Below are 220,660 nucleotides of genomic sequence, written 5' to 3' on the forward strand. Positions count from 1 at the left end.
GACTCCACGAGATGTTGAAAGGTGATGCGAGGAATCTGACACCACGCCTGATGAATAGTACTGTCCAGTTCTGTGAGATTTCATGGTTGTGGAACCAGCTGCCTGATGGCTCTTTTAACTTCGTCCCACAAATGCTCCATTGGATTGAGATCTGGTGATTGTGGGGGCCATCTAAGCAAGGTAAAGTCTCCCTCATGTTCTTGAAACCACTCCTGCACAATACGAGCACCGTGGCATGGCACATTGTCTTGTTGGAAGAAGCCATCTCCATGGGGATACGCCATCAACATGATAGGATGAACTTGATCAGCAATTATACTTAGGTATGTTGTGCTATTCAGACGTTGTTCCACACGAATTAAAGGGCCCAAATCATGTCAGGAAAACATGCCCCAGACCATAACACTGTCCCCACCAGCTTGAAGGGTTGTACTCATGCATGTGGGGTGCATGCTTTCATGCTGTTTCCGTCAAATTCTCACTCTGCCATCTGCATGATGCAACTGGAAACTGTGATTCATTGGACCACATGACTTTTTTCCAATGCTCGACTGTCCAATCCTTGTGTTCCTGTGCGAATTGGAGACGTTTTATCTTGGTAACTGCAGACAGCAAAGGTGTTCGAACAGGCCTTCGGCTTCCATGTCCCATATGATGCAGTGTACGGCTAATTTGCCTACAAATGTCAGGTGGTCATAATAATCTGGCCACTCAGTGTATATGGAATCATACAGTACTGTCCTTTTATGACTGACTTACATCACTTAGAATGATGTTCTCAAGATTTATCAAAATTATCTTCATTCTTAAGGCTGAATAATATTCCATTGTTTGTACATATCACATTTTGCTTATCCATTCCTTTATCTAACAGTTTGCCCCTCTTGGACATAATTATTCAAGACTTCCCTACTTACAAATACACTCACTCCTGCCCTAGACACCCAATCAAGGCATCAAGCTACAATTGTAGAATCTCATATTCTAGTCAGATTTGGATGCAGCTCCTCTTACTCTGGAGACCTTTGGAACAAAGGAGAGACTGACAGTATCCCCCCTCCTCCCTCCCCCCCCACCCCGCCTCACACTCATCCCAACATATAAAGCAGGGGTAGGATCACCCAATAAGCACTCTCATTTAAAAGGAGAAAAGGAGGCCCCAGTCACTATTGCAACCTATAATAATAAAAGCATAATATGGTAATTAGACTGGACAGCCTTCCGGACGTCCTTCCTTCTGGACAAAGCCTCAGCGGGCGGGGGGCCGAGGCAGAGGCCTTTAGTAAGAAGTATAAAATACCGAGGAATAAACTTAACAAAGGTGTAAAAGACCTATACACCAAAACAACAAGATATTGTTGAAATACATTGAAGAAGACACAAAGAAATCGAAAGATATTCCATGTTCATGGATAGAAGAATCAACATAGTTAAATGGCCATATGACATAAAGCAATACACAGATTTAATGCATTACCCTTTCTCCCTTTCCCCAGGCTAGACTCAGTCTTGGAAGTATAGGATGGTGGAGAGAGGGCTTGACTTTTTGTCTCATTCCCCTCTCTTCTCTCCTTCTCAGCCCTATCCCCCCTCCCCCGAAACTGTACCTTACTCCAGGTGGCAAGAAAGTCTTGCTTGCTTAGAAGATTTGAAATCTGGTATTCCCAACATCTAGGTGGAGCATATTCTAAATGCCAGTTCATTTTCTTAGGGATGCTTTTGGGTTTTTTTTGGAGGCCTGCATTGTGGGGATCTGTAGCTGGCCAGCCTCACCTCAGTCCCTGCTTTCCTGTGGTCTCACCACACACTCCTCCAGGTGGTCCCTATTGGCACAGTCCATCTTAATTAACTAGAATAGCTTCCTCCTGGGGGGGAAGTCACCCAAAGTCCAAGTTTACATTAGGATTCACTCTTAGTATTGTACATTCTATGGGTTTTGACAAATGTAAAATGACATGTATCTATCATTACAATTTCATACAGAATAGTTTTGCTGCCCTAACAATCCTCCATATGCTCCACCTATTCATTCCTACCTCCCCTGTAATCGCTGGCAACCACTGATATTTTTTTTTTAAATATATTTTATTGATATTTTACAGAGAGGAAGGGAGAGGGATAGAGAGCTAGAAACATCGATGAGAGAGAAACATCAATCAGCTGCCTCCTGCACACCTCCCACTGGGGATGTGCCCGCAACCAAGGTACATGCCCTTGACCGGAATTGAACCCGGGACCCCTCAGTCCGCAGGCCGACGCTCTATCCACTGAGCCAAACCGGTTTCGGCTGGCAACCACTGATATTTTTATTGTGTCCATAGTTTTGCCTTTTCCAGAACATCATATAGTTAGAGCCATAAAGTATGTAGCCTTTTCAGACTGGCTTCTTTCACTTAGTAATGTATATTTAAGGTACCTATGTGTCTTTTTATGGCTTGATAGCTCAATTCTTTTTAGCACTTAATACTATTCTGTTGTCTAAATATACCACAATTTATATATGCATTCACCTGCTGAAGGCCTTAGACTTTTCATTCATGTGTCAAGTACCAGACTCTATATCTCTAAAATTCCAGGGCCATATACCAAACTTTCTGAATGGTTCCATTAAGGCCACCGAAAACTTACTATGAGGAAGTGTGGTAGGCAGAATAATGGCCACTAGGATGGCCACATCCTAATCCCCAGAACTTTGAGTATATTGAGTTACATGGCAAAGTGGAATGGAGGTTGCTAATCAGATAGGGAAATTATCCTGGACTAAGTGGGCGGGCCCAACGTAAGAATCCTTGAAATGGAAGCAGGAGGCAGAAGACTCAGTGTCAGTGATGGGATGCAATGAAAATAACCTGCAGCCGAAACCGGTTTGGCTCAGTGGATAGAGCGTCGGCCTGCGGACTGGAGGGTCCCGGGTTCGATTCCGGTCAGGGGCACGTGCCTTGGTTGCGGGCACATCCCCGGTGGGGGGTGTGCAGGAGGCAGCTGATCGATGTTTCTCTCTCATTGATGTTTCTGACTCTCTGTCCCTCTCCCTTCCTCTCTGTAAAAAATCAATAAAATATATTTTAATAAAATAAATAAATAACCTGCGGTCCCGCCTGGCGCTGCGCCTGCTGTGGCGCTGAAGCTGCCACTTATACTCACTGCCAGCGGCGGCCCCGCTTGCAACCACAGCTGGCGCCAGAGCCGCTGCTTGCACCCACTTCTGGTGCCTGGCACCGGTCCCGATCACTTGGCACCAATCCAGGACTGCTGGCTCCCAACTGCTCACCTGCCTGCCTTCCTGATTGCCCCTACCCGCTTCTGCTCGCCAGCGTGATCACCCCCTAACCACTCCCCTGCCAGCCTGGTTGATGCCTAACTGCTCCCCTGCCAGCCTGTTTTCCCCTAACTGCCCTCCCCTGCAGGCCTGGTCACCCCTAACTGCCCCCCCCCCCCCCGCAGGCCTGGTCACCCCTAACTGCCCTCCCCTGCAGGCCTGGGTCCCCCCCCAACTGCCCTCCCCTGCAGGCCTGGTCACCCCTTACTGCCCTCCCCTGCAGGCCTGGTCACCCCTAACTGCCCCCCCCTGCAGGCCTGGTCACCCCCAACTGCTCTCCCCTGCAGGCCTGGGTCCCCCCCCCCAACTGCCCTCCCCTGCAGGCCTGGTCACCCCTAACTGCTCTCTCCTGCAGGCCTGGGTCCCCCCCCCCAACTGCCCTCCCCTGCAGGCCTGGTCACCCCTAACTGCCCCCCCCCTGCAGGCCTGGTCACCCCCAACTGCTCTCCCCTGCAGGCCTGGGTCCCCCCCCCCCCAACTGCCCTTCCCTGCAGGCCTGGTCACCCCTAACTGCTCTCTCCTGCAGGCCTGGGTCCCTCCCAACTGCCTTTCCCTGCAGGCCTGGTCACCCCCAACTTCCCTCCTCTGCCGGCTTGGTCACCCCTAACTGCCCTCCCCTGTAGGCTTGATTGCCCCCAACTGCCCTCCCTTGCAGGCCTGGTCCCCCCCCCCAACTGCCCTCCCGTGCTGGCCTGATCACCCATAACTGCCCTCCCTTGCAGTCCTGGTCCCCCCAACTGCCCTCCCTTGCTGGCCATCTTGTGGTGGCCATCTTGTGTCCACATGGGGGCAGGATCTTTGACCACATGGGGGCAGCCATCTTGTGTGTTGGAGTGATGGTCAATCTGCATATTACTCTTTTATTAGATAGGATAGAGGCCTGGTGCACGAGTAGGGGCCAGCTGGTCTGCCCTGAAGGGTGTCCCAGATCAGGGTGGGGGTTCCCTTGGGGCGTGGGGCAGCCTGGGTGAGGGGCCTGTGGTGGTTTGCAGGCCAGCCATGCCCCCTGGTGACCCAAGCGGAGGCCCTGGTATCTGGGGTTTATTTATCTTCTACAATTGAAACTTTGTAGCCTGGAGCAGAGCCAAGCCTTCTGCTTGCTCCGTGGCTGCCGCCATTTCTGTTTGGATTTATGTATCTTCTATAATTGAAACTTTGTAGCCTTAAGCGAGGCCTGGGCCAGCCAGGGTGTGTGGAAAGCTTTGCTTCCTCCATTGCCGTGGGCAACCCTAGCCTCCTGCTCTTTCCAGCTCTGTGGCTGCCGCCATTTCTGTTTGGATTTATGTATCTTCTATCATTGAAACTTTGTAGCCTTGAGTGGAGGCCTAGGCCGGCAAGGGCAGGCGGAAAGCTTGGCTTCCTCCATTGCCAGGGAAACCCAAGCCTCCCTCCTGCTCTCTGTGGCCGTAGCCATCTTGGTTGGGTTTATTTGCATATTCGCTCCTGATTGGCTTGTGGGTGTGGCTTGTGGGCGTGGCTTGTGGGTGTAGCAGAGTGATGGTTAATTTGTATATTACTCTTTTATTAGATAGGATAGTGCTATGAATATAAATGTAGATATATGTATATCTACATATACATATATACATGAAAATAGGAAGAATGAACTGGTATACAGGTGGGTTTTCTCCCCTGCATGGTAGCTAATTCTTTTTCTTTTGCTTACCTAGATTTTTTCTATAATAAATATTATCCTATATAATAAAAGGCTAATATGCAAATAGGCCGAAACAACCGGAACAACCGAACAACCGAACAGTCGCTATAATGTGCGCTGACCACCAGGGGCCATGTGCAGAACATGGCGGGCATTGGCCACGGCAGGATGGTGGAGCAGGTGAGTGGGGGTGCCAGACCAAGGTGGGGCACCAGTCGCTGTCATCGGGGCAAGACTCTGGTGGTTACTGAAAATTTTTTGCTCCCATGCGCTGTGGTCCTACCTGGCGCTGCGCCTACTGTGGCGCTGGAGCTGCCACTCACACTCACTGCCAGCGCCGGCCCCACTTGCACCCACTACTGGTGCCTGGCACCGGTTCCGATCACTTGGCACCATCAGCAGGTGCGAGCAGTGGCTGCTGGCCCTGATCGCCCCTGAGGGCTTCTCCACCTCCCCCTGCTCCTGAGGGGTGATCGGGGCAGCAGCTGCTGCTTGCACCCGCTGCTGGCGCCTGCCCCAATCACTCCACGCTGTCAGCAGCTGTGAGTGGGGCTGGTGCCATCAGCACATGGGAGTGGCAGCGGCAGGAGTGTGGCTTCTGGCAGGTGGGACAGGGGGCCACAGTGGGAGGGCTGGGCTGGGTGCAGAGGATGGGCCAAGACCTGTCCCTGTGCCTACCACAGTCTCGCGGCCCATAGTTCCTTTCAAGGTGCACGAATTTGTGCACTGGGCCCCTAGTTATTTATATAATAAAGAAACAAAGGATTTAAAAAGCAACTACGTTTCCCAAGAGTCCTTTGTTACTTTCCTGACATGACTTTGCCCTTCCCACTATGACCGCAGGCAGTGTTCTTTGAGTTGGATGGTTCAGAGCAGCCTCCTCTACCCTGGACTCAGCCATCTTTCCATGCAGCCAGGTTTTCTCCCACACCCTTCAATGTCCAGACAACTGATTATGTGGCACCAGATGCAATGGCCTGTTTTCCTGTGGTCTGGCCCATTGTCACTGTTCCAGAGAAACCTGCCTCCACATAATGTCCTTAACAAGAGTAACCCATTCCCAAGTTTAAGGAAGACTGGAGGAGGTCCCCTATAGGGTCCTTGGTTCTTTGAAATCTTGGGAGAGTTTTCCATTAATCCCAGAATAAAAAAATAAGATTTTTTTTTTCCACCAAGAGGAACACTATTTCTGAAGGCAAGGTCTATAGTTGTCTTTCTCCTTGCACCTGGGGCAGAGCAGGCATTCTAGAGGAATGGATAGATGAATCGTCCCACCTACCACTCTTTCGTCTCTGTCCTATTTCCTCTTCCAGGCCACACATCTAGAGTGTGGTATGGAATCTTTTATGTATCTGGGCTCTGCCGGTCAAATCCCCCATCACATTGTGTGCAGGAGTCCTCTCTGAGACCTGTGGACCAGCCTGACCAGCTGTAGTGGCTCCTGTCTTATTTCATAGTTATTCTTCCCTCTCTTCCCCTCTCTGTCTCTGCCCCCCCCCCCCCCCCCGCCTCCCCTCTCCCTGGTTTGTTGTCCACTCTAGTTGCTTGGTCTCCTTTCCACTCCCATTGATTATATCCATGGTCCACCTTTAAGCATAAGGTGCGTTCCAACCAGAGAAAGGGGAGAAATGGCCAAACTGTTTCCTTCCTCCATCCTTATCCAGAAAAGGTCTTAGAACCTCAGTAGCATGCCAGTGGGGAAACAGAAAATGAGCTTGGACTTCCTTTTCTCTCATGACAGCAGTGATTTTTGGTCAATCCTGGTCTTGCCCAAACTTCCTCCTCTGTTTGGAAGTTATGGCATCTCCGGAGTGTCCAGGAGAACTGCCCACATCTCTGGTTACAAAGCATGACTGAGCACTTGTCTCCTGCTCCGTCCTGTCTCCTTCCAGGCCGTCAGGGCAGGGCCAGGTGGAGCACCAGAGGGCTGCACGGGGGAGGTGCTCGTGCTCAGTGAACACCAGCAGATGGAAAATAGCATGTGACACACGCTTTTTCTGCAAGTGGGAAATGAAACTCTGTACGGGACTTTTACACCCATTGCCTCTGAAATCCCACAGGACCCACAGCCCAGGATTCTGGTTGCTTCATGTTTAACTTCCTCCTGCTGGATCAGCCTTTTGTCCAGTGATCAGTAAAATACCTCTTTGAGGCCTCCATGTCTATGATGCGGGTAAATGCTCCCCAACCCCAGCCCCTTCTTTTGCAGGGGGTGCCAGCATGTTGAAGCTCTGGATCCTTTCCTGGGACCACTGAGAGGGCATGTGAATGTGCCATTAATGGCTCATGCTACCAACCAGCAAAGATTTGGGAAAAGTCAACTTTTTGGCAGAGAAGGGAGGGGCCAGATGCTCCCAAGTTGTGTTGTGTGTCAGCTTCTCTCTCAAATGCCTCAGGAGGAGACCTGGACCCCAAGGGCTCCTTCTACCACAGTCTTGAGTAACTTGGATTCTTTGCCACCCCCGGGCCCTGAACTGTGAATGTAGTTGTGAATGCAGGGCCAGGAGCCAGGAGCAGAAGAGCTGAGTTGACTCTAGGGTTAGACTGGGTGCCAAGCATGAGAGTCCAGGAGCAGAACATTCTAACCATTGAACCAAGGCTCTGCAACTAGATAGCAGCCTGTAGAAAATGGGTATAGTTATAGCTGCGCAGAGACAGGCAGTGAGTTAGCATGAGGCCTTCAGTTTGTGCGATTAGCTAAAATCAAGGGTTAGAACAGACAGAAGTCCTGGAAGCTACAGACGGAATGTGGGTAGAGAGGAGATGAGAGAGGATGAGTCCCACCATCCTTGTGACCCAGCTTCCTTCTCAGCACTTGGGAAATGTGGTGTGCAGTTTCCTCATTCAGTCAGAGAAGCAGCTCCAGTCTGAGGCCTAGGCAGCCAGAGAGGGCGAGCGGCTAGGGGCCTGTAAGAACAATGGGCGGCCAGATAAGGCTGAGCAGGGAGGTCAGATCCTCTCAATTATCCCCTGAAAGTGTAGGTAGCTCTTTCCTTCCCCCTGCTCATTTAGCTTCCAACCCCGGTCCCTGACACCACTTTGCCATCTGGCTCCACTTGCTCAGCCTCAACAAGGCTGGGCTAGCTTTCTGGTCCTATGGCCAGAATTGTTTTACACTTTGGGTAAGGTGTCAATCATCCTTCATTCATGCCTTTGCTGTGGTAATGAATGAGAAATTCCAAAGGCAGTGGGAAGAAGCAGTAACTTCTGGAAGACAGATCCCAGTCCACAGACTGTAGGTTTCAGACTTGAGAAATAATCAGCCATCAATTCTTCCATTCATTTGTTTTTCATGTACCCATCATTGATAAGTACATAATCAATGGATGGGTACATCCATCCACCCACCTATTCATCCATTCCACCCATTCATCCATGTAATTATCTGGACTGACTTCCTTTTCTTCCCCCTCACCCCTGCCCCCCACCTTCCCTCCTCCCTTCCTTCATCTCTTTCCTACCTTCTGAGAAATATATGTTTAGAAACTGTTACGTATGAGGTTTCTCAGATTTGGCAGACTTCTTCAAAAGATAAGAAGCTTCCATTTGATAAAGGAATACTGTATCATCTAAGATGCCTTAATAATAGAAATTAGAATATTTTATCACAATGGTTTTCTTACTGGTCTCTCTGCTTCCAGGATTTTCACAGCTTAATCTATGTTTCTCACCATGATCAGAGTAATCGTTTTACAATGTTCCCGTCCTTTCTCTCTCCTTCCTGAAGTCCTTCATTGGCTCCATATCACCCTAAGTCAGAGTCCAAGCTTCTTAACATAATCCATAAGGATCTTCATGATCTGACCCTAGGCGTCTCTTTAGCCCGGTGCCCTCCCTGCTCCTGTCATATACTTTACATGCCAACACCACTAAACTGCTTACAGTTGGCCAGACATTCCATGCTGTCTTATGTCCCTATACTTTTAAATATGCCAATGCCTCTACCTGGAACTTTTTACCATTACTCCATTCTCTGTACTTCCTTTCAATCGTGCATATGCTTCTATTGTTATAATCATCACCCTGTATTGTAAATTATTTGCTTGGGTCTGTCTTTCCTTCCAGACTGTGATGTGCTTGAGTGCAAATACTCTGAGTTATTCATCTTTGTGGCTCAGCCCTAGTACAGTGCCTGGTACATAGAAGGCAGTCAATATGTATTTGTGGGATGAATGGACGGGTGGATAAATGATGGATGAGGGGATTAAAGAAGTAGAATAGCCATGGGACAAGATGGTTAAGGTATCCAAGTAACAGACCCCCCCTAAAGAAGGAGACAAATAACCTCTTTCTGGAAGTTCAAACCTTTGAGGAAAGCCTGGAACTGTGACGTAGGCCAGGCAAGGTGTCTAAGTCAGGAATGGGGAACTTGGGGATTACATGATGATCTTTTGTGGGACTCACTTCCCCTTTCTTCTAGATAAAAGTTCCTTGGCAAGAGAGCTGGCCAGAAGCACCTGTGCTGCAGGGGTAAGAGTGCAGGATGAAGGCTGCAGAGAGTGAGATCCCTGATGCTCACTTCACTGTAGATAAACAGAACATCTCCCTCTGGCCCCGAGGCAAGCACCAGTCCCTACTCAGAACCCGCTCAATGCTCTCTGCCTAAACCTGCGTTTACTGGTCCAACAAATGTTGTCTTCTTCCAACAGAGCCTCCTCCCAAGATGGGTTCGTCTCCAGTTCTGAGGAAACCTTGCACAGTCCGTGCTGCCTTCGTCATCCTGACGCTGGTCCTGCTCGCCTCTGTCGTGCTGCAGGCCATTCTCTGTAAGTCCTCTGGCTTCATCACATGGGCCAGCTCCTCCTCCAGGGCCAGTCAGCTTCCGCAACATCCAGCCCTCTCTTTCCTGCTCTCCAGTGGTCTCTCCTGCCTATGGCTTTTTCATTTGCCTTGTATTATTTGCCTCTTTCCTTGTGCATTCACAGGGTCCCTGTCCTCAATAAAATGAACTGCTGCTCTTTCTTTCCCAATTCCGGGGAGATTTTTCTGAATGGGATCAGCACTTGCATGCTTGTGCTCAAAGATATACTCTTTGTTCCAAGGAAAACATTCACCTATTTCTTCATCCCATGTCATTTTCTCCTCCCTCTCTGAGCTCTATGTCCCTTCGATCCAGAGAGAGCCTTGTGGCAAGTCCCCAACAGTGATTAAGATGTTTCCAACTCCACAAGGGATGGAATCCCAACTGTATCCTCAACCCCAGCTGACTAGATGGATAACTTGACCAAGAAGCCAACAAATCTCCAGGATTCTTCCCCTCCCCAGGACCCCTCTGTGCTCTCTTCATTCTCCTGTTCCCATGAAGATCATGTCAAGGGAGCCTTTCTACTTCTTCATTGGATGTGTGACTTATCTTCCTTCTTCTCCCAGCTGAGGCCCATGGCTTCTGCAGCTGGCAGAGCCTTCATCTTCCATCAGAAAGCAGAGGAAGGGGACATCTGTCTTCTCCTTTTATGGCTTTGGGACATATTTGATCTTAGACTTGGCTCTGAGCAGAGTCTCCTCTGCTTGGAGCCCTCTTGGCTTCCTTTTGTGGGGTTTTTAAAGAAATATATTTTATTAGTTTCAGAGAGGAAGGGAGAGGGAGAAAGAGAGAGATGGAAACATCAGTGATGAGAGAGAATCATCGATCAGCTGCCTCCTGCACACCCCACACTGGGGATTGCACTCACAACCTGGGCATATGCTCTAACCAGGAATCGAATTGTGACCTCCTGGTTCATAGGTCGATGCTCAACCACTGAGCCACACTGGCCAGGCGCTCTTGGTTTACTTTTGGTCTCCTCTCTGGCACCAAACCTGTGACCTAATCAGAGTGTAACAATGGGAAGGATAAGGGAAGGGGATGAATTGTTTCATAATTCTCCCTTTCTGTTTTCTCTGGAGAAGTCACTTCCAAGTTAGAAGTGTGCATGGCTGGCTCTTCTCATGGTCACAAAGAGCCTGTGGACAGATGTGGGAGGGGTGGTGCTGCCCTCGCTGATGACCACTGCAGGAGTCTCTGAAAGGAGAGGCTGGGAATCAAGTGATAGGGCACAGAGGGATGTGGGGAGGGGGCCAAAGGTGTAGTTGAGGGCATCTCTTTACCAAATGTGCTCTGAACACTTAAAGAACATTTAGGACTGGGTTATAATCCCTGGTTCTGTTGCCTGTGAGATCTTCAAATAGAGAGCCCATGTTTATCAATCTTTGCATTACCTGCAGCTACCAGAGTTCCTGGCACATGGTAGGTGCCATCACTTGTTTGTTAAATAAATAGATTAGGAATGAACGAAGGATAAACAACAGCTCCTTGGGTTGGGTCCTTGGGAAACTTGAGCCCATCTCTTCCCTTCCTTTTATCACTCTGGTAACACCCCCACTCCCATCCCTAGGGATCCCTTTGACTGACCCCTTGACTTTCTCAAATCCAGATCCCTGGTTTATGGGCACACTATCGGATGTAAAGACCAATGCCCAGTTGCTGAAAGGTCGTGTGGACAACATCAGCACCCTGAGTTTTGAAATTAAGAGGAACAGAGGCGACGTGAAGGCAGCTGGCATTCAGGTCCAGATGGTGAATGCTAGCCTGGATCGTGTGTATTCTCAGATCCGGAGGCTGGAAATTGGTGTGAAGGCAGCCAATGCACAGATCCAGACGTTAACAGGAAGTTGGGAGGAAGTCTACAGTTTAAATGCCCAGATCCCAGAATTAAAAAGAGATTTGGATAAAGCCAGCACATTAAATGTAAAGGTTCGAGGACTCCAGAGCAGTTTGGAGAATATCAGCAAGTTACTCAAAAAGCAAAGTAAGTGACTGAGAAAATAATATTGCAAGCTGATCCGTGGCCCATGGGAACTTGCTGGTCTCAAGCCTGAGGCCGTTGGGGCTGGTGTATGTGGAGGGAAGCAGAAGAGGAGCAGGGAAGGCATGGCTGCAAAGCTAAGAAGAGAGGGCTCAGCATTGGGGTTGGGAAGGACTTAGGGGCTTTTCAGGAGAAAAGGAACTAAGACCAATGGGCTTCCACACAAAGGCACAGAAGATGGCATTAGGGAGTCTCTGTCCTGGACACACCCAGCTATTTTCCATTATGGTTCTTACCTAGAGCCCAGGGTCTCAGCCACTTGTGATGGCCAGTGGATAATTGCTTCTCTCTCATGAGAGACAGATTCTCGATCCATCCTCTCTCACTTTCCCCTCTCTGAGCCCAGAGACTCTACTAACCTCAGTCAGACTTTCAGGATCTGAAGGATTGTCCCCAAACACCTACACAAGGACCCAAGGACCCTAAAGCCCAGCTCCATTCATTGCTATCTCTGGGATCTCACTCAAGTGTCTCCACCTAGCCAGCACCCAGAGAAACAGGAACACCAGTGTTCACCTTTCACCCTGTTCTCCAGATGACATTCTACAGATGGTTTCTCAAGGCTGGACGTACTTCAAGGAGAACTTCTATTACTTTTCTCATGTCTCAAAGACCTGGTACAGCGCCCAGCAGTTCTGTATGTCTAGGAATTCAGGCCTGACCTCAGTGACCTCAGACAGTGAGCAGGTGAGTGCTGTTTCTACTAGAGGTATATTAGTAGCTGTGTTAGGCAGGATGGGCAAGATTATGCTGCCATGACAAAAATCCCCAAATATCAGTGACCTAACAATGAAGGATTACTTCTCACACTACATGTCCAACAAGGGCCTACAAGGGGTTTTGCTCATTGTGGTTACTCAAGGAGACTTCATCTCATGTATGTTTCCACAATTGCTGAGGCAGGAAAAGGAAACATGACAAATTGTGTATTGGCTTTGCCTGGAATTAACACATCTCTACTCACATTTTCATTGTAAAGCAAATTACGTAATACTCCTAGCTTCAAAGAGGATAGGAAGGGACCATCTTTCTGGATGCCCAGAAAACAGAAATATTTGTAAACAGCATTATTGACACCACAGAACCCAAGAAGTCTTCTACCTGGTGAGGCAGGAAATCAATCCCCTTCCATTTGGAAGGTGTAGTAGCAGTGTAGATAAGAGCATGGTCCTGGGGTCAGAGTCTAGAGTCCCAACCCTGCCTCTAACTAGTCCCAGATGAAACACAAGTAATAATAGTACCAACAAATAACAATACTCAAGTACGTGCATATAAATGTATAGTACCTTGTACATATGAAGTGCTCACTAAATTTAGATATCATTATTTGGGCCATTCTCCTGGGGTCCCTGTTCTGGAGTTTAGCTGATTCTTTCTTATGCTCTAGCACCTGCTTCCTGAGGGTCAGAAAGGCCTGAGTCCCGAGTCTGTTAGTTGCAGGGCAAAGACAAATAATTAGGAAGATGGGCTCTGGGCTCTGAGTAGGGACAGGAAGAAGCTTGAGAAAGGTCAGTATTCAGGTGTGTCTGTGGGTTCAGGGGCTGTCACTGAGGACAGGAGAAGAACACCCAGAGTGACAGGTGCTCTAACTCCGAGTGATGGCAGCATCTCTGCTCATTCTGTCTTCCCTACAGGAGTTTCTGTACAAGACAGCAGGCGGACGTTTCTTCTGGATTGGCCTGACCAAAGCAGGGAGTGATGGGGACTGGCACTGGGTGGATGACACTCCATTCAACAAGGTCCAGAGTATGAAGTAAGGCCCCCAGAACCCTCCTTCCCAGCCTGATTTTTTCTGGATCAGGGCCAGGGCAGAAGCCAGGGAGAATATTCCCTCTGACTATAGCATTTGTGATTCTTCCCTGTCCACTGGTGCCTGGAGCACTGAACCAAAAATCCAGCTCACTTCTGTCACTAATTGGCTGTGGGGGTGGGAAATATCTGTGGCCTCTCTGGACCCTCTGGGGTTTGGCAGCATGGCTGTCCAGCCAGCTTCGGCAGGGGGCCTGGTCTACGTCTAGGTGTCCTAGTGTGGTTTGTGTAGAGTTATGAGAGAGGTGGGCCGGTTCAGTCCTAATCTGAGGTGATGGCAGGCTTAGAGATTGACAGCTCACCGATTCCCTTCCTCCCAGGCGTGGGTGCAAAAACTTGTGACATTATCACCTGGGACCAAAGCTTGGATTGAAGGTACTCCTTTCTTCACTGGAAATATGTTTTCCTTTGTTATTTCATTTGATAGGTTCTGGATTCCAGGTGAGCCCAACAATGCTGGAAACAATGAACACTGTGTCAATTTAAAGATGTCCTCACTTCAGTCATGGAATGATGCCCCCTGTGACAATCAGTTCCTTTTCATCTGTAAACGTCACTATATTCCATCTGAACCATGACAGGACTGGCCCCCAAGCTGGCACTTTGAGCCTCAGTGCTTATCCAGACTCAAGGAAGTGCCACTCATCCTCCACACTCCAAGGTGACTTTGCACCTTCACTTTCCTTGCTTCAATAGTGTCCCATATGCCCCTGAGTCTGTCTGCCTTGGCTGGAAATTCTTCGACCCCATAGAGGCAGCTGGACTGGAAAGATCTTGGGTTAAAATGGGAGGGGATGGTGAAGAAGATTTAGAAATTCAAACTGCCTCATTAGATGGATCAGAACCCATAATTTGGGGCACACCCTGGGGTTTTGCCAAGATCTGGATGCCGCTGCTTTTGGAGTGTTGTTGCTTCTTCTTGGCTAGGCTACGTAATGTGTGTGTACACGTGCATACCTAGTTATTTTTTGAAAAAAGTATTATGCCTGCAATATGGTGACAAGACTTGAGAGAGGTCAGAGTAGAGGCAGGGAGAGCTGTTGGAAAATAATTGAGTCCCTTCAGAGAAGTCTCAGCTTCATCACATGAAAGCTGCCTCAGATGCCCACGCAATTCTTCTGCTACTGATACCCAGCAGTTTTCCAGTGGATCCCCCAAATTCCCAGTTGCCTGCTTAGGTGGCCGGGTTCTTTGGGAAGACTCTACTCTTAGGGATCCTGTCCGTGCCATGGCCCCATCATCCTCTTCATCGACATCCTCTGAGGTCTGAACTCCTTCTTCCCTGGGACAGGCTCAACTGGTTCAGATCAGGGGTTGACATGGAGACATGTTTTCTTTAGAGCTGGACCAGCATCGGGTGGTCCTTTCCATCTCCCTCACTCGGTAAACTCTGAGGCCCTCTGCCTCACCGTCCTGCACCTCCTCTTTCTTCTGCATTTCCTTGCTTCACATGCAAAGGAAGTGGCCCTCAGTACATGAAGAGTTCACCTCCAAGCTTCATTAGAATAAAATGCTGCCTGGGTAAAGGCCTCCCTCTGTGTGCATGTTTCATTCTTGGGTGTACAGGTAAATGTGCAGGAAAGGCCATCTGCTTTGCTAGACATGAAGTTCTGGGGTATCCTCAGGAACCAGTGGGGGTTCAAAATTAAGAAGCAGTAGAGATATCCCACAGAATAAGACCAATGCTTATCCCTGGTTTTATCAAAGTGAAGGAGAGTGAGGTCTCCAGTGTCTGTTTCTTTAAAAAAAATGTTTTTATTGTTTTTTTAGAGAAAGAGGATGGGAGAGGGAGAGAGAGAAACATTGATTGGGTACCTCCTGGGAATTGAGTCTGCAGCCTGGGTATGTGCCTTGACCAGGAATCGAACCAGTAACCTTTTGGTGCACAGGACAGCCCTCAACCAACTAAGCCACACCAGCCAGGGTGGTCTGCAGTGTCTTGACTTCTTTGGTGGTCTTTCCTCTCAGATGTTCACTGGAAAGTCTTCTATTCTCTGGTTTTACTCTCAAGGGGAAAACTCCTCAGGTTTCCTACTCTTTGCAGAACCCTGTTCACAGGAATTGGGTTCAAATCTCAGCCCAGTGGCTAAGGCAGGAATCCAAGCAGCACCAGACAGGAAGGGAGGAAAGTGGAAGCAGGAAGGAGTACAGAGTCCTACAGGGGGGACATATTTCTTCAATGAAATGGGCTGTCTTCCAGGCCATAGATTTCTTGTTATGACCTCACATGGTAGAAGGTCCAGCAAGTATAAGGGCACTAATCCCCTTTATGAGAATACCACCCTCATGTCCTCATCACCTCCCAGAGGCCCCACTTCCTAATGCTACCAAATTGATGGTTAGGATTTCAGCATATGAATTTGGAGGGGACACAAATACTCAGACCATAGTAGTCACTGTGTGCAGCCCACACTTAAGGATGATGGCCTATCTACAGAAATGATATGTAATCTTTCTGTATGGGAGATTTATCTATTTGTCTTTTTATTCAAACATTTATTTATATCTATGAATTCATAGATTGTATACTTTGGGTTATAATCCAATAATACTATATATATTTTCTTGCTCAAGTCCTTCCAGCTTTGGGAGCTTCTTTCATTCGGCTCATGTGTCCTTTTGATATATTTGCATCATTTTTAAAAAACAAAACAAAACCCATCTCTTTACTTTCTGACAGTATAAGATACCCCAGGATCATTTTGTAGATTTCCTGCTCTACTCCTAGAATCAGACATTTCTCCAAAACATCCTGGCCTTTTTGTTTGTTTGTGCTTTTTTTTTTTTTTTTTTTTTTTTTTGAGAATGTTATTAGAAACCAAAATGTGGGTGTTGTTGCTTCTCCTTGGCTGAGCCATCTAGGTAATGCATGCATGGGCATCTAACTGGCTTTTGAAAAGATCATTCCCCTTGCAATATGGTGACAGGACTTGAGGGAGGCAAGACTAGAGGCAGGAAGAACTAAAGTTAGAAGACTAATTGGGTTACAGCAGGTGAGATGGTGGCCTGCACGAGGCCTGTGATGGGAGAGATTACAGTTTATGATAAAGGATGCAAACAAACAGCTGTAGAGATATATAGGGTGTGATCAGGAAAGGCCCAGAGCACAAGAGCCTCTGTCCCCGAGGAATTGGGGAGCAATACCCTCCTGGCACATGGATGTGTTCACCAACCAGGAAACTCCTTGAAAGCTCCTTGGATCTCTCTCGTTGTTTGTGAGCTTTTATAACTCAATCTCGAGGCCCCCTCTCCTACCTGGAGGTGGGGGTGGGATGGGTTGGGGTGAGATTGGAGAGGTAGGAGCTTGCTCTCTCTGGGACCAGCTCCCACCCTGAAGCCATTTAAGGGTCCACCCCTATCGCTTCTCAGCCTTTTGGCTAAGATCAAGTGTAAGGGTCCACCCCTAATCACCTTATTAGCATAAACTCAAGGGTCGTTGAAAGGTGCTTGCTAGGAATGACAAAAACACTCCTATTTCTCAGGAAATGTCATGGGCTTTAGGAGCTCTGATCCATGAACTGGGAAGAATCCAATATATGTTTCATTCTACCACAGACCCTTACCTGCCATGACAGCTGTGAGGTCCCGAGTGGACAGGGAGGCCTTGAAAGAGTCTAGGGCTAGGATTAAGTCAGCCATGGGTCGCAAGGATTTTTTTCTGCAAAGCTGGGAAGGAACCTCTGATCTCCTCCTAAATTGCTGGTGAAAGTGTTTGTGATTTGGGGGCAGAGGCTAGTGTTTGGGGGCTATGCTGGAGAGCAGATGTTGGGGTGATGGGCCTGAGGAGAGGGTGAGGACTGGTGTGGACAGGGAAGAGGAGGAGGATAGGGCCTGGGCAGACCGGTGCCTGGGTGTCCTGGGGGGAGGGGCCTTACTGGGGTGCTTCTGCAGAGTCAGCGGGGAGGGGAGAAGGAGGAAGGCAGAGTTTAGGTGTGGTCAGGAGCATAAAAGTCCAGGGTATCTCAGCTTCCTTCCCACCACTACTGGCCCACAGCACAACCCTCAGGGGCTGAGGCGGGGAGCAGCACTGGAGGATGAAGGAAGCAGAGATGAATGGTGACAAGGCCCACTTCTGCAGAGACAACCAGTCTGTCTCCCTGCACCCCCACGGTGAGCACACTGGGGGCTCAGCCGTCAGTCAGGCACTGGCTTGCTTGTCCCCCGGCCCTCCGCCATTTTTTCAGCCCCCTCTTGGCAGCCCAGAGCTCCCTATGCTCATCGCTATGTCAGCCTCCAGAACAAACAGGCAAGGGCAGAAGGTGGGTCGGGAGAGGACAGAGAGGCAGGGCACCCTCCAGTCTCTGCACAAAATCCCCAGACCTTTATTTAAGGATGGCAACCTGGCAAGAGAGAGCGTGAACTTCAAATTCAGAGGGACCTGGTTTTGAATCCCATCTCTGTACCCCATGAGGTTCAGGGGATCAGCTCCCAGACTTCCTGGCACAGCCCTTCTTAGGACACAGACAGGGGGCCTTCTGACCCAGGCAGAGGGAGTCTCCAGGACTGATCCATGTCGGTTTGTGGAGGAGGCAGCAGCCCCAAAGACCTGTGAGTCTTGCTCTGGTCAGGATTCATGGGCAAGACTGGTCCTGGGACTCTGAGGTCAGGATTCTTGCTCTCTCCTTCCCACCTGCCTCCCTCCATCCTTCCCTCTTCTTTCATTCAAATCACACTTCTGTTGCCCTCCCTGTCCAGGCCAGGTTCTGTACCCTGTACACCTTCTCCAGCCTTTGTGTTGCTACCAGGCTTCATTCCCCTTCTCCGTGATAAGTGCAGGTGTTCTCATCCCCATCAGACAGGCCCGAGGGGCTAACTCTGCCCAGCCCGCATTCTCCTCTTGGACACTGGTGTTTCACCCACAGGCCTGGACTCCTCGGCAGTGGCTCCAGCAGCCCCCAAGATGTCAAGGCTTGTTCTGGCCAGCCTGGTATTTATGGTCATGATCATTGCCACCTCTCTTACGGCTCTCTTTGTTGTGGGTAAGCTCCTAGGTAATCGGAATCCCACAGGCTCTCTTTCTCCTGGAAAGAGGCCACTGACCAAGGGGAGCCTCCCAAGAGTACAGAGGCCCAAGAGCAGAAGCTGCGAGGGGTACTGGGTGCCACCTCCCTCCTTCTGGAACCTGACTGGGCGAGGGGGTAGCCCGTTCTCAGGCTCAATGTGGAGGGATTGTGCTGACTCAGGAATGGGGTGTCTCAGTTCTACAGAAACCAAGACCTGCACCAGAGGCCTATGCTTACTCCCAAGAGTTTCTGGGAGACAACACTACCTGGCAGTTACCTGTGGAACCCAACAGTGAGTAGCCACAGTGGTGCAGATGGGTGGGAGGGAGGTAGGGCATCCGGGTGCCCAGACCCTAGGATGGGCCTCTCCCCTAACACTCCCTGCCCTTGAATGAGTGTCACTATCCTCACAGAAAGGCATGATTTTTTTTTAGAGAACAGCTTTATTGAGATATAATTGACACATAATAAAATACCCATATTTAAAATTTACAATCTAAGAACTTTTGACATATGTATATACCCATGAAACCATCACCACAATCAAGATAATGAACATATTCATCCTCCTCCTCCCAAATTTACTTGTGCCCTTTGCTATCATTCCATCTCTCCTCCTCCCTTCATCCCCAGGTGACCACCGATCTACTTGCTGTAATATAGATCACTTGGCTTTTTCTAGAGTTTTATATAAAAGGGATCATATAATGGGTACTCTTTTTTTGAGTATCTTTATCAGTCATGTGATTTGCAAATATTTTCTCTCAGTCCATGGCTTATCTTTTCATTCTCTTAACAAGATTTGAATTTTGATTATGTATAATTTATAGATTTCTTTCTTTGATGGGTTGTACTTTTGGTCTCATATCTGAGAAATCTTTGTCTATGCCAAAGTCACAAAGACATCCTTGATGTTTCCTTCTGGAAATGTTATAGTTTTGAGTTTTACATTTAGGCTTATGATTAATTTTGAGTTAAATTTTGTATATGAGATTCATTTTTTTGGCATATGGATATACAATTGTTTCAGTATCATTTGTTGAAACAATTATCCTTTCTCCACAAATTGCCTTTGTATCTTCATTAAAATCAATTGTTCATACATGTATGGGTGTATTTCTAGATTTTCTGTTCTGTTCCATTGATCTACTAGAGTACCGGTGCATGACATTCGTGCAGTTGGGGGAGGGGTCCCTCAGCCTGGCCTGCGCCCTTTTGCAGTCTGGGACTCCTTGGGGGATGACTGATTGACATCTTAGGCCTGCTCCTGCCCAGGGAGCAGGCCTAAGCCATCAGTTGGACATCCTTAGCACTGCTGCAGAGGCAGGAGAGGCTCCCGCCACTGCCCCTGCACTCGCCAGCTTCCGGGCTTCTGACTGAGCAGCTTTCCCTCTGTGGGAGTGCACTGACCCAGGCAACTCCTGTGTTGAGTGTCTGCCCCCTGGTGGTCAGTGCACATCATAGCCACCAGTCGTTGCACTTTTTGGTCTATTTGCATATTACCCTTTTATTATATAGGATTTGTCTATTAATATGACTCTTGATGGCAGCTAGTTTACAGTAGGCAAGTATTTTAATCTTTCTGCCCCACAGTTCACTTGGGATAGATCTTTATTTCATTTTTTTGGCTCATATTCTCAGGTGGCCTGTCCCCAGGGTCTCGGTGGCTGCAGGGAGCAGCAGGTTGCTCGAGGAGCACTCAGGGCTGTGTCGCAGACATTCCTCTTGGAAAATTCAAGAACACTCTGGTTGGCTCCATATAATTAATATTTCCCTATGTAATGGGCCTCTTTGGCTGCCTTCTCCATTTCCTCCCTCCAGATCCCTACCACTTTGGGGTGGCAGAGTTACAAGAGACTCTCCAGATGTTTAAAGACCACGTGGAGAACTCCAGCACCTGGACCATGGAGATCCAGATGTTGATGTGCAGAGTGGACAATGTCAGTTCTCAGATCCAGATACTCGGTGGTCATCTGAAAAATGCCAGTGCTGACATCCAGATGGTAAAAGGCGTTCAAAAAGAAGCCAGTACCTTGAGCTTCCAGGCCCAGATGTTAAAAAGTTCCTTGGACAGGGCCAGTGCTGAGATCCAGAGACAAAAGGGAGATCTGGAAAAGGCAAATGCTTTAAATTCCCAGGCCCAGAGTTTCTTAAAAACCAGTTTAGAAAACACCAGCTTTGAGCTCAACATGTTAAGCAGAGGCTTAGAAAATACCAACAGTGAAATTCAAGCATTGAAGGCAGGGTTGAAAATGACAAATGCCCAGGCCCAATTGGCAAACAATAGTTTAAAGAATGCTAATGCTCAGATCCTTGTTTTAAGAGGCAATCTCGATAGTGTCAATCATTTAAGGGACCAGAATCAGGTTTTAAGTGATAGTTTGAAAAGAACCAATGATGAGATTCAGAAGCTAAAGGGAAGCCTGCAAAATGCAAGTGATTTAAACTCCCAGACCCAGACCATTATAAAAGGCAGTTTAGACAACACTACTGCTGAGATCCAGTCATTAAGAGGTCATTTGGAAAGGGCTGGCAATGAGATTCGCTTGTTAAAAGCAGATTTGGAAACAACCACTACCCAGACCCAAATAGCAAACGGTCGCCTAGAGCAGACCAATGCTCAGATCCAAGGATTGAAAACAGAACTGGAAAACACCAATGCCTTACATTCCAATATTCAGGTGTTAAACGATCAGTTGAAAAATGCCAGCAGAGAGCTACAGATCCTAAAACAAGGAATGAAGGATGCTGCGACCTTACAGTCCAAGACCCGGATGCTAGAGAGCAATCTGCAGAAGGCCAATGTCGAGGTTCAGAGGTTAAAAGGGGAGTTAGAGAGCACTAAAGCACTAACTGTGAAAGTCCAGGAGCAGCAGAGTAGCCTGGAGACCCTCCGTGCAGCCTTTGCTTCGCAGGAGCAGCTACAGAAATCCCAAAGTAAGTGGGAGGCGGGGGGGTTGGCCTGGGGAAGGTACAGTCTCTTGGGAGGGTGGAGTCTCCTGTCCCTTTGGCCTTTTGCTTACTTCACCAGGCATCCCTCTGGGAAGAAGTGTGGGTGCTATAAAGGGGACAAATCCAACCAAATAGGCTCGATGTGCCCAGGCAGTGGTGGAAGTGGCATAGGCAGCAGAGTTCCTGCATTCAAGCTGCTTATTGTCTGGCCAGACTGATACTTGGGGGGAAAAAACTATGTATGGTGACGGTGTGTGGAAAGACAGTGGGTGCTAGTGGAGCCAGACAGCTTTATTTCTGACATCCTGCTATCACTAACTCTGATCAAGTTGCTTACCTTCCATTTTCCCACCTGCAAAGTGAGGACAATAATACTCGCCTCACAGTGAGGATTAAATGAGTTTACACATATAAAGCATTAATACAGCATCCAGCATTCATGCATTCATCTGACAAAAATTTTTGAGGCCCTATTATGTATCAGGGGCATAAAGATGAATAAGGTGTGATGCCCGCCCTTGAAGCTCACAGGCTGGTAGAGCAGCCTTGCATGAAAGGCATGCAGAGAGGCGGAGCAGCGGAGAGTCGGAGAGTCGTTAAGAGTGTTATGTGAGAGCAGGTCTAGGAACTGGGGTGGGCAGGAGGAAAAGAAGGGAATGAGAAATCTTCCGGGGGCCGATGTCCTCTGGTGTAGAGAAGGGATCTTCCAAGGGGCAGGGGCAGGAAATCTTTCAGAGGAGAAAAAATCAACAGATGTGTTGTTGAGAAGATGGCCCTTGAACTGAGTCCTGGAAAACCAGTAGGTGTTTGACAAACAAATAGGATAAGAAAGCAGCAGGTTCACAGGCATGGACATGTGAAGCCACGAGGTTAAGGAAACTTCAAGCAGCTTGTCTGACTGAACTGTGGCCAAGAGGGCAGTTGATGAGGTGCAGGCTGAAAGGACCGTAGGCGGGGGGCAGAATGGTGCTATCAAACTGTTTTAAATGCAACCACAGCATGAAATTCATTTTACCGTGTGACCCGGTATAATTATGTGTCATACACACACACACACACACACACACACACACACACACACCAACAAAACTTTTACCATACAAATGCACCATGATATTTCATAATTTATTCTTAAAAAACAAAAAACACCTTGACACAACCCACTAATGGGTTGATAACTGTAGTTTGAAAAACACTGTGCTGGAAAGGTAGGCATACCTGGAGAGAGACTGGCTAGATGTGGAAGGCCTCTGAGCTTGACTTTCATCCTTCAGGGAATGAGTATCTACAGAAGGGCTTCAAGGAGGCTGACTAGAGAGGTGTCCTGCTGAGATGGGGGATAAAACAGAAGAGCAGCAAGATTTGGACATGCTTAGTCAGAGATGCTGGAGGGATATTCACGGGACGTGACCTGCAGGCTATCTGGAGTGTAGGAGGGAGGTCCTGGCTGCAGACATAGACGTGGGAGCCCTGAGTATGTTGGTTCTGATGGTCACAATGGGAGTGAAGGTGGGGTTTGCATGAGATAAAATGCTTTATGAGAAGAAGGCTGAGGGTGGAAACAGGAAACCAGCCTTCAGGTACCCGCAAGGGAAAGAGATGTTTTTTTTAAAAAAAATATATATTTTTATTGATTTTAGAGAGAGGAAGGAGAGGGAGATAGAGATTGAAACATCAATGATGAGAGAGAATCATTGATTGGCTGCCTCCTGAACGCCCCCTACTGGGGATCGAGCCTGCAACCCAGGCATGTGCCCTTGACTGGAATCGAACTCGGACCCTTTAGTCCACAGGCTGACGCTCTATCCACTGAGCCAAACCAGAGAGGCAAGAGATGTTTTTGAAGGAGACTGGGGAAGGCAGTCTTAGAGGCAGGAGGAGAACCAGGAGAGGGTTAGTTAGGGAAGCCAAGGAAGGACAAATTTTCAAGAAGAAAGTGGCTAGTCCTGGCAGATACCCTAGAGAGGCCAAGTAAAAACACCAATGAACATTCATGGACTCTGGCTAGTTAGTAAGTCAATGGAATGAAGTTTCAGTGGAGAGTTGTGTGTGGCCTGGAGGCCAGACCATGGTCAGTGGGGTGTGAATGAAAGATAAGGTGCATAAGTCATTCAAGGAGCTTGGCCAAAGAGGACAGAGATGAGGCTAAGGAGAGGGGAATGGCAGGCTAGAGGGAGGGGTTAAAAAAACATGTATCATTGATATTTACATAATAAAACCTAGATATTAATTATAGGCAATGTGGCAAATATTGAAAAAGAGAAAGAGGAGAAAATAACCACTTGCATTTCTGTGAAAATGTTTATATTTTCTATATGAACCCACTGCTAACATTTTGGTGGACTTCCTTGCGAGGGTTTTTCTAGATTAAGATAGGCTTGATGTGATGTGAGAGAAAGGAACCAGTGGCCTTCCAGGCTTCCCATTGCTCACAGGGGAAAATCCCAAACTCCTTCACAAAAGATGTATGATTCAGTGCTGGTGAACCTGCTCAACTTTGTCTCCTACCCTTATGTACCGATCACACTGATGATTGAACAGACCAGACCAGGCCATGCTGTTTCACACCTTCGTGTTTTTGTGTCTACTCTTCCCCATGCCAGGAATGCTCTCCTTGGCCCTGACCACCTGGCAGACTGTTCCTCAGTCTCTTAAGACTCAGCTCAAGGGAGCTCCCCAAGGTGTCCTCCCTGTGGCCCACATCCATCCCAGGTGAAACAGACCATACCCTCTTTCCTGCCTCTATTGTAACATGCACATGGTGTTCAATCAATGCATCTCCAACACCGGTCTGATTTTCTAGACTGTACCTTCCTTGAGGGCATGAATAATGTCTTATTGATCTTTGTATTATAGTGCCTCGTTCATAGTTAAGGAATGTTGAACAATGAATGTTTTTTTCTATCTTTTTAAAGAATATATTTGTATTGATTTCAGTGAGGAAGAAAGAGGGAGAGAGAGATAGAAACATCAATGATGAGAGAGTATCATTGATTGGTTGCCTCCAGCATGCCCCACACTGGGGATCGGGCCCGCAACCCAGGCATGTGCCCCGACCAGGAATTGAACCATGACCTCCTGGTTCATAGGTTGATGCTCAACCACTGAGCCATGCTGACTGGGCATGAATGTTGAATAAAAGAATAAATGGATGAATATGGGAGTCTGTGTGGCACCATTTCTAAGAGCTGTAGGTGTAGATGATATTAAGGAGCAGAGTGCCATGGCAGGGAGTGACAAAAGAGCTGAGAGACTCAGAGTTTGTGCTCAGGGAGGAGCTTATTGAAATTGTGAAGTCAGGCAGACCAGGTGATGACAAGATCCCAGGTATGGTCCTGGGTGTGGGCAGCTGAAGTGGATGGAGAGGAAGTCAAGGAAATGAGTGATGCCACGGGGTGGCTGAGAAATCTCCCCGTAGGGAGATGGTGGGAAATTGAGGTGCAGAGGACTGTCAGGTGATAGCAATGAGTTGGGAAACAGGGTAGTATAACCAGAAAGCAGGAGCCCACAAAGCTGCCTGAGGATCCCTGGAGTGAGGTGTTCCTGGCTGCACCTCCCTTGCATAGTGGGTAGTAGGCTGGGGGTGCAGCCTCCTGGGCCTTGCATGGCAAAAAAAATTGCATGGTCTTGTGACACCCAGTGGTCAGTCCCTGGAGAGGTCAGGAAGCCAGCTCTCAGATATCCACAGCCAGCCCCTGGTTCTCTCTCGTCCCCAACCTTTGCTCCAGATGAACTTCTCCAGCTGATCCTGCAAGGCTGGAAGGTCTACGGCAGCAACATGTATTACTTTTCTCATGTCAAGAAGTCTTGGCAGGAGGCTGAGAAGTCCTGTGTGTCCCAGGGAGCCCACTTGGCCTCGGTGACTTCTGCAGAGGAGCAGGTCAGAGCTTTGGGTTTGGGATGGTGCTGATGGGGTGGATATGGGATAAGGGCCATTGATACTTTGGCTTTGCCCCTCTCAGAGCAGTTGTGGCAGAAACTTTCATGTCATCTCATCAGTTAGGGAGCAAATATTTATTGAGTTCCAGTGACCATCTTGCACTGGAGGTAGAAGCACTGACAGCAAACCCTAAAGTCCTCAATGAATGAGGGCCACATCCAGAGGCCCACAGATGTCAGCAGTGAGGAAAGGGAGGTGGCACCAGGTTACTGCCCTTAAAGTGTTGGAAACATTCTTCCCTCCCATCCCCTCATTTAGTCCCTCAGCCTCATCTCTGGTTGTCAATCTTGATTTTAACGTAGTTAATCCAATGGCTATGGAGGGTCCATGAACAGGAGACCCAGGCTTCTGGGCAAGGCTAGATGCACAATAGGAGTTTGAGGACCACCAAAGGCATTGTAGTTCTGGGTGGCTCATTTGCCAAAGGTACTTATCAAAATTTACTAGGGTTATTGACAAAGTAGGTTTGGCGTAATTCATTTTATGGAACTGCCCATCCCTGTGTTATCCTGAGACTGCTCTTGTATGTCTGTCAAAGGACATGCTATTTTGTAAAACAAAACTTCTTAATAAACCATGACCAGGTCTCCAGGTCTCCAGGTCTCCAGGTCTCCAGGTCTCTCTCTCTCTCTCTCTCTCTCTCTCTCTCTCTCTCTCTCTCATAGCCAGGTCTCTTTGTCTCAGTAAAGCCACACTCCTCATTAAGTCAACATGGGAGAAGCTGAACTTCCCTTGAGGGGACCTGGCTGCTGCCCTAGATCCTGGACAAACCATGAGAGATGCAGGGAGGGACCCGGCTCCTTTAGAGGAGTGGGCTGCATGCCCTGGAACCAGGAGGCGGTGCCCTGGACTCCTCTTCTACATGGCTGGGGGAACCAGCTCCTTACTCGGGGTCAAGCAGCACTGCCTTTTCTTTACAGGCATATCTGACAGCGTTCACACGGTCCTCCCACCACTGGATTGGCCTCACCGACAGGGGCACGGAGGGCTCTTGGCGCTGGATTGATGGGACACCATTCAATTATGCTAGGAGCAGAGTGTGAGTCCAGTCACTGTCTGGTGTTGTCCCAGGTACTGTCTTGGGCAGGCCTGCTTAGTGATTCCATGTCCTGTGTGTGTATACCTGCCCACTGAGTGTTATATGTGTGATATATGTATGATATGTGTTTGATGTGTGTATGGTGTATGTGATGTGTATATGCAGTGTGTGTGTGATTATTTATGATGTGTGTGTACAGTGTTTGTTCATGATTATGTGTGATGTATAGGTGATATATTCGTGCATGTGTGATGTGCATGAATGTGTGTGATGTGTATGGTGTGTGTATGTACACATGGGCATATTTGTGATCTTTGCCTGAACCTTTCCTCATGGTCTTGGGGTTGGCAGACAGCCCATAAGAAGACCTTCTTGTTTATTTGTTTTGCCTGTCTACACTCTACACAGGCCTGGTCCCCCTTCACAAGGTATCTGAATGTGAAATCTGGGGAGGGGGCTCATAGCTTCAAACACCCTTTCCCTCCCTTGATCCTCAGTAACTAAGGACAACCTCAGCAGAGCACCCTGATGCTGAGTCTGGGCCCAGCTTTGTTCCCCTCCTGGGGCCACCAGGGAATTAGGGACCCATGTCACTTCAGCTCCTTATGCCACAGTGGAGGCAGTGGCGAGGGGTGGGGGGCTTCTTTCATCTAGCCTTCTTCTTTCCAGGTTTTGGTACGATAATCAGCCAGACAACTGGCAGCATGGGAATGGGCAGGATGAAGATTGTGTTCATGTTCAGCAGAAGTGGAATGACAACAACTGTAATGCCCTCCATCAGTGGATCTGCAAGAAGCCCATCAGTCAGGGTGTGGCCTGAAGTAAGCCAGAGCTGAGGGCTCACTGCCCCTGCCAGCTCTGGACCCTTTCCACCATGATGTCCTGTTGAGCCTCTGAACCCAACTTGTTCTCTGGAGCCTTCCATTTGGCCTTTTGTGTTTCCTGCCCTGTCCTTTTATTTAACCCTTCAAACATGCTTACCTCGTAGGACCCTATGGGATGAACAGCTTCTCAAGGCAAGAGCCTTGCTGTGCTTCTGTATCTGCCTCAGCAACCAGTGCAGGCCTATCAGACAGCAGGTCTTCAATAAACACTTGTGGATGAACAGAAGCTTTGTACTTGTCTCTGCGACAGCCGCCACACTCTCTTCTCCTGGGATTGGTTCTCCTTCCTCAGTGTCCCTTCTCCTGAAACAAGTCATGGCCATCCCAGGTGTTCCCTGCATTTCCTTTGCTGCAGATGGGCTGGAGCTGGAGCTTTCCAGGCCTTTGAACCACTCCAAAACCTTCTTTCTCTCCTGTGGCTGATCTCGTCTTGTCTTCAGATGTTACCATCTCTGGCTTTGGCCTCATCTTGTGACCCCATTCATCCTTCCTGGGACTCAGCTTTCTGCCAGCTCAGTTTAGAATAAGAATTTCTGAGCAGTTCTTTGCCCTGCCATGTGGTGTCCCCCCACACTATGCATGCAGAGGGAACCTTAACATTTCTGGAGTGCTTTCACTGCACAGCTCTCTCCCCTTTGTACTCCTTCCCAAATTCAAGCAATCTGTCTCCCCAAACTGCCATTTTTCTCTCTCCAGCTTAGTGAGACTGTCATGCCCCTGTGGGCCCCTCTTCCCTGCACTGTGGTCTGAAAAGAGTGTCAAGGGAGAATCCCTGGGGTGTTGTGGGCTCACCTGGTCTGTTTCCCCATCCAGGAGCTCAAATCACAGTTTTGCTCTGTTGTCCAATGTCTGAAAATAATTGTTTTTGTGTATTTTGTCCAGTTTTCTAGTTGCTTTCAGCAAAGGGCTGGTCCAGTTACTCCATTTTGATCAGAAATGGAAATATGTTTATCTTTTATGATATCTTTGGTTGAATCAGACTTTAATCTGTGTGTATTCATATTTTCTTTTTGGCTTTTTCTTTCATGGCTTCTTAGCTTTTTATTAATCTTAGAGACTCCTCCTCCATCCCAGGATTGAAATAACATTTTGCTGTATTTCTTCTACTACTTTTATATAGCTTTATTTTTTACATTTACATTACTAAGCCATCTGTAATTTTCTCAAATATCATTAAATGATAACATACTCTTTTTCACTCACTTGAAAAGCCAACTTTTTCAAATAAGAAATTCACAAGTTTGTTTCTGAACTCTTGATTGCATTCCAATGAAGTCCCTTTTCCTTTATGGGAAACATGTTGTTGTAATTATTGTAGTTTTATAATATGTTTGGTTATCTAGCAGAGCAAGACTCCTTTAAGTTTTTCAAAAGTTTTTAGATCTTCATGGGACAAGCTTGGTGATTGGTGGGTTCTACTGAAGGGCATGAAGTAGCTAGCTGCATTTTTCATCAGAGTATCCCTGCATTTCTGATTTCAGTTCCTCCAAGTGAGTCAGGATAGTAAGAAGCTAGGAAGATTCCTTGACAAGTGGAATAAAGGAAACTGAGACAATATAATTAAACAAAGCCAAAAATCTGAGCAATCTACATCCAGCTAATGAATCACAAGGTTTTATCTTTCCTAACCAAGGACACTAAGGAGCAAATGGTTTACATATTCCACACCTTCCCGAGACAGAACGGCCTCAGTCCTCCTGGTCCCTCTTCAACGATGTTCTTGATGACAATCTTTAAAAACGAAACTAATCAGAAAATACCCCCTCACCCCTCTTTTTTGTCATCTGATTTATACACACATTTTGATAAATCAACAGATTGAAGGACATACCTGAAAAGCTAATGACTATTTGTTAAGACCCTCCTCTGAGACCTCCCCCAGGATTCTGGCCAAAGAAAGATAAGAAGCCTCAAGACAAAGGATCCATGGCGTGCTCTCTCGCAAGAGCACACCCACTCCTTGTATCTCTGCTGTTTTCTCCAAAACTCCAAGGGACCCCACAAGACTTGCAACCAGGGGAGCAGCGGTCAGTGGCAGCGTGACCTGAACTAATCCCCTAAATCAGTCTCTAAGGCCCCCTTTTCTCTGACTTTTCCTCTCCTGCTGCTTCTTCTACCTTAAGCCTTCCCTTTATTTCACTGTCCCCAGATTTATAAAACATACTCTCAAAAGCCACCTGGACCATGCTGTGAAATCTTTCCTACACAAAGTTAAGAACCCACACACTACTAGCAAGCCCTAGGCAGACCCAGTCCAGGCCCAGACCCCATCCAGTAACACAAGGGTAACACACTCCTCAGAAAGAAATTCTTCAATATTTGGCCTGGGAAATAGAAGCTGAGCGGCGAGCAGTCTATAGGCCCAGAGGGAAAAGGGGGCCGGGCAGTTTACTGTTTTATATATAGAGGCCCCTGAAGCTCCCCGCTTTAGTCTGGCTGTGCAGACCTCTCTGGATATAAACCACCGTTCTGCAATATAGGCAGTGGGTTGTTGCCTGGTTACTGAAGGTGGAGGAGGAGATGAGTAAGCCAGTTCTTCTGTTTTCAGTCTGCCCTGCACTCCTGCCTTCAGAGGTAACAGGTACTTCTGAGTTCCGAGTTCACTGAGTTGTCCTGATTTTTATTCACTACCCCTATTCAGACACTACTACTGTGGTAGAGTTCCATTTTCTCAGTTTTGCTGAGTCAGCTACCACTCATCCATTCACTCCCAGCTTCCAAATTTTGTTGAAATGCCTTGTCTGCTGTTGATTCTTCTCCCATTCTTTTTTGTCATCCTGTGTTTTTCTTGTTTTTATTTCTTCACTGTCATTATGGTAGAGTTTTGGAGAAAAACAGACATGAATGTGTGCATTTTTATTTTTAGGATTTTCCTGGCTTATACAAAATAAAATAGCAGCCAGTGTTAAATAATATGTCCTGCTTTTTTGAAATTTACTGTGATTTTCTTTTGGTCTTGTCTATGCTCACTTTTTATAAATGTTCCATAGGCATATTTATAACATTAGGCTTGTGATTATTATTATTTAGATGTTCTATATCCTCATTTATAATTTGTCTGCCCAACCTATCAATTTCTCTAAGAGGATTTAAAAAAATTCTTGCATGTGTAACATTAATCTATGTGTATCGTTTTATCACAGTCTTGTATTTATAAAGCTTTTGATTTATATATTTCAGAGTTCCTTTGTTTTATGTCTAATGATTCATTACCTCTAAATCTACTTGAAGAATTTTGCTTTTTATCAATATTCATTCAATCAAGGAATATTTATTGTGCCTGTACTATGTACCAAGCACTCTTCTAGGTTTTTGGGATTCAACAGTGAAACAAACAGATAAAAGTCCCAGCTCTCATGTAGTTGGTATTCTAGTAGGAGGCAGGGATACTCAGCCCCTCACAGTCACAGCAAGGGGTCCTGTGGAGCTTGAAACCTGGGGGAGGTGACATTCTGGAGTAGCAGGCAGCTCTGCATCATCAATCCAGCCGACCACAGCCTGTTGTCCAAAGGTAATGGGACAGGGACAAATAAACATGAAGGATTCTCTCCTGCTCACTCCAGAGTCAATTCTCATGCCTGGGCTGGCCCTGTCTCATGTCTGGGCTGGCCCAGGGAGGTTCTGAAAGCTGCAATTTCCCCAAGAGGGAGTCAGAATGGCAGAGGAACCAAGTTGTCTGCAGACTGAGTGGAGCCATCTGAGGAGCCAGAGTGAAGTCCTCAGCTATCCTGGGGGGAAGTGGCCAGCTCTCACCCTGGAGGGCCTGCCCCACCCTGTCTCTGCTGTGGAAACCCTGTACAGCTGCCCCTGGTGGTGACCATGGATTGTGTTGGTGGCAGTAGCAGGCTGTGACAGACAACTGTCACCACATGGGCTGTGCTGTTGGCACCTTGATGTCCATAGCCTTTTCTCCCAGAGCCATGGTTTCCAGTCTTTCTGGATACAAGGACCCAACCTGATCGAGGCTGGACTCTCACACTGTGACTTAGGGGACAGCCTGACTCTGGCAGAGGGGGAAGAAAGCATAGACTTCTTTGCTGTCATGAAATGACCTCCCAGGCCTGCTTTTCTGGGGGCAGGAAACAACTTTTCAGTCCGGAGAGTGAACACATTCTGGAAGATGTCTCAGCATTTTGAGGATGAGGAAAGGCACTTGTTTAGAGGAAAATGTGCCCATGATATAGTCAGCAACTCTGAGTGTCCTCTACTAACACTTGCTCCCATACACTGTACCCAGATTTAGGCCTGGGCCTTGGCCCAGTCCTCCCAGTATGCCTGCACCGTGCCTGCCAGAAAGACCCTCTCTCTTTGCATTGTTCTCACTTAGAAGGGCCACTTATAAGTCACTCTAACTCTATCTGCTGCCAGCAATCCCTGCAGCTCAAAGCCAACCAATCCCACGGTCAATGAAAGCCCCAGACCCCAGGAAAAATCACAGAAGAGTAAGGAGGCCTGGGTTGCTCTTGGGAAGGTGATTTAGGATAGAAAAGGGACCTGCCACGTGGGCCTCAAGAAGGCTTCCTCTTGCAGGACAAGGGTCTTCACAGCACAAATTTGCCTCTTAGCTCCCCCTATCTTCCCCAACGTAGCCTGCACCCCACTGCTTCTTGACTCTCCCCTAAGCCCTGCTTTTGTTGTAATCTTAACCTTCTTATATCTGACAAGCATTTCCCATTCTGAGCTATATCAGTCCCAGGGCTGGGATCCCAGGCCTTCTTCAAGGTGGCCCCAATGAGCCTTTCTTAATATCCCGGCTACCAGGCCATGGGAACCGAGCCCTGTGCTTCAGCATCCTCTCAGCCAGCTCTGATTGCAGCTTTTTCACTGGTGCTCAGAATATCCTTCTGCATGAGTCCCTTAGGATTTATCTGTACAATAGCTGAATTTCTGGATGTTCTGTCTGGCTCATAAATCATCTCTGCTGCTGTAGCCATCGCTTACAGCACAGTGGGAATTACGTGAGGCAGGAGAGATTGGGGGTTATAGACCCAGGTTCTGTGGTCAGACTGTCTGGGTGCAATCCTAGCTTTGCCCCTTTCTAGCTGGGAAAACCAGTTACCTGACTTTTGTGTCTCAGTTGTTCTTCTGTGAAAATATTACAGTACCTCCCCCTTGAGGCTGTTGTGTGGATTAAGAAAGTTCTTGTATACAAGTTTAGAATGGTGCATGGCACACGGATCCTTCTGTGCAACGTCAGCTGTTACTGTTATGCCAGTGGCCTAATTAACTCCTCACTACAACTCTGAGGAGGGTTCTATTAAAATCTCCACTTTACAGGTGGCAAGATGAGGCCTAGAGTTTGAATGACTTGTTCAGAGGTCCTATGACCCTCTGTGCTACAGCAGCTCTTCCATCTGACCTGTGACTAACCCTGGGGTCCTGTTTAAGTCTCAGCTGTTCTGTGCGGCCCCACAGCCCGTGGGGCTCTAAGCTTCCACCTACCCCTGCGTGAAGGCTGCCAGGCATCTTTCTGCACCTGCTGAGGCTTCCTGGGGACAAAGCCTGTGGGTCTGTTCCTCTTCTCTCCTCTTGGCAAAGAAGCACTTCTGACCCACTGTTAACCCTGCCGGTGATGTGGCCAAGATTAACCCCAGCTCGTGCCCAGTGCGGGTGGAGGAGGAAGAGCCTCAAAGGAAGTGAATGTGGGGTATGTTTCACAGACCCTGCTTCTCTCTTGAGGCTCTGCTTGCCAATGGGCAAAGTCAACTGGAAGCGCGGGGGACTGCGCCCACTGACTTAGGGAGGGAGGCCACTCAGACCTTGAGGAAAAAGAACTACAGTGGAGGCAGCAAATCTAAGTTCTAGGCTTGGCTGTGCCACTGACCAGCAGCATGACCTTGGCTCATCATTCAACTTCTCTGGCATCAATTTTCTCATCTGTACAATGGGACTTAAGTCTGATTCCCAGGGATATAGTGAGATAAAATAGTACATACTATGTGGTAAATAATATGTAATAACTAGAGGCCCGATGCATGAAATTCGTGCAAGAGTAGGCCTTCCTTCCCCTGGCTGCTGGCACCGGCTTCCCTCTGGCACCCAGGACCCAGGCTTCCCTCGCAGCCCTGGCTTCATCTGGAAGGTCGTTCAGAAGAACAGCTGGTCTAATTAGCATATTATGCTTTTATTATTATAGATAATAATACAAATTTATGTGATTATGAGTAACATTGCCAAGTTAATTTCAACAGGAATTCTGGGCAATGTAGACATGCCTCTTTGAAGTTTTTGATCCCTTTAAAAATGTCTTTCTTTGTATTCTCTTACTAAAGTTGCTTTTTAGCAGCTCTTTTGTGTCTTGACTGAGCTAAGGAGATTGAAGGAGTTGTGTCTGCACCCCGGTCTGGTTGGGATGATGGGGGGCTGCCGAGTGCACCCAGGATGGCAGATATAGGAGGGGGTGCTCCTCTCAGTGGAGCCTCAGGGCAACGAACAGGCAAAGATTGATGAGTTGAAAATGCTGGGGCATGAGATGGAGCAAGGAGCAATGTCTGTGTCTCAGGGTGGAAGATAAGACGGATTGGCTCTCTCAACCCCCATCCTCACTCCCCTATTCCAGGATGCCTTTTCTCATTGCTCCATTTTCCAAGAACCCCGTGTACCCAGGCTTCTGGATGCCAATTACGGTGATTTCATTAGAAACACTTGTGCGAGCTTCCTGGTGTGGAAGTGAGGCAGAGCACACCTCCCTGCCCTTCTGTCTACTTCCTGTGGGCAAGCCTGGAAGTGGGGACTGTCTCTGCACAGGGTTCCAGGGCCCCTGCCCAGCTTTGGGGCACTGAGTGGCAGCTGCAGGAGCAATGGCTCCTTGCTCCCTGGTCTATAGGTTTGGTGGTGTGTGTTCTTGAACTCAGAGCTCCCCCTGTTCCTTCAATCCTCCCAAAGCTCGTGTAAGCACCTAAATCCCTGAACTAATTCCTTGGCCTCCACCTGGTACACCTAGAAGAGTTTCTGATGCTGCTCTGAACCTTGACTGCGGTGAATGGCCTGGGACTTTGTTGCTTCCAGGTTTGATCCCTGCCGGGCACCAGCTCCATTTTTGGAGATGACAACCAGGAGCAATGATGGAGGAGCATGCCTTGGAAAGAATCTAAGTCCCTCGGTGACCATGAGGGGCAGAGATGCACTGCTGACCTATGCCTTTGCTGTTAGAGGAAAGAGAAATAAACTCTTCGTTTGTTAGACCATCGCATTATTGGGAGATGGCCAGGTATCGGCACTAAGTCCCTATCAGGTGTAACAACTTAGTTCAGACTGCTCTCCCTCAGAACAGGTGGTTCAATGGAACAGCCAAGAGGCCAGAAAGTTACAGTTGGAGTTGAGGGAGGGGAGCAAATAGCCTATATAATAAAACTTAATATGCAAATTGTCCCCTTTGGGGGGGACGGTCGTTGGACTGGGAGTTCGACAGGGAGACCAGGACTTTGACCACTCACTATGATGTGACTGACCACCAGGGGGCAGTGCAGAACATGGTGGGCAAGGGCGACGCGGCACTGGCAGCGGGCAACAGTGGAGGCCCTGCTGGCCCCATGGGCACTGACGGCCCCGACGACAGTGGGACTGTGGCAGGATGGTGGAGCAGGTGATGGGGTGGTGCCAGGCCAAGGTGGGGTGCCAGGCGGGGTTGCAGGGCTGTGAGGCTGGGGGCATGAGCTGAGGCCCCATCTCCTCAGGCCACCCCGTGGGGCCCCACCCGTGCATGAATTTGTGCACCAGGCCTCTAGTGAAAGAATAAAGTTCTTACACTGGGTTCCTGATACACACCAGCTAGTCCACTCAAGGGTTTGGCGATAAAAATAGAACAATGTCAATAAAGTCCTTTTTGATCCTCAAGGAAAGTTAAGTAAATGGGTAAACTATTTCCATTTTCGGCTTCATTCCCACACATTTGGCTCCTGTTGCCTTCTATCTGCCTCGAAAGGAACTTAAGAGCAAACAAAAATATATTTTAAAAAATATAAGTATGTATTAAAACATATTTTCTTAAAGAAAAAGGGAAGTTACAAATAAGAAAAGGGGGCAACTAGGGAGAAACCTGAGGTGTTGGATTGGAATTGGAAATAATAGTATGAAATACTTTTTAAAACATGCCTACCCATCTATATACACAGAGAGAGAGAGAACTTCCAGAGAGTGGGACCTGGTGTGCCGCAGCGGCAGGGTTATGGGCGCAGGTGGTCCAGGCCCCGCCCCCGCGGCCCCGGGCCTCGTGCGGCCCCAGGTGCCCCCAATGAGAGGATAAGAGGCCCGCGCGGCCTCCCGCCCAGTGCGCAGCCATGGACATCGTGCCCGGCTTACTGGTCACTCCGAAGGCCGAGGTCCTGGAGGACCTGCTGCGGGAACAGTTCGGGCCGCTGCCCCAGCTGGCCGCCATCTGCCGCCTCAAGCGGCTGCCCTCAGGCGGCTACTCGTCCACCGAGGACCTGCAGCTGGTGCTGGAGCGACGGCGTGTGGCCAACGCCAAGGAGCGCGAGAGGGTGAGCGCCCTGCCCCGCGCGGGTCCCCGAGGCCACCCGGGCTCGCCACCCCACAACCCGCACCAGGACAGGAATGACTTTCTCCCCTCTCCTCGCCCCCATTCCCGCTACCCAGCTCCCACCACCTGGTCAGGCCCCAGTGCACCCATTCGCTGGCCATCCGTGCCCCCCCAGGAGCGTCGGCCTCCTGAGGGCCAGCTGTGTCCTAGCCTGGGTGCATGACAGTGGCCTTGTTACCCTCCACCCTGGTCCAGCTGCTCACTCGCCGCCACTGAGATGGGCACCTCACGTGCCTACCCACCTGGACTTGTGCTAACACGCCTGGGGAGCTGAGGAGGCCCGTGACAACTTCAGAAATGTCTCCCCTTGGCAGATGCTTTTAAACGTTTAGAGCACCCGAGTTGCTCTTAAATCTCACAACCGAGTGGGCTGGTGGGCGCTTGGGGTGTGCAGGGCTCTCGCCACCCCTTTTCCCTGTGCTCTTCGTCTCTGTCTCCAAGCACAAATGGGGTGAGTGGGGCCTAATGAAAGTTCTCTTTAAACAAACAAACAAAAACAAACACCGCCCCTCTCTTCCCCCGCAAGCCCAGTGTGCACCAGACTCCCAGTCAACACCCTGCCAAAATAGAGAAAGTGCCCATTTCCCAGTCAGGCGGGCTTCGCTCCAAATCACCAACCCGAGTGGTCCTGTGGGCCGTAGTAGGAGCGGCATCTACTGGTAGCTTTTGGTATTTGTAATTCAACTCGGCCCCCAATCTTGTCAGATCAGGTCTCCTTTGGTTCAGTTGCAGTCTGTAGGTTGGGTCGCAGCAGAAGAGGATCCTAGAGAGGGAAGGGTGAATGGTGGAAGAGGCAGGGGCGCACATTTAAGCTGGGACTTGAGGAAGAAGTTCTGTTGGGGCCTGTTCCTGGGCACCCCGACGGCCGAGGTGCTGGAGGACCTGCTGTAGGAGAAGTTGGGGCCATCTGCCCCTTAGAAATGTATCCCCAGTGAATCAACTAGGAGCTTTGTCTGGGAAAGAGTGTGCAGAGAAAGGACCAAGGAAGAGTAAAAGACTTAAAGGAAAATTGGGAAACTTGCAAGGGTGGAGAAGCATGATTTTACCAGACACTAGACTCTTCATGAAAATAACCCTGTGATCTGCTGTGATGATGTGGCCCTCAAACAAGATTCGGATCCAATATTTTGCATTTTGTGTGGGCCTTCCCAGCAGGAAGGAAGCGCTTTCTGTGGAGAATTCGTCCTGGTGTTATCCACTATTTTAAAACTAATCACCTTTATTCTTTATAATGATGCAATGAATATGCCTGGAAAATATAGAGATGATTATATAGGAAACAGAAACACCCATAACACAAACATGATGACTATGAACTATCGTTCTCTGTGTATAAATTCCCAGTCTTTTTTTTCTAGTTATGTGTATATATATATATACAGTGTCCAAAAAATGCATATACACTTTAATTGATAGCTCAATTTTGAAAATGAAATGCATTTTAATAAACACTGCCTTTGAAGTTATTCAAAGTGAATGTATACATTTTTGAGGGACACCCTATATATAATTTCTCAAAGTTGTGACCATCTAGTACACATATTGAAGATATATTTGTATCTTTTTCACTTAACATTATCAAAAGCATTTCCTCATATCCCTAAGCATGCTTTCAAAGAGCAACTTTTTTTAAATTTAATATATATATTTTATTGATTTTTTACAGAGAGGAAGGGAGAGGGATAGAGAGTTAGAAACATCGATGAGAGAGAAACATCGATCAGCTGCCTCCTGCACATCCCCCTCTGGGGATATGCCCGCAACCAAGGTACATGCCCTTGTCCGGAATCGAACCTGGGACCCTTTAATCTACAGGCCGACGCTCTATCCACTGAGCCAAACCGGTTAGGGCTCAAAGAGCAACTTTTAATGGCATAGACTGACCTAGAAATGGACCATAACTTATCCAGTCTCCTACTGTGGGACGTGTGCTCTTTGCACCTTATTATGGTACATAAATCTATGTCCATGTCTGCTCATTACTTTAGAATAAAATGCTAGATGTAGAATTACTGGGATACATACAGTCTCAACTTTTAACACAAGTTATCCAATTGTTTTCTAGAGAAGTTACCAATTTTTATCCCCTTTTATAAGATATAGGATCATTCCCTTTTCCATCCTCAATACTGGGTATGATGAACAAACCTAAACAAAAATGTTACCAGTGCAGCACATGAAAAATGGCACCTATTTCTGTTATAATTTGTAGTTCTTTGATTATTAAAGTTCAATATTTCATGTTTCCTGGTTATTTTATTCTGTGGCGAATGGGCTATGTCCTTAGTCCACTTTGATGTGGGGTGGGAGAGGCTTGCTATGTGAGTACATTGACTTTATGGCATAGTAGGAGCCATCTCTTTTAGGATCTGTGTCCCCTAGGGGGATATTGTCACACTTTTGGGCTTTGGAGCTGAGGAATTAGACCCTAGAGATTTGCGGGGGGGGGGGGGGGCCTTCGGGAGGACGGTATCTCATTCTACCTTTCGAGTCTCGCCAACATGCAGACTCTCTGGACTCTAACACTTACTCTATATCATCAATTCAGCTAGGCAAGAAGTTGAAGAGTTATAACAAAAAAATCTACAAGATAGGTACTTTTCATTTTGCAGATAAGCAAACCAAGTGTTGGAGATATGAAGTATCCTAATACTCTTGTAAAGCTAAATGGTAGAGCTGGGCTTTAAATCCAGTTTTATGGAGTCAGAGCTTTTAGCCACTGCCCCTACTGCCTCCACGTTACAATGCAGTTGTTGTGTTCTCAGAGGAACAGAAAGGGATCGGGTGAACATAGACACTCCTTCTAGTCTGTCCACCCACAGTGCTGAGTTTATGTCACTCCCCCTCCCCTTCCTTGCCAGGGACTACTGTTAGTGAAGTGGTGACTCTCTGGCATGTGCCTATTTAGATGTCCCACTTATACAAGAGAGCTGTGGAAGTGAGCCTTCAAAGGCCCCTTCTGTGGTTTGGGGGGATGTCTGTACAAATTAGCTTCTCTGTTCTCACTGTGCTTTTTTGTTTTCCAGATAAAAAATCTCAACCGTGGGTTTTCCAAACTGAAGGCATTGGTGCCATTTCTTCCTCAAAGCAGGAAGCCCAGCAAAGTTGATATTCTTAAAGGTGCAACTGAATACATACGAGTCCTCAGTGATGTTTTGGAAAGAGCCAAAGACTCTGAGGTAAAGGTTTAGGAAGGTAGAGCAATGAGATCCATCATTTATTGAGCCCTTGTATGTGCCAGGCAATTTATGTATACATTCCAGTTAGTTTATAACAACCCTCTGAGTTATTTATGGTCCTCATTTTACAGAGGAAGAACACAAAATACAATTAAAGGCCACAAGGTTAAGAAATGTCAGGAGCAGGGATTGAGTGTATAAGTCTGTGTAAGATTTGGAGCCAAGTTCCTGACCATCTATATACCTTCTGTCACTGCCCAGGGCCCTGAGCTTCTAAATGCTGAGTCTTTCATAGGACCTTGACAGCTGGGTCATGAGAGGAGGCTTCCATAAATCCACACTGTGGTGGTGGCTTCTCTTCAGCAAGAAAAACATCAGCCCTAGCTGGTTTTGCTCAGTGGATAGAGCATCAGCCTGCGGACTGAAGGGTCCTAGGTTCAATTCCGGTCAAGGGCACATGCCTGGGTTGCAGGCTCGATCCCCAGTAGGGGTGTGCAGGAAGCAGCCAATCAATGATTCCCATCATTGATGTTTCAATCTCTCTATCCCTTTCCCTTCTTCTCTCTGAAATCATATATATATATATATATATATATATATATATATATATATATATATATATATATATATATATATATATATAACATCAGACAGGACCCAGAAAGGAAGAGGCATTTCTATCCCAAAGGAGTCTCCGTTAGGAGAGGTCTTCCCTAGGACAACCCTGCAGGAGAACACAGTGATAGTCTGCTGATACCAATCAAATGAACCTCCTTTGCAATCTGTGAAGCACCATGACGTCACCACTGTTCTCAGAATGCATGGCTCAGAAGTTTCCATTAGGCAGTGGAAGATAGGGGTTGATTTTATGGGCTCATTCCATGGAGAGGCAAATCTTGAAAGCCTGAGAATGTATTAGTCATCAGAGGAGGTAAAATATGAAGAGAGGAAAGGCCTTAGAAATGAGCCCTAAGTGACATCATTGAGAAGAGGGAGGAGCCATCAGAGAGAAGGTGGTGGGAAGGTAGTGGAGAAGCAAGATGGGTCCTAAAGTCGGGGATGGGGGAATCTTGAAAATCTGAGGGTAGGAAGTAGTGGGAGAAGCACAGAGAGCTCAGGAAAGGCAACCAGGTCCAACATTTGAGATGTGGAATAGGAATGGCTGGAAGCCAGCTGGTAGGGGGTTGAGGGTGTGTTATTGCTAAAAATCTGGAGTCTGAGCAGAGGGAAGTGGCAAACTTCAAGTCCATTCGACCTGGAAGTCTGAGACTGGAAAGAAAGATTAAAAACAAAAGGGAGAAGAAAAGCTGTTAGAGCCAGTAAAGGTCTTTTCCAAGCAGCAGAGGGACCAGGCTTAGGGACAGAAGAGAAGGACAGATACTAGAGAAACAATGGTTCTAGAAACTTAGGGCAGAAATAGCCAGGTGTATAATTGTACTTTTTGAGTTTTTTTTCCCCCTTGTCTACTAGTCCTTCTTAGGTGATGAAGGACACATTCTACAGTGGTGGGAGTGATTGTCCTACTGGCCAAATTGGATAGTTGGGTTTAGCACGGCCATAGTCTGTAGATATACAAGTGGCTGCCTTAGGTTTTTTTTTTTTAATGTTTATTGTGTAACAGAAGTGCTCAGTTTTGTGCTGTTTTCATTAAAGTACAGGATCTGTTCCACGTTGCTATAATATTTTAAATGCAGGGGCCCATTACACAACATTTTTAGGTTATAGATGAACAAAATACAGTCCATTGAGCAATGATTTTTCTCTCCATAACTTAAGAATTGCCCTTATAACTTAAATGAAACATTATCCATTACTATTTTGAAGTATATTGATTTAAATCTTCAAAGTCTGACTGTCATAGTGTTTGACAACTAAATATGATTTCTAGAAACAAAACCCAGATCATCAGAACTATATAAACAATACTTCTGAACCACATATATCCATGGCTAAAGAGCAATTGAGAAACAGCACTCAACATGCTAGCTGTGATGTGGGCTTGAAGAATGAGGAGGAAGGGCCCTGGGCAGATGGTGGCAGTGGTGAATCAGCATGCACTTGTCGCCAGAGCATGATGTCTACAACTGGAGTTACTCCCCAACCAGGAGTATGGTAAAGACTTTCTTCTTAAATTGCAATATAGATGTCAAAAAAAAAAAATTCAAAATGCTTCCCTCGAGGTGTGTGGTATTTTTTATGATGAACCATTATTGAAACAAGATCATTTTGTGAAAGCACCTAGGTTGGGAGATGGAGTTTGCTAGTTGGGAAGATCTATTATTATGTCCCCAAATTAACTGTTAAGCAGCCTCAGGGGAAGCCAACTCCTTCAGAACCACTTATAGACTAAGCTTATTTTTTTATGACCCTAATTAACATATCAAAAGGTTTTCTGGACTCTGAGGTCTCTAGAAAAAAAAAAAAGTACTAGATTGCCATACATAAAGCTGCATGGTCATAGTATATACAAACATTTACACACACGCACACTCATGTGTGCACACGCATACACTTAAAAAGATTGGCCTTGTTATAAGGCAGCATTTTCTAAGTAATAACAAAGGAGTTTATTGTAACAGCCCTTATTACTCTGCCAAGCTAAGAAGCCACTCAAAATAGCCGGATTCTCCAAGTCTAGAAAGTGGACTTTTGGTCCTTGCTGGGTCTCAGTGTTACACAAATGAGACCCCTTACTCCATCTGATGACACGATTGCTGTTGGAATATGAAAGGCTTGTGGGAATCTAGAACTAAATGAACTGTACCAAGCAAGTTGCTTAGTCTGATATAAGGGAAAAAGGGCTGTGGAGTCGCAAGTGATGGTTAGTGATTGGAGGCCATTTCAAATAGAAGTTGAGTGCAGGTTTTAGAGATAAAATGCTGAGGTTCAAACCCTGGTTCTATTACTTGCTAGCTGTGTGACCTTGGGTGAGCTACTGAATTGGAATCTCCCCAGTCCTCAGTTTGCTCATCTTGTAGAATGGGAAGGATAATTGTACCTATCCTGTATGTAAGATAACTGTGAGGTTCAAATGGCATCATGTCAGTGAAGTATCTAGCACAGTACCTGGCATGTCAATGTTCAATTGGACATACATTATTAAGTCTGCTTGATGCAACATGAGCAATCACATGGATTGGTGAGCAATCAACAATGAGCTCCAGGCACTTTAGCTCTGTTTGAAGCAAGTGTTCATGGTTTTCTCATGTGCTTCTCACCAAAGCTTCACTCAGGCTTGAGGTCTTACAGGCTTCCTGCTGACTGGCTGGCCTTGGTTAGCATTTCTGATTTGATTACTCTTTTCTAAGTACTCCATTTGTGCACATGCTTCATCTATATTTTCAATTTCTGGGCCATTTGAGATATAAGCCTTCCCTTGCCAGTCAACCCTTAGGAGACAGAATTCCTGTTGCTACTACATGAGCTGACAGCAAATGACTGAGAATGAAAGAAAAGAATGTAAATATGACCTGAACTGAAACTTGAACCTGGCTATCTAAGTTAATAACAGTAATGCTTCCACAAATGTAAGTTTTAATGTGTACTAGACTCAGGGGTCCTCAAACTTTTTAAACAGGGGGCCAGTTCACTGTCCCTCAGACCGTTGGAGGGCCGGACTATAGTTTAAAAAAAAAAACTATGAACAAATTCCTATGTGCACTGTGGGCCCGGGATGGGTCGGCTGCTAAGCAGGACAGGCAGCAGCACCTGGCGGGCCAGATAAATGTCCTCGGTGGGCCGCATGTGGCCCGTGGGCCGTAGTTTGAGGACCCCTGTAAGGCTAGAATCTTACTTGCATTTAATCCCCACTGATGCTTATCAGGTGGGCATCACCATGCCATTCTCATGATGAGCTAACGGACTGTTCATTTCTGCCAGTCCTGTTGGGCCTCGTAGCAGAGCCTATGTTGGTGACACCAGCAGCAAGGATGTATAGGAGACCCATGTCTTCCAAGGATAAGTGATCCTGGAGATAAGGCCATTTCTAGTAAATTGATTTAAAGTAGGGATTAACTTTTCCTAGTAGGAAACAAAAGTTCTGATTGAAAATTTCTTTTAAAAAGGGAACAAGACACTTCATTTTTAGTCTTTTAGCTAACCAAGTTTAATTGGAAGAGTATGCTAATCCTATGTAATAAAAGCCTAATATGCTAAGTGTCCAGTTGTCCAGTCGACCGTTCAACCAATCAAAGCATAACCACTTGCTATGATGTGCACTGACCACCAGGGGGCAGATGCTCAACACAGGAGCTGCCCCCTGGTGGTCAGTGCATTCCCACAGCTGGAGCACTGCTCAGCCAGAAGCTGGGCTCACGGCTGGGGAGCGATGGTGGGAGAGGCCAAGGCAGGAGCTAAGGAGCAGTGAGCCAAGCAGTAAGGAGCAAGCAGGCAGGCAGTTAGGTACTGGATTGCAAGAGGGATGTCTGACTGCCAGTTTAGGCCCGATCAGGCCTAAACCAGCAGTTGGACATCCCCTGAGGGGTCCCAGATTGCAGGAGGGCGTGGGTTGGGCTGAGGGACCCTCCCACCCGCCACAAATTTCATGTATTGGGCCTCTCGTTCATAGAATAAACAAAGAATAAATTTTACATTTTTAATATATGCATTTAATTTCTGTCTAGTGTGCTTTCTAAGGCCTGAATATAGAGAGTTATTCTTTGCAGAAGTGTTCTAGGATTTCATCAGGTTTGTCAAGGGCTTCTTATTCTTTGATGTTCAAATCATTTTTAAAAGTAAAAAGATTTATTCTGAAACAATAATCCACTTTTAGAAAACTTGCAAGTACAGTACAAAGAATGTTTTTCCTGACCCATTTAAAAGTAAGTTGCCAACCTGATGTCCCATTTAGCCCTTCTTGCCCTTGGAGAGGATTTGAGGAGTGGACTCCTGATGCTGGCAGAGATGGTCATATTTTGGGATTTGGGGATGTGTCTGAACAGGCTATGCAAGATCAGCAACATTCCTGAGAGGCAAAATTCCAAACGAAGTACATAAGATCTGCTGATGGTAGGAATGGAGATTAATTTCTCAGGCGAGGGTAGGTTCATTTGGGGGACTGAATCAGCAAGTATGTGTGTGGATGGAGAGGGCTGTGGGCCAGGTGAAGCCACAGCATCTGGCCGGGGTGGGGATAGGGATTCATGTCAAGGTCCAGACGAGGCTCATTTAGAATTGGACTTTCAGGTGTAAGATTTTGCTGTTTGGGGATTGGACATTGCTGGGCGGCAAGATGTTGAATAAACCACCATTGTTTGCTCCTTCTATTTGTCATGCATGGCTATGATGTGGGTATTTCACATTACACAAGACTGTGAATTTCATTCAGAGTTGCCTGAGATCCTGTGGAGGTTGTGTCCCTGTACAAAGGCCACCTTCAGTGTTGGGTGAGATGCCAATTGTGCTGGGTTAGAGGAGCTCTGGAAAGAGATATATGGATAAACATGGTGTCTATGATGAGGCCCGGATGTGTCCCCACCACACACTTCTGAATCTTGGCCTGTCCTGGCAGCAGCCTTGGGAGTTTCTCGGAGAAGGAAGCTTGTGTGGGTGGTAGATTTCTACTACTTCCTCTGAAGGTTGTGGTAATCTCTGGGTGAAAGCAATCACTGCAGACATTTCTTCTAATGGCAGTTTAGGCTCTGAAATGAGTTGGGATTAATTTATAATCACCCAGGGAAAGCCCGGAAGTATCTATCTTCTGTCTTCCCTCTCACATTTCCCCCAGGTAGTGGCTGTGTGTTTTAGCAAAAACCCTACCATAGCAGTGGGGTGGGCCTAGGCTTTTCCTTGGGAAGCACTTTTGTCTGTCCCCGTATTCACTGGTAGCCTAGGGGCCATTTTCGGATAAGTTTAGCCAACAGAGTATTTAAAAAACTGAACTTCCTTTTGATGGGGTGTGTGTCCGCTGGTTTGTGGATCCCCAGCACCCTTTATTACTTCACCAGTTTAGGCATTTAACTTTGTAGCCCCAGACCAAGGGCACTGAGGTTCAGAGGGAAGGCTGTGCCAGTGGTTGCATTTGGCTCTAGGACAGCCTTGGGCAAACTATGGCCCGCGGGCTGGATCCGGCTGTTCCATCCGGTTCTCTTGCTCTCCCCTCTGCTCCTTTACTTTGAATTTATATTAGTTCACACAAACACTCCATCCATGCTTTTGTTCCAGCCCTCTGGTCCAGTTTAAGAACCCATTGTGGCCCTCGAGTCAAAAAGTTTGCCCACCCCTGCTCTAGGGTGTTATTGTGTCTTCTGAACGTTGGGCACTGAGGGGTTGGTACTGTGATGATACAAATGCTGGTCGTCCTCTCTGGAACATTGGAAGGGTGAGATTTGGGACATGTAGGACAGGATCCATCTGACTCTGGAGTGATTCAGGTAGAGGATTCCTGAGGCCGCAGCTACTCAGGAAGAGATCCAATCAGCACCCAAGGAAGACATTTAAAGCGAAATCTGATTAAGATTTTTAAAAAGTTAGAGGATAGACAAATTTCTATTTCTTTGCAAAAATAAGAGAGGAAGTTTGTTGGAACTCTAATTTTTCTATGAGGACAAAAGGTCAAATAAATCATGGAAATGGGCTTTTGAATGTTGTGTGTGCATGCATGTGTATGTGTGTGAAGTGTGTTTGGCAAGAATTCTACCTGGTTTGTGCTCCTAACCCCGTCAGTGAGCATAATTTGAGAAGGCCAGTACTTTCTTTTTTATTTCTCTGACGTGTAATGGCCTTTGATCTATTCTGGATAACCCAGGATTAGAATAAGGGGAAAGGTGGAAGGACACATTGACCTTCCTCAAGGACTAGCTTAGGCGGTCTGAGCATTTGGTTTTCTGCTAACCCAAAGCGCTGTCTGTCCAAGGAAGGCCAGCCTCTACCTTTGAGGGAAACTTCCATCCAATTCTTGCGATTCGCCTCTATTGCTGCCACCCATCCCAACCCCAAGCCTTGACTGAGTGGCTGGAGGGAAAAGTACATTGGATAATATGTCAAATTATCCAGCGACACACCCAACCACAGGAGTGCACCTGCCTTATTAAAGGAGTTGGGCAGCAAGCTGGGTTTCTGTTCCTCAGACCACGCTCTTCTTGATCCTGTAACACATTGACTTACAGGCTTTTCTTTTTAATGAATGGTGAGAATCAGACAACATTAATAAAATTTAAGTTTTCATATTCTGATACTTAAATATTGCCTTTTTGGAATTTTCCAGGAAACTCTTAAGAAAAAAAAAAAAAGACAATGATATATAATATACTAGACCATAGGCAGGTAAAATTAAATTACCCTTTAACCCTTCAAGTAAACAAAATATTACATGAATTTGTCTCTTAGGTTTAAAACCTCCTAGATATATAAAAACTTTTTTTAAAATAAATCTTTATTCAGATTATTATAATTGTTTCTCCTTTTCCCCCCATAGCTCCCCTCCACCTGGTTCCCACCCCACCTTCTGTCCTTACCTCCCCCCCACTGTCCTCATCCATAGGTGTATGATTTTTGTCCAGTCTCTTCCTGAACCCCCCCATACCCCTTTGCCCTGAGAATTATCAGTCCACTCCCTTTCTATGCCCCTGATTCTATTATATTCACCAGTTTATTCTGTTCCTCAGGTTTTTAATTCACTTGATGTTTAGGTTCACTTGTTGATAGATATGTAATTGTTGTTCATAATTTTTATCTTTACTTTTTTCTTCTTCCTCTTCTTTAAGAATACCTTTCAGCATTTCATATAATACTGGTTTGGTGGTGATGAACTCCTTTAGCTTTTTCTTATCTGTGAAGCTTTTTATCTGCCCTTCAATTCTGAATGATAGCTTTGCTGGGTAGAGTAATCTTGGTTGTAGGTTCTTGCTATTAATCACTTTGAATATTTCTTGCCACTCCCGTCTGGCCTGCATAGTTTCTGTTGAGAAATAAGCTGACAATCGTATGGGTGCTCCCTTGTAGGTAATTAACTGTTTTTCTCTTGCTGCTTTTAATATTCTCTCTTTGTCTTTTGCTCTTGGCATTTTAATTATGATGTGTCTTGGTGTGGTCCTCTTTGGATTCCTTTTGTTTGGGGTTCTGTGCACTTCCTGGACTTGTAAGTCTATTTCTTTCACCAGGTGGGGGAAGTTTTCAGTCATTATTTCTTCAAATAGGTTTTCAGTATCTTGTTCTCTCTCTTCTTCTGGCACCCCTATAATTCTGATGTTGGTATGCTTGAAGTTGTTCCAGAGGCTTCTTACACTATCTTCAACTTTTTGGATTGTTTTTGCTTTTTGCTTTTTCGGTTGAGTGTTTTTTGCTTCTTTGTATTTCAATTCTTTGACTTGATTCTTGTGTTCCTCTAATCTGTTTTTGGGTCTCTGTATAATATTTTTTATTTCAGTCAGTGTATGTTTAATTTCTAGTTGGTCCTTTTTCATATCTTCGAGGGTCTCATTATATTTATCAGCCTTTTCTAGGATATTCTTGAAAAGCCTTATAACCGTGGTTTTGAATTCTATATCCAGTTGTTTGTTTTCCTTCATTTCTTTCGTTTGTGATCTGTTTCTTTGTCGCCGCATTTTTACTGCTTCCCTGAGTTAGTAGGATCGCTTTGTGTGCTAGGTTTCCTATATGGCCCAGTGGGTCGGCCTCCCCAGTTAACCTGAGGTGGACACTCTTGGTGCACCCCTTTGTGGACTGTGTGTACAGCCTTGTTGTAGTTAAGTCTTGATTGTTGTTGGTATCACTGGGAGGAATTGACCTCCAGGCCAGTTGGCTGTAAGGATCAGCTGTGTCTATGCTGGGAGAAGTTTGGTGCTGGAGACAGCCTTATAGGATTAGACTTGCCAAATTGCAAAAGCCTCTGTGCTCAGCTTGGATGGGGTGGAGTCTCAGGGCAGAGCAGACAGTCTTGGCTTCCCGTCAGCCTTGCCCTTGCGCACACATGCGCGCCTGCCTCCAGACCTCTGCCTTCCCCGGCTCCCGAGTCTCCGCCTGAGAGTCCAGATTCCCCCCACAAGAGCGTGGGTCCCCAGGAGCTCGCCTGGAACTGGGGTTCAGTGCAGTCAGAACTGGGGTTCAGTGCAGTCAGGAGCTCCTGACTCCCTTCTGCTAGAGAAAGCCTGTGGCAACCTCCACAGTCCTTGTGCACACTGGCGTGTGCGCCTCCAGACCCCTGCCCGCCGGGGCTCCCCTGGGTCTCCGAGTCTCTGGGTGCCTTTCTCTCTACCTGATAGTCCAGACTCCCCCTGTATGAGCCTGAGTCCACGGGGTTTCACCCGGAACTGGGGTTCAGTGCAGTCGGAACTGGGGTTCAGTGCAGTCGGGGGCTTCCTTCCCCCTCCCGCCAGAGAAAGTCAGCCAGGCTCTCCGCTGCCCTTCCTCTCTGCGCACACAAAGACCCTTTGCCGTACCTCCAATTCTCTGTGAGCTTTTCTCTTTCCTTCTAGTTGTAGAATTTCCACTCAGCCAGATTTCCTGTGGTTCTGGATGGTGTCCGTTCTGTCTTTTAGTTGTAGTTTTGAAATTGTTGTGTGAGGCAGCAGTTTAGGTGCTTACCTATGCCGCCATCTTGGTTTCTCCGATATATAAAAACTTTTAAAATAAAAGATGTAAAGCTAAATTTGAACTCAAGAAAAGAAAGCTTGATCACATGTATAGTGAAAAGGCTTAATCAAGGTCAGGGGGAAAAAAGTTATTGATACTTACGTTGTGCCAGACACTGTTCCTGGAAGATTGTACCTAGTAGCCTATTAAGTTTTGTAACCAACTTGTGATGTACAGACAATTATATCCATTTTACATGTCAGGAAACTAAGGGACAGAAGTTTAACTAAGTTGCCCAATATTCAGTGAGTCAATGGGATGTGGGAAATAGTGTTAAATCCTTTAACTGCCTTTCATTCTAACAAAACTCATCCTGGAAATGTGAATGAGAGGGGACTAGGAAATAAGAACTTTAACCTAAGTTAAAGCATTTGGTATTTTATTATCCACAATGACACACATCTAAGTTCCGATATACAAACTGCCTGACCATCATTTGAGTGAGTTTATGTTTTTAGTCATGCATTTGTTTTTTCTTCAAGTTGAGATTTCAGAAAATTGAGAAGATACAAAATAATCTTAGTAAAACCGCTGATGGAAATATTCTAAAATGCTTTCAAATATTTTTTTCTATACAACTGAGTTAAGAAATTATCATGGGGTAGATAACATTGTGTGTTCTGTTTTTCCTTATTCTACCATTGGCATGTTTAGAGGTTTATATATAGTCTTTATTACAAATTTTAATGGCTCATTAAATTGGACAGTTTTCTAATGGACAGACATTTGTTTTCAGGTTTTTGTTCTCATAAACATGGCAAATAACTAAATGTGTTTCACTCTTTCTGTATTTTTTGAAAGGATCGATTCCCAGAAGTAGAACTCCTGAGCCACGGTAGGTACAATCTATGACTTGATGCATGGTGCTAATTTATAATACTATCATCTATGTAAGAGTGCTGAATTCATATCCTTGCCAACAGTGGGATCTATTAAAATGGTAGAATTTTTGTGGGTAAAAATTATGTCTTTAAATTCAAACTTCTTTGGTTACTAATGAAATGAACAAGTTTTTAGACATTTCTTTTGTGACCTGTCCTTATCTTTAGCATTTACAGTAAACTCTCATCTGTGTTTCAGGTTCCAAATATGAAAAGTGAAAAAACTGGTACAGGCCTATATCCTGCAGACAAATAAATGCAGTTTTGGAGTCTTTAAAGTTTTGTGTGTGTGTGTGTGATAATTCAAAGTTTACAATTACCCTGTAAATGGCCTTGCTTGTTACAAATCTACTCAACTGTACTTTCTCCGTAATTTCATGCTTTGAAGAAAAAGGCTGCAGGGCCTTCAGCCTTCATTCTTATTCTCCAATCCCTCCAGCGGTCTCTGTCCTCATCTCTCAGGTCCTATAGCTAATATCTTTCATTCCATCTGTTTTCATTACCCGAGCAATAAGTGACTGTTACCTTTCCTGGGAAAATTAACCTTTAAGAGGAATACAAATTAAAGCTTGCAGAATGTGGAGTTGTAACTATTAGCCAATGGGAGTGAGAATTTTCTGGGTTATCTCAATACCTAGCTAAGGCCACATGGCACCTTTGTGCAAGTTGGACACCCATGTACCTTGAGCATAGAGGCAGTCTTCATTTTTATAACAGTTCCTCAAAAAGACATAGCACTTAAAGTATGCTGGGTTCTGTCCTCCATATTTTCCTATGTTAGCTTTCCTCACAACTGTCCTAATAGGTAGCCACGATTATCCCTGTTTGACCGATGGGGAAACAGAGGCACAAAACATGTATTAGCTTGGGCTGCTATAAAAATAATTCCATAGCCTGAGTGGCTTAAACAACAAATTTATCTCTCGAAGTTCTGGAGACTGGGAAATCTAAGATCAAGGACTAGGACAGTGGTCGGCAAACTCATTAGTCAACAGAGCCAAATATCAACAGTACAACGATTGAAATTTCTTTTGAGAGCCGAAAACCGACTTCTGCGCATGGGCCACGAAGTTTCAATCGCACTGTACGTGTGCGCCCGCACGTGGTATTTTGTGGAAGAGCCACACTCAAGGGGCCAAAGAACCATATGTGGCTTGCGAGCTGCAGTTTGCCGACCACTGGACTAGGATGTTTGGTTTCTGCATAGCAGACAGCTGCATTCTCTCTGTGGCTTCCCATAGTAGAGAGCTAGTGTGAATGAGAAAGCTCTGGTCTCTCTTCCTCTTCTTATAAGAACACTGATTCTATTGGATTAAGGTCCCACCGTTAGAATCTCATTTAACCTTAATGGTTTCCAAGTAGTCACATTGGGTTAGGGCTTCAACATATGAATTGGGGGTTGGGACTGGGGACACAATTCAGTCCATAGCATTCTGCCCCTAATTCCCCAAACTCATGTTCTTACAACATGCTAAATACATTCATTCCATTGCAACAGCCCCAGAAGTCTTAACTCATTCCGGCATCAATTCTGAAGTCTGAGGTCCAAAGTCTCATCTAAGTATATCACTGTGGGTACGACTCTGGGTATGATTCATCCAGAGGCAAAACTCCTCTCCAGCTGTGACCCTGGGAAAGCAGACAAGCTATGTGTTTCCAAATGCAATGGTGAAAAGGCATAGGATAGGCATTCCCATTCCAAAAGGGGAATAGGAAAGAATAAAGGGTAGTGGGTCCCACGCAGGCCTCAAAACTAGCAAGGCAAGTTCCATTAGATCTTATGACTTCACAATAATCCTCTTTGGCTCAATATCCTACCTTCCAGGAGCCCTGGGTTGGCAGCATTACTCCCCTCCTACTCCCCCGCTACCCCCCCCCCCCCCCACACACACACACAGCTCTGATGGCCCTGCCCTCTGAAACCTGGAGGAGATAGACTTGCCTCCTAGGCCTGTGGTCAGAGCAGCAGCCCTGATGATCTCTGAATTGCCTCCTTGAAGAGTAGTGCATGTTTACAACCACATAATTCTATGGTCTGGTTCTGTAGAATCCAGGAAGTCTAACACCTGCCTTCATCCTGTCCTGTTTTCTCTGTCCCCTTTAGTTCAAACTGACAGTGTCTTAGCTGGTATAATCCCATCTCCATTCCTGGCCTCTTTTGAGATGGCTGAGAGTGGGGTCTTCAGGAGATCTAGACTTAGAATTTATCATTGTTCTTGCTCTGAAAGCATTGTCTCTCCTGCATCTCCTATCTTTTTTTTTTTTTTAACTGATTTCGGAGAGGAAGGGAGAGGGGGAGAGAGATAGAAACATCAACGATGAGAGAGAATCATTGATCAGCTGCCTCCTGCACATCCCACACTGGGGATAGAGCCTGAAACCTGGGCATGTGCCCTGACCTGGAATAGAACTATGACCTTCTGGTTCATAGGTTGATGCTCAACCATTGAGTGACGCTGGCTGGGCCCCATCTCCTGTCTTAAACTGGATTCCCCTAAAAGTAGGCCATGATTTATAGATTACTAGAAGAAAGGAAACATCAACAGGGGTGTGGGAAAGTGATGCCGGGAAGGAAGCAGCCTATGAAAGATGCATGACTGAGCAGGTTACTGCTGTGGGCAGCTGAGGCTCAGTCCTATGAAGGCACATGTCCCAGATGTGTCCTTCCAACACCTTGGATCATGGACCCAGGCTCTTTATCCATGGACTCCTGATGGTCATTGGTTGAGAGCTGACCCCCTAGAGCAGTGGTTCTCAACCTTTCTAATGCCGCGACCCTTTAATACAGTTCCTCATGTTGTGGTGACCCCCAACCATAAAATTATTTTCGTTGCTACTTCATAACTGTAATTTTGCTACTGTTAACGAATCGTAATGTAAATATCTGTGTTTTCTGATGGTCTTAGGCTCTAATGTCACGATCCACAGGTTGAGAACCACTGCTGTAGAGCCTAAGACCATCGGAAAACACAGATATTTACATTACGATTCGTTAACAGTAGCAAAATTACAGTTATGAAGTAGCAACGAAAATAATTTTATGGTTGGGGGTCACCACAACATGAGGAACTGTATTAAAGGGTCGCGGCATTAGAAAGGTTGAGAACCTCTGCCCTAGAGTGTCAGTTCCTTCAGCACACCCCGGGGAAAGCCGTAGATAAGTATGGCTGGGCCTGGCGAGTGCTAAGACACTCTATTATCTACTGCTGTGTAACAAATTACCACAAACTTAGCAACTTAAAACAACACATTTATTTTTTCAATTTCTATGGGGCAGGACTTGAGCCTGAGCATGGTTTGGTTGGATCCTCTCCTTCAAGGTCTCTCTCAAGCAGAAATCAAGGTGGCAGTCTGGGCTGGGGTCTCAGCTGAAAGCTTGGCTGGGGAAGGATCTGGCCAGATGTCACCCTCAGTTCCTTGACACTTAAGTTTTCCTAACATGGTTATTTGCTTAAAGCAGTGGTCGGCAAACTGTGGCTCACGAGTCACATGTGGCTCTTTGGCCCCTTGAGTGCGGCTCTTCCACAAAATACCACGGCCTGGGCGAGTCTATTTTGAAGAAGTGGCATTAGAAGAAGTTTAAGTTTAGAAAATTTGGCTCTCAAAAGAAATTTCAATCGTTGTACTGTTGATATTTGGCTCTGTTGGCTAATGAGTTTGCCGACCACTGGCTTAAAGCATTCAAGCCAAGAAATCAATCAAGAGAGTCAGCTAGCAAGGTCAAGAATCTTATGTAACACAGTCACAAGTGACACCCATCCCCTTTGCTGTGTTCTATTAGTTAGGAGCAAGTCATGGGCCCTGCCAGCACCTAAGGGAAGGGAATTACACAGAGCATGAACACCAAGAGGTGGGAACACTGTGGGTGTCTGTTGAACTGCCATCTTCTCTCTTTACAAATTATTGCTGGCCAGAAACAGTTTTGTAAAGAGATTAGGAATAATTTTATTGCAAATCAGTCAGAAAATCTGATTTTAAACTGGCCACTGGGGGCTAGCCAAATGTGGTTTTCTGGGTCTGACATGGAGTCTCCGATGCTGTCCTGCCCCTAGTTAAAAGCCAAGCAGTGGGGACTCCGAATACCAGGGATCTTCCCAGCACCATCGGTGGAGCCAACTATAGTGATAGTTTCTTTCATTGGGTTTCAAAGTGAGTTTGGACTTGAATGAGAGAGAACTTCAGGAACATCAACTAACACTCCATCTAGGCAATTAATATGGAAATTAATAAAACAATAAAGTCTTGTTTTCTGCCTGGCACTTGAACGATTCCTGAAGGCACAGGATAGTGCTACTCTTCCCACCACTCATAATATTCAGAAGTTGTATTCAGATGGCATCTGGGAGAAGCTGGGGGGATTTTTATATTTTATTTTTTTAGACTCTATTGGCTAGAGGAGCAGAATAACTTTTTGGGGAAAGGAGAGTCTATTGGCCTTATCAACTTTATCAGTGTCTTGAACTAGTTTGGCTTTTAAAAGTCAGTATTTTGTCTCCTCCAAGAGGCCATGTGTGGGGTAGTGATTAGGGCTCATAAACTCTGAAGCCATAGTACTTGAGTTTGAATCCTGGCTCATCCACCCACTAATTGTGCAACCTTGGGCAAGTTACCTAACCTCTCTGTGCCTCAGTCTCTTCATCTATAAAATGGGGCAGTAATACGTTAGTACCACCCTCAGAAGAGTAAGTGAATAAAAATGCATGTAAAACCCTGAGAACAGTGGCAGGAGCCAATAAGAGCTTGCTATTATTAGTTTGAAAATGAAATTGTACACCAGGAAAAAACATTTCTGAGTGATGAAAATTTATAAAATCTGCTATTTGTGGACTAAACAAAAATTCCCTACTCCCTTTTTGAGGTTTTATTTTCAGAAAAGGGCCCACCATACCTGTGATTTGGGGGTTCTGGTGAAGGGGTTCCTGACTCCCCAGATATTATTAGTCCATAACGACAATGCACAGCTAACTAAAGTCTGTCAATAAATACATCTCTTCCTGGTTCTGGCCAGACAGACTTCGAGTCCTGGTGGGTGAGTTGATTGTACTTCTAGCAGATTTTGACATGAGAATGGGGAGAGAGCTTGTGGACTTAGTGATTCTGAAGATGAAATGAGAATGAGTGAGCAGCTTTGAGAGGAGAAGGAGTAGAGACTGGGGGATGGAGGAATTGGAGGAGCTAGAGCAGAAAGACACAATTTACTCTGGTATCTGAAATGGAATGCCTGCCAGTTGTTCTAGGTTTGCTGTGCCAGGCTCTCTCTCTCTCTCTCTCTCTCTCTCTCTCTCTCTCTCTCTCTCTCTCTCATCAGCAGTAGCTTGCATAGAGTGTTAGCATGCAAAGGAATCGCAAGGGATGCTTGTCACTAATACCGATTCCTGGGCTCACCTCCAGCGATTCTGATTCTGCAGCAGCACTTTGGTGGGGTCTGGTTGTTTTTAGGGGGGGTGTCTAAGGACTGTGGTGTCCCAGAACCTAGAAGGAGCAGAGGGACCTTGTTGGGGCCAGTGATCACGGGCTTTTGGGGAAGTTGAACTTGCCCTGAAATCACATTTTTAGAAACACTTGCAGTGAATGTTGATTTAGGGGAGCTTTGGGGAGCTGGAGAAGAGTATCGGGGTCTAAAGTCCCAAGCTGCCACTTGATGTCCCTACTCTCTGAGAAATACTGCCAGGAGCACTAAAAATGTGAGACGCCTTTTAAGTGCTGTCATTTTACAGAGGAAGACAATAAGGCCCAGAGAGGTTCAGTGACTTTATTGAAGTCACACAGCTAGTTAATGGCAGGTTTGAGACTGTGACCAAGTATTCTGGTTCTCCATCCAGTTCCCCATTCACTAAATACCTGTTTCCTCTCGGGTGGGAAGGGGAGAGAGGGGAGAAGAGGAGGTAGTGAGAATTGGAGGGAGCTGGACCCATAGCCTGAGAGGGTAGGGCAACAATTTTGTTCTCTTCAGAAACAGTCCGACTTAGGATAGGGATAATTTCGGCTTGGGGTTCAAATGGTCAGACAATTGCTATTAGGATCATTAGTAGTGTTATCTTCTAAAGGCAAGATGTCCCTCCTAGACAAGAAACAGTCCAAGTGTAAGACTTTTTTCTTTTTTTCTCAATCCCAGGGAGGTGTGCTCTAAGGGAGCTCTCGTTTCAGATTTTCTTCCTAGTAACAAAATCCTCATCTCGGCTCTTGGCTGTTGGGGCAGTTGGTGGTGTGGGTGTGGACGTGGGCAGAGGCCGGCGGCAGGACTGCGGCACTGCGGGCGGGGGCACTGCAGCACCGCAGCTCGGGCGGCCCGGCCGGCCCGCTGGAGGGGGCGCTGTGGGCACCGCCAAGCGTCCTTTTGTCAGCGCGCCCCGCCGGAGAGCTCGCATTTCCTCCCAGCCGCGTGCGGGGAAGCGATTTAATTCTCGTGGCAGGGCTGTGAGGGACGAGCGGGAGCGAGCGCCTTTTGTCAGGGAGTGGCAGCCTCTATTGTCGGCAGTCACCGGTGACGCCAGAAGCTGCATTGCTGGTGGGACTCCAGGCAGGCAGCTCTGACGGTGCGGGGCTGCAGGATGGCGAGAAAACGCTGCTCTGCAGATTAGCCGGGTGCGTTTATTAAGCAGATCCAAAAGGAAAAAAACAAACAAACAACGAAACAAAACAAAAACAACAGCCTACGGTGGAAGCCCAGAGATGGATACAAAGCCGTGCAGAAGGTAAGCCCGCCTCTGGAATGGGCGCCGAGGCTCGCCTGGGTTTTGTTGATGTTCATGGAATCTGAGAGCCTACAGCATCCTTCCCCCTTGACTGGTCCAGCCCGGCGAGCTGGCAGTGAGTGCGTCTGCGGCGCAGCGCTTCCCCGCGGCTGTGTTTTACGCCTAAAGGTGTCTATTGATGATGTAACATCGGAGGTTCTTTGGAAAGCCGGGCTGCCGAGCGCTGGCCTCTGCGCGGGGACTGTGGGACCTGCGGGTCCTGAGCACAACGCCTGACAGGTGGGGCTTTCTTCTGCGCAGGGCGGGCGGGTGCTAGCCTCGCTGAGCCGGTCGCCCCTCCTTCCCCTTCCCGCTCGGCCGCCACCCTCCCGGGTAGCCTTGCGGGGCTCTCGGAGGGGCTGGGCGCCGCACTCCTCAGCTGCGGGGAGCAGGTGGGGCGTCGGCAGCCGCCTGCATTTGGAGCGGGGAGGCTGGCAAGTGAGTGGGTGCCAGTGGGCTTGGATTTTTACGCGTCTGCCGGAGGTCTTGCCAGTCTGTTCATCTCTTAGCTTCCATCTTCCCTCGCCTCTCCTCCCTCCTGCACCCTGGTGGAGGCCACCGTGGGTCCGGATGGCGGGGGCCAGCGTCTGCTTGTTTTGAAATCTCGACCAAAGCCTACCTGGTGTTGGGGGAAGGTTGGGAGGGGCAGACTGCTTTAGGATGCTGATCAGGCACTGGGGTCTAGCCTATTGTCTTGCCTTTACTCCCCCTTCCTTTTCTTCTCTAATCACCCCCTCCCTCAAATGGAAGGGCAAGAGAAAGAAAAAGCACCAGCCCACACCCTATCAAACTCTTTTTTAAAAATTGTCATTTATCTGTGACACATGATTATTACCCATCTGTTTCTTTACACCCACTCTTCCCTCCTCTAGCAGTTTGTCATCTAAAATTCAACTGACTCAAATGAGCCTTATAAAGATCAGAAATCAAATCTCCGTTTCCAAAATGCACATTTTGTGTTCTGTGAGTAACCTTAAAGGAGGGGAGCAAATGATCGGAGGGGGCGGACTCCCCTCCTTTCACCTTTGGCATGTGGGTCCAGCTGGGAAACCTGAGATATTTAATTTGGGCATTGAGGGGTGTCCTCGGGGATGGGGTTTGAAAATGATGTTTCATTTTAAGGGGAAAATCGTTGGTCAACATTTGAAGTGAAAGTACTTGAAATGAATAAGACCAGAGAAGGTGACTGAAGTTTCAGCCTTGCAGCCGTCTGCCCACTAGCAAATGAATACTAAATGTTAGAGATTTTTAAAAAGGGGGTTAGACCATTTAATGTGTTCACTGTATAATGTTGTACCTTCGTTCCAAAACGTGACCAGACATTTCTCATTGCCTGTGGACCTGGATCTTGCCCAAAGCCCCACCCCAATAGGGCTCAGTGAAAGCAAACTTTTCAGTATTAGTATGCTGTCAATACATCTTGGAGCATCACTAACAATAAATCATTCTTTGATCCAAAATCCATAACATTTCTGTAGCAAGCCCTGTGTTCTTTCTTCTCCACCAAATTGCTTAGCCCTGTTAGAAATGTACTTGTCACAAACACACTGCACAACATGGCCTGAAAGGACACACCACGTGTAGTTTCTAGGCTGGGGCTGAATTTGCTTTAAATATTAGTATAATGCTGGAATTAGCAAACCTCCGCTGTTCTTAAGAGTTTACAGGTGATAAATGTGTTTGTTGGCAGAGTTTAATGTTAAGATTTTAAATATATATAAAAAAGGCTTTGGTAAATATATTTATTACCTACCTTGTTCCACAAGGGATTTAAGACAGTTTACAGGAATTCATAAAACATAAACTAAGAAGTAGATGGGAAAGAAAAACAGGAAACTAAGGGTAGAGACATAAAATGGTGTTAAGAATGAGACAGATACAAAAATACAAGCATAAGACTCTCTATACCTTTCACGAGGGGGAAACAAACCGAACTGTCAATTTGGTAGTAGCTGATGCATAAAGGGAAATTGACCAGCCCACGACTTGGGTTTTATTTATTTTTTGACTCACTCACTCACTTGTTCACTCAACAAACATTCCACGTCTGTAAGACCCAGACATGGTCTCTGCCCTGATGGCACTTACAGACAAATGCAAGAAAGAGACATTCATGATAAATCTCTCCAATAAATATGCAATTACATATTGTGTTAAGAGCTGTGCAGGAAAAATGCAAACACAAAACATCACAAAGCCAGAACATAAAAACACAAAATAACAACAAAATAGCAATTTTTTTCAAATATGATACAGTGTTTGGAATGATCTTCAATCATGTTTTTGTCAAACACTAGGGTGGGTTGCCTTCAGCTGTGTTTTTATAGTGTCCCTCCATGTGAGCTCATGGTATCACACCAGGGTCAGGCCCCTAGGGTTCTGAGGATATATGTCTTTTGAGGGATCTGTGTCTTCTCTAAAATTAGTGGTTTCATTTTAATGATAGTCTTATATAATGAATAATAAAAAGTTGTTCTGGGTCATCTTGACGGCCACCCCCAAACCAATGCTGGGCCTGACCCTCGGTATCTTCCCACGTGAGCCAGGTCCCAGCACAGATGAGGAGAGGGGAATGGAAACAGGACATGTGGAGAGAGAGGTGAGCCTGCGCAGGGCACAGGCTTGCCAAACTCAAAAGAACTGTTCCTGGCGACCACTGCTGCACTGGCAAGGAAAACGGCTCTCATGCCAGATCCACCCGCATATGGACAGTATCTCAGCAATTTATTAGCAGCAGGTGTGGTAGTAAAAAAATGAAAAAGTTACTGTTGCTGGTTTCAGCACTAATTGGATTAGATTTCTATTTAATGCAGAGTTAGTAACCTCTGATAATCCAAAGCAATGACATAGATAATTTGGTGCAATAGTTAAGTGGAACCAGACTGCCTGACTTCAGATCCACTTTTCTACTTACTAGCTGTGAGACTTTGGGCGAGTTAGTCAACCTCTCTGTCCCTCAGTTTCTTCTTACGATAATATGTGGATAAATATGTGGTATTGGTTTCATATGATATTGTGAAGATTAGAGGTATTACACGTGAAAGGCTTGGAGCATATAGTGAGGTTCAACAAATGTTAGAGATTATTACTATTTTTATTAGTATGAAATGGCACCTCATTTATGTAGTCACTCCAGGATGGTTTTGATAGTATCCTCTTAAATTAGACACATTTTTGATGCTATTAATATTGTTTTGCACAGCATGCTTATGTGTGGTCTGCATTTGGATTGTTGAAGTCAAAATCCAGAAAATGATAACATGTAGTAAGTTGACCTGAGGCTACATCTTTCTATTGTTAAACCCCAAATGGTGTTGTAGTTTCAGCCAAACAATATTATCTGTCGCAGTGAATTCATTTTTATTAATTTGACATTTTAAAGTTTGATAGTTTTATTTATTTACATCTTTGTTTTGCCATTTTAGCTATGTAAAAGATATAAAGTATAAGTATTTAGAACTGGCCTTTAGAGTGTAATATTTAAGTTACATTTTAATAAAAGTGAATTAGGGTAAGCCTTGGCCCATGAGAAAATTTTTTCTTTCAAAGGGATTTCTACGCAGCTTTTTGGCATCTTGAACTGTGTACCAGGCCATAACTAAGATTCTTGGAATAGAAATTTGAATATCTAGAAGAGAAACTGAAGCCCCAATAATTGACTCCATGTACCTTGACTATCATAGTTGTACCCTGAAAAGATTTTAAGTCAGTAATACCCAAACCTGCCTCTGTCTTCAGCAAGATAAACTACCCATGAAAGGTTAGCCAATCTTATGAAATGAGGAGGAAAGAAAAGTCTGTTCTCTGTGCAGTACAATGTTTAGCTGTATGGATCAAAACACGTTTATTGATTTTATTCAAATCTATTTAAAAATTTTCTTTGTATCTCAGTGATCTAAGATTATATGTTAGTCTCCCATTATAATCATGTTTTTGGTAGATTTTAATATATACCTATCATAGACATAAACATATATACGTCACACAGCTATTTATATTTGATTGCCCAGGACTGATGGGTTTCCTGGGATGAGGGATTTGCAGTACTAAAACCAAGACAGTGCCAGGCAAAGCAAGATCAAGACAGATCCATTCTAGTTTCAGAAGACAGGGCGAGAACAATAGGCCCAGATTCTTTCAGGACTCTCTGGAAGATATGGTACAGATGGTGCCAACCAACATCAGCCAACCCACGATTCAACAAGGATCCCTCCTGGGCAGGAGTAAGGATGCTCTCCCAGTTGAGTCCCAGACTATTCCTCAGGCTCACTGCACCAGGCCTGGATGGGTTGTGGCATGATTGGTGGGGACAGGAAGAGGGAGGGCTCTAGGAACTCTATCAGCACCTCTACCTTGAGTGTCTGGACCCCCAATCTGAACATGTGCTAAGGGAGCCCCCAGGAAAGTAGGGCTTTAACATAGCCAGCTTCAAGTCACGTCATTTCTGATTACCCCAACAGTTGCAGCTAAAAATAAAGATACACGAATACATAAATAAATGCCACTTGCCCAGCAGTAAACATTCCTAATGTATTTGATATGACGCAGGACCTCACCCCCAGTAGCCCAGGCAGGACCGAGAAGCCAGGGAGTTTAGGATGTGGTTGCCAGAAAACCAGTTTCAGGGCTCCGGGTGATATCTGGCATGGTCTTCCCTAGGCCCAGCCTTGAAGTGGCTGGAAAAACTTACCCAGACAAGTGTCAAATCCCTCTGGCTTCTGTGAGTGGCAGCTCTAAGGACCATTTGACACGCTGCAGCCCACCCACACATACATACTGACTGGAGCAGGCATGGACCTGTGAGGACTTGGAATCTTTGGTCCATCAGACCCAACAGGGGAGGAGAACAGGGTGAGGAGACTAAAAAAAATGACACCCCCCGCCGCCCCACCCCCCACCCCCAACCAACACCAGACATGAGGGGAAACTTCCCTGGCCCATTTAGAGAAGAAGCCACTGGCTTCCTTGAGCTGGCCACAGTGATTCCAGTTCTAGCAGGTTCCATGGGCCCAGAGACTTTGGTGCCTATGTTGATGAAGCCGCCCCTATCCTGTCTGGGCCAGTTTCCCTTGGTTTCTGTTTCTCACAGCCAGGCTACTGCTGGCTGGAACTCTGGATTGTTCCAGAGCCTCCGCCTTCTCGTCTGACATGGAGCCCGACCTCCCTCCATCCATCCACAGCGACGCTTCCTGAACAAACATCGAATCTCCTCATTCCTCTACCCTCAGGATAAAGCCCAAACTCCTTACCTACCTCTACTGCTCACATCATCCTTCCTCTCACCCTACCCGCTAGATAGACTGCACCACCACCTTTTTGGACATTAACCACCGCCCCTTCCCCCGTCAGCCTCCACACCGTTCACAGGCTCTTTTCTTCACCTTATACTCCCTCCTCCCACTCCTTGTCGGCAAGTTGGTCCTTCGAAAAAGCTCACCAAATAGACAGACTGTTGGCAAGCCTAATTAAGATTTAAAAAAATTTAACAATACTAGAAAAGATATGTGGAACAAAGGAAAGGAGACAAAAAGAGATTTGAAATCGTAAGAACACTATGTATTGTTGTATCCTAACATATGTGAAAATCTTGAGCAAATGGACAATTTTCACAGAAAATCTGAACTGCCAATATTTACTCCAGAAATTAAATGTCATGTTCCTGGATGGGAGAATTGATGTTGCAAAGACGTCAACTCCTCACGGATTCTGGAGTGGGGATGGCTGCCTTCCTGGTGACCAGGAGTAGTGCAGATTTGTGCCCATTTTCATGGTCCTTTGATCATTTTCTGTGGAGCTTTGAAAGGGTAGTTAAGTGCTGGTGCTGAACTGTGAATCAGTTTATGGAAGGGAAAGTCGATACACTTGCATCTGAATGTCATTTGTAAATTGTTTTTCTCCAGGAACCAATGAAGTTATTAAACTTTGAAATGCATGGGGGGTGCTTAACGAAGACAGGATTTCATTTAACAACGGACATGATTTCCCACCCATATGATTTTACTGAGTATGAATTTCATCATGTTTGCTTTTTTGGCTCAGCATGGAGCCCCTATAAGAATTTCTTGACATTTACTTTTAAAAATCTCTGGTGAAAAGACACCAGAAAAGTGAGGGCGGGTTCGGTTCTTTCCTCCTTTACTTGTGTCAGATGGCAGAGCATCCATACTGATTATCTGAGAACTTACTCTCCTTCCCTCTTAGCACATTTCTCTTAGAACCTTCCCACACCCTCATTTGTGTCCTAAATTAGCTACATCTGTTACCATAGTTATGCAGTATCCAGCTTAACCCATTCCATGCTGTTCCAACAGTCCTGTGCAGGAGACTTCCGTTCTCCTATTTCATAAAACATACCGTTATTTTTCTTTATTCTTCTTCTGTTCCCATACAAAGTGCGCATTTACTAAATCAAATAGGACTGAGAGCTGCTAACAAAAAGCAGCAATTCCTGCCCCACCCCAAATCCTTTAGCCACAGACAAACCACTTTTAGCTGTTTTCTATTCTGCTATAGTTCCCTCTGTATCTCAGATAATATGCAGATGCTACTGCTGTTATGAATTTATCAACTTCGATCATCACTAAGTGACTTTCTGCCATGAAAGTCAAGGATGTAGCTTATTTACACCTCACATCTCCTCACCACCTTCCAGACAATGCATTTATTAAAACCAGATTTTCATTCCATGGACTGTTGATTGGGCCATTTAACTCTCAACTCTGTAAGATAGGCTGTTACCACCACCTCTCCTTGCCCACTTCCTCCTTTCCTCTAGCTCAGTGGTTGGCAAACTGCGGCTCGAGAGCCGTGGTTTGCTGCTCTGTTGACTAATGAGTTTGCTGACCACTGACCTGGACTCTCGATTCCAATCATTACAGGCTGTTGTTGTTCCTTGTGATTAAGCCCCTCTCCGAGTGGTTGGCAAACTCATTAGTCAACAGAGCGGCAGTTTGCCGGCCACTGCTCCAGCTGAACGTTTACCTTTGCATTACCAACATGGATAAAACATTCCTTCTGTTCCATGGTCATAGTTGGTTTCCATGATCTGTCTATAAGGTAATTCCAAAAGCTGAAAACTCTTAAAGCGTTCATTATCTGACGCGGTTGAAATTGTTTGCTGCACAATAACAGGCTAGGCTTTCATATCCTTCTCAGGACTCCAGTATCCCATCCCTTGGGCCAGTACATGAAAAACGCTCCCAAGCCGAAACCGGTTTGGCTCAGTGGATAGAGCGTCGGCCTGCGGACTGAAGGGTCCCGGGTTCGATTCCGGTCAAGGGCATGTACCTTGGTTGCGGGCACATCCCCAGTAGGAGGTGTGCAGGAGGCAGCTGATCGATGTTTCTCTCCCATCGATGTTTCTAGCTCTCTATCCCTCTCCCTTCCTCTCTGTAAAATATCAATAAAATATATTTAAAAAAAAGAAAAAAGAAAAAAAAGAAAAACGCTCCCAGGGTGAAGTCCTAAGGTTTCTGTTTCGCTGGGGTCACCAGCACCATCTCAGCTGTTCACCTTCACAGCGTGCAGCCTCTCTAAGAAGACCCATCCAGCGGTCAAGTTGGTAAGTTCAGAACCAGCAGCAAATGCAGACTATTTTCAGATACAGAGGTAATGACAGCTGAGTTCTTGGCTATGGACCATTGCATGTGGAGGTAGGAGAGGGAGTGGGAAGGGTCTACTGCTCCATATAGAGACCTGCAATTTGTGCCCCTATGTTCAGTCTCTTTATTTCCTGTCCTCCATAATACCTGCCATCCCTGAAGCTGGGGCATTTTTAGGGCTCTGCCAGACACATCACTTGCCTCCTTGGCTCCAGCATCCTCTGCCTGAAATCCAGGCTGAGGCTTCAAACATTAGTCACCAGCTCCTCATCTGCTTTTTGTCCTCCAGAGAAACTTCTTGAAATCTCTCCTCTAGTAATAAACAACTTCAACTTGTTATTGTGGGATTATACACTGAGTGGCCAGATTATTATGATCTCTGAACGCATAATAATCTGGCCATTCAGTGTATATCCTATATAATAAAAGGCTAATATGCAAATTGTACCCTCGACCAGGAGTTCGATCAGCAGGCAGGCCGGCCAACCGCCCATGTCCCCTCTCCCTGCCAGGCTGGCCGAACCCCACCCATGCACGAATTCATGCACCAGGCCTCTAATATATATACACTGAGTGGCCAGATTATTATGCATTCAGAGATCGTAATAATCTGGCCACTCAGTGTATATTTGCATTCCGTTATAATCAATTGCATGGGGACAAAGGAGAAAATGAAACCTAGGGATAGGTGGGTTAGGCCTGCCATCTTGAATTGGAAGCCAACAGCATTAATTTTCAATGAAGTAATGCATGGTAGTGGTAAAACAAACTACTGGCATGGCCATGATTTAAATTCAAACTATCGTGAAGTTTGCTTTTCTTTGTTATGAAAATGCCTTCCACTAGCTGCTATACTATCAACTCAGCCCAATATCTTCTCCCAGCTAGAGAAGTCCAGAAACATTGAAACCTTCTACCCCACTCAAAGATGATGGACTTCTAGTTTACATACAATTCTGATAAGCTCAGTTGTGTCTCTTCAGAGACTCCAGAGAAGTGGAAGTGACAAGTTAGAAAGAAGAGTTTGGCTAATAGTCTAAAAGAGATTGGGAAAAAAATGAGGATTAAGGGAAGATGACAATGCTCCTAGGGACCTGGATCACAGGTACTGCCCAGGTGCTATGGAAGATCATATGGCAGAGTTGCCAATACTTGATTTACCGAGAAAGTAAGGGCCTACCAGAGAAAGTAAGGGAGCTAACAGAGTGAGTCCTCACAGGGGAGGGCTGCTGGCTTTCTTTACCTGGATGAGAAGGAGGGATCTGAGGGTGCCAAAGGCTCTTTGTTCAGAAAGTAAATCTGCATAAGAAATTTCCTTTGCCTCTATGTTTCCATCTAATTTGGAGATTGTTGCTTCATTTTTCAGCGTTAGCAATCATCCTCAAGACTGAAACAGTTTTGGGATCCTGCTACATATAGCTTAACTCCGTTAAAGTCACAGGCTGTAAAACCATTGTCAGCTTTGAAGCCTGTACTTGTTATATTTAGTTCTGAATTGGAGATCTACCAAGATTAAGGATGTCAAAGAATTTATTTATTTATCTTTATTATTGAAAGTATTACAGATGTCCTCCCTTTTTTCTCCATTGACCCCTTCCACGCTGCACACCAGGCCTTCACCACACTATTGTCTATGTCCATGGGCTATGCATATATGTAGATAAGTTCCCCAATTAATATCTCCCAAAATCTTTTTTTTAAAGTTTATTATATTTATGGGTGAAATGATATAATATCTAGGATTTATCTCAAAATCGTCACTTTTATTGGGGGATAAGTAGAGTTAGAGGTGAATTAAGATAAGTCCATAAGCTGATAATTATTGAGTTGGGAATTATTATCTATCATCTAAATTGGTACTTTTTAGAGTGCAAGGAGGTGCCATTAGCAATTACATTGGAATAAGAGGCATAACCCGGACTCTCTCGGGCAAACTGCAGTCTACTCGGAAGCTAGATGGTGGGTACTAAGGGTATATTATAGTGTGCTCTCTAATTTTGTATACTTTCAAATATTCCCATAATTAAAAATTTTCTTCTGTTTTGTTCTGTTTACTGTTTTATTAAAATTGGAGATTTTCCTCTTATTTATTTATATTTTAATATATTTTATTGATTTTTTACGGAGAGGAAGGAAGATGGATAGAGAGTTAGAAACATTGATGAGAGAGAAACATCGATCAGCTGCCTCTTGCACACCTCCTACTGGGGATGTGCCCGCAACCAAGTTACGTGCCCTTGAGCAGAATCAAACCTGGGACCTTTCAGTCCGCAGGCTGACGCTCTATCCACTGAGCCAAACCGGTTTTGGCTGGAGATATTCCTCTTAACCATGATGTTAAACATTAGTCAACTTCAAACCCCGAACAAAAATAGCTGGAGAATATTGTCAAAGGACACATCTGTTAGGTTGATTTATAATAACAGGACAAAAACTCATAGTTCTTGCAACTGGGACACCCAGGAAGCAATACTTAATTAAGTTGACAATGTTATAAAGCAGATCTATAGCTGTAGTTAGGCAATGAAACCTTGTTTTATTGTTGTGAATTGGGCTCATCAGGATTTTACAGAAAGATCGAGTCTGCTAGGAAATGAGGAGCAGGCCAAGAAAGGGAGGCTTCTGTTTGCATAGCAGGCCCCCATGCTGATCTGAAATTACCTGGGTGTCCCTCCTCTTTGAATTTTCCCACTTTCATTTAGTCAGACTTGGAGGACAAGGTCTCCATTCCCATGTGGTCATTCCCATTGTCCGTCAGCACACAGTTTAGTGATGCGTTTGCTAACCTACTTGTGAGGTGGTGTGCGTGAGGCTCTTAGACAAGGCAGCAAAGGTGGGTTCTCCTTTCAGGATGTCACTCATTTCGATTCTGCCAATCAGAGGGCTCAGGTGGCTGTGGATTTGGAGTAAGGTTCTTTGTGCTCTATTCAAGGAGGGGCTGAGATGGATGTGGGCCCAGCTCCCAGATGGCACCTTGGAAGGAGCCTGGGGTCACCAGGCAAGGTTCTGCCTCATACGGGGTCCTTCAAGGCGAGAAGGCTACCACAGGATCAGAAACTAGATTTTAAAAAATGACTTAATCTTAGCTGTTCGTGTTGTTGTTCTATTTACTGTTGTATTCCCCCAGCATTATACAGAGGTCATTTTTTAATAGCCTCCTGGAAGAACTATTCAGTGACCACAGCTGGAACCTGGGCCCTCTGCACAGAGACTCAGGTGTAGGTCTAAAAGGTTATTTTAAAATTTATTTTTTTGTGTATTATATAAATCAAGCTTATTGAGATATAATATACATATAGTAAAATTCACCTTCATTAGATGTATATTTCTATGAATTTTGGCAAATATATACAGTCGTGTAACCTCCACCACAATCAAGATAGACAACAGTTCCCTCATGCCCCTTTGTAGGAAATCTCTGTTCACCCACAACCCCTGAAAACTGCCCAGCTGTTTTGGTCTACCTTTTCTGTAATGTCATATAAATGGGATCATATAGTATAGTCTTTTGTGTCTGATTTCTTTCACTTTGCATAATATTTTTGAGATTCATCCATGTTGTTACGATACTAATAGTTCATTTATTTTGATTGCTGAACAATATTCTTTTGGATGGCTGTACCACAATTTGTTTAGCCATTCACCCATTAAAGGACATTTGAGTTATTTCCACTTTTGACAACTATAAATAAAGGCACTGTGTATATTGACATGCAAGCTTTTGTGTAAACACAAGATTGTAATTCTCTGTCCTGTGTATGCTTAACTTTGTAAGAAACTGCCAAAGGTTTCCAAAATGACTGTATGCATCATTTTGCATTCCCACCAGCCATGTATGGGAGCTGTAATTACTCTGCACTGGGTATTGCTTGTGTGTGTGTGTGTGTGTGTGTGTGTTTACTTTAACCATTATGATAGGTGTGGGGTATTATCTCATTGTGGTTTTAATTTGCATTTCCCCAATGATCAATGACACTGAGCATCGTTTCATGTGTTTGAATGTCACATATCTCTTCTTCGGTTGTTTCTTGTCTTTTAAATGTCAGCGAGGCTCTGTCATGCTCAGGCAAACAGGGGAAGCATGTTTTCTTAGTCTCAAAGGGGGAGTGAAAGCATAGCAGAGGGTGGGCAGGGTGAGCAGAATGAGGGGACATAGGGAGAGCTGCCCAAGAGGATGTCAGGAGGGCGAAGTCAGGCGCTGGGGTATCTGATCCTTCCCTCCTGCACAGGCTGTTTCTGGAGTTCTTCTCTAGAGGGTTTTGTGGTTTGTATTACGAGAGGTTGCTCCTTAGGGACGGAGGGAGGAACAGAGGAAGACAGCTGTAATATTGATTCCATTATTTTTTATTTGCTTACTCCAAATTCTGGTCTTTATACTTTTAGTTCAGTAATATCTCTCTCAAATAGATAAATTTGGCCCAGAGAGCAGCCCTACTGTTAATTTTGGGGTGTGTGTGTGAAAGGGAGGTTACATCCTATCTAATAAAGAGGGGATATGCTAATTGACCATCACACCCTCACTAAGATGGCAGCACCCACAGCCAATAAGGAGGGAATATGCTAATTGACTGCCACACCCTCAAAGATGGCGGTGCCTCAGCCACAAGATGGCGGTGCCCAGTCCCCTTAGCCCCACTGGGGCGGCAGGTGTGCAGCATGGCCGGGTCCACCACCAGGCGGGTCCGGCCGCTCTGCACCTGCCTCTAGAGTCCCCCAGTCCCCTCAGGCTCCTAGCCCCCCAGGGCCGGCCCAAGGCGTAGGCAAGCCACCTATGACAGCTGCCCAGCCCTCCAGGGCCAGCCTGAGGAGCAGGCAAGCCACTGATGGCAGCTTCCCAGCCACCCAGGGCTGCCGGAGGCTCAGGTAACCAGGGTCGGCAGAGGCTTGCGCTGCTGGCAGTGGCAGCAGCAAAGGTGTGATGGGGGCATTGCCTTCCCCTGATTGCTGGGTTGCCTCCTGCCCCTGAGGGCTCCCAAACTGTGAGAGGGGGCAGGCCAGGCTGAGGGACTCCCTCTCCAGTGCATGAATTTTCATGCACTGGGCCTCTAGTAAAAGATGTTTAAGAAAACATCTATTTAAATTTGACTGATGTAGGGATTCAAAGAGATATTTGTACAGCCATGTTAACAGCAGCACTAGTCACAATGGCTAAAACCTGGAAGCAACTCAAGTGTGGATGAGGAAAATGTGGTATGTGCATACAATGGAATATTATTCAGGATTAGAAAGGAAGTTTTGACATATGCTACAGCCTGAATGAACCTTGAGGACATGCACTAAGTGAAATAATCCAGTCACAGAAAGACAAATACTCTACGATTCCTCTTACATAAGGTACTTAGAGTAGTCAAGTTCATAGAGACAAAGTAGAATGGTGGTTGCCAGGGGCTGGAGTGGGGTGCACATGGAATCATTGTTTAATGGTATAGAGTTTCAGTTTTACCAGGTGAAAAGACTTATGGAGATGGATGGTGCTGATGGTTGTAGAGCATTATGAATGTATTTAATCTCACTGACCTGTACACATAAAAAGGGTTAAGGTGGTAAATTTTATGTTATGTGTACTTTACAACAATGAGAACTTTTAAAAATGTGATTGAGGTATACTCACAATGATGAGCACTGTATCACAGTGGTAGGTAAGTTTGTAAGGTTTGCCTATGCATATCAGTCAGTTAGTCAGTCAACAAGTGTTTACTGACCACCCTCTATGAGCAACTACTGTTCCAGGTGCTGGAGATGCCCTGGTGAGCCAGGAGGTCACACTCTAGTAAGGAGAGAAAGATGCTAAACATACAAACACACAGACAGTGCCAGGCACTGGTACTTGTTATGCAAAAGGTAAATTCAGGTAACAAGAGGGAGAGTGAGCAGAGGAGGCTGCTTTAGCTCGAGTAGCCAGGGAAGTCTCCTTTGGGGAAGTGACATACAGCTGACACAGGTGGGTTGGTGGGACTGGGTCAGAGACTGAGGTAGTGCTGGTGATTTGAAGCATTTCATTACACTATTGGAGACAACATCATTGCCTAAGAGTAGGGGTGAGGAGAGTGTGGGGAGATTTGAGGAGAGATGAGAAAGTGAGAACTGATCTCTTAAAGAGTCTGCACCAAGGAAGGGTAGGTTGCCTGGTAATGGTAAGAAACCATTTGAAAGGTGTACAGGGAGTTTTGAAATAAGTCCTATCCACATAGTTGTGTACAGGGGTCAACTGCTCAGATGCACACATGGAGCAAGGTCGTGTAACATTTAACCAAAGGTGGGGCTCTGTGAGGTGAAAACAGTGGAGGGGAGATGGAAGAGAAGTCAGAGGTGTTTTGCAAGGGCATGGTTACCCAGCTGGACTAGCTAATTTAGTCTAGATAAGGAGGGATGTGAAGAGTGAAGTTTGGGGGTAGATAGTGAGAAAGTAAACACAAGGTCTCAGAGGCATTGGAGATTTGCCTCTAGAGGGGTGGTATCAGAGTAGGTGGGCTGGAAGGGGATGGTCCAGGAATAGGATGTGAAATCCAGATGTTGGAGGTGGTGATCTTATTGGTGACATCAAGATCTAGGATATATGACCACAGGAGTGGGTGACTGGGGCTGGAGTGAATGGAGAGATGATTGGTGTTAGAAGCCAAGGAAATGTGAGGCTGGGTGTTGCATGGATGCCTGTGTGGTGTGTATTTGAAGTCATCGGGAATGAGGAAGGGTAACGATAGAGGGGAAGATGATGGCGTTATCAGTGCATGAGGGGAGAGACCAGGAGAGTGGTAGAGGACAGCCACGAGGGGAGGGGGCTGATGGGAAGTCTATATTAGATGTGTGCTCCCAAGACAATGAGGTTTTTGAAGCAGTAGAAATGGAGATGTGTATAGGGCACAAAGAGGCTGTCTACACTGCACTCAGGCCCTGGGTATGTGGGATGTGTGTTGTGAGAGAACAGTGAGCTCAGGGGAGAGCCAGGCTTTAGATTTTTGATTTTTGGATCACAGAAATGGGCTCTATGTAGCAGAACTAGGGGACGCTGCGAAGAATTGTGTGATTGTTCAATGACATTGGTTTCTAAGCTGCAAGGAAGGTAACCAAGGAGGCGTTATTGACTTTGGGCTTGTTCAGAACTCACTTAAAGGCAATTAACAGTATGTGGTGTTGTTTACTAAAGTACTAGTCTCATGAGAGACCCAGCAGTTCTTGTGAATTGTGAGAAGGAAAACTTCCTCTCTCGAGATATCTTGTGTTTTCATGTCATTAGAAGTCCTGCATCACCGCCAGCCATAAATCTCATGGAGGAGACAGAAGGCTTCTGTCCTTTCTTATCATCTTGATGTGGCTCTTTGATGACCCTCTTGTCTAGCCTTGCTCTGCCGATGGTGACCTTTAACATAATAACTGCTTACAGGAATAGTGAGGATTGATGGAGACGATGCACTTTCTCATAAGTCATGGCTCATGCATTAAAACAGAACATTTTTGGAGAAATGAAGCATGTGATGGGAAAGCATGGGATTTCTCAAACAACTGGCCAAAAATCTCAAAAAAGCTCCCTGTACTACCTGGCAATCTTAAGGTGTTTACTTTTTCACTCTCCAAATTAACTAATTCAGTCCCTCGTCTTTAAATCTTCTCTCCCCACCCCCACCCACCTTGCTATGAGCCTTGGACTTCATTGAGAAGCAGAAGCAATTAGCAGAGTGGCCCTACCTCTATCAGGGGTCATCCTTTGGGCTTCAGGCCCCCTTCCTGTTCATCTTTTCAAAAACAATACTCCAGCAATTGGTCTCTTTTTTGCAGCCTCCTCCTCCTCCTCCTCCTCCTCCTCCTCCTCCTCCTCCTCCTCTTCCTCCTCCTCCTCCTCCTCCTCCTCCTCCTCCTCCTCCTCCTCCTCCTCCTCCTCCTCCTCCTCCTCCTCCTCCTCCTCCTCCTCCTCCTCTTCTTCTTCTTCTTCTTCTTCTTCTTCTTCTTCTTCTTCTTCTTCTTCTTCTTCTTCCTCTCTCTCTCTCCTTTCTCTCTCTCTCTCTTTCTCTCTCTCTCTCCCTTTGTCTCTGTCTCCCTCTCTCCCTCTCTCAACTATAACATTCCCATTGGCATCCAGGCATGCTCCAGTATCTCCTACCTATGCATCTCAGATACTAACCCATTTCTCTCTTATCCTCTCAGCAAAACTCCTTACCTTTCCTCACTGTCTCACTTCCTCTTCCCCACTGTCCTCTCTATGCTATTGAGACTGCTCTTGTCAAAGTCATTGGTGATCTCTATGTTGCCAAATCTGATGGCCTCTTCCCTGTTCTTATCTTACTTAACCCATCAGCAACATTTAACATGGTGGACCACTTCTTTTGTTGTCTGGCTTCTGGGACCCTTCACTCTCCTGGTTTTTCCTTTGCTTCACTGGATGTTCCTCCTCTTTCTCTGTGGGGTTCCCTTTTCCCTACCTGACCTCTAAGTGTGGGAGAGCTTCATGACTCCACCTGGGCCACCCAGCTCCCTATGGGAGTTCATTCAGGATTTAGCTTTAACTTCATTTATATCCTGAGGAGTATAAAGTCTCTATCTCTCCAGAACCTTAGCTCAATGTTTCTCACACTTTAACGTGCATACAGATCAAATGGGGACCTTGTTAAAATGCAGATTCTGGTTCCATTGGTCTGGGGTGGGGTATATGATTCTGCATTTCCTACAAGCTCCTAGGTGATGCTGATACCGCTGGTCTTGAGATCTTACTCTGAGTAGTGTTGAGTGGTGAGCCTGCAGATGTGTATGCATAACTGTCTCCTTGACATTTCCACATGGATGTCTTACAGGCATCTCAGACCAAACTTAAAATGACCCTATTAGAATTCTTAACTTCTTTCCTCAAACCCACTTTTCTTTGCATTACATCATCTTCCCAGTTGCTCATGCCAAAAATCTTGAAATTGTCTTTGGTTTCTCTTTCCTTTCCTTTCCCAACCAATCCATTAGCAAATTCTATTGGCTCAGTACTCCCATATATATCCCAAATCTTTCTACTTGGCTCCACAAGGATAGTAGTAGCCGACATTTACTGAGTTCTTCCTACATGTCCAAGTGTGTTAATGTTTGCTATGGATTGAATGTTTATATCCCCCGAGAATTTACATGTTGAAAGCTATCCCCATTGTGATGGTATTTGGGATTAGTGGTGTCTAAAGGAGACCGCAGAGAGCTCCCTTGCCTCTTCCCCATGTGAGGACACAGTGAGAAGATGGCTGTCTATGAATGGGCCCTCACCAGGCACTGACTCTGTCAGCTCCTTGATCTTGGATTTTCAGCTGCCAGAACTGTGGGAAATAAATTTCTGTTGTTTATAAGCCAGAAATGGTATTTTGTTATAGCCGCCCAAGCTGATTAAGACAATATACATTTGTATATTTATGTATTTAAAGTCTAAATATTATGACAACCCTGTAAGACACATGATGTTATTAATTTAATTTTTTGGATTACAAAGGTAGACACATAATAGGCAATAAACAAATCTTTGTGGATTGAGTAAACAAACTTTATAACTTATAACCCTGCGTAACTTATGTCTTTAAAAAATCTAATTCATTATTTTGGTTATCTTTTTCTTTGTTTTAACTATCATAGTCAATAGTGTATTGATATACAGAGAATTATGGAGACAGTATCTTATTTTAAAGTTTCCTGTCCTTGCTAAGCACAAATTAGTCGCAAATGTCCACAGGGTGTGCGTGTCACAGAATTTATAGTCTCTTTGGCTTCCTCAAACCACCTTTGACAGGGTTACAAGCATCTAAAACATTAAAATTATTTATGTCTGATAATTACAATGTTGTGATGTACCCTATAAAGACATTGTGTCTAGTGTGTCCTTGCAAAAAGCAGGGACACTTTTCTCATGACGTCACTGCATTTTCTGTAACTTGTGGGATATATTGAGATGACATTTAAGCTCCAAGATATATTCCTTTCCTAAGCTTCCTTTGTGTGTGTCAGTTTTGAAAGTACTAGTATTGTGCTCTGTGTTGGACATCACACTTACAAGTGGCTGAGGTTCAGGAAACAGCAACCTCCATGGCCAGGTAGATGGATGCTAGTTCGTACAGAGACATCTGAAGGAACTTGGGTTGTTTAGGTTAAGAAGAGGAGGTTAAGCCATTAGTTTGCTGTGTTGTTTATTTTAAAGGAAATCTTTAGTAACCTTGTTTATAAAATGAAGACATCTTTGGTAATGTGAACAATTGGCTAGTTTTGTAAGTGTGAGTTTCTCTGAAGGGTGGGAAGGGGTGACGCACATTCACTATTGTCCCCCTGATTTCCATTACAGCCTCCCCTCTCATAGAACTTTCACTATGCCAAGGCAAACACCGCACCAAACACAACACTGTGTTCCTTTCTCTAGTTCGGTTCAAAGAACTACCCTAGGAAGCGAGATTCTTATATAGAAATGAACTCCCAAAAGCTCAAAAGGAGCCCTAAGCGTTAGCAAGGGCCTTTCTGTCTTTATGTTTCTGAGGAACATGCATCAGATGTCACATATGGGAGACATTCCCCTGGAATCCCAACCTGTCGAAGCGGAAGGGAGCATAGGGACCTTCCAGTCCAGCCCGGAGTTACAGAGATCAGGCCAATGGAGCCGAGGGAAGACAAGGCACCAGCCCAGGGCGGGGCACAGAATCACTGGCAAACCCCTGAAAAGCTGCTCTTCGGGGCATTTCCTTCTAAATGTCAACGTCTTCACTGTTTAATGTCAGAGTTTTCAGGATATCATTTGATGTCATGGAAAAAAGACAGGAGGAGAAGTTCCTTACGAGAATCTAAAATATGATGAGAGAGATGGGTGGGGCTGAGGCAGGCGCCCTAGATGGCCTGGCTCCATGTTCATCCTTAATTTTCATCCCTGGATACAGGGGAAGAATTATAATTTAAACTTCGTCACATTTTACAAAGTATATTAGCTTGCTAGGGCTGCCTTAACAAAATATGACAGATTGAAATTTATTCTCTTAAATGCATAGAAATAGGAACGTATTCTCTCACAGCTCTGGAGGCTAGACGTCTGAAATCAAGTGTGGGCAGGGCCGTGCTCGCTCTGCAGGCTCTAGGGAAGAATCCTACCTGGCCTCGTCCTGCCTTCCGGTGGTGCCAGCGATCCTTGGTTGTTTTTGGCTCGCAGCTGCTCCACTCCAGTCCTTGCCTCCATAGTCACATGGCCTTCTCGTCCAAGTCTGTGTGTTCTCTGTGCCTCTCTATGTCCAAATCTCCTTCTCCTTATAAGGACCACCACCAATGGATTTAGGGCCCATCCCAACCCACCTATGACTTTGTCTTAACTTTCTGCAAAGACCGTATTTCTAAATGAGGTCACAGTTACAGGTTCCAGTTGGACATGAATTTCGGGGAGACACAATTCAGTGCAGAATGCAAAGTTGTAATGATTTTACGTTTTAACTTTTGCTGAGAATTTATACTTGTACATGCTAGAAAGGCATGTTGTTTCCTGGGGACCCAGGAGAGAGAGAGAGAGACAGAGAGAGAGAGGGGGAGAGAGAGAGGGGAGAGAGAGAAAGAGAGAGAGAGAGAGAGGAGAGAGAGAGAGAGAGAGAGAGAGAGAGAGATGCTTCCCAAACTATATTTGGCAGAACACTATTCTCAAGAAATGTAATGTGAAATAAAAGTTTCCATGGTCAATAGAATTTGGGAGACACTGTATCTACCCTTCTCTCAAAGCATCAAGCATCTAGGATACAAAAGGTTGGGAAAGGTCCTTATAATAAGGACCTGTACTTGCTCTACCAATTCCAGAGTTTATTGGACAGGGAACACTCTATATTGATTAAGGATTGCCTCCAGCTTCACGAAACAGACACCCAATCACAGCAGCTTAGTCCCATAGGGGTTTATTTCCCTCACCTAGAAAGTTCAGAGGTCAGCAGACTGGGGTTGGCACAGCAGCTCATGATGGCATCAACATGCCAGACTCCTTTTGTCTCTCTGCTCTACTATGCTTAGCTGGTCATGTTCGTTCTCTTGAAAGACCAGCTACTTCCCTTCCAATATCCCAAATTCCTTCTAAACAGAGAGAAGGAGGACAACATGGTGAGAGAGAAGGGATAGCATTTCTATCAGGAAATTAGACTTTCCCAGAAATTCCCAAAAGATTTCTGCTTGCACATTACTAAGACTGTATCAAATGGTTGCGTCTAACCGCAGGGAAGGCTGAAAAATGCAGGGTTGTTTTTTGTTGTTATCGTTGGGTGCGTATTTTGGACAAAAGTGAGGTTCTGTTAGGAAGGAAGAAGGGAAGGCGAATCTTGCCTAGGTGTTGGCAGTGACTGCCACACACACAATTGCCCATAGCATTAGTGACCAGGAGATCGCCCTTGCTAAAAATTTGTTCCCGTTGTCCTTCACAAGAGTGCTTTCTAGACAACTGCAGGTTTTTAGCATCAGCATCCAAGTTTAATCCTGCCAAACACTTTAGCTCAGTACAACTCAAGCAGTTTGAGTGTCCATACTTGTATGGCACCATGCTACACTAAGTGCCTTTTAAATGATTTAATGGCTTGATGTGTGTTTGCACTCCCAAGCTAATTTCATTTTCTTTAATGTGCTTTAATGGAATTTGGAGCTTTCTTCTCTACAATACCAATTCCCTAACTATAGAGTTGCCCTGTTTAAAGTAATTCACTCGGAATGCATTGTAGAGGCATCACTGCTTCTTCTGGCCAACTTTTCAAGCAATGAAAAGGCAGAGGCTCCCACCTTCTCAGAGACCATGGGTGCTGCCTTAGTGGCTCAAGAGACCTTGACAGTCACGGGGATCTGCAAGGGTCACTGCTGTGGTCACACTTTCTGATCAGCAGGAGAGCCAAAGTGCGTGCCACCATTCTAAGGTAGGACCTGCAATAAGGAGCCTATTGAAGGAGAAGGAGCCAACCAGGTCTCCCTCCTTTTGGTTCTCCCTCTTTTACTTTGCTTGGTCAAGGGGAGCACATAAGCCAGGGGAAGGGAGGTTAGTTAGTGCAGCGTAACACTAGCTGAATCTGACGAATGCAGCACACAATAACCTCAAAGATAGGGAGATGTATGACAGATTCCAGAAAAGGTTCCTTTTTTTTTTTTTAAGGTTCCTTTTGATCTCTGCGTGAGTATGTGACAATTCTAATCTCACTGCTGGAGATGGGGGAGGAGGAGGAAAGGACCCACATAGAAGGCAATCAGGTCATCACACCTGAGGCATGTCCTTCAAAGTGAGAGCCCAGAGGCCTGTGGGAAAAAAACCGTAGAGATTGTGCCGTTCTCCATTCTCAGCTATGAATATAAGCTCTTTCCTTAGTTCCGGGTGGAGGTAACCAATCTAGGATGTCAAAACACCGTTGTTGTTTTTTTCTCTGTCAGCAAAACATGTCAAGATTTTTTTAAACCATTAAAATTTTATGCATTTATAATTTTCCAAAGAAGCATAGGTCACAGTGGCCTCACACACAAAGGCAGCAGCTGAAAGGAGCAAATGCCTTTGTACCATTTTGATAGTTGACCTACTGTACAAAACAAAGTTGAATTTCAAATTGTAATCCCCCTTAGTGCAAAGGAAATGATTTGTTTATCACTGACTAATGTTTCAGAAAGGTCAGTATGAAAGTTGTAAATGGTTCCCAACCCACTGAACCATCAAGAGATAGTGTCCCTGGAATACAAAATGTGTTTAGAGACCTCCTGGAGAGCAGCGCTAGCGCTAGAACAGCATGGGTCCAGCGGGCCTTATGGAGCAAGTGTGCCTGTGTGCCACATCTGCCTTCCTTAGTCCTGACTGGGCCGTTGTGCTGGCTGTGAACCAATGAAAAGGCAGCACCTCTCTAGCCCAGGCCAATCAGCTTTCAGACTAGAGAGTTTAACTCCTATTTACGGTAAAACTAGAGGCCCAGTGCACAAAATTTGTGTGTGTGTGTGTGTGTGTGGGGGGGTGTCCCTCAGCTTAGCCTGCGCCCTCTCGCAATCTGAGACCCCTCGGGGGATGTCCAACTGCTGGTTTAGATCCTTCCTTCCCCAGCTGCTGGTGGGGACCTTCCTTTGCTTCATGCCACCCCCTGGTGGTCAGTGCATGTCATAGTGAGAGATTGAACTCCCATCTCCCGGTCAAACTCCTGAGGGGACACTTTGCATATTAGCCTTTTATATATATATATATATATATATATATATATATATATATATATATATACACATACATATACATACATATATATACACACACTAGGGACCCAGTGCACAAATTCACGCACCTTGAAATAAATTGTGGGCTGCGAGGCTATGGTGGGCACAGGGGCAGGTCTCAGCCCATCCTCCGTGCCCCCACCCAGCCCCGTGTCTGCCGACAGTCCCGCTCCCGCCACCACAGTTTCCATGCGCTGACGGCGCTGGTCCCCGCTCACACCCGTTGAAGGCATGGAGCAATTGGGGCCAGTGCCAGCAGCAGGAGAAAGTGGGGCAGTCACTGGCAACGGGTGCGAGAGGCGGCTTCCAGCCCCGATCACCCCTCAGGAGCAGGGGGAGATGGAGAAGCTCTGAGGGGTGACTGGGGCAGGCAGCTGCTGCTCGCACCCACTGATGGCGCCGAGTGATTGGGGCCAGCGCCGGGCGCCGGCAGTGGATGCAAGCGGCGGCTCCAGCGCCAGCAGCGGGTGCAAGCTGAGCCAGCGCCAGCAGCCGGTGTGAGCACTGAGAGGGACCACAGCGCGCGGGAGCAAAGAATTTTCAGTAACCACCAGAAGCTTGCCCTGATAACAGTTATCAGCATCCTGCCTTGGTCTGGTGGCCCAGCTCACCTGCTCCACCATCCCGCTGCAGCCGACGCCCACCATGTTCCTCATATGCCCCCTGGTGGTCAGCGCATGTCATAGTGACTGGTTGTTCGTTTTTTCTGCCATTCAGTCTATTTGCATATTAGCCTTTTATTATATAAGATAGATGACTCTGAGTCCTAATGACTTGGCTCTCCAAGGGCTCGGCAGCCTTGGGTTGGAGGCCGGAGCCAGCAGGTGTCCAGGCCAGGCTGGGGGGCAAGGGGGCAGCTCGACATCATGGACAAATCTAAAGAAAATGGCATTTCAGGCCTGGTTAAGACTACAATTCCATCTAGTGACTGTCCAAAATGTGTTCTGGTGACTTAGCAATTTCCTTCTCAGTATTTGTTATCTGCAAATAGTGGCCAGGCTCACCAGGTCTTGTGTCCTTCGAATTCCTCCTAGCAAGTTCCTTCACAAGCACAAAAGCTTGTCTCCAGCCACAAACCGGTTCTGAATCTGAAGCAGAAGCAATTGCAGGCAACCAGTGGCCCTCGCCCTGTGTCCAGACCACTGAATAATACGCAAAAGAATGAGCAGCCCCAGCCACCAGCCCCTGAGGCCAGGGGGGCTCAGTGAGTATCCCAGGGCCACAGCTAATACACTTATAGGCCTGAATAAGAATCCTGATCATCCCCACTGACCAGCAATGTGACCATGGACAGGAAAAGGAAATGGCTTCAAAACAGAAAAACGAAAAATAAAAAAATAGGCAATGGACTTTGGAAGATTTTGAAATTGGTCGCCCTCTGGGCAAAGGAAAGTTTGGAAATGTGTACCTGGCAAGGGAAAAACAGAGCAAGTTCATCCTGGCTCTGAAAGTCTTATTCAAAGCCCAGCTGGAGAAAGCAGGCGTGGAGCATCAGATAAGAAGAGAAGTAGAAACACAGTCCCACTTTAGGCATCCAAACGTTCTCAGGCTGTACGGTTATTTCCAGGATGCCACCAGAGTGTACCTAATTTTGGAATATGCACCTCTTGGAACTGTCTATAGAGAACTTCAGAAACTGTCCAGGTTTGATGAGCAGAGAACTGCTACTTATATCACAGAATTGACAGCTGCCCTGTCATACTGCCACTCAAAGAGAGTTATTCATAGAGACATCAAGCCAGAGAATCTGCTCCTTGGATCAGCTGGAGAGCTTAAGATTGCAGATTTGGGGTGGTCCATACACGCCCCATCCTCCAGGAGAACCACCCTCTGTGGCACCCTGGACTACCTACCCCCAGAGATGGTTGAAGGCCAAATGCACGGTGAGAAGGTGGATCTCTGGAGCCTTGGAGTTCTTTGCTATGAATTTTCAGTTGGGAAGTCTCCTTTTGAGGCAAGCGCATACGAAGAGACCTACAAAAGAATATCTCGGGTTGAATTCACATGCCCTGACTTTGTACCAGAGCGGGCGAGGGACCTGACTTCAAGACTGTTGATGCATAAGACTAACCAAAGGCTGACCTGAAAGAAGTCCTGGAACACCCCTGGATCACAGCAAGTTCCTCAAAACCATCAAGTAGCCAAAATTTCAAAGAATCAATCAGTAAGCAGTCTTAAGACTCTTGCAGGGGGAGAGCCTCTGAGCCAGGGCTGCTGTGTCATTGGTCAGAAACACACTCCTGACAGAATCTTGCTCCAATCTGCAGCGCTATGGCAAAGTATAGAAAATACCCCTTCAATAAACGTGACACTGAAGCGCAAGTAGCCACGAGAATCGTGCTGTCTCCCAGGTACCTGAGTGGATGTGTAACTTACTGGGTGGCCACACCTGGTAAAGTTGTCAGAATGAACATGTGACTCTTTGAAATGTGAAAATAAAGAGATGTGCATAGACAAAAACAACAACAACAAACAAAATAAAAAAAAAGTGTTTAGAAAGCATAAGGAAAAGCATGATGCAGCAAAAGAAGAGTTTTTCTTGCTCAGGTGACTGTGCTGTGGCATGATGGGAAAACATGTGGCCTGAAGGGAGAGCACGTGGCATAGAGCTGTGGATTTTAATCTCCAGACTGCTCTCTTGTTTGAATTCATTGTTGGACTCTTAGTTCCTGGAGTGCAGGGACCCTTTGCTAAGTCTTTGTTGTCTTTAAGCACTTAGCCCAGTGCCCCTAGTCTTTAAACGCTATGAGATGAGTAAAGGCATCCGGAAAGCAATGATGCCCAAGTAAATCCATCCAAAAACATTTATCTCATCAAAAACATTTGGCTAAAATGCCAATCCCACAGCCCCAGGGTGTGCTCAATGGCGTGAAGTCCAGTCGGGGGACAGTTGCTGACTTGCTGGTGATTGTGGATGAGACCTGGCACTCTAGGATTACTGGAAAATTCCAGAGGCCAGGGGGGGCTCAGTGAGTATCCCAGGGCCACAGCTAATACACTACCAAATACATAAGTGACCCAGGTATTTTGACTCCCAGGCCAGTGAGTTCCCAACTCTTCTGGGAGATGGCAGTCAGACTGCCTGAATTAGAATCCTGGTCATCCCCACTGACCAGCAATGTGACCAGGAACACATCTCTTTTCCTTTCTTGCTCAGTTTCCTCATCTTGAGGTACCTACCTCGTTAAGGATATGGTGGGAATTAAAGGAATGAGCGCCTAAAGTGAGTGCCTGGCCCCATGAATTAATTCTTCTGTGTTAGCAGCTGCCAGCTCAGTAACTACGAATGCTTTCCATATTTGCATCTTCTTTGAGGCCCGGAGTGAGAAGGTAGGTGAGCAGTATGCAAGGTGCTGAGATGGATGAGAATCATCAGAGAGACTTACCCTGATGAATAATTCCACTACCCACTGAGCAGTGCGAGAGTGCTCAGAGGACAGGCCTATTAATTCAGCTTGAGAGATCAGAAAACCTCACACAGGAGCTGACATCTGAGCAGGGCTTTGCAGAGCAATTTGGAACACTCCCGCTTGATTTGATTCCTTCTTGGGAGAATCCTTTTGAGCACAAAAGCTTTTTTGGGGGGTAATTTATTGGGTGCTACTTTATAAGTATAAGGAAAAGGATTATAAGTGTTAATCACTGTTGCAGGCTCACTAGCTCCTTATTATTTGACGTCTGTGAAGGAGATATTTATTAATGACAACTTTCCCCCACCATTTACATAACTTGTAGGTTTTTAAAAAATTGTTTCCTGGTGAATTTAGATGAAAATGGTCCTTGTTTTGGCAGTAGTCTGCATGGAGAGGTATTTCTGTAATATATACAATCAATCTGTTTCTCTAACTCTCAGCTACAGGGGCTGGGCTCAATTTATCTTCTCTCTGCAGGGCCTTTTGTTGTCCTTGGATACTCACCTCACATATGTCCCTGAGAATATGCAACTGATTAATCATAAAAATGGTGCCGTTCCCTGGAGTGATGGGACATTATAGCAGAGCATCTGCTGTGCTTTCTCATGAGGGAGGGGCAGGCCATCTTCCAGGCGGCACAGACAGCTGCTCTCCCTGGGGGAAGGGGTTCTGAGGCTGTGGTCTGGCTGTGGAAGGGGATCTGGCCCCCAGCACATGGCATTTCTCTGCTTTGTGCAGGGACATCAGAAACCAGTGTTAACCTCAGAGATGTGGCCTGTGTTCCTGCCCCTTTGTGTCTAAGTACCATTTCCATACACATAAGGCCTCCCCAAAGTGCAAACTTGCTCCATCTCTAGTTCTGTATTTTGAAGATTGTCTGGAAAAGGAATGCATAAGAAACAAAACAAAACCCAAACCTTTAGCAAGGATAGGGTTGAATAATTCACCTTGAAATCTTAGGTTCAGTTCCATTAACTGATCCAAAGCTTGAAAGAATAAAACCAGAGGCACATTCAAGTCACCACCAAGTTCCATTTCATTTTTTGTCTCCTGAACATCCCCGCACCCATGCGCTTTTTCCATCTCTCTGGTGTTCTGGTGTGCCGTGGTGTCCAAGCCCCATCACCCCATCTGGATGTGTACAAGGCCTCTAATTGGTCTCCCCGTGCCCACTGGTGCCCCACCCCCTGCTCTGTTGTTCATGCTGAAGCCAGTGTGGGCTTTCAATATGCAAATTGGACCTTGCTATCCTCCTTTAAAGAACTGATTATTGCTTCCTATTATTCTGAGAAAAAAGGCAAAAGTCCTCTCTGCCCACTCAGCTTCAGCCACACTGGACTTCTTTCTGCTCCTCACACCCACCAACTGCTTTTCAACCTCAGGGCCTTTGCACTAGCTGTTCCTCTGCCCCAACTGCTCTTTCTTGTCACTAATAGCTCAACCTAAGTATCACATCTTCAGAGGGCATTCTCTCTCTCTCTCTCTCTCTCTCTCTCTCTCTCTCTCTCTCTCTCTCTCTCTCTCTCTCTCTCTCTCTCTCCCCGACTGGGACCCAGCGTCCCAGACTGAACACCAGGCAGTTCATGCAGCAGGCTCGGGTGGGCGGGGACTGGTGAGCGGGCTGAACTGCTGAGCTCTCGAAGAGAGAGAGAAGCAGGGTCTGATCTGTAGCCTCCATGGCAGCTGCTTATCAGCCCTTGCCTCTCTCTTTCTCCAGGCCTCCCCAGCAGCCACACCTCTCTCTCTCTCCAAGAGGTCAGCAGTTCAGCCCGCTCGCCAGCATCCTGGGGCAGCTGCTGATCAGCCCTGCCTCTCCGATCAGGCCTGGAGATAGGCCCAGAGACACTGACTGGCATAGAAACTGACCAATCAGAACCAAATCTTGGTGAATTGAGAAGAGCCAATGGCTGCCTAGGAGGTGGAACTTTTGACATTGACTGGCATAGAAACCAACCAATCAGAACCTAATCTCGGTGAACTGTGAAGGCAGAACCTAAGGTGGGGGCTGAGGAGGGGTTTTAAGGGCAACAGATGTTTGGTGTAAGGTGTAAGAAAGCAGTTCAATTTTTTAATGATCGGTTTGGCAGTATAGTGCATATGGCTGGCTATCAGTCCAGATATAAGGATTTTGTATTTTTGTCTGCCAAGAGCATCTCCTCCTGCTGAAAAAGGCCCCCCCCCCCATTTAAGCAATCCTATCCTATATAATCTATCTATACTAATAAAAGGGTAATATGCTAATTAGACCGGGTCAACTGGCCATCTTCCGGATGTCCAACTTCCTTCCGGACAAAGCTATGGTGGTGGGAGCTAAGGCAGAGGCAGTTAGGGGTGATCAGACCAGCAGGGGAGGGCAGTTGGGGGTGAGATCAGGCTGGTAGGGGGTTAGGGGCAATCAGTCTGTCAGGGGAGGGCAGTTGGGGGTGAGATCAGGCCGGCAGGGGAGGGCAGTTGGGGGTGAGATCAGGCCTGCAGGGGAGGACAGTTAGGGGCCATCAGGCAGGCAGGCAGGTGAGCGGTTAGGAGCCAGCGGTCTCAGTTGGACATCCCCCAAGGGGTCCCTGATTGGAGAGGGTGCAGGCTGGGCTGAGGGACTCCCCCCCTACCCAAATTTCATACACTGGGCCACTAGGATATATGTATATGTATATATATATATATATATATATATATATATATATATATACACACACACATATATATATATATACACATACATATATATATATATTCACTCATAATATACATGTGTAATATACATCTAACACACACATATATAATTTTTTATGAATTGTTTGAGGGTAAAGTGCAGACATGATGTTGCCCATTTACTCCTAAATACTTCAGTGTGTGTTTCCTAAAAGCAAAGACATTCTCTTACATGACCAAATACAATGATCATAACTAGGTAATTTACATTGGTACAACCCAATTATCTAATCTATTTCCTTCAAATTTTGCCAGTTGTTCCACTAATATTCTCTATAGCAAAATAAAATAAAATTTTTCTGGTCCATTTTATTTTATCCAGGATCATGTCTGTTTGGATTCCTTCAGTCTGGGACAACTATTCCCAACTCTTTCTTTAACTTTCATAACCTTGACATTTCTTAAGGATCCAGGCCAGTTGTTTGGCTGCATGTTCTTCAACTGGATTTTGTCTGATGTGATCTCACGATGAGGCTCAGATGATGCATTCTTGGCAGGCATGCCAGAGAGGTGATGCTTGTTCTCCCCCAGCATCCTCTCAGGAGGCCCACATGGATTTGACTTGGTTAAGGTGGTGTCTGTGAAGTTCCTCTTTATCTCTTGCAATTACTAAGTATCTTGTGGGAATACACTCTGAGACTGTGCAAAACACCCTGTTTCTCAGCCTCGTTTGGCCCAACAGTTTTAGCATTCAATGAGGTTTCTTGCTTGAAATAATTATTACCATGTGGGTTGCCAAATGGTGAATACATCAACCACATTTTTTTATTTATTAGTTCAGTTTATTTTTTAATTTTTTCAATATTTTTTATTGCGGTAAAATACACATACATACCATCTTACCCATTTTTAAGTGTAAGTGTAGTGGTTGTTCTCTTTTAATTCTCTTCATCGCTCTTACCACTCTGAGTTTTTAAAAGTATGTGATGTATTATCCATCTAGAATGTATATCCCATGAAAACAGGATCCTTACCTGTCTTGTTCACTGCTCTATCTCCCCTGGTGCCTGGGACACATGGAAGACTTTCATCTCATAAATGTTTAATGAATGAATGAGTAAATGGCTGAATGAATGGACACCACCCATCACTGTTTGGCTCCCACGTGTCACTCCCACTGGCCTTTCTTTGATTCCTCATGCTTGCCATGCTCTGGTGTGCTACTGGCCCTGTGTACATGCTGGTGCCTGGCCTGGGAGACTTCCTCCTCCCTGCTTCACTGTTGACACTTATTCTTCCCTACAGTGTCAGCTCTTCAAGTATCACCTCCTTAAGAAAGCTGTCTCTGACCTGCTTTACCAAGAGGCCAAATTCTCCAGCTACAGGCATACACTATTTATTGTGCTTGGTTTGCTTTATTGCATTTCACAGATGTTGCTTTTTTTTTCTTTTTTTTACAAACTGAAGGCATGACTTTCCATCAGCAAAAAGATTACGATTCACTTTATGGCGATAATCACTTGATTGCAGGGTCTGGAACTGAACCCATGGTATCTTTGAGGCCTGCCTGTGTAGGTGTTCCTGGCCCAGTTGTGTCTCTCCTTCAAGGCAGTGACCGCAGGTACAGGTACAATAGTTTTTGTGATTACTGGTCAAGGCCTGTTCCCTGCACCAAATCGTAACTTCCATGCTCGCTGGGATGTTGCCTGGTTTTGCTCACCATTCCACTTTCTACAAACTGTTTGCTGAATTTTTTTTTTCCCCTTTCAGTTGAACCACTGGCAACATCTAACACCAGCGTTCATTTCTTTTCTCCAAGTGTTCAATTTCGATGAAGTTGACTGAGTGAGCAACTCAGCAATTTAGATCAGTGTTGGGTAGAAAATTATTCTCAATGTGCTTTTAGTTTCACAAAATGTTTAACAATGCTATTAAAATTTTCTTTAGCCTTTCCTTCTCTCAGATATTTACTCAGAGTCTTAAAATGGTCAAATGCATTTTGTTTGGAATGTTCAGTTCAAATGTCTTCATTTTCAATGTTGAATGATTTGTAAGCCGGTAATATTGTGACCCTAAATTGCCAAATTAAGCTCATTTTGATTTATTAAAAATATCCAATGCAAGTGAGGTGCTTGTATTATGTTTCTGAGGTATTTAGCTAAGTTTCTTATCAGAAAAATAAACTCAGAATTATTTCTTGCTTCATTTGAAATATTTATACCAACTCCTTGCTTTAGAATAGCCAATAAACTGTAATGAAAAATGAATATTCTGGAATTCACTCCTCAAAGTATACCAGTAATTCTGAGAAGGGAGTGTTTAAAGACAATGTCTCAATTTGCCTGGCAGATTAAAACCTTGGTTTGAAAAACATTGTACCCTTCTTAACAGCTGTGTTGTCTTTGCGACGTTCGGAGATGACTTTAAGTAAGCTACAGCCATGGCTTTGGGGAGGCCTCTACTCCTGTTTTTCTGTTTGTTTGTTTTTTAACCAGATTAATTTAAAAGTAAGACTGACAAATCTTTCCGAATTTTACAAGCTTATTTGTAAATCAAAATTTGAGATTTTACACACTTAATGAGAAGTTTTTTTTACATGTTTTATACATTTTGCTCCTGCTACATGTCCATTGGTTTTGTGGGGGGGGCGGGGAGAGACCCTGTCCTATGTCTTCCTTACTCAGAGACAGGCTGATGGAGTTGCCATCACCTGTAAATTGCTAGTGGCAGCAGTGTGGGATGGATCTAAAATGCTTTTTCCTGGATGAACTCCTGCTCATGTTTCATTGATCACATGACAATGCTGAACTGGAAGAGGGTGGGAAATGACCCTCCTCCTCTATCCCCAGATGTGGAGAGGACGCAGGAACCTGCTGGTGAAGAGTGGCGTCCGACAGATTTGAGAGCTTGCCTCCCAGAGGAGCTGCCCTCCTAGTTAATACATTTGCCCTCACTAAACACTGTCCTTTCTCCTCTATTCTCCCAAAGCACCACTAACACCAGGCTCTTCTGCATGTCAGACTTTTAATCAGAGGATTAGGCAAACAGAAGGTATTTATGGTATGGTGCCAGAAACCACTTTTAAATTCAATGTCAGACGTCAGTGATTCTCAAAATGGATTGGCCGTTCTCCATCGCTGGGCATTGCTCACTGGCTGTTTCTCTGGCCTCTGTTCTTTGCTGTGCTCTCGCCCCAGTGCCCCTGCCTGTCCTTGCACCTCCCACCTTCCCCACTTCTGACTTTTTGTCACTTCTCTGCAGGGCAATTTATCCCTTTGTTTCACCATCTTCTTCCACATCAAGGCTGGTGGTGAGGGTTGGTGAGTAAAAGGAAAACACGTTTCATTTATTCTACTCACAATGTTTCTAAAACAAATGTGTGAGTTATTTTCCACATTGACCAATTCTCTAACACCAGCTACCAGCTGGGCATCCTGTGTCATTTGGACACTATCTAGGAGTTTGAGTCAGATCCTGTAAGTTAAGGGCTCGGTCTTGCAAGGCTGCCCCCACCTCAGATACCATTGGCAGGTATGGGCTTTCCACATCACAGCGGGAAGGTTGCTGAATTTCTGGAGGGTACAGAGCCTGAGCCAGGAGCCAGGCGGAGGCGAGCAAGAAGGCCTCACTTTCCAGCTGATGCGTGACGAAGACCAGTGCCTGCGTCAATCACTCTTGGTGCCTCTCCTTTCAATCTCATAAGTGTTGTGATGAGCAAATGTTTCTTCACCACACTGGCTCTGGTCTGGTTGTCAGTCTTCATTCCTGGAGCGCTTATGAGTTATGATCTGATTTTGTGTGTGAGCTGACATTGGTTTCTGGTGAAAAGTTGAAGAGGTGGGGTAGTTATAAATCGCTGGCCAGACACTATCCTAAACTAGAATTTCTTATAATATTTGTAATCATTTAAAACATTCTGGTCATTTTGTACTGGGTTTTGGTTTTTATTTATAAATAAGTCTCCCAAGTAGTGTTTAATTTTTATTTATTTTTTAATAAACAAGCTACAGAACAACTGGAGGCCTCATAGTACCCTGGACTTTGGAACCAGATGAGCCCAGGTCCAGTGCTCAGCGCTGCCATTTATTAGCCGTGTGTACCTGGGCAAGTTACTCAAACTCTCTGGGCCTCAGTTTCCTTTTCTGTAAAATGGGGATAATAACTTTCACTCTAAAGGGTGGGAGCGAGGGTCAGAGGCAACCTGCGGTGTGTTTGCCGGACTTGCTCCCTTTCGGCCTCACCTGGAGGTGAGAAGCTGAATCATACTCTGAAGAATTCTTAGGGGGATGGAATCTGAATTGAATGTTTCAAAACAGTATCAAGCCTGAAGTATCCTTTTTATAATAAGTATGGTCTCGCTCTCTCCTGAATTGTGCTTTAATGAGCATCCTGGGTGGACTAATGATTCTGCCTCCCTCCAAGCTGAGATTTAAGTATCCATTCAACTTTTTTTTTTTAAAGCAGGAGTGGGAAGAAATAGATTCTCTTTGTGTCCAAAATAAGGAGAGAATAAGATTTTCTGAACTAGGCAGCTTCTTGAAAGGCATGTGGAAAGTTCTAGTAGTTATATAAAAAGCTAAATAACTGATTGATCTCAATACACAGCACCTATATGGTTTAGAAATTTCAACGGAATGTGGTGGCAGATTTCAGGGGTCTGCCATGCATACACCATGAAGCCTAGAGGGGCATTTTGCAAAAATACATAAAAATTGTAGGTCAGCACAGTCAAGGAGCCATCAGAAGGTTTTGTCTACTTAATGGGAGCAGGACCAGTTTAAATTTTATCATAAAGTGAGGAGTTGTGTGTGGAAACCTGAGTTAACTCATGCTGTTTCTATGGAAACCTGGTTAACTGATCCTGCATTTCTGCATAAACTGGAGTTAACTGTGCCAGGGATAGCTCAGTGCTGCCCGATGGCGAGTGCTTTAACCCAGCTGCAACCAGCTACTGCCCCCGTGAGTCTCTTTCATGCCTTCATGCCTGTCCAGTTCTCCTTCTCCGGACACAGTCTTTCCTTCGGTGATGGGATGGAAGTCATTACCATCTACCGATGTTCTCAGCCTCTCTGCTCCCCAGGCAGGTGAAGAAGACAGGTTTTGTGTACACAGCTCCTTCCCTTGCCAAGTTGTACCCTGGTGGTAGGGGGAGGGAGAAGGAGGACTAGGACTAGTCAGGCCTGTTCTGGCTTCTGGGATGAAATGGGGCGGTTGGGGGGCGGGGTGGAATAGAGACAGGGTTTGAGAGAAGAGATGGGCAGGTTGGGGTATAGGAAAGACAAATTTAATGAACTTTTAAATTTGCACAATAAAGTTGAGGCTGTCTGGGAAAGAGTGAGAGGAAGGGGGATGAGGGAAGTAGGAATAAGGCAAAGCTGGCTGGGGCAGAGGAGATTTTTTTTGGGGGGGGGGGAAGTTGAGGCTTGAGGAAAAGGCATGTAGGGGCTGTGTATGTGAGTGCAATGGATCAGAAAGGAAAAGGAGGGTTTTCAAAAGCATGGATGGAAACTCTATTCTTCATGGTGTTTGAGAAGTTCCAGCAAAGGATTTGAGCTATTTAGACTTTGTGTCGCGTGAAATAGGTCCACGGGATTGTGACATCCCTCCAGGACGGACCCAGGTGTGTGACAGAGTTTTGCTGTGCGATTACATGGTCAGATTAAAGTCTAGTCCTACTGGCCAAGAGGTCATTTTCTCTTTCAGCCAATCATTATGCACATCTCTCAGGGTTTAATGCGGAGGGCACTCTTAATTCCCCCATTTTTCTGTTCAGCTTCCCTGGGCTGACAAAATCAATACCATCATTCATAATAATAACAATAATAATTGTGACAATCAGATAAAGCACTGTTAAACATGAAAACCCAACTAATACTTCGAGTTCTAGAGATAGAAATCTTAAAATTCTTTCTTATAATCACAACACAATAGTGAGCACTTTTTGTAGGTAACTTTACGATGTCTAGAATAAGAATTTATTTGTTCATGAAAACTCAGCAGACCCTCCTCAGTCCTGGTATGTGCAAGCTGTTCTTCCAGGGTTGTGGTGGATAGAGAGATGAGTCCGACATGGATCCCCTGGGCTCTTGGTTTGAAAGGACAGATGAAACAGGTGACTGCATAGGCACAATTCCAGGTTGAGGGTGCTCACCTCTGAAAGGATTACTGACACAACATGGGCTCAAGGAGCTCACAGGATCAAGCACATGGACTGGTTTTTTTAGTGAGAGTGTCTTTATCAGGTGTCGCGTCAGGGCCCTTTAACTTGCTCCCCATGCCTGGCTTTCACAGAGCATCAAATCCCTGAAGACGGTGGGTGTCCTCTCCCCTCTCCTGCCAGCAGCCGGTTCACTCCTCTGTCTTTCCCAGTTGCCTTTCCATCTCAGATGGCAGCGATATTGAGGTTCTCCTCTCCCCTTATCCCAGACCTTGTTCTACCCCTGATTCTCCAAATACTCCCACCCACCGGGAGCATTTTACCCCGGCCCTTTACCCCCAAAGTCCTCCCTGGCCTTTACCCACCCACCCCTGCCGCTCCTCGGGGATGGAAAGGAAAGGCAGAGCCATTGGTGGAGGCCAGGGGGCTGACTCTCCCGTTTGGAGAAAGGTGAGGGTGGATGTCTTAGAGGAGAAAGTGCTGGTCTGGCTCTGGGCGGTCAATCCGACTTCCCACAGCTGTTCCCAGTAACAAGGATCAGTCACTTGGCACTTGTCCCAGGCCCTGGCCAGTTGTCCTCTCCCTTTTCATGTGGATGAGCTAATTTTTTTAATGGATCTGTTCATGCAGCCTGTGCACCTGCCCCCTGGTTGGCTTCTGTCGATGGAACCCCACTCCAGTGGCCATGCTAGCGATTCTGTGAAAGGGCCTTCAGTGTCCCTGGTGGGGAAGATATGGCAGGCCCCATCAGGAGGAGTGGGCAGAAGGCACTGCTGAGGCCCAGCCCAGGCTTTCCAATTCTGGAGCTAAGAACAGACTGGTTTCCTTGACAACAGAGACGGAGTCTGCTCATCTGCTCCCGGGGAGGGGGGCTTTGTGTGCCTGCAGAAAGCACAGGGACTTGGGGACGAGAAAAGCGATCCTTTCTTTATCAGAGCAGCAACCCATTTCTGAAAACTCGCCAACCTTACTGTGTTATTAACAACATTGAAAGCTTCCCAGGTGGCACAGTGGCATCAGTTATGTAACCTGCACAGTGGGAACCCAGGTGCAGAGTCTGCCTTTTCTTTCCACCTGCATTGCCTCTGACCCTGGGTGTATTTTACCAGACCTGCAACACCTCTTTGACAACAGGTTGTAGGATAGCTGTCAAATGCATGCTCACCCCTAGCACTCCCGAAGGCTGAATGGAAGGCATCTCTTCCTCCTTCGGCGAGCAGTGGCTCGTGTGGCCAGGCTGCGGGGAGGAAATGAAAATCAGCACCTAACACGCTGATGTTGGCTCAGGCCTGCACTCGTCAGATGGCGTCTTCAGGAAAGGCTTTGGGGTCCAAACCTTCATCCTCTATGCAAACCAGGAGACTTCAGGCTGAGAGCTGGTCCATTTGCTTTGCCCACCAGCCCTGATTTCAAGGCAGCAGGTCTGAGACGTGGCTTGGTGTTTAATTCATGGGCTGTACAGCCCTTTCCTTCCTATGCATTATTAAAGCCTCCTTATAGAGCTGCCCACGGATCAGATGGGATCACAGGGGAGAAGACGTGCCAGCAGTGATTTCCCGTCTCCTGCAAGAAGCAACATCTGCTGCTGCAAAAGCACAGAAAAAAGATTCTGCAAAATTGCAGCCTATTGTATATCTAATAAAGATGCCCCTGGACCAGGACCTTATAAAAGCAGCTAATTTGTATGTGTGTCTATGTCAGTGCACGGAATTCTTGCATGCTAGGTAACATAGATTGGAAATTGTCTGTGGGACTCATGTGCCAAGAGTGACTGTGATGAGACGGGAATTAAGAAGCAGGCGAAGGCGCATTCAGACACATATGAACAGACAGATGGGGGCCAGAACCCGCTACCTTCCAAGAGACGTTTCAGTGACTCTTTCGTCTTGTGAAGATCATGGCAGTGTGGCTCAAATTGAGCTCCTGCATGCCCCCTCCCCAGTCACCAGGGATAAAACCCTCCATGAGTTCCTTTGTTTATCTCCCCAGAAGAAAGATACTGACTCCCCCCAGGCAAACAGTGGGCTCCTTTAGAGAGTCTTTTAGGCTGAGTTCTTTGTTCAGAGGCAACCTCCCTGCTCCCGGGACCTTGACTCTCTGACTCTGGCTGGCAAAGGATCCTCCTCTCCATCCCCAACTCCCACATCCCTGAGGACCATTTTTAAAAATATATTTTTTATTGATTTCAGAGAGGAAGGGAAAGGGAGAGGGAGAGACAGATAGAAATATCAATGAGAGAGAATCCCTGATGGACAGCCTCCTGCATGCCCCACACTGAGGATTGAGCCTGGAACCTGGGCATGTGCCCTTGACCGGAATCGAACCCGGGACCCTTCAGTCCACAGGCTGATGCTGTATCCACTGAGCCAAACCAGGTAGGGCCCTGAGGACCATTTGAGGACAGCTGTGGAGAAAGTGGGTCCAGGGGCTGTGTTTCCCACATGGACCTGTTCAAATCACAGACTCACCGTCAGTCAAAGGGCACCTCTGACCTGGAAGGAACTTCAGAGGCTGCCTGGTCCCACCCTTTGTTTCACAGATGGGGAAACGGAAGCCCAGAGAGGGTCAGTGGCTTGCTGTCGATCACACAGTGAGTTAGCTCAAGACCCAGCTAGCTGGCCTCTGGAGTCTGCCCAGCTCTTTCCCATGAATGCCCTCTTAGGGCCCTGATGTCTCAGTATGGTGTGTGGTTCAAGTATATCTAGGGATCAGGAAAGCTTTCTGTCTCATACATATAGGATCTTGATTGGTCCAGATACACATGACATTCAAATGATTCTCAATTGGAAAGAAACTCATTGAGGAATTAGCATTGTGTGAGGTGCTTCTGGGTGGAACTGGATTCTTGTAGATGGGCTTTAGGTAGGAGTGTCGCTGGCTAAATCCAGGGCTGGTTTTGATTGGTTGACAATATGGTTTTTCAAACTGTAAAGATCCATAGGCTGCATACATATTTTTCTACTGCTTCTTGGTTTGGTTTCAAAACACTAGCTTTGTTCTAGCTTCTACAGAGTCATGGCTAGGTTGTCACCTGCTGCCTGTGCCGTTTAATCCTCTGAACCCAATGAAAGGGGAGGGAAGGGTTGAAAATATGGCCACAAACATCACCTTAGGGCATTGGGTCCAACAGAAGATGAGCAGTTTCATTTTGCCTGTGGTGCCTTGAAAACGAAGGATGGAAATGCCCCCAAAGAATCCCCCTTCAGTGTCTTCTGGCACAGAGCCTGTTGCCTGTCGAGCACCAGGTTTGGTTGAGGGAAACTTAAGGTCGGATGGTGTGGCATCTACTTCCTATAATGGGCGTCACCAGGGAAGATGTCTGGGCTGCCTGATGTGACATGTGGGCTGGCCAAGTACCAGATGCTGCCTAAGGAAGGCAGCGACCCAGGGGAACAGCAGAAAGCCAGCAGAGCTCAAGGCACAGCTCCGTAAGGGTCTCAGAGGGGTTTTCCTTTCCCTAGAGGCCCATCCAGAACTCCAGCAAGAGCTTGTGTAGCCATGGATGTCAACTGAGTCTATTAGAAGGGCCTTAAGGTGTCATCTCATTGCACTTTGTCTGTACCCTCTCCTTCAATTCTTACTGAAAACTGCCTATTTTTCTAGAGGCCAGGGAGACAGTAATGAGCAAAGACAGACAGGACCCTTCTCTTTTAGAACTTCCAGTCTACTTCTTGTTGTTTTTACCATTTTGAGGAAGAAGGTTCCACGCAATGAGCTTTTCCCCAATCGCTCTCAGTCTTTCCTAGAATTTTTGTCTCCTGGCTACGTGTCAACCATTTGCTCAGTCTCCTCCTTTCCCCCCAAAGAAGAAACATCCTGAGGCTGCAGTGGTGTGCACGGTGGGAGCCCGTCCATCCAGGGTTGTCTTAGGCAGAACCCTGGGTAAGCAGATGTTCCCACCCCCTCCCACTTTGGTGTCCCATCAGCCTTTAAGTACCCCTTTCCTCTACTCCCAGGTGTCCAGGCCCCCCTGGACAATAAAGTAAGGCAGCTGCATCCTCACGGTGCATCTCCCGAATGCTCCATGATCTCTTTGGCTCCCCGACCCACCAGCCCCTGCTGTCTGCAAAACTCCAGGAAAAAAAGCTGTCTCCTTAGGTCACACTGAGGTAGGCAGGATTAACAAATATCTCATCAACTCTCCCAGGAGTGCTGGCCCTGAAGCAGAGAAGACATATTAGCCAAATGAACCTCTAAATGGTCAAACTTCAGGCTCAGAGGAGTGGGGTGGGGGTGTGGAGGCAGCCTAGTGAGATGGGGGCAGAGTGGCCCCAGCCCCTACTCTGCACCTGTGGCTTGGTTGGTCTTGTTTTTCAGGCTCACACACACTCAGGTCACTTTGCCCCACTGACTGGCTTTTTCTTACAAGTGCTGTGTGTGCATATATGTGTGCACATCTGTCCATGTCTTCTTATTAGGTCACTGTTTCACTTATGTGCACCTGTGTAACTAATCTTGGCCCGTTGGCCCTGTTGGAGGGCCGGAGGTGGTGCTATGCTCATACGTCCCCATCATCCAACCCCAGGGGACTCACCTCATCCTCCCACCGCTCCATTCACACAGGGTGGGAGAGATGAGGTGCTGCATATATGCTATCCCAGGGCTGCAATTTGGGAAAGAAATAGGATTCATTTTCTTGACACCATCTTTCACCAGCTACAGATTGTTAACAATTGCCTGCGGGACTCTTGAGAAATGATGAAGTGTTAATTAGCAGAAGCACTGTGTGTTTAAAATATACGGCGTGTTTAAATATTAAATTAAACTGACTTTGCAGAGTTGAGAAACCATCTGGCCCCAAAATCTGAGGAGTTGAATTTGCTGAGTATTTTAAGAGATGTTTAACTGCTTCTAGAAATGGTAATTCTGTGTCACTTTTATTTCCTTAGATGCGGAAACTGAGGCACAGAAGCAGGCAGTGACCTAGTTATGGTCACCGCCTGAGCTACTCTAATTGGTGTACCTCCATCTCCCAGAGAGAAGGTTTAAATTGCTCCCCATGCCCAGCGGGCATGGCTAGACGATGAAAGGATTGTGTTTCTATGACTGTGGTTGTTCCTTAGAAGTCATATTTCAAACTTGTTGATCCCAATGACTTGCAACTCTTCTGGCTTAAAAGTGCAAAGCACTTCCTGCAGAGATGAGGAGGGCAGAGCCAGGAAACCCGGTCCAGTCACTGACAACTAAGTATCAGTGTGTCTTTCTTTGGACAAAGCACATACCCCCTTGGTCTCAGGGAGAAGGGGTGGATATCATCCTAGCACAGGGGCCAGGGTCACTGTGGGAGCTGGAACATGGGCCTCTCTGGCAGGAGCTGGGGCAGTGGAGGGGATGCCACTTGAGGCAGAGAGGGAGGGAGGAAATGCCCGCTGTCTCCCTGCATCTTGGGTCATTGCCTCCTATTGTCCCCAACACAGCAGGAAACCAGTGACATGGATCCTGCAGGGGGCCGCAGGGAAGGCTGAGGAATGGTTAGGCCAAGAACAGCTCAGGCCAGGCTGTCTTTCAAGTACCTTGTGACCCTGACAGTCGATGAAAGCGAGATGTTGCATGTGTCCTTGCCAATGGGAAAATCAGGCCAACAAGGCCAGAGTGGTCTTTAATGAGGCTCTGCTACTCCTACCATCAGAAACAAACATTCCCAAGGTGCACCTACCCTTTTCTGCACTGGGCTTGCCTCTGTGCACGGAAGACAGGCAAGCCTGCAGGGATGGTGTTTGTGGGTGAGGAGATGGTACAAGAAGGGGGATGATGAGAAAGAGGAGACAGGACAGAGGGCTTCACCCATGACCAGAACAGGTTAATGTCTGTGTAAGGATGCCTTTCATTATACAGTAATTCACAACAGGGCAGTGTCCCTAGCAGGCTTCCCTAGAATGTTTAACGTGTTTTTACATGAAGTGTCTTCAATCAATACCTGTCCAACTGGATGGGTTCGAGATCCCCCCACCTCAGGTGCCTCCTCCTGAAGGAGGGGAAGTGGTGTTAGTAGTCACACTCTGTCCTCAGCTCAAGACAGCTCTTCTCACACAGGCAGGCATTTATCAGCCACAGAATTTGAGGTGCTAATGGACCCTCCTTCTCTGAGCTTCAGGCTCTTTATCTGTAAAGTGAGGGGGTTGGGTGTGCTTCCAAGGGCCTTCCCAGCTCTGCCACACAGGGATCCACCCCAGACCCTGGCAGACAGGTGCAGGAAATGGCCCTTCAAGCCATGCCAGGAGAAAGCATGCGAGGCATAGAAGAGACAGTTACTGGGCCATGTACCAGGAGGTCCCTTCTGAGCAAGAGACGTTGGCGTCAAGGATGGACTTAAGTAACCAGAAGCTCTTTGTAATAACTCCATGCCTTGCATTCCTTGACTATGAATGGGGCGTATGTAAACCACAGCAACATCTTCTTTAAGGCCATTTTCTCCGCCACCCGTGGACCTTGCACTTCATATAACTGCTCCTCTCTCAACACAAGGTTTTAAAAACCCACCAGTTCCTTGAAAGTCACATCCTTTTGTTCTTTTCCCATCTCCCTTCCCTGTCAATTCTGCATTATGAAGCCACAAAGAACCAATGTGGCAGGTTCTTCTTGGAGTTCAGGTAGGGAGAGGCCTGTGGGGAGAGGAAGCTGGGGACACTCATGCTTTTGGTCCTGACTCACATACAGAGATGAGTAATAGCAAAAAAAAAAAAAAAAAAAAAAGTGCCAGTTTGGTGACAAACAAGAGGTACTGGAACTGAGAAGAGGATGTGGATTAGCCACTGGAGAATGAAAAGACCTTGACCAGGGTACAAGGAGAAGTTTGGCTTGAGCCAGGTCACATGTGGAATTGGGGGCTGGTGTGGGGTGGAAAGGGCGGTCCTGTCTGTCTAGGGTGGGCATTTCAGTGCTAGTTTGAGAGATTCATAGCCAAGATGACTTTATCCTATTGTCTAGAAAGAAATGGCATGGTGCCACGGCCCCTTCCCAAGCCCATGGCAATCACAGGAAATCCATCCCCATGTTCTTCCTGCCTGAATGCAGAGGAGGACTCACGCTCTCCGAAGGCAGCGCCACCCGTGCGTTGGAGGGGGTACACAATACAAAGCCTGGTGACCTTGGCTACAGACAACAAGAAGTCGTGGATGCTCTTGTGAAGCGCTTTAGAAATTAACCATGTGTGTGGATTGGATTGGAGGAGGGGTGCTGAGGAAAGAAATCAGTGGGAAAATGAATGCAGTGAGGACTCAGGCCAAGGAACGTCTGTGCCTTCTTCTGCCCGTTCCTACATTGGATTTAGTGGATGAGCTTTAAAAGTTGTTTTTAAACCTAGACTCTCCCACCCTCATTCTGGGGCCCTTATGCCAGTGGCCTCTCCCCTCTTGTCTACCAAACCGAGCTTCTCAGTACCCACGCATGTAAGAGCCCAGGCTACATGAGAGGTGCATCCTTGTCTTCTCTTTGGAACAAGTGTTTTTCATCCCAATAAAACATTGGAGCAAAAATAGTGTTTTATACGCCTCTATCCAATTCATTTAACTTAGGAAACTGAGATTCTGTCACCAACGTTTTTATTCTCCCAGTAATTGTTCTGGGCCAGGGATGAAGGAGTCTGTTTTTTGGTGTGTTTTCCCTCCATTTCTTCGTTGACCCTGTTAGAGAGTGATGAACAGGAGCAGTCAGAAGCCATTAGCAGTGTCCCAGCGAGTGGCTGCTCAATTCAGAAGCATCAGCTGAGTCCAGGGACACATGCCACCAGAGGTCAGTGACTGGCATTCACTCTTTATCCCGCAGCTGAGAGCTGGGCTCCTCCACGGTCACAGTGGCCCAGCTGGGTGGCTGATTAGCTCTACAACTTTTGAACCTTTGTTCCAGGGGTCTCCTTTCTCATCATGGTGTTGCTGATGACAATATGCTCTAAAAACTCTTGCTACCAGCAGCAGCAGCAGCAGCAGCAGCAGCAGCCAGGAGTTTTTGAGGAATGCAGACCCTCAGGCCTCACCCCAAACCTGCTGAACCAGAACCTGCATGTTGGCGTGGTCCTCAGGTGATTTGTATGCACATTAAGGTTATAGAACCTGAGACTGTTCTGGAGGCCAGAGTGTGAAATTAAGGGTTTTGCTCCCTCCAAAGGCTCTAGGGAAGAATCCTTCTCGGCCTCTTTTCAGCTTCTGGTGGGTCCTAGAGCTCCTTGACTTATGGCCTTATCACTCTAATCTCTGTGTCAGTCTCCAATTGTTACAATGTCAATAGACACATAAAGAATGATTTAATAGTAGCACCTAACATTTATTGAGCCCTTATTATTTATCAAGCCTGTGCCTTCATATATTACCTCAGAATCCTCAGAGGAGGTACTCTTTCTCTCTCCATTGTACAGATGAAGAAACTGAGGTTGAGGGAAATGAATGGGATTTAGGGCCTACCTGGGTAATTTAGGATGATTTCATTATGAGATTCTTAATTACATTGGTCAAGATCCATTTTCTAAATAAGGTCTCAGGTTCTGGGAATTAAGACCTGGACTTTTTTTTTTTTTTTTTTTTTTTTTGAAGGGCCATCATTCTGTTGCTGGTGAAATGGCACCAGGTGTTAGACCTCGGTTCAGCAACCTCGGAACTTGAGTTCTGGCTAAGAAAAATTCAGAGCTAAAGCTCAAACTATAAGAGAAAGTTTATTTCGAAAGCCACAGAGGTAGAAGTGAGCCGTAAAGAAATAGGAACGAGTTATAGAGGCAACAAACTTGGACCTTGCGGGGAGGGAGGGAGGAAGAGAGGGAGGGAGGGGGAGAGAGAGAGAGAGAGAGAGAGAGAGAGAGAGAGAGAGAGAGAGAGAGAGAGAGAGAGAGAGAGGAGAGGAAGAGAGGGGGGAGAGAAGGAGGGAGGAAAAGCATGGGCATGCTCAGGAAAAAGAGAGGGAGCACTGGAGAGGTCCTGTCTTAAGGGCTTTTATCTGGAGGTCTCAGGGGGAGGATCTCAATAAAATATTCATCAGCTTTCCAGGTGTGCTCCCTCAGGGTCGTGGTCTCCACGGATGGGTGGGTGCCACAGCTCGGGATCATTAGTCAATGCAGCTTGTCCTGAGGGCAACCATGGCATTGCTCTGATTTTGCTGCTTCTCTGCGCCTGGAGCTGAAACACAGCTGAGGCCTAGATGTCATCTCCAGGGGTTAATGCTTAAGGGAGTGATCATGCAAAGGCTTGTAGTTTTGCCTGTTGCTAGGCACCCAGGCTCTCTGCCTTGGTGACCCTCTGCCCATGCCTATCTAACGACCTACACCCGTTCAACCCACTACAGACTCTCTTGGAACATCCCCAGACAGTGTTCTTTTGAGACACTTGCCAGTGCCCACCCTCCTCAGCTGGTCCAGCTCGGTGTTCTGATTTACCCAGACTGCTGGAAACTGCCACATAGTAAAGTATTGTTGATGCCTCCTCCATGACAAACATTGTCCGATGTTTTACCTGGATGAATCATTTGATTGCAACCACCCCATGGGGTTACTACTCCCACTTTACTGATGAGGAAACAGGTATGGGTGGTTCAGTGACTTGCCTAAGGTCTCACAGTAGAGGCAAACCTGGGATACAAACCAGGTAGTCGGTACCAGAATCTGCTTTTCCCCGCATGTCATAATGCTTCTGAAATAATGGAGGGTTTAAAAGGTGGAGAAGATGGCAGCAGAGTCCTCTATCTACTTTCCAGGGAGGCTGGGCATAAAGAAGGCCAAGGTGTCCTGTCCCCACCCCACAGTGCAGAGAGGTTGGGGGACCCCGCAGCAGTTACTTATTTTACCCCCAATCCATTTTCATTTAACACGTTCATGGCTACATGCTTTGTGGGGGTTATTGTCAAAGGAGCTCTTTAGATGGATGTGTAGTACGGTTTATACACTTTCAGTTTGTACCATGCCTTGGGCTAACCCAATGGTCGGCAAACTCATTAGTCAACAGAGCGGCAAACCACGGTTCGCGAGCCACAGTTTGTCGACCACTGGGCTAACCCATTCCACTTGATTACTAATCAGTACACATAACCTCATTCAATTTGCTTTAAATGCCCTTGTTTTGAGTGGTGCGGAGTGGGGTCTCCCCTTGATTCATGATTTTGGTTTGCAGTCCTTTGCCACCTTCATCTTTCCCAGATTGAACATCTCACACCATTCTCTTAAGTTGCAAGCTTGACTGCCAAGAAGAGCCAGAAGCCCTTCCCAAGGCACAAACATGTCAGCTGGCTGGGCACAACCTTTTGTTCCCATAATAAATGACCAGGTCAAGGGGGTCAGGGAATTAGCTGGAAAAACCTGCAGCCTAGTCCAGGCATTTTCACTAGAGACGCAATTAGCGCTGTGATCAGCACTGGAAACTCCAGATTCCCTGCTCAGATGAAAAAATAAAAATAAAAAAAAGGAACCCACCATTTAAAACTGCATATCAGTCAAAAATCTACCTGTGTCTTTAATACAGAAAGTTAGCAGCAAATATAACCGGCCTAATTTTATTAAAGTCAGTTTTACAGATTCATTGGCATTCCCTTGAGAACATTTGATGAGGCAGTCAGCCCAGCTGTATATTTGCTGGTCAGATGGAATCCAGACTATGATTTGTAAAATGCAATTGTTACAATGTCAACAGACTACATGAAGAATGATTTAATAGTAGCCCCTAACATTTATTGAGCCCTTATTATTTATCAGGCCTGTGCCTTTGTATATTACCTCATAATCCTTGGAGTAAGTACTCTTTCTCTCTCCATTGTACAGATTAAGAAACTGAAGTCTAGAGAAATTAAATAACTTGCACAATGTCACACAGCTAGAAATATGCAGAGCTGGAATTCTATCCTGGGCCCTTACTGGTCTCCAGAGCCTGGATTCTTAGACACAGTATTCTATGGGGGAGCCAACTCCCTGGGCCCTTACTGTAATGAGATAGCTTTGGACTCCTACTGAGTTATTTATCACCGCCAGCCCTGCCCTCCACAATAGTTCTTAATTTTCCCTTTGCTTGCCTCAGATCTCTCTACTCCTGACATTGGAAAAATGCAGGGCAGATCCAAATGGCAAATATGGGAGTGTTCTTGGAAGGAGGGTGTAAGGGATGGGAACTAGCATTTGTTAAGCACTTACTATGTGCTAGTCTTGGAGAATACTTCTTGTCATGGTTTTCATCAGCTCAGCGAATCAGAAATCCAGGTAGTAGATCCTTCTCCATTTTCATCTCAGCGTGTTGTCTTTTATCCTAGTCTGCTCTGGCCTTAGGAGATTGTGCTCCTGAGTGAAACCTTTTGGAAGCTGGGCACATCAGTCTGTCTTGCTTCATAGATCTCAGGACACTGTACCTAGAAGAAGCAGGACTGTCAGCCAGCAAACCTTGTCTGCTGATAAGCCCTGAGCCAGGGTGTCAAGAGACCCTCCTAAAGCCCATGGCCTGTTTCTCCTGTCTCATCCCTCGGCTTTCTGACTCAGTGGATGACCTGCACCCTCCCTACCCTGTGAAAGGAAGTCCCAAAGTTGGTGACACTCACTTCTAAGTTGGGTTCCCATACTTCCTTCATTCTAAGGCACACATTCCACCCCCCCCCCCCAACATGTCAATGTCTCTGAAAATGGGATATGTCTTCCAATTAATGATGACTTATAATTATACTTGGCAGTAGTTTTCCTTTCTTAGTGTCAACATGAGCAACATCCAAACCTGTAGAGAATTTTTATAAGTTTAGTTGAGCCAAACTGAAGACAGATGCTAGGGAACAAGATCTCAAATGCTCTGAAGAATAAGTTTTACAGCTTCTTTTATGCATTTGAAATTAAGAAGGAGATGCACGGAAGATTGGAAAAAGCAAGGATTACAGGATAGTCAAGTTTATGTGATCTCTTGAGGGCTAATACCCTTTAAAGGGGATTGCTTCTAATATTTCAAAGATGTGTTAACCCAAATGTACAAGAATAATGGGCAGGGCTGACTTAAAACCTTTCACTAAAGAAGGTACCGTCCTGGGGCATGACCACCCACTATGACCTGTCAAGTTAGGAATTTATGATCATATCCCCCTGTCACATTACTTTCCATAGAATCCCCCTTTTTTTGGTCCACATTAGTAATATCCTATATAATAAAAGCCTAATATGCTAAGTGTCCAGTTGACCGGTTGGCCGTTCAACCAAACAAAGAGTGATATGCTTATGATATGCTAAGACCACTCAACTGCTCACTATGACGTCCACTGACTACCAGGGGGCAGATGCTTCAACCAGTAGGTTAGCTTGCTGCTGGGGGCTCGCTGATGGGGACTGAGTGTGATGGGCCAGACATGTCCAAGAGCCCTCCCGCAGTTCCTTCCCAGCCCCAATAGTGCACCAGTGGGGTCCCTTGGCCTGGCCTGCGCCCTCTTGCAATCTGGGACCCCTCCGGGGATGTCGGAAAGCTGGTTTCGGCCCAATCCCGCAGCCAGGCCAAGGGACCCCACTGGTGCACGAATTTGTGCACCAGGCCTCTGGTTTAAAATAATGATGTATCAATCAATCAGTACATCTTAGATTTGAAGAAATATAGTGATGCCAATGTTTACTTTAATTTTGCCCCTCACTATCAACTCAATACCTGGGCTGACATCTCTCTGAATTCACCTCTGAGACCTTTGCTCCCCTGTGTGACTAGCCTCCCATGTGATTTCTTCAAGCAGAAGATGCCCAGAACAAAGCTAACTGATAGCTCTCAAATTGTTACCATGATGGTTATTTTCATTCTCTCATTTCTAAATGGAGTTTTATGGAATCTCAGGAAGTTATTAAGCAGAGGGTCATATTTTAATATATGTGGGTTCACATAAGTACTTATATCCTTGAGTCTGATGTTAATAGACCAATTTCCCCACTACCTTGAAATGAGTTTGATTGAACTTCATTCAGTTTTCTATAAAAGGAACACCCACTTTGTAACCTGGATGTGAAATCCAGCTGGTTTCCATGATAGCTGTCCTTTTAAATCTCTGATCTTAAGTGGACTGGTTATTAAGGTAATTGCTATGGTCAGCCTAGGGCCGTGGTCAGCAAACTGCGGATCGCAAGCCACATGCGGCTCTTTGGCCCTTTGAGTGTGGCTCTTCCACAAAATACCACAGCCTGCGTGAGTCTATTTTGAAGAAGTGGCATTAGAAGAAGTTTAAGTTTAAAAAATTTAGCTCTCAAAAGAAATTTCAATCATTGTACTGTTGATATTTGGCTCTGTTGACTAATGAGTTTGCCGACCACTGGCCTAGGGCACACATTTCCCGGAGGTATTAAAAGTCACCATTCATTGTGTGTGGACCACATTTGATTTCCAGAAGTCATGTGTATCCTGATCACCTTTTGCTAGAAGCTATTTTCCCTGGAGGTTGTATTTTAGGGGACTTGATTTCATCTAATTTAAGAATAAAGGAAAAGAACAATTAGAACTGTCTTGAGAAAAGACACTTGATGGAAAGATAAATGATCTGAAAGACTCAAAAGAAGCACTTACCTCTTATCATAATCTGCTTTAAGAACCAGAAGAAAAATGTCAAAAAACTATTTGGTATCCTTAATAAAGTTAAAACTATTTGGTATCCTTAATATATGGCTTCTAAGAAATAGGAGGGCAGACATAGGAAAAAATGGACTAAGATGAAAAGGTCTGAAGTGGAAGTGGAGATACAATAAGGAAAGTATGCAAGAGATAAAATGTTCAATATTATAATTAAAATCCATGTTATTTTGCTGAATTAAAATGAGTGAAGTTGGAAATAACATTGACAAACTGTCAGAATGCAAGGAAAATGTCAATAATAAAACTAATGAGAGGACTAGAAACCAATATAATATGGTATGTCAAGTATGTGTTTTTTTTAATGAGAGGAAAAATGAAAACAGTAGAGAACAGAGATTCAACATGTGGATAAATTGGTGATCCTGAAGGAGACTCTGAAATAAGTGGAATGGTAAAAAACAACCATAGAGTTACTAGAAGACTATCTTGAGCGAAAGAAAAAGTGTGAATGTGTTTTCAGGACAGGCTACCTGCTGTAACAACTTCAGAATCTCCCATCAGTGGGCTGCCTTCAGCCACACCCAGCTCCTCCCATTTGGTGCATTAACCCAAGGGTCCCAGTGTTTGCACTGAATCCTCTGTATCCAGCAGGGAGGCAAAAAAGGAGAAAGTGTGGAGAAACCACCTCTGCTATCAATTACCTCGGCTACAAGTGACACACATCACTTCTGTTTACATTCCGTTGGCTTACATTCCATGTGGCCCTATCCAGATGGAAGGGGGCTGGGAAATGTGGGTGCCCAGGAAGAACAGGAAGTGGGTTTGGTGAACACATGGCATTGTCCCTGACACATGGATATGCAAACACGCATATGGATACAGGGAGGTTGAAATAGTTCTTTCCTTAATATCTTCATGATAAAATCCAAGCCATACAACATCATAGGAGGATCACAGAGAGGAGCAGAAAGTATAACAACATGCTTCCTATCTTTTCCATCTTGTTCCTGACACTCTGGGATAGTCTGAGCCTCACTTGTCAGGCTTTTGGGGTGTCTCCACATAGATGTTCCAGAGGCCAGCAGAGTTCCCATGTGAGCTTTTAGACATCATTGCCCTTTAACATATTCTCCCCAGTTCCCACCTTCCCTCCTTCCTGGGACTACTGACTTGCTTCCCTTCTCTCCCCCAAGTCAGCAAGTTCCAGGGCTCATTGGAGTTGTAAATTTTTAGTTTCCTCAATCTGGAGAGGGGAGGGATGGCCTCAGATCCCTCTCCAGTCCTAGATGCAAGGTGTTCTTCCAATTTTCTCGTATTCCCATTTAGTGAGAAAAATCTCCCAAGAAAACAAATAAAAACAACAACAAAACAACTTTAACCTTAAGGTGCTAAAAGAGCATTTATTTCTACCTCTGTGGCCTAGGGTATGGTTTATTCTATTAGACATGTAAGTCCACGTCATCCAATAGCTGTTTCCTGACTTTGTTGGCTAGGGATGGGGATGGGGACAAGGGTAGTTCTGCCACATGATTCAGTGGATTATAATTTCTTACCCATTGAAGGACATATGCTCACAGTTTAGGCCCAAAAGCAGAATCAACTGTTTTATGTTTGAACTTGACCAAACTTTCTAAAATGTAGCTCCATTGGTTGTAGGTATAGTCTGCCTGAAGGAAAAAGGTAGATATGGTAAGATAACCCTTAAAAGTATCTGTGACTAGCTAGATTCTAGGACAGCCTGAGGTGTGGACCAGTGGATCAGAGAACCTGTCAGTTCAATTAGACAGCCTTTTTGATGAGCTTTTACCCACATTGTGTGCGAGTTTGGCTGACCTTTTCACTGAAGGGACTGAGTATTTGATGGCTGAGCCCAGCCATCCTGCTAGCTCAGCACTGTCTCTGCATCACCAGGGCTTCCTGAATCCCTCTTTCTTTCCTCTTCATTGAAGGCACAAAGTCCGCATGGTTTTATGATTGGTGGCAGAAGTATCTGACCAGTGGGTTGAAGCTTAGTGCTGAAGCCTAAGATTGAGAGCTCCATGGAACCCACAATTCATGAGCCTCTACTGAAGCACTGTCTCTCTCCTCTCCCCCTGCCGCCCCCCCCCACCCCCCGCGCCCCAGTATTGCAATGATCTCTCTATGAGCTCCTCCTGCCCCAACTCCATCATGGGCCTTTTGAGAGCAGATATTGTGAATTACATCCTTTCGTGTCCCTGTGCCAGAAATAGGAACCAGAATTCTTATTTAAGGAGCTGGCTAAATCCTTGGAGCTTCTTCCAGGACTATGGTGCCTGGGCCTTGGGCTCTGGCCATTTACTGATTTCCATTCGCCACCTCCCATCTGCCTTCCATGGAAACCCTCCATGATTTCCATCTGCTCACCTTCATTTGGACGAGGGGAGGAAAGTGTGGTGAAGTAAAAAGTGAAAACAGGTTCTGGAACCAGGTGGGATCACACCAGAACCTGCCCTTCACTAGTTCTGTGGCCTTCACTGCAGCACGGATGGGAAGGGCCCAGCTCAGCACCAACACCTATTTGGGTTTAGCAGCCTAAATTTCATTGATTAAATAATAACTTCATTAAGAGTCTAACTCAGGACTGTGGCCCTCATAAATGTGGACCCAAGGTTTCTGGTCTCCTGTTCTAAAAAACATTGAGCAGTTTCATTTATTTTCAGTTTCCTATATTGTGTTGAACTTAACAGTTAAATATATATATATATATATATATATATATATATATATATATATATATTCATACATATGGTTGAAAATGAATGTGAGAGGTCTTCTGAAATGAATGTATTCAATGCTTGTTGGAAATATATATATTTTTCACCTTAACAGATTGTGGGCCTCTAGCAGGCAGAGGCCAAATCTCCTTTCTTTTGGGAATCTTCTTTCTCATGCTCAATTCCAGTTCTTACTCCTGGGCACCAGTAGATACTCAGCAGATGATTGTACTTGGCCGGCGAGAGGGAAGGAGCTGATTCCAAGTGGTGAGAAGGAATGCTGGGCCTACAATTCCTGGAGAACAGAAGAATGGGGAAAAATTGCCTACCAACCATTAGGTTTGGGGCCCTTTGCTAGAAGGCTATTAACATACACTGGCCTTCGATAGGAAAGTGTGCATCTGAGATGCTCAGAAATGAGTGCTTCTTGGGCTTGCAGCAGTCAGGGGGTTAAAGAATTCTTCCAGCAAAGGGCGTTTCCAGAGATGGGCAGAGGGAAGCTTGACCATCTCTCTCCTTCTCCCTTTCTTCTTTCAAACTATTTCTGTCCTAAATGGTTACAGAAGTTAATACCTAGTGTAGAACTTTGAAAAAGCCAGAAGTGTGTGAAGAAGCTGATGATAAGCTTCACCCATAATCCCACCACCCAGAGGTTCGAGCTTTCTCTTTATCTGAACAGAGCAGGCAGGGTGTGGTCCAGTCCTTTATTCAACAGTCTTCATTTACGCTGCTAAGTCGCAGCAGCAAGGCCAAGACCAGCTCCTCCCTCAGGTTTGGAAGTGTCATTCAGGGATCGGTGAGTTTGGGCTCTGACTTCCAGAGTAAAGCTTGGAGCAAACTCTGTGCTGCCCTTGTCTGGAGCTGACAAGGGGACTGGGGACTAGGGCCTTCAGAGGCTGGCACCACCACAGGGGTGGATGCCCAGGTCAGTGGTGGGAGCAGCTGGGAAATGACAACTTGGCGCATATTTCCACATGGGACTCAGGCTGCTGGGTGATAGCCTGTCTGCTTCTACCCGGACACCTCTGGCTGATGTGGCAGGAGACAGGCGCCCGCCTTTCCTTTGTGCTCACAAGCTTAAACGGATTTTAACAAAAAGTCAGGCAACTTGGGCATCTGTTATTCCCCTCCTAGACCTTCTGTTTCTTTTATAGCTACAAGGAATGACCCATAGAAATGCACTGTCATACTCCAGTGATTCCATATACCTGGTCTTCAGAGGGACAGGGAAGAAAATGACCTGTGACAGGGACGTCTTTCATGATTTGCAATCCCCAGCTGCTCTCTGAGGATGGCGAATCCCAAACAGAATCTTTGCCAAGTAGGGTCAAGAGTGTGAGGAAGCAAACTGGAGAGGCCTAGAGCAGTGGTCGGAAAACTGCGGCTCTGTTGACTAATGAGTTTGCCGACCACTGACCTAGACTCTCGATTCTAATAATTACAGGCTGTTGTTGTTCCTTGTGATTAAGCCCCTATCCCAGTGGTTAGCAAACTCATTAGTCAACAGAGCGGCAAACCGCGGCTCGCGAGCCGCAGTTTGCTGACCACTCGCCTAGAGGAATCTCCAGGGCTCCTCTGAGCAGGGACAGGGGAGGGCTGTTGGAGGGAAGAGGGGAGGTAGACAGATAAAGGGTCAGGCTGAATCGGGTAGAGTCAAGGGGGTTGTGGCGCATGATGTTGGTATATAATATTATCTTCTCTTGTCTCCCCATAATCAATGTTATACTGTGGAGTTGGACTTGGTAGTTTGAACGTTATAATCAATTGCTGGAATTTTGCTTCAAAATAGGGAAGAAGAATGGGTTATATAAGAAAAGAATGTTTTGTTTTGGAGGAGCTGATTTAGGCACTAGCGCACCTGCTGTGCAGCCTCCACTAACACTCAGAACCTTACCCTGAAAGGGGCTGCTATGAGCCCCCCTTGGGCCTTGCTCACTTCTGGGACCCCAGGGCCTGGCTATGCTGCTTTGCTGAACCAGCCTAACTTCTCCCAATTCACTGTTAGTTGAGTTTTAGTTCAACTTACATTTATTTGGGACTGACCTGGCACCAAGTCCTATGGCAACATGGGAAATAGAGAAATGTTGAAGGCACAGGTCTTGCCTAGTAGGAGCTCCTGGTAGTAGGTTGTTACTATTGGACTATAGGTGAAATGAAGAGGGAGTGTTGTTGACCTGAGAACCTAAGGGACAGGGGTGTGGGGAGAAGACCTCTGGGAGAGAACAATTCAAACTGAAGGGAGAGGCAAAGAGGAGAGTGCTCCAGGTGGAGATCAGCATGGACCATCCACAAGGTGGGAACCAGCCTGGTGCCTTCCAGGTCCTGGGAATAGCCCTGGAGAACCAGTGACAGGCTGGGAGGGTGGGGGCGGGCACTGAGAGGCCCACAGAGCTTGGTGTGCGGCTAAGAGCTTAGACCTCATTCTACAGTGTGGCAGTTCTCAAGAGGAAGGGAGTGGCCAGAGCAAGAGCCACAGCCCCCAAGTCTCACGGTCATAATTGGGGGTGGGTGTGGGAGGAGAGGTGTAGAATTTTCAACATGGACCATGTGTTTGGTTTGCAAAGGTGAAAAGGTAAAGGAACACTGCCCTAGGTGATGGGGGCCCCTGATGAGTGTTTAGTAGGGCAGTGACACGCATGGGCCATCTTTGCATATTTAGAGCAGCGACTCTGGCTACTGATTGGATGGGGGTACTAGAGAGAAAAGACTGGGTAGAGACCATGAAAGGATGGAGGGATGTGGGCTTGGTTCAGGATGTGGTGCTCTGGATGGGGAGATATTTAGGACATGAATCCAGAGAACTTAGTGACAGTGGGTGTGTGCAGAGTGAGAAGAGGGAAGAGTCAAAGGCTGCCTTCAGGGACCCTTGGTGGGTGGCTAGCTGGGGGAGGGGCAGAAAGGAGGGGCTGGCTGGGGAAGGGAGGCTGCAGGATTGTTCATCTGGGTGAAGGAGGGTCAGTGGCCACCCATCCAAAGGGCTGGCTGGTGCAGGGTTGGCCACAGGTCAATTTCAAGGTAGCAGTGGGACATCCAGGTGGGCACAAGCCCCTAAGCACCTGTGACTTGTCCAGGTTTACAGTCTAGTGGACAACCACTTAGAATTGGAATCCCATATCCTAACTCTTCCATCACCAGCCCAGCTTGATTGCACACTGAGAGCAGGCAGCCCAGGAGCTTGCCTTCCAGGAGGGGTCAGGCGCCCTGGGGATGGATGCTGCTTTTCTTACTGTATGAGGTGCCCTCCCCTTGCTTCTCAGCTCTGCCCACATGGCCTGGGTGGCTGGAAGCTTGGGCAAGCTAGGCTCGGGAAGCACATGCTGGGAAAACCAAAGGCTAAATGGGTGGCAATGCTGGCCTTGAGGGTTGACAGGCCAGAGTCCCCAGAGACTCACTTAGAATAACAGCCCTTCCCGAGATGCTGGACCCTCCTGAGCGGCCCTGGCATCACACTCTTTCTCTTCCCTTTTCCCTATTAAGACTTGCTGATCCAGTGCCTGTCCTGCCACTGCTCAGCCTGACCCTGAGATCAGAGATTTGACAGTTTGGGTACCACAGGAGAGTGTTTTACAAATAACACATTTGCCTATAATAACTCTCAGGGCTGTTTTCATTTTAATTAGGGGAAAACCCATAAACCAAGGAATGAAGTTCTAATAGTGGAACTTCAACACTGGGGAGATTGGGGTGGGAACTTTTGTGTACAGTGTATACTTACCTGAGGGTCAGATGTCTGTCTTCTTACATGAATGGTACAAATCACTTCTGGGGGCAGAGGATTAATTCTTTCAGTGGACATAAGAAATAACTCAGACTCTAAAAAGTAAAACCTTAGCAGGTTAAGGGACAACCTCACACTTCTGTGGAAAGGGCTACCTGGGGAAGGGGAGGAAGCTGTGCTTCAGGTAAGACAACTTACCTGGCTGCAGGATTGTTCCTGAGGGAGAGTCAATGGCCACCCATCCAAAGAATAGCATCCAGAGGTATGTCAGCAACCCCACCCTGGAGCCAGCCAGCCTGGAAGGGAGGGCTCCCACGTTGGTGGACATTGAACAGAAGCAGCATTAAGCCATGGCCGTGACCCTGTTCTAACTAAAAATAAAACCAATAGAAGGTCTTCTGGCCACTGACATGCAGAGCATAGGGAATAGCTTTTGGAGGTCTCTATCTAGAGTCCCTAACTAGAGGCCTAAGCATCGGGACTGGGCTCTAGGTACAGAAATGCTGAGCCCTGGGTGCCCCAGTGTCCTGGACTTCCTCAGGCACAATATACCTACCAAGATGAATTCTCCTCGCCCCTCATTGATGAGGCAAGTCTTTCCAGGTGCTCTGCTCTGGGCAGCACCAGGTCAGGGATGGAGCTGATCTGGCCACTGAGGCAGGACAGGCAGGGCCATGGTGGGGTGAGAGTGAGGTCAGGGATAAGACAAGCATCTATGGGTCTGAACAACAAGTGAAAATGGACAACTGTCACTTGCCTTAAAAATATTTTTCCTGCCCTAACTGGTTTGGCTCAGTGGATAGAGCATCAGCCTGCGCACTGAAGGGTCCCAGGTTCGATTCCGGTCAAGGGCATGTACCTTGGTTGCGGGCACATCCCCAGAAGGGGGTGTGCAGGAGGCAGCGGATCGATGTTTCTCTCTCATTGATGTTTCTAACTCTCTATCCCTCTCCCTTCCTCTCCGTAAAAAAAATCAATAAAATATATTTTAAAAAAATATTTTTTCTATGATTAACTTTTTGAAGACCTTGATCCCCAGGATTTTTTGGAGTAGTAAGTCGCCCTTGTTTGTAAGGTATTAACAACTTTACATTCCTCCTTCAGTAGTTCTTTAGAACCTGTTCCCCAGGTGTTAGCTGGGGGCCCTTGGTCTCCTTGCACTCAGGATTGAAGTTGCCTTGAATCCACCAGTTCCTGGCCTGGGCAACACCAAACGCCTCCCATTTGCCTGGGGTGTGATATTCTTCAGGCTTCTTCTGTCTCTTGGGCTCACCTTCCACTCCCTCCACTGGGCCTCCCTGGCTGACCCTCAGCAAAGGGATTTTTCATTTCCTCTCTCTCAAAGGAATTTTAACCTCAGTCATAAGGACAATGGAGCTTTCTTTAGCTTTTTATGGACATAATTTGCTTTTAAAATAAAAATCCATTTCAAGTTCATTTTAAAGAATTTCCCAGCAGTCCTTAAAATAAACCCATACCTAATGGTGCTGTGAAAGCCGGCACAAGAGTCATATGTGTCATCTCTGTGTGTTTCAGTTTCCACCCAGACATCTGAAATCCTGTAGATGTGGACGGCATCGCTGAGAGCGGAGCAGGGTGCACAGGCTGACCGCTGAGAAGACGCAGCCTGGGCCAAGGCTGGTCCCGCCTCCCGGTAATTAGTCAGTGGCTTTTGGTGGTGATGAGGGCGGGACACACTTTTAGCTGGGGGCTATCTGACCAGCATGAGCCTCCAGACACTCAGGTCCTTGGGTGAACTCCCCCAATCCTGCCCACTCAAGAGCTACCATGGAATCTGCTGGACCTTGGAGGTCACTAGGCCAACCCTCCAGCCAGGGCAGAAGCCCCTCTACAGCTTCCAGAGTCACCCCAATGCAAAGAGAGAGCTCCCCTGTGAGAAGGCAGCCTATGCCATCATCCCGTCACTGAGCAACTCCTGCTGGTGGGAAGTGCTCCCTGGCGCCCTCAGCTAGAACCTGCCTGCCTGCAGCAACCACTGGCTTTTCTGGTTCTGGCTCCTGAGGCTCCAAGGAATCAGCCTGAATCTCTTCCACTTGGCAGCCCAACAGGTGCCTGGGACCATTGGAGTGGAAGAGTGCGGATCTGGAGCCAGAGGCAAGCCTGGTTGAAACCCGGGCTCCACTGTTATCTCTGTGATCTTGGGCAAGTTAGTTAACCTCTCTGATTCAGTTTCTTTACCTTTGAAACTGGGACAATAATGTCTGTCTCATAGAGTGGTTCTGGGAATGAAAATAAATCATGACTAGAAGTGGCCTGGTGCCGTTTTGACACCAGTTCTCTGACACTTACTGGGCTTCCTACAAAGCCACTCAGTTCTGACACTACAAGGTAACTGCCACAAGCTAAAGGGCAAGGTTGCCCACAAGATGGCCCCTGCTTCAGAGGCCACCCACACTTCTGACGGACTAGGATGTAAATTTGGGGATGTCCATATCTCCCCTTCAGTTTCTAGAACGCAGTAGAACAATTACAGAATTCACCAAAGGCACTGTGATTCTGATGACAATTTTAGTATAAGGGATCCAACTCAGGAACAGTGAATGGAAGCGAGACATAGGGCAGGCTCTGGGGCTTGGCGATGTGGTGCAGAGCCTTGTACCCTCTCCTTGTGGAATCCAGCCCAGCCCAGCCATGTGCTCACCAACCAGGAAGCCTGTGCCCAGAGATTTTTAATGGGGGGCGGGGTCAATATTGGGGAAGGAGGCTTTATAAGGCATAATGGTTTAAATCGTTTGCCACTTGATTGAACTCAACCTCCAGCCCACCCCCCATCCCGCCCCCGTGTGGTTGGGGCTGAAGTTGCAACACTCCAATTAAGGGTTTGGTTTTTTCCTGGTGGCCAGTCCCTCCCTTGAAACTAAGGGCCCACTGTAAGTCACCTCATGAGCATAAACTCAGGTTTGGTGAAAGAGGCTCATTATAAGTAACAGAAGACGTTCCCAATGTCTTTGGACATTTCAGAAGTCCCAAGGTTTTTGAAGCTCTGTCCCAGAAACTGGGGCAAACACCAGATACACTCTTTGCGTTGTCCCGCCTGTACAACAAATGCTGCCTCCTCCGATCTTCAGCATCCTGCTCACTCTTTCCTGTGATCTCCAGGTGGACATGACCTCCTATCTGGTCAGAGAACTAGACATCCTCACCAGTCTTTTCTGTGTGCTCTTCTTTTTGTTCATATAGCTCAAGATTGAATTATTTTTAGACTAAAACATATAATTACAGTTATTTAGTGTGCACCTGTTTACACTCGAATCATAGCCTCTCATTACCCGAGTTCTTAATGCTATGATGTGATGTAGCCTCTAAATGAATGCTTAATACCACTTGCTGTGCACCAGACACTATTTCAAGTATGTGTTTCATATACATTAACTAATCTAATCCTCACACAACATAAAGAGGTAGCTAAGTAGTTGCAATCCCCGTTTTATCTATGGGGAAACAAGCACAAGGAGGTTAGGCAATTTGCCCAAGATCGCACAGCTGATAACTGGCATAGCTGGAATCTGAACTCCAGAGTCCAGGCTTTTAACCACTAAGCCACTGGGCACACAACTCTGATCACCAAGGAGCATTGTGGGAAGGGGAGGGAAGGGAGGAGCATAAAAGGATACCTCTGGTTCCCAAAGTCAAAGGGTTTGAGCAGGCCCCTGTTGTCATGGTGAGAGTCAGTGCTTCCATTTCCTACCCTACACCCACCTGAGCACCTCTGGGCTGAGCTCTGAGAGGTGAAGGCAGGCCTGGGGGCAGGGTGGTGCGGGCCATTGTTTTTGGTGCTTCAGAGAGTGGAGAGCTACTTCAGAGCCTCTCAGACCCATTCCTGAGAACTGCAGCCACTCCAAAGGGGAGCAGAGAGAATCAGCCTTTCCTGCCAGGATGGAAAGGATCCAGGCCAGGAAGGCTCCGGACTAGTCTGTGCTGGTCCAAATCCTAGTCCTAGAGAAGCAGAGAGTTCAGTGGTTCTGCAGCTGTTGGGACATGCAGTCACAAGGAGCCCAGGGGTCTCTAGGTTCACATCCAATGCACCTACTGGTGGGGGAGTTGCTTGTTGCTATTTTTAAAAAGGATCTGAGGCCGTGAAAGGGCCAAGGAGTATTAAAAGGGGTGGGGTGCAGTGGGCGATGACTCTGGAAGAATTTTGGTCTGAAGCGCCGTCTGCCCAGAAGAATTGGGTGGTGACTGCCTGTCTGCATGGCTCTGATGCGTTCCCATTATGTTTGACCTTGCAGTCTCCTCTTATACCCCAAGTTCCAGGGATGAGGCTAAGGTGAAAGATTCTTAACTCACCCCACCACCTGGGATTGGCTTGAACCTACAAGGCAACTGTCAGTGGGTCATCTGTGTTCTTTGCAGATGTTTCTCTTCAGGCATTTGGCTTGAGGGAGAGGCACTGGGGGTGGGGGGTGGAGGGAGATGCAGGAAGAAGGTCTCTTGCTTCAGGAACCCTGCATCCTCCATCCTTTACAGAGGCCAGGGCAAGTCAAAGTTGTGCAGAAAAGCATTCCTGCCTTTCCATGTTCCTCTTCTTTTTTCAGTTTTCTTTTGTGAATTTCCCACCAACATTTTTTAGGAGGAGTCTTAGGGGCTTGACGTTTTAGATGAAGTACTAATTCCCTGTAAATAGCTTTACTCTGTGTAAGGTAGGCATCACAGACACCCTCGCCAGCGCTGGGCGGACTGTCTGCTTCAACTGGAGGGTGGCCATGTAAGGCTGGCGGCTTAGTCAGGGAGGGGTGGTGGACACCTGGGCGGGTGCCTTATTTTCACTTAATCCAGTGATGCAGTAGCGCCCCCTAAGGACGGGCACTTGTGGTCGTGCCCTGCCCTCTAACCTGCGGCCCCGCCTACAGCCTCCTGGGAATAGCTGTATCCCACTGTGAATTCTGCTTTAGGACACGTGTACCCCGGCTGGGAGCTCCAACCTGTCCGCCCCTCTTCCCTTCTCCGCAGGGTTCCAGGGGCGGATTGTGAACCCACAGGACAATGAGTGAGGAGCCTGTCCCCGAGGCCGCCTCCCCGCCGCCCCCGCAGGGGCAGCACTACTTTGACCGCTTCTCTGAGGACGATCCTGAGTACCTGCGCCTTCGCAACCGCGCGGCCGACCTGCGGCAGGACTTCAACCTGATGGAGCAGAAGAAGCGCGTGACCATGATCCTGCAGAGCCCGGTGAGTGGGGTCTGACCCAGGCCGCCCTGCGGACGTGCGAGGGGGTTGCGCTGATTCGTCTGGACCTGGGTGAACCTGAAAGATAATTCCTCTTCCACTCGCTCAGGGTCCTAGCAAGTTCAAGCTGAGCTAGACGAGGGTGTTTGATTCTCTCTGGTCACTGGTGGATGGCAAAACCTGGTTTATGTGTGGGTGGTTTGGTTCGGTGAGTCTGAGAGACAAGAGCCCCACCTCAGTTTGCAGTGCCCCGCCCGAGCCTCAGTTTCCCGTCTTCCTTCCTCGCCAAAAGCTGTTAACAAAGAACAAATGTGCATGTGCGTAAACTGGAGGCCAGCAGAGGGCGCCACGTGGGAGATTTGGGACTTCCCTTCCTGAACACCAGAAAGGACTCACTGTTGGGGCAATAAGGCTGACAGGCCTGGGGCAGGGATGAAGAGAGCCGGGGGAAGGCCCAGAAGGTGGGAGGAATCCAGAATTCAGGGGATTATGGGACAGGGGCCCTGGAAGGGAGAGCAAGTCAGGATCATCCCACCAAAGCTCCAGAGGAGGTCAGTTGGTGTCTGCCTGGCATGGACTCAGCTCATCCTTGAGGCAAGGACATAATGTGGGCCTAATGGACCACTGAAGTGGGAGGGGGGCACACGCTCTTGGGCCGGGGGGAGGAAGAGCATGGGAGTCTGAGGGCGGTAGAGCTAAGGGATCCTAAGAAAACAGTGCATGATCCCAAGGGCTGGGAAGCTCAAGGATGGGGCTGGTATCTCCAGGTGCTTGCCAGTATGGGCTTTGCCTCAGCCCCCACTGCTTTGGGCAGCCAGGGAATTATTACATGGGCCACGTGTGACCCTAGCTGAGAACACACGGTGAATGCTCAGGCCTCACAGAGGAGCACCGAGGGATGGGCCTGCGGTCTTAGTGACAGGTGACACTGTGTTGGGGAGCCTGAAGGAATATGGCAGGTGCTAAAAGCATAGGAGGGGGGTTGTAGTGACTCAGGGGAGAACCTGGTGGAAAAACCCCAGAGTGTGAGTAGGAGGGGTGGCAGGTGTGGGAGGAGAAGGGGCAGGTTTCCAGCCTGAGAGGATGGGACTCTATTCTCAGGCAGGAGATGGGGATGGGAGGAGCTCAGGCTGCTTCTCTCCTTTTATAGTGTTCCCTGCTGCCACCTGGTGGGCAGACATGCCTTGTTCATAGGGTTCTGAAAAGCCAGGCTTAGAGTACTGTAGTGGGAAACCGGAAGTGGAGAACTCAGAAGTCATCAAATCCTTCCGAAACCTAGAGGCTCAAAAAATCCATAGGCACCGCTAATGGAAGATGGGCATGCTTTTTCATTCAGTTCTGCTTTTTAAAATGTCTCAGTTACTAAATTGAAGTCCTGCCAACCTTGACTATCACTTAGATACAGGAAGTTACCTGGAATCCTGAGTACTGCCCACAGGTCAAAGTGAGCAGGATCCATTCTCAGCATCTCCTTGTTGCTCCCCCAAGAGCAGTTTGGGGAGGATCCTAAATCCCAGTGAAATTGCCCAATGTCTTCTGGGGACCAGGAATCCCAAGTGTGGCCCTGGCCTTGCTGACCTGGGGTGGGGTGGGCACTTGGAAGAAGGTCCCTTGGTCTCCTGCCTGAGATGCACTGGGGGGACCAGCACCTCTGGGCCTGCTTTTAGTCTTTCAGGGAGGAGCTGGAAGGCCTCATCCAGGAGCAGATGAAGAAAGGGAACAATTCCTCCAACATCTGGGCCCTGCGGCAGATCGCGGACTTCATGGCCAGCACCTCCCACGCAGTCTTCCCAACATCTTCCATGAGTATGTGGGGAGCAGGGGAGCTGCCAGGAGCAGCGGGTTGGGGAAGTGGGGTGAGGATGAGAGAAAGGAGCAGCAAGAAGCAGCTTGGTTGCCAGGCTACGGGGTGAGTGCTGCAGTTGCATTAGTAGACCTGGGGGAGCTGAGCAGCAGCCAGAGAGGTATCTGGCTCTGCTTCTGATGCTGCTGCGATTTAAGGATCCACTAGAGAATTATCCCTGATACCCAGAAATGGGGGGGGGGGGGGGGCGGTTGTAGTGACTCAAGGAAGAACCTGGTTCTAGTTCTTCTGGGGGGAGGGGATGTGATAATACGATGTCTCTTCTCTGAGAGGCAGGGCAGCCTATATAGGGGCCTCCCCCCACCCCACCTCATCAGTGGATTAGCATGAAGAGAAGAGCTTTGCAATTCAGGGTTCCTTACATGGCCTCTGCTTGAAGGCCCAGGAGTGGAGAGTGGAGAGCGAGGATTCTGCTCCCTGAGAACTTTAGCTATGCGTACAGAACCAAAGAAAAATCTTCCTATGCTAGCAGCATCCCCTAACTCAGGCTGCTCTTCCCTAATCCCATGGAGCCACTCCCTTGGAGATGGAGTAGGGGGATGGGAGGAGGCCATTGAACACAGTGTCTCCAGGCCCGAAAGGCCAACCTGACTTGATAGACCAGGGCCCGCAGCAGCCAGGGCTGGGCATGAATCCATCTTCCTGGGCTCTGAAACTCTGCCTATAATCTTTAAGAAACAAACATCAAAAAATAGTTCCCCTCAACAAGATGAATACAGGATTATGGTGGAAAATTAGGAAAATATTTAAGAAAGAGGAATTGCTGTCCTGTGTTTTTACAACCAGGAAACTATATATATATATATATATATATATATATATATATATATATATATATCCTTTCAGCCTTTTCTCTTAACATATATAGAATATGCAAACAAAAATGGAATCACATTAACCATACACATTTAATAGCCTTAACATGCCTTGACTAATTTTCACATAATAAATTATGGTTCTATAATATAATTTTGAGTAGATGTATGCTATTTTATGATGTGGCTAAATACGACATAGTTTAGTCAGTTTCCCATTTTTTGAATGTTTAGGTTGTTTCCAACTTTTTGCTATTATGAGCAACAATGCAATATACAACCTTGTAAATAAATCTGATTACATCTATGATTCTTTTCTTAAGATAAAGCACTAGGAGTTGAATTGCTAGATTGAAGTATATGCATGTTTTATAGACTTTAATGCATAATGCCAAATTACCCTGGAGAAAGATGGAACCAATTTACATTCCCCGCAGCCATGCATTAGAGTGCCCATTTACTCCACTCTGATCCACAGTATGTATTACCATTTGTTTCATCCTCATGATTTGACAGATGATGAAAAATCCTTTATTTGTGTTTTAATGTGCAATTACTAACGAAGTTGGATATATTTTCATACACTTATTGAACATGATTTTCCTTTTGTAGTAAATTAATTGTCACATCCTTTGCCAATTTTACTACTCATGTATTCTTTTCTTACAGATTTTCAAATCTTTATAAAGTAAGACTATTTCTCTATTATCTGTCAAACACATTGCAGGTTTTTTTTCCAGTGTCTTGCTTGCCTTTTAATTTTGTTTAAGATGTTTTTGTCTTGTTGAGCACTTTAATTTCCACATAGTTGAATCCATTGTTATTTTCCTTAGTTTTCTGCTTTTGATTGCATGCTTAGAACACCTTCCTATGGTTTATCATTTAGTAAAATACCCTTAATTACTCATTTGCCAATTTTTTTTTCAACTATTTGTATCAGTTGATTCTTTAAAATAACTTTAGAAGTATTTGTCAAGTCTTCCCTTCACCTCAAAATTTTCTCTTGGGATGTTGATTGAATTACTTTAAATTGATAGATTAAATTGATGGAGAATTTTTAAATTTATAATTTTATATTAGAATGTAAGCTCCACAGGAATAAAGTACTAGTATTTGTATGTCTTATTCCCTGATATGTCCTAGAACATAGTGTCCTGGACTTAGGTACATTTCTGAACATAGTAGGTGCTTAAAAAATATTTGCATGGCTCAGCCCGTTTTGTTCAGTGGTTGAGCATTGGCCTATGCATCAAGAGGTCACCGGTTTGATTCCCAGTCAGGGCACATGCCCAGGTTGCGAGATCTATCCCTAGTAGGGAGCACATAGGAGGCAGCCAATCAATATTTCTCTCATCGATGTTTCTATCTCTCTCTCTTCTTTCCTCTCTCTCTAAAATCAATTTTAAAAACCCATAAAAATATTTGCATGAATGAATTTTAAATTTTTTCATAAATGATATATGCCTTCTATTTATTTACTTTTTCTTTAATGTGCATCAAAAACGTTTAGGAATTATTTTCATATAGTAGCTATTAATTTTTTGTTAAGTTTATCTTGACAATTTTATGTAACTTTGTTATTTCAAAAGATCCTCCATTTAATTTTCTTTCTATTTTTTGCTGTGTCCAGGGGAATCATTGGATATATATATATTTTTAAACTAGCCCCTTATCAAATTCTTAAATTTTAGTATCGTCTCATTCAATTCTTTTGGGTTTTGTATATAGAAAAATCACATAATTTGCAAGTAATGGTCATTTTGCATCCTTCATTCCAACATCTACTCTTTGGTTTATATTTCCAGTTTTTTTATTGCATCTGTTAGAGCTCTCAGAAGATGTTCAGTAATGGGTTAGAGAGTAATCATTCTGGTCTTGTTTCAGACTTTAATGGAAATTCTTTTACCACAAGAGCTTGAGATGGTTGTTCTTTATTATGTTCAGGACATATATTTTTATTCTGGTTTGATCGGGTTTTTCTCAGCAATGGATGTAGAATTTTAAACGTGAGCGTTTATTGATTTCCTTTCCTTGAACTATTGATGAGATGAATTATATTAATAGATTTCTGTATATTGAACTCCTTTTTCATTCCTAAAATAAATCATACCTGGTCTTGACATATTCTTTTAAAAAGACTCTTCTGGATTTGATTCGTTGGACTTTTATTAAGGATTTTTGCATCCATATTCATACATGAGATTAGTCAGCAGTTCACTTTTTCAGCAATCTTTATTTTCTTTGACCTAATGGAGATAGGAAGTCTCGTTTTTTGAGTAGTTATTATTCTCTTGGAAAGCCATCTAATCTGAAATATTTTTTATAAACTTTTTATTTCTTTTCATCTATGGTTTTTAAAAAAAATCTATTTGGTTGGTTCTTGAATAAATTTTGGTCCTATATTTTGTATAAAATAATCCATTTTGTGGAGCTTTTCAAAATGATTAGCGTGATTTACAACATTATTTTTATCATTTAAACTTTCTGCTGTGAATGAGATGACTCCCATTCTCATTCCTGATGCTGTGTATTACTACTCTCTTTATTGGCCAATCCAGATATTGGTTTATTCATAGATCTTCTCACATAAGCCAATTCTTGGATTTCATATTGGTTCTACTGATTTTCTTGTTCCCAGTTTATTGCTTTTGTTTTTATATTCAATAATTCTTTTCCATAATTTTCTTTTAGTTTATTTTGTTGTTTATATTTTTTCTAGAGAAGAATAAAATGGATGATTTATTTTCATATTTAATCCAATAATAAAGATATTTAAGGCTATGAATTCTTTTTCTTTGAGTATAAGTTTGGTCTTAGCTCATGAATTTTGGCACATTGTATTTCCTTTATTGCTAATTTCTAGGTAGGAGATTACTATTATAATTTATTTTTATTCAAAGAGCTCTCTGGGAATGTATTTTCTCATTTTCAGATGGTTGAATTTGCATTCTTTTAAAGATTTGTTGATAATGTCTAGTTTTATTGCATTATGTTTAGAAAATGTGGCCTATTTAATGTCTGTGTTGGGGATTTATTGAGATTTTCTTTATGGCCTAATAATATCATTTAAAAATGATATATGGGCCCTGACTGGTTTGGCACAGTGAATAGAGCATTGGGCTGTGGACTGAAAGGTCCCGGGTTCTATTCCAGTAGAAGGCATGTACCTTGGTTGCAGGGGGCGTGCAGGAGGCAGCTGATCGATGTTTCTCTCTCATCAATGTTTCTAACTCTCTACTTTCTCCCTTCCTTTCTGTAAAAAGTCAATAAAAATATTTTTTTTAAATGATATATGAGTATAGACTCTATCTCTAGGGCATAGTATTTAGTCTGTATCTTCATTTATTGGTTTTGACTTTGTAATAAATGAGAGTTGTGTTGCCTTCCACTGTATTTGAATTTTGTTCATTGCTATTTGTTTTTCTGATAGCTTTTGCTTTGGACATCTTGATGAAATGTTATTGAAGGCACGAGTGTTCTTTATAGCTATAGCCTCATTTTGGATTAAACCTTTAATCTATGTAAAATGACCTACAAAGTAGCCCTCTGTCCAAAAGAATATTTTTTTCCCTTGACTTGTACTTTCATAATAATATTATGACCTCTCTTTAATTCTTGTTTATATTTGCCTGGCATACTTCTGATGATTCTTTTCTTTTAACCAGTTTTATGTTACTTTATTTTTTTTGTTTGTTTGTTTTTTGTAAACCTCCTATAGCGTTGTCTTCTGGCATCTATTACTATAGTAGAGAAATCTGAAACAACCTATTTTTTGTTCTTTTGTAGGCAACCAGAAATTTTTTTTCTAGATATATGTGGATTTTCCCCTTATCTTGGTATTCCAGAAATGTTGTCAGGAAGCATATAATTGTAGGCTGCTTCTTCTTCTTTTTCTTAGTCCTCACCAGAGGATATTTTTTCCATTGATTTATGGAAGGAGTGGAAGGGAGGGAGGAGGGAGAGAAAGAGAGAGAAACATCAATGTGAGAGAAACACATTGATTGGTTGCCTCCCACACATACCGCTACTGGGGCTGGGGAGCCTGCAACTGAGGTATGTGCCCTGGACTGGGAATGGAACCCAAGATCCTTTGGTCCATGGCCAATGCTCTAACCACTGAACAAAACTGTCCAGGGCTGTACTTCTTTTTATTGACTCCACCCCCTTCCCAAATACAGTAAATCTTTATAATGTATATACATATGTTGTTTTCCAGTCCAGAAGTTTTTTCTATTAGATTAGTACTGATTATCTATATGCTAGCTCTCTGGTATTTGTCTACCATGTCCATCATATTTTCTCTCATCATTTTCATGTCTTTGTCCTTATACTCTTCCATTTGAAAGAGAAACCGGACTGACCAGCATTCTTCTTGTCTGTCAGGAAGACAGTTGGATGACTGGAAACTTGATTAGTGTGCATCCAGGTGTCTGAGTCAGGGAATGCAGAGAAGGGAAATCGCAGTCACGAGTTCAAGCTCAGAGAGGTTGTTCTTTGTCCCACTCCATTTGCCTTAGAAGTTCTTTTCTTTCTTTCTTCCTTCCTTTCTTTCTTTTTTAATGCAATAGTATGTCTTTTAGTCTTAGCTTTCAGGAGGTTTGGTGGGTTTTGCATCTTTTTCTATGTTTTCTTAGGTAATTTGAATAAATAGCTTCACTAGATCTGAGTCATAACCTGGTGCGCAGCCACCCTAACTTTTGTGAAGCTAGTTAGAATAAGCATTTTTTTTATTAAGACCCTGGAAGCAGAGGATGGAGACTCCTGTGGAGCCCTCTGTTCCCTTCTCCTGCCCTCAAGACTGTGGGTAGAATAATCTTCACAGACGGGTGTTGGGGGGAGCTTCTGATACAGGATGTGGAGGATGCGATAGGGTTTGTTAAAACCCATTCTGGCCTCCTGAGCATCCATCGTTATTTGTAAGAGAAAGATACAAAGAACCTTGGATCTGAAGACCCTCCCAAAAATAGGGGCCCCACCCCCACCCGCCTGGCTTTGTCTGGCAGCCTTATATTTTCAATATGCCTCCCTTCTTGCTGCCTAAGTGAATTAAATAGGCAATTTCTTGTCAGGGTGATGGACAGAGAGGAGGAAGGGATCCCAGACTGATCCATTTGAATTAGAAATTGTTGACTTGGGAGTTTTTTTTATTGTTCTTCTTGCCTGTTGAACTGGATCTTTGGACCACTTCTGTCCCTGTTAGCTACTGGACACATGCCCTGGAGGTGTACCACCCTTTTGAGTGCATTTTCCTGACATGGGTGTTCGAAGTTTGCTGTGCTTGCTTTATGTTGGGCCAACAGCACCCAGTCCACCCTCATCTTCACATACCATCTCATTATTTTAACTAATGGCAGATTTGTCCAAGACATAGATCACACTGTGGAGTAGCGAGGCTTATAGAGATGGCAGAAGTTCCCAAAAGCATTTTAATCCATTAAACTTTTTAATGGGATGCTGGGAGAGGCAGCATCAGGAGGCTCCCAGCCCGATGTCATTTTAAGTCAGAACACTTTCCTGTTGAGTCTCTTATTGGTTCCTGGACACTGACAAATCAGAATGCTGGGGCTCAGACACTCTCTTTTGCCTTCTTGAGGTCTGTAGGCAGCAGTCATCATGGTTAATGAGACAGGCTGGACGTCAACTCCTAGACCCTTTGGGTGCCCTGAGGACAAGACTATCAGACCCTCTAGGTCCATTTCCAAGTCCCTTTCACAGCCCCCCAAATTCCCAAAGAGAAACCATAAAGAACCAAAAGACACATCCAGAGGGGAGCAGATGAGGCCTGCTAAGGCCTGAAGCCCTTCAGCCAAACACAGCCACACTGACTTCCGGAAGGTTATGACTTGGCAGAAAAAGTTGAGGAATTTACTTCCTGGATGACTTTGGTGTTCTATTTGCCGTGTTTCCAAATAAGAGAAAAAGTTATATTGCATAGTATAATTAAAATAGTGTAATAATAGCAAGTCTAATGATTAGTAACTTCTTCATGAAAACTAACTAATGAAATATATCCATATTTGAACTCTGAAACTTATTCTTGCTTTTATTTAATGCCCATCTTTAGGATTTATGGTAAGCTTGGCTTTCTGAGAACCCTTCATTCTGTGACCTTAAGTCATACCATTCTTACCCAAGTAAGCAGAGGACTTTTGGATTTTCTCACCTGGGTAAAGGTGAAAGAATGTTGAATTCCCTGCCTGTTGAAGTATCTCGTGCAATTGGAGTGCCAGTGAGAATTTGGAAAGGACTAGGGCTAGGAAGGAGGAGCAGATGGGCGCCCCTAACCCTGAGAGCTACTGTGTTCCCACCCTCTCCCTGTGCAGACTTCTCCATGATGACGCCCATCAATGACCTCCACACAGCCGACTCCTTGAACCTGGCCAAGGGGGAGCGGCTCATGCGGTGCAAGATCAGCAGTGTCTACCGACTTCTGGACCTCTATGGCTGGGCCCAGCTGAGTGACACCTATGTCACGGTGAGGAGAGCATCCTAGAGTGGGGTGGGGCACTGTGTGTGGCCCCCACAAAATCCAAAGAGAGAACTCCTGACTATGGGCATGGACATGGCATTGCTGGTGGCCTTTGGCCAAAATGCTGAGCCCTTCCAAGGGTTCTAACCACTGTGGTCACCTGAAATAACCTGGCCAATGGGTATGTCTCTGGATGAGGAGCTGGGAACTCCTGGATCCTATTTCTAGGGCTACCCTTGACCATCAAGAGATTCTTCTTGTAGCTCCATTTCTTTAGTTCCAAATAAAGACCAAGTTCTCTCATGGCTTGAGGTGGGGGATGGGGAGATAAAGATTCTTGAGAGGAAGATTTGGGTATAGCAGATTCAGGGAAAGAGGGGATTCAAGCAGAATGTCATTGGAAATGACCCGCTCCCTTCTTGCCGCTGAGAACACTTGTCTTTCCTCCAGATGAGAGTCAGCAAGGAGCAGGACCACTTCCTCATTAGCCCTAAGGGAGTTTCCTGCAGTGAAGTCACAGCATCCAGCCTGGTGAGTACAGTCCAGCGTCTCACTGCTCATTCCTATTGAAATGACAGCTCCTACAGTGACAGGTCATCTCCAAATTATCCACTGCTGCCCTGTCCTTTGTTGAGCTTACAATCTGGTGGGGCAAGAAGACACATGGGCACCAAAACAAATGGAGTACCCAGAGCATGATGCCACCACGAGACCAAATGTGAGGTGCAGGCAGCAAGTGCAGTAGGAGGAAGAGATGGGCCTGGTCCTCTGAGCCTGGGGTTGTACCACAAAGGCAGGGAGTGGGAAGGCCTTTCTACATGGGAGATACATTAGAGTGGCAGCCAATGCTTTGTCCCAAAGCAATGGAAGACCTGGCTAGTGCTGGTGCCATTAGAGACAGCTTCTGGGACCTCTTTCAGTTCTGCTCCTTTACATGTGGTAGGAAGAAACTTCCGGAAGCTGATTTTAAGCAAGAAACATTTCTGGGTGTGAGAGGGAAAGCAGTAGAAAGGACTGTCTTAGAAGCAGAAAAAGGCCCCATGTTTCTTAGATACGTGGGCGATAGCTGATGTACCAGCTGTTGCACCTGGGGGAGGAGAATGCCACTCAGATGCTGCCAGGCTTGAGACACTCAGATGTTGAGTCCAGGTCTCATTTTAAAGAGCACAGACAAAGTCACAGAATTTCTGGGCAGGGATGGGCCTTGAGGACTGCCAAGGTCACCTTACAGGCAGGAGAGAACCCTGGTGCCCAGTGAGGGTAAGTGACTTGCACAGGGCCACCCAAGGAGGCCATGGAAGAGTCAGACAGGGACCATGAATACAAGGACAGCACAGGCTCTGTCTTTAAGGCATTTATCATGGAGTCAGGGGATGAGGGGAGGCAATCAGTGATTAAACACCAACTGAAAAGCGCCCTGAGACGAAGGAAGCTTGGGGAACCCAGGGAAGAGGCACTGGCTCACTGGGTGCTGTAGGAGGTAGAGGTGGCAAAGGAGGAACTTCTGGGTTGAAATGGTGATGAAGGAATGGAGTCCTCAGGAGCTCACTATGGATAAGCAGATTCAGACCAGGGCAGCAGGGAAGGGCTGGGCAGAGGGGACCATGTCCTCAGCAGGCGGGCATCATACACCAAGCCCAAATGCACACCACATCCCAGTGCACTTGGAGGACAGGTGAGTGGCTGAGTCTGGCTCCCATAGTTAATGTCTGGAGGTAAGGCAGGGGGAGTGATAGGGACCCGATGATAAATGGCACTGCAGGCCTCTTATGGCACTTCAGCTTTATTCTGCTGGACATGCAGGACCTCTCAAGCATTGTCAGCAGGCGAGTGATGCAATCAGGTTTCCATTGTATAAATTGCCCTCTGACAACTGGGTGGAGGCAAACGGACATCATGACATCCAGTGAGGGCTGTGACAATCAGCCAGGGCGGAAATTTTGGTCCAGAGCAGTGGTCGGCAAACTCATTAGTCAACAGAGCCAAATATCAACAGTACAACGATTGAAATTTCTTTTGAGAGCCAAATTTTTTAAACTTAAACTTCTTCTAACGCCACTTCTTCAAAATAGACTCGCCCAGGCCGTGGTATTTTGTGGAAGAGCCACACTCAAGGGGCCAAAGAGCCGCATGTGGCTCGCAAGCCTCAGTTTGCCGACCACTGGCCTAGAGTCACAGGTTTGAGAGTCATGGGCATGAGATATTCAGGGTGAGTGTGTAGACTTAGTGCTGTTGTGTATGGTTGTACAGCTCATGCACTGCACAAGAGAGCGTGGCTGGTGAGAGAGGGGAAAGGGTAAAAACCAACCTGTGCTCCACTGGGCTTGTGTTTCAGATTTGCTCAATGGAAGCCATCCACACACCAAGACCTGTGCCCCTGGTGCTGTCCTCAAGAGAGTCTGTTCTCATTTGGACAAAGGCACTATATGGCATAGTGGCTATTATATTAGGCTGTAGATTCTTTTCTTTTAAATCCTCACCTGAGGATATGTTTTTATTGAGGTTAGAGAGAGAGAAAAACATTAATCAGTTATCTCTCATACATGCCCCAATCAGGGATCAAAGCCACAACCTAGGTATGTGCCCTGACCGGGAACCGAACCCACAACCTTTTGGTGTATGGGATGACGCTCCAATCAACTGAGCCACCTGGGCAAGGCAAGGCTATAGAGATTCTTATTGTGACAACAGATCACACATCCAAGGCAGATATAAGGATTGCATGAGATCGGAGGGAACTCTGAGCAGGCCACACCTCTGAGGAAATGGGGGAGCTGGGCTGAAGGGAGGTATCTGAGATGGGAGTGTGGCTGCCACTTGCAGCGGTCAGCTGCTTTGAAGTCATGTTCATTCTGTAGAACTCACTTAAAATAAAATTTTGTAAGAGTGGATTATTGAACATCCTCCTGATGGTTCTGCTTAAACAAATGATGTCAATAGCCTGTCCTTTCCCCACACGAGTCTGTCCCTTCCTTTGGTACCACCATGTCTGCCGGGCCTTTTGGAATGGGGAAGGTGGGAAGTTTGTGGATCTGCCCAGTTTGCTACATTCAGAATGTCATGGTGGTACCTTTTCAAAGGTCAAAGCTGTCGTGTTTTTTAGAAACTACACTCTAGCTTGTTAATAATGCCAGGGCACACCTGCTGTCGATGAGTTAGGCTATACCAGCTGCAGGGAGATTGCACCCTGGGGACCTGGGGGCATGTTCAGTAAGAGGGTGTTAGGAGGGGACTCATTTCAGGATTTGTGTTTATGTTGGGTGATTTGGGGAGTGTTCTGAGAAGGAGATGTTGCCTTAGCTAGTATACTGTCAGATGCAGGGGCGAGTCTGTGAGGCAGGGAAGGGGCGGGGGGGTGATAGGAGGAATGAAGGAGGCTGAAGCTACTATTGGTAAAGAAGCTCCAGGGTCTCCAGGAGGGATGTGTCAGTCATTTTTGTGCTTCTGCTGTGTTGTTTTTGTCTGTGGTTAGACATGAATAAGGAACAGTCTTTTTTCTTGCTGTGTCACAGTCAAAAGTGACCTTCTCTGATGGTGATGTTCTGTGAGATTGTTTAGGTTAAGCAGGGGACACCACAGCCTAACTGTGTGCCAGGCCAGCCAGAGCCATCAGCAGTTGTGCATGCCCACGCACAGGTGTGTGTGCTCGCGCGCGCGCGCACACACACACACACACACACACACACACACACACTCTCACACGTGAGCCACTGATTTTGAACCATGACACCTACTAGCCCCTTGGAATTAAAAGCAGATTATAAAGCTAATGACTAGTTTCCTCTTGTCCTTTAAGACCTAGCTTTTGGGTGATTGGTAAATGGTTGTTTATTATACTACTTGAGGCCCGATGCACGAAATTCATGCAAGAGTAGGCCTTTGCAGCCCCAGCTTCGTCTGGAAGGTCGTCTGGATGGTCGTTCTGCAGTTTGGCCATTTGGTTGATTTGCATATTACACTTTTATTATTATAGATTCTCTTTATCTTTGTATGTGATTTTTTTAAATTCAAAAGAAAAAGTAAGCAAAAAAATACAGAAGATGTATTATAGAATTATACATCTGAACCTATACAATTTTATTAGCCAATGTCACCCCAATAAATTCAATAAAAATTTTAAGAATTTTTCAAAAGAAAAGGTGCAGCTGAGATGTTACTCTCCTGGGAAGGCTTTTCTGATTCCCCCATTCTGCCAGGATCAAAGATTCCTCCATCTGCTTTTAGAGAATTCTCTGGATGGCTCTAGTCCAGCACCTTGCTACTCGAAGTGTGGTCTGCGGACCAGCAGCCCGAGTGTCACTTGGTCGCTTGTTAAAGGAGGCGCTCAGCCCCATCCTGGCCTGCGGAGTCAGAATCTGCATTTTGACAGGATCTCTGGGTGATTCTGGCTCACAATAAAGTTTGAGAAACTCTGCTGTAGCGTTTTTTATGCTGAACGATAGCCCTCGGGTCCCCCGTTAGCCTGGGCAGTCACTGGGGCCAGGAGCTGGGTCCCTCCCCCACCACCAAGCACAGCATTGCTCAGGTGTGGTGGGTGAATGAACACGAGTGGGTAGCCATGTGCTGGCTTATCTCTGGGGAGGGAAGTGAGAGGCCTCTGCCTGTCCTGTGGCTGTTAAGTCTCTCTTCTTTCCTGGCCCAGATCAAGGTGAACGTCCTGGGAGAGGTGGTGGAGAAGGGCAGCAGCTGCTTTCCGGTGGACACCACGGGCTTCTGTCTGCACTCAGCCATCTACGCAGCCAGACCCGACGTGCGCTGCATCATCCACCTGCACACGCCGGCCACGGCCGCGGTGAGTGTCGGCTCTCCAGCCAGCACTTCGCTCCCTGAGGCCGGCAGCAGACCCATGGGACCTGCTTCTCTGAGATGACCCCTGAGTTAAGACCCAAGACCCCCAAGCTAGTAATAATCCCATCATTTAATCTGGAAAGATGTCCTGGAACTCACACCAAAGTGAGGACAAGGACCACCCAGTGTGGGGCTCCTAATCCTCTCCACCTTTCTAACTACAGAAGTCTTGGTTTGGGGAAAGAAGGTTAAGACGTTGATGTCTGCCCCACTGCACCCCCCACCCTGCCACTTACGCAAACTGGCACCACACACCAGGTGATGCCACCTCTTCAGTCTCTCTGTTCAGGGCAGTCCTGTTGGCCTGCCCCCCCCCCCCCCACCACCACCACTCCTTTTCCCCAGCCCAGGCTCTGGTGAGGAGAGATCTCAATAGAAGATAAGATGTTGGGAGCCTGGACTTACCCACTTTTCATAGCCTGGGTGGGCTGAGATCTGGGGATGGGGGCAAGGAAAATGGGAGAGAGTAGAATAAAGACACCTCCCCTGCCCCCCCCCCCCCGCCCCGCCCAAGGAGCAGGTTGTTCCCTCAGGGTCTCTGGGTAATTTCTCCATGTATGCCTAAGACACTGCAATGTCGCTTGGAAAGGCAGCAGGCAAGCAGTTTTGGTTGTCTCAACCTTTACCCCATCGTGCCCAGCCCCCAGGCCTCATACCTACAGGGCAGAGCAGACTTGTTACTGGCCTGTGGTTTTTGGTTTTTGGTTTTCTCAGCAAAACCCATTCATTATGAGCAGAGGCCTTCCAGAATTTGGACCAAGACTGGATGATGTGTTTGTGCCAAGTGTGCCAAGCCTGGGCTTACTCCTGGGGCAAAACGAGTGAAGGAGGCCGAGAGGCTCTTCAAACCTCTTGCTTTTAATAAAAGGCAGAGCGTGGGGCATGGGGTTGCAATAGGGTTTTAACCCTGTCCCCTGGCACTCTTGCTGCCTCATTGCTAGTAAAATGCAGCTTTGCAATGGGCGTCCCTGTTAGTGAGTTGTGGCTGTTTCTGCACTGACCTCAAGGCTGAGGTTCTCCACCAACCCACCCCAGGGGACCCTGGGCCCTGCTTTATCCCAGCCTGCTGCCAAATCCACACCCCCCCCCCCCGCCCCTTCCCTCCCCCGCCCCCGCCTTTTTCCATAGTCCTTGGACAAGAGCAATGCAGGGGGCTGGCAGCAGTAATAGCTCTCTGGAGTGCATTCTTTTCAGCAATTTTAGAAGGTGATATATTGATGTGGTTGCTGTGAAAATTGTGATGGAAGGATGTTAGAGGAAGCAGCCAGAAAGCAAGACCCCAGCCACGTGGAGAGTCAAAGGGTCTCCACACCCATCCCCAGAGTAGAGTTGACTGTGCCACTCTGAGGGAAGGCGCTGGGGGAGCTACAGGCGCTAACCTTGTGTTGTCTCACTGAAGGTGTCAGCCATGAAGTGGGGCCTCCTGCCTGTCTCCCACAATGCCCTGCTGGTGGGGGACATGGCCTATTATGACTTCAATGGTGAAATGGAGCAGGAAGCGGATCGGATCAACCTGCAGAAGTGCCTTGGACCCACCTGCAAGGTTTGGCTCAGCTGTTCCAGGAAGATGTTTCAGGGGGAGATTATCAAAAGCTGATGTTACAAGTGACACATGTTTATTGGATGATGTTTAAAAATTATACATAAAAATGAAATAAAATTCTCTCTATTGCACTACCCTGAGAATTTGTTACACTCCCCAATTATGGTCATATATATTTACAAAACTAGGATCATAAAATATATCCTCCTTTTTTTCCCTTAGCAATATACAGTAAACACCTTTGTATGCTATTTTCTACATCACTATTTTAAATGACCAGAATATATTGCATTGAATGATTGACTGTGCCACCATTTACCTGAACAGTCCTTTATGATTGAACATTGGAAGGGTTTTTTTTCCTCTGAATTTTCTCTTGATATAAACAACACTGTTCTGAAAATCCTTTCCCCTCTATCTTTGTATATTATTTCCTTAGGGTAAATTTCTACATATGCACCTTTTAAAATTCCCAAATCACGTTGGCCAAATTGTTCTGTTCGCACTACAATGTCTAGTATATGAGAATGTTGCTTCTCTGTTGTCTCCCCAGACTTGATTATTATCACATTTTTTTCTAACTTGATAGAGAAAAACAGAATCTCATTATAGTTTGGTTGAAGTCTAAAGACCTATTTTATAACAGTACATATTTGGGGTGGTCAGCTTAGTATAGGAAGTTTAGGAGCTGAACTTGGGTTGTTGACGCCTGCTCCCATCCTCAAAAGGCATTCACTGTCATTTCCCATCTGAGAGTCCCGTCTTCCTGTCTCTCACAGAGGAGAAAGCCCTGCCACTCTTTCCTGACATTCTCTAAAGCCTCATGAGCAGCGTTCGGGGAGGGATGAGATGCTCACCCCCATGGACTGCTATAAGACTGTGAATGATGGGCATTTGTTCTCTGCAGCATCTTTTGTGGGCCAGAGCCATCATCTCTTTCCATTTCTCTGGCACCTGAGAGGGAAACCTCCAGCTGTTTTCAGAAGAGAGGATGTGATGATCAGGCCTCAGCCCAGGTCTGCAGGGACAGATCTGATACATGGGTCTGTACCCCAGCTCCCAGAAGGGCATCAGCTAGTTGCAGAGAGTTCTCAAGCATAAAGCCAACCAAGAAGAATTTTTGGCACCTGGACCTTGGAGAGTCAAGCTCTTGGGATAAATTTACTTCAGAGTTTCCCCCTCCTTTTATCTGCCTGCCCCCAGCTGAGTCAGAAACATCGCACCAACAGTGAGATGGCCTGGGTTCTAGTTCCCATACTGCCCCTAACTAGCTGGGAAACTTTTCATTTCTTTAGGCTTCTATTTCCTCTCTCATAAAGCCAGAAGGTTAGATTAGATAATCACTATGGCCTCATTTATAGAACTGTAGGACCTTAGAGCTGCTCAGGTCTCACTGAGTTTATGGAGAGGAAAGCCAATGTCCAGAGAGGTCACGTGACTGGCCATCAGGGACTCAGGTTCCCCACCTGTTTCTGCAGAGCTACCTCTTAGAGAGCCACCCCCTTGGGTTTTGACTCCCAGGTTGACTAACTCACAGGGCATGAAGTTGCTTTTGAGGTTGGATCCTCATATTGGACATCATATAATTTCATTTACTTTAACACAAATACTAGTTCTTAGACTTCTAAGCTCTCCAAGGCCTAAAAGCCCAAAGATTTTGCCCAAAGAAATCAACCAAATTACTTAGTCTCAGTTAAAAAACATCTGTTTCTTAGGGTGATTGTTTAGGGTTAAAATCACCAGTGATTTTACATTTGGATGTTTGTGTAGGGAGAAGGAACAAGGAATTGCAGCCGTGTGTGCTCCGGGATTGGATATGGAAATTGATCTGAATAAAATGAAACTCTCTCCCTCTGAACTAGAAGGCTTAAAGTTTTAATTGGCAATTTGCTCCTCTACAGATCCTGGTGCTAAGAAACCATGGCGTGGTTGCTCTCGGTGACACTGTGGAGGAGGCGTTTTACAAGATCTTCCACCTGCAGGCTGCATGTGAGATACAGGTGAGCAAGTCCTCTGGGGACTCTGGGCAGCGACTCTGACAGTGGGCAAAGGCCACCCCTCACCCCCACCATTAGCTGTGATTCAGGGAGGTTTGTGAGCCTAGCCATCTAAAAGCCTGGCCCTTTTCTTTGCTTTGGCACCACCTTATTCGTCTAAAGTTTCACACTTAGAAGCAATTTTGTAGCTTTAAAAAAATGTATCACCATTGTCTAACAACCAACACCCAACTCTTGGGGATCATTGTCCAGAATGGCGAGCTGCCTGGGCTCATCAATGGGACAGCAGGAGAAACCATAATAGGACAGATAAAAGTTCTTACTATCCTCATATGTTGCCTAGGCCCTAGCTGCTAGGGTATACCTGTTACATCTGGCTATGCCCAGTAGACACCACACATGTAGGTTTTCTTTTCTCTCTTCCCTTCCCTTCCCTTCCCTTCCCTTCCCTTCCCTTCCCTTCCCTTCCCTTCCCTTCCCTTCTCTTCCCTTCTCTTCTCTTCTTCTCTTTTCTTCTTTTCTCTCTTTCCTTGTTCCCTCCTTCCTTTTGAGGGGGCTAGTTTGCAAAGACTATGAACATAGTCTTTTCCAGAAAGAGAAGTGGAGTGTAGGACAAGGTGGAATGTTGACATGGCAGGCTAAAGACCAGGGAACCCCTAAAGGGATGTGCAGGGAGCCCATCATGAAGTTCTTCTAACCAGTGAGAGATGAGGTGGAGCGGGGCTGGTTGTCAGTGGTTATGGGACCCCTAGAGGAGTTGGTGAAGAAGCAGTAGGAAAACAGACACACATCCTATGGCTTTATCAGATAGGTGGTGCTGGATAAGCAACTCCTTGCCACACACTCCTTTCAGTGTGGTAAGATGTGAGGGGTGTAGGGGACTTTGCACAGCGAACTGGGCTCCATCCTCCCCAGCTCTGGGCTGTGTGCCCTTGGGTTGGGGACTCGCCTCTGTGAGCCTCTGTTTCTTCAACTGCAGGTGTGGGGCCGATAGAGGCCTTGTGAGGACAGCCTTTCAGACAAAGGAGAGGTGTTGCTGATAGCATTTGGGGGACTCTATTGACAGCAGAGGAGTCTTGCCGCTCCAGGATGAGTCAATTCTCCGTAGGGCCCTTTTGGTGTCCTGTCTGCCCTCTCCTGCCTGGTCTGGGCAGAGCAGCGCCCAGGGAAGAAGGCCTGCCTTTCCCTTGGGAGTTTCAGGGAAGGGGATTATTCCAGAGGCATCGCTAGTGAAAGGAACAAGTGGTTCCTTTCTCAGTGGTTTGTAAAGGAATATGTTGAGAGGATAGTTGTTAAGACAGTGATGAAGAGGTGTTAGAGGAGGTGGTATGAGATTAACACGCCCCCCCCCCTAAAAAAAAAAGAACAAAACCCAACAGTGGTCAGAACAGGAGAAGGTGGAATAAGGCCAAAGCAGTGCTTTCTGATGTGGTGACCCCCCTACCCCCTAACTGGAGACACTGGCCCTGAGCTCTGACCCCTGGCGGGTGCAGGAACCCAGCAGAGCCTCTGATATGCCCACTTTCCCTACTCCACACCTGAGCTCATTAAGAGTTCCCTACCTTCCTTCTGAAGAAGAGGCTGCCACGAGGAACAGTTCTTATCTCTTTGCAAGGACAGCAGCCCTAAGAATGAATGGAGAGAGATGTTCATGTTAACCACCGCCCCCCCCCCCCCCCCCCATGATGAAGGGTGTCTCTTTTCCAGGCTCCAGGCCTCAGAAATGGGCACTGTGCAATTTAGCCAAAGGCAGGATGGCACTGTTGGCAGCTCACTAGCTGCTTCTCTTGGCTCTGCCAGCTGTCACTTTCTTTTCAGTCAAGACGGGTTTGATGTGACCTTGTTTACGTGCATCAGGCGATGAAGGCAGATAACCTTGGAAAAGCTCAGTGGCTTCTTTTAATTGGTGGGGCAGGGAGGCTTCTAGGGGGAGAAATGAAGCTGGAAAGTGTGGAAGGGAACCCAGCAAGGTTAGCCCAGAGGTTTAAGGCATGGAGATCCCGGGTACTGGCAATTTGCAGATGCTGTTGGGATCCCAGCATCTGGCCGGGTCATTTCTGGTTGAACAGCCAGCATGGAAATTCTCTTTCCATTGTGGGTCTAGTTTTCTCCTTCAGTGACTTTGGCAAACAAGCAACTGTGATTGTGGTCATTTTAGTGGTTCAAGACTCAGAGCCTATTTTGTTCTATTGGGACAGTATTCTCTTTGCTCCCCATTGGTTTGAGGTTCCAGGAAACTGGGTCATCCCCAGCTGAGAGAGGCAGCTCCCTCCTCTGCTTACAGGCAGTGGGGACAAGCTCAGGCAGTTCTCCATCTGCTACCCATTGCCATGGAAACCAATGGAGGATGAGAGAGGTGGGAGGAGGCAGCTCTTGCAAGGATGTGGGCAGTTCTCTTTTCCTCCATGAATGACAAGTACCCAGGGGATATTGCTTCTCAACCTTCCATGTTAAAACCTCGTACTTTATTTGTCATAAATACTTACATTGCATTCCATATGTACCAGGTGTTATTCTAAGTGCTTTACAAATATTACCTTCAATAAACCTCATGAGATAGGTAGTACTATTTGCATTTTATAGATGAAAAAAACGGAGGCACAGAGAGGGCAAATCACTGCCCAAGGTTACACAGTAAGTAAGTGGCAGAGCCGGGATTCAAACCCAGGCAGCCTGGGGTCTGAGTCTGTTTTTAAACACTCTACTGCCTTGCACTGTCTCTCGGGGCAGTAAGGGTTGGTGGGAAAGGTTGGCTGACCTCTCTTCAGGGAGCTGGCACCTGGGCAGGATGGGGTTCAGGAGGAACCAGCTAAATTGATCAGTCAGGTGGAATGCACTACCTGTGAAAGCTCCTTCATGTGCTGAGCCTGAGTGCTGGCGTGAGGGACTTCAGAACTAGCAAACATGGCAGCAGAGGGCGGAACTGGGACTAGGAGATTTCAGCTCATTGTAACCTATGACAACTCACTGTGACCCTCTGACACTTGGACAGCTGTGTAATAGGTGCCTCCCAAGCATGGAGCTGGCCAACCTTCTCGGGAAATCAGACAGTGACTCTTACTGTTGGTGGGAGGATGGGATAAATGACCTCTAAGGTCTCTATCTTCCCAGGGTTAAAAATAGAGCCTTCCATTGGACACATGTCTTGAATAAAAAGGGTGTGGAAAATTAATGGCATCTCCTTGGGAAGGTGGCCTGGTTGACTGCCAAGAAATCTCATTTGTTACACTGGTGACTTTAACACTCCAGGGCATGCCTGGATCCTCATGGGATCATAGACCTGTGTTCATCAGCAAGCTGTTTCCTTTCATTTTCAGTAAAAAGTACAACTGTCACCAAAACCGAAACTCCGAAGGCTTATATGGTAGGAGCTGCGCCTCTGTAATAAGCAGGCTTACACGGAATAGCAAATATTAATTAGAATGCTAGTGTATTGATACACAGCACGGAACTCCTGGCTCGGCTACTTTCTGTAGCTGAACTTGCCCAGGAAGCCAAATCATAACCAATTATATCCAAGTGGCAGATATGAGGAGTAAACAGAATGTACTATTAGATGAGCATGGACTTAGAAATAAGGGAATTAGTTAGATCGATAATGTGTTTTAGGATCATCCTAAAATCACCTGCTGTATACACACACCTCTTGCCCTGATACTCACCTTGCCTGTGACCACCTGTATCATCCCCTCCCCACGGAGCCTTGACAGTGGGACAAACACTCTGAGTCTGCCGGTGAAAGTTGCGTCCCCCTGCACAGCGCCCGCCTGTGTACCATCAGCATTCCCTCCATCTCCTCTGGGTTTCCTTGACTGGCTGATCCCATCATGGGTGACACATTTTTCCTTTGACCTGTTAATTCAGTCCATCAAGCTGCACTCATATTTCATGGCCTGGAAGCCAGTCTGTTTCTCTCAAGTGACTTTTTATTTTTAATGGGAGATATTTCAAATGCACAGAAAAAATGCAGAGAATGATATAATAGCATATACCTGCTATCCACCACTCAGATTTAACAAATATTAACAGACTTTTTGCTTCAGATCTTTTCCTCTTAAGGTAGGGTGAAATAAAATATTACAGACAAGACTTTACGTCATTGTTAGAGCCCTTTTTAATCCCATGCTCCCACTTCCCCAGAAATCATCACAGTCTGAAGTTGGTCTGTAACCCAGGTCACTCTCAGTTTTCTATACTTAAGGTTTAGCACTTACTATGTCCTCTATAATCTCTAAGAAGTAGCATTAAGAAAGAGACTTCTAATAGCTCTTTCCCTGGAATGGGTGCATGCCCAACAAATTTGGGGTGAAATTTCCTCTGGGAGAAAAAAAACAAATACAGCTCAGCTTTCCAGCCCATTTCTGTTCCTGATCTTCCCTTATCCCCACTCTCCATTACACACATGAACTTAGGTAAGTGCGCAGAGGTGTGTGTGTGTGTATACACATGTGCGTGCACACACACGATTGAGGGCCCTCTGCTCTTTGCCTCAGGTGTCCGCTCTGTCCAGCGCCGGGGGAGTGGAGAACCTCATCCTCCTGGAGCAGGAGAAACACCGCCCCCATGAGGTGGGCTCTGTGCAGTGGGCGGGGAGCACCTTCGGGCCCATGCAGAAGAGCCGGCTGGGGGAACATGAGTTCGAGGCCCTCATGAGGATGCTGGACAACTTGGTGAGTCTCCTGCCATGGTCCTCTGAGGCCTGTCTCTTGAGGCTTAGCCCCAGGACCAGTGAAGAGCTATCATTTATTTTTGGTTAGAAATCTTCCATAGGGAAAAGAGGTCACTTTTCCGAATTAACCAATAAACTCAGTATAATTTCTTTAGGAACAGGGAATTTAGCAAAATGGTCTTCCAGGTGAAATTCAGAATGTCTAGGAAAATCCTATAAAAAAAGAAATTAGGGATACTCGTCCCACCACATGGTAAAGTGTAACTAAACAGAGAAGCAGTAGTGCAGAATGGCCAGGCAAGTCAGTGCGGCAGCTTCGAGAATCCAGAAGTAGATCCCAAGCATACGAGCATTTAACACAGGGCAAACAGGTATCTCATAAAGCAGTAGAAAAAACCTAGACTGCGAGCCACTTGGAGAAGAAAACTTAGGGGGATTGCTACCACCTTCCTTTCAACAAGACGAATCCCTGATTTATCAAAAATTAAAACATAAAAAACTCCTACAGGTATTAAAAAACAGATTAATATTCGTGATGCTCTTGTCCTGAGCAGACTTTGTCAAGCTTGGCAGGAAAGTCTGAAGTCATGATGACAAGTACGGACTGTTATGATTACATTACAATTCAAAATTTGCATTTTTTAAACTACTCCCCCCACCATAAGCAGAGCTACAAGACAAACTACGGGGGTAAATATCTGCAATACCGGTGATAGTCAATGCACTGTAAAGAGTTAGTACAAATCAGTGTGAAAAAGAAAAAACATCTCAGCAGAAAAATGAAGCAAGAACACAAACCATTTACAAAGGAAGAGATTCAAGTGGCCATTAAATGTAATTTAAAACATCCGGTTTTACTAGTAATCCAAAATAGAGCAAAACAGAGTTAGAGAAGACAGGCAGAGCTAAGAATTGATCCTTCGGCCGCCAAGATTCCTGGGTGTTCATTCTCACTGAGCAGCACTCGGTTCCGCCTTCGTGGGACATGGTCTTGCTTAGGAGACAGGAATGTCCTGTATTCGGAGTTCTAAGAGGGAAATAGTTAAGGAGCCTTAGAGTTGAGGAAGGGAGGGCTGACTGTCAGAATCCGCTGGGAAACTTAAAAATCCTGTAGCCCAGATGGTACCACATCCAACGAAACGGGCAGGACTGAAGTGGGCCCAGCATCAGCATTTTAAAAGCTCCCATGTGGTTCCAATGTGCAGCCAGGCTTGGGACCCCCTGCAGCAGCCACAGAGTTGGAGCTGTGTTTAGGTAAGGAGTCCTGTCACGCTCACAAGGTTCCAGGAGTTTTCTCAGCCCTGGTCAGAGGACTCATTGGGGAGGAGGAAGGGAGAGGTTGGGGCACCAAGAAAGGACCAATTCTGAGACCCACCAGAGAAGCAGCAAGGTCCAGGCTGTGCTGTGGAGATTTAGGTTTAAACCCGGTCATTAGATAGAAGGGGGTGAAGTGACTTGCGGGAGGGAATGTGGGTAGGCACGCAGATGCATTCAGACCATTTTCCCCACATGAAGTGGTTCTCTTTTTGTCCTTTTTAGGGCTACAGAACAGGCTACACATACCGCCACCCCTTTGTTCAAGAGAAAACCAAACACAAAAGTGAGGTGGAGATTCCGGCGACAGTCACAGCCTTTGTGTTCGAGGAGGACGGCACCCCAGTGCCCGCCCTGCGGCAGCACGCCCAGAAGCAGCAAAAGGAGAAGACCCGCTGGCTCAACACGCCCAACACCTACCTGCGGGTCAACGTGGCTGACGAGGTCCAGAGGAGCATGGGCAGCCCCCGGCCCAAGACCACAGTAAGGCGGGCAGAGGGAGGCCCTGCTGGGGGAGGTGGGTGGGGGGAGAGTGCCTGGTTACGTTTATGGGCTATGCAGCTTTAAAGTAGGGGAACAGAACAAGTCTCCCCTGGGCATGTGTTCGTACAAGCCCCCCTTAGGGTTTCCTATCTGGAGCAGTTGTTCGTGCCCACAAAGCCTCTGATCACCTGTTTCTTGCACCTCTGCACTGAGTTTTGGGGTCCAGAGGATGGCTGGACCAGGTCACCCCCAGCAGCACAAAAGCGAGGAGCAATTAATTTTTGCTTCTTGCTCCCACATCAAGAAGGGAATTCTGGGAAGTTCAAGGATGAGTATCCAACATTTGAAGTGCACATCTGATGCAAACCCAGTAGGTGGGTGGGATATTCATTTCTATTACGTTGTCCTCCCCACCACACACACATCCTAACTCTTAATTTGATTTTTCATTAACATTAAAGTAGCTGGCAGCCAAATAGAATAGCTTTTCATTAAAAAAAAAAAAAAAAAGAAAGAAAAGAAAGAAAGAAGAAGCCCTGCAAATTAACATGGAGTCATCTAATACGCAAGCTCCAGTGGCCACCTGTCTGTCAGCGCTGGTTACCAAGGGGCTGACCCCTACTCTTACGTGTTCTTTATGGCTCTTGACCTGGGGCCTTCTTTGCCCTCCTGCTCTGGGAGACAGTCGTCACAGAGGGGAGATAACATGTATATATAGGCTTGCTGACCTTCCATGTAGGCCGGTGGGCCCAGATCCCATGGGGCGGACCCCTGGGGAAGACACGTGGGCCTTATTCTTTGCTCACCCACCCGGCCTTGTGTGTGTTCAGTGGATGAAGGCTGACGAGGTGGAGAAATCCAGCAGTGGCATGCCAATACGGATCGAAAACCCAAACCAATTTGTGCCTCTCTATACCGACCCCCAAGAAGTGCTGGACATGCGGAACAAGGTAGGGTGCTAGCTAGTTGTCTCTCCATCTCTTCTCCCTCAAGAGTGGGGGTGGGGTGAGGATGCACCTGACTTACCAACACCCCTCATGCCTCTCACAGGAAAGAAACTGCTGTTTGTTGGCTCTGTCCCAGGCACTGTGCCGAGTGCTATACTTATGTGGCCCGGCCGGACCCTCTTATAGGAGAGGTGCTTGCCTCAGGCATTAGATATGTCTAAGAGATCTGCCCACAAATTGAATTTTTATTAAGTTTATACTATTTATGCTATCATCCTTTTGGCCAAGATTTCAAAATCCTTGGTATTTATTTCCTCACCTTTGCTTTACAGTTCACTTACATTCCTAATGGCACTTTAAGAACTGCAGTTGGTCAGATATACTCCCACATCTGTGTTTCAGTGTGTGGGCAAAGGCCTCTCAGCAGTGCTTATCTAAAATGCAGATTCTTGGGTCACCCGCCCCCCCCCCCCCCTCAAGAGATTCAGATTCTGTAGGTGTGGGCTGGCCCCAGGATTCTGCATTTTAAACAAATCCCTCAGGGGCTTCATAGGAATATTAAAATTTGAGAATCTCCCTCCAGGGTTGAATATGGCTCCTTTTCCTCTTCACCTCCTACATTTACCCTCTCCGAGTCAGTGAGACGGGTGTTGTACCTAACCTGCTGAAACAGACAAGGAGACTGTGTCAGAGTGGACAGGCGGTGTTAGAAATAGGGGAGACAGGCTCCCACACCACTAGAGGACCTGTTTAGACCCAACACCACTGGACACTGGACACCGTATGCCCTGGGGATGCCCCTCCCAAACTCCCCAGCCTGACTGCACACTGAGCTTCTCTCCCCCTCCCTCTCCACATAGATTCGAGAGCAAAACCGACAAGATGTGAAGTCGGCAGGGCCCCAGTCCCAGCTGCTGGCGAGCGTCATCGCTGAGAAGAGCAGAAGCCCGGTACAGCAGAGGCAGCCCCTGTCTGGAGGGGAGACAAGTTTGCCTTCCGAGTCTTCAGTGCCTGGGGCTGGGCAGCAGGACCTCTGAGTCCTCATGCCCACTCCCCTGTGATCTTGGGTGCTGGTGCTTTTGCTGCAAAACAGATGCTGTGAGGACCAGGGACAGTGTCTGCCCCACCCTGTGGGCCTTGGGTGGGGCAGCACCTGCCCGGCCTGCTGACATCCATGCTTCCACCATGGAACTCCACTCTGCCCTCTATTAGTATCTTGCAAAGTGGGGATCACAGAAATGTGGCTGGCAGCTCCCAGACCTGCCTGCCCTGAGCTTTTCTGGCCTCTGCATGGATACGGCATCGTGAGATTGTAGCTTTGGGACGATGCACATATTCTCTCAGAGGGGAGGCGTGTATATACGGACCAGTGCTCCTACAGAAGGGAGGGGGCAGGTAGTTGCTCACAAACCCACATAGAGTGAGAAAGTATAAAGTCGTTTCCATGCTTGAGGTAGAACAGTGTTTGTCTAGTGCTTTAGCAAAAGGGGTGAAGGTCAGAATTCTGGCTCATGTTGGAAATCATTGTTGCTCATTGCAAACTAGCGGTGGGCATGGCATCTTCCTTAGCAGGAAGGAAGGGGGAAATACAGGAATCATTCCTCCCTGCTGAGCAAACAGGTGAGGCAATGATTTCTGATCAGGCTGCAGCCCATAAGGTGGGTGCCCATTGGCAAAAATGTGAAGGTTATGTCATCACATCATCTCCATCCCCACTCCCCCCTCAACTCAGCCAAGATGAGGAACACCAAATGTGCCACAGGGTCGAGGATAGAAATATTGCATGACACTGTGGGGAGGTGAGAGTTTAAGACAATGAGCAAAATTGTGAAAAACTCTGCCATTTATATTAAGTGCTCTCCATGAAGTCCCTCTTCTTGGAATCCTGTCCTGGCCTCTCTTTTGAACCCCATGATTCCATAAGATTGGCCAGGGCTGCCCTCTGTTGGAAGGAGCTCATGAGAAGGATGGCCTGACGTGCGTGGTGCAGGCCAGCTGCTCAGGGCTCCCCTCCCCTGGGCTTCCCTTCCTTTGGCTCCTCCTTAGCGTCACAGCATTACAGTCACGAAGGCCAAGGTGAGGACGCTGGCTTAGGAGAAAGGAGCGTGGAGCCTGAATTTTAGTCCCTGTCCTGAGCTAGTGGGGTCAAAGGGTTCCTGAAGCTTACACAAGCTTACCCAGCTGGTGAGCTCCCCAGAGTAAGGGGCTCCCCAGAGGTGCGAAACAGTGCTTTTGCCAATGTCCCCACAGGGACCTCAGTACAGGCCGTTGAAGATGCGAAATTCAGGACCTTGGTCCCCTTGTCATTTATGACTGTGTGCAAAACAGGACCAACACTTTGGACCGAGAACGCTGAAGCCGCTGTGTGTTTCACTGCTGTGTGCTGCAGCTTGTGCTGCTTTGCAGGGGCGGCGGGGGGTATGGTGGGAACAGCTGGCATGAAGCGGGTTGAGCCAAGCTTTGCTTGCTGGATTTGGCTGACTGACTTTGGGCCGCTGACTGTACTTGCATAGGGATGGCTTGCAAGCGTCCACAGGAACGATTGCAATAAAGGTGTGTCTTCCTTCTGCTTGGGAGCATCCTTTGATTTTATTTCCTGGGAAGAGGGTGGATCTGCATTCGTCTAGGCAGTGGCAAAGAATCTGGGTCTGGGGGTGAGGTAGCTGTAGGGAGGAGTGAACAAGTCCTACCCTGAGGCCCTGTGCTGTTTCCAAGGAGCTGCATGCCACGCTGTCCCTAGCCAGACCACTGGCAGCCACATGAGTCTGAAAGGAAGCTTGGGCCCGGGCCCTGGCCCCAGCGTTCAGAGAGCAACACACACTCTGTGGTTAACTTTCAGTCTACAGACAGCCAGCTGATGGCCAAGGGCGATGCAGACACCAAAGATGAGTCAGAAGAGACGGTGCCCAACCCCTTCAGCCAACTCACTGACCAGGAGCTGGAGGAATACAAGAAAGAGGTGGAGAGGAAGAAACTAGAACTGGAAGGTAAAGAATCCAGTGCTTCAGGCTCTTCCAGGCGGAGGGGAGGGGAGAGCTTGGGGAAGCCCAGAGAGGGAGCAGAGAAACCAGCAGCCCTGGAACCCAGGCCTCCCTGCTGCAGGGCCCCGGGCTCAATCTAGCCTCTGGTTTCATTTTTAATCCTCACTTGTTTCTCTCTCTTTCTTCTCATCATATCCTCAACTTGATCTGCCTGCCCAATCACCAAATAATATTCTTATTAGCATTACTATTAATCACAATAATGACCCTCATTGTTCAATGCCTAACAGTTACACGGTGTCTTCAGGACTTCATCAGACCGACTCAGCTGGGTATAGAGTTAATCCTTGTAGAATGCTTAGAATAGTGCCTGTGGATATGGCGTAGGTCTGTAACCACCAGATAAATGTTAGCTATAATAGGTCATTATAACAGTGGCAATTGTCAATTCTCTTTCAGATCAGGCATAAACTTTTTAGGCAATCAAACCTCTCCACTAGCTGACTTCTTTATGTCTTTCTCTCCTTTATTTCAGAATCTTTAGTTAAGCCCAACTCTCTCTGTTGATTCCCAGATAAATATTCATTCTCATGATAGTTTGTATGCCCTTGTTCATGCCCTTGTCCCTTCCTGGCATGGCTTCCCTTCCTGGCCAGCCTGATCCAAAGTTATTTACACTTCAGGCTCCATCTCAAACTCCCTCCTGCTGGGAAGCCTGCTCTGCCTCTCCCCACCCCTCACACTGAGCTGTCCCTTCTCTTTGCTTCAGGGGCACTTGGGGTCTGAGACCCAGAACTCAAGTCTTAGTTTTGTCCACCAGCTAAGCTTTCATTCCCTCAGGGCAGAGTCTTCCTCCACCGTCCCCCTCCCCACCCAGTGGGACATCTTCCCAGGTGCCAAGCAGACACCAGAAAGACCTCGCTGTCTTGCTCAGAGTTCTAATGTGCCAACTGAAAAAGTAGGTGGAAAAATATGGTGCTTTCTATCCCTAGGCATTGTTTGCACTGAACTTGTAAATTCAATAAATAAAAATGAGCTACATGGCACCCAATCATGGTGGGAACTCTCCGGCAGCTTGCTGTCTAAGCCAGGGACAACATAGTCAATAGGTGGATGTGCTTTGATGGAGGAAGCAGAACACTACTCTGACTCCCCCAGAATGTAGCAGAAATAACAAAAGGTTAGGAGAGCAGCTAACTCCAGCCGAGAGGAATGAGGACCAAGTAGAAGAAAGCAATTTTTTAATATTCTCTCTCCCTGCCCCTCTATCTCTCTATCAATCACTATCTCTCTATCACTATCTCTCCATCTCTCCATCTTTCCTCTGCTTGACCCCTATCCTGAGGTGGTTTTCTGTATTTTCAGGAGAGAAAGAAACCACTGCAGAGGAGCCTGGCTCACCTGTAAAGTCTGCACCTGTGTCTCCAGCACAGAGTCCAGTGAAGTCGGAGACAAAGAGCCCCGTGGTCTCTCCCTCCAAGTCTTTAGACGGTGAGTCAGCTGAGCAGCCAGGAGGGATGGAGGTGCATCCACAGGCAGAGAAGGGGATCTGCATGGAACGCGGGGCAGGCATGCACACTACAGGCACCTGCCTTTCAACAGGTGTTGCCCCCCTACCCGGAAAGCTTTCCCTGATGCCATTTCTAGGGAATCTGAAATAGAGGTTACTAACAGAAGCTTGTTCCATTCACAAGCTGTGACCATACAGCTTCCAGTTTAAGCAATGATGAATAAGTTCATGACCGACTCAGAGCCTTCTCACTTCTAACTCAGACTGGGTTGGCGGTTGGGCCTCTCTAGATGCACCAGCCCAGGGCTCAGACCTTCATGTGCCCAGGGATCATCTAGGGATCTTGTGAAAATGAAGATCCTGGTGCAACAAAACTGGGGTGGGCCCTAAGACTCTGCATTTTCAAAGAGCTCACATTTTCAAGGTGAGGCTGATGAGGTCATTTTCAACCTTGACTGCACTTGGGAATCATGGGGGTTCTGGGGAACTTCAACATTCCTGATGCCTGCCTGGGTCCCAACCTAGGTTCTGAGTTAAATAGTTTGGGGGTGGGAAGGAGGGAAGCCTGCGATTTTAAGATCCCCCAGGTGAATCTAATGTGTAGCCCAGGTCAAGAACCGCTTCACTAGCTACTAGTTTAGAGAAGTGAGTTCTAGGCCCAACTCCAATCCTAACTAATAATAATTCAACTACTAATTTTAGAAAATCAGATAATCTCTGTGCCTCAGTCTCCTTGTCTGTCAAATGGGGCTACTATTTTCCTTTTTTAAGGTTCTTATATGTATAAGGGAAGTTGAAGATGAAAAATACTTTGAAAGAGTAAAAGCATGATTTACATGTAAGATTTAATTGTGGTTATGATTAATAATATATATGACAGATAATAATAGTATTACAATCCATACCACCTAGGTTATAAAAGTGTCTTTAATGAGCTCCCGGAATCACACCTGGGCATGAACACTCTTCCCTGAACTCCCAGAGTCCTCACCACAGAGGGCTGGGCCAACTTGCAGGGAGTAGCAGCTTGGTGGCCTGCTAGAATCTGCTCCCTCCTGGGTAGAATGTCCACATTATGGAAGCTGCTAGAATGCCCCAACCCCTTATCACCCTCTATAGGCAAATTGCTGCCCAAGTGTTGCCAGAGGAAACCCATCTGCTTGAGGCCAGAGTCCCAAGTGGATGTCCCCCAACTGTTTGTGTTCGTTGTGTCTCATCGTGGTATTGTCAACCTGTCTCCACAATGTCTTCCTTTCTCTTCCCATTTGTGCCTTCATCAAAGGAGTTTCCTCCGATTCTGAATACTTGTCTCTGTAGTAAGTATAGAGAGGCTGCTTACTAACTCACTCCACACTTGCAATGGGGGAGGGAGGACTTTTTCAAAAGAAATCTATCCACCCCCCTCTTTTTTTTTTTTTTGGCAACTCACAACCCTGCCTTTGGGAGGTTTCCTGGCTATAAAGTTCATATTTTATATGTCTTATGCATAAACAAGACTTCCCTGAAGAATATACACACATAGGACACACACTGATACTTATACAGAACATGCCACCCAGAAAAAAACAAGCCCCCACAGTGAATAGGCAGTGGGGTCAGCTCCTGGCCATTCCATGTAGTAGAGTGCTTTTGGCCCTCAGGAGTACATCTATGTCCCTGTTCTGAATGCATGGGCACCTCTAAGGAGCCATGGCCTCTTTTGGGGTTATGGGCCAGAGTCTGCATGACTCTAGGGACTATTACCTTATAGGGATGCATAGAGCACCTGGCTTGACTTCTGTCTTCAGCATCCCTCAGGTCATGCATACCTTCTGTCTTTGTCTCTTTCCATGTGGTTGTAGGCCATATGTATTTCCATCAGGGTAGTCAGAATTTATACATGTTGGCTCTGGCCTCCCCAACTTATAAAAGCAGATGCTGCTAGGCTTTTTCAAGTCTTCAGCGAGAGGCTGGCTCAGTGGCACTTTCTCTGCATTCTGTTGGTTACTGCAAGCCACAGGGCCAGCCCAGGTGTAGTGTGGGAAGGGACCACACTCAAGTGTGGGCTCTTAAAAAAAGATAAATGGCATGCAAGTGTAGAATGAATATATTGGCAGTAGGTTTAGAGGAGGGCAAGATCATTGTCAAATGTCAAGAGGGGCTTGAGCCTGACCTTGGGACGATGTATACTTGACTGGAGGACAGGAGTAGAGTGGGCTATCCAGGGGTTGTGGTTAGAAAGCTGGGGAAGTGAACATCCTAGGAGAGACACTGGAAGATCAAGAGACAATGAGTAGTTGGAAGCTGAGGGGTGGTTAGAAATCAGGTGTGAGAGATGGAATGTCCAAACATGCTCAGGACCTCCCTATAGAAGCACCTCTTTCCCTCCTCCATCCTCTGCAAGCCTTTCAGCCCTTTGTCTCCGCATTCACAGGGGTCTGGATGTGGACCTTGGCTTCCAAGTTGAGTCTTGTTCCAAATTACCCACTCTCTGGATCCCCCTCCCCCATCCCTGCTTCCTGGGGACACCATCCTTGGATCGAGCCTCCAGTTTTCAGCCTCTGCTACACTCCACCCACCCTCACATCTGTCTCCTACTCCCAGAGCTCTAAGTGTCTCACCCAAGAGAGAAAGCCAGTGATTGTTGTTAGGGGATCTTAGAAGACAAGCTCCTATCTGCCCTCCTTCTTGGGGCTCTTCCCAGCCTGGCCCTCAATTCACTGAAGACCAATTGAGAGCTCTGTGTAGTCCAGCCTTAACTCCTTGGAGATGTTAACAGAGGAGAAGTCTAGGCTCTCAGAGCTGGTCCTTGATACTTTCCAGGAGCCCAATAAGTGCTTATTTCTAGAGCCCTGACCTGTCGCACCTTCTCTTGGCCAAGCAAACTCTCCAATGGTCTCTGTCCCTTGTAGCTAAGGGACTAGGGACCTCAGTTTGGAGTCTGGCTCTTCCAAGGCCCACTGTGCCTCCACTAGCCCCCCTTTCATTTACTGTTCCTCCCCTAAACAACTGATAATGTGGGAGCTCTGAGATCCTGATGGGTGCACTGGGCGTGGCCTCATTTTCTGGACAGTGAGAAGTTTGAGTGCCACTCTCCTAACCCAAGACACAGACCAGGGGCTGAGGCTATAGATGAGGTGGACAGTAAGGTGGGTATGGGTGAAGGGCATGGATGAAGGGCACTGTTGGGGTGAGGATACCCATCCACCAGGGAAGGAAAGCACACATGGACAGAAAGTGAGTCCCTCTTATCCACAGTTATGTTCATGGAGCTGGAAGGCAAGTATCAAAGTTATCTGAAAGGGTCAGGCTTGAGAAACACGTCCTAATGGGTCATCAAAAAAAGTGGACTATAGCGAGAAACTGGATTGAAGTTGCAGAACCATGGGAGAACATGAGCCCAGGAGGAGGAGTGGGGGCAGGGGACTAGGTACAGGAGACAGAGGCCAGCACTCAGGGCTGCTGTTTGTGCACATGGCTTGATCCAAATCAGCTTAGAAGTCTCAGGCTGGAACAGACAAGAAAGAAGATGAGGTACAGTGCTGGCTTGGTTAGAATAAAATCATTCACACATTCATTTGTTAGCTCATGCATTTGACCATTCATGGGTTCCACATTTTTTGAGTACCTTCTATGAGCTAGTTACATAGATAATTTAGACACCACCTTGCCCTAATTTATTTCAGTTTTGAGGGGGAGATAGACATAAAAAAGGAAGTGTGGTTGTTTTACAGTGTCTATGGTGGAAGTTTATATAGTGGGGGAAGAAAAGAGAAAGTGATCAATTCTACTTGGAAGTAGGGAGGGATCAGGAAAGACTTGAAGGAAAAGATAACACTCAAGTTGATTCATTGTATGGGGTGAAGGTTGGGGGCACAGGAGAGAGAAGGTCCGCATAGACAGAGGGAAACAAGGCCGGTATGACAGAGAAGGGTCAAGGGACCAGAGATTAATAAGGCCAAATAGCAGGTGAAGTGAGGAAAGTGGACGGGGAGAAGGTTGTGTCTGCTGGTTTGCTGCCAGGTAACTTCTGAGAACTGCTTCTCTTTTAGTAGCAAAGACCTTGGCCATCAGCTCCCATTCCTACTGTCCAGCCCACTTTCAGTCATCATATAACTACCGAGTTCCCCAATGCTCTTGACTCCTATATTCTCTACTTCCCTCCTGCCATGGTTTTGTAATTTTCCCTCCTGCCTCCCCATCAAGGCATTTCAGAGCCCCAATGGAAGCAGGGTGGAGTGAGAGTGGGAGGGTGGAGAAAGGGCCACAGGAGGGTTTTGTTTATGGGGTCTGAGCAGTTCTGGCCTAGAAGATGGTGCCAATCCTAACAGGCTCCCTCCATGCAGGTTAAAGAACTGGGGTGCAGAGTGGGGCAATGGCTGCTAGACTGGGCCATTGGTTAATCCTTATCTTAGAAACACAGGGTTCATGTCACTCGGGAATTCCATCCTCCTTCTGCCTTTCCCTCTCTGCCTACAGAGAAGGTAACTCTCCATTCTTCTAAAAGTTCCTCCATTGTGTAGGAAATAAAATGGGTATGAAAAAATATAATTTCCATGTATTTACTGGTGAAACTGCACCAGTTACAATTCTTAGATGCCTCCACTAAGTTGTACAGGACACTGCTCTCCCTTCTCCTACAGCCTCTTCCTTGCCTGTGTCTGTTTTCTCCATCTGTGCCTAGAAAGGCCCCTAGCTGGGCCATATTTGGACACCATTACCTGTTTGCATTTGTCAACAAGAGCCCAGAGTCACTGACCTGCCAAGGGCTTGTTCCCAGGGCAGGCCGTGTGGAAAGGGTGCAGGCTTGGATGAGAGCCCTGCCTATCCTCTGCTCCTACAACATCAGCCTGCTCTTTCACTGCTCTGGACTTACTTTGTAGAATTGCCTAGAAGAGGTTCTGGTAACCCCAGGTGGAAGCTCTCACCTGGATGACATCTTATGGGTCATGTCTTTTGATTTTTTTTCAGAAGGTGCTAAGGAGACAGAAACAAGCAAAGCCACCACAGAACCCGAAACAACACAGCCAGAAGGTGTGGTGGTCAACGGGAGGGAGGACGAGCAGACCGCAGAGGAAATTCTCAGCAAAGGCTTGAGCCAGATGACCACCAATGCAGACACGGAAGTTGACACCTCTAAGGACAAAACTGAGTCGGTCACCAGTGGCCCCATGTCCCCAGAGGGCTCACCTTCCAAATCTCCCTCAAAGAAGAAAAAGAAATTCCGAACCCCATCCTTCCTGAAAAAGAGCAAAAAGAAGGAAAAAGTGGAGTCCTGATCCATAGCACCCTGGGGCTCCCATCTGCATCCTCTCTCCCACCTTCCCTTCTCCCATCTCCACCCCTGGAAGCACAGGGCCAAGGAGGGATAGAGTAGGACCCTGGACCACATTCTGATGGGGAACATAGAGATCGCCCGACCAACCCCTCATTTACAATTGCCCCAGAGAAATCAGGTGACTTTCCCAAGGTCACACAGCTAGCTAGTGGCAGAGCCTGCACTAGAATTCAGGTCTCCTGGATCCCAGTCCAGTGCTCTTTCCACTACCCAACACTGCCTAGTTGTGGGCTGCCTTTGTGAGGGTGCTGCCCACTGAGCTGAACCTCGGGCAAGAGGGCAAGAGTGGGCCACAAGCTCTCACAGGCTCAGACTAAAAATCAGGTCAAGGCTTCCCCTGAACAAGGTCCTTTTCCTCATGGGAACCCAATCTCCTACTGACGGAGCTATCACTATGTTTAGAAATCTCTCTTCTCTTTTTCATAGGGTCCCTGCCTTGCTGCTCACAGTAACCAGACAAATAGACCTGTCCCCTCCACCAGAAGTTAATCTTTGTTCCCAAGGACTGATGGCTTAGCTTGTGCTTCCCCAACCACTAACCTTGAGCTTTCTTCATGGAACCTCCTGAATTATGGATGGAAGAGTTGTAAAAGTTGGCAGACACAGGGCAAGCCAAGCTATCCATGGAATGGGAGATAATTTAATCAATGTAAGATGCCAGGAGCTTGACCCATTCAAATTGTGTATCTCAGGAGCTTCCAAAGTAAAACCAAATTTAGGTTAGAAAACAGTTGTCTCATGCTCAGGGCAGACATTTGGGGAAATGTAGGTCCTCTGTTGGCTTTGGGTTATATGAGGATGATAAAAAATGCTATCCCTTTCTAGCTTTGCATGACACATGGAGCTCTACCCACCTCACTCTGCCCAGCAGTGGGGTGTCCCCTGACTTTCCCTCAAACCCAGAAGCATTGGTTCATGGACTAGAACTGTCCTCTTACCCTAAGCACCTTGGCCTTGGGTCCTTTGGATTCCAACTCAGTCACTCTGGTGATGAACCTTTCAGGATTAATCAGAGAGGCTTAGGTGTCCTTGGCCCTGTCACTATGTCCATCCCAGGGCCTGGCAATGGCCACAGCTATTGTTTTAAATGCTAACACTGTCTTTTCATATTCTTCCATGGGGTATTGATTAGTGAGCATTGTTGGCTCCTAAAAAATAGACAATCCATTCTCTTTAAAGCACAGTGTCTTCAAAGGATATTTTCCCTCTTTGTCCTGATTATTGTAAAAGTATTTTTGAAAGTTCTTAGTCATAGTTTTCCATGTTTAAGCACTTACTGTATATAGAGACACTGTGCAGGCTTTATATACAATACATCCTTTAATCCTCACGTAATATGGGTAAGATTAGTCCCATTTTATGGGAAAGGAAACGGAGCCCCCAAAAGGAAAATTGACATGTTCCAGGTGGCTTGGCTAGAAAGATTCAGAGCCTGGACTTAAATCCAAGTCAGCCTGAGTCCAGAGCCTTTGCTCTTAACAGCTGTGGTGATAAAAAAAAATCTCTAATTTCCAGAGTTGGTGGTTTTAGTCCAGGCCCCATTTTTGTGACTGGTCTCCACTGCATAATGTCAGTACTGGAAATGAAGGCAGGAAATTACCCATCATCTATGCACGTTAAGTTCCTGGTTAACGTGGACTGTGGCCAGGCCAGTGTGGACCTCTGACAAAGGAGATGCAGGGGACTTCTGGTTGGGGCAGGAAATACCATTCATAGTTGGGCTATTTCTTGAGAAAAAAGAAAACTGACATGACTAAGGGAAACCCAATGCTGTGTCTCTCCAATGCAGATTCCCAACTGCTACCCCAGCTCTCCTCCCCCGAGACCCCCAAGTACCCCTCCCCCATTCTGCTTTCTGATTGGGTCTTGTGATGGACAACCCAATGATCAGGGGCACTGATGCCTCAGAAAAGTCTGTGATATAGGAAATGCCTTTAAAAGCCAATCCTTTGATGCCTTCTTTATAAAAGTAGACTTCACATTCATTCATTGGTCCCTTCACAATATTTGTTAAGTACCCACTAAATGTCAGGCATTATGCTGACATTAAAAGAAAACAATCATTGTGACTAGAATAATAAGTGACAAGCAATGTTAAGAAAAGTGTGGGGAGGACACAACCATTGATGCAACTTTTTATGTTTGAGTGGTTGTAGCTCAGAGATATGTTGATTGACTCTGCATTCAACAAATTCTCTTTATTCCCTTTACAACAGGGAGGCCTCATTCAGATGAATATGCCAGAGCTTGTTGGAATTTGGGCATTGTCCTTGGACTTTATTCCATGGGTCCACCTCATATTTATCCATTTGTCCATTCCTTGTACATTTAAAAAAAAACACACCTATGAGCTTGGATTATGGGCCAGGCCTGAGGGCACCTCATAAGTAAAGGAGGCACATAGACAAGTTACAAACAGGCAAGGGTGCAGAGGTGGCATTAGGAAACAATGATTTATTGTCCTCTGGGCCAAAGAAACCTTCCTGAAAGGAATGATAGTTGAGTTAGATTTTCAAAACAAAGAGGAATTTCCTAGGGGACGAAAGGGTAGGCAGGCCATTCCAGGATGAGGGAAGAGCATGTGTAAAGGCCCAGAAGCATAAAACTCCATGATGAGCACATTGAGCACAAGGTGTAAGGTGGGAGGCAGGGATGGGGTGTTCGTTTCACAGGTGGACAGGACTGAGTCATAAAAAAATTGTAGAAAGTATGGAGGAGCTAGACTCTTATCATGTAAGCAGTTCGGAGCCACTCAGGACTTCTAATCAGGGTAGAGTCGTGATCAGCCCTGGATTTTAGGAAACCTTTGGTGGCTGAGTGGAGAATAGACTTAAAGAGGAGTGGGCTGGAGGCATGGACAATCTTCTTATAAGGGGGCCTTTCTGAACGTCACTACTAAACCATGTTAGGTGACCTGCCTCACACATTTTCCCTTAGAGCAAAAAGTGAGCTTCCAGCACAGAATTCATTTCCATCAAGTGATTTGGATAAGGCATCTTAAGAAAGATTTTCGACAAAAAGAGGGAAATCCTATATAATAAAAGCCTAATATGCAAATCGACCGAACGGCAGTACAATTGGTGGAACAACTGGTCACTATGATGCACACTGACCACCAGGGGGCAGGCACTCAATGCAGGAGCTACCCCCAGCCCACAGGCCCCAGGCCAGCCAAGGCGGGTGCCAGCGGGGGGCCCTCTCTATAATCCCACTGGTTGCTCTGCATGGGGAGGGAACCAGTGGCAGCGGCAGGGCAATCGAGAGGTGGGGCCGGCCAGCGAGTGGGCTGGCGCTGCCCCCCCCCCCATCACCCCACCAGTCGCCTCCCACAGAGGGAGGCGACCAGCAGTGGCAGCGGGGGGCAGGGCTGGCGAGCAAGTGGTGCCAGGCCGGCCAAGGCAGGTGCCAGCAGGGGCCCCCCAATTGCCCCTCCAGTCGCCCCACAGATTGTCCCTGATCACCAGCCAGGCCTAGGGACCGTACCTGTGCACGATTTTGTGCACCAGGCCTCTAGTATTCAAATAATTAGCTCGGTTTCCAGTTCTACTTTGGCTTGTGTAGAGTTGCTCTTCCCTTGTCTGTATTGGATGTGGTGCGCTTAGCTCCAGGCCTGAGGCTGTGCACTGGATGCTGTTGAAGCAGATGTTCAGTCCAAACAGAACCAAAGGCATTTAGGGTGACAGGTGGGGATGTTATCTTTGGCTCTGGTTAAAAGCTGGCTGAAAACTTGGCTCAGAATCTGTCTGGAGAAAATGTATGTATGGAGAGCTCAGAATCAGTAGGCAATAGTTCATTTTGAGCTGGATATGCCACAGAAAAGGAATGAGATGATGGAACCAGTCTGCTGTGCTGTGGCCTGCTGAGCTGGGAAGTGGAGAGGTTTTGAAGCTATTTCCACGGAAAGATGGGCAGGAGGGGGAGGGGAGCAGAGGGAGGGGTGACACAGAGAGACAAGCGTAGTCCCAGCCACTCTCCATGCACGGTGGCTGGCACTCAGCAGTGCTGTGGGAAAACCATCCACACCCAGTGACCTTTCCTCAAACTGCAAAAAGTGCAGCCAAGATACAGCCACAGCCCAGATCTGGGCTCCATGGGAGCCCCTTGGCCTGCAGGTGGCCCAAGGACCTGTCCTACTTTGGCCAAGTTACACACAGATAAGAGCAACCTTCCTCGACCCTCCTGTAACAAAAACAGGGTTCCTCTGCAAACAGAGATGTTACTTTAGAAGGACTTGATGTGTTTGGATGAACCCCATTGGAAAGCATTGTCCTTATACCACTGACGTGCATATATACTGGGCCTGGAAGCCTGCTTCCTGTGTCTAATACTGGGTCACTCATTCCTGAATATGGCAATATAGTCACTCAGCTGATGGCTACCACTTTTGCCAACACGGGGGGGGGGGGGGGGGGGCGGGGGCGGATACTGCTAGAAAGCCACTTCTCTGATTACATGGACTTGAAAGAACCATTTGCCCAGGAGCACAATTCACTTTGGAAAGTCTGAAAGATGAAAAAGAAGTGTGCGTTTTTTCAGGCAGATACGCATAGGGATAGATGGACACATGGCCCACATGTCTGCCATCTTTTGCACAAGTGTGACGTTTATGTTCTAGTTCCAGGCCGAGAGTGTTCCGTTTCTGACTATTGGACAAGTGAGAAAATGCATAGCACCTGTTTCTTTCATGTGGGACAGCAGAGCCCGTGAGCTGGCTGGCACAGCTGCAGCTGACTTTGAGCGCAGAGGAGATAAGCCCAAGCAAACTAAGACAACAGAACTCAAAGAGTCTGAGAAGAAATGAGAGAGGAGATAAAGCCATGCCCTGCACACCCACAGAAATGACAGGGCACCTCACAACTCAAAACCTGCTGGGACATCTTACTGCCAGTGTCCCCGTCTATCCCAAAAGGGATAATGTAATGTGAGATTAAGTCAGAGGCCTTGAACTGACTCTAATAAAATGTGCTCTTTGGTTATTTATCTGCACGGGTCCACTCACGCTACAATACAGAAAGCATACACTGTAGAGCGTTTATTTCCAAATGTCCTGTTAACCAACCTACATCCACTTGGATGGGATATATATTGCCAGAAATAAGAGCTCACATGTAGAGCCCTGTCACCAAGGCATACCCAACCCTCTTGAGCCTCTCACAGTGAGAAACCACCCTCAGCCAGGAGTCAGCGTGGGGATTTTGGGTGAGGAGTCATTCTTCAGTGCAGAAAGCTCCTCTCATCATTGTTATCAAGACAGCTTTCTCTTTTTAGGAACAGTTAGAAAGAACCCCCAGTTAGAAAAAAAATACGGAGGTAATGGTTCTTATTGATTCATACTTAGGTGGAATCAGGTTTTGTCAAAATGATGATTGGTGCCATTTTCCTAGATGCTCCCAAAAGCTGGATCATGGCTTTGAGAAATTGGGGCCTGAAGATGAAGGAGAAATGGTCGCTGTTACTGACATAGGGAGGGATTCAGGGGAAGCCAGAGCCAGAGCCTCGGTGTGAGAAAGTCCTCCTGGCTCCTGGCTCCTGGCTCCTGGCTCACCCGTTTCCCCAGCGGTGGGATGAGGCCAACTGCCGCGTGCAAGTCCCTTGTCTCTGAGTCATGTAAAGAAAATGTCGTGAGGGTTTAGGTGGTGGTGGTGGGGAGTAACAATAGAAGAACCCTAACCCCTTCTCCCCTCCAGCAAATCACCTTGTATAATGTTTAGAAGCTCAAAGGCCACATCTTCCCTTTCAAAGTGGATCAGATGGAGGACCACATGGACGGAGGGGCCACATTTAAATACATCAAAGCCCTTACAAAAAGGGAAATATATTTTGGGGACCCCACCCCCACATTTCAACTCCACCTCATGCCTCTTGGGCCTGCTTTGTGAACGATTGTTTGATATTGGTGATCGGCTCCGCCTTTAAATTCCCCGGATCTGTGCTACAGCTGCCCAGTCCTGTGGGCATAATGGTCACCCTCCCCCAGCAGAAGGGACAGGGAGAGCCTGGGCTGGCCTGGCCGGGGTGTGGGGTGTGGATAGAGAGTGCGGTATTCTCTAAAGCTGTGGATGGTTTGGTGTTCTCTAACGCTGTGGATGGTTTTGGTGAAATGTCTGTGTCTGACAATCGTCTCCCGTGTACATACATTGCGTGTGTTTAGCTTGTCCTCGTATTGTGATGTTTCCAATAGGGTTCCATGTAAACGCCCTTCCTGCTACTGAAATGCCAGCCCCGGTCACGCAGCAGCTCCATGGATGGGTTTGCCTTTCTCTGCGCTAACACTTTTTGAGCCACTGATGTGCAGACTGATGATTAGTTTCTTGGGCTTTTATTTTGCAATTTTATATATATATAACACACATATATAATATATATTTATGGGTTGGTTTTGTATCGTCTTCTGTTTGAATCTCTGAGCACCAAAGCTGCCCTTGGATTTTCAAGAGAATGCCCCAAAGCCACTTCCGCCCCCCACCCTCACCCCCACCCCCGCTCTGGTGTTTGTGGTGCCGGATGGTGCCTCTGCCCGTGGACTTCTGTATGTACGTGCTGTTATCTCACCCGCAGATATGACCCGAGTAAATCTACCTTGCTTGGCTTCCCGGTGTGTGACCCGTCTCTGTCGGCCACGAGTTCTGCCAGCTCCCAGGGCAGCAGAAACCAGAGAGGGGGTCCATTTATGGAAACATCCGATCACACCTTTATCCTAGAAACCATTCCTCGCACATGGGAAGCTGAACATGTGAATTGAGTTCCGATGGGGAAGAGGGGCAACAAAATGCTCCAGACCCCTGAGAAGGTCAGGCATGTGGGTTTGCAAACAGCTCTGTGGAAGACGAGGATTTAGTTGGTGGGGGAGGGGGGGTGCAAAAACATACATGCAGGTCCCGAGGGGAAGCAGCAGGGGCAGACTGGGGGGCAGGGGTTGGAAAGGGAAGGGGTGCCAGGCCATAATCAGGGGGCCTAGGAGAGCCCTCAAGGGGTTCTTTCTCTCTCCCCCAGAATGGAGATACTGGGGAGAGAAAAAAGAAGAAAGAGCCCATTTTGCCCCTCTCAGCTCTTCACAAATAAGGAGCCCAGGACTTCTTGCGGATCCACACATATAGGTCAGGCATTGGTGTCTTACACACAGCACTTCATTTCAATCCCGCTGAAACCCTGCGAGTGGTCCTATCATTATCACACGCTTTACAGTTAAGGCTCTGTCCTAGGAGTTTGTGTGCCACAGGTTAATGTGTGGTGACACCCAAATTCAAACCCAAATCTTCCAGAGAACCAAGCCCCTTACTCTTTACACCCCTTCCCACTCACTGCTCCACAGGCGTAGTCCCAATCATCACCCCCAGCCCACTGCTTCCAGGTGACCTGTTCCCTACACCCAGCGACTCTGCACCCAGAGACCCCGCACCCAGGGACCCTACATCCAGGGACCCTACACCCAGAGACCCTGCACCCAGGGACCCTGCACCCAGAGACCCTGAAGCTCCCCGGCTCCTGTGGGCCTAACGGCAAGGAGCCCAGGCCCTCCCCTGCCCCAAAGCCATCAGTCTTTTCTCTCCTGAAGTCATGGAGAAAACTGCCTGTAAACAGCACTTCTCAGCTCTGCAATCTCACAGCTGTGTTCACTGACCAGGCCAACCACCAGGCAGTGTGCGGACGCCCTTTGTAAAGCTCGCTGCCGGAAGGTGGCGATGCAAACATGGGAGCAGGGTGCCCTCTGCCTGCCAGAAACGCTGAGGAATTTCTTTTGAGTATATAGTGTAGTGGAGACCAGCTCCCACTTGGACACTCAGACCCAGCTGGTAGCAGTGGGTGGGCTGCGGTGCAGGGGGCAGGAACACTGGGGAAATGTGGTGGGCACCTATCCTGGCCTCAAGAGCAAGGTGCCAGGATTCACGCTACAGGAACCCTACTGCCACTTCCAAGGATTTCCACCAGGAGGCGACATTTCCCTTCTCTGCTTCCACTTTGCAGAAACAGTCCCAAGTAGCCCTGGTTCTATTTTATGGCACCAGCAGTGCTGTCATGGACTTTCCTCTCTTTTTTTCACTAGCAAAGCGATCAAGGATGAGCAGTGAGCCCCTTACTCCTCCAAGACCAGGAACCTATCCAAATGCCTTAACACTTATATCAGCACTCCCTACCGGGTTTCCAGAGTCCCCATCTTTGGGCAACCTGCCCCATGGCCAGCCCGTTGGGATCTGTTCCCCCCGCCAAGAGGTCATACATCATAGTGAGCAGGGTTCCAGGGCTCTGGAGCCATGCTGCTTGGGCTGACTTCTGGCCCGGGTTTGTGAGCTCTGTGCCCTTGGGTAAGTCACTTAACATCTCCAAGATACAGTTCCTCCACTGTAAAATAAGGAAATAATCAATAATCAGGGAAAAATCAGAACTGGGGGGACTAATTTTTTATTATTTAAGATTTTTGAATTGTACATTGGGGAGGACACCATACAAATTTTCACTGCTTCAGATGTCTATTCTTAAGATGTATGCTTAACATATAACCAAACATGCACACAGACACACCCACACATATCAATATACACAGAACCACATGCATCCCCAGACACAGACAGTCATACTCATGCACTCCCAGCATCATTCTAAAACAATTTAAAATTTATTATCTCCTTTTCCAGTGTTTGATCGGCCCAAAAGATCCTGTCTTCAGAGCAAGCACAGGAGTCTCCCTCTAGGGGGGGGGGGGGGGTCTTTGCCTTGTACAATCTCAGCCTACAGCAAAGGTTGCCCTGACCAACATGACTGCCTAAACCTTTGGGGGTGCAGGACCAGAGTATACTTGGAAGCTCACATACTGTATCTCTAAACACTGACACATTTTAAATCAAGTTAAATGTTTTAAGTACGTTCTATCCTCCTGCCTTTACAAATATCTATATATATAAAGGCCTAATATGCTAAGTATCTAACCGATCAATCAACTGTTCAGTCAACCACTCGACCAGTCGCTATGAGGCGCACTGACCACCAGGGGCAGACACTCCAACTGGTAGTTTAGCTTGCTGCTGGAGTCCAGCCAATTGGGACTGGGCGAGATGGGCTGGACACGCCGTGGAGCCAACCTCCCACGGTCCCTCACCAGGCTCTAAAATATTTCTTCTAATTAATTTCCTTTCAATGTGCACGAATTCATGCACCAGGCTTCTAGTATATTCATAAGGAGGTGGAAGGCCAGGCTCATATTTAGAATTCTCAGTCTCATTGGAGTTCCACAGACGAGAGTGGCAGTGTCAGGAGAGCTGATCCCCGGGCTCTAACCACTAGCCTGAGTCCTGTTACCCTTCTCTTTCCGATGCGGGGTCCATCCCTGCCACAAGTGGCCTTGTGTGTACCTGCATGGACAGCACTCATGTCCAGGCTCTGTCCAGCCCCCCAATACAAACAGCTGTCCTTGGGCCACTCTGGATCCTTGGGAATATCAACTCCACAAAGAGCCTGTACAGATACTAGAAGCAGGTGAGGGGGTGTTTGGGCAGGGCATCCTGGGGTCCTGGATAGCCAGAGCATGGGGCAGCACAAGGTGGGCATGTTCCCTTGGCCCTGCTAACTCCATCCCCATGGAGGGTGTGGCCAGAGAAAGGGTCAGGGCAGGACCCTCTAGGGTGCAGGGCCCAGGGCTGTATTGCTGTCCTAAGTCCGAAGGAGGAGCTGGAAAGCAGTGGCTCCCCTCTGTGAAGTTCCTGAGTACAATAACTAAGAAACAAATGCTCACCGTGGCTTTGGGTGGGACATGTTTTGTTATAACCAGGAGAGACAAACACTTAACAAGATCTGGTCCTGGATGGCTGGTTGGTTTGCTGAGTTAATGGGGGCATAAAGAAACCAAAGCCTCCTCTTGCCTTCTCTGGGATCTAAACACCAGAGGAGCCTTTCAGTGATACTGAATGGAGTGGGACATGGAACCCACTCATGGTGTTAATATCTTAATGGTGAGCCATATCTAGTCTATCCCCCTCATTCTTGGCCACTGAAACATGATAAATACAGACAGGAAACTGGCCTGTTGGTTAGTTCACCATCCATCTGGCTCCCCCCATTGTAGGGCCAGAAAACTCACTTTATCAGATCACCCAGGAGTGATCCGGCTGAAGAGGACAGCTTATTCCCCACAGATTGCATTGTTAGGTGGCCACTTCCTGGTGACATGAGGGGAGGCACCATCTCCCAAGCACTGAGGCTGTTCCAGGGAGAATACTGCAGGCCTCTAATCCCAGCCTCGGCATCACAAGTCTTGTTAGTGTCACTCCTGACCATGGCATTTGCTGACCTGGCCTCTAGTACTGGGCCGGTAGCCTTACTGTATTTTCTGTAAATACCACCCATGAACCACAAATGAGCTCGGGGTACAGATGTGATCACGTCTCTTATTTTTCCCCATTGATTTTTCGGTCTACTTAGGACCATGTTGGCAGAAAGGCCAGCATTCTGTTCTTCAGGCCTCTGCCAGCTGTCTCTAGATTTATCCCAGCCCCTAGGGGAGGACTAGGCTGAACCCAGCATTCAAACACTAGGAAGACAGGCTTGAATCCACTTCTGCTGTTGTGACTTTACTGAGGCTCAGAGTGGCTGTGAAACAGATCCCACATGATCCTATGGATGCCTGACCACAGCTGCGGAGGTGTTCTGACACTGGCCCAATCCCTGCAGAGATCGAGGGCTCCCCAAGGCAGCCCAGCCCATGTAATGTAGGTTCAGATACCACTCAAACTAACTCAGAGCAGTAGAATATCGGAGCTGGAAGAAGCCCCTAAGATCTCATAGTTTACTGCCCCTCCCTCATTCTACAGATGAGGAAACTGAGGCACAGAGAAGCAGCTTGCCCAAGGTCACATGGCTACTCAGTGATGGAGATCCAGAAGGTGCCAAGAGTAAAGACTCTCTCCAGGAAAATGCACATATACACAAAACCTTGCATATATGCTCCCAGGTAAAGAACACACCTGTATTTAGTGCCCCTAAATGCTGGTCTGTGTTGAACATGTCAGGTGATTAGCCGGCAGTTAAGTGGCTGAGAGGTGGCTCTGGAGCCAGACTGCTTGGGTCCAAGTCCTAGCTCTTTCATTTATTATCTGTGTGTTTATTAATGTCCTCACTTGTCAACTGGAGATAATAATGGTGCCACCTCATAGGCTGTTGTGAATATTAAATGAGTGGTTTTGTTGAAATCTCTTAGGACTCATCAGGACCTGTAGTAAGTGCTCTCTATAAGTATCCACTGTTGTCATTTTATTACCAAGTGAACCCCTAAATGAAGAACAACAGCATCAACAATATGTTTTAAAAATTATTTTAAAATCCCATGAAGAATGTTTGATTTCATCTATTCAAGTTTGCAATTCAAGACCCTAATAGCAAAAACAAATGACTTACTTTTGAATAAACATATGTCTTTTTTTAATTGATTTCAGAGAGGAAGGGAGAGGGAGAAACATCCATAATGAGAGAGGATCATCAATTGGCTTTCTCCTTCATGCTCCCCACTGGGATCGAGCCCAAAACGTGGACTTGTGCCCTCACCAGGAATTGAACCTCGACCTCCTGTTTCATAGGTCAATACTCAACCACTAAGCCGCACAGGCTGGGCATGACTTACTTTTGAAGAAATCTTGCTTCATGTCCTAAATTCTCACTAACTACATAGACTATTCACTAGGCAGCAGTTGCTTTTGCAGAAAGTTGGACAAAAATGTTAAGAATAGCACAGGCATCTGGGTCCCAGGTGAGTTGGGTAAGACCTGTCATCCAGGTTGGGGGAAGTAGCCCACCCATCCCAGACTCGCTGTACTGCCCAGCGGTCTCCAGGGGGCGCCCTACCACACATGGATCCAGTTCCTTCATTCACATTCTTGCTTGAGAGAGACTGACCATTCCCCATGGATCACACCACTTGTTTCACATGACTTACAAGTACACCTTTTGGATCTGGCCCGAACAGAGTCTTCAGCATCACCTGCTGGATTCCAGGACACCATCCTGTGGTCCCATGGGCCCTCACCTACTCTTCACCTTGTCCTTCAATATTCAGAGCAAATGTGTGCTTCTATGCTTCACCACCCAAAGCAGGGGTCTCCTCATCCTCCATTCCCTGTAACTGCAGCACACAGCACAGTGCCCAGGGAACCTGTGTGGAGGGAGGAAGATCTGAGAATCCGGGGTGCTTAGAGGTGCGCCTTTTCCATTGCAGGGGGTGCAATGGGCCCTGGAGACGTATCTCCTAGCTGTTTATTTGTAGGCATTCAGCTGAGAACTAATGCCCAGGTGCTGTGGAATCTGGATGTCACTAATTTAAAGATCGTTAATTACACAATCAACCATTTTTCAATAACAAAAGCAGAAAAGACATTTCGCATCCCACCCCCAATTTTTTCCACTTTCAGATAATGTGTCTCAAGCCCTGGGAAGGGGGAGAAAGCAACACACAGCATACTAATACTTTTCAATTATCTTCCCACTTTGACGATTGCTTTTCCAGAACTGATTAAGGCTACAATGGGTTGGCTTTCTTTGACTGAAGGGTTCAGAAGCCATATGGAGGGTTTTGAAAGGAACAAAACATTTTAAATCTAGGACGTTCTAGGCTGTTCCTCCCACATAAGCCACTGGAAGTCTGACTAAATCTTGCACAAGCACCAGCAGCAGGGAAGCTGGACCCACAGATACAACAGTCTGCGGTCTGGGATGGAAGGCAGGAGGGCAGCCCGAGGCCGAACGCTGGGCCTGAAACTCCCCTTCACCTCTGTGCGATGTGGAACTTTTCCAAACACTTCTACACACTGTGTCTCATTAGGTTTTCTTATCAGCCTGTCAGCCCTGGCTTTCACATAGCAGCATCTCAACTTCCTAGCTAAGTCAATCTTTCTCTCCAGGCCTTGGCTTTCTCATCAGCACAATGGGCTCCATCGCAGTACCTGCCTCCGGGATAAGGCAGCTCTTGCATAATACCTGGTACCAGCAAGTGCTTCAAAAAAACGACCACTTATTACTATTATTATTTTATTTATTTTTTATTATTATTTTTCTCATGAAACCAAGATTCCGGTGAAGGAATCTGCCTAAAAAACACTACCTTGACAGGACAGAGGCCATCTCCTGTCTCCAGTCAGCCCAGGGCTCTTTCCCAGTGAGCTGGGATGTCCTGCCATGGGGACAACCACATGGGTCCTTCTCCGCCAAAAGGGCGTAATTAATGCTTTTAGTCGATTCCAGATGCTTAGATGAAAGGAAGCTCAGACATGTCATTACCCAGCATTTTTGTCTTATCGCTGCCTTTGAAGTTTGTTATGGAAGAACATGATGATTTCCCTATATCTAGTCCAGGGGGCCAGCCTTTGGGTCCTGGCCTCACCATGGCTCTTGCTGGCCCCCAGGCCTCCCCTTCCTTTGAGAGTGAAATAAATGGAATAAGTGATAAATGAGAGATAGAGTTTCAAATTCAGTGAAGGGCAGTGTGGAAGACAGGTGCCCCTGAAGTCCCTCGATCACACTTCGTGAGTTTCCATCCTCGACTCATGAGTTCAGACGTGAAGGCGGGTATTGGAGGATAGAAACACTCATCTGCATCTAAGAGCACAGGTATGTTTTCCATACTTCAGCATCCCCGCTATCTCAGGGTCCCAGCTATGCCTGGGAGGTTGAAAAAAGCAGGTGGCAATACAACATTCCCATAATGCTCACCTTCATCCTGTCATTCGAGGCCTCCCTGGCCTGCACCAATGGCTTGTTCCCCACCAGTTGCCACTATGACCCAACCAGGCCCACAGTGACACAGAATCAGGAGCCCAGGGTCACGGGTCCTTCTCTTGCCATGGAGAGCAAGAATGATGGACTCACCCTTTCAGAATGACATGATGTTTTGGGCTGAAATGTGCTGTCTTTTTTAAAAATTGAGACCACATGCCTCTGTGGGTAAGAACAGGCTGTCAGGTCATGCTGGCCCTTTGGTGTTTATTTTTAAAGCCACGAGAACAAATCTGATTCACATCTTTAATGATTCAGCCTTCCCCATAATTGTGAGGGAGGAGAAATTTGTCTTGAGGCCTCCACTTCCCCTCCTCTCTCTCTTTCTTCCCCGGTGTCATAAGTTGCACCGTCCTTCTGAAAGCAATAGCCCATGACCAGCCAGTATGGCTCAGGGGTTGAGTGTTAACTTATGAACCAGGAGGTTACAGTGTGATTCCTGGTCAGGGCACATGCCCGGGTGGTGGCCTCAATCCCCATTGTGGGGCATGCAGAAGGCAGCTGATCAATGATTCTCTCTCATCACTGATGTTTCTATCTCTCTCTCCCCCTCTAAAATCAATAAAAATAAATTTTTAAAAAAGCAATAGCCCACGCCTTTGTGTTATCAGGTGTCACCCCTCCCATGGGCCTTTGCACTATTAAAGAACAAAGCAATGAGAGGGGCATAGGAGGACGAAGCCTTTTGTACAAAGAAGGCGATTTGGGGGAGTGGGAGGGCTTCCAGTTAGCCCCCCACCAACTCTGCTCAGAACTGATATGGACCGTGGGCTTTCATGTCCGGAGCCCTATCTGCTCGCTTTGGGTGGTAAATAGGCCACTGCTCTCAGGGATGGTATGACCTTGTCTCTCCAAGAGAATATGAGTATGTTACAAAGGACTGGACATGGGCTAAAGCCAGGAGGAGCTTGGGCCCAGCGAAGTCCCCAGAGCAGGCCCTGAGGAGACGGGAGGCCATCAATAGACTGAGAGCTGGACTTCTGTCCAGGAGATTCGAGTGGAAAAAACTTAAAGGAAATTACCTGCATGATAAATTAAGATTGATGTTCACGAAGGTGTTTAACTTGCATGTGAGTGTTTCCTTCAAACACTTAATAATTACAGTTATAATTTTCTTGTCTGTGATCCCTTTCTTCATTCTATATAGGGCATAGTTCTTTTTTTTTTAATTTTAATAAATCTTTATTCAGATTATTACAATTGTTTCTCCTTTTTCCCCCTGTAGCTCCCCTCCACCCAGTTCCCACCCCACCTTCTGCCCTTACCTCCCCCACACTGTCCTCATCCATAGGTGTATGATTTTTGTCCAGTCTCTTCATGAACCCCCCATACCCCTTTCCCCCTGAGAATTATCAGTCCACTCCCTTTCTATGCCCCTGATTCTATTATATTCACCAGATTATTCTGTTCCTCAGGTTTTTAATTCACTTGATGTTTAGGTTCACTTGTTGATAGATATGTATTTGTTGTTCATAATTTTTATCTTTACTTTTTTCTTCTTCCTCTTCTTTAAGAATACCTTTCAGCATTTAATATAATACTGGTTTGGTGGTGATGAACTCCTTTAGCTTTTTCTTATCTGTGAAGCTCTTTATCTGCCCTTCAGTTCTGAATGATAGCTTTGCTGGGTAGAGTAATCTTGGTTGTAGGTTCTTGCTATTCATCACATTGAAAATTTCTTGCCACTCCCGTCTGGCCTGTATAGTTTCTGTTGAGAAATCAGCTGACAGGCGTATGGGTGCTCCCTTGTAGGTAACTAACTGTTTTTCTCTTGCTGCTTTTAATATTCTCTCTTTGTCTTTTGCTCTTGGCACTTTAATTATGATGTGTCTTGGTGTGGTCCTTTTTGGATACCTTTTGTTTGGGGTTCTGTGCACTTCCTGGACTTGTAAGTCTATTTCTTTCACCAGGTGAGGGAAGTTTTCAGTCATTATTTCTTCAAATAGGTTTTCAGTATCTTGCTCTCTCTCTTCTTCTGGCACCCCCATAATTCTGATGTTGGTACGCTTGAAGTTTTCCCAGAGTCTTCTTACACTATCTTCAACTTTTTGGATTTTTTTTTTTTTTTTTGCTTTTTGCTTTTTCGGTTGAGTGTTTTTTGCTTCTTTGTATTTCAATTCTTTGACTTGATTCTTGTGTTCCTCTAGTCTGTTTTTGGGTCTCTGTATAATATTTTTTATTTCAGTCAGTGTATGTTTAATTTCTACTTGGTCCTTTTTCATATCTTCGAGGGTCTCGTTATATTTATCGGCCTTTTCTAGGATATTCTTGAAAAGCCTTATAACCGTGGTTTTGAATTCTATATCCAGTCGTTTGTTTTCCTCCATTTCTTTCATTTGTGATCTGTTTCTTTGACGCCGCATTTTCACTGCTTCCCTGAGTTGGTAGGGTAAATTTGTGTGCTAGGTTTCCTATATGGCCCAGTGGGTCGGCCTCCCCAGTTAACCTGAGGTGGACACTCTTGGTGCACCCCTTTGTGGACTGTGTGTACAGCCTTGTTGTAGTTAAGTCTTGATTGTTGTTGGTATCACTGGGAGGAATTGACCTCCAGGCCAGTTGGCTGTAAGGATCAGCTGCGTCTATGCTGGGAGAAGTTCGGTGCTAGAGACAGCCTTATAGGATTAGACTTGCCAAATTGCTATAGCCTCTGTGCTTGGCTTGGATGGGGTGGATTCTCAGGGCGGAGCAGACAGTCTTGGCTTCCTGGCAGCCTTGCCCTTGTGCGCACGCGCAGACCTCTGCCTTCCCCGGCTCCCGCCCGAGAGTCCAGACTCCCCCCACGAGAGCGTGGGTCCCCAGGGGCTCGCCTGGAAATGGGGTCCAGTGCAGTCAGAACTGGGGCTCAGTGCAGTCAGGAGCCTCTGACTCCCTTCCACTAGGGAAAGCCTGTGGCAACCTCCACAGCCTTTGTGCGCACTGGCACGCGCGCCTTCAGTCCTCCGCCTTCCCCGGCTCCCGAGTCTCCGCCCGAGAGTCCAGATTCCCCCCACAAGAGCGTGGGTCCCCAGGGGCTCGCCTGGAACTGGGGTTCACTGCAGTCAGAACTGGGGCTCAGTGCGGTCAGGAGCCTCCGACTCCCTTCCGCTAGGGAAAGCCTGTGGCAACCTCCGCAGCCTTTGTGCGTACTGGCACGCCGCGCCTTCAGACTTCTGCCTTCCCAGCTCCCGAGTCTCCGCCCGAGAGTTCAGACTCCCCACGTAAGAGCGTGGGTCCCCAGGGGCTTGCCCGGAACTGGGGTTCAGTGCAGTCAGAACTGGGGTTCAGTGCGGTCGGAGGCTTCCTTCCCCCTTCCGCCAGAGAAAGTCAGCCAGGCTCTCAGCCACCCTTCCTCTCTGCGCGCACAAAGACCCTTTGCCGTACCTCCAATTCTCTGTGAGCTTTTCTCTTTCCTTCTAGTTGTAGAATTTTCACTCAGCCAGCGTTCCTGTGGTTCTGGATGGTGTCCGTTCTGTCTTTTAGTTGTAGTTTTGAAATTGTTGTGTGAGGCAGCAGTTTAGGTGTTTACCTATGCCGCCATCTTGGATTCTCTTTTGGGCATAGTTCTTTGAAATAACATTATACTTTAAGAAACATACACGTAGCCAAAACTGGTTTGGCTCAGTGGATAGAGCGTCGGCCTGCGGACTCAAGGGTCCCAGGTTCGATTCTGGTCAAGGGCATGTACCTTGGTTGCGGGCACATCCCCAGTAGGGGGTGTGCAAGAGGCAGCTGATCGATGTTTCTCTCTCATCGATGTTTCTAACTCTCTATCCCTCTCCCTTCCTCTCTGTAAAAAATCAATAAAATATATTAAAAAAAAAAAAGAAACATACACATATAGGAAAATAGGACTTATCATTGGTTCAGGGCAGCCAGGAAAAGGTACCACAGCATAGAGAGGCAGCCATGAGAGTTGTAAGCAAAGGTACTAGGAGAAATTAATCAGTTTTTTAATTTAATTTTTGTTTTAACAATACACATAGTTTCAAACATCAAATTGACTAAAATATTTATAATAGAATATGATTCCCTGTTCCACGTCCCCCATTCCACATGCTTCCCTCCCCAAAGGCCTCTTCTGTCAACTGCTGTTTTCCTGTGTTTACTTATCTCTATGTTTCTGAATGACAAGTATTTGCTGTTATCAATTTTAGATGCTGTCTACTGGTTTATCAATTTTAGATGCTGTCTACTGGTTTCCTCTGATGGTATATGAGGATCTAGATCTCTTACACCACCATCCCATGCCTGTTTCCTGTCCACTGCACCTCCCCATGGAGTTAGCTTACAGTTCTTAGACCGATATTTGCTGTTGACATGATATGCCTACACAAATATTATTCACAGCTGAGCATTGTAGTGCCCTGAGATTTGTTTTCTTTCTTAATTTTTGTTTTATCTGTAGATAATAATTGTCTTGATTTTTTATTTACTTTTTTTGGGGGGGAGGAGGTACTTAATTGGTTGTTCTTTTTTGCTGTTAAAACCATCCTTCATGAAGACCTACTTTCTCATATCTGGGCTGGTTGCTCTCTAGACCTGCTGTATAACTGTTTCCTGAGAATGACTGTCAAGGGTGCCTCTCTTCTTTAGAAGGGTGCTTTGCTGACTTTCTCTGAGAGCTGTGGCCAAGGCACCTTCTCTCTGCAGCATCCCAAACACCCTCCTCGCACTCCCCTGTGATGGCAGTCCTTTCATCTATCATATGGCCTGGTGGTTTAGTTGTCTCCAAGTCTCCCTTTAAAGGGAGTTTACACCTTTGTTTCTCATTCTCCTTGCTGCTTTTGGATAAATGCCAGGAGGAAAGAGGGGGAAAGGTTGCTTTGAGCAACCCTCTTCAAACAAGACCTTTTTCAGGCCTGTTGCACAACTTCATATTTACTGAACTCTGGTTAGTCTTCCATTTATATCTCATGTATTGCTCATTCTGATTTTTTTCTTTTCCTTTTTCTCCTTGTTGTTGCTAGTTTTTCCTCAAGAAGTATGCATAAGAGGTAAACTTTCTATTAGTCTGGGTCCACTGAGAAGTGGATTTTAAGATAGAATTAAATGTTCCTGAATAAGGAAAACTGGGAAGAAGTTGGGTAAGGCCTGGAGAACTATCAAACCATGATGCAGTTTGAACCTTAAGTGATGGAGAGAGGGAGAGAAGGTTGGGTAGAAATGTTCCAGACTGCCATTTAGTCAACAGATAGGTTTAGCAGAGATATTGGAGAGTTCCCTGTCTTACAGAAACAGATCTGCCTTCGTATCCCTGCTACATTCAGTCATTGGCTGACAAATGTGTCGATGGATTTTAAGCACAAAAAGTGGGGTCCACGTCAGTTATACTTCCCATAATCAGAGCTGTACAAGATGCATTCTTGTGACAGACACACTTTCTTTGCTTTGCATTTATGAAAACATTTTATTTCAGCATAATATTTGATTGATAGTTTAGCAAGATATAGAATTCTAGATTCAAAATCATTTTCCCTTAGAACTTTGAAGGAATTGGATCAATTGTCTTCTAGAATCCAGTTGTTGATGAGAAGTCTTGCATCAATCTGACTTGGATTTTTAAAGAATGTCACTTTCTCTCCCCTGCCTTCTCTCACCCTCTCTCATTCTCCCTCTCTCCATTCCCCTTCTCGTCTCCCTCTCTCTGTTTTAGAATATACCCAATCCTCAGTGTGTAGAAATGTGTTAAAGATGTGTTTGGCTGTCAGTGCTATGTGAACTTCTTAAATCTGAAAACTTATGCTTTCCTTTGAGCCCTAGGAAAGTTTTCATATTATTTGTTTGATCCACTTTTCTCTGTTTTTTCCTCTGGAACTTCAATTATATAACTCACTTTCTGTACCGATCCTTTAAGGCTTTTTATCTTTTTCCCCCCAAGTTTCCATCTCTTTGACTTATGTCCTAGGAAATTTCTTTGGCTTTATCTTCCAGCTAGTCTATTAAGTTTTTTTCTAATTAATTTTCTGATTGTTCTTTGATAATAGCATCCAGCTCTTGTTTTTATCCACATTCATACATTATCTCAAAAACTCTGAGCATAGTTATTAGAGAGGGTTTTTTTTTTTTAAAAAATATACCTTTTGTTGATTTTTAGAGAGAGAGGAAGGAAGAGGGATAGAAACATCAAAGAGAGAGAAACATCATCGATTGGCTGCCTCCTGCATGCCCCCTACTGAAGATTGAGTCTGCAACCTTGGCATGTGCACTGACCGGGAATTGAACCAGTGACCTCTTGTTTCCTGGGTCAATGCTCAACTTCAAAGGAAACAGGTAACTCAGTGAAGAGAGTTGTTTGTTTTTATATTTAATTCTCTTCACTGAGTTACCTGTTTCTTTTGAAATGATTTGTTCTATTTGTATATCTTTGTCATTTCATGCTCAGATGTTTGTCTTCTACCTGATGATTGTCAACTCCTACTTAATAATGGGGAATGGTGTTGATTTTTCTCTGGAGCTGTTATGGGTTTCCTTGCTTATGTAGAGGTGTGTTATTTTTCTCCCTAGGTGTCTCCTAGGAATATGTATGCTATCTGGCTGCTCTGTAGTGTTGGCAGGCTCAGCTGCAGACTCACTGGATTAGCATGTACATTGCCAGAATTTAAGCTGGGACTCCCCTAATGATCATTAGGGACTCCCCTAATGATCAGGGCTTTACTCTCCAGTGCTGGGGCCCACCCTGGCAGTCCTATTTGGCCCCTGGAAGTAAGTTCAATGGTTTTAGAGAAGAGGCATATAGTTTTTGGCCTGAAGGAAAATGCTGGGCTTCCTACAATCTATTTCTTGGCAGTAGATCTGAAAAGGGGAAGGTAGAAGGGACCACTTTGAATTAACCCTTTCACATTGGGACTCTCCTTCTTATCCCTGCCCTCCATCATACCTGCCAGCTATGGCCTCTTCCTGGAGCATCTCTGGGGTTTCTCATGGCATTGGCTTTCTCCTTTGCTGCTGTTTCCTCCTGCATATTCTGGGAGGCTTTGCTTCACTCCATTTACATTCTCTTTTCATCTACAAGAAACTTGTCAAACCTCTCTCCTGTCAATGGTCCTTTTCTCACTTTCTTTTACAATATAAATTTACTCTTTGACCACCATCTAAATATCTAGTTTACTTCTTCTAGCATTCAAATGCCAATAATTCGTATCAGATCTTCTAGTCCATTGATCCTACTATCTTTTCACTGCTCCTCATGTTCTTATTTTGTGTCTTACCTGGTGTAAATGTCATGATCTAATGCTAAAATCCCTTAAAACTCCCTTACCCTCTATCTTTTCACATTGTTCACCTGGAAAAAATCCAAAACCTAGTTAAATCCAATTCTCTGCTTACTTTACTTAAACCAGATTTAGGCTGAATATAAACAGAAAACCATGCTGACTTAGGTTACATTTATAATTTTGATTCTTTTATATTTGTTGAAGTGTGTTCAACAGTACAGATTATGTTATATCTTGATGAATGTTCCCTGTCATTCAAAAAGAATGTGTATTTTGCTGTTGCCAGATGGAGTTTCCTATCAATGTCAATTAGATCAAGTTGGGTGTTTGTGTTGATCAGGTCTTCTAGACTGTCAGTGATTTTCTGCTCATTTTTTCCATCAGTTACTGAGAGTGGAGTGTTCAAGTCTCCAACTATAATTGTGGATTTGTCCATTTCTCCTTTCAGGGCTCAAGTTTCTTGTCATTTCCTTTGAAATTCTGTTGTTAGGTGCACACACATTGGGGATTGTTATGTCTTCATGGTGAATTGACCCTTTATTGTTATGTAATGTTTCCCTTTATTGTTCCTACTTATATTCTTTACTCTGAATTCTTCGGTATTAATATAGTCACAGGTTTTCTTTTGATTAGTATTTGCCTGGTATATCTTTTACCATCCTTTTACTTTTATCTCATCTATATGTTCACATTAAAAGTGGACTTCCTGTGGACAGCCATCTGACAAAATCTGCTTTTTAGTAGAGGTGTTTAGACTACTTATATCTAATCTAATTATTGGTATGGTTAGGTTTAACTTGGCCATCTTGACAGTTGTTTCCTGTTTGTCCCATCTGTTCTTTGTTCCTTTTCCCCCATCTTTTCCTGTCTGCTTTGAGGTTATTTTAATGATTTAATTTTATCTCCACTGTTGGCTTATTAGTTATATACCTCTTCTTAATAAATATTTAATGGTTGTCCTAGCGTTTGCAATGTATGTTTTTAATTCATTGCAGTCTACCTCTAAGTAATATTATGCCACTGCATGAATGGTGTAGCGCCTTACAACAGTATACGTCCAATTCCTTCCTCTTACCCTTGTGCTATTTTTGTCTTACATTCTACTCTTACATATTTTGTAAACCCCACAATACAGAGGTCAGCAAACTATAACTCTCAGGTCAGCCACACATTTTTGTAAACAACATTTTATTGGAACACAGCCATGCCCACTTGTTTACATATTGTCCGTGGCTACTGTCATGATGCCATAGCAGAGCTCGGTAGTTACAACCTAGACCAGATAGCCCGCACGCCTAAAATATTTAACATCTAGCCCTTTAACAAAACATTAGCTGACCCTTGCTCTAGAAAACTACCTTTTAGAGCAATTAAGAAGAATAACTTTAGCTTCCTTTTTAGCATTTCTGGAGCTCTTTGTTTCTTTTTTATGGGTCTGAGTTTCTGTCTGGTATCACATTCTTTCTAACTGAAGAACTTTCTAACATTTCTACAGATCTGTTGGCAATGAATCTCTCAGCTGTTGTTTTTCTGAAAAAGTTTTTACTTTGACTTTGTCTTTGAAAGACATTTTCACTGGTAGAATTCTGGATCAACAGCTTTTTTCTTTCAGTATTTAAAAAAATATTTTAAAATAATTATTTATTTCCCAAGACTACTCCATTTACATTTTTTTCAATTGCTTAAATTAAATTTATTGTGGTAACATTGGTTAATAAAATTATACAGGTTTCAAGTGCACATTTCTATGATACATGATCTGTATGTTGCAGGGTGTGTTTACTACCCAAAGTCAAATCTTTTTCTGTCACGATGTATTTGACTCCCTTTACCCTTTACTACCTCTTCCACCTCCTTCCCTCTGGTAACCACCATAGTGTTGTCTGTGTCTATGAGTTTGTTTGTTTGTTTGTTTGTTTGTTTGTTTTTCTGATTTGTTGCTCTTTCTTAACACACACTTTCTTCCTTTGGCTCTAGATACCATTCTCCTATTGTTCTCCCCCACTATTGGCTATAAAATCTTACACAATCTGGCCCCTCATTACCGATCTGATCCATATGCTACTACACTTAATTGTGTGATTACTTAATTAATCCATTTGTCAGCTATTGCCATAACAATGCTTGCTGTGACTTACAACCACAGTAACTTATTTCTGCGCTCAAGTCTATAGAGTGGCTATGGTTTGGCAAGGGTCAGCTGGGCCCGGTTGGCCTGCAGACTTCTGGTTGGGTTCAGGCACTTGCTCACTCTGCTATAGTCATACTGGCCTCCCTGCTCTTTCTCAACATGTCAAGAGTGCTTCCTCCTTATGGCCTTTGCATGTCTATGCCTTCTAACTTGAGCATTTTTCTCTCAAGTATCTGCCTGGCTCACTTCCTCACCTTCTTTGACTTGGTTGAGAATGGATTGATTCAGAGGGGTGTGTGTGTGTGTGTGTGTGTGTGTGTGTGTGTGTGTCACTAATCTTAATGCTTGGTTATTTATATATTTGTTGTCCAGCAATGAATAGCTACTTACTTATTGGATTATGCCTATGTTGACAGTCCTACCTTCAATCTTATAAATTCTTTAGGGTTTATCTTATACCAAAAAAAGTGTTTTAAGCCACCAAATTGGATTTGGATGAAAATTAATGTAAGCAGAATTTATTACTCTGCCAAATCCAGAGTAGACATTTCTAGTTGGTCAATGCCTTAAATTAAGAAACATTTACCTGCAAAATAGAATGAGATGAGAACACAAGTGCCAAATTAAGTACAACTGATCCATATGCCATTGCTGGTGCTAGATTTTTAGCCTCAAATAGCAACCTCTGCTCCCCTCTAAACTTTTCCAGGTACACTACAGAACAGAGACCTATATTTGTACATTTTACTTTATCATAATCGATGGATTTAATTGCCATTTATAAAAATAAAGGCAGGTCTAACAAGCTTTCTTTGAACTTTTCTAATCCTCTTAGATTCTATTCCTGTACACCAGTCAAGTTAGCAAGCAAATAATTGAAAATACTTTTTGATTCCAGCAGAAGGCGCCCTCATTGTGCTCACTCTTCTCAGAAGTGCATTCCGGGAGTCCAGGGGAACTTTGGTTTGAGAAACATTAGCCTGGGATTTCTGGTTATCATATTTCCCCAACAGACACCTGTTTAACTGGCATTTCCTGGCAAGCACGCATCTTAGCATATTTCTTTGTTGGTTGAATTTGGCTTGAAGGGAGGTTTCAGTTATTCATTACCTCACGCCATCAGGTAGGTTCAGATTTTCTTAGCTTGGAAACCAACCTAAACAGCGTGTTGAAAATAAACATGATCTTGAGTAACTCTACATGGGTATTGCTGTTATACTAATAGGGTGTTAATTAGCAAAGCACGCTTAACTTTTTTTACTGCCAATCTAAACAAGCTGGCCTTGGTTTTGGCTGTGGTCCCTATAACTGCATCTCAAAGTGATTTGCAAACATTAATTAAATGCTTCAGTGCACATCCAAGTAGTTGGTATCATCAAGCCCTCTTCCAAGTGGTGGAAAACAGATGCCCTAAGCCAGTCTATGACTTACCTAAGGTTAGCACCCAGGTGCACCCTTTTCCCCAGATCTCTCTAGCAAGTTATAATCTTTCAGTGGACAAGAAAGTTCCTTTGCCAGCTACTATAGCATCAGAATTTTCTAGGATGGTGCTGATGTACTGAGCCCTGCCCTCTTGACCTGTTGATACATTATAACCTATCTGCTGATTTCTGTTTCAGAAAATGTGATCTTCGAGAGAGTGGTTCACAACATTTGATGCCCAGACTTAGCCTGGACATTTTGCAGTAAGTACTACACTATAAGGCCATTCTTTCCAGCATCTAATGTCTCTTTGAAAAGGGAGGCTTGGTCTTTCTATCCTAGTGGGGCCCAGGTTCTGGCCCATAGAGCTTGGTGCTCAGACCTGGGAAATGCCCACGCTCTGTGAAAAGTACTTTCTGAATCATCTGTTCTCAGAGAACAAATAGCACAGGGGTCCCAAACCAAGGAGTTCCCCCATGCATTCTATGATGGTGTGCCCAAGGCCACCTGTTTATGCTCTGCCCTGCCTGGGGTGCAGTGGCTGACAGGCAGGCTTGGCCAGTTTCGTAGAGAAGGGGGTGAAACCACCTCCCATGCCCAGAGGCCAGCCTGGCTTCGGGTAGTGAGCCATGCAGAGTATCGGGCTCAGCACTTCCGTTCTGTCTACCGGGACAGGGGACACGTGGTGCAGCTGCAAACCTGGAGGCTGCAACACGCCCTGGCCTTTACTGCCCGGCTTCCAGATGTGATGTCAGGCTGACCTGTCCAGCTGTGACAAGCATCTGAGAGCAAGCTAATCACTCCACTCTGCTGAGTTTGTAGAATATTCCCAGAAGAGGTTTCACACCAGATGAATCGCATGACCTCAGGATGTGGTTAGCCAGGTAGAGCTCACACCTGGCTCCTTCCCCAGGAAAATGCCCATGATGACCCCTCTACCTTTAGTTAGTGAAGCAAGGGGAAGTCTCAGGGGAACCCTGACCTCCAGCCTGATGCTCAGCAAGGGCTGCCTACCTGGGAAGAGATTTCACCTTCGTGGGAAGCCATGTGCCTCCTGTTAGCTTCCTTTCACCTGCTCTCATTCTTTCCTTACTTTCTTAAGTCAGAGCAGAACCCTTCATGAACTTCATCACCAGACTCCAGCTAATGTGGGATTAGAGCGTTTAGCTGAAGCAGCTCAGGTGTGTAAATATGTTTTAAGGGTTTGGGGAGCCTTGGGCGATACCCTGTATGGGTTTCCTGAGTCATCAGCAGAACATGCAGGTAGGGAAGGATTCTTGGGGTCCTTCCCACCTCTGGATGCCTGAGCCTTGCTGAAGATGTGAAGTAGTTGGCACACTCTGTAAGTGTCTATATAGGCAGGGGCTGGACTGGACTGTACAGTTTGAATGATTGAGTGAACTCATTGTGGAGGTCATTGGACACCAGCTGAAGGGCCAGATACCTTCCTCCACACAAATTAGGAGCAAGTTGTGGTGACATTGGTTCTGTGAGGAGAGTTGGAATGTGTTTCATTCATTCTGCTACTGTGTATTGGACCAACATGAAGAAAGAGGGAAGAGACAGAGAAGTAGGAAAGGAAAAGAGAGGCTTCTAGAATTTGGTTAAATAGAATGTTGAAATCCTGAGCTTGGCGATCTCATGATGGCAACAGATGGAAATAATGACGGATCCAGGGTCAGTCCCGAGAATAGACCCAGCCGTTTGGATAGTGTGTATGAATTTATTATCAAATGTGCTGTATAACACAAAGCACACTGCAAATCACCGTGAAATGCTGTATTTAAAATGCTTTCAAATGCATGCTGTCAAGAAAGGAAAGCCTCTAGAGGCCCCAAACGAACAGGAGCAGGAATCCAGGGAGGTGAGAAATCAAGTTATGGCAGCCCCAGGGCTTATGACAATTCCCTGTGACCTGGAACTTCATTTCTGTGGCCACATGTAGGACAGAATGTCCCCGGGCTGGGACATCATGTTGGAGATCCAAATAAAGGAGTGACTTCCAAGGGCCATTACCATCAGTTACAGAAAGAACCAGAGAAAATTTTGATTCCACAAAAAAGAAGGCAGCAAGAACGTAAGTCTGTCAGCCTTGGCTCTAGGTAGAGGGAAAAGAAAAAGAAAAAAGAAGAAAGGACTTTCTCTCTTCTAAGAATTTATAAATAAAAGTTGGCCTGAATATAGTTTGGGGCCAGAAATCACACTAGCCATATGGTTGGTTCAGAGATCCTCAAGCCTCCCTAAGTAATGATATGCATAGTATTTAGGGTGAAGTATATAGGGGGATGCCTGCAACTTACTTTGCAGTGCATCCAAAAAATAAGATGGATTGATGGATGGATAGAGAGATGTATAGATGCAGAGACAAGCACAAAGTGCATATAATAAAACGTTAATAATAGAATCTAGGTAGGCATATGAAATCTTTATGATTTTGAGTTTCCTCATTCATGAATGTGTTTTAAATCCTCATTTCTTTAGGTCTTATTTAATGTCTTTCTATAAAATTTAATAACCTTCTCCATAGATATCTTACATACCTTTGGTTGGATTTATTCCTAAGGACTTAATATTTTTCCACACTACTGTAAATATAACACAGAATTTTTCAGGATATCTAGTTTTCCACATGACCGGAAATTAATTTTTGAGGTTTTGAACTTTCTTTCATAGGTTTGGCTGCAAACATGTTTTGTCTGTTTGAATATACCACTTTAAAAACCCATTTTCCAAGTACCCCTTTTATCATTGCAACTGGTATGTCCCAGACATTCTCAGCCCATGAGACAATATTTCTGTTGATCCTCAAAATTAAAATGGTCCTCTGTCCCCATGATGCTTTACTGCAGGAAGTTCAGGGTTTATCTGGCTGTCCTCCTTCCCCCAAGGACTTCCGAGGCTCAAGCAGTGATGATTATGTTTCACAGAGCTCTCCTGGGTGCTGATTGCTGCAGGTCCAAGTCTCATTCCAGTCAGCTGCTGCACACAGTCCTTCCACAGCACACTGCTCACTGGCTGGTATTTCCCCAAATCTGTTCCTGCTCTTGCCTGAACCACTTTTTCCCAAGTGTGAGAATACAGCCATCCCTTAATCCTTGGAGTAGTGGCTAAGCCAGGAACTACAGTTTCAGATATTGTAGGATGTGGCAGATGGGGGAGAGAATTGTAGAGCAGTGGACAACTGCCCCCAATTATGGCCCAGACTCAGACTCACACTTCGGTGTGGCAGAGGCAGCTTCTCTCACCACAGTCCTACACTTGAATCTTCAAATTCAAACCAACTCTCACAAGAACCAGAAAGGAATGGGTTTTTGAATCTCTTCCCTCTGAGGTCTGCCTCCCTATTCCTCATTTCCTATCCCAAGATGGTTGACAATAGAAAATTCTGCTTCCTTTAGGGCAGTGGTCGGCAAACTGCGGCTCGCGAGCTGCGGTTTGCCGCTCTGTTGACTAATGAGTTTGCCAACCACTGGGATAGGGGCTTAATCACAAGGAACAACAACAGCCTGTAATTATTGGAATCGAGAGTCCAGGTCAGTGGTCGGCAAACTCATTAGACAACAGAGCGGCAAACTGTGGCTTATGAGCCCAATATGGCTCACAAGCTGCAGTTTGCCGACCACTGCTTAGGGAAATACCTTATCTCATACCAAAGGGTGTGGTCTTGTCAAGGTCGGGTGCATACACAGGTGGGCGGGAGAATGGAGACAAGACATCTAATGGCAGCTTGCAGAGGTGGTGTCAGAATGGAAGGACTGAGACAGCCCAAGAGGTACTGCGCTTTCCAGAGGCTGGGAAGGGAGTGCTCATTGTGAGTGTTTGGTACTCAGCCTGGCTGATAGCTCAGAGCCCTCCCAGGTGTTGCATCCTTTACCCTCACAGTCCTGGGAGGAAGGCCCTGCTTCACTCAGGGGTAAAGACGAGTCAAGGCAGAAGAATAGCAGCCAGACCCTGGCCAGCTCTAGCTCCGAAGCCTTTGCTCTTAATCCCTCTTCTGTTCACTTCACTTATTCAGACACACACATATACACACAATAATAAAAATAATGAAATGCTAATTTTTAGCTATCATATTTGGCAAAGTTTTGAAAAGGACATTTACTATGGAAAAGGCAGTCTCACATAATCATGAGCCCAAGCCCTGTGGAAATCCTTGCATCCCACACTTTGAGTCAGCAACTGTGTTTCTGTGATAAAAAAACATTTGAAGCCTCTGAAATTTACTGTAAAAAAACAACTGAAATGTGGACAAAGAATGACTACTCAATGTAATAGCTTTTCCATTAATTCTCCTAGATAGTCTAGCCACAAATAGGAATACAATTTTCTCTACTCCTTTCGAATATTCATGCCCATGTCCAGTCCAGGTCTGTAGCATTGTTTTACAACCTCCAGCTACAAGTTACAGGAGTATCATTGTTATCTGCATTCCCACACACTTTTCTGCCAACCTGTTTACAAAACTATTTCCTCCAGAAAGGAAAGGTTGCTAATTTGACTGGTCAAAACCCCAGAATGTGGCCAGGCCTTGTGTGTTATTGGGCAGGGTCACTATCTATTACCACAATAAAAAAAAATCAAAGCAAAAAAAGAAATTAAATTGGTATTAATCTGAACTAGATTGTTATAAATTAAGATGATAATTATAATTCTCAAGGCAACTACTAAGAAAATACAAAAAAATATATTGTAAAAGGAATGCCAAGGCAATTAAAGTGCTACACTAAAAAATACCTGACACAAATAAAGGCAGTAATAGAGAAAAAAAAGAACAAAATGACATAAGATATATAGAAAAGAAATAGCAAAGTGACAGACATAAATTCTATTTTATCAGTAGTTATGTTAAATGTAAAAGGATTAACTCCCTGATTAAAAGACAGAGATGTAGCCTTGGCTGGTTGTTCAGTGGTTAGAACATCAGCCTGTGCACTGAGGGGTTGTGGGTTTGATTCCAAGTCAAGGGCATGTATCTGGGTTGCAGGTTCAATTCCTGGCCCTGGTTGGGATGTGTGTGGGAGGCAACCAATCGATGTGTCTTTCTCACATCAATGTTTCTCTCTCCCCCTCTCTCCCTTCCTTCCACTTTCACAAAAAAGCAATGGAAAAAAATGTCCTCGGGTGAGCATTAAAAAACAACAACATAGAGACGTGTCTATATGCTGTCTAAACAAGATTCATTTTAGATTCAAAGACACAAATAGGCTCAAAGTACAAGGATGGGAAAGGTATATTCATGCAAACAGTAACCAAAGAGAGCCTGAGTGGCTATACCAATATCAGACAAAATGGACTTTAAGGCCAAAATTGTTATTAGAGACAAAGAAGGACATTTTATAGTGATCAAAAGGATAATCCATCAAGAAGAAATAACACTTATATACACATATGAACCTAACAACTGAGTCCCAAAATACATGAAGCAAAAAGTGATGAAATTGGAGGGAGAAATAGGCTATTCAGTAATAATAATTAGAGATTTCAAACCACCATTTTTAATAATGGTGTGGTATAATAAGAAATATATTTGGTTTTGTCCCAGTTTTGGCACAAAATTAGTAAAATCCTTGGGGTTTCCTGAGTAATAGCAGTGTCATTTCTTAATCATAAGGCGCATGATTTAAGAACACTTGAATTTATGTTAACAAAGTAGCTTATAAATAACTCTGAACAAGGTTTGATGAGCTTCTGAGTTGGTGAATGCATCCACATTCAGGAAAGTGGCACATTCCAGTTCTATGTAGAAGGAAGTTCCTGCACTCGGGATCCTTTCCCTGTGCACCTCTTCCTCTAGCTGTTCATCTACAACCTTTATAAGAAACTGCTAAATGTAAGTAAATGTTTCTCTGTGTTCTGTGAGCTGTTCTAGCAAGTTAATCAAACCAGAGGAGGAAGGCATGGGAACTTCTCATTTATAGCTGGTTGGTCAGAAGCACAGGTAACAACCTGGACTTGCAATTGGCATCTGAAGTGAGAGCAGTCTTGAGGGACTAAGCCCTTAACCTGTGGAATCTGCCATTATTTCCAGATAGAAAGTGTCAGAATTGAGTTGAATTTGTGGGATACCTAGTCAGTGTCTACTGAGAATTGAAGAATCCCTTAGTGGTGTTGGAAAACATTCCAGAAATGGTAGAACAACTAGATATGAGATCATCAAGGACATAGAAGACTTGAACATACTATTAACCAACTAGGCTTAACAGACATGTGTAGAACACACCACCCAACAACAGCAGAATATAAACTCTTCTCAAACGCACATGGAACATTCTCTAGGATGAGCCATGTGTCTGGCCATAAAAAGCGCAACAAATTTAAAAGGATTAAAATCATATGAAGTATGTTCTCTGACCACAATGAAACTAAATTAGAAGTCAATAAGAGAAGGAAACTTGTCCATGAGGTCTTGACATCCTCTTGCTTCCCAGCTGCACCTGCTACTGAGGTGAAGCTACCAGTTGTCAGGATCACACTACCTTTAAACTCCCTGTCCAAGGACTGGGCCTCTTTGGGTCTGCTGACCCTTTTGCCCAACTCCCTGAACCACACTGAGGGCATATCCCTCTGTGAAACTGTCCTCAGGTCCACCCACCGAGATGCCTCACAGCACTTCCATGAACACAGCACTTCCCAGGTACCATGTTGGAGGTAGGTCTTCCAACCTCCCAGGCTACACCTGGAGGTGCCCAGCCCCAGCTTTCTCAGAGAAATATAGCTTTTCAAGGAAGAATATAGAAATACTAAGGGCCCAATGCACAAAGATTCGTGCAAGAATGGGCCTTCCTTCCCCTGGCTGCCGGCACCACCTTTGCTCCAGCCAGAGCTGCCTTTCCACCTTTCCATGCTGCCCAGAGGCCCAGAGCAGCTGGGGTGGTGCGGGACGCTTGCGTGCCTGCGTATGCAAATTAACCTGCCATATTATTTAGGTTAATTTGCATACTCACTCCTGATTGGCTGGTGGTCATCATGAAGGTATGGTCAATTTGCATCTTACTCTTTTATTAGTGTAGAAGTGTAGATTCTATGAAGTGCCTGAAGACATGGGGGAAGGGGAAGGCAATTTATTATGGATCAATATTCTAAGGGATTATTCCCATTATTGGAAAGGGTTGAAAAGGACATCATCCATGGAGGGTAGGTAGAATTTGGGAAGAAATCAGAGTGATGTGGGAGGGACAGGAGTGAATATTTTGTTGGCAAAGGAGACTGGACCACGGCAAGGAGAAAGCTGATGAAGGAGCATCAAGGCTGTGGATAGGCTGGAGTAGCAGAGACCTGCTAAGGCTCATGAGCCATGGGCCTGGTGAGCAGCATGAAGTCTTTGCTCAGGGTTACAAGCAGCTTTCAGGGGATGGTCAGGCTGGTGCCCCAAAGAGACATACCTGGAGACCTTGTGCCAAGGGCTCTGGGGATTGGGAGACGAGGTTCAAAAGCTGCAAAGAGGCTCACTTCCTGAGAGAATAAGCAACATTTCTGAAGAAAAACTTCTAGGATATCACCCACTCACGGTTATTCATAGAAACTGGTTTTAGACCTCTATCTTTCAACTGCAGAAGGAGCAGGAAGTCCACTTGAAAAGCCAGCAAGGGCATTCTCATGTGGCAGGCAGTGGTGCAGCTCAATTCAAAGTAGTTCTATTAAGCATAGATGTCTCGAGAACTCCCTTATTCTCAGCATGATATTATCACTGTCAACACAGCCAAGATGACTCATAATTGTGAATCCTCCCATAAAAATCCTTGATTAAATGAGTGAGTTGAGTTGTTATTCCTTTTATTCGTACACATTTATAAATTAGAAAAAGGCTTTGTTCAGATCATGTGTGCTGAGTTTTGATTCAGAAAAGACCAGTACTTCAACATCCTGCTTTATAAATGATATAAGAACTGAGGCCCAGTCTCCAGGGTCTCACTCAAGTCAGGGCAGGAACAAGTGTAATAATGGATGCTATTGGCAGTGAGCATCTTAAGTTCAAAGACAGTGAGCTGCACCTCGTCCAAAACCTATAAAAGTGAAAAACGTTCCTCCCAACCCCTAGGCCATTGGGCCGATACCCACTTGCCCTCTGAGGTCACTCAGTCTTGAACTGCAAGATTTTATGATGTCTAAATAGGTACTCTGAGCAGAAGGAAACACAAAGCACATGCTTTATGGATTTCTTTGGATATAATGGGGAGAGTATTAATAAGCTTCCGTGTCACAAAGCATAGGTCCTTATCCCACCCCCACCACTGGGATTTGTGGGCCTACAGGTAAGTTCCTTAACCGACTTGACTCCCACTTTCCCATCTTTAAAAGGGGAATGCTCAGACCTGCTTCACAGGTGTTGTGAAGATTAGAGAAGGCCTATTCAAGAATGTGTCCACGGCACATTATTAAGCAAATGCTGTTCTTTTTTATTCTTTAATGGGAGGAGGAGATGACACAAGCCAATTTAGGACCAATAGAGGACTCCACACTGCCTAGGGACAGGCTGACCACCCTGGGCTCCTCTGACTCCTGGATTTATTTGGATGGCCACTCCTAGAGCTTCATCTAAGTAGAATTTCATTGCACAATAGAGCCTTCAGCTTGAAAATATACAATTTGTTTCCCTCTCCCTCTGCCATCTCAGCCTCTCTCAGCAGCTGCCTGAATAAATGCATGAACTCCTCAGAAGGCTATCTTCATTGCTCCTCTGGCCGGAGCCACGCTCTAGCAGAAAGCAGGCCATAGATCTTCTCTCGGTGAAAACTGTCACGTCCTGGAACACAGCCTGCCTTCTCTGGGTCTGGGCCTTTCAGGTCCCAGGCTGACGTCATTTCTGTTCTCCTGGGGGCTCTGCACGGACTGAATAGGGGTTCTGCAGTGAATCCCTACCCAGGGGTTTTCAATGGCCATCGCGTGGGGAGCAAGACAGCGGATGTGTCCATGGCACCAGCTGTCTCTGATTATGTGGCCTGAGAACCCTTGGGTCACCAAGCCATGTGCTGAGTTGGCAGAAGTTCCTACAATCACAGAGTTCAGCCTCCACGTGGCATAAAGAGGAGCATTGTCCTGGCAACATAAGAGATGATTGGATGAATAAGGCTGGCATTGGCACAGCATATTATTACCTGACCTCAATTGATTCTGTGCCCAAAAAACGAAATATAGGCAATTCATGGAATTCTTTCTCTCCTTCTTTCCTTCTTTCTCAATAATTACACAACACAAGCTATACAAGCATGCTTGCTACCAGTGGTATTTGCAAATGGATGTCTTACAGACCACATTTCACATTAACATTTTTTCTGTGTTGAAAGACCATCACCAAATGTCTTATTCATTTCTTCCTTTTGCCAAGAGTTTATATCTGTCCTAGCCCAAATGTCACAAATTAAAATATAGTGAAAATTGGCCTGTGAGTTCAGTTGGAAATCACCTTAGTTCTTATCAGTGGGGCTGCCACTGCAGGCTCCATGTGTCCAAACTGAGCTGAGTCCATAGAATAACTGATGACCCTTTACCTCGCCTATGGTCAGCACCTTCTCTCTTTCCAAGTCTTCAGCACTGTCTCCATATTCAATCAACCACCTAGGTGTTATGCCAGCAGAGAACCCACCACCTACATGACCAAGATCATTGGGGTAGACACCTATAAACTACTTCTCTTCCCTGTTTCCTGTCTGTGAACTTATTCCTATGTAGCCCCTTCTTTACCTCCAGGTTCAGAGGACCAGGTGTCTGGACTGGGGCTCAAAGCCAACCCTCCAACTACATTCCTGATTGGTTATTTGCCCCTTGCACCTGGGAGCGTGGTCACTAATCTACGCCTCTCTCACTGCTGTATTTTCCAACTCCCTCTCTCTACTGGCTTTTTCCCTTCACCCCATAAGAATGCTGAAGTCACTTCTACCTTTAAAAAAAATGAGTACAAGATCCCACCATCTAGCTGTTTTCCCAGCTTCCTCCTTTATTGTGAAGCCAGATGTCCCTACACACCTATCAGAATAGCTAACATAAAACATAGTAATTCCATAAAATGCTGACAAGGATGCAGAGAAATTGAATGCATTGCTTATGGGAATGGAAAATTGTATAGCTACTTTAGAAAAATGTTTGTCCGTTTCTTTAAAAATTAAACATGCAACTACCATACGACTCAGCAATTGCACTCCTGGGTATTTATCCCAGAGAAATTATTATTTATATTCATACAAAAAACATGTACACAAATATTTATAGCTGCTTTATTTGTAACTAGAGGCCCGATGCACGAAGATTCATGCAAGAATGGGCCTTCCTTCCCCTGGCTGCCGGCACCTTCGCTCTGGCCAGAGCCGCCTTTCTGCCTTCCCATGCTGCGGGGAGGCCAGGAGCGGCTGGGGTGGTGCAGAACGCCTGCATCGTCGCCATGGCAACAACGCACGCGTCCCACCCCTCCCCCGGCCACTCAGCGCCTGTGTATGCAAATAAACTTGCCATATTTATTGGGTTAATTTGCACACTCATTCCTGATTGGCTGGTGGGCATCACAAAGGTATGGTCAATTAGCCTGTTACTCTTTTATTAGTGTAGATAGCCCCAAACTGGAAACAACCCAGTTGTCTTTCAAAGGATGAATGCTTAAACAAACTGGTACATCCTTACCATGGAATACTACTGCTACTGTCTGAATGTTTGTGTCCCCCCAAAATTTATGTTAAAATCCTAATACCAAGAGGTGATGGGGATTAGCAGGTGGAGCCTTTAGGGGGTACTGAAACAATGAAGGTGAAACCCCATAAATGAGAGTGGGCCCTCACAAGAACACAACCGTGCTGGCATCCTGGCCTTGGACTTCCAGCCTCCAGAACTGTGGGAAATAAATTTCTCTCAGCTATAAGCTATGCAGTCTGTGACATTTTGTTATAGCAGCACAAATTAACTAAGATAACTACTCACCAGTATAAAAGGAATTATTAATACAGATACATGCACCAACCTGTTTGAATCTCCAAGGTATTATGCTAAGTGGGGGAAAAAACGATCCCAAAAAGTTAAATACTAAATTATTCCATTTATATAACAGTCTTGAAATGGCACCATGACAGAAATGGAGAACAGACCAGTGGTTGCCAGGGGCTAAAGAGGGTGCTATGAAAGGGGAACAGGAAGGATCCTTGTGGTGAAGGAAGTGTTCTGTATCTAGACTGTCAATGACAATATCATGGTTGTGAACTTGCACTATAGTTTGGCCAGATGTCACCATTGGGGGAAATGGGTAAAGGTACAGGGGATCTTTCTTCATTATTTCTTACAACTGCATATGAATTTATGATTATTTCCAAATAAAAGGATTAATTGAAAAAGTAATTGCAGAAAAACATTTGTCTTTTCTGCTCTAAATCACCTCAAGGAAGATGGTTTTTGATTTGTTGATCAGAGAAGCGGATGTGATGAAATGCTAAGGAAACAGAATAACAGAGCAGAGGGAGAGGGGGAAAGAGAGAGAGAGAAAAGCAGAAAAAAGACTAGCAAGGGGTGAAGAGGCAGAGAATAGGAAGAAAAACTGGAGATATTTCGATTTAGAGCACTTGCCATAAGAAACTAATGAGAAATCAAAGTTTGGGCATAAGAAGAATTGTGTAGAGAGGATTTTAGAAGTATTTTTGTATGATGTGCTATGTGACCCTCTCTTTTGGGTCTAGAAGAAAACTTCAGTAAGACCTGCAGTACTTATCAATCTTTGTGTGTGTGTGTGTGTGTGTGTGTGTGTGATTTGTATTTATTTGAATGTGGCATCATGACAATGGTATGCTAGGCAGCCTGGAATGTTCAAATCATATTTGGTGGCTTGTCTGGGTTTTCACACTTTTGGTAAATTACCTCCCTAGAACTGTGACAAGAATCAGTTTTCACAATGACCATCCAGTTGTTATGCTTATAGTGCAAGGGAGCAAAGGTTGGCCCAAAAGGAGTTGTACAATCCTCGGAAAGCCTCCTTCAAAACAAGAGAAAAGGTGGGGGCTATTCTGAAATCAGAACCAGAACCATGGAGGGATATGGACTTTTAGGGCCCAGATGTGTGAAATGGTAAACCACCCTTATGTGGCTTTATGTAAGCTAAGCTGAGAGAATCTAAGAAAGTCAACCAAAGGGTAATAGGCTGGGGCCTAGCCGGTGTGGCTCAGAGGTTGAGTGTTGACCTATGAACCAGGAGGACATGGTTTGATTCCCAGTCAGGGCACATGCCCAGGTTGTGGGATCGATCCTCAGTGTGGGGCCTGCAGGAGGCAGCCAATCAATGATTCTCTCTCCTCATTGATGTTTCTCTCTATCCCTCTCCCTTCCTCTCTGAAATCAATAAAAAATAGAAGGTACAGGCTGGGAATTAGTGTTAGCTCATACTGGGCATTAGTATATAAAATACACAATTTCTGCAGATACTGTAATATTTCATGGATGAGGAGATCAATGGCAGGCATGACTGGACATGTTTGGAACCCCTGTCTGGCTGCTGGAGAGAAGAAGGTCATGGAGGGACCAGTGATCAAGCAGACCACATGCTGTCCCACACGTTCAGCCTGTGGTTAGACACTCCTCCAAACACTGCAGGCTGGAAGTAAAGGAGGTTAAGAGGGTGTGCAAGGCTCAGCCCTAATAATTACCTGTGGGCACAAAGCCACAGAGACCAGCATTGTGGCAGAATGCCTGCCCGCCCTAGAAAGGTTCTGGGGCAGAGTGGAGACGTGCTGGAATTCAGAGTTCCCCGCTGCCTGTCAAGGGGAAGGGAAGCAGGGAACAGGGTATGCGGTCAGCACCTAAGGACTTCTGCTGCAGTTCATTCCAGGGCACAGCTGAGTGCTGTTTGGAAAGGCAGGAACAGCTGGCTCAGACAACGGAGGAACAATTAATGGTCAAGTTTAAGAGCAAACTTCAATTTCCCCAGGGAGCCTGATTTCTTCCTGTTGGGGAATCGAATTCAGAAGGTGGAAGAGAAAGCACAGGAGTTAAGCATGGGGTTGGAGGCGGAAGCGGAAGTGGGATGCGGACCTGGCCCCAGCGATGATGCACAGTGATGCAGGTGTGACTCAGCCTGCTGAGGTCAGGTCCTGACAAGACAGGTTTGGTGGGTGGGGCTGGCAGTGGCAGATTGCTTGACATAAGAAAACAGGGAGGAAAAAGATGGGGGGCGGGGAGGGGAGAAGGGCAGGACATTTGACATTTGAGCAGCTGCTGGAAGGAGAAAAGAGGTTTTAAGGAGAATTTTTAGGAAGTATTGCAGTGTTCCATGTCTGCAATTAGCCACCAGCAAATGTCGACCAAACTAGTTTATTGAGAAGGCCCACTCATTGGGCTATAGACATGAAGGGTTTTTATTCTTTTCTATAACTGCTTCCCAACTGTGTCACACTCCCCTCCCATTAGGTAGCAGCTCTCCTAGCCACAGCTTGTCAGAACTCCAGAACTTTAAAAAAAAAAAAACACTTTAAATTGTTAAAACAGTCTTACTCCAATACTGAAAATTCCAGGGCAGGCTAAAGTTGTAGCCAGCAGCTTAGAGTTAGGGGGTGAGTTGGGAGGGCTGGGGGATGGAGCCCACCTCTCAAGTACCTCCCAACCCGTTCCATTCTGAGCCCAAGCCCTGAGGGGAGACAGGGAAGAGGTCCCTCCTGTGGTTCCTCTGTGGGTGTTGCTGCTTTTCTAGGTAACCCTGATAGGCCTGGTGGCCTGAGGGTCAGGCACCCAAATGCTGTCCTCTCTTGGGCCAATAAGGCCTTCCTCTGCAAGTTCCCTGACGCAGGTGGTTCTCCCCTAAGAGATGAGCGTGGGGTCCCCTTACCCAAAAGACTACTCAAACCCAGCCACCTTCTGTATTGTCTACTGACCTGTGGGAGACCCTCGTATCTTTGCTGAGCCAAATGGCAGGGGTGCAGCTGTCCTGCGGGCACCTGTCCAGCAGTTCTGCCATCTCTCCAGGCTCCAGCAGGGTAAGAAGCTCTATGGGTGCAAAGAGCCAGCAGATCTCAGAGAGAAAGAGTCACTAGGCACCACCATGTTCTCGCAGGTCACTCTCCTGTCTTGAGAGGTGCTCCCTAGGCCTCGCCAGCCTGGCTGCCCTGGCTCTGCCTGGCATTGCATGTCCTGCCAACAGCACAGGGCTTCTTTTTCCTGTGCACTGAGGGGTTCCACATTTCTGGGTCCATGGGGCTTCCTCGCTACTGGACATCTGGAAAATGCTCCTCTTTTAAAATCAGGTCAGTCCTTAATCCTCTCCCACTTAGATGGGTCAAGTGTCTATTTCCTCTGCTCCAATCCCACCCCGTGAACATACATGTTTCTAACATGTGTCTCATGACAGTAAAACAACACCTTTAAGTACCTAACTCTCCCACACCAGACTATACATCCCTTGAAGACAGAAATTGGCTTTCGGATTTCCAAATGTTGTGCCTACAACAGCGTCTGATTCATGAAAAAGTCAATAGTGCTTATTGATCAGACTACAGATAAGCAAGAGGGAAAGGGACTAAACCTCGCATCTTTCACAGTGAGGGGCGTGTGCAAGAGACACTTCAGTCTGGGGATGCCAGCCTCTCACACCTCCTAGGTTCAGGGAGTGGAAGTGAGGCCAGCCTTTCTCCCTGAAGTTAGAAAAGCCAAACACTGTCCTGCCAGATCCCTGTGATGAGAGCCCAGGTGGGTGGTCTAAGTTCAGCTGAAAGGAAGGCCTGCCCGGGATTTAACTAGAGGAAGGGAGTTGGAAAGCCTGTGCCCTGGGGCTTGGTGGCAGCAGCAGGACACTGAACAGGCTGGTCCTGGGTATGATCTGGGCCTAGGTTCCTGGTCTCCTGTCCCCTGCCCCCAGCCTCACTGGCCAGACCTCCCACCAATTCTATAATCTACCAAATATCCTACCACTAAAATAAAAAAAAATTAGCAGAGGGCTTCTCTTATCTACTAACAAGAGCCCTGCACAATTGTCAATAGATGCTAATTTAGGCCTTGCTTTGAAAAGGATATACATGTACATGTATAAACATATAAATTTAACTTAAAATTACATATGTAGCCTAAATATATAGTCCTTTATGTAGATTTAATTTAAAGATAATCATTGGTAGAATAAAATGGGCTCTAAAACTTACAAATTACAAAACAAAAAAAAGAGCAAATAAAAGTTGGCCAATATACCAAAAGATAAGAAAAGAAGCTGAGCAATGCAAGTTAGCATACAATTTAAAAGTTAAATCAATGCTATCAGTTATCATAATAACTGTGCCTGGCTGTACTCCCCATTTGAAACAGAAGGGTTCTCAGGATTTAAAAGGATCACTCCAACCTTGATGGAGTGTGGTAGACTGTTGGTTTGGTTCTCCTAACTCCCACTCCATCCTCCTTCAGTTTGGAGAGATTGCAAAACTAAAAATTACCTTTTTCAAATGCCTTCAAGGTGAGGGTACTGAGTGTAAATTAGGTTGGGCCAGAAAGCTGCGCTTGAGGAAGATGCGCGCGAAGAAGATGCATTTGGTAGGTGAAGGTGTGGTGGAGGCCACTTGCCTGCTGCTGGTTGACAGGACACAAGTCTGAGCAGACGGGAGTATTGGCCACAGCCAGGGTGTGTTCCTGTGTCTGGTCACTAACTCGGCAAGGTGAGAGGTAGCTCAGCAGCACTAGCTTCCTGATCCCCATACAGTAACTTGGAATCAATAATCCAGTGAAGGCCCCCAGTCTCTACTCCTCCAGCCACCCCTTATCATTTCAGTAAGCATGGAATTGCCTGCATTGAATCCCTTTCCACTTTAAACACATAAGGTGATTTCTATTTCCTCCACAGAAATCTGATTAATGCACATTGTTTACAAAAAGGCAGGCCTAAATCAAAGTGACCCATAAAGCATTTTTTTTTTCAAAAAGATGACAAAGACAGTACATGAATGAAAACAAAGCAAAAACTAAAGTAGGGACAGTGATTTAATATCAAACAAAGAATTTAAGAAGAAAACATCATATGGAATATTATCTTAATACAAGGTGCAAGTCACAAAGAAGCTATAAGCTCATGAATGTTTATGTTCTGCATAAAATAGCATCTAAATGTTAAAAATACAAGTCTTAGAAATCAAAAAGAAATTGAGAGAACTGTAATCTTACTGGTAACCTTTATCATTTCTTTCATGCACTTTGATGAATCAAGTGGCAAAGGAATTAAATAATGTAATCAACAAGTTTTTCAAGATTTATAGTCCACAAATACCTAGTTAATAGTCCTTTAAAATGGTCATATGGCATTTATAAACTAAGTTAATATATTAGATCATAAAAGAAATTTCCATAAATTCTTAGATGCAAACTCTCTGATTATAATCCAGCACAACCAAGAATTAGTAAGAAAAATATTAAATAGTAAAATCCAAATCCCAGGAAATTAAGCAATATTCTTCTAAATAACTCCTGGGCAAGAAAGGAAATAAAACATGTAATTAAATAGTGTTTTGAAAATAACAATAATAACACTAGGTTTCAAAACTTCTGACATGTGACAAAGTTATACTCAGAAAAAAAGATCATATTCTAAAATGAGATTATTGTTATTTTTATAAAGGGGTAATAAAAATAAATGAATTAAGCATTTATCTGAAGAAGGAAAGTTCTTTAAATTTATTTTTTGTTTGTTTGCTTACTGTGTTAGAAAGGTGTTTTCACCTCTTTACTCACCAGCCTCTATCCAACAGCCTTCAACAGTTTATATATACTTTTTTTTCAGCTCTACTGAGGTATAATTGACAAATAAAAATTAAGGAAAAAAAATTTTTAAACTGTTCTAGAGAATACAAACTGTAAAAGATTTCTGATGTATAAAACTCAATTTATAAAATAAAACTAATATACCCCTGAAGGCAAAAATAACAATAAAAATTACAAACCAATTTGTTTTATCAACACAAGGGGATAATTCCTAAGTAAAATATTAGCAAATCTTTTTGAACAGTATATATTTTTAAAACATGCCACCCCGTGTCCAGATAAGGTTTATTCCAGTCTCCAGTGGGACAATCAGAAAAAAAAAATGTCTGGAGGGAAGATCACCCTGTGTAATGGAATTACACCAAACTCCATCTTTAGAATCGGTCTGTCATCTTTTGGAATAAATTATTTTTTCTGCTTTCTATAGCAGGATACTTGAACTAATAGGAGAGTAGTTAGTCATGATGTTCTAAAACATATATTTAAAAGTCAAGGGTTTTACTATACATCAGCAATAATTAGTTTAAAATATCTGATGGAAAAAGGTTCCCAATCATAGAGGTATAGAAATTGTGAAATGTCTAAGAATAAACTTCATATAAAATAAACGGCAATTTGCCCAACTAGACAATACAATATACAACAAAAACCAGTTAGATAAAGGATACAATAATTAGTCAAATGGTTAATGATTTGGGGGGGAAAATGGTTACTTCACACAATAAATCAACATCATCACCAGATAGATTAAAGATGTGAATGAAAAAAGTGAAATTATAAAAATCCTTAAGGAAAATAAAGAAATCGTTTTTATATATTTATTTTGAGTAGGGAAGTACTTTCTAATAATTATAACCAAAAACAGGAATTATAGAAAACTAGATTAAATTTTCATAATATAAAAATTCTAAAATAAGATTAACAGGCAAACAACAATTGGGGGTAGAATATTTGCAACTTGTAAAGGAAGCAAAGATTTGATATTATTAATATACATATACTCTTATAAATCAATAGAAAAAAAATGAATGGTCCAACAGAAAAATGAACAAAGGACATGAGCATTTAACTCACAAAAGAAGAAATACAAACAAATGCTGATACTGAAGAATGGTCAAGATCAGTAATGACCAGCACAATTCAAATTTCTGAAAAGTGAGATGCTATTGTATACCTACCAATTTGATAAATACAACTTATTAATGGTAATAATAACTAGAATGAAAGAACATATGGGGAACTGAGTATGCTCATGACTTGTTGGTTTGAGTAATAGGCACAAACTCTTTGAAGGACAATTTGGAAATAAATATAAAAAAAACCTAAATCAGGTTTATACATTTTTGAACCAGTAATTCTATATCTAGGGCCCATGTCTAGACATTTATATTAAGAATATACACTTGCGCCAAAACCGGTTTGGCTCAGTGGATAGAGCGTCAGCCTGCGGACTGAAAGGTCCCAGGTTCGATTCCGGTCAAGGGCATGTACCTTGGTTGCGGGCACATCCCCAGTAGGGGGTATGCAAGAGGCAGTTGATCGATGTTTCTCTCTCATCGATGTTTCTAACTCTCTATCCCTCTTCCTTCCTCTCTGTAAAATATCAATAAAATATATTTTTTTAAAAAAAGAATATACACTTGGGCTTCAAAAAAGGCTTTGACTTCAAAATTACATTGTCAATGCAAAAATAATCAGAAACAATCTAAAACTACAACAATAGGGAGTGGATTAAATATACATTGTATAATATAACCCTATACAACCATTAAAAACCATGTTTTAGAAGCATACTTAGTGGCTTGGAAAGACTGCATTATATTGTTAAATTAGAAATTGGTTTACTAAACAACATGTACCACATTTTTATTTTTGTAACACAATATAATGAGATACATGTTAATAGTGGATATTACTGGCTTGTGACATTCCCATTTAATTTATATTATCTTTTATTGCTTTCTGCCTTTTCCAAATTTCTTACAGGCAACAGAATTTTTATAATCTAAAAACCGCCCATAAATGCTAAAAACAAACAAGCATGAAAACACTAGGTCACACCCCAGAAGTGGCTAAAATCCTCTCTGTTGGGTTTGTATGCTGCCCAGGACAAAAGAGGCAATAGGAAATTGAAAATGAAGTTATTATTCTTGCATTAATTACTATTATTATGGAGGCACAATTGCAGTCTGTCAGTTACCCAGTTCCTGTTATTATGTGAATCTAAGTCTTCAAGGAGTCTTTGTGCCCCTCTGGCCTCTTTCATCAGCAAATCTCTGAGCAGTAGACAAACATCCCCTTCCGGGTGAATTAGAAATGGGGCAAAAAACATCTGACTTTCAGGTGGACAAACACAGCTTCCGAGAGAAAGGAGGATTTCCCATCCCAATAGTGGAGTTCCTGGAGCTCAGTGATGAAAATCATCTTAGGCAGCATCTGTCTCCCTGCGCACTCCTGAGTCCCTGGTACCCTGCCCTGGTAGAGCTCTGTGCTTGAACCCAGGGCCAGGGAGTGCACTGTCTCTCATATTGGGCCTTTGTAACAGTCAGCAGGCCCCTCCTGATATCAAGGCAAAATTTGCATCCCTGGATTCCACTCACTGGCCTTGGTGAGAGAAAAATAATTTTTTTAATTATTCTGCTGCAGCTTTGGTTCTGCTGGAGTGACCACTAATTGTCCATCCTGCAGGAGAAATAGAAGCTGTCAATCACTCTGCATCTATAATAGTTCTCTGTGATCTTTCTTTCTTTCTAACAGCTTTATTGTGGTAGAATTCACATACCATAAGTGTGCAACTCAATGCTTTTTAGTAAATTTACAAAGTTGTACAACCATTATTACCATAGCCTAATTTTAGAATATTCCCATCAACCTCCCCACCTCCAAAATAAAACCCTGTACCCATTTGCAGTCACCACCTGTGCCAAGTCAGCTCATCCAGGTTCTGTGAGCCTGAGAGGGGGCGGTGAAGGATTGAGAAAAGACAGACAAGAGAATGAAAGCTGGGTCTGGGTGGTATGCTGTCCTCTCTGATAGAGAGCTAGCGACAGCGCCTCGGCCTGTAAGCCGTCTCTTTATTTTATAGCCAGATTCCACGAGGCAAAGTAAGGGCGTGGTTACAACGTTCTCGTGGGTTTTTAATCTACTCAATTACATGCACCTGAACTCTATCAACCACCCCCCCCCCCCACCATACACACACTCTCCCCTTCCTACCTGCCTCCTAGGTTTCCATCTTATTTTTTAAATATATTTTTATTGATCTCAGAGAGGAAAGGAGAGGGACAGAGAAATAGAAACATCAATGATGAGAGAGAATCATTGATTGGCTATCTCCTACAGGTCCCCTACTGGGGATCGAGCCCGAAACCCAGGCATGTGCCCTGACCAGGAATCGAACCGTGACCTCCTGGTTCATAGGTCGACGTTTAACCACTGAGCCACACCGGCAGGGCTAGGTTTCTATTTTATACAGGGGCCTACAGCTAGGCTGTCTCTTGGTCATCTTTGAGGCTAGCATTTCCTTCATACTTAAAAAAAAACAAAGCTATTTACAAACACTGTTTTCTGTTCCTTCCAGCCCAGTTCTAAAGAATCCAGGCTAACCCAGGATTAGAGACTACAGAGGGTTGAAGGTCAAGGAGATAACATGCCCTTGCTATGCCTGACTGCTACTGTGCAAGGCCAATTTGCACCCATACACTTTGCAAGCATCTTTTAAATAAGGTGGCCAATGTCCTCTTGAATGAGTATTTGATGTGATTTAATTCCATTTACTAAGGATCATGAAAGCCTAAGAGAGGGTGGGACCCATGATTCACCTTTGAACACTTCAGATTGTTTTATTTAAAAAGAAAAGAAAAGAAAAGAAAGAAGCCCTTGCTTCTCACTCACCTCCTCACACATGATATTTTGAGAATCACATCAGCCCTACATTGCACTGAATTGTGAGGGGTGCTGGTGTCTTAGGCAGAAGCCCTTTGAGTGGCAACTGAAGGCCAACGAAAGCCTTCCCAAGTCCATGTCCAGGGCATATGGGGATGAGTGGAGGCAGAGGAATTTTGTGAAGATGCAACAGTTGGGGTGGGTCCTGACATGGAGACGCGGGACATAGTCAGTGCTTGCTTTTCCCCTTCTTTCAGGATATGAGGCTTGTGTCCTGTTTGCTGAATGCATAAAGGGAAGCAAGGAGCCACGGAAGGAATTACTCTGTCCCAAAGAGTAATTAACCACTTAACTTTTCTTAACTTTCCAACCAGGAACGGAAGTCTTAAAACTGAAAATACATCTGTAGCATACTACATGGGCCTTTTCTTTCTAATTAATTCTGTCACCCCACACCCAACTTTCATCACCCCACACGCAACGTTAAATCATCAAACAAATCCCTTAATCAGCTAACCACTTTAGCCCACCACCACAGATGATTTTGGTTATGATTTTTCATTCTTATTCCACAAGTAAGGCTGCAGCCATTATGTTTAAACTAAACTAAGACATTCAAAGTCTCTTACCCTACTAACTTGTTGAAAGATCTTACCCAAAATTGCCATTACCCAACCTAATTCTCAGGAAACACTTCACCCCACCCCCAGTCTGAAATTACTATTTCTGGGAGAGTAGTGGAGGAGAGTGGGAGGAAAGACTCCAAAATGTAGGAATAAAGCCCAAGAACAGGTTTAAAATTCCTCTGGGGTTTACTTCTGAACCAGTGTCACCAGCCTCAAACCACCTTCCCTTCCTGCCTCTCTCTCACTCTTGTCTTAGCTACTTGATGACTTTTTTTTTTTTACAAAAATAAAATAAAGAGCCTCCTAAAAGAATTGAAAAATAGGAAATGGTAGGTCCAAAACTCTCAGAAAAACATGTAACACACTCAGATGGCCACTCCTCTGCTTCCTGCACCAGCCACTGCTCGTGGACACCCTCAGAGGCACCCTCTTTCCAAAGAGATCAGAAAACCACTTCACACTCCTAATGTGAAGCCACAGATTCTGATTTTTTCTAAATGCTCAGAAAAGTAAAAATAACTACAATTTTACTAGTCCCCTCAGGGATTTTTAAACCATTGGAATCGTACTTTAAGGTCTTAGCTGGTAAGGCCATCTCTAGTAGGTGCCCTGGTGCACGCATACACACACACACACATGCACACACATGTGACAGCACCTACCCACACACTTCCCACACATTTCCTACTGTATCTTCTTTATCGTTTATAAGAATGAAGTGTGGGACTTTCAGTTGTATATGTAGTAGCCTGGAAGTAGCTACTGCATCCAAACAAGTCAAAAGCTGCACAGATGAAAAAATCAACTCTTCTTGGATTCATAGGAGAGAGGAGGACACAGGGACCTGCTGCCCCCAAGGCTGGAGAGACAGGTGGGTGATACAGGGAGGCTCGGCTTCCTGAGCAGACTCCCAAGCAGAAACACCACAGAACCAGTGCCAGGGGAACCTGCACTGTTGTTGACAAACTGCTGGAGACTCAGGGGGAGACAACCCTGAGAGTTAAAAACTCCAAGGGGGACCCAGTCATGGGAGGGGGCACAATTTTGAAGATATACCTCCTCCAGGAGCTCAACCAAGTTCCCAGAGTAAATCTTGGAGAAAGATACCCTTACGCTTCCATCAGGGGGACATGGCCATTTTTTAAATAGCCAGAGAGCACTCTGTTCTTCTTAACAAACCTGTCATCTGGGGAAACTCGTTAGTCAGTGAGTGTACCCTGGTGGGGCATAATCAGAGCCTAACTAACCTGAAGGGAGGGAACTAGGGAACTACTCAACTCCAGTCAGCTCTAGACATCCTCTCGCACCTCAGGGGAGAGAGAAGGCATTAAAACACTTGTGGAGTTCACAGTCAGAGGGACGGGCTCACTAAAAAGTTGAGACCTAATCATAGGACTGTAGAATGCCCCCTCCCCCCACACCTCACCACCAGGTTGCCAAAGGCCTGTGTACAGAGGTTCCCTTTGCCCAGGACGTCATGTCCAGCTATCAGGAAAAATTACCATGCGTAGTGAAAGGCAAAAGCACGGTTCAAAGAGGCAGAACCAGCATTTGCCACCCTTAAGCTGCCTTTTTGGGATAGTGACTTGAAGCTGTTTATTAAGAAACAAGAGAGTCAAAATGAACCTTCGACTCTTCACCCCTTTCCTGCCCAGGATATTCAGACAGAGAAATGTGCTTCAGAGACTTGCCTCATTCTCTATGACATCATAGCCTCTTTAAAAACATCAAACAACTTATGATATCCCAGGGTCTCCACTGTCAGGCTTGGGGCTACTCTCCAAAGACATATTTAAAGGTGCACATAAACTCAGGAAGTTTTTTTAAAAAGATTTTTTACTGATTTTTTTTTTAAGAGAGAGAGGAAAGAAGAGGGAGAAGGAGAGACATTGATGTAAATGATCAGCTGCCTGCTGCACACACCCTCACCAGGGACTGAGCCTGCAACCTGGGCATGTGCCCTGACCAGGAATTCAATGGGCAACCCTTCAGAGCACAGGACGACACCCAACCAACTAAGCTGACATTGGCCAGGGCAAACTCAGAAAGTTTTTAAGAAGCTCTCACTCTCTGTCTTCTGATTTGGAATTTTCAGATTTTCCTCTCCCCAGCTTGCTGAATCAGCTTGATCATAGGAAGGGAAATTATGAGCCTTATGCTTTCCGTTGGACTACTATGCTCGGGTGATGTTTGGAGATAAACTACTTGCAGGTTTTAGACATTGGCTTAAAGTTTGGCAGAAGACCTCATCATATTATATGTACATACACAAGCATATATATAATAAGCATATATGCATGTTTATAAATATATATACACTAGAGGCCCGGTGCACGAAATTCGTGCATGGGGGTGTGTGTCACTCAGCCCAGCCTGCACCCTCTCCAATCTGGGACCCCTCAAGGGATGTCCGACTGCCTGTTTAGGCCTGATCCAGGATCGGGCCTAAACGGGCAGTCGGACATCCCTCTCACAATCCAGGACTGCTGGCTCCCAACTGCTCTCCTGCCTGCCTTCCTGATTGCCCCTAACTGCTTCTGCCTGCCAGCCTGATTGATGCCTAACCACTCCCTTGCCAGCCTGATTGATGCCTAACTGCTCCCCTGCCAGCCTGATTGCCCCTAACTGCCTTCCCCTGCAGGCCTGGTCACCCCTAACTGCCCTCCCCTGCAGGCTTGATCACCCCCAACTGCCCTCCCCTGCTGGCCATCTTGTGTCCACCTGGGGGCAGCCATCTTTGACCACATGGGGGCAGCCATCTTGTGTTGGAATGATAGTCAATTTGCATATTACTTTTTTATTAGATAGGCTATGTGTATATGTACTTTCATTGGCAGAGATGCAGAGATGAATAGCAGGAGAATTGTTTTCAAGCTGCTCATTATGACAGATCAACTCTCTGCAGTTGAAGTAAGTGGCATTATTTGTGAAACAACAAAACGGGGTGGGAGGAGTATGGGAGAGAGTTTATCATGGGACTTACTTCCTAGGCACCATTGATGTCTATCAGGACATCTCTAAGCATCAGCTCCCAAACTGAAAAGTGACTTTATGAATTTAAAGTGTTAACCACTTTTTTTTGTCTCTTAACACCAGATGGTCAGATTGACAGTTTAACATGGAACTATTCCCTATTAGAGATTCTAATACTTCATTCTTTCTTCTGCGGTGTTCAAAGCAGGATTTTGTTATTGTTATTCAGTTGACCCTTGTATGCTATCAAGCATATTATCACAGACATTTTAGAGAGTTTATAAAGAAGGCTACATTTATCTATGAACCATTTATGGCATTACCCAGGGCGCCTACAGTTGAAATAGTTTTGTTTTTGTAATTGCCAAGGCAACAGTATCTATAACCCCAACAGGACTGCAGAGCTGATATGAAACAGTGCAGCACTGTGTGGACTCTGTGTGATGTTGGAGGCCAGATTATTTTTACAACTATCTCAACTGAACAAAGACAGCCACAACTCTCAAAGAGCTTGTGGGATTTGTGATGGCTTGCTGTTCACTGTTCAGGAAATACCTAAGCTACAGTGACAGCAAGGGTGTGATTGGTAGCATTTATTACCTCCTAGTAGTCACTTCTTTATCATCCAGTCCACGTCCACCCATTCAAATGCAGAGAAGATGTAAGAAGGTGTGCAGACAGTGAGTTAGGTGTTTGTGTTCAACTTTTACTTTTGAAGACAGTGCAAAATTATAAATGTAAAAAAGTTGATAAGAATAAATAGCACTGCACAGATACATCTTGTCATGAGGCCATACGGCAGGATATGACCACGGATATCTTGGTTGGGTTACACAAACCCTAAAAATGGATCCAATGCATCAACAATGGAAGAGATTGGAAAAGGCTTCTTCATGTACTCCAGTTGGCCATTCATGACAAGTTAGTTTGTTTAAAACATCGGGACACACATAAGTCTGCTGCCACCAGAAATGAAATAAAAGAGAGTACTAAGGTGTATTCATAGACCAGTTAGAACAGGACAGAACACAGTGAAGCCCTTTCAGAGAAGACAAATTCAATTCAAGCTCTACTATAAATAAAACCAATAGACTATGGATATCAAGAATTTTGGTTCAAAGTGACAGAATATAAAGAAGAAATAAGAACAGCCAGTGAATATATTGAAGAAATGATCAACTTCTGCAAATGCTTTGAAAGAAATGCAAATTAAAAGTTGACAAAGGTGTAAAAGAGTGAACAGACTGCAGAGTGTGGGTAAGTTATAGAAAGTAATTATTCATAAGTGTTAGGTGGCAGCACAACCTCCATGGCTGCCAAATTGTCATTTGGGTCACCCTTAATTACAAGCTACAGTTGTGTTCATGAAACCCTAGTATTGCCCATGGTACCCAAAACAGGCTTTAGAAGCCAGAGACGGCAAGACTGAGACTGGAGATACCCACAGGCATACCCATCAGAACCACCACAGACTGCTGGAAGTCCTCTGACCTTGACTTGACCCTCATGTTTTTTCTTAAAAGTCTCAGCAAGGCATAGAAACAATTCTAGAATAGATGAATAATACTTTAAAATTTTCAGTTTCTTTATTTGATGGTCCCCATGCTATCACAAAGGCCTATAACATCTATGGTGACTTCCCAGAATACATTGGTCTGAAAGATATTTTTCGGCTTCAGCTACATTACTCTGACTTAACTCACTAATATCCCAGGTTGCAAATCCCATTAGTTACAAACTGGGTACTGATGTGTTTCTAGATCACATTTCAGTGTTGTACAGAACAAGAGAGCAATTCCTGTGGATCCTGAGGTTAACACAGTTGTGATCTGAAGCACTGGCAGAGCCCCAGATGGGAGCAATCTGTTATTTACAGCTGTGTGATTGAAACTAAACAGCCAGACCCTAAAAATATGGCAGAGTCTCTCTTTTCCGCGTCCAGCACGGAAAGAGATGAACCGATTCTTCGAATAGAGGCAGCTGGGATTGAGAAATAAAAGAAAGAGACAAGACACAAAATGGAAGGAAAAAGCTGGGACCAGGTGGGACCACCGTCCTCTTCTGATGGAGGGACAGGGATCCAGAGCCAATCCAGTGAGTTTATTTTATATCCCAAATACCAGGAAGTTTCACCAAAATGTCAAGACAAAAGGAAATTATTTGCATTCTTGAGTAGGCCCGAGCATTCCTGGTGCTTGACTGGATTTACATATCAAAGACCCACTACCTGACACCTGGGCAAAGGTAAGAGTCAGTGCTGATAACACATCTGCCTTTTTGGTAAATGTGTGTCCAAGAGGCGGCTTTGCCTGTGGCCTTGGATTCAGCTGACAATAATTAAAGAAATGCCCATGTGTCTTCCCAGGCACTGTCTACATAAAAGCTTTAATTACAGCAGTGATAATTTGTCTTTTCCTGCTTGTTTTCAGTGTAAGTAGGACAAAATCCCAGCTAATGAAGCAGACCTTGTTTCACGAAGGTTTCAAATTTATACGCCCAGCTTAGACTGGTATATTCAGCTGTCTATATGACATCTTTGCTTAGATATCTATTCTTAAATTTAGCTTGGTCAAAATGGGCCTTTCCCCTCTCCCATCCCTCCCCCCCCCAAAAACAAACAAACAAACAAACAAACAAACAAAAACTTGTTCTTGTTCCTAAGCGACTTAGAACAATGCCTGGTACATAATTGTCATTGTCTTCCCCGTGTTAGTAAATGGCATTTCCAACCTCCCAGTTGCTCAAGCCAAAAATCTTCCTTAGACATCCACCAGCTAAGCCCCATCATCAAAATTTTTCCAAAATTCATGCCCTTCTCACCAACCCCACAAGATCACTTATTCCAAGTAACCATCTTCTTCTGCCTGCATTATTACAAGAGCTTTCTACCTACCAGTCTCCCCAGCCTCTATGGGACACATAGCCCCTAGATTTGTGCTAAATTAGAAGGCAGGCACTCAGGCAGCGGCTTTAGAAGTAGGCAAATGGGCTTCTTCCAGGGACAGACTAGGCCTGGGCCTTTCTGTCAGCTCTCTTGATAGCCACAGTGAGCCTTCGGGAGCCTATTAAGAACTGTGTTTTTGTTTGCTATAGTCTTGTGGGTCTTGTGAATACAAGCTCCATTGGCTTTTAGAGATAGGTGTTTTGGGGGCCAATCTCTTGGTGGAAGTCTTAAAAGTTGTGGTGCGAGATGCTGGGTCTAGGCAGGGGTGGGCAAACTTTTTGACTCGAGGGCCACAATGGGTTCTTAAACTGGACCGGAGGGCCGGAACAAAAGCATGGATGGAGTGTTTGTGTGAACTAATATAAATTCAAAGTAAAGGAGCGGAGGGGAGAGCAAGAGAACCAGATAGAACAGCCGGATCCGGCCCACAGGCCGTAGTTTGCCCACGGCTGGTCTAGAGGTCCTTTGCTCCTCAGGGAGAAGCTGGGAGTTGTGAGTCCCCCCTCAACACCACCACCAATTGTATGAGGGGTGAGGTTTATGGTGAGAGTGTGTCTCAGCCTTTCCTATCCATTTTGTTGGTATTTTGTCATTTGCCCAATGAATAGGAGTCACTCAGCTAGTTTCTAGATTTCTTTCAGAGGGAAACATGTAGCTATAGATTTGATGTGCCCATAAGTGGAGGTGAATTCAGGAATCTCCTATGTCACCATCAGGGAACAAAACTTCCAGGGAAAAGGTCCTTGGCATGGGTCTTGGCAATGATTTTTTGGATGTAACACCATAAGCACAAGTAACAAAAGCAAAATAAACAAGTGAAACTACAAAAAAAAAAAAAAACCTAAAAAGCTCTGCACAGCAAAGGAAACCATCAATAAAATAAAAAGGGAACCTATGGGATAGGAGAAAATATTTGCAAATTATACATCTGATAAGGGGTTAATATCCAAACTATAAAACCAACTCCTAAACTCAATAGCAAAATAAAACAAACATAATAACCAGATTTTAAAATGGGTAAAGGATCTGAATATAGACTTTTCCAAAAAAGGTATACAAACAGCCAAAGGTATACAAAAAGGGCCTCAGCATCCCTAATCATCAGAGAAGTGAAAATCAAGACCACAGTAAGATATTGCCTCACTCCCTAACCGGTTTGGCTCAGTGGATGGAGCGTCGGCCTGCGGACTGCAGGGTCCCAGGTTCGATTCTGGTCAAGGGCATGTACCTTGGTTGCAGGCACATCCCCAGTGGGGGGTGTGCAGGAGGCAGCTGATGGATGTTTCTCTCTCATCGATGTTTCTAACTCTCTATCCCTCTCCCTTCCACTCTGTAAAAAAATCAATAAAATATATATATATATTTTAAAAAGATATTACCTCACTCCTACTAGATGGCTTTTTTTTAAATCTTCATCTGATTATATGTTTTTATTGATTTTATAGAGAGGGAGAGAGAAAATAATGCTCTGAGCTAGGAAGTGGATTCTAACCAGATACTGGATCTGCCAGTGCCTTCATCATGGATTTCCCTCCCTCTCCAATATTTATAAGCTACCGGTCTCTGGTATTTTGTTATAGCAGCCCACACAGCCTAAGACACATGAAATGGAACATTATTCTGCCTTTAATATAAAGGAAATCCTGCCATTTGTGACAACATGATAGACTTGAGGACCTTAGGCAAGGTAAAATAAACCAGACACAGAAAGGCAAATAATGTAGACCTCACTTACAAGTAGAATGGTTAAATGCATACAAGCAGAGAATAGAATGGTGGTTTTCAGGGGCTGGGGGAGGAGGAAATGGGGAGATGATGGTCAAAGTGTGCAAAGCCTATGTTACACAAGATAAATAAATTCTAAAATTTTACTACTCAGCATTGTTCCTATAACTAACAATACTGTATATTTAAAAGTTGCTGAGAGTAGATTTATGTTAAGTGTTCTTAACACACACACACACACACACACACACACACACACACACACACACACAAATAAAGCATGTGTAAAGACACTTTGGGAGGTGATAGATATGTCTATGGCCTTGATGATGACGATGGTTTCTCGGTGCATACTTATCCCCAAACTCAAGTTGTATACATTAAATACGTGCAGCTCTTTACACATCAATTTTATCTTAATAGTTTTTTGGGTGGGGTGGAGGGGTGGACACAATGAACACAGTGTAGTGACTTAAAACACACACACACACAATCATTTTATTATCTCCCTTGGTGGTTCCTGTGAGTCAGCAATGCAAGAAGGGATTAGACTATATGAAGAGAAGACTATATGAATGCCTGGCCAGCCCCCCCACTGCTCTAGTCCTCTTACGTTCGAGCTCCAGCCATCATCCAACTACAACTGCTTAAGACCTCAGAGCACTGAGCTAAACCAGCCGTGGGCAAACTACGGATCCGGCCCATTCGGCTGTTCTATCCGGCCCGCGGAGCCAAAAGAGCAGAGGGTTCTCTTACTCTCCCCTCCGCTCCTTCACCAGCAGCAGTGTTAACATGGCAACTTCGCCGCAGCTCCTTCTTCTGAGTGGGCGGATTTATATCCGCCCATTCAGTAGAAGGAACAACCTCTCAATCTTCCAGAGGCTCCTTGCAATGCCCGCGGACTTATCGTGGTGATGTAGGGAGACATGCCCCTGGAGAGCACAGTATCAGAGCCTTTCTGAGGTAAGATTAAGAGCTCTACTCAAACACAATTTTTTCCTGTTCCCACATTCTGTACATCACAATGTCTTGTTAATAAAACAACAAAGACTTTCAGCTTTTAGGGCTTGTATCCACTGCAGTTTTTTCCCCACTGCGGACGCGCGCAGCAGGGAAAAAGACACACAGAGGACATGTCACACTAGCCATGCTGCGGCTGCATTTTTTTGCTGATACGGATGCGGTATCAGTAACGCTACCGCGGCCACTAACCGCATTTACTGTTTACACATTTTGTTCTTTTCTATTTGTTTTAGTTTTAAATTATTTTATTACATTTAAGTTTAATTTGAAAGGATTTTGTACCTTTCCTTTGTTAGGCAATTTTATTTTGCCTTTGCCATCTTCAATATAAGGTATGTTATTGTGCTATGATTCCTCCATTTTTTGAAGTTTCAAATTATAATAATTAGTGTTTACATTCTTCTTGTTAAAATGTTTGAAATGAATAAAACTATTGAAATAAAAAAAAAAAGACCGTACCCTTTTATGTAATGATGTTTACTTTGAATTTATATTAGTTCACACAAACACTCCATCCATGCTTTTGTTCCGGCCCTCTGGTCCAGTTTAAGAACCCATTGTGGCCCTCGAGTCAAAAAGTTTGCCCACCCCTGCTCTAGGATAAATTCAATCACCCTAATAAATACTATGTTTTTTTGCATTTCGTTGAATTTGTAACCTTCCTAAAATTTTTTCCTGGTTCTACAATAAATTGTTTCAAAGAGTCTTCAAAATCATATTCCCTTTCCCTCATTCTGTAGGTTTTTTATTTATGCCCAGTTTTGAAGTGTGAACAGTAGGAGTTGTGTGGGGGGTTTTCCTCATCTTCAACTAAGATGAAGTATTTCTAGACGAGATATTGGTCATCAGTCAGTGTAAGTGTGTTGTCCTTGGCCACACTGTCAGTCCACTGTGCGAAGAGCATCTTTTCAGGTTCACAGTACAAGTTGACATGCATTGTGTCCAGACCAGTTTTCAGTTTCTAGCAAGTGTGCACCTAACATGGCTCCATTCAACTGAGGTTACATACTCTCCCACCTGGTTCTCTCTTCCTTTGACCCGTGGAGCCATCTGCAAAACTGCAACTGATAATGTGTACTGCTATTAGAGACCTTCCTGTCCCCACCCTGCCTGCAGTGTTTAACTTGTAAATACTGTACCTCCCAGGATACTGTACAAAATTGCTGGTTCTCCTTCCTCCCACCCCTCCCCCACATATATACACACTTCCTGACTAGTTATTTCCTGGGAGGTGCTACCTCCAAATAGATAAAGTATTAGCATCCTTAAAAAGCAGCACTGCCTTAATAATACTGTATTGCATATTTGAAAGTTGCTATGAGAGTAAGATTTTAAAAGTTCTCATCATAAGAAAAAAAATTTTTGTAACTATAAAAGCTGACAATGTTAATTAGACTTATGGTGGTAATCATACTACACAGTATACAAATTATCAAATCATTGTGTTTTACATCTGAAACTAATATAATGTTACATGTCAATTATACATCAATATTTTTTTTTCATTTTTAAAAAGCAGCACTTCAATAGCATACGGGTACCCACCTAGGGTTCTGCTGCAACCTTTTGCAGCAAGGGTTCAGGATCTGAAGAAGGGGCTGATGCACAAACGAAAACACTAGACAAGAAATATAAATTTAGAAGGCATGTGGGAGCCAGGTGGAAACTTCCCTCTGGAGGAGAAGCTCCCTGAAACTGGGTCCCCATCTGCTTTTATTCACTAGAATACACATTTGCCCTTTAGGAATGCATACAGGCATATCAAAGGTAAAGTTTGGTAAACAGTACAAGGATTATCAGGTTAGGGAATTGCCTTCAGCCATTTGGCCAACAGCAGGGCAATACTATGCTGATCTTCAGCCCTGCTGAATATGGCATTAATATGCTAACTACTGTTGGTCTTAGCCTCCAGCAGGATTCTTGTTTAGCAGTCACCAACCAGTGGTCCGTGGACCACTGGTGGTCTGTGAGGTCCAAAAGGTTGGTGACCACTGTTAGTTGGTACAGACCTTGGATCTCTCTGTCTGTAACAAAAGGTAGGGGCAACTGGCTTTCCATTGACTTTTATTACATGAGACATAACCTGCATAGGTATGTAGCAATTCAATGTGTCCCACTTTATAATTAATGAAACGCCCTTTTGAGTTCTCAGCTATTCCTATTTTCATAAATACCATAAGTTGTCAGAGTCTACCTCATACACTTTGATACAAATGGCATTTAAAGCTGAAAGTCATTTCTTTGTGGGTACCTATTTCATATGTGTGTTTAGATCTGTCATTAGAGAGAAAGGCAAGATTCCAGAAACCTGTGAAATAGGACTGTTTTTGGTTGGGTGTGAATGGCATAAAGAAATAGAATCCAGACATCAGAGAATGCTGTTATCTTCTCACTGGTAATGAGCTATTTACACAGGAGATGTTATTGCATTGGTTTCAGCACAGAAGGACCCTCATTCCTGTCTCTCCTCCCCTGGCTTCCTCGTGACAGGTCCCCTTTCCTAACCATTGGGCCACTGCCTTTCCCATCCGTTGAAACCCCCTAGAATGCAGACCTCCACTCAGTGTATTCTCTGCAAAGTGAAAACTCCAATCTCGGCTGCTTGTTTTTCAAGTCTCCTTCCTGGGTTTATTCTTTTAAAAACATTTGATCAGGCAGTTAAAGCTGGGAAAACTCAAGACAAAGGGTGGTGTGGTAAGTCCCAGAAGAGATTGAGGTGAGCACTTGATTAAGGTTCCTAATCCATGGGGGCTGAGGCCCACTCCTGGTAAAAGTGCCTTTATTCTTTTTCTTGAATATATTTTTATTGTTTCGAGCCCACAACCCAGGCATGTGCCCTTGACAGGAATTGAATCCAGGACCCTCCAGTCTGCAGGCTGACGCTCTATCCACTGAGCCAAACTGGCTAGGACAAAGTGCCTTTATTTTTACCTTTAAAAAAAACAAAATTTTTTTAAAAATTGAGATTTCAGACTTGCAGGGCTGACATCGATTTTTCAAAAACATGTTGGGCAGTGGAAGTTTTATGATTTCATTTTGGTAAAAGTTTCTGACAAGAGGATTTGGGATTATTTGAAGATTTAAGGAATTTTTCAAATATTAATTCACTCATCCATTGAATTAAAAATTACTGGGAATCAACTACATAAAACTTCTATCAGGGGAAGGTAGACAAAAAACCAACAATTTTGGAAGTTCTCATGTAATTATAAATGTGGCATGGTATAATAGTTATAAATTTAGATGAAAGAAAAGACATTTTGCTTTTCCTAAGTCAAATTAAATATTGCTTAAGAAGCTACTTGCCCAGGTTAGTGAAGTCCAGCCTGGTGGTTTCTGCTATCCTTGAGCTGCTATCATCCAGGAAATCAGGATGGGGCCCCATTCCTCAGGCTGGATAACTCCCACTTTGGCTGACCCTCTGTTGGCCCATGTTGCCCTGCAGTGGTAGCTCTTTATTCTGGAAGTTCCACTCTTTCTATCCAAGCTTGACCATTAGAGTCCCATGAAGGGTCCAAGTTCGCAGATTTAGTGCCTGAACTCCACAGGCACCTCAGCAGTTGTCTCCTGGAGGCATTGCCACTCTGGAGATGATGTCTCATGATCAGGTTCACAGAATCAGCAACCTTCTCCTCCAGCCCCAATCCTTCATGGTTCCAATGCCTTTGACTCCCATTCCCACCCAGAAGGCCCAAGGCCTCCACATCCTTCTGGGGGATCCTTCCACATAATACTCCAGGATACTTGTAAACTCAAGAGAACTTAGTGAGGAGTAGGTTGGGGTGGGGTAGAAGAGTGTCTTTATCTTTATTTTGGGGGTTAGACAAAACACCCTGAGATGGGGACAAAGGAAATGCTATGAGGCCCCTTGAGAAGCCTGCAGGGTACTATCAGAGTTGTGTTTCTGTGTCTGGGGGATCAGAGGAGGCTGCCTGGAGAAGAGATCATTTGGCTGAGCTGTGAAGGGGACTAGGAGTTAACCAGGAAAATTTTAGACTCAATGGCAAGGAAAGGCGTGTGTGTGTGTGTGTGTGTGTGTGTGTGTGTGTGTGTGTGTGTGTTCTGAGACTGTAGTAAAGGTAGGAAGTTTATTAATAGAATTAGTAGGATGATATTTTTTAAAATATATTTTATTGCTTTTTTACAGAGAGGAAGGGAGAGGGACAGAGAGTTAGAAACATCGATCAGAGAGAAACATCGATCAGCTGCCTCCTGCACACCTCCTACTGGGGATATGCCCGCAACCAAGGCACATACCTCCGACCGGAATCGAACCTGGGACCCTTCAGTCCACAGGCCATGCTCTATCCACTGAGCCAAACCGGTCAGGGCAGTAGGATGATATTTTGATTGTGAGTATAGTTGGCTGAATAAGGCCACTTCACTCACGTTCAGATATTTCTTACCTTCTTGGGACTTTTGGAGACATTCCCAAGGGTACAGGTGGTTTTTACTTGCCAGCTGAATTCTGCAAGTACCAGAAAATTTGGAGATGTCTCTCAAATTTTAGATTGTTTAGAATGATCCACAGAAACAAATCCTATCTAATAAAAGAGTAATATGCAAATTAACCATCACTACGCTACACCCACGAGCCACGCCCACCAGCCAATCAGGAGCGAATATGCAAATAAACCCAACCAAGATGACTACGGCCACAGAGAGCAGGAGGGAGGCTTGGGTTTCCCTGGCAATGGAGGAAGCCAAGCTTTCCGCCTGCCCTTGCCGGCCTAGGCCTCCACTCAAGGCTACAAAGTTTCAATGATAGAAGATACATAAACTCAAACAGAAATGGCAGCAGCCACGGAGCTGGAAAAAGCAGGAGGCTAGGGTTGCCCCCGATGATGGAGGAAGCCAAGCTTTCTGCACACCTGGCCGGCCCAGGCCTCGCTTAAGGCTACAAAGTTTCAATGATAGAAGATACATAAATTCCAATAGAAATGGCTGCCGCCATGTAGCAAGCAGAAGGCTTGGATCCGCTCCAGGCTACAAAGTTTCAATTGTAGAAGATAAATAAACCCCAGATACCAGGGCCTCTGCTTGGGTTGCCAGGGGGCGTGGCCGGCCTGCAAACCACCACAGGCCCCTCGCCCAGGTTGCCCCACGCCCCAAGGGAACCCCCACCCTGATCCAGGACACCCTTCAGGGCAAACCAGCTGGCCCCCACCCGTGCACCAGACCTCTATCCTATCTAATAAAAGAGTAATATGCTGATTGACCATCACTCCAACACACAAGATGGCTGCCCCCATGTGGTCAAAGATCCTGCCCCATGTGGACACAAGATGGCCACCACAAGATGGCCAGCAAGGGAGGGCAGTTGGGAGGGACCAGGCCTGCAAGGGAGGGCAGTTGGGGGCGATCAAGCCTGCAGGGGAGAGCAGTTAGGGGTGACCAAGCTGGCAGAGGAGGGAAGTTGGGGGCAACCAGGCCTGCAGGGAAAGGCAGTTGGGAGGGACCGAGGCCTGCAGGGGAGAGCAGTTGAGGGGGGACCAGGCCTGCAGGGGAGGGCAGTTGGGGGGGACCACGCCTGTAGGGGAGGGCAGTTAGGTGCAAACAGGCTGTCAGGGGAACAGTTAGGCATCAATAAGGCTGGCAGGGGAGTGGTTAGGGGGTGATCAGGCTGGCAGGCAGAAGCAGTTAGGGGCATTCAGGAAGGCAGGCAGGCGAGCAGTTGGAGCCAGCAGTCCTGGATTGTGGGATCGGGCCTAAACGGGCAGTTGGACATCCCTCGAGGGGTCCCAGATTGGAGAGGGTGCAGGCTGGGCTGAGGGACACCCCCCTCCCCCGTGCACGAATTTCATGCACCGGGCCTCTAGTCATTAAATATGTTCCAGACTCTTCTTTATTCTGACTTTGATTTCTTTCAAATCGTTCACCACCAGCATACATGTGAGGACATGTTTGGTGTTGAGATCCCTGTGTGTGAAGATCTGCACAGGTAGAACCCCTCCCAAAGGGAGGACATACTTGTCATTCCTCATTCTCTTAATCACTAAGTTCTCTAGCTCCTTTGTAGCTTCTTTTGGTTGTAATGGTTTCCAACAGTTTTTAAAAAGTGTTCCTTTCTCTCTTTTTATTACAAGTTTTTAAAAATAAGAAATGGGCAAAGCCAGCTTTTTTTCAGAATTAAAATGTAGAACAATTGAGAAAATGATGGTACTTAATCTTCCCAATTTTGAGTCTGCACAAATAATGCACCCAAGTTTTACATTTTCAACAGCCCTTCTGCACATACTCCATCCTCTCTAACTTGGTTCCAAGTTTTATCTTCATTACCAATATGCCAATTCCATTGTTATTTGAAAAGAAAAGGCCTTTAAAAAAAGGAAAAAAGCCTTCAGGGTTATTGTCAGAAACTGATCTTTAGCTTACCCCCGCCACTAGCTAGCAAACTACAGAGAGGCTGGAGTGGAATGTGAACAGTACAGAGTAGGATACAATTCATGAGGACCACTTGATCCTTACCGGAATCTGGTTGCTAACATTTTTATCATCTGTGACAATGACTCCTGACAGTTATTTCCTGTGAGAAATGGAGGAATTTCTTTCTTTTAATGCAAGTTGTACATAAAAGAGCAACCTCATCAGCTGAGCTGGCAGGGAGACTCCCAAGAGACCAAGGAGTTCCGAGATCTGAATAATTAAGAACACAACAGGACCTCTTTGCCAACGACCTTCTTTGACAAGGTTTCTGGTGGTGTCCTCTCCTGGAAAGATAGCCCTACAAGAAAGAAGTAATTACTTCTCTTTCACTTGGGGCAGGTGCAGCAGGAGGCAAATGTTTACTGAGCCCACTGTGAGCCTGGCCCTGGATTTGGCGTTCAGAAGGCCAGAGTTCAGCTTCTTGCTCTGGCATGTGTGATCCGACTAATCACTTAGTCTCTCTGAGTCACAGTTTACTCACCTGTAAAATGGGGATACGTTAGTAGCTTCACCACATGGAATGTAAGGATCAAATGATATAATGAATGATTCAGAAGTAGTACCAGAAGGAAATGTTGGTTATCTTATTCAGTGTGATCCAACAGCAATACCACTGAACCTTTCTCGCCTCAGAGGTTCCATTCAGGGGAATTCCAAGGTCTTGTCCAACTCGAGAAGTAGATCATGTGGCACCAGAAGGGCTGTGATAGCTGGCAGGCCAGATTGCTAGTAATACTTAAGTCAAGAACACCAGAGGCAGGCACACTTGCTCTTAGATCTAGGGTGTAGTTTCAGGACACAGATAAAGGCTGGGTCATGAGCAGACACTGGATCATGCTGAGCTTTTACCACTGTATTTATGAACATGCACCATCAAGTTTATATGAATGCTCACAAGGAAAAATATTAAAAAACGGAGGTCCAGTTATCTGAGAGTAAAAAATAAAATGACAGCTTCAAGTATCTTTCAGACAAGGATAGAAGTCAAAGGATTTTTGTTGTTGTTAATTGAGAATGTCATACACATTAAAAGGAAAAAAATTAAGTGAATCATATCTGGGCAAAGGCCAACTGAATTTTAATTTTTTATTAAAAGAATAAGATAAAATATTAATATAGTCTCTTAAAACTAAGGACAAAATATAAAACCTCACTCATTAAAATGAAATTTAAAAAACCATTCTCATATTGCTGGTAAACAGAGGGAGAAAGGAGAGATGGAGAGAGAATAAGGAAAAGAGGGAGGCAGGTTAAGGGGCACGTGTGAGGCAGCAAGGAGAAGGAGCTGCAGTAGACAGCACAGAGAAAGAGGACTCAGCACAAGGCTCTAAAGTTAGCGTGGAGCCAAAGAAACTGCTCTTGTCACTTGAAGCATGGACCTCCACGTAAGTTATTACTGACTTCAGTTTCTGATTATCTGAGTCGTCACTTCTACCCTAGAAATAGCTTATCTACCTGATTTAGGAATAAATGCTTCTTTCTATTGGAATTTTGAAAATTTTTGATGTGTGAAGGAATGCCTTAAGTTTTAAGAATTTTCTTTGTGTGATCTTAGTTATATATTAAAATACATTGGCTTATTCTTTTTTTTTTTTTCATGTTCCTTCTGATGACTAATAAAAACTCAGTGGATAAAAAGTGGGAGTGTCTGGCCTCACTAGACCAGACTGCTCTGTCAGATCCTCAGAGATTCAACTCTAAACGATATTCCTAGAAGAGATGACTCAGGAATCCTTAGGACTTGAAATATGTCAAGGAAATGTCACTTCAGATACTTGCTTCCAATAATGTTCATAGCAGGTAAGATTTGACAGGACAGAGGGTGATAACATGGATATAAATTAGTGGTCTCACCTTTTCCCTTTCCATACCATTCATATGTACACCGCACCCCCGTTGGGCACATCTCATCACCATTTTCAGTCTCACAATGCAAGAAAAGTACATCGGACTCTAAGGGTAGAGTCAGATGTGGGGTGCAAAATCCCCTCCCCAAAGTTGCCATGTCCACCCCCTTTGAGAGTTACTGGTACTATGGTAGTCACTGAAGAATAAGCCAGCATCAGATGAAAAGTCACTGACCCTACAAGCTATGCTTTCCAGTCCTACACATACAGCAGGTCAGCCCCATCTTCCCAAGCTGGGCAAATGCTACAACTGCCTGTTTCTATGAGATGACAACAGTCGCAAGTCACAACAACGACAGCCACCATGCATTGAGTGGTTTCCATGCATCAGGCTCTGATTACACCCTTAACACACATTGTCTCATTTAATTTTTATTAGTGACTCTATGTGCTGAGTGTTATGATTACCCCCATTTTATAGGTAAGGTTATTGACAATAAGAAAGGTTCAGAAAGTTGTCCTTGGGTCATAAGTGCCAGAGCTAATTGAACCCAGAAGCCACAAAAGTCCATACCAATTTCACCATGCCACAGTGGCCTTCAAGAGCCCATTCCCTATAGTTTCAGGCACAGTCTTTCAATGTAGAACCACCTTGACTCTTACGATTTAAAGACTCCTTTGTCTGATAAAACTTTCATCCCTTTGTAGGCCTAATTTCCTAGTTTTGAACGAGCATCTAAAAGGAAAAAGAGTATTCCACTGCGTAGGAGGTTAGATAGAAGGGAGGGAGGAGGCAGCATGGCCATGAATATGTGGGTGCTTCCAGCCTATAATGAGCTTATTGCAAAAGTTCAAAGGTCATTTGTTCCAACTGACCAAGGTACAGGGAATGCCCCATTTCCTGGGTAATGAATGGACAATTCAGGGGCCTAGTCAGTCAGTGCTACTTCTTAGACTTTAAGCCACAAATCTAAAAAAAAAAAAAATTAATAATAAACAAGGGAAGTTCTTTAACACTCCGTCAGCAATCTAGTCTGATGGATTTTTATTCAGGGAAGATGCCAAAAAAATTCCCAACTAGCTACAATTTCCTTTTTTGTAAGACACTGAAAAGAGGGAAAACTCAAATGTTTTTGCTGTCCTTCACTTGAACATTTCTAATCCAAAGTAAACAGGGGACCTCTGTCCTTTGTGTTGGACAGTGGCAGACACAGGGCCCTTGTTGGAGGAGCATGGTATCGGCCCATCACAGGCCCCAGTGCACACTGAGGCCCTGTGTCCAGGCGAGTGAGATGGGCTCAGGCTGGCCTCTGATTCCTGCCCATGCTGGTGTGGCAGCGCAAACAGTTGATATTCAAACTTCATCCCTGCCCAACCCCCATAAGCATCTCTACTCCACGAAAGAAGAGAAACCCTCTCATCTCTCATTCTCAGCAATTCTGAAACCCTCCAAATGGCACTCTCTGCCTTTCTGAGAGAAATCGGTTTGTTTCTCTAAACCACCCAGACCGAAGTGTTAATCATTTCGGTGTATCTATAGCATTTATCTGTTTCTCTAAGCATATATATTAGAGACAACATTTGGATCATATTGAACGTTTTTTAGAGATGTGTTGTAAATAATCACCAAAAAGTCAATTGGATTTAAAAATTAAATGCAAAAGACAGTGGGATAAATATAGATGAATATAGAGTGGGCAAAAGCAGTTTACAGTAATTCATATGAAAAATATAAGAATAATTAATAATAAAGAATAAATTCTGTTTCATGTACTCACAACTGTAAACCTACTTTTGTCCACCCCTGTATTTATATCAGATGTTAACCTGGGGTCCATGCATAAGCTTCAGAGACTCTATAAGCATATAATAATATGCACAATTTGGGATATTGAGATATAGATATAGATATAGATAGATATAGATATAGATATAGATATAGATATAGATATAGATATAGATATAGATATAGATATAGATATAGATATAGACATAGCTGTATGGGGAGAGAGGAGAAGACAGTTCATGGTTTTCATCAAATTCTCCAAGGCATATGTGACCCAAAGAACCAACTTGGCTGGGGGTAAAATAACCAAAGTGGAAAATTGCCTACCACACAGCTAGTAAGAATGTTAAACTTAGCCCTAGCTGGTTTGGCTCAGTGGATACAGCATCGGCCTGCGGTCTGAAGGGTCTCAGGTTTGATTCTGGCCAAGAGCACATGCCTGGTTTTCGGGCTTGATCCCCAGTAGGGGGCATACAGGAGGCAGTCCATCAATGATTCCCTCTCATCATTGATGTTTCTATCTCTCTCTCCCTCTCCCTTCCTCTCTGAAATCAATAAAAATATATATTTTTTAAAAAGAATGTTAAACTTTTCTGTAGGGTAGTTTGAACACTCTCATGTGTGTGTGTGTGTGTGTGTGTGTGTGTGTGAAAGAGAGATTTAAAATAGCCATAAGATATTATAAAGTTAAAATAATGCAAAAAGCCTGGGAATGAATGGGACCAAGAATATAGAAGATTTGTGATATGATAAAGGTATTATTTCAAATCAGTAGAAAAAGAATTGATAAAAATAATGAGTATAAAAAACCTTAAGATTCTTCACCATCAAATCAAAGTTTATGGAGAAGGTTATAGAGCAATGGTTAGATTGGTATTCTTGTTTGGTTCCTGCCTCTAATAGGAATGCTTCTAATGTTTTCACGTGAAGAATTTTATAGATGGTAATTTGACATAGTTATTCCCTATGTTAATGAAGTAGCCTATTTCTGGTTAACTAGGAACTTTTCCCACAGCTATAGAAATAATTATGTTTTATCTTTGATTTTTAAATCTTTAAAAAAAACTTTGTAATTATGGGATGGACATTATTTAGATGTATTGTAATAATAATTTTGTAATATATACAATACAATAATCATTACATTGTACACTTGAAAGTAATATGTTATATATGTCAATTATATTTTAATTATTAAATGTGATGATTTATGTTAATAAAATACTATCTGAATTAGCAGAAAAACTGGTCATAATATATTCTTTTTAATAACATTTTGGATTTGACTTCCTAGCATTTTGTTTACTTTTTTTCATCATATCTTTGGTCTTTAGTTTGGTATTTACTTTTTGTTTGTTTTTGCTTCTTTTGTTAGTTTGGGTGTTTTAGTTTGAAAAACTGAAATAGGATACTTTTTATCCTTTTTTTAATGTTCTGAAACATTTTATTTTAAAAAAATATTTTTTTATTGATTTCAGAGAGGAAGGGAGAGGGAGAGAGAGATAGAAACTTCAATGATGAGAGAGAATCATTGATCAGCTGCCTCCTGCATGCCCCACACGGGGGAGCAAGCCTGAAACCCAGGCATGTGCCCTGACCAGGAATTGAACCATGATCTCCTGGTTAATAGGTCGACACTCAACCACTAAGCCACACTGGCAGGGCTGTTCTGGCACATTTTAAACAGCAAGAACATTAAATTCCTTAAGGATTAAAAGAAATATACTTCATAACTCTGTGGAAAGACATCTTTTGCAGAGTAATTATTTAACAACGTTTCCATTTCTTCTATGATTATTAGTCTTTTCAAATTTCTACTTCTTCTTGAGTCAATTTGGCAAGTGTATTTTCTAGAGAATTTATTCATTTTAATGAGATTTTTCAAATTTTTTAACATTGAGTTAAACATACCACTTTTTTATAAAAAGCTTTCCCACATGTTCTGTCCCGCTTTCATTTCCAACACTGTGCACTTATAATTTTCTCTTCATTCTTCACCATTAGTCTTACAATTTATTATTTTTTCAAAGATACTCTTGCATTTAATCTGATTATTGCCTTTTCTATGCTATTCTTTTTTTTTTGCTTTAATTGTGACTCCACATTTCTGCTTTTCTTAGATTTTTTCTATTTAAGTGAAATCATCACTTCACTTAGTCTTATTATTTCTAAGTAATAAAAGAAAACCTGTGGCTACAAATGTTTCTTTGAATACATTTGGCTGAATCCCAAACATTTTGATTTGAAAGAAATGTATTTATATTTATAGAATAGAAAATCCTGATTTGTGCATATTGAGTTAGTTATATTAGATAAATTTTCAAATTTATTATAACTTTACTGAATATTTATCCTTTGGAGGTGCCACAGAGAGAAATGCTCAGGTTTCACAAAATGTATCCATTATCTATTGCTGCATAACAAAACATCCCAAAAATCAGTGGTTTAGAAGAGTGACATTTTATTATTCCTCATGATTCTGTGAATTGGATAGATTCACTCTTACAGCCAAATTCAACTGGTGGATTGGATGAGGGCTGGGTTCAGGGAAGGTAGCTTGTCTCTGCTTCATATGGCCTCCCTTCTTCTACTAGACTGGATCAGACTTCTGCCCAAGAAGACAACCCCTAATGCACAACAGTTGTTAAGTCCCTGCTTGTGTCTTTGGGTTTACTGAATCCCACTGAACTACGCAAGATAACATGGCCAAACCTAGACTCAATGTGGGAAGGAACTACACAAGAGCTTGGTAACAGGAAGTATGCTTCATTGGGGACCATTAATGTGATAATCTACCACATAAATATAATTTGACCTTGTACTTTTCCTCATATTTCTAACAGTTTTGACCAAAATGATCCTGTTTACATATTAATTCCTTTTTGCTACAAGTTTTCATTTTCTCACAATTATATTACCTCATCAGATTTATTTTGGTTTGCATTTCCAGAGAAATTGTGTTTGCTTTTTATATCACTGCCAGGTGTGTTTCTTAAAGTCTCTAGTTAGATTTTTTAAAATATGTTTTTATTGATTTCAGAGGCGGAAGGGAGAGGGAAAGAGGGATAAAAACGTAAATGATGAGAGAGAATCATTGATCGGGAACGGAGCCTGTGCGACTCAGGCATGTGCCCTGACCAGGAATTGAACCAAGACCTTCTGAGCCACACCAGCCAAGCTGGAGATTGTATTTTTCAAGGGGAGTTAAAACTATGCACATTTAATGGGAACATAGTTATATTTGTACTTACTTCTACTGTCTGATCATATATATGTTTTCCAGTCTTTACATTTCCTGGATTTTTCCTCATTCTCTCCTTTTGTTATCTATCTATCTATCTATCTATCTATCTATCTATCTCTATCTCTTCCCTTTTTCCTCAAGAAATATGGATATGTTCTATTTTTTCTATTACTAGTTATCTTAAAATTTTTAAAATAAATTTACATATCTATCGAAGAATAGAATTTTACAGTAGCTATTAATTCTCTTTAATGAAAGATGACAAAACAAGTACATTTTTCTTTCCCTTCTCCTATACCACCCTGTGCTCCCAGTTTCTATAACAATAATCTGGACCTTTAGATTTAGATTATTATGATGATTTAATCCCAGTTCCTAATTGCTGTATGAATGTTTTCTTTCAATAATTCTCTTCAATAGTTTTATTAACTATCCAACCATACCTTCCACCTCACATCAGACTACCTGACCAATAGTGGCTCGGACATTAAGGACATGTACCATAAAGATAGGCGGGAAAAGGGAGGCAGATCCAGGGATGGCTCAGCAGCTCTTCAGTAAGCTTCCAGGTCCTTGGTGGGCATCTCTCAGATTTTTTGGCTTTCTCACAGCTACAAGATGAATTCCACATTCCAGGTATTTCATCCTTAGACAGCCATCTTCAAGGCAGGAAGAAAAGTCAGACTATCTCACGTCCTGTCTTTATCAACAAGCAAATTCCTCCCCAAGAAGTCTAACAGGAGACTTTTCCTGACAGTTCATTGGCCAGAACTTAGTCACATGCCCATCCCTAGGCCAATCATCAACAATGGTCAAGAAATTGTCTTGCTTTATCCTGTGGGTCAGGGCATGTTGTCAGCCACACATAACTGGAATTCTGTTAGCAGGAAGGAAAGGGAAGTGTTCATCCTATTGGCATCCAACAGTGAGTGCCACAGTATATAAAAAATCAGGAGTAAGGCTCAACATTGTTATTGCTTTCATCAATTCACTGACATTTCTTTTACACTATTGTATTTATTTGCTTGACTGGAATAACCTCTGCGGAGTCTTTTTTTCAGTTGGGGTGGTACATGAATTGTTTACTTTTAATAGCTGCTTCTCTAAAATATCTTAGTATGAAACAGAATTTTAAGTCATAATCATTTCTTCTCAAAATCTCATGGATATTGCTTTGTTTCTTTGGAATTTATGTGACAAATGTCAATGTGGTGTGTGTGTTTTTTCTTTCACAGGTAACCTGATACTTCTGTCTGAGTGGCTCCATGAAGCAAAGAACACTTTACCTGTCCATTGTCGAACCCCTAGTGCCTAACCCAGTGCCTGGAACATAACAAGCTTGTCATGAGCCAGTTGTCTGTGGAGACCCCAAAAGAGCAGAGTCTTGCCTTCATATTAGAGTTTTTCCCCTGCATGGTGTAACCACATAAAGCTAGCTGGGAGCTGGTGTGGCTGCCCTAACCATCATTGCCCCCTTGGCTATTCTGCCTATGCCAGACATCGAATGTGATCCCCTCCCTGTGTGCACCCAGTGCCTGGGCACTTCCTGGATGCTTCAAGAAGATGGACTTGCCCTTCCTGACTTTTTTGTGATTAACTTCTGTCTACAGCCCTTGTCACAACCAACCTGGATCTGTTGGGGGTCTCTTCCTCAAGAGACCTTTTTTTTTCTGTGAGGTGAATTGAAGTTTGCCTAACCCTACTCTCAAACTGGTCTCATCTGCATTAAGTCTTACAGAAATTCCTTAAAAAGTCTGGTATGTGGGTGGCATCTTTTTTTTCCTGTTTTGAACAGTGACAGATTTCCCTATCATTATTTATTTTTATTTTTTATTTTTGGCTGTTTCAATGGAACTTTGGAAGAGAGGCAGGATGGGAAGTTTAATGTGATGGTCTGAATGTCACAGAATGGAAGTTTAGAAAAAGTCCCCTTCCCCTTATAGACCTATGAAATGTACAACCCTCTCCTCTCATCACTAATCCCTTCTGTTTGGGGAACAAGGACATTTTCTCCTCTATCAGCTCTATGCTCCTTTTCTGAGTACTATTAGAAATATTTTGGATATCCTGATTTTGTCTTTCTCTGTCTCATCATTTATCTCTCTCTCTCTTTTTCCTTTTCCTCTGAGCTTGGGAAAAATTTTTTTTAGTTTATCAGACAGATTGACCCATCACTGAAAAACAAATTATTAACCCCCCTTTATAGCTCTCAATCTTTCTTTGATTTCGCCTTCCTCAATTCTTTATATTTTCCTTTTCCTGTCTGTCCTTTGCTTCACTCCATTATCACTATCCTGTTTCCGTCAACATTATAGCTTTACTTGCGTAGGGATTTCTAGGCATTTGATTTAGGACTTTCCCCTCAGCACTCCAGAGAATTCTGGTGGGCAATCTTCTCAGTCTTCAGAAAGGTGTAGCTGTATGGTTGAGGCTGCTGGGAGGACAGCAGCAAAGACAGCATAGGCAGAATTGAATGCATAGCTCCTCCTCCTCCAAATGGAATGGTTTGGCATGAGCTATGCTGAATCCTCTGGGTACCTCTACTACATCCAGTCATCAATTAATGAGCTGTATGAGAAGATAATACCTTTCGTTGCAGCAGCCATCTGGTAACTCCAAGTCTTAGAGACTCAACTTAGTAACTTGATGTCTTGGAGCTGCTTGGACCACCCATGGAACCATCAACTTCCAGACCTCAATTGGGCTTTAGGGCCATCCTGTGATACCCCTTGAGAAGGAAGGATTCAAGCTTAATACACAACTTCAA

General features: G+C 45.4%; 4 protein-coding genes and 1 pseudogene across 7 annotated transcripts; all 5 read left to right on the forward strand.

The window, feature by feature from the left end:
- Positions 1–9,459: 9,459 nt before the first annotated feature.
- CD207 (CD207 molecule) lies at positions 9,460–15,161 on the forward strand (the record flags this gene model as incomplete). Its single annotated transcript, XM_080685726.1, has 6 exons — positions 9,460–9,535; positions 9,626–9,742; positions 11,390–11,764; positions 12,357–12,508; positions 13,456–13,574; positions 14,058–15,161. 6 exons carry the CDS (start codon positions 9,460–9,462, stop codon positions 14,206–14,208), a joined length of 990 nt encoding a protein of 329 aa, XP_080541852.1. The 3' UTR covers positions 14,209–15,161.
- Positions 15,162–17,606: 2,445 nt separating this feature from the next.
- Positions 17,607–28,649, forward strand: CLEC4F (C-type lectin domain family 4 member F). Of its 2 annotated transcripts, XM_080684069.1 has the most exons (8): positions 17,607–17,740; positions 18,493–18,609; positions 18,830–18,925; positions 20,455–20,636; positions 21,315–21,570; positions 25,314–25,465; positions 26,446–26,564; positions 27,234–28,649. In XM_080684069.1, the coding sequence occupies exons 1-8, from the start codon at positions 17,665–17,667 to the stop codon at positions 27,382–27,384; spliced, it is 1,149 nt and encodes a 382-aa protein (XP_080540195.1). In that variant the 5' UTR covers positions 17,607–17,664; the 3' UTR covers positions 27,385–28,649. The 2 variants fall into 2 exon arrangements, with proteins under 2 accessions (XP_080540195.1, XP_080540194.1); XM_080684068.1 differs by having other exon boundaries at positions 20,455–21,570.
- Positions 28,650–35,727: 7,078 nt separating this feature from the next.
- On the forward strand, positions 35,728–41,282 carry FIGLA (folliculogenesis specific bHLH transcription factor; the record flags this gene model as incomplete). The annotated part of the gene is made up of 3 exons (XM_080684605.1): positions 35,728–35,928; positions 39,014–39,166; positions 41,055–41,282. 3 exons carry the CDS (start codon positions 35,728–35,730, stop codon positions 41,280–41,282), a joined length of 582 nt encoding a protein of 193 aa, XP_080540731.1.
- Positions 41,283–55,866: 14,584 nt separating this feature from the next.
- On the forward strand, positions 55,867–152,548 carry ADD2 (adducin 2). Of its 2 annotated transcripts, none has more exons than XM_080684305.1 (16): positions 55,867–56,312; positions 111,820–111,937; positions 115,255–115,470; positions 117,135–117,273; positions 124,470–124,621; positions 125,066–125,146; positions 129,258–129,407; positions 130,863–131,006; positions 132,908–133,006; positions 137,497–137,673; positions 139,212–139,469; positions 140,300–140,419; positions 141,277–141,366; positions 143,256–143,403; positions 144,763–144,888; positions 149,858–152,548. In XM_080684305.1, exons 3-16 carry the CDS (start codon positions 115,288–115,290, stop codon positions 150,163–150,165), a joined length of 2,175 nt encoding a protein of 724 aa, XP_080540431.1. In that variant the 5' UTR covers positions 55,867–56,312; positions 111,820–111,937; positions 115,255–115,287; the 3' UTR covers positions 150,166–152,548. The 2 variants fall into 2 exon arrangements, with proteins under 2 accessions (XP_080540431.1, XP_080540432.1); XM_080684306.1 differs by lacking the exon at positions 55,867–56,312 and adding an exon at positions 56,419–56,591.
- On the forward strand, positions 79,000–80,311 carry LOC308256217 (aurora kinase A-like; annotated as a pseudogene). Its single transcript has 2 exons — positions 79,000–79,332; positions 79,428–80,311. The product of its transcript is annotated as an aurora kinase A-like (transcript).
- Positions 152,549–220,660: the final 68,112 nt, after the last annotated feature.

The sequence above is a fragment of the Plecotus auritus genome (assembly GCF_963455305.1).
Source record: "Plecotus auritus genome assembly, chromosome: 8".
Classification (NCBI taxonomy): domain Eukaryota; kingdom Metazoa; phylum Chordata; class Mammalia; order Chiroptera; family Vespertilionidae; genus Plecotus; species Plecotus auritus.

Excerpts from the sequence above, each read along its gene's own strand:
- CLEC4F (XM_080684068.1), top strand. The coding sequence starts at position 17,665 with ATGAAGGAAGCAGAGATGAATGGTGACAAGGCCCACTTCTGCAGAGAC. Across the intron at positions 18,926-20,454 it reads GTTACCTGTGGAACCCAACA|ATCCCTACCACTTTGGGGTG; the intron begins GTGAGTAGCCAC and ends TCCTCCCTCCAG. Across the intron at positions 21,571-25,313 it reads GCAGCTACAGAAATCCCAAA|ATGAACTTCTCCAGCTGATC; the intron begins GTAAGTGGGAGG and ends CCTTTGCTCCAG.
- ADD2 (XM_080684305.1), top strand. The coding sequence starts at position 115,288 with ATGAGTGAGGAGCCTGTCCCCGAGGCCGCCTCCCCGCCGCCCCCGCAG. Across the intron at positions 131,007-132,907 it reads GCCTTGGACCCACCTGCAAG|ATCCTGGTGCTAAGAAACCA; the intron begins GTTTGGCTCAGC and ends GCTCCTCTACAG. Across the intron at positions 139,470-140,299 it reads GCCCCCGGCCCAAGACCACA|TGGATGAAGGCTGACGAGGT; the intron begins GTAAGGCGGGCA and ends GTGTGTGTTCAG.